Here is a 205,318-nt window from a genome sequence, read left to right on the forward strand (position 1 = left end):
GGAGGCGCTAAGCCTACCAGTTTGCTCTCCCCGTGTCCCCGTGTCTTCCTCAGGCTGTTGGAGCCCTCCACAGTCCACTATTGCCGTCGGACACCTGCAGGAAAGGTGCAACCTCTTGAGCGAAAAGGGACGTCAAGACAAGACGCAGGCGGGACATTTGGGAAGTGAGGTTCTGCCTGCGTTCCCGAACGCGAGTCTCGATTTGTTGACCATGTTGATGATAATTCGTCAACGAGATGGCTAGGCCGCATGGGCTCAGCTCCGATTGCCCATCGCTTCTCGCTTGCTTTCCTCCCCTTCCCGTGTGGAAAGGTATGCGATGACTGTCCCCTCTGATCCGTGTGTCCGCTTGCCACCCTTGGTGGTGCCTGAATGAATCACTTGAGATTGGCAGTCAACATGGAAGGTCGAGTGGATTAGGCCGAGTCGAACCCCGATTGTCGAATGTGGTTATGCTCATATTGTGTCACCAAACTGGAGCACGTTGCGTGTGTGGTAAATGCCGTGGAATGACACTTCACGATGATGTGTTGCGGTTGTGGCTGTTTGAACCTTGGATTGCTTGGGAGGGTCTGTAGTGTAGCGGCGAGAGACATCCGGAATCTGCTAGAACATGTACTTCTCCACGTTGAGTTCAGCAGAAGCTACCTCCACCTGTCCCAGCATTGTGTTTCTGGTGGGGGTCGTCTCCGTTTTTGGTCTCCAAAGAAAACAGCCCTGCCCCCAGTGTTGCTTCTCCTCAATGGCGCAACTATGAAGTTACCTCTGTTTCTGGACTCGGGAAAGAACAGAAAACGGACGACATTGGGTCCTCGTATGGAGATGGCACTTGCCCACTCGAGTGGAGGAGAAAATCGGCGAATCATCGACAATACCACAACTGCTCCTTCCTTGAGGTTCGAGAGTCTGAAGTACATCCTTTGATATCTCCTTCTTGCCTTTGTACCTCCCAAGAAGGTACTTACTTGGCTCTTGCTCTCCATTCCATCCTTGTTCCTTCCCTTTATCCTTCCAAACGGTGGGTCCCTTATCTGTGGAGACGCTTATCCATCTCGCCCAAGGAAACCACGGCACTCCCGACACTTCCGTTTGCGGTCTGCGGTATCTGGCGCAGTTCTGGCCCGAAATCCCCCGCCCACGCCCGTCTCAGACTGTCGCTGATTCCATTCCGTCTCTCCGCCGGTTTGGTGTCCACTGCCACCGACCATGTTCCCCACGACTTCGGCATCGCAAGCCGCCAGATAACAATGTTGCGACCCTCACTCTTGTTCTCTCCAGATATCACGTGAAGTAGACACACTTCTCCATCATTGTCCATTCGGCTGACTATACGGATAGAGCACATCCTTGGTTTCGTAGCGTTGCAGGGTGTGTTTGGCTGAGCAACCACACATCCGATGCTGTGTATCGAACACACAAGATGCCGACATCCCCTCCATAATACATGTGCTCCTCCAACAGGGTGTCAGCCCTCCTCTCTGTACTCGCGGCACTATGCACACTTGCCTGTCAACGTTACAGACTTTGGCTTCCCGGCGGGACTAGCCACAAGAGCACCCAACAGCTTCAAATGCGATGGTGATACACTCCACCAACCGAACAGCATGGGTCAGGCTGCACTAGTTTTACGCCCTCTTTGCAGAGAAGGCTCGAAGCACGATATTCCTGTTCTCAGCAACATGGAACAGCTAGCTAAGCCCTAGCAGTCTTACAGTGGCTGCGTACAGCGAACCATCTCAACACTATAGGTACGGCAGCGATCGTCCGGCGGCCGAGGCGCCCATATCACCAATCACGAGTCTGCAGTTCTCACTGCCAAAGAACTCCCTCAGATGAAGGCCGGTGTTGTCATCGTCGTCTCTGAGCCGCTGTGCGCTGCTTCAGTCCCTCGTGGCCTCCACTAACGCTGCACTCCCGGGCTCAAGCAGCGCTCCTTAATGCACGCAGCACCACAGGTACGCCAACTCCGACATACTGCGGCTGCCACTCTGCCACGGCGTTTTTAGCTGTCCTTTTTCGGGCAGGTTTAGCAGTTTGGGACGGTGAAAGCAACGCCTAGGAACAGGCACCTTTCAATCGTTGAAGTATATCGTCATCATCGCCTGCTCTGGCTTCTAAACCATGTGCCAACCACCCGGATATAAGTGCTGTTGGGGCCATTGAGTTCGGATTCATGTCACAGAATGTGCCGGCCCATGGCTTCTCCCGCCTGGTAGCCTCCAATTACATCGAGTCTCGATCATCACCGTCATTACCTTGACAGGCAGTCCCCGTGCTGATCAGCGCAGGGGATCCCCTCTCTGCCCAAGTAGCCTCAGCGACCGCGGGGACTACAGCTCGGACGTCCGTCTGAAGACTTGAATTGCATGCTGCGTTTGTTGGGCGTTGTTGTGCATTGCATCGCGCCGCACGGCATGTCTGTCATCAATCGTCTCAAGGGTCGACAGTGTAGCAAAAGAAACCTCGCAGGCATCTCACCGGATGGAATGACGTCGATGTATCGCTGATCGAACATGAACTCAACGGGCCAAGGAACATTGAGTCTATACCACTATGGACGTTTAGCTATGTAACGCACCGGATACTAAAGCACTCGCGTTACAGCTTACCAAACGTTATCCTACCATCGTGTGCTACTTCAACTGTGCGCTCAAGCAAACCAGCCAGCCAGCTGATTTACTCCATTTCGAGATAAGCCACCATTGCACAGCAAAACCGCAGGGCTTGTCTGTGTCCTCCAAGAGAGCGCGCCTTGATAACGCCCGGCATTAATTGCCAGACCTGAATGGATTGGGTGCCTCAATCCTGGCTCAACTCACGATGTTGCGCTAGTCACAACTTGAGAATGCCCGTGGTCATTGGGCGACACCCCGTTAATCCCACTATCACGTACGTAGGGTACATACATACGAAAAGCATCGTCTTTTGGGGACTCCATTGCGGCGGAGCCAGGCACATTCGTCAATTGGCTAGGGACTGACAAGACTCCACGAGAAACGGCATGCAGACACTTTTACGCTTGCTGACTGGACGAAGAATACAATCAGCAACCCAGAGGACTCAGTCCGACTGCGGATGTTCTCACTCTTCTGGCTTGGGTCTTGGCATGCGTCATTGCTGGGGCATTCTCTATGCGTTCACGCCCGCCAGTCCATGTCAAGCCCCGCGAACCCTTTTCCCACCAAGGCGATTTCATGCAATATGACTGGCTATTGGCGTTGCCCACCATTCTGCACCAGGTAATCCTAGGCATCAAGGGTCTTGTTAGCCTTCTACGAGTCGCGGGTACTTAGGATATAAACCCCTCAGGGTGTGCGATTAGGTCGGAGACCCTGGTCCTGGCTGGCGCCCGTTGCAGCTTGTACTTTGCACATTCACGATGCGCCAAGTTGAGGTTTGTCAGAAACTCAATGGACCCGTCATCCCTTCGACAATGGTCGGCTACGACAGATGGGGCTCTGGCGATTTAGTCAAGTTATCGCTCGCAATAGCACGTCATTTCACCTCGCTAGCAAACAAACCAGACGTTCAACTGTCGTGAGTCTTCTTCAGCTTCGGACTCGATTGCCGGACTTTTCTCCTTGGGCTTGAGTTGTAATTTATCCATGTTTTGTAATCGCTGCTTACCACATGCCACAAGTTACCACGAAAGACGTTCAAGTTTCAGCAAATCGATCGTCCAGCCTTGGAAGAGATATTCAGGACCAACTGCCTTTCTGGAACTCGAATCCCATCGCTACATCCGTACATCTCTCGGCTACAGCGTCTATCCCACAAGATAAACGGTGGTCATAGCAATGCTTGAGTCGTTGACGGCCCGCTAGTCAAAATCCCCAGATGATCCCAAAGATGGTGACGGATCAACGGATGGTTGTTGTGGATGTTCGGTTCCACGTGAGGACGACAAGAGATCAAGCGATCCACGAGATGGGACTGGTGTGGACTACGCGTTTGGCGCAGCCACCATGGACGGTTGCGGCGGTTGGGCACATGCACCTGGATCGACCCCTATCTCACGCATCGCATTGTCATTGAAGTCCATGACAAGACGACACTACCGCAGTATTCGTAAAGGTCCACGTGCTGGTTTATACCAGACTGCGACTGTTTTGTCTGCTTCACATCATCCCGAGGCTTGCCACCGTTCAGAAGCAGATCAGGCCTTCAAGACATTGCCGCGTACATCATCTCAACTTCAATCGTCCTCATGCAGGTAGGCACATGGAAGGGCACATGAGATTTCATGGAGATGGACTTTATCCGGCGACTTCATTTCCCAGGACGCAGGTCCATCACGTTGCCAAACGCAACCATCCATTGCAAGGTTGGCTTGGACGGCCCGATATCAACAACAAACGCTATTGTCTCTTCTCCGGGCAGCGGGATATTTTGCGGCACAAGCAACTCCAATCTGGAAATAGCTCACCACGCTCCCATCGTCGGCGGCCTCACTCCTCTTTCACCCGGCGGAAAATCCCACTGCACCTCAGCGCTTACCACCTAGACGGACGTGGACTGACTCGGTTGCTTTCTCACTCCTACCCCATGAAAAGCTACGGATTGTTTATCGGTACTTTAGGCAATGTATGTAGGTTCTCCATGGGGTCGACTATGCACATTGACCAAAGTAGACAGAAAAGGTCGCCCGGGCAGCACCGCATCACGTTCCCGAAGTGGGGCCGATTTTCTCCGATCCACACAAAGTTTCAACACCGGTGCTTTTCTGCCTCAAGGTCCTCCCTCACTTGGCCTTTTCAACTGCCACTCGCTGAATGTATTCAGCTGCTTTCCTTCATTTGCCCTCGGCCGACGAGGTGGGATTTGAGACATACCTAGGCTTTCTGATGCCACAAATATCGGCACACATCCTTGCTATCAAGATTGTGGCCATTGATGCACCAACACCATATGGAATTTGGCTTGTGAGAGTGAGACCTTTCAGTCTCTGGCTGCCTCCGGCTGCCCGGGTCCTTCGCTTTCAACAAATACTACTTTTTGCTGCACTGGGTGGCTGGTTAAGGGTGTGCTAGAAGTTTGGACTGCGGCTAGAGCGCCTTTTGCAAAAAGTAAATTCGAGCTGACATCAGCAACCTGTTGTTGCAAACCCGTAGACGGCCGATTGACGGCTAGCCATCGGCGACGGTCGGCTAGGCGGCAGAACAAGACACCCTTGGCGGGACGGCATCCGTGGACCATCACGGTGGGAGGCCAAGATGCGGAGAACGACCAGTCCGAAATTCATTCGGCACGGTCTACAACATCGGCTTACCACGGAATTCTTCCTACTCTATTCATTTGAAATTCACTCCTAGTTTAGTCACAGCAAACGCCTGCGGTCCATATGCTTGTGTCCCCATGTGTGAGGAATACGGTTGGCGGCGGTCTACTTACCAAAAACGCAGCTCGCTGTCGATCGATTCGTGTGTCGGGATAGGACTCTGCAGAAAAAGCTGAGAACTGAGCGGCTCAACTCGCCAGTGGCGAAATGCAGCAGACGCAGTGCCCTTTTCGCTGACCCAGCCAAGTCGCTAGTCAGAGCCATGCCCGCCATGCGTGCCCTGCACCGACACCGCATCTCCCTCCCGAGCCTCTTTGGGCGGGTGCAGATGCGAAGACACGTCTTGAAGTCAAGTGAGAGCACATCTCCACACCGGATTCGCCTCTGCGGGGAACGATCGGTACAGAAAGGTGCTCCCCAGACCAACCAGCGGAGCACGCCTTTTTTTGGTTTTGAGAAGGAGGGAGGGGTTGCTCTCCACAGAGATAGAGAAGCGCGTTCGTGGAGCAGAGAGATAAACGTGTGTCCGACGAAATCTTTGCGGATTCTACTGCTGTGTGGACACCCTTTTTCGTCGAAAATCTGCCGTGGAGCCTACACCGTCCGTTCTGGTTGCTGCTCCATCATCCATCCTTACCCCGTCTGCTCGCAGCTAGAATTATGGATCCTCGAGGTTTCGTATCGTGCTAGAAAAACCCCAGCGTCCACGACACACGCCGCTGTGGAGTATCTCTACGGATATATGAGCGGGCGAAGAAGCGGCTACCTTAGCCGCTACGAATCGTCTGGGTTGAACGTTGATCCAGCATCGACATGGACACCTCGCTGGTGGTCCATCCAAATCGTGAACACCCTCACGGAGGACCCACGAGAGGATGCGGTTCAGAGCGGAGAAGAGTCGTTCGAGGCCCGAAGATCGCGGTCTATTTCTCCATTGTGATTGATATCGCAGCCCATCGATGTGGAGGGGGTTATGTCCTTCTTTATTGAGGCAACTTCCCTGACGATCCCGTGGGAATTCCGGGCTCTCGTCAGATCATGGTGCTTTCGAAATTCCCAATCGCGATCGATCATCTTTCTAAGAGGAGCATCTTTATTACTGTTTGATTTCAGTCTGCCACACGTCCAAGGAATAGCCGAGGAAGGTCATCGTGGTGGCATTGCAGTCCAAGATTGAGCAATGGGATACGAGCTCGACGTGCTTGTCTTCAACATCCACACGACACTAGGTCATCAACATCATGATCATATCCCGGAGAAGAGTTTCAAACAGACTCCCCGTTGTCGTAGATGATTGCGTTTTCCTTTATAATCGCGCCTTCCTCTCCCCACATGGCGCCATTAGACGTCGTCAACCCAGAGAATGTGCTGCCGGCTGGATGCCCTCCTCCCATCTCAAGTATACAAGTGCCCGCAATCAAGCCATAAAGTATATGGAACCTATTACTATCTGGCATTATGGAACCGTTGTTTCTCTTGTATTCTTGGACTATGGTCTTTTTCCATAAGCACGCCTGCCGACACGGGTTGGAAAAGCTGTTGGTGTAGACTCGTGAACGAGATCATGGTGACTGGGTAAATCTTCCCGAGCGAAGCCCTTTTGAAGACCGTACTATCTCTCATTGCGGCTCGCTGGCCTCATATTCATTAGTGATGCAACACAAGATGGGGAGAGTTGAGAGCTTATAAAGAGCTGCTGTGCCAATCGTGGACAGCATTCTCAACAGTTCACCAAGGTAATGGCAACATTATGGTGAGGTGTGGTACTTCAGGGGTCACCTCCAGAATCTTCGTTCGAGAATGCACGACTGCTGCGTGTGAAATTCGACCTTCACGTCTACCAGAGACTTACGTAAGTTTATCCGTAGGCCTAATCTGTCGTCTCGAAGCTTGATATCGCAGTTTAGCACGCCGAAGCTCGCCTGAATATCGACACGTCAAGGGACAACAAACTGGTGCGTTCTTCATGAAGAGCGCATAACTCGAATCTGCTACCGAGATGTCATCATATCCAGACGCGTAAAGGGTTAAGTTTCAGGATCGGACAGTCATTGATCACTTCTGATTCCCTTGAAAAGTCAAGATGTAGATCTCTCGCTGAGCGCTGCAAGCTTGGGCTCTGCATGAGACAACTGCATACTGCCTGGGCGGCGACTCATAGTCAGAGTGACAGACTGGGTGTGAGATATGCTGTCGACATTGATGAGACACTCTGTCCTGACGCTTTGGTTCGAAAGACTATCAGAAAATAAATAAAGGGGTAATCCTCTTTACACACGTAGTAGTGCTTAGAATGGAAGAATCCGGAATAGACTGAGGGGTTCACTGCCGGTAGGTTTCCAGCTGAAGAGAGAAATACTCCCAATTTGTGTTTCTGCCCGGTACGAAGACTCAATTTAGGGCTTCAATCAGCAGATGGAGAATCAATGGAAGGGAAGCTGGTTTCAAAGACAAGTTGAAGTGACAACAGGTAATCTCGAGAGCAGTTTGGGACAAGAACGGAGCTTCTGTTGCAGACTACACCATGGATAGAATTCTATTCTTATAACACATGGAAGCATGATTGCAGCATGAAGAAACCGGCACAGAGCTTGATATATTTCTAGGGCTAAAGACTTCACTTCGAACTAATAAGGGGGTTCAACGTCTCAATGTGAAAAGCAATAGCAAGAGTCAGGCATGAGCATTGATACTCTAGTGCCCGTAATGTTCCCTTCCTACTAGTTCCAGACTTCACGTTTAAAACTCAGCAGAATCAGGTAAGCTCCAGAGCTCGACTCATGTCGTCACAACGTAGTTGCAGCGACTTCATTTCAGGTATGTGATACAATATGTATATCATCTTGTTGGCGTGTATTGAACCACAGTTATCTCACGGGCAGCTTAGGAAAGCGAATAAGCGAAGTCTGGCATAGAGCTCAGCGGACAAGAGACAAGCTTCTTCGATACTTCGGACAATGTGGTGATATACTAGCTGCCCATACTCCATGATGCTTCCAGTCACACCCCCCCCCCCCCCATTCAGTATTCCAGGTCAAAAGGTCTCAGTGCAGTAGAACTCTCCTAGATGTCTCGATCGCTACTAGATACTCAAGATTAGAGACACTCATCATACAACTAGGATCATCAAGGTCTCATATACCGGCTACTGAAAGTTGGATTCTCCCTAGATTAATCCCCAGAGTCAGCAAAGGCCAACATCCATTTCATAATAGCAGTTTTCAGGGAAGAGGATACAAGTATCTTGCCTAAATGCTCCTTGTTCCTTGAGAAAGAAAGCAAATCAAGATGACATCTTCACACGTTTGAGATGTTCGAGTCCATCGTGTATTTTATACACCGGCGAGTGCATTCGATATTGCGAGTAGTAAGCAGTATCACGCATTACAAAGTGAACTCGGGTGTAGACAAAAGATTTCTTTAATTTTGTATGCTGCTGGCTTCATCAGGTCGTGAACCGCTCTTCACACACCCCCTCTCTTTCCAATTTTTATAAAACTACTAAAGGACAGAGGAACATTATTCATTACAGGTTGGAGTACTTCTTGAATGCACCAATCAGACCACCAGTGGAGGCGTCGTGGCCCTCGCCATTGCCGGACTCGTCAAGCTCCTTGAGGATCTTCTTGGCCAGGACCTTGCCCAGCTCGACACCCCACTGGTCAAAGGCGTTGATGTCCCAGATGGCAGCCTCGGTGAAGGTGAGGTGCTCGTAGTAGACAATCAGAGCACCCAGCTCGGCGGGGCCGATGTGGCCACCGACCAAGATGCTGGTGGTGGGGCGGTTGCCGAGGAAGATCTTGTGGGGAACAAGCTCCTCGGGGGCACCCTCGGCGCGGACCTGGTCAGCGGTCTTGCCGACCATCAAAGCCTCGGCCTGAGCAAAGTAGTTGGATGCAAGCATCTTCTGGTGGACACCATCGCCAATGGGGTTGTGGCTCTTGGCAGCCAAGATGAAGTCGGCGGGGATCAGCTTGGTGCCCTGGTGGACGAGCTGGAAGAAAGAGTGCTGGGCGTTGGTGCAGGGCTCGCCAAAGAGAATGGGTCCTAGTCATAATTGTTAGTCTGAGAAGCACATTCGTTTCAAAGGTATGTCCTTACCGGTGGTGTACTTGGCGGGGGTTCCGTCAGAGGTGATGGTCTTGCCGTTGGACTCCATGGAAAGCTGCTGGAGGTAGGCGGGGAAGCGGTGCAGGTACTGGTCGAAGCTATTTGCGACTGATTAGAACCGAATAGTCTGTTCATACTCGACTCAGAAAACACTTACGGAGCGACCAGGTGGGTCTGAGCCTGGAAGAAGTCAGAGTACCAGACGCTCAGGAGACCTCCCAGAACAGGGATGTTCTCCTTGAGGGGAGTCTCGCGGAAGTGCTTGTCCATCTCGTGGGCGCCGGCAAGGAACTTGTGGAAGTTGTCGTAGCCAACGTAGATGGCGACGCTGAGGCCAATGGCACTCCAGACGGAGTAGCGACCACCAACCCAGCTCTCGAAGCCGAACATGTTCTTGGCGTCGATGCCGAACTTGGTGACCTCCTCCTCGTTGGTGGACAGAGCAACAAAGTGCTTGGCGATCTCACCCTTGCCGTCCGTCTTCTCGAGGAACCACGACTTGGCCGTGTTGGCGTTGGTGGTAGTCTCTGCGGTGGTGAAGGTCTTGGAGGCGATCAGGAAGAGGGTGGTCTCGGGGTCCGAGTTGGCGAGAGCCTCGGCCATGTGGGTGCCGTCAATGTTGGAGACAAAGTGAAGGGTTTGGTCCTTGGCACCGTAGTGCTTGAGGGCCTCAGTGACCATGACGGGGCCGCTGCGAGAGATGTTGGTTAGAAACTTGGGACTTCTCTCTCTCTCTGTGTGTGTGTGTGTGTATTCGTGGTTGGGAGGAAGGTTGGGATTGGGTCAAGCACTCACAGATCGGAACCTCCGATACCGACGTTGACAATGGTGGTGAGCTTCTTGCCGGTGTAGCCCTTCCACTCGCCGCTGCGGACCTGCTCGGAGAACTCCTTCATGTGCTCGAGGACCTCGCGGACACCGCCCTTGTTGCCCATGACGTCGACACCGTCGACCTTCATGTCCCAGTCGCCGACGTTGCGGAGGGCGGAGTGGTAGACGGCGCGCTTCTCGGTAAAGTTGATCTTCTCGCCGGCGAACATGGCGTCACGCTTCTTCTCGAGGTCGGCCTGCTCGGCGAGCTTGACGAGGAGGTGGAGGGTCTCATCGGTGAGGAAGTTCTTTGAAAAGTCAAAGAGGATGTCGGTGCCCGAGGCCGAGTTCTTGAAGGTACGGCTGAACTTGGCGAAGCGATCCGTGTCGGATGCGAAGGCTTCCTTGAGGACAAAGTTCTTGCCGACGTTGTCGCGGTGAGCCTGGAGCTCGGCCCACGCGGGAAGGCTGGATGCTTGAGGCATTTTGGGAGGTATGGAGTTTAGTCGACAGAAGCTAGAGATTGCAGGATGGTGATCTTTGGGGGAAGAGAAAGTCAGCTATGGGATCCTTTAGGTGTATTTGCAGGAGTGGTGATGGGGATGTACCTCTTGGGTATCGAATTGACCAAGAGAAGGTATACAGAGATCAGGCTAAAACAAGGAAAAGGGGGTATGTAAGAAGTCAGGTTAGGTCAAGGGTGTGTGTGTGTGTTGTCGTGGACTGACTATGACAATGGGAGGAGCAGGACGGGGAGAGTTGCGGCGGTTCTGCTGGGACCTGAGCAACCGTGGAAGTGAAAGTGGGATGGAATTGGATGGGTGCGGCGTTCACAGCTCGAGGGCAGCCAATGGGAGGACCCAGCTCGAGGTGGCATGTCTGGCGTGGAGGGGTAATTGCGTACAAAAACACTGCTGGAACGCGGGGCATGGCACGCTGTATTCGCACCGAGTGACAGGACCTGGGAAGCAAAAGCACTGACCTTTTGGGGGGGGGGGAATGACGCCAGGCGGATTACCTAAGCGTGCTAATGTACCTCAGATAGCAGAGATTCTGCAAGGTGAATAGAGCTACAATAACGCTCAGTAAGCGCAATGGCAGGGGATAAGGTAGATGGATGGGGGTATCAGTTCTTGGTTTGGGGAAGAGGAAAAAATGCAAGCCAGAGAGAGAGGAAGGAGGGAAAGGGACAGAGAGCAAAAGGATCAGCAACGTGGGAGGGCCGCGCTTTAGAAGAAAATGGAACACGAGACGACGATATCTCACACGTTCGTCCACCCTTCACTTACGGATATTATCGAGACCGTCGTCGGATATCTCTCACGAGCTGCGGTAACTTACCCTCGAGAGAAGTGGGCTGGGAACCGGGTCCCGTCGCTATTGTTGAGTGAATTGGTGAGGTCCTCGTCCAAGTTTCTCCGTCATCGTCCGCCGTCATTACCCCCCTGCCCCGCCGTTCCCCCCCGCCGGCGTCGCTGGGACAGCCTCGAAGCATAACGAAGCTTACCTAAACACACGATGCCTTGCTCCGTAGTGTACCTCGCACTTCCCTCGTCTCGACGGGTCTCCCAGCCATCCACTAACACCTATCGCCATCTTCCGTCCACAATCTCAGCCAACCGTACCAATTGACGCTCCTCTTTCTTATCTGCTATATCCGACAGCCGATTACCTTACTCATAGCGGGTGCAAGCTTACCTTGATGTACCTTACCCCCCATCTAAACCCCCACCAACCAAGCCCCGAGACCAAGTTCATTTTTTTCAACCCTTCAATTGGAGCTTTAGTGTACCTGCTCCCGGGATAATGAGATATTTTGTCATCGGGGTAATTCCGTCCGGGCGGATAGTAGAGGCTGTTTACAACTTCACGGAGCACATAAACTCGGCCTCCGACTCTCTGCGGCTACCAAATGTGTCAAATGTATTTACTCCCCGGGCAGGTCGGCAGAGGGTGACAGGCCGCAGAACATCGTGAATCTTGAGACGACAGCTCCTGAAGCGGTCACTCCGACATGGTGGGCCCTGCGCTGACTAACTCCCGCTACATCCCGTCCCGGTAGATCCGACGTCCGATCTCTTTTGTCAGACACCACCACCATGGACGTCCCGGCCCGATTCCGTCCTCGATCCCCAGACGGGGAGATTTGGTGACATGCCATCTTCAACTCACATACCTTAAGTACCTTAGCTTAGAGGCCTACGCATTGCGGATGCCACTACGGAACAAGAGTGCATCACCACCATGCCAAGCTGGACGATTCAAACAGAGATGCCCATGAATGATGATGCTGAGAGCGGATTCGTCTGTCTGTCTGCTCAATGATCTGTGCCTATCTACATTTCCTTTTCCCCAAAAGGCGTCATCATGCCCATTCCAGAACGCCGTACAAAGACGAAGATGCAAAGCTGTTTGTTGTTGCGTGCGCGTGCGCACTCAACGTGTCCCGACCATTCCCTGTCGAGTCGCTTTGCCGTAAGCTTAGCTTGAGCTAAAACCTGAATCACCAAGTCCACTCCACACAATGTCATGCTTTGCTTTCTTTCTACTCCTGCCCTGCTCTGCCCCTTTGCTGAGCCTGCGACCCCTCCAAGTCTATTCTTCAACCATGCTCAACTCCTCCACTGACTCGTCGTGCTCAAGCCGCCTATCGGTTGTCCTGGATGCTGCCCACAAAGGAAGGGTCCTTGACACTGCCTCCGGCATCACCCAGGCCCGCGATAGGTCGGTTATAGCTGAAGCCCTGGAATTGGTTCTGCATCGTCTGCGAGAGCATCGGGCCCTCCACGTACGAATCCTGAGGCGCTTCTGACGTGAACTCGGGGTCGAAGTTGGCCGTGTCGAGGGCGTCCACCTGAAAGAAATCATGTTGTTAGCGAAACACTGCCAAGGGAGCAAGCCGCACTTGTTTTTGACATTGCCACCATCATAGTACTACTTACCACATTGGGCTTGAACGCAGGTTCGTACTTGCGCTGCAGAAGCTTGCGCCAGTCAATGGCGTGGAAGAAGGGATGGGCCTTAATCTCGGCCGATCCATTGGCACCGAGACGCTCCTTAGGATCGCGATTGAGTAGCTTGGTCAAGAGATCCTTGGCCGCAGGGGGCACGACGTCATGACCGGGGAAGTGGAGAGGCTCCGAGAGGATCTTGCGATACATCTCGTTCGTGTTCTCATCGTAGAAGGGAGGCAGTCCCGTCAACATCTCGTACAGGAGAACACCGAGGGTCCACCAGTCCACCGTCTTGTTGTAGCCCTGGCCCATGAGCAGCTCAGGCGCCAGGTACTCGGGCGTACCACAGAATGTGTTGGTTCTGTCCTCGTCCTTCATGTCCAGCTTGCAGAGGCCGAAATCGCAGAGGGCAATATGTCCCTGGTAGTCGAGGAGAATGTTCTCGGGCTTGAGATCGCGGTAGATGACGTTAAAGCCGTGGAGGCACTCGAGGGCGCACAGGAGTTCGGCAGTGTAGAAGCGCGAGCGGTTGACGTCGAATCTTTGCTCTTTTTGGAGGTGGTGGAAAAGCTCGCCTCCGTTGACAAAGGCCAAGACGAAGTAGAGCTTCTCAGGGGACTGGAAGGTGAACTTGAGAGGAACGATGAAAGGGTTGTTAATCTGCGCCAATACCGAGCGCTCGGCAAGGGTATGAGCGACCTCGGATCTGGAGATAATGTGTGCTTTGCGGATCGTCTTGAGGGCGTAGATTCGGTTCGTGTCCTTCTTGCGCACCTGCATGACCTTGCCAAAGCTGCCCTTGCCCACCACCTTGAGCAGCTCAAAGTCCTCAATCTTGAGCTTGCCGGCGCGGTTCTCAACGTACTCGACACCGATCTTGACCTTTCCGGTTCCGTACTGCACATCCACCCACTCGACTCCGCTGTGGCCAAGGGCGCGCTCACGAGCGGCAAAGTCAGCCGCAGCCTTCTCGCGATCCTTCTTGCTCAGCTTGGGGTCCTCGACGAACTGGTGCTTCTCCTCGAAGCGGGGGTTGATGCGGGCAACACCGAGGAAGATGTCCTGGCTACGGCCGGATCCCGGAGTAGCGAGGGGGTTGCGCATATACAAGTGAATGACGAGTTCCGTCACGCGAGACACATCGAACTTGTACTGGGTGTTTCCTCCAGCCCAAAGGGGGTTCTCTGGTGTTCCCTCGACCGAGTTGACAAAGACCTGCATCTTGTCGAAATCCAGCAAGGCGTAGGGCATGTACTTGCCGGAAATGCGACCATGGTTGGTAGGAATCCCAGTGAAGCCACCGCCAGATGTCTGTGGTCGAGCCGCGCCATTGATGAAGGAGCCGACAGCTCCTCGTTGTGAAGAAGAGGGACGCACAGAGCCGGCGACGCTGAGGGCACCGCCTGTGGACAGCGAGCCTTGGTGTGACGAGGCAAATGCTGCTCTGTGTTGTTCGGGGAGGGAGAAACCGTGGCCCTCGTGGAGGGTGACGACGAGAATACCGGGCTTGGGAGGGTTGACGACTGGTACTTGCGCCATGGCCTCAGAGGCAGCTGTAGTAGTGAGTTAGCACGAAGACGAAAGGAGTAAATGGGTGTGGGGATGGGGATATTAGAGGTTCGTGGACGGGAAGACGTACCGATAGTGTTTTCGTTCGTGGGAGTGGCCGAGCCTGCAATGTTGGCCTGGGCCTTTTCGCTGCTGTCGGTAATGGTGGATGTGGAAGGGGATCGAGAGAAGGTGTTGGCCAAGGGACCCAAATGGGTCTCCTTGAGCTTCTTCGTCAACTTCCACGACATTTTGGCAGGAAGAAGGTACGAAGGAGGGGGGGATTTAGTGCCGAATGCGCTGATGGCGAATCGGACTAGTGGTGATGGAAACGGGTGGTGAGGAGTCGAAGTCGGGGTGGTTGATGATGCGTGCGATCGAAGGTGAGGAGGGTACCGTCGAGGGAATGCGAGGTGGTGAGGTGAGGTTTAGGTGAGCCTGCGAGGTGAGGCGAAGCGAGTCGAGGCGGGGCGAGGAATAAAGATTGTTGTTTGGTGTTTTTGGGGGTGCGGTAGATAATGCACAGGTAGGTACGGTACAAAGAGTACGGTACGGTACGAGCGCGGGTACGGGTAGGAGAGGACTCGAAGAGAGAGAGTTTGTGTGTGTGAGTGAGAGAGAGGAGAGGTCGCTCTGGGGTCGTGATTTGTTGGTGGAGGTTCAAGGTTGGCGTACAAAGACGCTCGTTGGATCGTTGTGCTAGAGGAACCCCGCAAATTCCGCCCCCTCTCTTACTGCGTAGGCCTTTGGCTTCTTTCTTGGGGGTGGACGGACGGTACGTGTGTGGTGAGACAATCTGGCGTCGCCGGGCTGGGAGGTTTGGTTGGTTAGCTGGTTGTTGGTCGCTGCTGCTGCTGCTGCTGCTGCGGCGGCGCTGCTTGGTACCTTGAGCTGGGGAGGTTGCTGACAAAACGGGGTGATGGGGTGGCACAGTGGTGCAAGATTCCAAGTTCCAGGAGAAATCCAGTGGCACTGTGGGTGGATAGCGGGGTGAGGAGTGTGTCTGCAGGAAGAAGAAGAAGAAAACCCGCAGGGCAGGGGCCAAAGAGGGAAGAGAATACTGCGAGATGCGAGATGTGGAGGAGAGAAGAAGACGAAAAAGAAGAGAAAAAGAAGGGATTTCGAATAACTTACCTCAGGGTACCTGTAGTTTAGATGCTATTCTCAGCTGGGGAGATGATACGGGCTGAGCTGGGAGCTGAGCAGTACTGGGTAGGTAGGTACGAAGTTGGATACGGACTCAAGGAGTACCTTATTACGGAGTACCTTACGGAGTAGACGTTGCTGAGAAAGGGAGGATGGAGCCCAGGGCAGAAAAGGAGAGGGAGGCACGCCGCACAGGCGAATAAGGTAGGAGGTACCTTCCCGTGCTTCCTTACGGGTAGGAGCTGAGAAAAAGTAGGAACGGAGTACAAACTGGGTAGCTACTGCCACAATTGCGTCTTGATTCACTCTGTGATTTTTGGGATGGGATTCAGGGGCTTCTCTTCAAAGAAAGACAGTTTGCTCTAACTTCTACCAAAAGTAAGCAAAGATTAAGGTAGGTAGCGCACTCAAAATACGGAGTCTCGTCCAGATTTACAAGCAGTAGCCAAGTTGGGACAGGATTCAGGAGGCACAGGAGGGATGGGAATAGGAGGTGCATCAGGAGTCAAGACTCAGCTGGAGGACTCAGGACTCAGGAGGCGGTGCACTTTGGGCCCTGGGAACTTGGAAGGCAAGAACCTAGGGGTCAACTAGGGGGCACAATGATGAAATCCCTCGAGTCCACGCCTGGGCAAGCCTGTTCTGACACTCACACGGTACGGGGAAAGCGATACAAGTGCCCGGCAAAAAGGCGAGACATTTCGACAAAGGCACAGGGAGTCAGGGACACGCTCTTCACACAGTAAAAACCCACATGGCAGAGAGGGGCGGTGGACACGGGACACGGGGTACGAGACATGTACAGTGTCCTCTCGCTCAAGGACTGTGATTACCAAAGATTCGAGATGCTGACCAAAAGTTGCACAGCAACAACCCGTCCCGTACCTTAGCTCGTTACCCCCCAATTTGATCACCAAATTGCCTCTCTTTTCCATCAGCCAACCACGTCTCTCAAAACCCCGGCTGCCTCTTGCTGAACCTGGGCAGCTGGGCAACCAGGCTGATGGTTTGACGTCCAACCTCAATCAATTGTCAACTAAGCGAAAGTCAATCCAACTTGACATTTCGCCTGCATGGAAATTGGGCATCGGGCATCTGTATCATGGACGGCTAATCTGCATCAGCATGTACGCCAGCCTTGGGCTGCCTCTAAGATCATTGTCAATGGCCCGGGTAAGGTACTCGACATACCTTACCTTAGCCATGACTGTCCCAATGTTCTCTACGAAGCTCTGGCCTTTATCACAGATACAGAGGTTGCACGTAGCTGGATGATGGACAATATCTGCCAGGACATGGCGAATGAACTAACCGTATGGCATTCCGTCTTTGTGTGTTGTGCATGTGGACATATTGTTCATGAAGATTATCCAACGTCCATACGAACTAATAACGTATCACACGGAGCTACCTGGTTCCCATGGACTTCATCTGTTCATCAGCGGATCCAGGGTTAAGCCGCTCGATAGTCCTTCAAATGCCCCTTGTGTACCTTATAATATGTCTGCGTAAAAGCACCTGCCATCTGCGTAGCCCCATCCCGCCAGAGCCCCAGACCAAGACTAACAATTGACAAGTTTGGAGAGTCCGTTGCAATAGGTGCACTAGAGGCGGGAGCCCTGCGTCGATCCGTTACAGCGCGACGCACGTGAGCCAGGGGATCCCATCCACGGTAGGGAGCTGCACTGTGTTTGCGGGCCATTGTCAAATCAAAGCTGACTTACAAGTTACACAGTAATTATCAGAACGGAATATTTCCTCAGGGGCAACTGGGCAGCTGAACTAAGGTACTCGAGGAAAGCTTTCTTTGCATTATCCGGGTGTTGAGAAGATCGTCTTTCGAAGCTCGCACTCAAAAATAGTTGACCATGATCGACTGCTCTTTGGCGTTGTGGACGTTTCGTCAGCCTGGCTCCTCCTCTTCTGCGCCGATCGACCCATGCTGCTGGAGAATTATGCCATATCAAGCTGGCGCATGATATGTCGAGTCGAGTCGCTCACAAGTACGGGGTTGACGGGGCACGATGCCGCCGGTGGGATGTGAAACTTACGAGTACTTTACGGATCACGTGCAAGTTCTATTGCACCCGACTCCTGAAACCGCGGAATGTGAAGATCACTAGATACCCACGTGACCTTGATCGAATTGCTTACATAATTCACACTTAGCCCCAAAATTGGCATGAACCCGCCAACAACCCTATGAGGCTCCATTCCTTCCAGAGTTGGGGTGGAAGCAGCGAAAACGGGGCCTAGCGGGTTGCCACTTTCGATGCTTCACCGAACATATCTGAGTTCGGTGAACTTCTTGCCTGTGATAGTTTGGAACCTCAAGTGAGCATATCACCACAACACAGCAAGTCGAGATCAAACGGCGATGCTTGCCGATCAACACATTGTCGCCAACTCGTATCGGGGTATTAGCATCCAATTAGCCAGCAAGGATTCAGCCCCTAGCCAGGCACGCCAGGCTGTCCTCTACGCCTCTGGCGCGAAGCACCGGCTACCTTGACATCGATCAGGCCATCATGCCATGTTGTCCCTAATCATTCCGCTGTCGTCGTATCAAAGGCCATTGGAGTCGGCTATGGCGAAGATCTGCAGATATTTCAACTCAGTGCCTACGACAAGTGTCATTCCACCCGATCTATGCAGTACATAGAAAAGCACAACACACAATGTCAACGGCAACATCAAAGGATAATTCTGTCCCCTCCGACGTCGCAGTGGCAGAAGCTTCGGCCTCAAAAAGTACCGCTGTCGAACATCCAAAGGCTGATGCAGATGCCGTTGCAAAGGCCGAAGACCGTATAGTCCCATCTGCAATCCAGCCACTCCAATTGAATGACGAACCCTCTGGTGCTGCTCCTCACACAGAACCGGAGTCGACACCTCCCGTATACATCATAGGATGGAGGCTCTACGCCATCATATCCGGGTACGCAACGCTGGTTCCGTTTCGTCAGCCGACATGGCTAATAAGGGACCTCCAGATTGTGCATGTCGCTCTTCTTGTCCACGCTTGAGACCACCATCGTCAGCACGTCACTTGTCTCCATTACCAACGCTTTACACGGGTTTGAGCAGCGGGACTGGATCGTCACCTCGTACCTGCTCACTTACACTGGTAATGCTGCACCTCAAGCTTCCTTCTTCTCCATTCATCTTTTTTTGCCGTTGTCTGACACCGACCAGGATTTCTCATCATATTCGCCAAGTTCAGTGACGTTCTGGGCAGAAAGTTCGTCGTCCTCCTGTCTTTGGCCATCTTCACGATATTTTCCATCGTGTGTGGTGTAATCACGTCCATGGTGCAGCTGTAAGAGAGCCCGAGCCTTTCGTGGTCTGGTGTCGAAACTGATTTGGGAGGGCAGTATCATCTTCCGTGCCTTCCAGGGAGTCGGAGCGTCTGGCATATATGCCATGGTCAACGTGATCAACCCTGAACTGGTTCCGTCCGACAAATGGGGCAATATTGTCGCCGGCACCTCGCTTGTTCTCGTCTTCAGCTCCGTGTTAGGCCCAGTCCTAGGAGGCGTGATCAACAACCACTCAAGTTGGCGATGGGTCTTCTTACTCAAGTGTGTTTTCCCTCCCTCTTCCCCTCAATTGGACATATTGTAGGACTTACACTTATCGTCCATGGTAGTGCGCCGACGGGCGCTTTTGCAACCGCGCTCCTCGCGTTCCTTTTGCCGTCCAATTTTCCGCACCAGGGCCGCGGGGTAAATCAGCCAAGCATGCGGGACAAATTCAGCGGAGCCGCAATCGCCAGGCTAGACTTTGTAGGAGCCGCCGTGCTCCTCGCAGCATCGATCCTTCTCGTCTTTGGCTTCGAGGAGGCCGGCTCAAGATATCCGTGGAACAGCCCCATCGTCATTTCGACGATTGTTTGCGGAGGCAGTCTCTTTTTGGCCTTCATTGCATGTGAGTACGTGGTTGGCAAGCCAAAGTATCCACAAGAGCCCGTATTCCCTCTGCGATTGTTGAAGGATCGACACTTTGTTGGCCTGTTTCTGTGAGTCTTCTCCAACTTTGCTGCAGCGCCGAGGCGTAGCTCACCAGTCGTGTCAGAACCGCCTTCTTCACCGGCCTGCCGTTCATGACCGCCTTAATCAACCTCCCGCAGCGCTTCCAGGCCGTCCACGGATTGACATCCTTCGCTGCGGGCGTCCACACGCTACCTCTCCTCCTCAGCTCCCCACTTGCCGCCGCAGTGTCTGGCCCGTTGACCACCAAGATGGACGTGCCGCCTTTCTATCTGTTGCTATTTGGGACGTGCATGCAGATTCTGGGCGTGGGTCTCGCTAGCTCCGTAACTCCCGATAGATTAAGAGACTTGCTGGGCATCGAAGCGATCATGGGCTTTGGCTTTGGTATGACACTGGTGACGGTTCTCATCTATGTCCCTTTCCTGGTTGACCGGCGGGGCCTTGGTAAGCATCACCTTGCAGCTGTCATGCATTTTCCTGACGAATAAACACAGCCGTTTCAATGGGAGCCGTAACACAGTTTCGGACATTGGGGGGCACCATTGGCTTGGCCGTGGGGTGAGTGTCTCTTCTCCATCAAACATGTCGTCTCACATTGTTGCAAGTTGCTGATTCGTCCACCTATGCAGGGCGACCATTCTCAACAACCACCTCGCATCCAGTCTCCCAAACCACCTCACCCCCTCAGAGATGCAATCCATTTCCGATTCGGTTCAGTTCATGGACAGCCTGCCAGCCCCCACACGGACTGCCGTTCGATCCGTGTTCAGCGAGGGTTACAACAAACAGCTCCGTACCATGCTCTACTTTAGCGTCGCCGTTCTCGTCTCCCTGACATTGATGTGGGATCGAAACCTTAAACGGGCCCGTGACATGAAGGGGTATTGAAATGACTCCGACGTTGGAACATCTCAATGCCTATACACCATTGGGATATGAACATCGGCCAAGCTTTGGGACGGACCTACCCTTGGGATTGGAAGGTTCAGACGCCGTGAACACCTCTTGGAGCTACACGCAAAACTTGGAGAAGCAATAGTCCAGCGGGGGAAGCTGATGCTTGATAGGAAGACCCAATTGGGGGCGGCGATGTACGCAGGAGAGGTCGACGGATGCCCGGGGAACCGATGTAACGTGGGCCGGATCATCGAAACGCGCAGTAGGAAGTACCACCAGAGTGCATGTAGACTGTAGTCTCAAGCACCGCCGGGAACATCTTCCGAGCGGCATTCTCCAAGTCTCCACAACGGATAACCTCGAGGGAGAACGACAACACCAACTTTGCTCTCCTGCATGCGCCTGGCATCCACCATCCACCGTCCTGCAGCAACGCATGGTTGGTGGCCCTTGAGAGGAAACGGCGACACGCTGCAGAGGCGACTTGCTGCCCTGCAACACTTTTTGGCCGCCCGCATTTATTTTGATTGCTTCAGACTGTCTGACATGCAAACAATGTCCCCTAGAACGTTGGAGAGGGGTGGAGAAACCGGCTGGGCAGAGCTGCAAAAGCCTCCAATCGTGAGTCTCGATCTAGCCAAGAGAAGGCACAGCAAGCTTAGACTTCAGGTCTGCGACGATAATTCGGGGATATTTCGGTGAGTGAGCTTGACGTCAAGATCTCCTGACTCGTTTTTGCTATTCCTGAAGCTGCCTTTCTCCTCATCTGGGAAGCCTGGGTGTAGGGACTTGGCCTGCATCTTGAGGTTTTGGAGGAATATGACCAACGGGCTAGACTTTCCCCCCATCTCACCCCCAGACTTTGAATTGCGGGGTGCAGAAACGCGGGGGGCGCGGCAGTCGACCCTTGGTCCGGATAATGACCAGTCCAAAGCCAGGACCACTTGAACCCGGGAATATCGGGTCCTGTTGTGTGTCCGATGCTACTATGCGGGGGACTAGGAGTGAGCTCCGGCCCCAAGCTATCCTTACCATGTTTGCTTGGAGCTCTCTCAAAGAGTGAGACAAAACTGGAAGCTCCCAAAATGGGATATACTGCACTGATTCGGGGTCCAAGGTTTGGAGTGCGGCTCGGCTTGTAAGGGAGACCAGGCATTGGGCTTCCTCAGACTCTCTTGGCAAGTCGGGCTTGCACTATTCCGCATATTCCGCCAATTGCCTGCTCCTGTGGCGGCCGCGTTGGGCGAGAGAGAGACTATCATCGGGCATGCGGATGTCTGGGTGCTCACTTTCATTGTGGAGGGAACATCGGCAGTGAGTTCTCCTCCACCATTGATCTACCCAACAACTGGTAACGGCGTATCAATGGCACCGCATGAAGCTGATGGTCCTGCGCCTTTGGTGTCGGTGAGTGCGGGGAAAGCTGGGAGGGCATGTTGATCGGAGAGCATAGCCATGCTGCCATGCATTGGCTTTGGGTGATACACTTTCACAGACGCGCGTCGGTGATAGGCCGCGAGCCAACAAACGACACCGGATGACACGGACTCTGCATGCTTTGGACCAAATCTCATCGCGAGGGCCACGGATATCCTGGAGGGATAGTCCATGGCTTCCCCTCATCCTCGCCCTCCCTGCCGGATCTTTGGTTTGAGATCCAAGAGGGTCTGGAGTAAAGTCGGGGTCGAGAACCATCCTACCAGGACGACGAGGGGTAGCAGCGAGCAAGAAGAAGCACAGATGACTTATGCATTGCTTCCTCCCATCTCTTCATATCTATTTAACGACCGCCCCGACGGGTCGGAATTCATCTAGAACATCCTTTAATCATTCGAACGCATTAGCAGTGTTGCAGTTGACCTGGCACGGTGTTCACGCCGCTTTGACAACTGCTGCTCGACCTCCTCTACTAAACCAAGTGCCTCAAAACTTCTTTTGATATCCCACTGGAAACATGAGCGGAGCTATTCCGGACGAGTTTGACATTATTGTCTGTGGTGGTGGTAGCTGTGGTTGCGTCGTTGCTGGACGGTTTGTCTCATCTGTTCAGGCTGACAGTCTGTCAGTGGTGTTCCCAGAGCAACACTAACATCCAATACAGGCTTGCCAACTTGGACCACAATCTCAAGGTGCTTCTCATTGAGAATGGCGAGAGCAATCTCAATAACCCATGGGTGTTCCGCCCGGGCATTTACCCACGGAACATGAAGCTGGACTCAAAGACGGCCACGTTCTACGAGTCAAGGCCGTCCAAGCATCTCTCCGGACGCTCGGCCATCGTGCCTTGCGCCAACATTCTCGGCGGAGGTTCTTCGATCAACTTCATGGTCAGTATGATACCATTGCCGAAGACAGAACGCCCACTGACTTATGAGACAGATGTACACCCGTGCATCGGCCTCCGACTACGATGACTTCCAGGCAAAGGGATGGTCTACCAAGGAGCTCCTGCCTTTGATGAAGAAGCACGAGACATATCAGCGAGCTTCCCACAACAGGTAAGCTGCTATAATGAGCAATTGAACGGCAATCGAAACCTTGACTGACATTGCCATGTGCTAGGGACACTCACGGATTCGACGGGCCTATTAAGGTTTCCTTCGGCAACTAGTAAGTTCAGCTCCCCGCAGAGTCGAACCGTAATGGAAGAATCCGAAACTAACCGTCGTTACACAGCACTTACCCCATCAAGGACGATTTCCTTCGTGCTGCTTCGTCCCAGGGTATCCCTGTCGTTGACGACCTCCAGGATCTGTCAACTGGTCACGGAGCTGAGCACTGGCTGAAATGGATCAACCGAGACGTGAGCTTATTCTTTGCCCTTAAAAATATTGAGGAATTGATGTTCTAATCACTGACAATGACAATCAGACTGGCCGCCGCAGCGACAGCGCACACGCTTACATCCACGCAACTCGGGCCAAGCACTCCAACCTGTACCTTGCTTGCAACACCAAGGTTGACAAGGTCATTATTGAGAACGGCCGGGCTGTTGGTGTTCACACCATGTGAGTGATACTGCCAATTACTATTACCTGCTCCAAATCTGATTATGAATGACAGCCCGAGCAAGCCACTCCGCCCCAACGAGCTCAAGGGACGCACGTTCAGAGCTCGCAAGCAGATTGTCATTTCTGGCGGCACTCTTTCTTCGCCTCTCATTCTCCAGCGCTCTGGTGTTGGTGACCCCGAGAAGCTTCGCCGCGCTGGCGTAGAGCCCATTGTCGACCTTCCAGGCGTTGGTCTCAACTTCCAGGACCACTATCTCACGTTTTCGACCTACCGCGCGAAGCCAGGCACCGAGAGCTTCGACGACTTTGTCCGCGGAGACCCCGAGACCCAGAAGCGTAAGCTATCACACCCTAAACGCTAGATACTTGCTAGACTAACATGACTCTTAGGCGTCTTTGATGAGTGGAACATCAAGGGCACCGGTCCCCTTGCCACCAATGGCATTGAAGCAGGCGTCAAGATTCGCCCTACTCCCGAGGAACTCGCCGAGTTTGAGAAATGGCCCACTCCACACTTCAAGGACGGCTGGAAGTCGTACTTTGAGAACAAGCCCGACAAGCCAGTCATGCACTACTCCGTTATTGCTGGCTGGTTCGGCGACCACATGGTCATGCCCCCCGGAAACTTCTTCACCATGTTCCATTTCCTCGAGTATCCCTTCTCTCGTGGATCCACCCACATCAAGTCGCCCAACCCCTACGACGCGCCCGATTTTGACGCCGGCTTCATGAACGACGAGCGAGACATGGTCCCCATGGTCTGGGGTTACATCAAGTCTCGCGAGACGGCCCGCCGTATGGACGCCTACGCCGGAGAGGTGGCTAACATGCACCCCTTTTTCTCGTATGACTCGGAGGCGCGCGCAAGGGACATGGACCTCGAGACCACCAACAAGTATGCCCTGCCCGGTAACCTGAGTGCGGGCATCCAGCACGGTAGCTGGACTCAGCCGCTTAATGAGGCGGAGAGCAAGGCCGACAAGATCAAGACCCTGTCGGCTCATCGTGTTGATGCTCGTGATGAGCTCAAGTACTCTGATGAGGATATCAAGGCTGTTGAGGAGTGGGTTAAGCGTCACGTCGAGACCACCTGGCACAGTCTCGGAGTAAGTCTTCAAGCCTTCCAAGATTCATGAATATCTACTTATCATTTAGACCTGCTCCATGGCTCCCAAAGAGGGCAACAGCATCGTTAAGCACGGTGTCTTGGATGAGCGCCTGAACGTCCACGGTGTCAAGGGCCTCAAGGTTGCTGATCTTTCCATCTGCCCCGACAACGTCGGTTGCAACACGTACGTCTTTGGATCCCCTACTTTTATTGGAGATTCACCAAAGCTAATGATCCCCTCTAGGTATTCCACCGCTCTTCTCATCGGCGAGAAGGCCGCCATGCTCGTCGCCGAGGACTTGGGATACTCTGGTGAGGCTCTCGAGATGAAGGTGCCCACATATCACGCGCCCGGCGAGTTTGTTCTTCAACATCGTCTTTAATTGGATGGTACTGCGTTTGTTTGCCCCTACCTCCACAAAATTGGATGTATGTACGAGACCACAATACCTTGCGACTCGTATTGCTTTGTGTTGTTTGTAGTTTGTCGATAGCCAATTTCAATACTGTCAAATATGCTTCGATGTGCGCAGTGATGTACCAAGAACCAAGGTTCTTTTTTTCGCTGCATGTGGTTGTTACAAGGTTTGATAGCGTGTCGTGTACTTCGGTCGGATGTCGGCAATGATTTGTATTATTTCGGGAGTTTTTGAGACAAATATATCTTAGCTCGCATGGCATCGGTGGAACGGCTGTCTGCACCTACTACTACAAAGGTAGATTTAATCTGTCATCTCATGTTTAGTGTAAGTCGATACACGCTGGCGAGGACCGGCACGGACGGCCGGATCAGTGGAAACTATTGCGTAGTTTGGATGATGAGCTACCAGTTACGTCATGACCGGGCCTGTTCTGATCTCATCTTCACGGTATTTACTGCATACGACTCAACTTTAAAGGAGTAGGAAACATGCAATATTGAAGACATCTGCCAAGGAATTACTTTGCACATTTAAGTTGATTTGCAAGAAGCTTGTTCCTATCTTCCAGTATCAAGCTCAACATCAGACGACACAATGTCAGACCCCAACTCTCCCCACATCAAATCCCGCGATACTCCATCTTGGGGCTTGTATCAGCGGGAGAACTTTTGGAAACTAAATGAAGGCGAAGTTCCCCAGTTCAACACTCGTGAGTCCCCGCGGCAGAGACGCAATGCTCAGCTTGGATCGGAACTGATTAGGACCAGACCCCGACAAACTTGAGGAGCTTGCCAAGCAGAAGTTGACTCAAAATGGATGGTATGAGCTCACCAAGCAAACTCAATTCTCATTTTCTAATACTGATACAGGTACTATGCATCTTCGAATGCGGGCCTTTCACATACACATCTCGCAAACCGGCAGGCTTTTTTTCGGCACAAAATCGTTCCTCGTCAATTAGTCGACACCAACGAGCGCTCCACCCGAACCACCATCTTCGGCCACGAGGTTTCTGCCCCCTTCGGAATTGCTCCGATTGGCATCAATAAGATTTACCACCCGCAAGGCGAGCTGCCCGTGGCCAAAGTGGCCGGAGAGCTGGGCATCCCTTACAGTCTCTCAACAGCCGGATCGTGCCCGATTGAGGACGTCGCTCGAGCCAATGATGCTGGGCGCGCTTCGGCCATCGAAACTCAGTCCGCAGACAAGTCCAAGATCCCAGAGGGTCCGCGCTTCTTCCAGCTTTACATGCCCCACGACGACGAGCTAACCCTCTCTTTGTTGACGAGGGCTCATGAGTCTGGCTTCACGGCCTGCATCCTCACGACAGATACATGGCAGCTGGGATGGCGGCACGACGACATTGCAACGTCAAATTATGCGTTCTACCGCGGCATCGGTGCTGATCTAGGCCTCACCGATCCCGTGTTCCAGAAACGCCTCGCGGCCCAGGGAATTGATCCTCAACAAGAACCGGAGAAGGCCGCCGCAATGTGGATCGATAACGTCTGGCACGGCCGCGCGTGGTCCTGGGATAAGGCAGTGTGGGCAAGGGAGCAGTGGCAGAAGATTAGCGGTGGGAAACCGTTCTTGATCAAGGGCATCCAGAGGGTGGATGACGCGGAAAAGGCGGCGGATCTAGGATTTGAGGGTATCGTGGTGAGTAACCACGCCGGAAGGCAAGTTGATGGGGCGGTTGCGAGCTTGGATGCGCTGGAAAACATTGCAGAGAGGGTTGGGGACAGGATTGTTGTCACGTTTGATAGTGGTGTCAGGGGTGCGGCGGACGTGGTGAAGGCGCTCGCGCTTGGTGCCAAGTTTGTCTTCATTGGGAGGTTATGGATTTGGGGCTTGAGCATAATGGGAGAGCAAGGAGTGAGGCATGTGCTGAGGGGACTATTGGCGGATTTAGATATCTTGATGAATGTGGCGGGGATCCAAAAGGTGGCGGATATTGGCAAGGATTTGCTAGAGTCTTTGCCTAAGTCTTATGGACTGATCTCGGAGAAGAGCAAATTGTAAACCATATATGGATATAGCTCAAAGGAACACGAGTAGTAAATGCGTGCGGTGTACGGGCTGGCTGGAGACTCAATCATGTTCAGTAAGACGAAGGCGCAGGCTAAGCCAAAATCATTCAGTGAAGTTTGTGTGCTAGAGAAGTTTATGTACATGGAAGGGAGAAGAAAGCCGTGATTCACAGATTTGGGTTCTCAAGGGCAGTAGCAAGTGTCATCGAAGCAGTCGTATGCGTTGCCGCACTGTAGAAAAGAGCATTAGTACAGAATCAATAATAGTTGCATTCTAAGACGAGAGCTGCCTTACCTGAGTGATGCACTTGTTGACCTTTGCAAGGCTACAAGACTCCCGAGGAACGGGGTTCGGGGCAGCAACGGCAGCCGAAACGGCGGCGAGAAGAACGAAGATGCTCAACTGCATGGTGAATGAAAGGGCAAGACGGGGTTGAAATTGGTGAGTTTGGTTGATGATGTGTGATTCAGATGATCGTCGATGATGACTCCCAAAGGCACGAGACAGACTTCAATGTCAGTTGCTGGCTCAAGGGCTCCTTCTTATATTTGAAACCTGCCTTTTAAATCGTCTCCAGAAATTAAAATCATAGCCCGAGCTCTACAAACCTATCCATCTTTCAGTCTCGTGCGCCTCTGAACCACGTACACGCTGTCATGGAGATACTCACCATGTGGAGCTGAAAGATTCGCATGCGTATGAGTGCGCTAATGATTGGCGGATAAAGAGGTGGTTTGCGCCAGCCGCTTCTGGGCAGAAGATCGTCCGGTAAAGTCTACGGAACTTTAAGGACTTGCCAGAAAAATTGTCGTATTCTCTAGTTTACCTGCATCCTCTTCTCTACTACAATCCCAGAAACGGAAAGGAAACGTTGGAATCCTCTTCCTTCAATTTACAGGCCCAAATTTCGATTTCACTCAACCGGCACGACATCTGATGAGGGACTAGGTGTTCTCAGCGATGTAACCACCACAGATCCCGTCAGCTTCACCTCCTCCTCACCATATCCTAAACGCTTCTGATCGCTCGATGTTTGGTTCCAGACTGGCGTTGTCGGCGTTCTTGAGAACACCATTGGCCTCGGGACTGACAGTGTAGGCTCACTTGAGCTATCTCCATCTACACTGCTTGTCCTACTTGTTTGCATGTATCCAATTGCGAGTAGGTATCGCAAGCTCTTCCTGAGAGACAACTTTACCGAGACCTGATGGTTCAGCTGGTCGTCAAGCGTCATTGTCCCTGGGGGCTGACCGAGTTTGCCGCCGGTGTCTTCAACAAAATGAAGAACCGGCCACAACCTGTGGCTTGGCCCTTTTGCGTTAACCTCTTCGTGCAAGCTCCTCAACCACCGTTTGGAGTCCGTCGGCTCCATTACGTGGCCCGTTTCCTGTTTGACGATATCCCAGTATTCTCCCATAGTGAGACCGTTCAAGACCTTCTTAACAACATGATAATTTCCATTGTTTTGAGGGTTAAAACAGCTGTCAAGAACTGTGTTGGCTACGAGATCAACGCCTGCAGCAGCGAGCCAGAGGTCGCGTTCGCTATCATTGAACATCCCAATGTCCAATGCACTGGCTGTCAGCCGCCAAAGGAAATCGTCCGTGTTGGAGATGCCGTCGGAGGAGCTGCCCATGATCAAGCCAGGTTTAACTATCGTGGCCAAACAGCCGAAGCCAGCATTGATCAGTCGTTCAGCGTATCGTGCGACCAAGATCTCGGCGACAAATTTGGTCTGACTGTAGGCCGGATACGACTTCAGCTCCGTAGCGATTTCTCCGACATCGTCGGGAGAAGTGGACAAGTGACCGCCTGATACGTAAGTTAGGCAAACTGGACGAGATGCTATTGCTTTTGTCAAAGCTGTCAGAATGTTGACCGTCGAAAGAATATTGGCTGGTGTCAGCGCCCGAAAGTCGGCCATCCAGTTGACAACTGCCCCATTGTGGACGACCGCATCAATCAAGTCACCACTGACGCTTGTGCCATCGAGTCGGGACCATAGCGCGTCTGAAAGACCGAGATGTGGGAGAGACAAATCGCCATGCCAGACTTCGATGCGATTGACATACTCTTCTTCCCACCAACCGCTGCCACGAGCAAGAGACAAGAGTCGCTCGGTAGCGTGGGCTGAGTCTTGACCTCTGACCAACACCACGGCCTTTTGAGTCTGCGGCCGTTGCAAGATCTGAGCCAGCAGTTGGTTCCCGAGAAATCCGGTGGCTCCTGTTAAGAGGATGATTTTGGGGGTTTGCATAGTCCTAATCTCTGCATGTGATCTTAGCAACGGCGAGGCTGCGAGTGATTGATCGTGAACTTCAATATCATGCATCAAGTCAATGATGTTGTCATCATGCGACCCTTGCTGATCTTCAAGGACCAATTGAGCAATGTCCCTGATGGTCGCCGCGCTATTCATGTACTTTTGAATCGGGATGCTGACATTGTAGGTTTTCCGAACGAATGTTGACAGTGAAATGACCTGGATAGAGTCCATCCCAGCGTAGTAGGGGTTGAAGTTATGGCCACGCAAAGTTTCTGCTCTCCGAGAATCCCCAACCGATAGAAGCTCGGCAAGCTTGTTGCTGATACTCAGAGCAATGTGCTCGCTAGCCACTAGCATGTCGGTGTCTTCCTCCACAATGCCGCGTTCTGAATTCTCTGCTATGCACAAAGTCGAAGCATATTCATTCAATGTGCGCCGATCAAGCTTCCCAGTCCTTGTGAAAGGAATGACCTCAACTGGGATCAAGTGCGAGGGAACCATGTAGGCAGGAAGCACGGAAGCCAGCTGCTGCGTCAAGCGACCAGAAATCCCCTCGATGATGTCTCTCTTCTCCGCAAAGCCGAACCCATGATTTTCCAGCTGAATGAAGGCAACGAGCGACTTGTTTGAAGACCCAGAGAGGACGAGGACGTCAACAGCTACAATGGAGCCTGGCGGTAACAGCTGTGTGAGTTGATGTTCCACCTCTCCAGGCTCAACTCTTTGTCCACGCAGTTTTAGTTGTGCGTCTTTCCGTCCAAAATACGATATTGAGCCATCTGAATTCAGCACTCCAAGATCCCCTGTCTTGTACATCCTTCTGGCAGCAATGCCAGTCTCGAACTGGGTGGTCCAAGCCGGATTCGTGATGAATGACTTGGCTGTCTTGTCTGGATCGCCGAGATATCCACGAGCAATACTCGGCCCTTCGATCAAAAGCTCACCGACAGTGCCGATTGGCGTCAGGATGTCATGATTGCCTGGATCGACGATCCAGGTGAGAGTGTTGGCTCCATGACCAATAGAATCCGTCTTGAACCTGCCACTACTGATATCAGCGGTGGTACAGACACTGCCTTCGCAAGGTCCGTAAGCATTGATGAGCTGCACAATCCCAGACCACGTCTCGATGCAATCCATGGTTATTGCCTCTCCACCCATGCAAATAGTCTTGATGCTGGGGAGATCTTTCGGCTCGAGAGTTCGTGCGAAGGACGGAGTGAAGAAGGCCCAATTCGCTTGAGACCTCGAGATAAACCCGGCAAGGTCGTTCATCCTCTCTTCATCAGACGGCACACATATGCAAGCTCCAAGAACGAATGAGTTGACAATCTCAATGATGCTGACGTCAAAGACATGAGCAGAGAATTGTAGGATCCTTGAGCTTTTGGACATGTGCATTCCGCTAGAATGAGCTTTGGCCGCTGAACACAAGGTCTTGTGTTCTTGAATGACACCCTTGGGCTGTCCGGTGCTGCCAGATGTAAAGATGACAGTTGCGGCATTGCATGGTTGAACCTCGTGATTGGAAAAGGTGGTAACTCCAAATTCCTCAACCTCGGCAAAGAAGTTCGAGTCAACAGCTACAGTGTGAACATCCAGTTTAGAGAATGCATATGCATTGCTACCAGAAGCAACAACCACGTTTGCCATCGTGTTATGGACAATGAACGCTTTGCGGTCTTGTGGATGCGCAGGGTCAAGAGGGACCATCGCGCCTCCAGCTTTGAGAATGGCAAGCATCGAAACGATGGTATACATCGACTTTTCGAAGCAATAGGGTACCATCTTTTCCGGCCCAACACCCAGTTCCATCAAGACTCGAGCAAGCTGAGATGCCATTGTGTCGAGTTGGGAGTAGGTCAGAGAGCCATCCCATGCGAAAACGGCTTGAGCGTCAGGTTGGGTGAGCACGTGTTCTTCGAAGACTGCGTGAACGCAAGTATCGACCGTTTGAGGCGTAAGACTGTTCCACTCCCCGATATCGAACAGATCCTGTGCAATGGGATTGCGGAAGAAATCATCCAGGACTTGGTATTCGGAAGATGCCAGGAAGTCAAGAGCGCTTTCGAAGTAATCGACAAGGCGTTCCATCTCGCCAACTTCAACAGACTGAGGATCGTAGTTCACATTCAGAAAGACCTCATTTTGTCCAAGGTTGCACTCAAACATGATAGCGTGAGATCTGAACTTGTCAAGGTCTTGAGGCCTATGATAGCCGATGAATGGACCGTTCGTCATTGCCATGTCGACCTCTGGCTGTACGATCATCATTGTTTGAAAGTCGCAGGCTGACCGGCATGATGAACTGATGCGAGCAATGTTCTGTATTCCCATTTGCTCGAAAGGAATCATGTTTACCGTGCTCATCTGTATGCTGTTAAGCAAGTCTCGGACCGTTGATGTGCCATTGCATCGTATCCTCAATGGAACAGTTGCGATGATTGGCCCGAGGATGGACTCGATATTGTCAAAAGGGGGCATTCCTCCCAGACGATGTAACACCAAAGACGACATCGTCAGAATTGCTAAAGCGGCTGATGACCAATGCCCAAGCTGCTCGCAGCATAGTAGTGGCAGTGGCATCCGTGCTTGATGTTGGCACAGGGACTTTTCGAAAAGAAAAAGCTGGCCCTTGATGATCCAGGGCACCATATACTGCAGATGATTTCTTTGGGAACGACGCGAACTCTCCTCCCTCGAAGACTGAGCTCCAATACCTCGATGCAGATTCCATATGCATGTCCTTGAAGTGCTTTATAAACGAGGCAAAGGAAACTTCAGTTGGCTTCAGAGCACCACGGAACGCATCCCGTACTGACTGAAGGGTAAGACCAACAGCCTGGCCATCAGTCACAGCGTGGTGCACTGTCCATACCATGTGAGAAGCGTCCCCCTTTGCGGTATAGACAATGCCGAACCGATTGAGCGGCACTCCAAAGGTTGAGGGTGCGTTCAAGTCCATCTCGAGATACTCTTCGAGATTGAAACTTTCGTTCCAAGTCAAATTCTCGTGGACTATGACTTGAAGCATACCCGAAGAAATAGTGTCAACCAATCGAACGCGGAGCATCCCATGAGCCTCGGCGACAGTCTCCCAAGCCATCTTCAACCTTGCAATGTCGATATTGACGGCGATGTCAAGAACGTATTGTACCAAGTAAGAGTTAGAACTTGAAGAAGATAGTGCCATGAGACCTTCCTGTAAAGGGGTACAAGGGAAACACATCTTCGATGTCTTCCGTGCTAATGGCACATTCGCAGGAAATCTCATCGAGTACTTCCTCAAAGCCTTCCTTGTTGATTAACTCGAACGGCCGTACCTCGACTGTAGTCTTCTTGAACTCAGTCGCAAGTAGACAAAGATCCTGCAAAGAGGGACTCTTGAAAATCTGAGCGACACTCAGTTGCAACCCTTTTCTGCGAGCAGCAGTTACTAGACTGATAGCCGCAAGCGAGTCTCCGCCAAGACGGAAGAAACTGCTAGTAGCCACGATCGCGGCAGGCTGAATTCCAAGTACCTCAGCCCAGAGGTCTCGCATGAGACAGAGCTGTGGCGTCTCTTCGACCTGCATGATAGCGTCGGTTTGGGCGAAGAGGTAGAATTGCTCGGCTGTCAAGGATGCGGCTTCACGTCGGAGTCTCTTGACATCCGCTTTCCCATTTGGGCTCAACGGGAAGTCCAAAAGAGGGATGTAGATTGATGGACGCATCCATGATGGAAGCTTTTGAGATATTTCCTCTTCGATCTTGGGGATCGCTTCTAGAAGAGGTAGGTGCCGCCGAGTCATGATATAGTTTGACGCAGTGTCTGGCCTTTGGTCAAATTCTCTCTGCAGGCAAACAAATGCGACGAGAATTTTAGACTGTGCCTTCGTGTCTTGAGCAGATCGATTAAGAACATCTACGACGATGTCCGGGGTGCGAAATGCAGCTCGGAGGTGGTACTCAACCTCTGAAGCCTCCAGACGTTGCCCTGATATTTTAAGTTGAGTGTCCTTGCGTCCTTCGAAATGAATCACACCATTCTCGTCGAAGCGGCAAAGATCTCCGGTCTTGTACAGTCTGGAGCGGCGACCGTGTTTCGCAAGCCAAGGCGGATCTCGAACGAAAGCTTGATTTGGACCTTCGTTGTCCGCAAAGTTCAAGTAGCCTCTTGCAAGTTGAGGGCTTTCTAGGAGCAGCTCACCGACTGCCCCAAGAGGTGACAAACGGTTAGGATCTTCAGGGTCGGTAATCCAACAGAGTGTACCAACCCCGCGTCCGATCGCTCCTGCCTTAGAGGAGAGTGACAATGGGTGCATGGTGGAAAATACAGTATTTTCGGTAGGGCCATACCCATTAATAAGGTTGCGACTGACTGCCCATGCCTCGATGATATCTTGGCCTAGGGGTTCGCCGCCGACGACGACAGTCGTTAAGCCCGGAACCTCAAAAGGCTCCAGCAGACGAAGCACTGAGGGCGTGAAGAACGCCCAGTTTACTCTCTTCTCCTGAATGACAGCTGTGATGTTGTCCAGTCGCTCGTCCGTGGATGGAATGACTACACATCCCCCGAAGACAAGTGTAGTCAAGATTTCCGCAATCGATGCATCGAAAGTGTGGCGAGCATATTGGAGAGTCCTAGTGTTGTGATTGAAACCAGTTGCTTGCCCGTGAGCCACGACACTTGCAGCGCAAGCAGAGTGGTCAATCATCACGCCTTTGGGCTCTCCTGTGCTTCCTGAGGTGAACATGACGTACGCAAGGTTCCATGGCAAGGCGGTCGAGGTGATTTGAGAGACGGATGAAGGGCTCATTTGGAACCAAGTGTTACCTAAGCCAAGTACATTCTGGGAAAAGCGCAGTAGGTGCTGCGTATAGATTTCGGAACACAAAACAACTTTGGCCTGGATCTTTTCCAAAATGGAAGAGGTTCGATTGTCGGGCTGAGAGGGGTCCAAGGGAACAAAAGCACCGCCGGCTTTGAGAACTGCTACAGTAGCTACAATGTTCCATATGCTCTTGTCAAAGAATAGCGCAACGGTGGATTCAGGGCCGACGCCACGCTGTCGAAGCTCTTGGGCAACTCTGGAAGAAGCCGCATGTAGCTCAGCGTAAGACAATTGACCGTCCCATGCATCTACAGCTGGGCTGAGGGGAGAATTCTGGATGTGCTTGTCGATCATCTTGTCCACACTGATATCGACATGGTCCGAGGAGCGCTCATTCCAGTCAAGGCACTGTTGGTAATCGCGGTCATTAATGAGCTCAATATCTGAAACTCTGGAGTAAGGGCTTGAGACAATGTTCTCCAGCACCTGCCGGAAGGTGGATAGGATGCATCTAGCTTGCCAGTCTGACAGACAGGACACGGTGTATTCGCATTTCAATAACATGCCTCGGGTGAAGTGGTCCCAATTGGCAGTAAAGAGCAATTCTACCTGAATAAGTTTAGTAGAAAAACATAAGTGGGTAATGTGCAGGCAGCAGCTCACATCTTGGCAGATTCCTTTCAGACTTGCCAATGACGGTTGATTCTCAAATGTCTGAAGGTCTTCCTCAAGGGCAGAGACTGACAACGCATGTCTGAAGATTCCCTCGTCCACTGGCTGACTGATTTGCGGGGTATCAAGTTCGATTTGGAGTAAAGGTAAAATTCTGTCATTACAACTGATGCTTTTACTCCAAGGTTGCCAGGTCTTTTCTTTGCCCTGGAAAGCCAAGCAGATACGCTCGCTGGGCGAGAAAGCCTGTAAACATATTGCGCATGCAAGTCGAATGATGGAAGAGGCTGAGCATTGTGCTTGTTCTTTGAGACTCTGAAACTTGTGGTGCTGGAAGAAAATCACCTCGACAGACCTCGAGGGTGTGTGGGAACCTAGATAGGTTGAAGCTGCCATTATTCAAGTCTTTTTCGTAGGCAAGAGATTTATCGGTGATAGAGAGAACGGAACTTGAACAGTACGCCGCTGCAATTTGAATCAACAAGTCGCAGAGGCTTTATGAATGCGAAGTATTGTGGTAGGTTGATTCGAGAGCTGTCCATCTATCTCTTAAGACTTCTGACTCCCCAATGGTTTTCGTTGACGCAACATAGATGAACATATCGACCGTCGCTCAGGGGCACAGAGGAGAAGCTCCTTCCGAGGTTCGACTGCGCCTCAAGAATGAAAATTTCTTCAACAGGCTGATTTCATCATCGGAGCATCTGAATTTGCCACGGTCCAGGGCAAGGGGCTGGTCACATACGCCCTACGCCGAGCGCCTTGGGGTGTTGAGAAGGTGGTTGCCTCGCGTCCATCCTATTACAGGACAAGCTTCGTCACATCCTTCAAGATTCCTCCCCAATATTCTCTACAAATCTTGGTAAGTAGGCAACAGTCTCACCGGATTTGATATAGTCACCGAGCTAATCTCATCAAATGAGGTAAGACTGTGGGCGATTCGTCAGCATCGTGAATTCGTGATAGTCGGAACAGCGCAGTTTGGAAGGTTCGGGCCCACGCCGTATGAAGTTTTCGTCACACAAAGAGGATACTGAAAACTTGGAGACCAATCGAGACCATCGGGCACAGATGACAGGAACTTTTTTCTGAATGTGTACAGCCTCTATCCTGTTTCAGGGGGACGGTCAGGATGCTGATCCATCCGCGCCAATCTAGCCATATTCCTCGGGCGAGATATGTGTTGACGACAGGCTAACGTACGAGCGAGGCTAATCACGGAAGAGGAAGTAAAAGTCAACCCTGTGAGACAGAATTCATCAGTTTTTGCAATTCTTTGGTATTATGCTTAGGTTGGGAAGCTGAACGAAGACATTAAATAGCTAAGCTCAACGGCCGGGACTGTTAGTCATCGAAACAAGTTGTCAAACTTGAAGTCGGCTGGGCTCACCTTGAATCTCAGATGAGACGGCAATGCAGCCTTACCATGTCGGTAGTGATCGATTGCAGCTGCAACACGCAGTTCAAGAGCGGGGTATATACTTCTTTGAATGTTAGTTTAGGCTAGGAAGCGGGATTCATTCTCTGATTTTGTGGACGTTCCCGCTCCTCTCTGACTGCTTATCAATTTTGGAACTAGCCGCGGAATCAGATGGGATCTGTCAACCGAAATGATTATATGGAGACAAGAATCATACCTTGCGAGGCTATGCCTTCTCTGGAAGGTGAGCGCTGGCTACACTTATGTGATTCGGAAGTCCGATCCTACCAATCAATTGAAAAAGCGAATCTTCCATCAAGTTGGTGGATGCACTCGGATGTGCTCGTTTCCATATGTTCTCAATGGACGCGGTTGAAGGATGAGACCACTGGTAAGCAGCTTCCTTTTCCGGTATCTTTCTGTCTAGGGTGAACGCCTTGTTCAGAGTATCTCTTCGTATCTAACTGGGCTGAACGAATATTACGCCGCAAGGATTGACGCTAAGAGTTGTGCAACCCATGTCAACCCAATGAGACACAGATGGAGTTCACAGACCCAAGGCTATCCTCGGGTCTTGGAAGTGCTACATTTCGCCCTCAGCTTCCGCAATGAGCGCTGACCCTGGACACCAAGCTTCCCGGATGTCTATCCGGCGACATACAATCCTTTGTCTGTCGGGCATGTCTGGATCCAGGATGCTCGGCCGGTGGGAGCGATGGAGCACCGTTGCTAATGGGTTGACCCCTCTGGTTCGTCCACGCTGCAGGTCTAGATCATTGAGGCCTTCTTGCTAATCCGAATGCTTTCTGCGGGTTGGCATTCCCGGAAGCCAGGATGCTGGGCGTTGCAGCCTTTTGTGTAGGATTTATGGGCATAAGCATTGAGCCCACTTCAGTCAGCTCTCAGGCCCTCAGTGGAAAGTTGCCACCTCGTCGTGATTCGTGAAATGGAAGTGAAAATGTTTTCTCTCTCGTTTAGCAATGTCTGACGGCTCGATACTCAGCTGTAGCTGGTCCCGACGCGATTCTCATGCAGACTTCGCCTCGTACTCTCAAGCTTTTTTCTATACATTTACTCAAGAAACCCAGAAAGATTCTCTAAAAGTTTTGAGTCACTCATATGTCTCACGATGGCACCGTTACAATCAGAGAAGACGGCAATGATTCAGACTGACGCGAAAGATTCCCTCCCATCGACCTCTAGCAGCTCGAACCGCGCGTCTATTACTGGAGAACGGGACATCGTCGTTGATGAAAAAACAAGCAATGTACTTTCGAGTGTCAAGAAACTTAGTTTAAAAACCGAGGAGGCAGCCAACACAGACGAAGCCGATGATGCAGGCGTCGACTATCCCAAAGGCCTCAGGCTAGTTTTGATCATTTTCGGGCTGGCCATGGCTGTCTTCCTGGTCTTCCTTGACATGACACTCATTGCCACCGCTATTCCGGCTATCACGAACCAGTTTAACTCCTTGCAACATGTTGGATGGTATGGCTCTGCCTACATGCTCAGCGTAAGACCCGAACTTCCATGAATCGCATCTTTCTCATTAACAAAAACTAAGCTTTGCTCATTCCAACTGGTCTACGGAAAATGCTTTGAGCTCTTTTCTCTCAAGTGGACCTTTATGGTGGCCATCGCATTTAGAGAAATCGGGTTGGCTGTCTGCGGAAGCGCCCCCAACTCGATTGCTTTCATTGTTGGACGAGCCATCACTGGGATTGGTTGCAGTGGCATCATCATCGGCGCCTGGGTGGTTCTCGCACACAGCGTACCCATTCGTCAACGTGCTGTCTACACGGGATTTCTTGGTGCATTCTCAGGTGTCGGTGGCATTATCGGGCCCCTCATTTCGGGAGCGTTGACTGACAGCCATCTCTCCTGGCGATGGGCGTTCTACGTCAGCATACCAATCGGAGTTGCGACGTTGGCATTGATCTTCTTCTGCTTTCGACCACCGCAGCAACCCGACCAAGGACAACCCCGGACTCTCAAGCAGAAGCTCATGGAGTTTGACATTCTCGGGCTCTCCATCTTCTTTGCTTGCATGATCTGCCTATTATTGGCCCTGCAATGGGGTGGGTCCCAATTCGCTTGGAATAGCGCTCCGATGACTGGCTTGTTGGTTGCCTTTGGTGTTCTGCTCATCAGTTTCATCGGTGTTGAAATCTGGAAAGGAGACAACGCCGCGTTGCCTCCTCGTCTTATGAAGATGCGGAATATCGCGTTCGCTTGTTTCTACGCTGCATGTATCGATGCAGCCTACTACACAGCCGATATATGGCTGCCAATTTGGTTCCAGGCTATCAAGGGAGAGTCTGCCAGAGAATCTGGGATCAAGCTCGTTCCCTATGTTGGCGGAGAAGTTATTGCCGCTCTAACCGCCGGGTACCTGGTCACTTACACAGGGTGGTACAACCCTTTCATGCTTGTAGCGACTATGTTGGGGTCTTTGGGTCTTGGCTTGATGACGACTTTCGAGCTCGACACCGGCCCGAGTAGATGGGTCACTTTCCCCGTCATCGCCGGCGTGGGAATTGGTCTGGGATCCCAGCAGCCAATGATGGGTGTCCAATCGACCCTCGCACTTTCTGATATACCGGCTGGTACAGCCGCTGTCACTTTGTTCCAGAACTTAGGACCAGCCATCTTAATGTCTGTCGCGAACACCGTCTTTGCTAATGGCTTAACGAAGCATCTGCATGGCACAGGAGGACTTGATGGACAAACGATTGCGGACATGGGGGCTACGAATCTCAAAGATATGATTCCGAAGGATCTACTCCCGGCTGTCATTGAAGCATACAACAGAGCACTCAAAGAGACTTTTACGGTGCCGATGGCTGTTGCAGTCATCTCTATCGTTGGGGTTGTAGGCATGAAGTGGGAAAAATTGCCCGGGTGAACCAACCGTCCGTCAACTTGCTCTAGCAACGTACACGAAATACTCGATCAATAAACGCATGAAATCTGTCTTTGCATGAGTGTAATGCTACTTACTTCAAGATGTATTGACGCAAATAATGTTGACCTCCGACAATTACGCAAGAAATCTAACAACCACCATGTGATCCTTTGAGCGGGTCGGATTCATACTTGACTAACGCAAAAGACATTCTCATAACGATCCTGTGAGTAGGTACGGTATGAGACCTGAGTCTCTTGACTACTTACCTTAAACATTCAAACTCTTGTGTAAATTTAAGCTTGATGTTAGGTTCGTCCAAAGTGCAGTGCTTCTTATTCTTTTCTTTTTTTTCTTCTTCATTCTCCCTGTTGCTAGACTACTAACATCAGTTCCGAAACCCGCCCTTTTTGTTCTAGACTCTTGACCAAACACTTGAAGCCTTTTGGCTGTTCAAGTTGTAGGCCTCCCTAAAGAAGAATCTGTTTCTAAATTCTCCGGAGGATGGTAGTCTACCTTTTTGTGGTTAGCTACAAACGGGGTGAAGCGATGCGAGATTGAGTCTTGCCTATGAAGGACCGCTCTACAGCATGGCGCTTGAATGGAGATTTTCGTACTCAAGCCTAATCTCAACCAATCTCAGGCACACCCCTGGCTGAAAATAGAGGCTGTCAGATCTAGAGGACCAAAAGGGACTTTGGTAGAGTGAGACGAAAGATATAACCAAAAAGAATGCTTTCTAGCGCCGAGTAGGATTACCAGTAAGACTTCCAACAGGATGTTGCCAACGTGAACCAACGCAAATCTGACAGGTGAGATTCCTCTTTGGGAAAGATGCAGCACTTCGGCAGGGTTGTTCCGCGCATTAACTGCCGTTGGTCCAATACGCATGTCTTTAAGCAAACATGTTTGCTACTCAGTCATCAGAACAGGAATGCCTCCCGTCAATATTGCCTCATCCGCAGTTGTTTCTGCCTGGATCACTGAGCCAATGGACGAAAGAAGATCAAGGTATAAACCTGCTTATCTTCTTCAGCGGCTCTTCCTCCCTCGTCTAAATGGGTCACATGTGCCCGCATGCTCAGAAGAATATCACCTTTCTCCACAGTGTGGACTATGGTCCTCAAGGGGTGACAGGGTCTAGGGTATACAAGAAATGTATTTAAGATGTGTTCGGTCCGGCAGATCGAGAGAGATTGAAGCCTGAAGATCTTGACCTCAAACTCATCGACTCTGTCAACATGGCTCCCCCTCTTCCGAGCTGACCAGATCGGCTCACTCATTCGGCCCGCCTTCCTGCTCGAGGAGAGGGGTCCTTTGGGCTTGTATGGCAGCAAGTTGTCCGAAGATCAGGCTGCTGTCACATCTGCTTCAATCAAGTACGCCGTTCAGAAGCAGCTGAAACTCGAAATCAGGCCCATCACCTCTGGCGAATATGAAAGAACCATCTTCTTCAGCGGCTTGTTTGAGAATATTGAGGGGATGACAGTTAGGAACGATCTCAGGATTCCCCAAGACTTCCGACCCAACCTACCTACCTTCATCGGACTTGCTAAGATGGGATACAATCACTTCTCCGCTGTGCCCGCCACGGGAAAGATCAAGTTCGTGGATTCGGCTTACCTTCCTGCTTGGGAGATGATTAAGAAGACAGTCCCTCAAGAACGCTGGAAGGACTGTAAGATGTCCATACCGTCCATCTCTTGGCAACACATGTACCTTGCAAACGGCACAGCGTTTGCCCCTGGGGTTTACACTTCTGACAAGGACTATTTTCTCGACCTCGCGGCAGCATTTCGTTCAGAAATCCGAGCTCTCTATGATGCGGGCCTCAGATCGATACAGGTAGACGATCCAAATTTAACTTTCTTCGTCACAAAGGGCTTCAGAGAGGGTCTTAGGGGTGATGGCATCGACCCTGAGGCCCTGTTGGACCTCTACATTTGGGCGCACAACCAGGTCTTGAGGGATTTACCAACTGACTTGCATATGGGCATTCATCTTTGTCGCGGCAACATGCCTGGTCAGCCGTCTTTCGCCAAAGGATCTTACGAAAAGATTGCCGCCAAGGTTTTCCCCAGGCTCAACTACCACACGTTTTACCTAGAGTTTGATGACCCTCGAGTGTCTGGACACTTTGATCCGTTGAGATTTGTTCCCAAAGGGAAGAATGTGGTTCTTGGCCTCGTTTCAACAAAGGTTGCAGACCTTGAGAACAAGGAGGCATTGATCAAGAGGGTTTATGAGGCTGCTGGAGTTATGGCAAAGGCGCAAAGACGGAACGTCTCGGAAGTTCTAGCAGACTCACTCGCTGTGAGTCCTCAGTGCGGCTTCGCTAGCTTCAGTGTCAACCAAGGTGCAACTACTGAGGACAGAATGTGGGAAAAACTTGTCCTTGTTAGAGATGTGGCGAGGTCTATCTGGAAAGATGCTGTTTGATGGGGCGCTTGCTCCGAGTCAGTTCTGGAATTATATCGAACGCAGCCAATTCCCGACTTTATCTAAGTAATGTTACTTGTAAACTTGTCGTGATGGCTTCAACCATCCATGGCCTCACCGCATGTCACGTGACCTCGGTTACATAATCACCCGAGGTCCACACTCGCTTACACTCTCTATTTCAGGGCGAACCTCGTGCCCATTTCCTACTTTCAATAGATAACCGTTCTCTACATTTAACGTCGATGCCCCTATTTGTGACTATACGACAAAACTCTAATCAAGTCTATTCCGTCATGGTTCCGACTACGATAGGCCTATGCATGCACCGTGAGAACTTCAAGGACGTTAAGAGCTCGACCCAGCAGAAGATATCACTAACACAACGTTAAGTAAGGTAACAGAACAGGAAAGAGAAATCATGGTGATAGCCTCGTCGACTGTGACTTGAGTGCTACTTTGTCTGAAGTCTCACTTTTCCTTGAAGCACAGAAGAATATCCCTGGCCCAGAACCTCGGGGTGTAGCGTAGTCCATAATGATTCTGGATCGGAGGCGGCGTTCCAAACAAGCGCCGAGGCCGAGATGACAGGTGGGCCGCGGAACTAAGTCCCGGACAACAGCTTGGTTGATCGTCGTACCATGCAATTCGCCCATCAATTGGGGCATTTGCAGTCTTTCGTCAGAACGATTGGTTCTTAGAATACTCTCAATCATTGAGAGAACCGACACCGAGCAAGATGAGACCAGCACGAAGAGAAACCTGGCCGGTCACAGCGCAGATCAGCGCCTCAAGAGGCCAAGCCAATGGACTAACGCAGTCCTCGATTTTCTCGTTAACGGTCAACTCTGGCAAAAATATCGATAGGCGTCATGGTGATGTACCAATCGTCGATGATACCATGAAGTCGTCTTAACAAACCAATCGAGGTGGTCTAAGAGCGGAGATGCGCCACATAACATTGAGGATAGACTGCTAGCCTGGGCCCTGGCCCTTGATATGAGTTTTACTTAAGGTTGATTGAGCGTTTTGAATGGAACAGGATGTTTTAATCATCATTAACGTCACAGGTGTGTCCAATGTGGAAGTATCCGAGTCTCCAGGAGAAGTTGAGCTTGAAATTGATCATATGCCATACTGAAAGAGCAGCAAGAACAAACATTATGTAATCACACTGAATTGGCAGGGATGCCCCACCAGCTGCGCGACAGGGATAAGGTGCCGACCTTCCATACGGATACTTGCCCCGCGCGCATCGAAGCTCCCCACCAAAACTCAAAGCTGTCGCGATTAACTTCAAGAAAGCTCCGACGTCACTCTGCCATTTCGCGCGTCTCACCGGAAGACGCCTTTCCATTTCCTCGAGGTTTCTTGGCTGACCACCGACCACGAACTATGGCGACGATTGGGAACTCTCCAGCGCATCAGTGCTGCCAAACTCTCCACCCTGCTGTTGGCAGACCAGGCTGCAAGCACTTCGTCTGTGGCCGTCGTAGATGTTCGCGACGATGGTTAGCTTCTTTCTTGACCTCATTCAAAGAAACGCTAGAGTGCACTGCTAAACTGTATCCTTCCCACAGACTACCTCGGCGGTCATATAAAAGGCTGCATGAACATGCCCTCCAGAAGTCTCGATGCTACAATGCCCACCCTCATGCGCCGCCTCGAAGGCAAGAAGACGGTCGTATTCCACTGCGCTCTATCGCAGCAACGCGGACCCAGTGCTGCCCTTCGATATCTCCGAGAGCGCGATCAGAATCTCACCTCTAAGACCACTACTGACTCGGCGGAGGACTCGGCATCTGCGGAGCCCCAGACAGTATACGTTCTCGATCGCGGATTCGTCGGTTGGCAGGAAAAGTACGGCGAAGACGAACGATTGACCGAGGGATATAGCAAGGAACTCTGGAAAGATGGCTACTGGATGTAAGCTTCTGAAACCTAGGCTTGATGCTTTCGAGTCACTGCGTTTCTAGGTAAAGGAACAGAATGCCTGATGGCCCAATGGGTATTTACTCGGCCTTGGTGCGACTCCGTATCCAATAGCCCGCAATGTCGTGTCAAGATTGCAAAGTGGATGTCTACTCTTTGGTACTAAAACTCCAGCTCTTCCAAACCAACAGGCAATATTGGCCGAATTGTTAGCCTCGTTTTTGTTGAGGCATTCGGATGGGCTGGTAGCTGTGCCTTAAATATCCGATTGTTCGTTGTCAAAACTCATGTTTCTCGCCTTTGAGACATGTTATTTGATGAAAGTATCCATTGGTACTGTCTTGCGATCTATACCGGGTCGGAATGACCCTCAAGACATGCTCTCTACTGCTAGATTAGTCTACAAGTCTACAGAGGGCAAGCCCTATTTCTCTGTGTCCTACTCTTGAGTTCATGTAGGGATCTCTCGACGTCATGGAACTCAGCCCAGCCACTATCAAACGAGGTCTCCAAGTGCTTCTGACTGCCTGGAAATGAGGCTATCAAGGTCGCCTAGTGAACATACTTTGAAGCTCAGGCGTCAGGCTTGTGCATGTCGATCAAGGTACCAGACACCAATACTCGAACACACTTGATGGAGAAACATCAAGCTAAACTTATACATTTCCAAATTCTAGTCAATTGGCGTTGTTCCTCTATATATATTTACTTGAAACTCTTTCACGGCATTGCCTCGAATCACTCTGCAAGCTTTGAGGCCATTTCTGCAGTGCTCGCACTCAAAGTTCATCAGACCAAGAAGACTTAAGTTCAGCTCTATTATAGCCACCGCTCAGGAAGAGGTAGTCGACATGTATACTTCTGGAGAAGTAGCTTGGGACTATCATCGGAAGCTTCGCAATACTGACTTCAGTCTTGTGGACTGCGTTTGCTGCTCATCAGGAATCTCGATCAGAAAACAACAAACTCTCATCTACTGAATTCGCCGCTGTCTGTTGCCTGAAATTCTTTGGATGTCTCATCCTAACACCGCCGATACTGGCCTACGGCATTGTGGTTCTTTGTCTGGCAATTGCCTCTATTATCCCCAGCATTCTCTTCAGAGCTTGCGTCGAACCCGTCTGCGGGCCTTTCGCTTGCAGCAAAACCGCAAACGTGCCCGACATCTTGGATATCGCCTTCTACCCTTGCTGTTATGTCATCCAGTACTGGAGGGTCTACAGTATGTGGCTCGTCGGAGACGATTGAGAGGACCCAACATCTGCAAAAGCTTCAATGACGAAGACTGAGGGCTCAGAGAAGGCAACTGAAAGCCAAACCGGCGAGCCAAGCTCCAGGTGATCGAGGTAAGTAGGACGATCTGCTTCGGTGGTGTCTTTGCACTACCTAGGCTAACGACACTCAGAAAACAAGTCGTTCCGAAAATTTTAAAATCCGTTATGGTGCACCTAGATCATTTCAAGAATCTACGTAAGGTACGGTGAGGTTCAATTTCGAAGAGGTTCTAAAGGGAGCTCTCACGGACATGTCACCTTCCAGTAAGGTACGAACATGAAGTAACCCTAAGGTACCTCAAGGTACATAGTATGAACACGAAGTAGATCAGTTTCAATAAGTTCAAGTTTTGATGTCCCTCTGGTCATTCCGAACCAATTGAGTAATACTGATTTCTTCAATGATAATGACGGCTTACCTTCTATTTTTGAGATGAACACCTGGGTAATGGGTATCGTCCCATCTGCATTGATCCTGAATATTTCAAGCTGGCATAATGCCAAGCAAGCAGTATGCCAGTTTCCCAGCCGTCCTAGAGTGACTTGTGTTTTCATCTCCTCACCATCCTTACTACCCCAAGGCGGAACCGGCTTCGCCCATGTCATCATATTCGCCTTGGCCACCTTTGAAAGTCAAGCCAAGCCATTGGCATTCTCAATGTCCGGGGATTCCAGCCAGTGTCTAATCTTCAAATTTGTCACAGGGTCAGTCATGCTTAATCATAGGATGCATTGATGGTGTCTGCGCGACATGTCCAGCCATAACTCTGCTCGTGAACCTAAGTCCCAACTCGCATCAGAGATGGATAGACTTAGTGGAAATACCACGCCAAGGTCCGTATTTTTGAGACAAAATTTCAGTACAGTGTACGCATCTCTCCGCTTCAGGCAGAGTATCTGGCTGATTTGCAAAACTGCCGACTTCAGCCAGATGTGAGGTGAATGAGTGTTTAACCCTCACAACTTGACTGTTTGGAAATTTGCATGCTCATGATCAACTCAGTGAGGCTGCTTCCCATGAAAGCATAATATAAAGCATTAAACAAATTCTACATTTAATGACTACCTTGACCCCGTAGAATAGCCGTGGTGAATGCTAAAATGAAAACGAACGCCGATTGCAGATCATCAAGCGGGTGTATTCCTCATGCTATAGATTTAATCTCCTTCAATTGGTGGGACTATCAAGAAGCACCAAGTGTCAGAAAGCCAAGTTATCGGATTGTTTTCAATTCGGACATCATTTCTGCACCAACGACGATGACTTTGGGATTCCAAGCCTTCGAAAAAGGAAACTCTGTCAATCATTCCAAGGATTTAGTGAGCCGTGAAGATTTTCCGCGGCTCAAAACTCCGTGTAGATAGATTAACCAAGCATGCATATCACATGTATGGGGTACTCTTGCCTGAGGTACGTAACATTGCTCGATGCGAGCCCCCTCATACAGTTCCTTCGCTGTGTGTCGAGGCTTCATGCTTTCTGGACTGAAATTCTCTATAAAATGTCTCCGCCGCAATCATCATGAGGACGAGAGCGCTACATCCTAATCCCGGTTTTCTACACTTACAAGCTTTTTTTTTTTCGTTTTCAAAATCATTTAGAGCGATGCTCAGCAACATCGGAGTCCTCGCCGTTGCTCTTCTTGGGGCCCTTCCCACGAGCTTAGCATGCCTAGGGTACGAGGGCGGTCTGCCTAAGGCCACTTCCAACAAACAAATATCTGCTCCCATCTACGTCAAATCTGGTGAGGTCTTTGACGGCGGTTGGGCCAAATATGATAGGAACCCCACCTCTTGCAGAGAGCAGGTGGAAGGAGGTATGATGAGGAAACTCCTCTTTTTAACCCATGTTACTCTCTGCCCTACCTACGCCGTTGTACCCATACTTGTGCTTACAATGTGTGACAACCTTAGGTGAGAAAGACACAGCTTTCGTTTTGCAGAAAGGTGCCACTTTGCGAAACGTCATCATTGGAAAGACGGCTGGGGAGGGCGTTTACTGCCTGGGAGGGGGATGCAACATCGAATTCGTCTGGTTCGAAGATGTTTGCGAGGACGCCGTCTCCATTGTAAGTCCTCGACCTGTACTTTTTGCACGCTATGAATCGCTAAGCCACCTGAATCCTTTAGAAGAACGACAAGGCCGGTGATGTTACCTGGATTGTTGGAGGAGGAGCCTACCACGCAGCCGACAAGATCATTCAGCATAATGGCTGCGGTCGTGTGAACGTGAGTTACCCAGTACCCACGCACATTCACCGTTGACTAATTTCCAAAAGATCATTAACTTCTATGCAAACGATTACGGCAAGGTCTATCGCTCGTGCGGAACAGTGAGTCATCCCTCTTCAAGCTTCATACGAGTTTAGCAGAGAGCTCACCACATGACAATAGTGCGAGAAGTGCGCCCGTGAGGTTTACATCGAGGGCGTGACTGCCCGCAATGGAGGCGAGGTGGCCGGAATCACCAAGGCCAATGGCGACAAGGCAACTCTGGTAAATGTCTGCACCGATGCTAAAACCCCTTGCCAGAACTACAGTGGTCCTGGCGTCAAGGACGGCCCTTGCTGAGTGAGAAATCAAGCCTGGTTCTGTGCATATTGTCTCACTATCAGCATTCCTAGTGGTGCTGGTAAGGTGGTGAACCTAGAAGCTCTCCGTCCATTTCCAAAACCCGCGAGTCCCAACTACAAACGAGATTGCGTACGAGACCACCTCATCCGCTCATTGGAATTCATATCGTCTTCCGGATCAAAGTCACAATTATCATTAGTGCAATATGCATTTCTGCCTGCTTTAGTACTGAATTGCCAGTCCATAGAATCGAGGAAGTGTCTCGAGCCATTGATAATTACCCCAATCAACTACCTTAAGAATCAAGACGACCAATTTTTTTAGGTTCGTGCATACTAATCCTTCTTGCCATGCTGCACTGGAAGTAGCACAGCCCCCGGCGATGTTCAATAGTGGCTGGGCAGGCAGTCCTGTCATGGTGCACCTCCCTAGCGATTCCATAAGTAGTTGTCTCGATGTGGTATTGACTATGTAATTAGCTTCTGGGTACAAGCCATTCTGAAGCCGTCGTGTAGAGATCGACGAGACCATGCCAATTCCCACCATGTGGCCACACTACCGTGTCTTTTACTCCCAACGTCACGGCCAATGATAGGAGCTGTGATGACGAGGTTTATCTGATATAGATCAATCCCGTGAACTCCGGTAGATTCAATATCAACAGAATGCGGGGAAAATCAACTTAGATACCGTGTGTGGATAAGCCTTGCTGCTCCGAGTGGTTGGCATTACCGGGTAATGCTTAGCCGCAAAAGCCACACCTTCAGACTCACCGAGCGGGTAATGCCCACCCGCGATACACGTCTCTAAGAGGCCAACTCCACGGTTAGTCAAAAGATAGAGCAACCCTGCTGAAATGTTACACTTCCGCGGAAGTGAGAGTGTTGGTTAGTCTGATTGATCGGCGACTGAGAGCTGAAGATAGGGATGTCTCGAAAGATGGCACTTGTTGGAGTTTTGGTGTTCTGAATGAGAAGCATCAGCTCGAGCGCTCCTCTATCTTTGATAGGCCTAATCAGCGCCGGATCCGCGAGGAGAAATGTTCACGACATATAAGAACCAGCGGCCTCAAAGTCTATGGGAGATGTTCCCTTCAACGTATCATCACTACCGAAAGTCAAACTCCAGGGGACAATATCTTACCTATCGATTACTGTGAGTAACTCTCCGTTCTAACTTTAAGAGTGATAACAAAGCTGACCAAGTCACAGTATCAATATACGCTTGAAATGGTCCAATTCAATCTGACCGAAGACCAAAAGGCTTTGCGCGCCAAAGGAGCCAAGGTTGCAAAAGAAGTCCTGACACACGCCTACGCAGATTATTCTAAGCACTCTGACCAACTTACACGATTCCGAGCCACTCGGCCTTACTACGGCAAGTTAGTAAAGGAGGGATTACTAAAGGCCTTTGTCCCCAAGGCTGCAGGCGGTGATGCAGATACCCTCTTGGAGACGGCCTTCCTTCTGGAAGAGCTTTATGCAGTCGAGTCTAGCATTGTGATTCACCTGGTTGGCAGTGCTTTAGGACTCTTGCCTCTGGTTCTTGGCGGTACAGCCGAGCAGCAGAAGAGGTTCTTGAAGCCATTTCTCTCCGGTGAAGGGGACCCCCTGGCGAGCCTGGCTCACTCAGAACCAGGCGGCACTGCGAACCACCTTGAGCCAGGAGGAAAGGGCCTTGGAGTAACTGCTAGGAAAGGAGGCGATTTTTACATTGTCAATGGCGAGAAGGTAAGAAATCTATTCAGTTCAGTTGAACTCTATAGCTTCATAATAAGTCTAATCTTGCAATAGCTATGGACCACAAACAGTGCCGGCTGGGACGGCAAAGGAGCCGAGCTTACGTGCCTTTGCGCACGGTATTCTGAGGACGGCGGCTCAGAGAAGTCCGGCGTCAACCCTGCGGATAATCTGATGGTATTTATGGTGACTCGAGAGGTTGTGGCTCAAAATACCCCGGAGGCCTTTGAGCTTCTCAGCGAACCTGAGCTTTTCGGGCACATCGCTGTCACTGGCCCTCACACCCGATACACCAACTTCAAAGTGCCAGCTGATCACGTTTTGTTTGCCCCCGGCAAGGCTGGACCATACATCGAGCAAGCTTTTGGCATTTCCGGAGCCCTGGTCGGCGCCATGGCCGTCGGTACCATGCGCGCCGCATTCGAAAAGGCACTCGGATTCGCAAAGAACGACCATCGCGGCGGATCGATGCCCATCATCCAAAGACAAAGTCCTGCAGACCTGCTCATCAGTGCAAAGATCAAGATTGATACCTCCCGAATGCTAGTATGGAAAGCACTCGACGGCTTGGACAACGGTCCTGGGGATGCAAAAGCTCGCTTTGAGTCTTGCCTGACAGCCAAAATCTACAGCAGTGATTCGGCAGTCACCTGCGTGTGGGACTGCATGCAAGTGGTTGGCATGTAAGTCAACTTTCTCTCTTGAATTCAGTACTTGAATGTATTCTTACGAAAGACCAGGACCTCGTACGCTGAGAGCGCTGGCTTCTCGCGCCTCCTAGCAGATGCGGCTGTTTTCCCCTTGTTTGATGGGGGCAACGTTGGCATCAGGCGACGCCAGTTCCAGAAACTAATGTGTGAGGAAGAGTACAAGCCGTGGGCAAATCTGTAGTCACCCTCATGCGAAAGAGACTTGCTCCTCATATCTAATCGTGTCTCCCTTCAAAGACTTCCCAGTCGATGTCACTCGAGTCATGAAGGCGGACGGAGCTTGAGCTAGAAGTCTTGTTTATAGCACACCTTGGTCGTCTGGGTTTGAACCATTTAACTGTAATTAAATCATTCAAAGATTAATTCGAAACTGCGGCGGTCTGTATGCTCGATTCCAGCGTGATTCGTATCTATGTCATTTAAGGTTCATCGGGAGGAATCTATACTAGCAAGCACCGCAGTGACGGCCCCGAATACGGCTACACTACCTTGTTGGCATGACGATATTGTTCTGGCTATCTCAAGTGCTTATTTGCATTCCACTCTCGCAGTCTCCACTCTGCTTTAGATAAATCAGTCCTTGGCCAACCTCGATCTTGTGTAACCATCACGATCACATTTGCAACCCAATCCGAATTCTTCGACAACTTCATCTCACCCTTGAACAAAGCCATGGATCCTCATCTACAAGTCTTAGTCAACCACTCGGTGACGATGGCCACCGTCTTCTCTGCAGTCGTACTGGCGGTTTCCTTCCTGACGGCGGCTATCGACATGCGTGAAGACAGCATAACACCACAACCTCAATGTCCGGCCAGACCGAGACCGCGACTTGTCTTCTGGCTTCTTCTCTCAATTATACAATCGATCATCATGCTCCTCTGGATGGCCGGCTGTGTCTTGATTGTGCCAGTCGCAGTCGTGCAGATGGCTATTTATAGCCCCATCGCGGCCATAGGCTTCGTTATCCAACAGACAAGCGGGCATCATTGTGCCGCAAGAGTAGCTTCCAACATTTGGGACGCTGCTACTTTTTATGGAGTTGCACCTGCAACCCTGAGAAAGCGGTCCCTCGATGCAACTGCCTGGCTTTCAAGTGGTTTCTGGTCAAGGCGGCAGTGCGAGGATCCCGAAGCACAAGAGCTGATGGACAAATCGCCCCGCAGGGACGAGAACATGGAATGATATTTGTCGAAGAGATCTTGAGGGCTCATCTTACAGCATGCCAGCACGGTTTCGAAACGGCGACCGTAGGATGTACCTGCGCAGGGTTGTTGGGACAAGAATTTGCATAGCATCGAGTGCGAAGGCTTGCTATCCAGAGAAGTGCAGCAAATCCGGCTGTTCTTTATGGGATGACACGTCATGTTTTTTTTTCGTCATTTGGTGAACGGTAGAAAGCCTTTCGCCTACATTTGGGCCCGAATACGCCCTTATTTGTTGCAGTGTAAGGTACCTTAGTTGAAGAAACCGGCTGGTTCTAGAGATATAATCCTTTTCCCATGATTGAACTGACTATATTAGATAATTATGTTGGAATATGAAGAAATCAGTTCAACTCCCGCTATGCAAATTCCATCATGTCCACGTCAAGTGACGCTCCCAAACACAAATCAATCACGGAACAATCTATCTGCTGCATACCCCCTTCTTATCGAAGCCCGCTATCGAAAGGCAGAGCATTCTCGCCATGCAATTGTCTGTAGTCATCCCAAGCCGCGCAAACCTCGCGAACATCATCAGGGATCTTGCTTTGCCGAACCGTCTTTGGCTTGACCAAGAAGTTGATATATAGACCAACGCTAGCATGCCACGCAGTATGGCAATGGAAACTCCAGATTCCTGGGTTTTTCGCTTCGAACTGCACAACAAGATTCCCGTTACGCCGGAGAAGTTCCGTGTCGGCGCGAGCCGGGTTCTTGGGATACTTCAGACTGCCGTTGTAGAACCCATCCGATTCGCTCAGGATCTGGAAGTCACCGCCATGAATATGCATTGGATGAACGGAGAAATGATTGTTGAGCACAACGCGAACATGGCGGACATCGTCAGGAATCGTGGCCAAGATGTGCTGGGGATCCTTAAGATACTCCGTGTGACCATCAACTGCCTCGATGTATAACGGGCGGCTCCAGTCGGCCTTGAATGTCACGTTGTTCATTAGCCATTGATGATTACCGCTTGCGTTTGATCTGAAGTCGATGTCGTAGAGAAGTGTGAGATCAGGCTTAGGGACACTCTTCTTGTAAATAGGCTTTTTCAAGTGAAGATCAGGCTACCAAGACAGGTTGAATTAGCATGCCGGCTTAATTGGACAAGAGATGAGACTAAGTAGCACTTACGTCACCGCATGTTGCGGAGAAGCTTGGAAGAGGTGCAACAGTCTTGGTGGCTGGAACAACCGAGCTGGGCGTCTCATCATAGTAGATAGTGCCCAGTGTCTCGTTGACTTTGGTGGCGGCACACTGAATTCTCGTGCGCATGTAGTAAGATCGCTTTGGGTCTCCATTACCCTTGACGAGAACTTCAGCTCTCATGCCGACGCCGAGGATGATGTACTCCACTTCGTAAGGCTCTACAGGCACGAAGTCCATTGTGGTTACAATGAGTTTGTGGCCGTCGATGGAAAAGATCTGCATAGCTTCAACGCTTGTGTTGATCAACCGGAGCTTATGAACTTTGCCGGACTTGAGTCTCAAAGATGCGCGTGGAGCATTGCTCTTGCAAGTCGTGTTCGCAGGAGCAAGTGAGCAGTCGAAGTCATTCATTCCGTTTATCAACTGATTGTTCGACTGGGGGGCGTAGACAGTGGTATCGTTACTGGTTGATATGGCGTCCGAGGCAATCTTCTCGTAAGGATAGTGATAATAGTCGGAGAGTGTGACGGGGCCCAAGTCGAGATCGTATTTGACGTGAGAAGGGCCGTAGATGACCATTGGACCCCACAGTCCTCCGCCATACTGCAACGCGTGATGGCCATGGTACCATGTCGAGCCATACGTGCTGGCTTTCCAGCGATAGGTAAAACTCCCACCGGGTACAATGGGGCATTGCGTGATGCCGCTGACTCCGTCCATGAGCCCAGTCCCTTGCTGGTGTATGCTTGTAACAGCGTTAGCACGAAGCCGCCAGCGGCTGTGTGGATGTGAGTTATTCTGTACTCACCCATGCCAATGCATCGCTGTGCCTTCCTCCGGAGCCGTGATGTTGTTGTGGACGGTGACCTCGACAATATCCCCCCAATTGGCCTCAACGAGAGGCCCAGGGAACTGGCCATTGACAGTGAGAAGTGTTTGTTCTGCAGGCAATGACGATGATCAGTCACTGGCCAGAAATAGGCGAGAAAAGCGATCTGCCTTGCTCGATCGAAATAGGGATCATCTGATGGTGAGGCTAAAGGTTGATGTAACGTACCAAATCCATCCGGTGCTAGGACAGCCCGTTGTATCGTCCATTCGTATTTTCGTACGACGCCAGTGTCAGGCACATTCTCAGGATCAGATTCGCATGTCCGGTTACCCCACGGCGGACTAGCTTTCTTCTCGCTCGATTTGGCTCCCAGATATCGGGGCAAGCAGGTTGGAGTTGGCAAAGTTGTGGAAATAGTCGCTGCAGTCCCAGACAAGGCATGCACTGTCTGCGAGATACCCGAAAGGAGGCCGCACAAGCTAGGAATATGTTAGCGCTGACGAAGAATAGGCTCGGGTGAAATTAAAATGAAATACCTCAGGACTGCTGATGGTGAAGGCTTCATCTTGCTGTCGAAACCAGAAAGCAAAGGCAGTGATGGAAGGGTCGAAGTGACAGTCGACCGGACCAGGGATTGCAACCCAGACGTCTGCGTACGACTTATAACTGATGCATCAGAACTAACAACGCTGCCATCCCACTGTGCAGTTCATCTATTTGCGAAAGCCTCGACAGAATTCGTCGAATTGCCTAGCCGGCCGGCGACATTCATGATCCCGGCGCATGGGGTTAGTTTGCCCCAAGACTTACGCCAAGGGCGAAGAGAAAATAGCAATCCGGGATCCCAGGGTCGTACGGTGCTTCCGAGGTGGCACGCTCGTGGCTTCCCGTCGGGTCGGGCTGAGCGTTGAACGACTGGGAAAGACGTCGAGCTGCGTGTGGCTTGAAGCTGAAATGCCAGCACTTGGGGAGTTGCCGCACGCGGCCAACGCCACAATACCTGACATGCATGGTTGCCATGCCGCTAAAGCACAGATTTGTCGGTATACTCGTATACCAACTGGTTTGCAAGTTTGTCTAATCTGATACTACTCATCGAATGGAGCCAGGGTCTGCTGCTGTGCTTGTTTGCTGCCGACCTGCAATTTGACTGACAATGTGTTAGTGCCGTTGAGTGATCCCCCTTGCTGTACAGAGTATGCTCAGATATTCTCGAGTACACCTGATTGCTTGACTTCTGGTCTCGGAAACTTATTAGCTCTGTGTCACTTTCGTCGAAGCGTGGCACCGCAGGGCCCTAGGGCTGTGGAACGAGCTAGGCTGACTAGATCAAGTTGAGTGAGTCGACCGACTCGGCGCGCAGCGGCTTCTGTCGAATGGGAATGGCCACTTTGACAAAGGATTTAAGGTAGGAGCTAAATGTTGGTTCGCTTGAAATGGCCCAGCCAAAGGTGTCAAGCCGCATGCATCCTACATCGATTTCAGCAAAGGGCTGTGAAGCATCATTCAGATGATTATCTACTTTCCTTTTCTCTTCAGCGAATGGGACGGTTTACCCAAAGACACCACAGCAGCTAGGCGATTTGCGCCAAGCTCGAAACGGCGTCAAAAACCCTCTGGCCCGAATTCTGGGTAAGCCACGATAGCTCCAGAGTGCGAGCTTCCCTGCCTGATATCCGGTGAGGCGGAAGCTCCCCAGATTGCCAAGAATGTGCCGCAATTTCCGGGCTTGGATAGAGGTCTTTGCTATGAGCCTGGAATAACATGAATGCGATGTGAGGGTAACTCGTCGAAAGATTCTGATGCCACGAATTCGACGCGGGAGTTCGCCATTAGATATGGTGGCAAGTAATATTTCATTCTTTGGCAATATTGTAGACTTTGAATTCTCGCCCGTGTCCGCACCTTCTGATAATCCAATTGAGAAACCAACGCCTTACGCCAACAGCCCTAAAACCAGAAAACGCCACCCAGTGCTTTTGCTACAGCAAACGCAGTTGCATCAGATAAGAACAAGGTATCCTTGAAGGAAAATAAAACAGCCAGGAAATGGTATACTTAAATCCGCCAGAAATTCTTCTGCCCAAACTGCTTGATCTTCGCGAGTGCAACCAGAAGACCACCCAGAAGCATGGAAGCGCCAGCAAATAGTTGCGCATAGAGGAAATCGCCGTGATTCAGCCCGACAAGACTTCCACCGATGGGAGGACCAGCAAGACAAGCAAAACTTACGATGGTGAAGACCATGCCGATGCGTACCCCGAGCTTTGACATGTCTGACGTGACCTCACCCATGGATGCCGTGAACAGCGTCTGTACTGCGTTGGCGGTGAAGGCGTACGCAATGACCCAGGCGTAGAGTCCAGCCATGGAGCTCACAGCGATCCAGGCAAAGACGTTGAGACTACTCAAGAGCAGTGATATGACGAGTGTTCTGAGAGGCTTGATGCTCTTGTCGGCGAGGTATGGGGGGACAAGTCGGCCTATGATGCCCACGGCTGACATGACGATGAGGACAGTCAAGGCTCCGCTGTCATCGAGGCCGAGCTTGTTGCGACTGAAAAGGGGTACCTGGCGAGAAAAGTGTTAGTTCATCATTTCTGATGGAAATGGCAAGAGATAGTCGGTGAAGATACGTACATAATAGTATGCAAAGTAGACGCCCAGCAAGGCGAAGAACATGCCAACGGTGAATAAGAGGTACGGCAGTTCCTTGAATGCTGACAGTTCAAGCAGGGGACCACCCTTGCGCGTCGCAGCTTTGGGTCGCGCAATGAGGTAAATGACGACGCTGTCAGCAAGAACCAAGAAACCCATGGTGCGAAGAGTCCACTGAATTCCCGTCCTTGGGATCATCTCACGAGCGATGATGGTGAAGATGACGGCACCGATGGGGGCACCGCAGGAACTGATCCCGAGCGCTAGACCCCGCCTCTTTGTGAAGTATTGAGAGACTAGCCAGACGAGCGCGGTAAAGTGCATGCCGTTGCCAATTCCCGTGGCGATGCCTTGTGATAGCAGAAAGTGCCAGTATTTGCTGGAGAATGAGGCTCCAAAGATTCCTCCGACTTGGAAGACGATGCCAGTGATCAAGGTGATTCTAAAGTGACCGGCGTCGATGAGTCTGCCGCTCAGGGTTCCTAGTAGGAAAAGGAGGAATATCTGCATCGAACCGATCCATGAAATGTCGGAGGTTGAACTGTCGGGCAAGATCTTGACGTATGATGCCTGGAAAACACCAAAGGCTGTGATGAAACCGAAGCCATCCAAGACCAGAAGAAATGCGACGAGGACTTGGAGCCAGCCTTGCAAGCCACCGTCTGGCCCGTCAATGATGGGAGGAACTAGTTCGGCTTTTTCTTCGTCTGCTTGTAGTGATCGTTGTTGACCTTCGGAAAGAGTCTGGCTTTGAGGTCGGACATGATGCTCGTCGTTATTCGACATGATGGCTTGCTTGTGGTTGTAAGTTGTAGTATGGGCGTGGTGGTCGGAAGGTGCCAGTTGATGGTGCTCATCGTATTGCACGGTTTGGACAACGGGCAGAGGTGGGAGATCTTTCTCCATCATGATGATACGAATAGTAAGCAACTTGAAGCTAGTTGGTCCAGTAAAGTCACCGAAGAATGGAAGCAATCGAGGTATGAATGCCAAACTTTCGATTGTGGATCAGCTACTATAGAAAACGAGGGGTTATCATGTCGACAAAAGGAAACCGAGATGCTCAAAACGCAAAGTGCTATACCGAGCCATTGGTTCTTTTACGGCAAATCGAAAATAGCTCTCCAAAGTATCCGGATACGGCAAGTAATTGAGTTCACCAGACCGACGCCTCGCTCACGACGCCGGCGACACCAGCTCAGCCTGGCTGACTAGGACACACAACAGAGATGACCGGAATGCGACGAGCGAACCAAAAAGTTCAAGACACATTTTGGTGATGGATCATTTTCCCAGCTTCACGAACCTAAAATGGGATGGGCTTAGCTCGAGCACTTAGGCGAGGACTAATCCAGACGTGTCAATCCATTGGCTGACCTGCTCTAGGACTAGTAGCCGACAGCCAAGTCAAGCCTCTTCAGCCAAACGACACGGTCAGGGTTAGGTTGTGTTACGTTCCCAAAGCCTCCGAACGTGGGAGGTGCCTCCACAGATTCATGGGGACCACGAAGTCCCCATCTGCTCTTGGCAATCATGGAAATCAGGGGACACACGCGCGAGCAGTGGGTGAAGCTAAGATTTCGTGCCCATCATGCCGGTATAGCCGGTGTTGACCTAGTCTCATCGCCGACACGAGGTAAGACAATGCCTTTGCCTCGAGCGTGGGACCATCAGGTGTGCTTACTTTGAGTCAAGTCAGGTAAAGGTAAGGTGGTAAGTAGTTAGACCATGGAAAAGGGCAACGCGTACCCTCGACCGCTCTGCAGGTGCATGCAGACACGGCCACTCCCAAGTAACGATGCATATCCATGGCCAGACTCCAGCCTTGGCTTGTGGTAGCTCAGCCTAGACGCCACAGTGCACTGCGATCCAAGCCTGGGCTTCGACAATGGGAAAGTTTCCGAGTAGCGTCCTGAATGCATGCGGCATACAACAAGATATCCAGATGGCATTCTCTAAGGAGGTTCCTATTCCAGGTTAAAGTGAATCCCAAGTATAAGAAGAATCTCCAAGACCGGCCATGATTGGTATCGATTGTCTACAACCCAGATCATCCTCCTCATATAATACAATCAAGCATCATTTCCTTCCTGCTCAGGTTCACTGCCCATCATCTCACGGCATCCGCCTTTCATATCTTTTCTCTAATTTCCTCTATAATCCCTTGGTCAACCATCAAAAATGGCCATCTCCGCAGCAGACCCCGTCCCCGTGTCCCCCACGGACGCCAAGAAGCCGGCATCTTCCACCGGAAAGCTCATGGCAAGACCTGTCCTCCAGCTCCGTGCTCCGACTTACAGGCGCCCGAGTCTTGGCTCGGAGCTCAGGAGCCCCCTTAGTTCCATCTCCCCCCTCAGCGTCTCAGACTTGAGAAGCCCCCTGAGCCCTCTGAGGCAGATGCGTGTCGAGTTCTCCGACCTTGAAATCGGTTCTCCCATCGACCCTGTTGACCTGCAGCCTCCTGAGCAGACTTTGAGGAGCCCTGTGAGCGCAACCAAGAGTCCCTTCAGTGCTTTCCATAGCCCCTTGAGGAACGCCAGCATCGATGCTGTTATCGATGATGTCGTTGAAGGAGGTGAGTTGTATCCACGATTGTTGCTTCGAGTGACATCCAACTAACACCCTGGACTTAGATGCACCTACCATCACAGAAACACTTCCCACTCCTCCTCTTGAGCAGTCTTCTGAGCAAGTCGCTCACAAGATCCTGGATGTTCTCCAAGCATTTGGAAGACACATCATCCCCGAGGGCCAGGAGAACCATGAGTGGCTTGGACGCAAGATGTTCCACGGTCGTGTTGAGGAGTACGTCAAGAAGGGAGAGTCAGTCAAGATGATCATCCCCGCCTTCCCATGGAAGAGCATCAATCGCACCGACAAGGTGACGGGTGTTCTCCCCTGATCTTGGAGAGGACCTAGCCCTTGCAAGACTCAACGACCTTTGCGTCGAGATTGGCAAGGTCTACAACCACGGTGCCGAGGTTCACATTGCTACCGACGGTTTGGTCTTCAATGGTTAGCTCCTTCCCTTCCTAGACAGCCATAGTTGCGTCTAATCACTGACCCCCCCCCCCCCCAATTAGATGTTGTCGGCATCTCAGACGACGAGACCTGGGAGTACGGCGCCACTCTGATGGACATGGCTGCCCAAAAGGGCTACGACGGCATCAAGCTCCTCCGCGTCATGGACTTCCTCGGCCTCACCAACGAGAACGAACCCCTCACCAAGGAGAAGTATATGGAACTCGTCGACGAGAGCCGCAAGACCCTCGAGGCCCAGTTCGGCGACCCGGACAAGGACGTCCGCGCCCTCATGGAGACGGACAACGACACGCTCATGACGTACCGCGGCTTCATCCGCTTCCTCGAGACGGACCTCCGCAACAGCCCCGTCGCGGCCCACGCCACCTCGGGCCACAAGTACCGCAAGGTTGTCAAGGAGGTCGCCATGAAGATGATGATGCGCGCCGAGTCCTTCACCAAGATCATCCTCGCCACCTGCCCCGACCACGTCCGCCTCTCCATCCACCCCCTCCAGCGGCGCCGTCAAGCTCTCCATGCCGCTGCTGGTCGAGAAGCACAACCCCGACGGCTTCCCCCGTACCCCCTGGCACAGCTCCATCGCCGTCTCCCTGGACGGCGGGTACCGTTCCCTGCACGCCAAGGATGTCCGCGACACGCACGACTTGGTCATGAGAGACGGCCGTCCTTGGTGCTTCCGTGAAAAGTCCGAGCTCTTTGATCTCGGCGAGGATGTCGAGATTGAACACCTTTACCCCACTGGTATCGAGGTGCGCCCACGCGAGGAGACGAATGGCGAGGTCAAGCTCAACGAGGCGGCCCGGGAGAAGTTGGTCAAACTTGCTCAGCTTCAGCCTGTAACCGTTGTCGGCTTTGAGAATGCGCCTGAGTTTGTCGTCGCGGGCCAAGAGTAGAAGTGATTCCCGGTCTTAGTCCAGCATCTAGAGGAGGGGTAACGGTTTGCATTGCTGGAGCATCATCAGAGGTAGTGTAGCATCAGGCGGTCATCCACGCCAGCATCATCATGGAAAAGAGGTGGCAGAGGAATATGATTATCCAGAGGAGGGGGTAGCTTGGTAGGCGCCGCTCGCTGCCGGGTCACACGGAGTCGGGCGTTTTGTAGTTGCTTTCTTATTTGACAGCGCCACCAAGGCATTCGAATAAGTAATACATTGAATAACCTCTTCAAGCTCGAGGCAAACTTACAATGGATGATTCCAAAAATCGGTTGCTGAGATAATGATGGGTTTCGATGGTCCAGTCCTCGGAGTAGTTCTGTCAAGAGTCGTCCGGTTCTTCAGTCCCTTCAACAATCAGCTCATTCGATATCTCGGGGTTTGCAAGGTCGATCTACTCGACTCATACTACGCGGAGCGCAGATATCAAGGGCCCAGATGATTCCGCACTGAGCAGCCAATCTTCTATTTGTTAACTTGGTATTCTACGCCTGGTCCTTAATCTCCCTTTTTATCTTTGTAATTGTTCCCGGTCCGCCGTATGTCAAGCCCGTGTACACCATAGCCACGCTGGCGCCTGCATTGAGGATCTTGAGCGCCTGCTCTCCGTTTGTGATGCCGCCCGTCGCGAAGATGACCTTTCTCGGGGTATCCTTGCCCTCGATCAGATCGTGAAGCTTGCCGGAGAGGGAGCCGTCAACATCAGGAATGGCAGCCGCCTCCTCGGCCGAGCCTGTCTGGAGGGTCTGGGCATCGAGCTTCTTGCGATATCTTCCGACCAGATCCAGGGTTCTGCTGTACATGGCGGGGCCCGAGTACCCACCCGTCTCCTGCAGCGCCTTCTGCTCCTTGACAGTAAGCTTGACGCCCTGGGGAACGATGCCTGTGCGACGGTTGGTGGTGTTGCCCACAATGACGCCGTCGACACCGCTGCTGCAGACGGCCTGAACAATACCCTCGATCTGGGCGTCCTCCTCCTCGTCAGGGGAGACCTTGACCATGACCTTGGGGGCAACCTTGCGGTCCACCTTGCGAGCCTCCTGAACCACGGCGCTCAACAGCCTTGTCAGAGGCTCGGTGGCCTGCAAGTCGCGAAGACCAGGGGTGTTGGGGCTGCTGACGTTGACCACTAGGATATCGGCATACCTAGCAAGACGTTGCACGCAGTAAACGTAGTCCTGAGCAACGGCATTGACATCCTTCTGGTCCGTCTCTTTGTTCTTGGCAATCTGCACTGCCAACAATCTGCCAGGGAGCAAACTGCCAGCAGGGACACCAGCCTCGCCGTCCAGAACCTCCTGCTCCGTCGCGCCAACCTTGCGGGCGAACTTGCGCACGCGCTCCCTCAGTGTGATAGCCATGCTGTCGGCACCCCGCGAGTTCAGACCGTATCGGTTGATCATGCCGTCGAGACTGGGAACGCGGAAGACACGCGGGCGGGGGTTGCCGTCCTGCGGGCGGGGCGTGCAGCCACCGACCTCAACGATGCCGGCACCGAGGGCGAAGAGGGCGTCAGGGATGTCGGCGTGCTTGTCGAGGCCGGCGCTGATGCCGATGGGGTTGGACAGCTTCATGCCGTAGACTTCAGTCGCCAAAGCAGGGTGTTCAGCGAGGGTTCTATCGCGTTCGCGGATGTGCAGACCGAGATCGTAGAGAGTCTTCATCATGCCAGTGCCGGCGTGGTGCGCGTCCTCGGCGTCGCTCCAAGCAAAGCGCATTAACATGGGCGACAATGCGTGGATGGAGGCCCTCGTATCGGTAACATAGAGGTAAGAGACGTAGAGGGACCCGGCGAGGGCAACGCTGTACAGGCCAGTCTTCAGACCCGAGCCGGCCTGGGATTCCGTCGAGGAGCCAGTACCGGTAGAAGCATGACGTCGTGGGATGTTGCTAGGGAGTCTTGAACGGACGGTGGTAGAATTTCTGGCGGATCGGAGGGCGGATTGCACGCGGCAGGATCGCATGCAGATGGACGCCATTGTAGAGGAGAGTTGCCGGTCCTGGCCAGCACTCAATGGCTCAGCGTTGGGGAGGATTCGAGGGTTGTGATCTGAACGAGGTCAAGGGCCCGAAGGCGGAATGGGCGCGAAGTTTGGGTTGCACAGTTGGCGTCGCTCTGGCACGGAGGGACAGTGTCAGTACAGTGTCGACAGACACGGTACAAAGTCTAAGGTATTTTTTTTTCTAAGAATAAAATCGTATCAGATCATGACGTTCTCCATGTCTCTATGGTCCGTCTCCGTCTAGCCCAACGCCTTTCCGATGCACTACAAAAGAAAATAATGTTGCCAAAGAATGTCTAGGATATCTATGCTTTCCGCCTCTCTCTCTTTTACGTCGTCAAAGTTCAAGCCTCCATCTTTACCGAACTCTCATGAGAAGCGATGGCCGGCACCGCATGCGATCTCTCTTGGATTTCCTCTGCCTCCTCGACGACTTCGGCCTGTCTGTTTAGGAAACTCAGATAGGTCTGCCACCCGACTGCAATAACGCCCGAGAAGACGCTGCGATATTCCATCGGGATGAAAGAGAAGCTGAAGGCCGTCACGGCAGGCCACAGCTTGTACGAGTTGACGATGCTCACGGGCACACATTGTCGGATACGGTCGATGATTTGGTCGAAGTTGTCGCCAGCCAGGAACGCCTGCATGCCGAAGAAGTACGAGTTGAATATGGGCGTGAAGCACACCTGATTCACCACGACCTTTGTAGCCAGCGAGAGGAGCCGCGAGGCGTAGTTGAAGTTCTGGGAGAGGAAGATGAACCTGTCACACAAAACAATGCGTCAGTCGGTATTCTTACAGACGAAAATCACACGAGAGCTGCGAGCACGAGCATAAGCACGAGAACGAGAACGACCGAACCTACCACTTATAACTGGGAATAGAGGAAATGGCGCCAATGATCAAGGAGCGCATCGTTCGCTCCGGATTGTAGTCGTTGCCGCTGATGTTCTGGGCCGAGAGGTCGGCGCAAAAATAGATGACCAAGGAGCTGATGAACTGCGTCGTCAGAGGCCTTTTGCGCTGGGCTCGGGCATAGCCCTCTCCGGCGCGGGTCAAGGGCCCGAGACGCTGCCATAACGGAATGGTCGTGATGGTGTTTGGCACGGGAATAGGATCTTCTGCTCTCTTCGGCTTGGGTGCTTCGGAGCTGGAGTTGGCGCGGCGCTGTTGGTGCTGTGCCAAGCGATTTCGCAGTCCTTGGGCTCCGGGTGTTTGGCGGCGCAAGAACACTCGGAACAGTGTTGTGGTCGTTGCCATGCTCGTTTCGGTCTGATTGTGAAGTACGGTAAGTGTTATTGAGAGATCATAGTCGGAGTTGTTGAGGGAGGGATTTGCAAAGCGCCTCTTCGTCCAAGGTAATTTACTCTTGGTACTCTGTCCTGCGCAAGGAAGGGTATGCCGAGAAGTTTGGCCGAGATGATGCCCCAAAGGCGTAGGGCGGCATGGACACACGCACACACGGTCACACACCCACCCAACACACCCAGTCAGTACGGATACTTAGTGGTCACCCACATCCACCCACCCTGGACTGCCCGCTGTGCCCACTGCCCGCCTGGACCCCTGGACAGCAAACCGGGAAAGTGCGGCAGTGGCATTGCCGACGCCGATGGCGGCCCTTCCGTCGGGGTCCGGGCCCTTTAGTAGTGGGGCCTTTTGATGTTTCTCTTCTTGTTTCTGTTTGGTCCGTTGTTGCGTGCTTTTCCCCTGTGCTTTGTACCCGGCACCTTACCCAAGATGGACTCAGGCACGTGCATCTGCCAGGGGTGACAGGTCTCCAGGTACCTTAGCTCAGCACCATCTCCAAACCACCCGCTGTCATCTGTGTGTCTCTTTCCGCCAGCTGGCGGCCGTCTTCAGGTGCCTCTGCCCAACATGTCACTTGAGAGCTGGCGGGGCACCTGTGCGTCCACCTGCGCACCGCACTTGACTTACACACCTCGAATCACCAAGCCATATGCTCCCACCTTGTGACATCTTGCCTTCTTCCACTTGAGAAAGAAGTTTCTATCAAATCATTCTGCTGCTCTTCATCCGTCACCAAATAACCCAACAAGGCATCCACCGAACTCATCATGACAGCACCCTAGACTGCGCCCAAGTTATACATACAAGGCTGCCGGGCTGTGGTACATCACTTGCCTCTCTCACCTTTGAATGCCCTGCCTGATTATCTGACTATTCCATACACCATACACACTAGCAAGACATCAGTACACCGAGATCGAAGGGGCAAAGAAGAAACCACAGACATCACCATCAACATGTGGCTTCTCAATACAACCACCTACGAACTGCGCATGTTCATCGTCGGCAGTACTGTGCCCTCCTACGCCATCCTCTCCCATACCTGGGGATCCGATGAGGTGACCTTCCAAGACATCCAGAACCTAAACCTGGCATCCAAGAAAGCCGGCTTCGCCAAAATCCAAGGATGTTGCACCCAAGCACTGCGTCACAACATTGGATGGGCTTGGATCGATTCCTGCTGCATAGACAAGACCTCCTCCGCAGAGCTGTCCGAAGCCATCAACTCCATGTACACTTACTACCTCCTCGCCCGCGTCTGCTTCGTCTACCTCGCCGACGTACCGCCCCTGTCCTCCTCCCCTCCCATGGGCCGGCTCCCATCACTCGCTTCCTCCAATTGGTTCACTCGCGGCTGGACACTCCAGGAACTCATCGCACCCCGGAGAACAATCTTCTACACCTCGGACTGGTCCCGCCTCGGAACCAAAGGCGTCCACACCGATGAGCGCCCCTTTATCCAGGCCCTCTCCTCCATCACAGGAATCTTTGAATCTGTGCTCGCCAAAACCCGCCACCCGCGCGACTACTCCGTCGCAGAACGCATGTCCTGGGCAGCAAATCGCCAGACCACCCGCGCAGAAGACCTAGCCTACTGCCTCATGGGCCTCTTCGGCGTCAACATCCCCGTGTTATACGGCGAAGGGCTCAAGCACGCTTTCCAGCGTCTTCAACACGAGATCATACGGACATCTCCCGACGAGACAATCTTCGCGTGGAGGGCGGATCCGCAGCAGCAGCTTGTGGACCCGTACACGGGCGAGCGCCGATCCAGAACCGTGACGTCGGGCTTGCTCGCCGACTCGCCCGCCGACTTTGCCCACTCGCACGACGTCCACCAGCGCGCACTGCTCCCTCCGTCCCCGTTTCGGGAGTTCACTATGACCAACATGGGTCTATCCATCGCTGCCAACCTCGTGCGCTTGTCGCCTGCTGCCGGTGGCGGGCCTCGTGGAAGTCCTGCACCGCCGTCCGTCTTTGTGGTGCCCATCGGTGCGAGCGGCCGATCAAACGACACCTCGCCACGCACCCGGGTTGGATTATATCTGGAGCCGGTGCTCGTGGCGGCGAGTCGTGCAGGACACAAGACTTCGTACTTTCGCCGTGTCATGTGCGATAAGTTTTGTTTTGCATCGATTGGCGAATTTCCGCAGGGCGAGCTTGCCAATATTTACATCCTCGAAGACGATCAGTTCGCCGAGATGCAATTCGCAGATCGACCTCCCACCCCAAGACCGGGCTCGGCGTCAGGCTCTGGCTCGGACGGGGGAGGAGGAGGAAATTGGTCGCCGTCGATTGGAGCCAGGTTATCGCTCTCTACCAGTCCGTCTCCGAGGCCCTCGCCTAGAGCTTCGCCACTCCCACGCATGGATTTGAGGTTAGACTCGTAGTTTGAATGGCAAGTGGGTGACATAATCGTTGCCGGCTCTATGTGCTCCAGCCCTTTTCCTACTATCCTCGCTCATATTCATTTTCTAGAGAATATTGTCTAATGAATATATAGTAGAGTACAGTAATAATAGATATGAAGGTAAGAATACTAATTGAAGGACTGGGAAGGCTAGGAATAAGAACTAGATAAGTGAGTATGACTAGGGTTTGTTAACCGGCATCCTATTTCATCTTCCACTCAAATGGCTGGAGGGAGGTACGAGTCGAATGAGAGTGGCAGATGGTGGGTATAGCATTGAGTTGCTTTTGTAGAGATACCCGGCTCTTTAAATACAGGAGGGCCAAAATGCTTCGAGAGAATGAAAAAGGACACTAGGTCACATTATACTGGTCAGAGCAAATACGTCCGTTTCAAGGTTTCTTATTCAACTGGTACACCTTGAGTGTACCACTACTCCAGCACATGAGTTACTTGGGTATCTCATCCAGGAAAACCCTCCTGTTGTTATGCCTTTACTACATACATGATTCTGGCCCCTTCAGCAAAATGGCAGCTCATCGCCGCGAATGCTCGCTCTTTTCCGAGTTTTCCCTGTCCTCCTCTGAATCCCCCTCTTTTCGTGCTGTTTTCCCCATTCCCAAATCTAGGTCCCCCCCGTTTCCTCGGGGAGGATCGCAGAGCATTCATCAAAGGAGTGCGCTGGCGTGCTGTCACTGCCGGTCTAAGGGGTTGTTGTTGGGTGCGCAACTGTGACCCTTCCACAGGGTCGCATTGAAAAAGAAAAAGCAAAAAAATCTCAAATCATCTCGCTTCCTCTTTCCCCTCCTCCCACATATTCCTTCGGAAAAGGATTGTGGGGGACGGGGGAAGGGGGAAAGGAGACGTGGTATCAAACGTTGTATCCCCAAGAACATGAAACGAAGAGACAAGTGCCACCGCGCAAAAAAAAAAAACGCGTACGTAGAGGACGCGTCGTCGTTTGTCGTCGGCGAGAAGAAGAAAGGTGCGGGTCGTTAAGGTCGTATCGTACATCAGATGAATCGAAGAGGAGCCTACAACTCTCTAGGCAAGCTCCGCGTCGGTTGGTATTGGGTGTTGTCGTGGGCGGGGAAGAGATGAGTCGCATATCTTTTTTTGGGAGCGGGAGCGAAGATGGAGATGAATGAAGTCGATGAAGCCAGCCAGCTTTGAGAGCATATCGTGATTTTTGTCGTTTTCCAAGTGTTTTTGTGGTTTTTGTCGTCAGTGGCAAGGAAATGGTGTGTAATGAGTGAATTTGGTCGGTGATAGACAGAGTTGTAAGGAAATTGGTAACGAGTGTCGGGTGTCGATATATGTCTCGACGTAGAGAGATCATAAGGAAATATTGAGTGATTGTACGTCTCATAGGCTTGGCTGGCGGTTCATCTTCCCTCTGTTCATCAGTTAAACATCTTCAGTAATCCCCCGGATTAATCTCATCAGAATACTGCGTCAGTGCTCCTCCTGTGGTCAACGCTCGAGCGGGGAGAGACCTCGAGCATCTTGGTGCTCCCGGCGCTCACATGCCTGGCGTTGCCCCTGCTGAGGCTCACGCTCGTGGCGCGTTGAAGCTGGGGCGTCTCGCCCTCTTCTGAGCCCTCGGGCGACGACGTGCTGTCCTCTCCATATGACTTCAGCATACCCTCGCGGCTCTTGACTCTCTGATGCTGCACGACGGTGGCGCGCTGCCTGTCGACCGACCCCCACTTCATATCCGCGTCTTCCATCACCTCGTCCTCGTCGCTGCTGGGGAATGCGTCGCCGGTCGACTTGCGCGGGGTGCGTTCTTCGTCGGCGAGCATTTCGCGGGACGGCGTGGCGAGGTTGGACAGGTACTCGTCGTCCGCGAGTTCTTCCTCCGTATCGTTGGGCGATGCGGAGTGGCTAATGTTCTGCGGCGGGAGACGTTGCATGCTGCCGCGCATGCCCGACGAGCGGCGGGCGCCAACGCGGCCGGAGAGCCACGATCCTTCCGAGTCGATGGACGCAAGGGAAACAGGCTCCGGGGAGGGTTGAATGCTGTGTCGTAGCGATGTGGGTGTTTGCCTCATCTTCTCCATCTTCTCATCGACGCGTCGCAAGTCTGATGTCGGTGTGTCGTGTCTCACGGCGGGCGTATCCTGCTGCGAAATCTCTCCCGACTTGGACTCTGAGACAACGGGCAGAGGCATTTCCACTTCCGGGGATCCTACGCGCGAGTCGGGCGGGCTGAGGGGTAGCTCGGGTAAATCCTCCCTGAAGCGCGACCTGGTCCGCTTCGGAACGCCGTTACTGACCTTGCGAGGAATGTAATTGACAGGTGGGGGGATCGGTGGCATCGGCACTTGTACCGGTGCCGCGGCCGCCTCTTCCTGCTGTTGGGGCACATGCGTCGCCGACTGCGAGTAAATCTGGGCGGCGGCTGAAGCCTGCATTGTCTCGCGCGATGTGTTCGAGAAGGAAGATGGTCCCGAATTTCTTCTGTTTCTCTTGCCCAGGCGGAAAAGCGCCGAGAAAGAGATGCGAGCGCGACTATCCTTGCGAGGGGTCTCGCCCTCGTCCTGTCTCGAGGAATATTGTGAGATTGCGTGCTGGTCAGACTCTGTGGCATTGGGCGATCTTGATCTTGAAATCCTCCGCAGAAAGCTCCTCTTCAATCTCATGCTGGCCTTGGGCGTAAGCTTCGTGCTCGTCTTGCGCTCGGGGACGGGCTGCGCGGGCAGCGTCGGCGAAGGCGGTGCCTCTGGCGGGATGCTAGTCGTCCGGTGAAAGTGTTGGATGGCCGCTGGTTCCGGCTCAATGTCCATCGTCTCGGCTTGCGGTTCCTGCTCCTGCTCCTGGCCCGGCTCCGAGTCCTTGGTCGTTGAAATCTTCCTCGAATGCCGTGATGAACTCCATGACCGTCTCCTGGAAGAAGTAACCACTGCAGACGCTGCGTCGATCCCCAATCCAAGTTCGCGGCCGAGAACACCACGTTCCAAGTTGACTGGCGGCGGTGACCCGCTGTGACGAGCTTCTGCCACAGCCTCGCGCTGCTTTTCTGATCTCCGTGCCAGTCTCCTCTCTATCCGTTCTTGGTCCCTTTGGCGTTTCCTTTCTCTCCTCCTGGTATCTCTCTCCATCAGTTCCCTCAGGTCAGCGGCGTCCAGATCATCCGCAAAGCTATCGACCCTCTTGTGTGCCCTCACTACTGACTCGGGCACCCTCTCTGAAACTTTCCTCTTTTGTTGTTGGGTGCGCGATGGCGCCGAACCATGTCCGGGACCCCATCGTGGATATACTGCGTATCGTAATGTTGGTCGGGGCGATAGTGCCTCGAGGGCAGAGACTCGGAATGAGTGCAGTTCCGTGTCGGATGACATGCTGGAGTGAATCGATATCGGTAGCGAAACGTCCGACTGCGGGTTTTCGAAGCTCCTACGGAAGCCGAGGCCGGTCTTGAGTCTTTTGCTCTGTTTCCTAATGGGCCGCCCTGACGTCCAAGGGTCGGCCGCCGGTCGTACCGGGGCGAAGTTTGCCATGGCCTTGATTTCCGCCTCACGATCCGTCTCTTCTCTCCTCCTCTTGCTGGTCTTGTGTCGAGAAGACCTCGACGGTTGGCCGTGGCGTGCATTATGTAGGGTTGGCGCCCGCTGCCACGCGGGATCCCCTTTTTCTTCTCCGTCATTTCGGTCGGCTGGGAAGAGCCCTGTCGACCGGCCAGGTCCTAGTGGAACCGAGCCTTTTTGCCCCGCGACACGGATGGAGTCATTGCGACCGGGGGAGAAGCTGTAGGTGCGTTCTCTTCTGGGCGCCGGTTGCTGCTTTTCGAGGCGCTGTTTCTTCGGCATGGCCGCCCTCGGCGCAGTGGCTTCGCCCGCCGTGAGACCTCGTGCTTGTAAGGATGATGTTGGTGGTGCCTCGACATCTGAGAGGTTTGCGCCACTTCTCGAGCGTTTGCGACCGCTCCTCCGGCGGAAGGGCCAAAGGGCCATTTTCCCATCAGCCGACGCGGGAAACGCGTCGTCGTGGCCAGCGGGCAGAGTTTGTGGTGTTGAGTTATCGAAGAATACTGGGGTGTTTGTCAAAGGACCAATGTCTGAATGGTTGCATGATCGTTGGCGTATTATTCAATATCGATGAATAGCATGTGTATCCGTCCGTAAGGCAAGGTAGTGTGTGTGTGTGATCAGTGAGTGTGAACGGGCGGCCTCGTTTAGATCTCAATGCTTCCTGCTGACCAGAATCGCCACCAGTTTCGCAATGGACGAGTAAAACGAGAGGTGTGCTGGGGTTGTCCCGAGCCAAAGGAAATGCGGAAGCTTGTCTGCTTAAAGAAGGATCCGGGATTGTGCAGCAAATATGGGATTGGGCCTTTGGAGGAGAGGGTATTGGCCGGGCTTGTTTAAAGCGAGTGGAGGGGGGGAGAGACAAGAGACTAAGAGTGTGGTGCCCGTAGGTACGGGAGTGACGGAGCAATATGGTTAGCAAAAGCAAGGTATCCGTATGCATACAGTACCTCTCCTTTTTAGTTCGAGGGTAAAAAAAGAGGGACAAATAGTCATATGCAACCAATGTATTCGTTAAGTGGCGATGGCTGGGCTGGATATGATGAAATGACGAATGGGGAAACCCTCACAGATCAAGCAGGCTTCTTGGTGAAGAGACCAGACACGAGACGGGGCACGCCCGAGCAAGACTGGGCTTGGCCAGTTTGGAGAGGGCAGCAGGGCAGCAGGGCAGCAGACCTTTTCCCTTTCCTTTCCACTCTTCCTTGGACTCTACTGCTGCTGCTGCTACTGGCCCTGCTCTCTTTTTCCTCTGCTTCTGCTGCTTCTGATGGGGACACCGGCAAGGACTGGGGAGAGCTTGTTGCTTGGCTGGGCTGGCTGGCTGGCTGACGCCGGTGCTGGTAGCTTTCTGCCGGCGCCGTTGCTGGAGCGGTACCTGACGGTACCTATCCGAACTAGGCCATCGAGTGGCAGGGCAAGGGAGCATGAGCCGGGACCTTTGGGGGGACCACCAGATCAGACCAGGAGGGATGGGACGGCCAGGGCAGGTTGGTTTGGGCTGGAAGAAAAAGTCAAGGCAAGGGTGAAGGGGTGGGAAGAGGGAGGGGGTGAAAGGGGTGTGGGTTCACCAGACTTTGGACAAAGTGTGGTGTGTGCACAAGGGTTGGAGGGTGCGTTGCGTTTTGTGTTTCTTCCTGCTTCCCCTAGCTTTTGAATGGACTAGCAACTGGTCAATTGGTTGATGAATACGTAGTATGGGTCCCAGGGACAACGTGCCATGCGTCTCTTCCGTTCTTGAGGTCGAGTTTAGTTCCATTGAGTTGTCGAGACTGATGGGACTGGATCTGTACAGAGATGGATCTAGCAGTCCGCAGGACCAATGACAGTCCGGTACGAAGATAGAGACTGGAAGAACCACAGGAGAACGTTGACGTGTGCTTCGCGTGGTTTTCCGGGAACCAATGCTATGTGTGTGAACGAGGGATAGATGGCCACCAGCCGCCAGCGAAGTCTCCTGCCGGCAGGGGGAATGTCAATGTCGTCGATGGGATCAGGGACTGCCAGGACTGGGCCTGATCTTCGCAAGCTTTTTCTGCTTCGGTATCAACGGAGTGGACCCCAACCAGCTTTCCAGCACACCACTTGCTGCTCGGCTCCAAGTGCTGCCCTGGTTTGCGGCTTGCCCTGGTCTTGTTCCGGTCCGGCCTGAGAAGATCAAGAAGGACTGAGAGTCTGAGAGGTGAGAGAAAGAGCGTGAAGAGGTCCAGCTAGGGCAGGATGCAAGATTCAAGAAAGGAGCCCTCAACGAATCCAATCAGTGATGCGATGCGGTGCGATGCGATGCGATGCAGTGCGAGTCTGCCGTGGCGCTGGTTCCTGGCCTGACTGACTGTGAGCGGGCCATGGGTCCGGCTTTGCATGTTTCTCACTTCTGGGATCTCTATGGACGACTCGCTGGTCTGACATCCAGCCCCTGGAGTTCCAATGTCTCACCGTCTGGGGGCCTTGCTGGTCCTCCCCAGGGCTTGTCTCCTACGCCGTTGTCTTATTCTGTGAATTTCGGTGGCTCGACCGCCCGAAGATGACTGGAATCGTGCTTGTTCGTAGTTTCGAGTGGCTGGCCATCTTTGGTTATCGATAGATCATAGCCGTAACGGTTCCAGCATGCCTCTCGATGCGGTAGTATAGTATATCCGTATGTGTTATAGTTTCTGCTCGTTCTACCTCCAACGGTGGGCTCATGGGGCCCGTCCCCCCTGGCTGCCGCTGTGCCCTGCGCGATGTAGGTACTCCGTCGTCCGTACCGCGAGAAGCCAGCCCTGTATGTGTAAGTTTAACAAGAGAAGGAAAAAAAAGGTAAAAAAGAAGGGATGTGGGAGGGGTTCAGTCAAGGTACCCGCCGCACCTCTTCGGTATCGCTTCGTATCCGCGCCGCTGACCCGTTCGAGTCCCGTATTCCGCGGCAACCCAGATCTTGCGGCGACATGTACCAATACGCTGTATGGATTGGTTTCTTTTACTTCTTCTGTAATGAGTCAAACAGCAAAAGCGTTTGTGGGCAGCGTCGTTCACAGGTACGTAGGGTTCAGGTTTGAGAACCACAGCCTGTTTGCTCTGCAGTGGACGCAATAGGGCTGCGATAATTTCGCAGGACTCTTACTCGGTTGAACTGTTTAACTTTGCGTGTCCATTCGTCCACTTTGTGCATACCCATCGCTCTTCCTAAGCCTTTGTGGCGTTATGAAAAGACGAGGGCTGAAAGGGGATTCGTCCAGGCCCTGGGTCATCCCCGCGGAAGGGATAGATAGATCCGGGAACTGAAAAATCGAGACTGACTGGATCTATCTCAGCCTCAATCAAGAATCGCCGTCAATGGACATGCCCTTGCGGCGTTCCCATAGTGCCGTACCTTGCTGTGCAACACATTGTAAGTCTCAAATAACCAAGAATATCCAAATCCGCCGGCTCAATAACAAGGGCAGCCCACCCGTGTACCAAGAGAGGATTAAATCTGGAGAAGCCCTTGTTTCCGGATTCTTATCCCTCAGTGGGATTCCGAGAGGGAAACAGAAGGGCCCAAACAGAGTTCATCGTCCCCTCTGGCCACGACTCTTGGCCGCACCGGCCACAGCATGGTAGCGCCCCGCAACCTGCTAAACCGTTGCGGTGCTCTTCATCAGATGATGTGGCCACCGGTGCCGGTGTGTACGCAGGAGTTGTTGCACGAACACTGTTCCTATGCGCCATCACGGCCACCATTCGCTCTCGGAGGGCGTTCTTCCAGGATTCGCGCCATCATCCTTCCCCAGATATTGCCGAACCAGCTGCGTTGATTTTGAGAATTGTTTTGGCATTAGCCTCTGCCTAGCATGTCCCATTGTGTGGCCGTCATCTTGCCCTTTGCTTCTGTCCACTAACCTATCACCTCAGCTCACAGACAGCTGCACAGGGCGAGGCGTGCGCGGGGCGTTGGCCTGAAGGTTGCTCCAGCCTCTAGGGCGAGTTGACGCTGACACTGACATACGTTTGGCGCCAATGACTACCGGCCGTCCCGCCGTCATTTCGCGGGCGGATGATCGACTGGAAAGGGCCTTAGAGCAACGAGAAAGCTAGTCTCCCTACTATGTAGCAGCCCGGCCGGCTGTCAATTCCTTCCCCTTGCGCACAAGCTTATTCTTCTATGTCCTCGAGGTTCCGGTAGACAAAGCGAACAAAGATGAGGAGCCATAACCAAAGTGGCCTTAGCCGTTGGGAACTTGAGGGGAACACCCAGACACATCACCTGACCACTCCAGCTCCCAGAATAGCGCCCGCCCCATCGCCTCCGTCAGCCGCGTTGCTACGGGGGCGGCTGCGGTGTCTCTTGGCCACCCGTGAGAGCTTCTATCCCAGGCGAGAGACTGAGGAGACTGGGCATTGCTGCTTGCCGTTCAGTTCGACGGTTGCGCAACGTTCTGCCCTGCCGGCCGGTCCTTGACTCTTATCCCACAGTATGCGTGGCCCGTAGGGATCGTACTTGTTGGAAAACCTGAACGTGCCTGTTTGCGAGGCACAAGGGTCAGTTGCCTTTGAGGCAAGGATCGTCCTTCTTCTCTAAAGTACCGTTACCTGCGGAGCGGGACGCCAATACTTTTGCGATGGGGTAGCCACGGCCATCGGGGGCCGTATCGAGCACAACGCCGCTTGAGGGCCGCTACATGAGTCTGGCCATCTTTTTAACGAGAGAAAGACTTGGCTCGATGGGAACCTGCAGGTACCTCAATTGGAAAACCCTCAGTTCTTGCTCGTATTCGTCCTCAACTGCCCTGAAGAAGCTGCTCGAAAGATGCTGCAATTCGTATTTGCTGCGGCTTGCCCATTGCCTCGGGGCCCGGCACTCGCCGTCCAGGACGTGGCCTGGAAGGAGTTGGAACCAACACTCGCAGCTTGTAAGGTCCCTTGCCACCCCCCGTTTAACGAGATTTTGAGCCGTAGCCATTTGCTTACTTACTTCACGGTGTTGTGGCCGTTTGCTGTTGTCAATGCATCGCATGGAACCGTAGCCTGCCACGCCTGCAAACATGTGAACTCCCGCAGTCCACTATGCTGTAGCATGTCGTTCGCGCTGCCGATTTCTGCGTGAGCATGACTAGTGTAGTTGCTCCTGGGAAGTGAGTTGATGCCCCGGAATATCAAAGAGAGTGCGTGTTCCTGTATAATGAGCACCTTGGCAGCCTCCGAGCGGCGGGTATCCCTAACCTGCGATGCTGCGATATGCCCTGTATGTCGAAGGTTCCGGTCATTATGTCATGGGAGCCGCTGCTGGCTCTTCATGGAGACATTCCATCCGGGATACGCCGTCGGCCCTGCTGACTCCAGGAGTCAGGACGTCGCAACGGCGCGCGGGCTGCAGATTGTGCGGCATGAGTCCAAGTGTCGCAACTTGCAACTGCTTCATCATCGCTACGTGTGGCCTCAAAGGCTTTACCTGCGTGCCTGCTTCAGGCCTGAGCCAGCGGCAGACCGGGGTTACGACTCTTAGCCGCCTTGGGGGCGATCCTTTCAAGATTGGCGTCCCATCTCAACGTCATTGCGCCGGGGTTCTGGTCTTTTCGACCATCCAGCCTACCGTAGCGGCGTAGGGTAAGTAGTCGCGGAGGAGTTCGTCATCCGTCAGCTTCCTCCCAGGCTTGATTTCCAATTTCCATGTATCCGTATGCTCCTTTGAGCTCGCCTCATCAGAGTTTTCTGGTGCGCACCATGCTGTGCTGATAGCCTGATACTCTCAAGCAGTGATTGAGTATCCTTCAGGCGGTTGCGCGAAAGATGGCCAAGCATAGGTTAATCCGGCCTCATTTCTTCTTAGTGGTCTGGCGTGCTGCAGGTGTCGGCCGCATCGTTTCTTTCGCACCTGTCAGACTCGACACGTAGTGCAAGCCCCCCCTGGATAATGTAAGTGCTGCAAGCACAGCAATGCAGAGCCTGCGGCGGCGTGGTCATTGGTGACAAGGCCTTGTACGAGCTTGCTGCTCATTCATGGGCCTTGTTAATCCGTCTTACGATTTAGACAGGAGCCATTGCTCGATTTCAGCTTCTCCAATGCTCTTATCAGTCGAGCAGGATAACATGTCGGTCATGCTAGCTTGACGTTGGGTACCTTCATTCGCAGATAGGATGGATCAGCTAGCGTACGCCGACGGACCCTTATCCTCGCCCTTGGATGCCTCGATGGGCTCGTGGAGGGCGGAGTATCCTTTCCATGTCGCCAGTCGAGGCTTCGAGGGCGGGGTTGGTGTGTAGACTAGCTCTCCCTCGTCGACCTTGACGAATGGATCGCCATTGTTCATTGAGAATGGTCGCTCGCTAGTATAATGACTGGTTGCAGTTCATGCAGGTGGTCTTGATTTTGAGCATTAGACACTGCTCACGGCTTGCAGATGCCTTATTGGAGAGGGTTTTGGTAGCATCTTTTCCATTCGGCACTGGAAATTTGAGTGCTCGCATAGCTGGCCAGTTAGGGCAGATTTGCACCAATAATGGTTGGTGAAAACCAAACCCTTTTCATCTGATGACATCCCCCCTGGCGTCTGGCCGTGACGCTAGACTGGGACCTCCCGAAAAGCAAATCCAGACTGTTTCACGCTCGGAGCCTCTGTCAATGGGAGTCTCTTGTTTCCAACCAATGACAGCCCACGGCGAGGGGCGTTTCAGAAACGATATCGATGGATAGACGGCAACAGGGCTCGTTGCGAAATGAGACGGCTACCTTTTGGTCCATAGAAGATTACGGATAGAATCCATTTGGCGAGGCGGAAATGAAGGCCAGAGTCCGTAGTTTGTCTGGTCGAAGTTGTCGGAGAGAAGAAACTCAGAGATACCTGGACGCCATGTGGGAGAACGGTGGGAACTGGCTGGGGTTCAGCGCAGATCTCGGCTGGCGCGAACTGCGAGGGTGTGTTCATCTGCTCATCTTTGGGCCTTTTGGTTAGGGATTGGCAGCTTCCTGGCCTGTCCTATTGGCCTCTCTGTCTCTGAGAACGCAGGCGAGGTCATCTGCTTTGAAGCGCAGGGGATGAGGACGGTTCTAGGCTTGCCTCTTTAACCACTTGGTCCATATCCAATATCCGGTTTGGTATTCTCTCCGAATCTCTCATCTTGTACGTAATGGCCCGGCGGTAATGCTTCGCAGCCGCTGTGTCAGCTATGGCAACAGGGATTCGCAGACACGGTTATTGTGTAAATCCTGACCTTCTTACTTCGAGTATGACTGTATGACCTGGCGTCTTGATTGAATTTGAGGCAGGAGAATGATAGTGGTGTGCGGCCAGGTCCCGGATTGATGAAGTCGCTTTGGAGTTGCCATTAGGCATAAAGGTACCAGTGTTTCTCGAGTAAGTACCGAGTAATGCGGCACGCGAAGCTTTGGGACAAGGTTTCCTAGAGTTCCGAGAAGTGAGAGGAGTTGAAATTGTTCTGCGACGTTGGCGAGTCGGCAGAGAAGTGTCAAAGTGTCCAAAATCTGGAAGGTTGCGTTGGGTTCCTGGATGCCACTGAGGAAGGCATGAACCCAAGGTCACGCTAGCGGAAGGCACCTGCCACACCCAATCTAAGGGGCACCGTAGGTACACAGGCATAAGAGAGCCCCCTCCCTTCGCACCTTCCTGCAAGCACTACCTACCTTAAGGTACCTAGATATCTACGTATCTAATCCTCCATGACATGCTCGTAAGGTAAGGTACATCAATACGCATCGGTACAACGAGTAAAAGAGTCCACATTACACGGCGTTTCTCTCGTCTTCGCCTATGTAACACTTGCACCTGATGCACCAATTTCGATGATGTGAGGTCGTACGGGGGATGAAGTCGGTGCCAGACATAAGCGCCCAGAGGGGCACAGGCCTCACCGGCAATAAGTCGGACGACAGAACGCACGTGGCTTTGATCATGTGACTTATTCCTCAAAGTGCCTTACTCGAGATACCTACCTTAAGGTACCTTAGGTATCCTCCACAGATCTTAATCGATAAGGAACGGGTTGTCGGAGCAACAAGCCCGATAAGCTGTTTACGGAAATCTTTTGATGCCAAACCGCGACAACACCACGCCCGATATCTACAGACACATCTAGTCGAGTTGACCTTCGTCCCGTCGCATCGCATTCAATTGCGACCAGTCATTATATTTCACAGCTCTAAGAAGCCCAAATCAACCGCCAATATGTCGTACAACCCGCGGATGAGCATCATCCCCGCGACACAGACACAGTCGCGCAATACCCGCAAGAAAGAAGATGAAGCCGACGCGTTCATGCGCCTGCCGGACAAGGAGATTGTCGGCTGCATAACAGACATCGGAATCCCCTTCAACGTTGCCGATCTCCAGAAACCGAACCCATTGCAGGTGCAGATGATATTCGAATGGTTTGCTGAATTGCTCCTGAATGCGACCCGCGAGACCGTCGAGCCCGCCATGCGTGCCGCTGCCGAGGACATTTGCGGCGAATACTCCGACATTGTGCCCCCCGACACCCGCAACTTGATGGGCTTCTATGTCTCTCTGCGAGGTCTTCTTGCAGAATGCGGCATCCAGGACTTCAGCTTCAACGACCTCTACAAGCCCACGCATGACCGTCTTGTCAAAATCTTCAGCTACCTCATCAACTTTGTGCGCTTCCGCGAATCCCAGACAAGCGTCATTGATGAGCACTTCAACAAGGCAGAAACGACAAAGTCCCGCATCGAGAGCCTGTATTCGGAGAATCAGGACATGGAGTCGCGTCTCGTCGACATGAAGCGCAACCGCAAGGCAATGGAGGCACAGGTGCGCGAGAAGACGACCCGAAACGAGGACCTCAAGCAGCGACTGCTAGAGCTGCGGCGCAACCAGGAGCGCGTGGCCGCTCGTCTTGAAGACGCAAAGGTCAAGAAGACTGAGCTCACGACAGCTTTGGAGGAGAAGACGGCACAAAAGCTATCTGCTAAACAAGACAGCGCGAAGCTTCGGCCTTACGTTATGCAGAGTCCTTCGGCGCTGCAGGCGACCCTGACAGAGCTGAGCAACGCGCTCAACAGCGAAAAGTCGCATATCGAGGCCCTCGATCGTCGCTCCCGCGCACTCCAGACATCAGCCGATTCGTTCTCGGTGGTCTCTACGGACGTAGCATCATGTATCAAGGTGCTGGACGAGATCGGCACTGAGCTGGCCAAGGAGGAGGACGAGAACCTAAAGAACGTCAAACAACGCGATGCACTATCGGAGCGCGGTAACAACGTGCGAGAAGTCGAACGAACAGAGGCATTGCTGCAGCGGCAATTGCTCAAGTGGAACGAGCGTACCGAGAAGCTCCGCGAGCAAAGTTCTGCCAAGGCCCAGGACGCCAAGGAGAAGATGGAGGAGCTTCGTGCTGTTCACCGTAAGCTCACCGAGGAGAGGACTGACAAGGGCAAGGATATCGAGAGGCGCCGTGTTCGCATCGAGCAAACTGAGAAAAAGGTACCCTTTCCCTGATCCGGTGTGGAACGAGTTTGCTAATAAGGAAACAGATGTTGGACCTTAAGGAGAACATTGAAAACGAGATTCACAGTGCTTACGATGAGTTCCTCAAGATGGACTCTCACATCAAGCTATACATTACCGAGATGGAGCAGGCTCTTTAGATCATCATTGTTTCGGGGTCGGTCATCTGTCACTTTGCTACGATGAAATGAGTTATAAGGATACCATGGGTTTGGCGTTTGAGGCGGAGTTTAATTCTGTAGATGGTGGAGAGGGGCGAAGACCTGGACATTACATGGTCATGTCCAACGTATGGATATAATGAAGCTTTCGATCTCTACCGGCCCATCGCGTTGCCTCGATTTTGGTTCTGTGCAAGCCAAGTACTAAAGATCCCAACGACCAGTCTGGAAACGAAACCACCGGCCCAATACTCGTCTCACCTCGACAGTTCTTCCCATCCAGACGCCCTCACTCCTTCTTGAACTGCCGCTCAACACCGGCGCATCATCCCGCAGCAGGGACATGAAATCCCCATGCCCTCCTGCGCCTCTAGGCTCAACGATGACGGGTTTGAACTTGGTGTCGACGCGGCGAGCTGCCTCGATGAGCACCGCGGCCGAGCTACTGAGGCCTTGCGCGCTCCACTCACTGCTATCGCGATGGAGGTCGAGAAACCCGTACACCAGGAGCAAAGGCGGGCGACTCTTTGAATCTGACGATGAAATATTTGGAGGAGGTGGTATCAAGGAGTCTGAAGTGCCAAAGGCGGACAGGAAGGCGCGTAGATGTGTTACGCTTGGAATGAAGAGGATGCGGATGTGACGGGCTATTGCGGTCTGGAAAAGTGTTGCCAAGAGGAGGGGTTGAGGAGGCAGGTCTTCGGGCTGATCATGGTTGTGTCGGGAGAGGCTTTTGCGGGTGTCGGATACGAGAGCTGCGATGAAGTCTTCTCGTTGGTAGCAGATGAGAAGTGTCGTTGGGTAAGGTTGAAAGGTGACGATATAATGGAGCAGCTCTGTGGGTGAGGCTGGCGAGAGCACTGTCGGGTTCATTGGCAAAGATCTTGGAAGAGATTTGTCTTCTCTTGCTTATTGATACTCTAAGAACCTCGAAAGTATTATGGGGGGTTTTTTTTTTTCGGTTTGGGAGATTTCTCTCATCAGACCAGTTCTTGAGGATGTAGGAGTAGGATGAAGGAAGAGTATAATTGAAGCCAATGAGTGAGCTAGGTAGGTCAAGGGACCCACTTCAGCCACCTTTCTGTGAGAGGCTCGATCTATGACTGCTGTTCCAAGCGGTCGTATTAGTAACAGCACCATATCACCATTTCTTTCATGATATGACTCGGTCTTTCATCCCTTTAATTGACACTTCATTTGTGTTAAGACCAGCGTCTCTTAATGCTGGCTTCTAATGAATGCTCTTGGTCATCTCACCACATGGGTCACAGACGGAAGCATCCCGGTAACCTAGGCCTTGTTTGGTTCCCATCTCAGGGACCATGGTAAACACCTTGACCTTGTCATTCATGAGCTGCCTACAACCTTCAGTTGACTCCAAACCACGTACTTCATTTCCATCTAAGTAACACTTATACTGCCAAGTTTCAAACTAGGCTTGAATATGCTTGACGAAAAGTTGGGTCTGATAACCGATGGCGCCCAATATCGCTGAGCAAGGTTGGTATGAATATACTATTTACCGTTTGTTCCGACTTCATAACTGCTACAATACAGAAGTAGGTTTAATAGAATACCTAAATATATGCGTTAGGAAATACTGATCAGGATACTTGGCAACCCTGACCAGTTCACTGATCTTTTTTTTTTCTGGGAGAGCTCCTTCGAACCCCCTTGGACCCTCTACCCGCGTCTACCGATGCCGCTGCTTGGATGTTGCAAGTTAGTCCCAAGGGAACGGGTACTAGAGATTGGTAATTAATCTTTCTAGGTACTAGCCAAAGTGTCACATTTCTCACTCTCCAAAGAAACATCTAAAAGTCGCCATAATGGACGTTCCAAAAAGGTGCTATTTGGCCAATTGAAAAATATGTTTGCTTCAAGCATCTATAGAATCGAACTTGAACGATTCATTATTCAATCATCAATTGAGAATCTCGTCTGACTTCTTAATCAAATCTTCAGATACTTATCATAAGGTGGACCAAGACGAGTCTTCAACATAAAGTGGCAATGAGTGAGCAGGGGATCGGTGTGGGGCAGTCTTCGTCCGCCGTTGTGGAGCTGTCGTGCCCCCGCCCTCGGCGGATACAGCAGCTAAAGGTACCTCAACCGCCCCGGCCTCTGCCCCTCGATGGCAACCTAGCTCAGTCAGCCTCTCGAGCAGCACCGACGAGACGTCATTTCCCTCCCTGCGACAACCACCCGACATCTCCAAGGCTCCAAAGACCGACACCAGCCCGACTTTTTCAGGCCCGACTGGACTGTCGCCCGCCATGGAGTCTATTGCGCGGATATCCAGTCTGCTCGAGAGCGGTGCGTTTCTCGCTCGTGTCGTCATGTATCATCGCTAACGTTTACCTCGTCCCAGCTCGAGAACTCACTCTCGATGCCGCCTCAGCCACGCGCAGCACCCGCAGCACCGGCCGCCCTCTCGACCGTACACAGATCAAGAAGCTACTGGACAGTCGAAATGAGCGCGAGGTGCTCGACGGCCTGCGCCGCGTCCTCTCGGTAGGCACCGCACTCTTCCTAGCCAGTCCTCCCGTCCTTTGCTAATCGACCCCTTCTGCATAGATGATGTACCGCGGCCAAAAGACGTTACCCTTCTTCTCCTCCGTTGTCAAAAACGTCGCCTCTCCGAACATCGAAATCAAGAAGCTCGTCTATATCTACCTCATTCACCATGCCGAACAAGAACCTGATCTGGCTCTGCTCTCCATCAACACCATCCAGAAATCCCTCTCCGATACGAACCCCCAAGTTCGCGCCCTTGCTCTCAAGACAATGTCTGGCATCCGAGTTCCAGTCATCAGCCAGATTGTATCTCTCGCAATCAAGAAGGGTGTAGCAGATATGAGTCCCTACGTGCGCCGAGCTGCCGCCCTCTCCATCCCCAAATGCTACCGCCTCGATCCCACACAGCTGCCGCAACTACTCGAATACCTCACTGCGCTCCTCGGCGACAAGCAGTACTTCGTCGCTGGTGCAGCAGTCTCGGCGTTCCTCGAGATATGCCCCGATCGAATCGATCTCATACATCCGCAGTACCGGACGTTGGTCAAGAAGGTCGTAGACATGGACGAGTGGAGTCAGCTGGCGACGCTGAGAATGATGACATATTACGCAAGGAAATGCTTCCCCAGGCGGACACGCAGCGTTAAGAGCCAGGAAAAGACGGCCAATTTAGGTGACTTTTACGGAGAAACTTCGCAGACTGGAGGCGAGGACCAAGAGGTTGCCGTCGTGGACCCAGATCTGGCCTTGCTCCTCAACGGCATCAAACCGCTATTACAGAGCCGCAATTCAGCCGTGGTCATTGCGGTTACGAGATGTTATGTCGATATTGGCACGCCGGAATACGTCAAGACAGCGATTGGCCCACTCGTTGCGCTCCTCAGGGGACCACAGGATATCCAGCAAGTAGCCCTCTACAACATTGTTTCAGTGTGCCTGACGAGGCCAAGCGATTTTGTCAAATACGCCAGCCACTTCCTTGTCAGAGCTACGGACCCTGCACAAGTATGGGAGCTGAAACTGGAGATTCTGACGCTCATCTTCCCCCACGCACCGCCACACATCAAGAGCCTCATTTTAAACGAACTAGAGCACTTTTCCGGCTCAACGAACAAGGCGCTAGTAAGAGAAGCAGTGCGCGCTATTGGACGGTGCGCCCAGACGGACTCGTCTGCGGCTCCGAGGTGTCTGCGTTTACTACTCGGGCAGATCACGAGTCTTGATGGAACTTTAGCAGCGGAGTCTCTGACGGTGATTCGGCACTTAATCCAGCAAGACCCCCAGGGTCATGTAGGCACAGTGGTTCGTTTGGCGAAGAATCTTGACTCAGCAACAGACCCTCAGGCAAGAGCAACCATCATATGGCTCGTGGGAGAGTTCTCAGGCCTCGAAGGCGAGGACAACATTGCGGCAGACGTGATGCGGATTCTTCTCAAGGATTTCGCGAGTGAGGCAGAGGTAGCCAAGGGACAGATCCTCCTTCTCGCGGCAAAAGTCTACCTACATCACGTGAACCGACAAAACGAGAACAAGGGCGAAGATGATGCGCCCGTACTGGTCCAGGACGACCACCCCGTGGCAAAACTATGGGACTATGCGCTATTGCTGGTTCGCTACGACACATCGTACGACCTTCGCGACCGAGCCCGGATGTACCGAGCCCTTCTCTCCGTACCCCAACTAGCCACCTTGATGTTGCTAGCACCAAAGCCCGCGCCTCAAGCCCCGAGCCCATCAGAGACGCGCAAGGGCTTTATGCTCGGCTCATCAACGCTTGTACTGGCCGGTGGAGGTGGCATTCACGGATTGCGTGGTTACGATGCTCTTCCGGAATGGGTAGCGGAGGGATCAGAACCCGACAGGCGATTACGAGAGACAGAAGCAACATCGAGCTACGGTGAGGATAAGAACGTGCCGGCAAGTCAAATGCTCGACAGCGCAGTCAGAGCGGCGCCAACAAGGACCAACGGTCTCGGTGCCGTTGTGGGTGCTGGTGCTGCAAGCGGTGTTGGTGTCAAGACGCTCGATGACTGGCTCGCCGAAGAAGAGAAAGAAGAGCAGCAGGCAGCTTTTCACATGGAAGAGGAAGAGGATGACGAGGACGATGAAGAAGAGGAGGAAGAAACAGACGATGAGGACGAAGAGGAAGAGGATGATGACGATGAAGAGGAAGACGACGAAGAGGAGGAGAGCAGCGACGACGATAGCGAATGACAAGTACGTCGTCGCGTGCGAATCGACCCGCAGCCAGAAACTGCTGTCGTCGACCGGTAGTATATAATTAAATAACATACCTTCTTGCACTTTGGTCCAAAGCTTCTGTCAGGTGACGATTATCGAGTGCGTGGTTGTTTTGACAGTGTGGGCTAATTCCACCACTGATCAGATTCGCAAGGGAAATAGAGGACTACCAACTTGGAGGTAACTCATCGCATAGCAATCAGCTGTTTGGGGCAAGACTCGGGACAGATTGGCGAAATAGCAACGGGTGGCTTTCTTCACTGGCATGACAGCATTCCTCCAATGCTTCGGCGAGATTGGTTGCCCCGACTGTCTGGGTACAGTACTACGCATGCTGAGTCGCAGTTGCACACACAGATACGTTAACATTAGTCTTGGTGGATGCCACGCGAGCGGCAGGCATATTATCCAAGCGAACCGAGAGACCCGAACTATCACCTCTCGGATCCTCCTAGGCCTCTAACACGCCCAGTGATTCTGGCGGGACTCGGGAAAAGGTCGAATGATCCTTGTCGATATCTCGGTTAGGTGTTCGGGTGGCCGCCTGTCAGCATCGCTTAGCCCGTGTTATTCGGATAGGAAACACCCCGATGGGTGGATTCGATGCGGACCCGAGCCAAGGCACTAGAACGATGCTAAGATTCGGGCGTTGGTCTCTGTAGTCTGTACCGTCTCCCGGAGTCTCCCCCGTCTGTTGCCCCAGATGTCTCTCCTCTTGACTCTGTTTGTTGTCTCTTGAACCTAGTTTACAGGACAAAGGGCTGTTGTCTGGGAATCAGCAAATCAGTCTTGCATCACCTCACCAATACCTACTTGTGAAGTTTGAGAGTTCTGATAAGATCTTGATGTCACATTCAAGATATGTACAGACAGATCCAACATGTAACAGAACATCCGAGGGCCCAACAGAGAGACAGCCATCATCCAATGACCACCCATCACACACACACAAAGTCCGTAAGCGTCAGGCGCAGTGGTTTCCATTTCGAGCGGGCCAGCGGGTCCTCGGGTAGACGACGAAGATCTTGGCTCTGTCCTTAGCGTCGCCGTTTGCTGCCAACCCTGGTCGCTCTTTTCGCAGAAGAAGCCATCTCGTTTCTCTCGTTTTGCTCGGTTTTCGTGTTACTAACCTATGGACTGACCAGTCATACGGCAGAGATGACCGAGGGGAGGGTTGTCATGGATTTCTGGACCCTGAGACGGATGGCTGTCTGCCTGTTACTAAAGAGGCAAAGGCTGCTGTCCATGTTGCAACTTAAGCTCATATGTTTTCCATACATATATGTAGATGACGGGCCTACTCCACGTTTCTTACTACCTTTTGTGTTCGGGATCTGCATCTCGGGTCAATTCAGGTCCTTCTTTTCTGAACACGCGTTTTCGACAGCACTGTTGACTTTCCAGGCTCGAGGCAACAATATCAGATATCAAGACGGTGGGAAGATACGAAGACTCGGAATACCATACCATCTAACCAGACTTGCGATCTCGGAAACCTTACAAAGTTTCGCGTACACCCCGAGCCTCAACGAAGCCAGCCTACTTTGCTTAGCAGTACATCCAAATCGATCGTCATCATGTCGGCCAACGACACCACGACACGGCGGCCTTTCCGCGAGTGCACAGAAGTCTCGCAGCTTTGCCCCGTCGAGATGACAGTCCTGTCCTACTATCCCAACTTTGGCGCCAACATCTTCTTCGCCGTAGCTTTTGGCTTGATCGTGCTCGTGTCAGCAACCATTGGAACATGGAAGCGCACCTGGACATTCATGGCTCTTGTGACGGGCGGTTGTGTCCTCGAGACAGTTGGTACGGACTTCCCTGCCTTGCGTTTCCTCATACGCGAACCCATCATCCCAACTTACAACTGGATGAACCATGCCTCCGTGCCCTCAAACCCCATGCCAACATCATGAAGAATCTCCCTTTCTCACAACTAACATGACTCCCAGGCTACGTCGGTCGTACCCTCCTCCACGAGAACCCCTGGAACAAGGACGCCTTCCAGATGCAAATCTGCACTATCATCCTCGGTCCGACCTTCATCTGCGCCGGAATCTATTTGACCTTAAAGCACGTCTCCACCAACCTCAACCCGTCCCTATCGCGCGTCCGTCCGCGTCTGTACCCGCTCATCTTCCTCCCCGCCGACCTCACCTGCCTCATCATCCAGGCCATCGGCGGCGGCCTGGCTGCCGCGGCGGGCCAGACGAATAAGAAGCTGCTAGACGGGGGAAACCAGGCCATTATCGCAGGCATCGTGCTACAAGTCGTTGTGTTGATGCTGTTCGGGATCACTGGTGCGGATTACTGGATCCGCGTGAGGAAGTGGGCTCATGGGGCCGATACTAGCGCCGGCGATGTCTCGTTGTACCATGCCAAAAGGTTCAGGTCCTTCATCTATGCTGTTACAGTGGCGTATGCTTGCGTTATGATTCGTTGTATCTACCGGTAAGTTAGGCTGGCGTACTACAAGAACAGAGCAAAGATAGGATGACTGACCATACTACAGTGTTGCTGAGATGGCCGGTGGATGGGGCAACCATATCATGCAGGACGAGGTTTCCTTCATGATTCTCGACGGCGGCCTAGTACTGATCTGCGTTACGATGCTTACGGCCTTCCATCCCGGTCTATTCTTCCCACAAATGGCGAACGCTCGTAAGGCATCCATCGGAGAGAAGTCGGAGGCGACGACGACATCATCACCCGAAAATACCAAGATCGAGTCTGGGCGCGAGTCCGCATGAAGAGTCGAAAGAAGGATTTTAGAAGAAGAACGAAGATGGTTATAGACGGATAAAGAAGGAATTATGGAAAGTCTCGACTCGACAGACGATGAGTTCAGCTGGGAATCGGCGCAAAGGCGCCAAATCTTCTCTCGAAGCCTCTTAGACTGTATATTTGCACTCTGTCAAAGGTATTGACAAAGCATTCAATGGATTTCAACTCTACCTTTCTATAAGCTTTGTTGAATGTTTTTCATGTCGACAGAACGAGTCTTACCAAGTTTATCTTTCAAGAGATCGAGTATAGATTTCATTGTTCATTGTCTGACGAACGATGCCTGTTCAGTACTTAGAAAGTCTTCTTCACATTGCAGGTCACACCTTGACAGGTAATTGGCTTCTACATATAAGCTAGTTATGTTTCCTCGGTTCCTCCACGCAAAAGTTTCAACATACTCATCATCTAGAACACTGTCTAACAGTCAGACGTATTGTATCAGATAGAGAAACGCACCTTGTAAGTAACCCTCCTCGCAGCTTTGCTCACAATGTGCATCGCAGACGTAGTTCACTACATGTGCGGCATCTGCAACACCCGTCTAGGAAAACCATGCCGCCGAGTCCTCGAACAGTGTTCTGCCACCACCCTGAACGGCGAGAATCCCCAATATTGCGGCGTTCTCTACGACACGGTCCCTGGACCGTCCGCTTCTGATCCGGCACTCAATCCTTCGGGCCTCGAGTATGAAGTCTTGAAGACGGTATTGGGATACACCCTTATCGAGCCACAACACCGCCGTCCAAAGCCGAAGGTCATTCGATGCGACTTATGCGTGGATCATCTTGGGGAGAAGGAGGCTGAAGCGAGGGAGAAGTGGTGGAGGGCAGAGACAAAGGCACTGTCAGGCACTAGGAAGAACAAACGGCTTATTCCAGGCCCTTCAACTGCGGGATGGTCTGACATCTACCGATGAATTATTTCATTGTTCCGGTAAGTCCATTTTTAGAGAACTCTAAACGTCTAACATCCCAGCTTGACAAATAATTGGTTTTCACTCCTTGCCTCCCAGGTACCGATACACGACGGAAAAGTCCCGGCCTTTACACTCCTCCTCAGCCTCAGCAGAGGCATACACCTCAGTCGCCTTGCCCGCCAGCTCCAACTTGGCACCAGCCTCCCGCGCAGCAACGACAGCCAACCCAAGATCCTTGCGCATCAGCCCGATCCCGAATCCGCCCTTATAATCCCGCCCCGCGGGGCTTCCCTCGACGACGCCCTTGACGGGGTTATTCACCTCGCTAGGCCAGCACTTGCCCGTACTGACGTTGATCACGCCCGCGAGAACCTTGGGATCCAATCCCCACTTCATACCCAAGTTCATCGCCTCGGCCGTGGCAATGTTGTTGATGGCCAGCAGGTAGTTATTCGCCAGCTTCGCCGAGAGTCCCGTCCCCTGCGGTCCGCAGTGCAGCACGCGCCGCCCCATACGCAGGAGCGTCGGCTCGACGGTGGGGAGGTGCGTGGCGTCGCAGCCGAGCATGAAGGTGAGCGTGCCGGCCGTGGCACCAACGACGCCGCCGGACATGGGAGCGTCGACGAAAGTGCCCCGGTTGCTGGTCGAGGCCGAGACGGAGGCGGCGACCTCGCGGGACGAGGAGGGGTCGATGGTGGAGCAGTCTATAAAGGTGCGCTTGCGGGAGGGCAGGTCTTTGAGGATGGAGGCGTAGACTGCTTTGACGTGGGATGGCTCGGGGAGAACGGTGATGACAGTATCCTGGTGAGTTTTATTAGTATTCATGCCTTTGGTATTGAAGTTGAAGCTTGATGGGAAAATGGCATGAGATTTCTCGAGATCAGAAGACTTAGGAAGTTGCTTTACTCAGTGGACGGATGTAGGCCGCCTCATAGTTGGCAAAACAGTTTTAAGAATGCATCATACGAGCAAAGATGGTTCATCTTAAAAGATGGAAAAACGGAGCACGGCAACTTACAGCTTCAATTGACGCATCTCGTGCAGTGTCGACAACATCAACCTTTGCGCCGCCAGTCTGAGACTGGTCTATCTCCTTTGCCAGGTTGGAGACGGCATCCTTATTGATGTCAAAGATGCGAATCTCATCTTTGGGACTCAGTTTGGACTGAAGGTTCTTGGCCATTTGGTAACCCTGATATGGAACAGTCAGCTTGTTGAGAGTTCCAATGCCATTGTGTTTGAAGGGCCATACCATTTGTCCTAAGCCGATGAAGCCATAGCTCTCCAACCGCCGCCGCGTCGTCGCAAAGCCGCGCTGTTGTTGGACGAGTCTCGGCAGAACTCGCAATGTCGAAGCTGCCCGCATCTTGGTGAAATGAATTCCAATTTCAGAAAAGGAAAACCAACAGGTACTTGAGTGAAAGTGAAAATAGAAACAAGAGTACGCTCAAAACGGAAAGTTGTAAGTATTCTCAATGCTCTTCTTCAAAGTTGGAGGAGAGATGGGCATTCCAGCCGATCGTAACCCCAGCTTTCCACTTCCACTTCACCCGCTTGCGCGCTGCGGGGGAGCAAGCCAACGGTTATCCGGGGGAGCCGGCCATTGCCGGTGTTAGCCACGCCCGCTCGTACCCCGAAATGATGCACGCGGGCGACCTTGGCCCCTCCCCCGTCATCCGAGACCTTTATCTCCCAACCCATGCATTGGCGCGTCTGCAGGAGCGGCCCTGGATGGATTGGAGAAGAAAAGAGTGGTTCCGCACCCCTTGCAGATGATGCTAAGAATACTGCATGGTATCAGGAGAGCGTAAGGATATAATACCGTCGCTGAAAGAGGTCAAATCTGAGCTCAGCTTGCTATTCATGATAGAAAGGTCAGTCAAAGAGATTTTTTTCTCCTCGAGACATCGTGAGAAATTTCTGATTTCTTATATGCCGTGGCATGTGGACCAAATGACATCAGTTTGACAAACATCATCTCCATCGCCGATGGAGACAGTTGAGACGACAATGGAGACTGAAGGGATAAGTGGTGGAGATTTCGGCGAGAAACTGACTCTTCGTCAAGGGCCTTCCATGAAATAATGGGACGTCTTACTGAGTAACAGACGGTTGAGCCATTGTATCCTCCCAGCAGCGCTTGGGACATGTTAAGGACAAGGACCCCGTATGGCCAACTTGCAGCATATCAGTCAGTCATCCACGGCCTATCATCATTTCATGTACTATGTAGACGAATACTACGTTGAAGATAGTTGTGGTGGAGTGAGTCGGACACAGGCCGAATGATACTGCCTGAGTCAACGAAGCATTCCGGTAGCTGGATTTACAAGTACATAACGTGTCATAGTCATGGCAGTTGGATATTGCACACATTCAATAGGTGTAACGACATAACATCCTTTGACTGTTTACGAGTGACATAATCGTCAACACGATAGCGCCTCGAAGAAGCATCTCTTGCAACGCATGCACCGTATCCCATTCGACGCCCAAAAGCAGAGAAATACCTAAACAATACATCAACTACAATTGCCTCAATCCTGAACCACGGCCTTACCATCCCGCGCATTCCCCCTTTCGCCGTAGAGACGATCTCAATGTACACTTATTTGATCCCACCCAATATTCCACAAGCAACGAGTGAGAAGAAAGCTGGCCCGAGTGCCCTCGGGCTCTATCTGGGTATGATGAGTAAGGCAATAAAACGATATAGAAAGGCTGCCGCCGAGTCCTCGCCCTGGAAAACGGGGTTGAGGAAGTCAGAATATCTGATATTCCACGACTGACTATCAACCTTTTCCACTGAAACCTAGAACCTCCGAAATGTTCCCGACACGTCAACTGACGTCTCAGAAAGAACCGACAAAGTACGAGAATGCGCTGCAAACTTGGTTAGCCGATTTCAGTTCCATGTGACAATGAGCAAATCAGAGATACATACCCGACGGCCAGTGACACGGCACTCAGACCAAACAAAGCACGGTTCCGTACGCGGAGCTTCTTGACCTGCACCTCGGTGGTCTTGGCCTTCTTCGACCGCGGCTCCTCGACGACCTCCTTCTCCTCATCCTCATCGTCTCCTTTTGAAATCTCCTGGGCTCCACGCTTGCTCTTGGCCTTGGGGCTGTCGACTCCTTCTGACTTGACGGCGGCCGCCTCGACCATTTGCTTCGCCTCCGCAATCATACGCGCAGTCTCCTCAGCAGATGGTGGCTCTGCGCTCAACAGAGGAAGCTCTAGTGACACGGCAGTGTGCTTGGTCTCGTTGCCGTCCTCATCCGTCTTGATATCTTGGTCGACAATGACCTTGGCCTTGGGCTCCTCTTCCCTGGCCTCGAATACAAGCACTGGTTCCGTCTCGACCGTCTTGACGATGGTCTTGATCTCCGCTTCGGCGTCCTTGTCTTCTTCAATAACGCCATTGACCTCCAGCTTAGTGGCAATTGTAGGCGTAGATTCTCTAGGCTCAACAGAGTCGGCCTTGGCCCTGCGCTTCCTGGGCGATCGAACAGGTCTAGGGAGTGTCGTGGCGGCGGCGGCCTTGGTAGGGCTTGCTGAGCGGCGAGATCGAGTGCTGCGAGGGAGGGAAGTCGGAGTGGGAGGAGCAAGCTGAGGGTGAGCCTTGAGGAGCTCGTACTTGGGGGGCGCCGTAATCTTCTTGGGAGGGCTATCGGGGGTGTTGGAAACGGCAATAGTGGCGGGATCCAGCAGCGCGCGGATCCAAGGCGCGACGCCGTATTCCTCAGCGAGAGTCAAGGCGTGGTCGGGGGGGATCCAGACGTTTCCAGCAGTCTCCTCGGGGCTGGTAGAAGCGAGAGACTTGATATACTTGCGTTCAGCCTCTTCCTCGGCGGCCTCGGCGTAGGGGAAAGTGGCCTTGAACATTCCTGTCGCAGACACAAAGCCATCATGGCTGCGTCGCATCAAGAAGTAGCTGTTAGGGCTGGACTTGAAGATGCCAGAGACGATGCCTTTGGGCAGGGGAGCGCGGAGGTGGGCATAGTCGAAGACACCGAGAGCAGCGCCTTCCCCGTCGGCCAGGTTGACCATCTTGGGCGTCAGCTGAGTCTGGCCGAGTCGACGACGGGCTACGAGGTCATCGTCTAGAGTCTGGTTAGCAAGCATAAAGCGCCAGGCGCAGTCAATTGTTCGTACAACGGGGCACATCCTCAGTCATGAGGGTGTTGCGCTTTGCGGGTAGGTGCCGCTCGTGAGCTGCAGCAGAAGGCATTTCGGAAGGGTGGGACGGAGCGCGCAAAGTTGGTGATTAAATTGGGTACGATCGGAGAAAGTTTGCGATGCGCGCTGGCGGCAATCGGGGAGTATTGTCTTCCAGGTCGCGTCGACTATGGGCTCGATCGGAGGAAGGACTAGATTGTCGCGTCAGTTTGAGTGCAGGTAGGAGCGCATGGACGGCGCGCAAAGAAAGAAGATGACGGTGAGGGTGTGTGTGTGTGTGTGTGTGGTAAATGTCGCTTACTGGGTGCTCGTTGGAGCTGACGGGAGCTGGCGATGGAGTTGGATCCTCGGAGCGCCGACGTGACGTGACGGGTCTGTCGCGTAAAAAAAGAGTGCAGGGGTGGGTTGGTGATGTGGTTGATGAAGAAATAAGATTATAATTGATTGTAGGCAATGGGAACAGCGATCCCGACTAGGACACAGGCACAAAGGGCAAAGCTGTCTCAAAGGATGGATCGAGGGGAAGAAAGAAGATGGAGGGAATGTGTGTGAGAGAGTGAGGTGTGGTAGTGGTGGTGTGAAGGGAAGAGGGAGGGACGAGTCGAGGAGAGGAGAGGAGAGGAAGGAAGAGAGGCGGCCGGGACGGAAAGAGCCTGAAGCTGGGTGATTTTTGCGCGCGCAAATTGGAGCAATAGGTACCTCACCACTCGAGTCTCCAACAGCGTGTCTCGTCCATCGGGGAGTACCAGCAGTGGCAGCAGCAGCAGCAGCAGCAGTGAGAGAAAGAGAGCTTCACCTCAAACTTTGGGGGTCCTCCTGCTCATTGGGTAAGATTGGAGGGAGGGGTGGAACTGCGGGTTCGGAAAGCGAAGCGTGACGGCGTGACCCTGACGCGGGAGAAGCCTGAGCTTCGAGAGCACGTAAAAGGCACTATTGGAGCGAGATATGCGACATAGGTCAATACTTACATTACAGCAGTAAATACAATTATTCAAGATGTATCTGTCTATCGCGATTGCCACTTGCCGCATTTGACGACCAGCACTCCCGGCGCTTTCCCCGGAAATGCAGTACGGATACATAGGAAGGTACCATAGATACTGCGTAAGGTCGGAAGAAAAGTCCCTGACTCCTGAGGAAGGAGGGAAGGAAGATTATCGATACGACGGTCCCTTCCTTCTTTGCCTTTACCCGTTGTGTGACCCATGTCGCGTCCTAAGCCAAGCTGAGAGAAAGTTGAGATTTTGACACTTTTCTGTCCCAGTGAGCACACGTTTCCTCAGAAGAGCTCTTCAGTCTTCCCCCCAGTCAGTCCCCAACAATTCTCGTCGCGAACGCGCAAAGCTTTGAACAACCTGGGCGCCGTTCGCAGTCTCCAGTCAAGCGGGGACAAACGAGCCACAGCCCACAGGCCATAGGCCATAGGCCACAGGCTTCTTCAAGCTCAAATGGGTCCAGTGTCTGTCTCTCTTCCCTTTTCACCATGGAGTATCCGTACTGCGCACTTCTCCAGCATGCCGCGCATGGATATCCCCCCTTTCAACTTTGCCGACACCCTTTCGTTGCACCGAGATTGAAAGCGGCGGCAACACCAGAGCCCGCAGCGCGGGGGGCCCGCACCCGGCTGCGATTGTGCCTGGCAACGGGCGAACTGCAGCTATCCCGCCTTCAGCCCATCATTCGACCACGTTTCCCCCATCCCGTGCATTGCAGTATCTACCTACAGTAAGGTATTAGCTGCAGCAGCTGCAGTCTAGTCGATAAGGCAAGAGTGCTCGCTCGAGTCTTGGGTTGGGTTGACACAACAGGAAGTCCATCCTTTCTGTCGCCAGGTGCCTAAGACAAATGAGGCCGATGGTCAGCCTCTAGAGTTCCTCATCTCGCCTAGGCTGAACAGCGAGAGAGACGGATCTAGGAACCAAGTATAATAGGATACTGCTGCCAGAGCAACAGCGTCAGGCTAGCTGATACACGACGCCCTTGTTGCTGAGGTTTTGGATGGCTTAACGGCCGGAAACCATTCAGAACTACACAACCGTGAGAACTGAGAACCTGGAAACGGGTGATGCTTCTTGATCTTCAAGATGACCTGAATGTTGATGGGATATCAGCTCAGTCTTGGTACCTGTTACATAAGATACCTTGTGGATGGTGCATAATTGTGCCTAACTCTCAACTCTCTGGTGCATAAAACCTCCTATGTCACAGTAATGCAAACAAGCCCGAGGGGTCCACTACAGAGAAGCTCTGGCCTCCGGCAACGATGCCGCTGCCAGCAAGCAAGCTCTTCAACACTGGCACACTACCTGCCTATTATCCATACACTACGGAGTACTTCACGGATGGCCCGCATGAAGCTTCTGCCACCTGTCAAGCATGGACTTACTACCTCTTACACAAGTGCTAAAGTAATCGAGCAAAAGCAAAGCGGGATCAAGTAAGCGGGCGCTCATTCTGTAGGTAGCAGTCTATCTAGTCTCGTGGGCAGTGGACTCAGGCTACTGAACTTTCGAAGTTCGTCGATTGAGCCCCTCGTCAGGAACCATTCCAGACCGCTCATCCAGCCGATGCACGCAAAATCGTGGTTGATATGGATGGATGCTCCCCTCTTATCCTCTCCATCCCGTATCGAGATTGGCTGCAAATAACACTTGGAGGGGCAGAAAGCTGCATAGCAACGTAGGTATCCGTATCTAGGTACGAAGTACCTGTGCAGCTACTTGGGCCTGCTAATGTACCTGGTATGGGCAATGTGGTACCTTACGGTAAGCTAAGGTCGCATGGCAGGGTCGTGATCGAGGGGCAGCAGCAAGCTTCCTTTCAGAGTGGTTGGATCTCTTAGGCTGGTCTTCGATCCTTCATCAAAGCTGTAGCAAAACATCATCAAAAGTCAGCATATTTACCTTTGTGCTCTTGAGTGATCCAAAGGGACAGGAGGGCTTTGGCGATTGTGCTTGGTTTCGTGTGTGAAGTTCCATCTTGTTCCAGATGTTGGCCAATCAATGCAGGTCCAGACCCATAAGTCTACCGGCCAATAGAATCTCCCGTTTCGTCCAGTCAAGGCCGGTCCTGAATCCATCAGAGCCCACTTTACAGCGCCCACAGTCCGCCGACTGGCCCTGACGCGGTGACGCTTCCCCCAAGGCCCCCTGCCTCGTCGATTTTTTGGCTGGGAAGAAGGCAGACCCAGCCAGACCTGAGCACAATGAGGGGCAACGGGAAGCGGTGACCTTTGCCGTGCGCTGCTGCTTTGCGGCTTGCCTCGTCTTGACTGGCCGGGGACAAGCCATGGCCTTACCTCAACTCCATTCGCCCTGACCTTACTACCATCCTACCTGATTCTCAACTTCTCTCCTCCAGAGTAAACATTGTCACAGCCTTCCAATCTACGGCCTCATCATATACGTGAGCTACTTTCCTCCCGTAGCCTCCGATACACCCGCCCCAAGCCACCTCAGCTTCCACAGCTCCAGCTCCAGCTCCAGCTCCCACATTTACCCCACCATCACCATCATCACCATGGCTTCCCACGAGCAAGAGGACACCATGCCCGAGGAGACTCAGGGCTACAAGCTCTCTCAGCCCAAGCAGAGTCTGGCTGAGTACCAGAAGATGGGTAAGTCTTTGACTGTGTATTGACTCTTGATCCCCATCTGGTTCCTTTCAGTTCTGGGTGCTGCTGTTTGGGGGCGGGACAGCTCCAGCTGGGTCCCTCCAGAAATGCCCCCTCACACCTTCCTTCACCTTGCCTTTGGACCGGTGTGTGCAAGATGTGAGCCTCTCTCATCTCTGCACTCACCGTGGTGACAGGAGATGGCATGCTCAACATTCATCTCATGGCACAATTCACCAAGAGCCGACAGGAGAGGAAGGCACCCTGCTGCTTGCACCTTCCGCATCCACGCCCACATCCACTCTGACACTCATACTCATACTCACACTTCACCTTCACCTTCACCTTCACTGCCTTTCAACCACTTTTGTCATTATCACCAGCACCAGCACCATCACTATCACCAACCTCAATTTTGACTTTGCCCTTGTCATCACTGCGATATCGATACCACAAGCATCTTACATGTGATATCCTCTCACTATCATGGAGGCGTTATATGAGGGTATGCGTCGCATGAGGCACAGGCGCAACCGCAATAACGCCCTCATCAACCGGAACTCCATTGAGCTTCCCCCTGCTCCCCTCTCGACTCCCTCGGGATCGCGTCCTCAGTCATTTAAGATGATGGAGGAGAGACATCTTCACCGAGCAAGAGCTCTATCACGCCCTGTTCCTCCTAACCCTCCCAACTCACCTCGCCTCCAAGAAAACATGCTCACTCAAGACCCCAACCTGATTCGGGACTTTTATATGTCTCCTCTTGTTGTCAGGGCAGCACATGGCCTAGCTGTTCTTGAACCCTTGGCTCTAGAACAATACGAGATGAGAGACGAACAGCCGACTAACAGCACAACAGACGAGAACGATGAGTCTCTCCAGCGCTACAAGGAGTCCCTCGGCCTTGGTGGCGGCAAGGACCTCTCTGACGCTTCTGACCCCCGTGTCTGCATCATCCTCTCCCTGACCATGGAGTCTCCCGGTCGTGACCCCGTCACCATCGACCTTGCTGCTCCCGGCTCTGAGGCGACCCTCAAGGACAAGCCCTTCAAGATCAAGGAGGGTGCCAAGTTCACCATGGTTGCCAAGTTCAAGGTCCAGCACGAGATTCTCAGCGGTCTGCAATACGTCCAGGTCGTCAAGCGCAAGGGTATCAAGGTCAGCAAGGACTCTGAGATGCTGGTAAGTCTTTCCCTCCCCCACTTTCATCTCAACATAGTGATACTGACTGTCATCTCTAGGGCAGCTACGCTCCCAACACCGACAAGCAGACTACCTACACCAAGCGCTGTAAGTCTCGCTCCTCAATCAGTGTCCTTTGATGCAGTAAAACTGACTCTTTGCATAGTCCAAGAGGAGGACGCTCCCTCCGGCATGCTCGCCAGAGGTCACTACAACGCCATCTCCAGCTTCGTCGACGACGATAAGAAGACTCACTTGACCTTTGAGTGGTCTTTCGACATTGCCAAGGACTGGTAGAGCAGACAAGGCCCTGATGGCTGAACTACACACACACACACACACACACACTCTCTCTCTCTCTCTCTCTCTCTCTCTCTCTCTCTCTCTCTCTCTCTCTCTCTGCCCTGCCACCATTCTCATAAGCCCGAAATGCTGTCTCGTCGCTCTCGTCTATAACTTAGTCTTCCGAATTCAATCTCTTTCCAGGAAGGAGAACCCGCGCATCGGCAGATTTGAACCCGATCACGGTTGGGAGGACATATGTGGTGGAATTCAAGGCAGGCATGCAGGACAACATCTCACTCGCTCACTCCCAACACGAAAAGAATACAAAAGGTCAAACTAGGTCACAGCCAACACGCAGGAAATATGAGTGATGGACCATGCTGATTCAAAGGCCCTTTTCTACTCTTGCTATACACAACACACACTCACACAAATTTTGCTCTCAACCTCATACACTGGTTATTGCACATGAAGTCACGATTACAAAACAAAAAAGTGGACGGTTTAGATGGCAGATACTTTTTTTTTTCTCGTTCTGCTGGGTCATCATCGTTGTTTGTGCCCAAGCTACCAAAAAAATACAGATCCCTTTGGATCCTCGTCAAATGTTCGTCTATGGGTCGTCCCGAGGCGTGAGGCGTAAGACGTGAATGACACCTTTTCAACGTACTCTAATCGTGGTGGTCTCTTCCACCTGGCCCTTCTGATAATGGCCTTTTATAAGGACAGTTTGGTGATGCACCTGAATCTGGGCTCAGACCACACGCCATTTTCTTACTCTTGTATAAATCATCCCCGTCTAAGATGGTCTAGGCATCGAACGCAGACTCCAGCCGCGTTACAGGAAGTAATCGGGAAGGGAGTTGCCATCTGCCTGCTTTTCTCCACCACCCAGCTGCATATCTTTATGCTGATCATTCTCTGGTGCTGCAGCAAAGACGTTGAAAAACCTCTCGCCAGTATCGCTGACCTCCAGAACACTAGCCATGTTTCCACATCGGTAGCAGTAATTGGGCGCACTCCATACTGTACTCAATCGATCGTCGTATAAAACTTGGAAGCCCTCCTGACACAGCTGGTGCGCTCTCAGAATGTGGTCCATGTTGTTCACAGCCAAGAACTTCTTAACCACTTGTGCGCCAAAAGTATAGCCCGCTCCACGTGGGCTGAGAGAGAACTCGTCGCGCTCGGGATCGGGGTCAGACCACACTAGGTCGGCCATGGGGCCTTCATGAGGAATCTCGCGGAAACGATCAATGATGACAATTTGGTCGATTGAGTGAATGGATGGGGAGAGGCCTGGAGCAATACATATTAGCAGACCGTCGAAACTGATAGCAGCGGCGTAGGCGCGCGCGTGCGTGGAGATTCGGGCTGCCTTACCGCCGTGGACACAGAAGATCTTGTCGTTGATGACCACGCTCAAGGTCAAAAAGTCAAACATGTCGGTAAAGTAGTGCCATACGTTGGCGTTTCCGTATTTTCTTGAACACTCGGTATAGAAGCCATAGGACTGAGTAACGCCGCGAGACTCGTGGTTGCCTCGAATCAAATGCACGCGATTGGGGTATCGAAGTTTCAAGCACACAAGCAAAGATATCGTTTCGACACTGAACATGCCGCGGTCGACGTAGTCGCCTGTTGGACAGCCGGTCAGTAAACTATTTGGATTCCCAACTTCCGATCCAAAACGTACCCAGAAACAAGTAGTTGGTGTCTGGACACCAGCCACCAATTTTGAAGATCTCTATCAGGTCGTAGAACTGGCCGTGGATATCGCCAACGACGGTGACGGGGGCGCGAACGTGGACGACGTTGCTCTCGCGCATCAGCAGCTCTTTCGTTTTGGCGCAAATGGCCTCGATGACGGATTCGGCGAGAAGTTCCCTCTTGTACAAGCGCGAGATGCACTCGTCAAGGTCGACGGAAGCTGTAGCAGCACAACATGATCAGAGAAGTTGCAGAACCTGGGGAACAAGAGCAAGTCTTACCTGGGAGCCCGGGCATCTTTGACGTAGTGGTATGCGACAGTAGCTGCGAGGCCGGTGGTATGTGGTTGATTTTGTGGTTGGTAAGGTGTAGCAGCACTACAGCGGAGGGTCGTCGCAAAGGTCGGAGGTTCAAGAAGCAGGTCGTCGTCGGAGACCACTTCTACTCAAGAGGCGGGCTATGTGTATTGGGGAGCTTCGTGGTTGTAGTAACATGATCGAGGAAGACGTGTCTTTACATGGGAGCAGAAAGCGCGCGGCGGCAGAATGAACAAAGCGGACGAGTTGAAGCGTAGGCTGGATCGACGAAAGATTTGGGGGGGTAATAGCGCACGCCTGTGTTTGGTGGGCTTTGAATCGTCGAATAGGTGGCTCAAGAGCACAAGAGAGGAAGACGACGAAGGGAAGCGACGTGTAGGTAGGTATGTAGGCCGTGGCGATGCCCTCGAAAAGAGAGCGTGGTGAGGTAAGGTACCTAAGCTAAGGCAAGGTACCTTAGTTATTCTTCAGTCGCCGTTGATTAATCTTTTTAGGATGGATGGGTGGCAGCTCTGGCGGCGGACAGCGAGGGGACGTCATGCTGCAATGGAAAGACGACGCCCATCTCAAATTGGAATCAGCTGGGGGAAGCTTGGGCCCGGCTGAGAAATCCCATCCAAACATCAGACACTTCACCTGCTCACGTACCAGTCATGACAATGTACGTACTAGGTACGCAGTATCTACCTTACTTGTAAGGTAGCAAGTTAAGGTACCTTACTCTGTTGAGTGCCCTAGAAGACAGGATGTGATTGGATCTGGTCACGTTTTACCGCCCCGCGCGCAAACCTGGCAGTTGGCGGTCACGGCAGGTTCGAGGCGCTTACGTACACATCAACACTCTACCTAGGGGGCTGTCGTTCGCTACAGAGTACAAGCCCTGGAAGCGCTGGAACTGCACCGCGGCGCAAGGTGATGGATGGGCAGGAGGGCCACTACTGGCCAAGGAAGCCTGGACTTGCCAGGTCAGCAGGGGGGGGGGGCCTCCTGCAACGACTGGGCTCATATAAAGTCACCTTCCCCCCCCTTCATCGGGTTTGACGAGGCGGGTGCGCCCTTTTCTTTTCCTCACCTCACAGTTGCGTCCATACAAATTACCTCCACTACCAATCTGATGGTACACTATTCGTGCCGTTTCTAACGGTCCGACGAGCTTCCCCGTTCATTGTCATTTCCTCCGCCAGTCGCAGCTTTTGGCCTGCGATTTCAGAGAGTCAGACAGAATCCTGGCTGCTATTGAGAGCCCCGACACTGGACTGTATTTCGATACTTTATTTCCTTGGTTGTTTTCAGACGCGTTCATCATTCACTCATTGTGAGATGCTGGGCCGCCGACCCCGTTCGCTCAGATCAATTCCTCACCATCTCCAGGGTTCGAACATCACCTGGTGTCTGGATTGTCATAAGGAAGCAGCCATATGTTCCCTTCACCTTGGTTTTCCCTCAATTTCTCAGGCACCAACATCTCTCTCGTCTGCCAGCTGGTCTTCTTAGATGCTTCGCCCGTCTATCTATCTACCTTGGTCTCCATTTGAAATTAGAATACCTAGCATGTCTTTCATTTTCTGTCTTGACCGTTTCATCTCGCTCCTGGTTGAACTCGGATGCTCTGCGTCTGCGCGATGGATTAGCATCTAGATGTTCCCAGTTGATATATTCGTATCTCTACCTCTGCAAACCTCGCTCGAGCAGCTCCAAACTGCCCTTGAGCATAGCATCATGGTCTGCCAATCTAGCCCAATGACAGCAGATGCAAACTTCCCAAGATCTGGCCCATGACAGCTTCTCGACTTGAAGACAAAACCAGTCCCAGATGTCCCAGGAGACTTGTCATGTAGTCACATATTGCCCCCTTAGATCCTAGTCCTCAGATGATCTGGATGCACAAAGACAGTGCGTGCTTCATAACTCATGCATGACATGCCAGCTGTGGTCTTTGAGACTGCAGTCTGCAGGTCGAAATACGCCCCCCCACAAGGCACGAGACATGTACGACATGCAGGAAACCAAGGTGTATTGTCTGTCAGCTAATTGCTGCCTCTTCCCAATGTCGTCGAGTCTGGCTGGACCACCTATGTCTTCTGCCTGTCCTGCCTACCTGACCTGAGGTGGCTGCCTTCCGAAAAAAGAAAACATGACATCCGGCCCGATAAACTTCCGGCCCCTTTCAGCCTTCCGCGCGGAAGGAGTTGCCGTGGGTGTTCAGCTGTGCCTCACTGGGCAGGTGCATTTGCCCCACTTTACGCCTGAGCCTAGGTGGGCGCGCAACCTTCGTCTTTTGGTCAACTTCGTCGCGCTTTCCCACAACCTCATCCCAGTTGCCCCCTCCTGGAATGAGACAAAGCCCACGATAGTCGCCTGGTTTAGGCCTCGCCATCAAGAATCCTCACTTTGGAGGCCGGCCTGCGGCTTTCATCGCCAACTCATCGCACCTCTCCCCTCATAGTACGGTCATCCACAGGCGATGCGCCACTCCAGACTGCCTAGGCGCATCCACTAAAGACCTTTGAAGGCTTCGCACTATCCGTCACCTTGATTAACAGACTGCCATCTTGAGTCTCGGTCAAATCAAGAGATTATCTTATAGTTGCCACTACCTACTCTGGTGTCGGCCAGTCTCAGGCCTCTCATTCACCTGCTGTAAGCACAGCGCGAACATCAAGGTTTGCGTCTCTGACTCTCCTTTCCCGTCTTTGGCAAGCACCCTCTGATATATCAAGTCTTCTCTTATTCAGCTCGTGTTGGCAACCTATTCCGACCTATCTTTGCTACTAGTATAAGCAGAGATACCTCCACCTTTCTCTGCTTTCTTTCCCTACTGGGCCGCTTCCGGCTCATAGTTGCTATCCAGTTTCTCGTTACCTTGGTCGCGCTACTCCTCCCAACACTCTCATTGATCCCCCCTTCTGGGCCTGGGCCAAAGCTGTACGCCAACCCGAGAGCCGAGGCACCCTATCATCAACCATGGCCGACCATGCGCCAGGGATGGGGCCGTCAATGAAAGAGCCAAGCTGCATCAATTGCGGCGGCGTAGGACATTGGGCCGTAGCTTGCCCGGAGCCTGTCAGAGCGAAGCCCGCGTAAGTTTCGTGATGCAGAGTCTTCTCAGACATGACGACAACTGTCTCTTTATTCAAGTTTGAATCTTGACTGACTCGACCAAAGTGGATTGTCCCGGAAAAATACCTCGAGTGCCCATGATCACCATGGCCGGGGTGGTGAACATCAACACGGCGCACGCCGGCCGGGGGCTGTTGTGACCAAGTACTCGGCCCCACCAAGCGGCAATCCGATCGTCACTCGCTACGCTCCGCCCCCGGGTCAACCCCATGCTCCTCCGTACCCCGGCCCCCTGCCTTCATATCCGTCATATCCTCCACCTCCGAATGGCTATCCTCCCCCGCCAACAGGGAACTACCCCGGCTATTCCCAATATCCCCCGCCGCCGCCGCCTCCCCGGGTGCCCACCCACCACCTCCCGCTCCTCCTGCACCGTACCATTATCCACCATCTGGCCAGTATGGCGGGCCTCCACCTCCTGGTTCTTCTGGTCTGCCTCCTCCTCCTTATCAGCCACCACAATTTGCTGGCAGTGCTCCTTATGCTGCTCCTCCTCCTCCTCCTCCTCCTCCTCCATCTTACTCTTCTGGCCCTGGATATCACCCCGGTCCTCCACCTCCAGGCGGCCAGTACCCGCCCTCATATAATTCAACACCTCCGGGAGGCTATCCTCAGCCGCACTATGGGTCTCAACCGCCCCCAACATCAAGTTCTTACCCTCCCTCATGGGGACCGCCCCCTCCAGGATATGGTCATCCACCTCCCTTGCCTGGCCCTCCCCGCTCTACACCCCCGGGGCTCCCGCCAATTCCTCCTCCGAGGAACCAACCGCCGCGGGACCGAAATGGGCGACAGCGCCAAGGGCATAATAATCGAGATCGTTCTCGCCGAAATAAACACGGCAATCAGTCGAAACGAGATCCTTCACAGCCAAGACCAAAGTCGGAAAATAAAGCCAGGCCAGGGCCAACACTGCCACAACTCGAAGCCGGATCAAAGGCTGTCGAGACGCCATCCGTCGCGAGCGATACACCTCAAAGCACAAACATCAACACTGCTTCGGAACAGGAAGCCGATGAAGAGTACGATTGGAACTGGGAGGAAGAGATGATCTTTAAAGAACTAGAGAAAACTCACCAACCAGACCCGATCGCCATGCCACTACCGGGACCTGAGGAATACCACGATAACATTGTGCTACCTCCGGCGTGGAACGCCACCTGGATTCAGTCTCGATTTGCAAAAGAGGGCAACCTCATGGAATTCTCGCGGCCGATACGAGAAACCGAGTTCTTCGTCACGTTGCAGTATGATCCAGCGTTCTGGAAGTGTCCCGAGGGCAGTGCTCCCAAACAACCCCCTGAGCCACGAGAGAGGCCCAGCACGTTCAAGTCTAGTCGCCTTCCAGGGTTTCCATCTCTCCCACCCAAACCGCCTACTCCAGAAAACCGTGAATACCGTCTGGTCAATAATCGAAAGCGGACTTTGGACGAGTCGCCATACAAGAACCCTCGAGCTAGGGGCGGCCCAGAAGGTGGCGAATGGGCGGATCATCGTTTAAAGAGGCACAAGGTTGAATCACTTCCCGGCTACAATGCCACCTCACCGCACAATCGGAGATCCAGGGAGGACTCGAGACCGATGGATCGCTATCGTCACCAAAGACCAGAACGCACTGATTCCGATCCAGGCCAGACGCTCCTCAGGTCCTTGGACGAGTCTCAAGATGCCGGCCCATCAAGGCGATTTGAAGACGCGGGTCTCCAAGACTCGGGATACTATAGCTCTCGGAACGTTCGCAGACAGACATCGACCAACAATTTCCAGGAAAGGGGGGCATCGCCACCTGTGCTTCCTCGCGGAACATCACGACTAGATAGCCGGCCGCATAGCCGACAGGCGTCTCGATCTCGGTCTCGATCTCGTCACTCCCGCCGCCGTGGATCTCACAGCAGCCGTGATGAATCACGTCCAGCTTCTAGGCAATCTGCGGCGTCCTTTGGTACTGACGCATCGGAGTTATCTGCACTAGAGGCCGAACTCCTCGGCATTGCTCCCAAGTCCAAGGGAGACCGAGATGGGAAACCGGATGGCTTGAAGATGCGCAAGCGCGTCACCAAGGTCGATTCGGCTTATAGGTAAGTTTCCCTCCATCAGCTATCAGTGTTGCCTTACTGACCCGGCATCGAAGTCGGCGATGGTGATTTCCTCCATAGCTTCCGTCCCTGGGGACGCACTTTCAGGGCTCAACAAAAGCACGACATATGGGCGTACGAGCAATGCTCTGGCCGTAAACACGCAGACAGTTTCTGCGCAATTGTTCGCGTCGTTACACTTTAAACGGCAGCAGCCTAGACATAGAAGCAACCGCAATAATACGTAAAAGTCTAGCGGCATAGCATCAAAATCCGGCGTTGGGATGGAATGAATTTGGCGGCCGAGGATTGGATCTTCGGTCTGGGAAAGGGCGTCATGTGGGTAGAATACTCGTTGAATCATTGACAACCATCTTGTTTCTTGTAATAGACGCCACACCGTCCATCCCCTATCTTTCTGTGTATGTATGGCCGAGGGGGGCATGCGAATGGCCAGACCAAAATCAAATTCTTGAGAGAATCGCAATGTTTCCTCCACCGCCATTGGTCGGAAGTGTTTAGTTTCCTGCCCGTCTGACACAAATCCGGTGTCAAGTTATTGCAAGACCGAGCAGAAGGGATATGGCCTGTGCATCAGAAGTCTATCCAGCTTCGGACGAGGGCAAAGTTTGCCTCATAGCGTTGCCTGTTTAGTATCCTCGGGTCATTTTGTCTGTTCGACTTTAAGCATCTGCCTTGTCAGGTGAAGGAAGTATTGGCGAAGAGATCCGATTGACAGATTCACAAACTATGAGGTTTATTTTGTTGACCATGTCACATAGGGTCACATCACAGCGAGAGTGTAGTAGAAGTTTTTCAAACTCCGATCGGCGTCAATTGCCTATGGAAAAATGACGACCTAATAAGAAAAATAGTATGTAGGAAATAAAGAACGGTCGTTTCCAAAAAGCTCTATACCCAAGTCTGGAATTCACCGAGCCTTAGAAGTCCCTGACTTCCTGCAGCGTCGATCAAATCCCCCAAACTCCCAGGTTTGACACACCGAAAAGATCCTCATCAAAGAATCGCTTGACAAGCCGCTTATGCGCGGTTGTTGAGCTCCATGCGCTTCTTGAGGCGGTAGGCAACGGCGCGCTTGCGGCCAGCGGCGGTCTGGGTGAAGGCAGCAGAGCCACCGAAGGGGCCGGCACCAGCACCGTTGCGGACACGGACGACGCAGACGTTGGAGGCCATGCCGACCTTGCCGTCGCAGGTCATACCAGCGGGCATCTGGACCTTGATGGGGAAGTCGGTGTTGGTGGCGAGGGACAGACCCTGGACGCCGAGGCCCGGGACGTCAGTGGTGACCTGAGCGCTCTGGAAAGCCTCCTCCTTGGTGCCGCCGGAGGTGCCGTCGACATCGGCGGTCATGGGACCGGCGCCATCCTGGTTGATCTGGCGGAAGGTCATGGAGATGGTGCCGTCGTCGGCGCAGGTGGGCATGCCCTGGGAGGCACCCATACCAGCAGTGGCGGCGACGCGGGCCTCGGGGGGACCGTTCTGCTTGTTGCCCTTGTTCTTGCCACCGCCGCCGAAGAGGCCGGCGAGACCCTGGCGAGCGTAGAGCTCGGCGCGCTTCATGTTGGGAATGTTGTCCTCGACACCGGTGCCGGATGCGGCTCCGTTGTTCTTGGGGGCGGCAGCACCACCCATGAAGTTGTTGACCATCACGGAGGCGTCAACGGGGCCGTTGCCCTGAGTGCGGCCAAGAGGGCCGACCTCACCAGAGGCGATCTCGCGGTCACGGATAATGGCAGTGTCGGCCTGGGAGCCGCAGCCGTTGGAAGAGCAGTCACGGGGAGTTCCATCAGCGACTGAAGGGGCGAGTGAGTTAGTCATTTGTGTGTTGTATAGGAAAGAGCAAGCCATGTTGCCCAGGAAAATGGTGAAGCTTACTGGTGAGACCGGGCATGGTGACGCCATTAGCACCCTCGACGGACATCAGCGTGCCGTGAGCAGAGACGGTAGCAGCCAGGGCGGCGACGAGGAGTGATTGGGAGCGCATTTTGAATGAGAGATTCGAGCTTGAGGAAACTGGAATGAATCGGAGTTTGTTTTTAGAGATTAAGAGATCCTATTCGTGAAGAGCCACCGGGGCTGATATAGGTAAGGAAAGTGGAAAAGGTGAAGAAGTGAAAGGCTTGCTTTGTTGATGCTGTGTGATGAGGGTAGGAAAGAAGGTTAGATTTGATGGTGTGGACGGGACTGTTATATAGAAGATCTCGACTGGACTTGCTTGGCATTCCATATCATGGTCAGGGGGGACGAATTTGACAAATTCCTTGGGTTGAGATGGGATGGATTTTGGGTGGGAGGTTCGGAATCAGATCGTTCCATGCTGGACCACCGTCGTAGCAAGCAAAGCAACGAAGCAGTGCGGTGCAGGCAAAAGACAAGGCAAGGCCAGGCGGGTGGGCAAGCAAGCAGACGATGAGGCTCCAGGGTCTGTTCTCAGCTGAACCTCACCTCGCCCTCACCTCACCTCCTTCTCCTCCCACACACGCGCGCGCACACACATACACAGAGGTACATTAGCGGCAGCAGAGACAGAGACTCGCCCTTGCCGGCCTACCTTGCATCCCCGATCAGACCTTGCACCCTGCAACCCTTCGTCAGTGTCAGTGTGTTCCCAATGGCTAGGACCTTGAAGCCGTCAGTCAAAGTCGACCTCAAGCATGGCTCGGTATCGCGTCGGCTCAAGTAGCATAGAGAAACAAGAGGAGGGGCGTGAGTAGACTGGTTGGGGGTGTGTAGACCTCGGATTCTGTCCTTTGATTGACTTCACAGCTGAACGCGAGGGAATTGGAATTGTGAAAACCCTCCACCGTGATTCAACCAGGTGGAGTTGGGACGACAAGACCACGGCGACGTCGGAGGCGGGTCACTGGACGGTAAGCGTCGACATGCGATACGAAGGAGGCTGGGGTTTAGAAGTTGAAGCATCACAAACGGATCGCCAAGAGGCAGCTCAGAGCAAATCGCATATACGTTGCTGGAGTCATCTTCCAGAAAGAGAGACGTGGAAGCGTCCCGAGAATCCACCCGCCCACATACAGATCCTGGGGGTGCTCCCAGGCTTGAATGGGTTGGGACAACTGCGCCTCGTTGGCCGTGGTAGGGTAGTTGCTGCGCGCCTATGTTTGGTGGTGTACGGCGTGTTTAGGAGACGGAATGATTTGAGTGATGTGCAGTTTGGATGTGCGGCGAGGGGCTCGCGATGTGGAGGATGCGCGAGGATGTGTCGATGTGCTGCCGGGTTGCTAGCTCCACGCTCGAGCGAGGCTCGAGGGGGAGAGACGTCGAGGGACGATGTGTGGGATGTGAAGTTAGGTTCTCGGGTGCATGAAGCTTGGCGAATCTTCGCTCGCGAATCTGTTTCAGTGGAGGTCTTGGCGACGAATGGCCGTGCTGTGCCTTGAAGTTGATTTGAGTGACGATGTGAGAGGAACACAGCAACTCAGGAACACGCGCGTGGCTTGTAGTCAGCAAGTCAGTTTTTAGGTGTAGGGGACGCACGAGAAGAGGCAATCAGAGTTCCGATTGGTTCAAGAGTCAGGAACATGATGCAGCCTTCTTACGGTAGCCAAGAAGTTTACGGTTTCGGTGATCGGACTGGGATGCTTGGGACCTAGGGAAGATCTGGAGTCGCCAGGCCAGAGGCGGAGGGGAGATCTTCTGTGGCCAACTACGGAGTACGGAGTACTGTGAAATAGAGTATCTACCGTGATGTTGACAGGGACTCTCGATGCGCAACCGTTGAGCTCCGTTCGCTAAGCCTTCGAGGACCCGTTTATTTCCCCTGGCTAAAAGTCTTGGTAGTAAGGATTTGTATCGCCTCAGCCCTGAAGCAGGCCTAAAGAGTCTCCGAGTCCAGGCTCGGAAACGCTGGTCCACGTTTGGGAGTCAGGAAGCGCGGCCGTTGCCCTGACCGTGTGTACGAACAGTAGTCCTTTTTCTTTGGTCACGGAGACGTACCGTGGGCTGATGGTGATGATTGTGGTTTTACGCTTGATCAGTTGGCGCCGGATGCATGTCAAAACCGGTAGCCCTCTCCACATCCGGGGTTAGAGAGAAACACGGTCTCGGGGTGCTCGAGTAAGCCTAAGATGAGATCTGCTGATGCCACAGCAGTCTAAATCGGCGATTTTGGAGTGTTCGTGTTCCTCCGGCGGGCGATCACCCGCGATGTGCGTCCGCGATATGCACCCGAGTTGTGCGAATGGAAGGTTTGCCTGTCGGCACCATGGTACGACTATCTGTTTCTATGGATCAAGGAGGGGTATATGGTGAGCAGAAAACCTTGTGGTGATGAGGCTGCTGCGTGGTGACGAACAACGAGCGAAGCATTGCATGAGAGATCGACTTAAGATCCCGCCGTTGTAGCCTGCACTAGAGCAAACGGTAGAACGTGGCATGCAGCAATGGAAGATTTCTAGCGGGCTTGGAGGGCTGTATGTCAACCAGCAGTGGTGTATCCGTACGGAGTAGACACGCTCTGTGCCTGTGGCTCCCCTTTCTGATGGGTGGTATGTTAGGTATGACAGACAGCTGCGAGTGGTTGTCAGTGCTCCCTCTTCCACATAACGAGTCTGACCTGAGGCGGCTGTGTGACCAAAGGAGAGCGAAAGAGCGTCCGAGTTACGTCGGGCCGTGCGAGGGATGCAGTTGTTTCTTCAATGTGGTGGCTAAGGTGCTAGTGTAACTATGTGAGTAAGAATGTAAGACAGGCGGCATTCGCAAAGACACGGAGAAGCAGGCCCGGCCTGAGAATCACGCGAGCGCTTGTATTCGGAGAATTACGGCGGGAAATAGAGGAGACTAGGAGGGGGGCAGCAGATCTCATCACCTCAGCCAGGCGTAGGCATGGCAGGGTTTGTAGGTGAATCAAGGATAGCAACGTACCGAGGACCCCTGCTTGAAGCTTGAAACGGGAACCAAATTTAGAGACAAAGCTTGGACTGTTTAAGCTCGTAGCTTCCGAGGCAGCGGACAGCCAACTAACGCCCTCTTGAATCTTGATTGGTAGGCTTATCCTGCACTTGTAAGTATGTACATGAAATCATTTACATACTTACATACTTAGGTAAGGTAGTAGAAGCATGTAGATGCAAGTGCTCGTGTATACGATGTACACGTTTCCTCCGCGTCATCATACAAATATGCTTAATTGTGCATGGCATTAGTCCCGTCCCTGCTTGGGCCTGTCCTACTTTACCTCACTAAGTTGGTTGACTGCTTTCTTTCTGGCCTTCGTTTTCGGCTTCCTTGCCGTGCCTGTGCTTGTTCCTGGTGGATTTCTTATTCCCCGACTATACTTCATCGTCCACGACTAATGCAGGCACGATGCTCAACCAATCTGTCATCCCGCAACTTTAACACAACCCGCCCTTGGCGCATCTCACCTTCAATCATTTCAGCCTATTGACTTTTTTTCACATATATACACGGGCTACATCATGCCCTATGCTACCTTGCCATGGAACAATTGCTTGAACTTCTTTTCAAATCAATACGGTGTGACTGCCCATTGCGGTATCTCGCTTTCGTCCCTTTAGCCCCTGGCTTCTCGGGATGGTTCGTTGCCATCCTCACTATGTCCTCACCTCTCTTTGCCAAGATGGTTCTAGATCCAGCGCCACCTCTCGTTCTACACAGCCATGACAAACATGGCTCAAATGTCAGACAGCCCGCCACTTGACCCTCGTCACCCGTAGAGGGGCTAGCCCTGCTCCCGGCGGCTGACATGACATGTGGCTCCCGTCCGCTATGACATGCCACCAGCAGACGCAACACGTCTCTCAGACCTCTTCTGTGACAAGCTTGGTACACCTGGGCAGACGCTGCCGGTCAAAAGCAAAATCAAACTTGGGATAGCTGCCTGGGCCACTCACCCTTCGCGACGTCCAGCGCGCTTCTCACGTTTGCGACGGCAAGGTCATACGCCTACGATTTCCAGCCCTGTCGCTCACCGAGCTAGCGAGAAACCCGCAACGTTTTTAGGCCGGCATCGATGTTTCCCCGACCGACTGAACATCGGTCCGCGGCGATCGATCTCATCATTCAGATTCTTCTTCACCTTGTCTCAGCGCGGATCACGATGCCCCCGTTTCCTGCCGTCTCTTCGAGCGGCTAACCAGTTCCCATCCCTACGTCCCTCTATTTCCTGAGTGGTAAGTAAATGGGTTGCTGCTGCTCTCCGATCAAAAAATCCTTGACGCGCCCTAGCTCCTCGATCATTCTAGAGTCACTTCTCAAGACTCAGGCTCTTGGGGCCTGGGCAGAACGAACTATCGAACCAAGGCCAGTCAGTGACTGATTCCGGGCACAGTTGCCAGGTTGGCCCGGGTTTGCCTTCAGGCAACTCTACAGGGACTGTGCAAAATCCGACGAAATGATTTCAATTCTTATGGTTCTGCCAAATAACCTACACGGAGGTCCCTGGTCAGTACCACCCGTCTCCCCTTTAACCCTATTCGCCCCAAACGTTGCTTTGTCTGACATTCATCCCTTTGTCTAGCGTCGCTCCCCTTCTTGGGCGAGTGTTGACGAATGCGAGCGTCGAGAAGACGAGATGGCCTAGCTGTTGACCAACTCCTTGCGATCTCATAAACGTATCATCCCTACACTCCAGCGTACCAATAAAAAATTTAACAACCATCAAATTGAAGTGATAATCTGCCCATCACCGTGTTCTCCGAAATACCACAAGGTGCTGATTTCAGCTTCCTGCACGCCCGTTCCAATCTGCATTACCGATATCCTTTCATCATTCGCTGACGGCGGTATCTTGACCAAACGGATGGCATCTGTGCACACCTTCGGCTTCAGACCGAACGTCAAATGCGTCGTATGCTCTCAGAGAAAGCGACACCGAGTTTGAGGGCCGTGGAGTAAAACTGAGCCGGGCTCATGATATCAACAGTGACCGGGCAAAGTGACTACTACGCCTGGTTATGCTTAATCACCTCATACGCAGAGACCCCGGAGCCGAATGGGTCTGAAAGAAATTGGTCAATTTGCGGTGCCATCTCAGGGAGCGGTTCAGATGACTTGATCAATGGAGAAAGCTCGTGCAACGTTCGTCCACAGCGGCCACTTCTCGGGTAAGCTCGCTTGCGGTATGAGTCTCTTGCTGTCTCGCGGCTTCTGAGACGACGACTGGTGGTGATAACCTGGTTGCCGCTTCTATTTCTGGCCTCGCAACCCAATTAAGCGTCAGGCTGTCTCTGATTGGAACTCTTTGATGGCCTCTTAGGCCCATCAGTCTCCTTGCTCAGACGTACTCGCTTTGCCCCCTATGTACTCCTCTCCATCTGGACTTCATTTCATCCTCAACTGTCGCTCGAACTAATGCTACGCTGATATGATGTTGCTTGAGGCCGTCTGTCATGAATTTCAAATTCCGCACTGCTAACTTGCCAAACTTCATCTTTTTGTCATCTAATTGCGATGCATGTCAGGGGCTCGCAGGGGACGTTTGGAGTCACAAATGTAGCTTTTGGCTCCCCTCCCACCCATCATTAGTCGAACGAATACGAGTACGTTATAAGAGAAAACGCCAGAGAGGAACCAAAGCCCGTGTTGAATACCGGCTGTCAGTGTGATTGTCCAATGTTTAGTACCGTCGCCTCGGATACCTTACAACCCTCTCAATCACGACGTCTCCATCCCACCACCCCTCCACACAGATATGAGCGTTTCCATGGTGGCAATCTTCGGAGGTGTCGGTCACGTTCTCGACACTAATTAGTTCTTCCTTCACAGCTTCTAGGCGAACATACACAAACTTTGAAAATCAAATTGGTGAAACGAACCCCTATAGTTTCAACTTTCCCCACTTGCGGAGGAGCGTACATAAATCCCCAGGCGGTTCTCCGGTTTCAACTTTCATCCCGTTCAACTTCGGGACGACTGTCCACTGAGCTAGAATACCGAAACCGGACCGGCTGAAGGAGCCGAGGCCGCAGTGCGCCCGTTGCCAAGACGGTCGCTGTGGCGTTAAATCTAATCTCATGAGAGTCTGGTCTGGTGAAGAAGGACATGGTACTTCATCTGTAAAATTCCGGTATGTGAGGTGTAGGTAGGTATGAGAGTTGGCCGTTTAAGGGAAATTTGACATCGCTGATAGACTCGAGCCGATTTTAAATCTCCCCAAACACCTGCTTCATGGCCGTTGATCGGTTTCTGTGACAGTATCGGTCTTTGAGACCAATGGTATTGGCGAATTATAGGTAGGCGTTGCTTTCCATCTCTCATTCTCGAACGGAATCTCATGACTTCTCGCCAATACCCTTGACCGTGGGCTGGAAAGCTTGCTTGGTGCATCAATGGTGTGCCAGGCGGCGCAGCTCTGAGCTGTTCACTTCCTACCGTCCTAGCTTGACAGACATCCAGGTCGCAAACTAAATATTGCAGCAAACTTCCAACCAGCTTTTCGTTGCGTTCACTGATAGGCTAGAATCATCTTGCATGTAGACATCGAATCAAACGACCATCAAATGAGACATGTCCTGATACATTATACTTATTAAGTGACTGGCAGCACGACATTGTTCTTGTGCTCAATTCTCCGATGAATGCTCAAATCAATGTCACCTTAAAGGCTGTATATTATCACCATTATCTTCTCTCTAGATGTAGTTACGATTGTAGTCAGCTTTTGTCTTGCTCATTTTCAGGACCAAGTAGCCAAGGTTGCTACTCTTTGGGGGAGAGCTTTCAACACATCATCGAAGGCATATGTGGAATTCTCGGCAAATATTTTTAGACTCGACCCTCAATATCATCCAGGGGCCCAAGGTATTATGTCTACTTAGGTAATAGTAAGATGCAGATTACTATGAGTTATTTGCACTTGATCTGAAATATTGTCCGACTCCCTTGGTATCCATATGATTTCGGTGGGTTTGAAGATGAAGCATGTGCCTAACGATCTTTGGCGTTCGAATTGAGGTACCTTCTCACGCAGTGTTATTTCTGGACGAACTTGAAGTCACCGCAACTTTCAAATGCATTTTGATGAATAACAACAAGGATTTATCATGCTGTCATGAGTTACGAAACAAAATGACATTGCGTGCTCGTATGGCCTCTCACGACTTGAGGCTTCAGACCCCAAGGTAGTTTCTCTTAATAACGTGACGGCGGATTGTGCGTCGTGCAAAAACAAATCAAGATTCATTAAAGTCCGAGCTAACAATCTATGTTTATTGGAGGAAACCAAGTAGGATTACGTTTCTTCGGAGTGACGTTGAATTAAAAGCTGTTTGTGTGACTACACTCGGGGGCGCAAGGATCAAAGTGTGCAACTCGTCTGAAGTCATCGAGCTGGATCAAAAATGTATCGATTTTATTCGGAATGAGCTCGGCTTGGATTACGTTTATAAAACCGGTTATGTCTAATGGAAATCGCGAGAGTAGAGGTTAGGTAATGGAAATCCGCGTTCTCGCTTGGCACGCCTCTTGGCCACTTCAACTTGGTGAACGATGCTACGATTCTCCAGATGGTTGAATAATGAGAGACATCTAAACTCCTGTGGAACCACGACTTGTTGAATTTAAAAGGTTCTATGAACCACACAAGAGATTCTGACTTAGATTCCCAGTTTCCTCGTGACGTCCAACTCCATCACGGGGCTTCGGCCACGATCCAACCGGCTGTTTCCGATCAAACGACATCTAAGATAATAACATCACCTTGAGAAGCGATTCGAACCTCTCACAAAGGGTTACCGTTACTCTCCTCCAGATCCAACCAGAATGTACGCGTATGTCCAACCAGCCAGTCCTTGGCTGTCAGAACCCATCAAGTCCTACATCCGAAAGCACGCGCCAAACACCAAGTTCATCGACAACTTCGATCATTTCCCCACAAACGCCAAGACAGTCTTTCAGTTTTGTGATGGTTGGGCCTTGAACCGGAACTTCTTAGCGTTGAACTCAGCGACCACGGGCCTGATCAACGCCTACCCGAACAGCGACGCTTTGGCTCGGAAAGATTATCTTGCCAGGGTTGTAGAATTATGGACGGCCAAAAGACCAGAAAGCATCCTCAAAAGTCATGTGCCCGCTACAGTCCGTCTATCTTTGGACTATGCCGAGTATGTCGAGGAGTCTTTGACTGCTGCGGACGACCTTTCGCTCTTATATTCACTCGAGGCAAACGAGAGCAAGCCCCCAGCGGAACGCGACTGGTGGATTATGAAGCCAGCGTTGGTCGACTGTGGTGCTGGCATCAGACTTTTTAGCACAATAGATGAACTTGCCAATCATCTAGAGCTTGCAGAGTACGAGGTCGAGGGAGAGGACGAGAGTATCATGTTCTACAATACTCAACGATCTATCCCAGATACGACTCCATATTCAGAAAAGAACGACCCGAACTTTTTGCCAACACTATCCACTCCTGGATTAGACTCTCTTGATGTGCTAGTTACCGCCACGGGCGCCTTGTCACTCAAGCCAAACTCGGATGCAGTCCAAAGAAGTCCAAAGCCTCAGTACTTTTCAAGGAAGGCGGTCGTATTCCATCAGCCCAGATGCGCGAGTTTGTCGCGCAGCAATACGTCGTTTCTATTCCGCCGATGGAGAATAGGAAGTGGCATGCCCGAGCCTATGTTCTCTCTGTGGGCCGTCTCAAAGTCTATGTCTTCAAGGAAATGCTTGCACTTCTTGCTGGAGAAGATTACGAACCGCCTTGGTTGTACCCGAGCCTCAAATGTTCTCTTACAAACACGGCCCTTCAAGACAAAGATGTTTTTGTTAATAGGGGAGTCGATGAGAGACTTTTGGGATGCTCCAGATGATTTGCTGCCTGGGGATTGGAAGGCTCACGTCTTTCAGCAGGTCTGCGCCGTTTCCGCAGAGCTGTTCCAAGCCGCTGCACACACAATGGCGGACAAGTTCACGACAGTGAACAAATGCTTCGAATTGTTCGCGGTGGACTTTCTCATAGACTCAGGCGGAACCGCGTGGCTGCTTGAAGTCAATGAAACCCCAGCATTCTACAATGTTGGCATTGCAGGACCTTTGGCACTGCGCTTGATGGAATCTGTGATTTGCGTGACAACGGAACATATGGGCATGGCTCAGCCTAAAGATCACGATCACACTGCTGCAAAAGAGAGGTTGATTCAAGTATTAGATGAGACTGAGAAGCTTGCCAAGAGCAACATCACGGAGATTCTGCCCGAAAGCTGATTGCAATTCGACTCATTAAAGGGAATAATAAAGAATCTCAAAATTTATGCTGAAATATTCCAAGACCCATTGTTTCTAAAACTTTCAGTATCGCTTCCGTCAAGTATGTTGTTCAACCTGGACACTGGCAATTGACCTTGGCAAAGGTTGCCATATCTGATGCTTGCATTGAATCAGCTACGTCGTCGGTAAGGGTAACCGGAATTAGTCGCAAGGCCGCGCTCATATGGAGAAATATTCTAGAAGAACTACCCCGCGTCGGTTTTGCCGCCCTTGATTCTGCACCCCATGCTTGTCTCAAGACGAGTAATCCACTTCGCGAAACTTAAGTCGTGACCTAAAACAGGAGATTCAAATTCTACATGCTAAACGATTGGCTTGAGGAGCGCCATGCTACACACCAAGATTACTTCTTTCGGTCTCTATTATGAGTCCCTTGGTATTAGAAGGAGGTCCCATAGTATAAGGATGATCTTAAGGTGCGCTGGGAGTGGACCTGTCTCGAGATTGTGGCAGGAGTCAAGTTCACCCCGATGTGCTAGGAGCCGCCTGTCAAGTTTGAGACAACCGCGAAACCCGAGCTGTCATCCCGTTTGTGACAAGACATGAGCTTCGCGCCCCAATTTACGGAATCCATATAAAGACTTCAGGTAGAACAGAAAGTGAATGTCAAGTTTCTAAAGTCAGTATCTCATTCCCGTTGTTCAGACTTTGCTCGAGTTCAATCAATCAATCTCCCGGCTGGCCCAATCCTTTTCCCCCATACTGCAACCATTTAATCTACTATTCTATTTCAATTCCGCTTAAAAGCATTTGAGTCATGAAGCTCTCCTCTATCTCAGTCACTCTGGTCGCCCTTTTCGGCCTTGCTGCGGCCTCGCCTCAGCGCGGCGGTAGCCGACAGCAACAAGCCGCGGATCGAAAGGCTCTTCAAGATCTCGCCGGGACAGACGTCGACCCTAATCTTGAGAATGGCACGAGACTTCTGTCAAATGGACAAGGTCAATGCGTTGCAGTCTCCGGGAAAGCGGTCTGTTCTGATGCCTCAGGGGCTACATTGTGAGTTGATCAAGGACGCGTTGCTTTCTATCGGTGCGGATACTAACAAGTATGGTAGTAGTGGTAAATGAGTACGCGTTTGCGTACCAGTTGGAAGAAAGTAGAGTAGGGAGACGTCCTTCTAGAAATACATTCAGCCTTCTTCACGATTTTATCTAAATCATGTGTTGTCGCCTCCTGCCATTGTCGAGGCTGATTAGCTGAAGTGGCTGAACATGCCCCTTGGTTCCGACTCTCCCATCATTCCCATTTGACACCAGGTAAAAGTTAGCTGTCTGGATGATGCAGAAAATAAACTGCATTGTATCCGAGAAGCTCTTTCCACTGCTCGAATTAACTCTATCGCAGTCGAAGTCTACTAGTAAGATTGGAGACTACCCAGGGAGGCGTGGAGACGGGAGTAGAAAAGCCATGCACTTGATGAAGAAACCCCATTGAGTGCAGCATCGATAAACTGGGTAGATTGATTTTTTTTGGCTGGTTATCTGTTGGTTATGAGTCTAAGCTCTAGCAAGTACTCGGAGAAAAGGCAGCAACGCCATATTGTCCGCACAGACACCCGCGCTCTAATCGATGATCGACAAACGAAATGGGTGTCTTTGATAAGTCTCGATGAGTCTGAGGGAATGTTTGCAAAGCCCAGCTTCTGAAAGCCAGGAGTAGAAAGTTTCCGTAAAACTAAAGAAATAGTCCGCTCACCTTGAAGCTGACGCAACCTACACCGAGCATGAATTGATGTGAGGCGAGTCGAGGTGGACCAAGGTGAGGACAGGTGAAGGCCAGGCGGAGCCCGGACATGCCACTTACAGCGCAGGCAGTCAACCGCTAACCGAGATTCTGGGGACCCCTGGCGCGCTAAGCGTTGCTGGGCTGGGCTGATCCCTCCACCGCCGTTTGCTCCCCACCATCAACACAACAAATGCGCTGCCTGCATTTGGAACCAATTCAATGCGACACGCGCCTGCGTAGACGACGTCCCCCCTATACTCCATCCGAAGGGAGACGCAAGACAAGAGTCAACTTTGATTCTTCGAGACCATTTCCTGAAAGCAAAATGTCGTCATGGCGACTCTGCCAGCCAATTCTCTGCTTGCACGGTCACGTCAACCGCGATCGGGCCCGTCGACCAAGACCCTGAGCGCACCCCTCAACGCTTCGATATCTACGAGTACCGCGCCCACCACCAATGCCTCCCTCTTTCTGACCAATCTTCGCCTGTTGGACTTTCCCTCGTTTCCAGACTGGCCAGACTTCGATGCGCAGACTTTTTCTGTGCAGAAAAAGCGCATCCACTGCGTAGAATGGACTCTCTACCAGCTCTTTGTGCTCTGGGACCCGGAAGAGGCGCGGAATGTATGTGCAAATAGTGTGTGTCCTCGACTGTGCTAATCTTTGGTGACTTACAGAAGCTTCAACCTTTCTTTCCGCCCCGAGACCATGTTCAATCCTTGAACCTACGAGCCGCCCTCCTGCGAAGCCTCGACCAGGCCAAGAAGAATGGAGTCCTCGGACGAGACGCCGTGGTTCGCAAGACCATGCTGGACGAATGCAAAGGGGAGAGATTGGAAGAAGTTCTTGCCGTCTTCTCGTCCGCTGTTTTGAAAAAGATGGTGGCCGAAGTGACAGAAGCCGAGCACGAGCATCCAGCTATCGCCCAGCAAGTTGCGTTGGAAAATCGGGGATACAGTGCCGAACGGACGGAGCTTGTGACTCTTGCGCTTGCTCATAGAGCCTGCATCACCAATGCTTTGCGGAAGAAAGATGAGGCCAGGAAAAGATATCGCGGTCTTGCTGAGGTGTTGAACCAGAAAGAGAAAGGCATTGCACGGAGGAAGGAGGAGATCAAAGCCGCTGAACAACTAACAAGTGCTCGAGCCCTGCCAGACAATCTCAAATCGGACACATGGAGGACGGTGCGCACGAACTGGGCTGGGAATGAGAAATGGATGGAGACTCTTCTCTACGGTGACTCCAACGCCCGGAAGGATGGTCTATTGTCGGCTCCCTTTGACAGAGTCTGGCGGCGCTTGGAGTCTGGCCGACTTACCGAATTGGAGACCCACGATACAGGCCTTTTGGAGCAATTGGACGACCGTGTCAGAACACAAAGAGAGAGACTTGTGAGATGGCAGGAATTTCGAGCCGACATGTTTGGCGAACGACGCAAAGCCAGTACGTCTAAGACGTCACAGCCGACGAGAGCAAGACGTGGCATCGACTTCGAGTTCGACTCACATGAGAGCTTGCATCTGGGAGGGACGAGCCCGAAAAAGCAGCTTGCAAAGAAGGGCACTTCATTGACAAGGAATTATTCCAATCTTTTGGATGACTGTCTGGCAGAATTGGCTGAAGTAGGCTCCTTGCCTGTGGTTAAGCTCACTGACACGTTGGGCCCACGGACTCGCCAACACGAGAAGCTAGATGGAATTCTGGCTACGAGGGAAAGCCTCGGAGACGAGACGATTTCAGAACTCAGCGAATTAGAGGACGATCTGCATGGAACAAACAACTTGCCGCGGCGTCCGTCGCTGCAGGAGCCCCATCCCAGACGGCTCGAACGTCCCGCCATCAACATTTCTTCTCGGACCAGCAGCTCTGACCTACCAGCCCCGTTACCTAGCCCGTTACTACTACCGCCAGAGTCGCAAGATGAATTGGCTATACCTCCGCCGACCCCCCCTCTACCGGACGAGGATGACATTACGGAGACGATCCCCAACCGTGTTATAACTCCGCCCCTAGAAGAACAAGGGGAGGCGGATGTTCCGTTTGAAAGGGAAGATAGCTCACCCGAGCCGCCCAAATCACCAACACAAGAGCTGGCAGACCAGATCTTAAAGGACATGGACGTTGCATCCCCGTCGCCTGTCAAGCGCTCCAAACCACGTCATACCTTGTCCCTCGCAGAGCGGACGCGGTTGTCGATGGCTCGGTCCTCGCGTAGCGTCAGATACGACCCAGACGACGAGGAAGACGACACGCTGACTCTGAGACCATCCTTCGCCAGTGCTAATCGCCGGACTGGGGAAGTTACGATTCGCGTGACTGATGAGGACGACCTGGTAGCTCGCACACGCAAGAGCATGGTTGGGTTTGAGGCCGCCCACCAAAAAGCACAACTGGACAGACAAAAATCGCTAAAGAAGTCACGGCCTCGAGCCCGAACCGAGAGCCAGATCCCCGTCGTTGAGGAGGAGACGATGGAACTGGACCCTGATGCATCGATACTTGCCGAGGAGCTGATGGCTGTTGAAGACATGGAGGCTGTATTCCGTAGCCGGCCAAGGATCAAGACAAGCCCGGCCCCCTCACCGTCCAGGAAACCACTGGAGAAGCCTCTGTAGACACCTATACAAACTCTGGACTCTCCAAATGCAGAGTTCAAGCCGCTAATAATACCCTACGTAACGCATTGGGACAACAAAATCTTTGTGATTTCTACATATTGTACATCGTGTAGACACCATGTGCTACATCTTCTCCAGGAATATCATCACATGCTAGTGGTCGCTCCTACCAACCTTGGTTCTTGAGCTCCATGACTCTCGCCACTGTTGCCTTGAACCCTTCCTTGAAACGAGCCCTCCATCTCTCGCTCTTCTGTCTCTTGCGCTTCTTTCCTGGGCGCTCATGGAACTTCTGCAGTTGAAACTGTCTCTTGATCTTGTTCTTCCTGCAGTTGAAGTCGAGAAGCTTCAGAGCCTTGGCCAAGTCCGTCTTGCTGGTAAGATGTACGGTTCGACCAGTCTGTGGACGTGTGCGCAGGTCGGGCTCTTGCTTGCTTGTGGGATAGTGCTTCTTGAGAAATTCATCCGATTCCATAGCGATGATTTTGGAAATATCAAATGTGTCCGAAGTGGCGTCATATGCGTAGGGGCTATCGGACTTCTCCTGAGAAGGGGCAGCCGCGTCTGCGGCCGGCGGCGGAGGCGGCGGTTGGGCGTAGTTCGTCGGGGATGGCTTGGAGAACAGGCCTTCAAGGTTTGATCGTGAACCGGAGCGAGGGGGGGCGGAGAGGATTGACGAGGTTGCAAAGGTACGTGGGTGAGTCCATAATGGCTGTCGGAATGCTTGTGATGCATGCAGAGAGGGATTGCGGATGGTGCAGGTGGTGAGCAGTCTCTTGCTCAGCAACCCGATTTCCGACGCCCTAAAGAACTTTGATTAGTCAAGAAATAACAGCAGTACGACGAGAGATACTCACATTGCGATTGAGTGTCGCCGAGGCCAGGCGAGCACAATGCAAAGGGAATCGATTTGGCGCAGCTTTAGCGATTGACCTCACAATATTTCCATCCAAAGTCCAGACCTGACGACTCGCGAATTCAATCGATTGGGAGCTTGTTCGGTGAAGGGTATCTCCGAGATGCCGAGGACCCACCACGATGGATCGACCAATCAGAGAGCTGTCGCGTTGCAAGGCCAATTCGCGTTGGCCTCGCGCCGAATTTTGGAGAGAACTGGATCAGGCCCAGAGAGACTTGACTACAGAGACAGACCAAGAGCTTCAGCGTTCGACTTTGGAGCTCTGCGTCCCACCCACCGCCACGCTCTCCGCCAGCCTCCGTCTCCCACGCAGGTCCTGTCACCCCTTACCTTCCTTCCATCTGAGCGGCGAGCTCTGAAGGGTAGCATCACCGACAGTCTGTTCATCACTGGCAGCATTTCATCTCCGCGACACGAGGCAGTCTCGCCAATTGTAGAATCCTTGATCAACGATCCCGCATCTGCTCTTCCATCAACAACCCCGCAGATTTTCCCACCATGTCCTACAATCCTTATGGAGGTGCGTCAAGCTTCGTACCCCCAAACGATCTGTTTCTCACTCATCTCTGTAGCAGGAAACCCGTATGGGCCACCTCCGTCTTATGGTGGCTTCCCGGGGTCCAATGGCGCCCCAGGCATGGCTCCTCCACCTGGTCTAGGTTCGGCATACATTGCTATGATACCAAGATGCTCTGCTAACCCGTCTTCAGGCCCTCCGCCAGGCATGTCTTCCGCTCCGGGAATGGCACCACCTCCCGGTGTCCAGCAGTCCAACAATGCCCAAGCTAACCGACAAAGCGGCCTGCCGCCTAACTTCCAAGCTCCCGCGAACCTCCCAAATATCAACTTCAGTGCACCCGTCATTCGTCTTGGTACCATAGGTGGCAAGGCAGGCGGCCCCGATGTCGGCAGGAAAGATAGCAATACTCCGAGCGGCGGAAGACAAGGATTGGGTATGGACCGCGGGTACGATCAGTCCCGCGCTGCCGCACGCGAGCACATGCAGTCCCTGGTCCCTCCGAACAACGAGGAGAAGCTGAGAACACTGTTCGTTCACAAAATCCCCGAAGGCGTTAGAGGCGATGAAGGCATCGAATCCATCCTCAATTCTGTGGGGAAACTTCGGAGATGGGACGTCGCTACTTCGGTACTTTCTGACGGCAAAGGAGCGAAGTTTGGCTTCGCGCAATTCGAGGATGCCGATTCCTTTGCAACCGCTTGCGATCTGCTCCAAGACATCGAAGTCCCCCTGAAGCGACAAACTCCATCCGAAAGTGCACCATCGGAAGACGACTCTTTCGACGGTGTAGAGATGGTTAAGCTTCAAGTCACCATTGACCCGAACTCTCTCAAGTACATCGAATCTTACAAGGAAGGCAGAGGTGATGATAGTAGTGCCGAATCCCGGACAAAGACTGCCAAGGATACTCTGAAGCAGGTCATCCGAGACCTCGTGTATCCCAAATCCGCAAGCACAGCCGACGGCGAAGGTGATGTGACGATGGGCAACTCCGGAGAAAACGTTGAAGTTGTCAATATCCCTCTGGCTCAAGATGATGAGCTTGCAGACATCCCTGCAGAGATGAGAGAAGTTGTCGCCGCAGAGATCGCGGCGTTCAGAGAACGCAGCAACAAGCGAGATCTGGAGCGTCTCAAACGCGAGGAAGAGATGGAGGAGATGGAACGAAACCGCAATGGACCCTCTCGGTCATCACGGCTGGATTCTCCGCCGCCTTCCAACTCCAACAATATTCCTGTTGGACCTCGTGGGATGCACAACGCGCCGTCGGGCCCCAGAGGACAGAACGGATCCCGCACGACATCCTTTGTGAACGGGGGTATTTCGAATGCCGAATTGTCTATTAATCGCGAAGACGAAGATACGGAAGCCGACGACGAGGAGATTTACCAGCGGGAACTCTCGAAGCAAAAGTCAGAGGAAGAAAAGATGTATCTTGAGGCGGAGCGGAAATGGGTGAACAGAGAACGTTCCCGTGCTGCAGCCTTGGAGAGAGAAAAGGAGCGTGAATTACAGGATGAGGAAACGCTGGAGAGACGCGTACAAGAGCAGCTTGAACGGGAAAAGGCCTGGGATGACGAAAGAGAAGCGTCGAGAAAGAACCACTTGTATTACCGCGACCATGCGGGCTGGGTGAAGAAGCGACAAATCGAAAGAGCCGATGAACAAGCCAGGGATGAGGCAGATCGGAGGGCCGAAGAGGACGAGCGTCGGAGAGAGGCTGCAGACATGGAGAGGGCGCGCGGTATGGCCGACTCCTTCCTTGATCAACAAGCCCATGAGATGGAGCAGCGACAACAAGCAGCCGCGTCCGCACCAGCGCCCTTCAAGCTATCGTTGGGCGCTGCTGCTCAGCGCGCACAAGCCCAACGTGTGGCTCCCCAACGACGGACTGTTGCTGAGGTGGAGGGTCTTCTTGACGACGAGGAACAAGACAGCACAACGAGGAGACAGCTTATCCCCATTCAGTTCGAGCCTACGACTGCGGCGGATAAGATGACCGAGGAGGAGATTAGCAAAGCCGTTCGTGCTCTTGCCCAGGAGATCCCGTCGGAGAAAGACGGCCTGTGGAACTGGACCGTGCAGTGGGACTTCTTGGACGATGCCATCATCCGCGACAAGCTTCGTCCATTTGTCGAGAAGAAGATTGTCGAGTATCTAGGCGTACAAGAAGAGATGCTTGTCGAGGTCGTGGAGGAGCATCTTCGGAAGCACGGGAAGCCTTCAGAGCTGGTGGAAGAGCTTGCAGCGGTGCGTATACCATGTCCAACTCTTCCCTTTGTAGGGTCGCTAACACTTACCGCAGGCATTGGATGATGAGGCAGAGGATATGGTCAAAAAGTTATGGCGCATGGTCATCTTCTTCACGGAGAGTGAGAAGCGTGGATATCCAGCATAGTCTAGGCAGCCCCTATTGTATTATATCGACATCCCGGCGGCAGCACCATTGGCTGCGCTCTTCGAGGAGGGCGGAAGAATCATTTCAGCAAAGTGCTGCTCCTTGGCCACATGTGCGGAAAGAAAAGTGAGCGAGGCCGTAAAGGCAACTACTCCCCCGAGTTCACAGACATCAGGGAACTCACTCTATTTACTAGAATATCCGAAGTGGTGAAACCCTCCATGGTCTCTAATCCAGAACATCTGCGTTGCCGAGTGAGATGATTAGGAAGAGAAGCCGTAGGCCATGATTGTACGTGTCATTCGTCATTAAACTATTGATCCTTCTTTAGGTCTTTCGTCAATGTCTTCTATGGAATCAACAGGCATTTCGGTCTTCCAGAGAGACCCGAACACACCTCCTAGAACCATCGTGATACCGGAGTACAACTACAAGTCAGTCAGTTGAAAGGGTTCAACAACCTAAGTCGAGGACTCTTTATTTCTTACCTCAAAGCTCAATGCATGAGGCGACGAGAGTAGGGGAATCGTCGAGGCTGATAGAAAACCCAAACTCTGAGCATAATTCTTGGCAATGGTGCTCGATACACGGACCGCCCAGGAGACGAGAAACCCTCCCATGGCTTGCAACAGAACGAAGTCCCAGACCAGTATCGTGTACCCACGGAAGAAACCTGTGGTGCTAAAGTCTGACTGCCACAAGAAGCCGCCGAGTGCACATAAACAGCCGTATGCCGCCAGCTGAGCGTTGCGAACCATGAAACTACGTTCTGAGGACTTAAGGACAGCTTCCATGTAGACACCAGCGAAAGCGCTACAGCAACCAGCCACTAGCATGGCGACGATTCCGAAGGCCCTATCTTTGCCTGTATCACCGCTGCCGACATCGCTCAATGACGACGGCAGAGAACCGACCTGCACCATGACTATTCCCGCTGCCATGATGACTAGGCACAGCCATTGATGAGGGTGCAGAGTCTGTTTCAGGAGGGCTTTGCTGAAGATAGGTGTCAGGATGAGCTTGACCTGCGAAAGCATCAAGTACGGCAGAATACTGAGATGGTAAGCTCCAAAACTCTGGCTGGTGGCCGAGAGCGTGTACAGAAAAGCCGGTATGGCAGCGTTGTCATGGACGCTCCGCACGTAATCTAAAAACCCGGAAGTAGTTGCCGAGCGGTCTTCAGTGTTGTAAGCCCAGACACAACCGCCGAGGGAGATGAGCAACTTCAAAGCCTCGGAAAGGACGACAGCACTGAGAGGCTCATACCGAGCAGAATTGTTCTGCAGGCGGCTCTGCACCTTGTGCTGCAACTAATCATTGAACCCTATCAGTCATATTCTGGTTGTCCAAGGTCGAACCACAAGCTAGGCGCAGTCAAAGGCTGTCAACTCACCAATATGCTGGCCGCGTTTTGACAAACGAGCTTCAAACTTTCTGTCAGATCCTGTCCTCGCCAACGGGAATCGGAGTATGGAAAGTTACCATCGCGAGAATGATGCCAGCCGTGATTCGAGCGTATCGGCGACGCGCAAAGTTGCTTGGCGCCATAGTATCCTCCGTTTCTTCGAATGCTCATTGATCTTGTACGTTTTCCATCGTGATTGTGGTCATTCTGCTGTTCTTCGTTTGGATACTGGCAGCAATTTTCCTACCGCGTTCACCGCGCCGGAATCACTATCCGAAAGTTGCGGTAGCTCAAGGACAAGGCGGGGACCGACCCTTTCGTGTTGTTGACTCGTTGATCAGTGAGCCATATCGACTCATTCTCCACTTCATAACTTTAAGCCAGGGGGACCCATCTCGCGCCAAAATGGCGATAGTCAAGCCACCCAAGAAAGGGAAATGGCAGTTAGGCAACATTTGGTACCGGGGAGTTGAGACCGACGTTGACAATCGTTACAATACTTCTAATGGATTCAACATCAACCCAATGAACTTCTTAGCCTTGAGAAAGCTACAGTATTGTTTAAATCGCACGTTTCTTCCGAACCACAATGGCCCAACACTGACAGCGACCGTCCTGACGGTTCGGCCTCGGCTCCGGGCACTCCGCGTTAATGGTAGATTTGCGCTAGCAACCACCCTTGTCGCGCCCCAAGAACCCCCAAGAGACTAAGACTGTCATCGATCCCTAAATAGGTGCGCGTCCCACCCGTCTGACATTTAGGCCCTTGGGATACGAGGTCTTTTGCGCCAGGAAGCCCTGCTTCAGCCATAGTTCTTTATGGTGAAGATTCACTTTTCCGAAGTCTGCGGGAAATCGTTCCTCATGCTGTTAGCCTCCTTTTATGAAGAGGAGGGGCATCGCTGCATCCTGCACTAGATTCAAATAAGGAGGGCGGCATCCTAGACCATGGAACGGTTCCTTCGGCTCATGTTAAGGTTTTCGTGACTTTCCCCCTGATTCTCCAAGTCCTTCTTTGTACACATCGTCTTAGTACGCACGATTCTTCATGGACGTACACAAACGGTAGCCGAATCCCTACCTACGCCTCAATCCTTTCGTGGTATCAGGTCGCCTCAGTGGGCTGTCAACTCAACCCATCTTACCTCTCCTTGTCGATCATGTTTGTATCAACGAAGCGCGCCGTTGCACTTACTTGCGGAATTTTTGTCTTCGTTCTTTTGACGGGCTATCAGTCGATAAAGTACAATTTCATACCAAACCCTCTACAAAATGTCCTGAAGAACGGCACATTCGATAGCCCTGGCTCGCTCGCAGAGCTGAAGCCGTTCTGGACTACCGAGCAGCCAGAACCTCGATTTGCCTATGTTCAGTATGCGACGGACATCAACTATCTGTGTAACGCAGTATGTCTACCCTACTATTTTAGGAGGCGGCGTGGTATACGGGAGATCATTTGCTAACGCGCAGACGATTAGGTGATCAACTTCAATCGTCTGCACCGCTTCGGCGCGAAACACGATCAGGTCCTGATTTTCCCCAAAACTTGGGTGGAAGGGGATTCGAAGGAGGCCAAAGCTATTAGGAGCATCCAAAAGGCTCTACCAGACCTCGTCATGCGGCCGTTTGGTCTACTAACGACACACAAAGGAGAGGCAACATGGTCCAAGAGCCTGACCAAGTTCCACGCCTTCGATCTTACAGATTACACACGAGTGTTAGCCTTCGATTCCGACTCGCAGATCTTGAACAACATGGATCACTATTTCCTGGCCCCAATGGCAGCCGTCGCCGTCCCCCGTGCGTATTGGCTGAACGAAAAGGACACGCCCGTCGTCAAACAAGTCCTTGGCTCCCACGTCATGCTCATCGAGCCTAATAAATCGCGGTATGACAAGATTGTGCGCGAGGCGCTAAAGTCCGGGGATTTCGACATGGAGGTTATGAACCACATGTTCAAGGACTCGGCCATGATCCTCCCGCATCGTCGATTGGCACTTTTGACCGGCGAATTCCGGGCCAAGGAGCATCAGAAATACCTTGCGCCCGACGAGGACGAGGAATGGAACGCCATGGCCGAGGTATCAAGAGCCTACCTGGTTCACTTCAGCGATTGGCCGTTGCCAAAGCCGTGGCTTTCACGTTCGGATGCGCAATGGAAAGCTGCCTTGCCGGACTGCCCCGATGACGAAGAGGACAAGCCTGATCGACCCCGGTGCGCCGATCGGGTTATGTGGGAAGGATTTTATGAAGATTACGAAAGCGACAAGAAGAGATACTGCAAATCTTGGTTATAGTTGCGGCACACATACCAGTGCAGAGTTATGATAATCCAAAACCTTACGTCTCGACCTAGGAGGAAGCGGACCATAGCGAGTCCGATGTCAGCACGTCGAGTTGTGAATGATCTCGTGTTTCGGCCAAGGACGACAACGACAACGACGACGAAAAGCCCCGGGAAGTTCCCTATGGCCACCTCAGAGCGCTCTTAGCCATGGTATATAACTCACTCCTGAAGCGTTGCCAGCGGCCGGGCGGCGTCATCCGGTCCTTCCGACTTATCCGACACACACGGCGCCGGAGCGGCTTGAGCATGCCGAGCTCCATGGTCACTTACTACCAAAGGCTCCACGGCGGGCGAAAGGGTGGTCACCTGGGCCGTGCTAGCCGGCTATTGCAGTCTTTTCGCCTGGTAGTCGGGGAATAAGGAAAACCAGCTGGCAAACGTCGCTGGTAGGCCCTTGTTTACCTAGTAGTTTGGCTGTCATTAGGATTTCTTTCAGGAAACCACGTCATAGCTCGTGATCTCCTATGATACCACGAGAGTCTTAGTCGGGGATGCGCCAAGTGAAACCTCGAGCAAGATTTCGTCTCCTGACCAACCTGAAAATAGTGGTCTTGGAAGGAAAATAGAAACGTTGAATAGATATAGAAGAATATGACTGACTGCCTACCAAATCCAAGCAAGCATCGTTCGCATAGTCCTGTGTTCATCGTCCGAGGCGTGCTGCAATGCCCTGATATGCGCTCGCCAGAACCTTATCTTGTTTTCAGCAATACTGATTGAAATTGGTACATGAGCTTTCTCGAGGATGTGCCTCTTTTCAGCTTTTTAGACATTGCGCTATACCGCCCGTTCAGGTTACTATCACCACACCCTATGCTACTGCTTTACATGATAGTACGTTAACGGTCAAAGATTTCGCATGGTCTGACAGTTCGACGTGTTGTTCGGCTTAACACTACTCTTTCGGCCGTGTTCCCCTATCGAGACCGGTTATTAACGAGTCCCAGTGTTAGAGACAGGGTTCGTATAATTAAGAGGGGAGTCTAATGAGCAGTCAGTTTCCTCTGGCAAAATGCATTATTATTTTCTAGACAATGTCCAAATATGGCGGGATCCGAGCCTGCGTTTGGAATTGCAAATCCAAGAACTTACCCGGAAAGGCTGGACGTAGCGAGGGAGCTCTATTAGCTATGAGGCCAACAGCAAGCTCTCGGGTGCTCCTACGGTTGACTATTAGTGTCGAGCGCTCCAAATTTGACGCGATGAAAAGTCGTATGACCGCAGCTGTCATGGAGTGGAGGCCAGAGAAAACAAGGCTCATGATGGATGCTTTTTTATGATTCTAAAGCTGGGATCGGCGAACTCAAAATTGGGATGTCGGCAATGACATCTTTTGGTACGTAACTAAGTTAGAAGGCGCTGGTTGTGAAGTGACTCCAACATTGTAATTTCTAAAGACGGTTGTGACGAATTAGCAAGTTCTAAGTAAAAACATGTACCACTTGGGAGAGGTCGTACGGCACAATTTATGTGATACGTGAGTTGAGAGTGGTGTTAAGCGCTAGTGATCCCTTTAACTCGGGTTTGCGAGAGTCTCAATGTAAGAGAATGAAGAGCAGCTTCAGTTTTCTCATTAACTTTAGCTCGCCACATGGGGGGTTGACTTGTCAGACTGTTAGACCAAAGCTAGGGAAACCCTCTTGACCGCCATAGCACAATGCTGGAAGGAAGTATATGCGTTTATAAGTTAGTATTGTATGGCTAATGATGTATCGATGAAGCGATAGATTATAAGCCCTGAGCTCTATTCAGTAAGACTTCAAGAAGCTAATCTACTCATAGATCTTTCACATCGATTCTGGCTCGGTCTTCCTCTGCTCCCGTCAGATCCCTCCCAACATAGACAAGGCTAAGAGTGGTCGGATATCTTGACCCAGCTGAGCCCACTCATTGAGCAACCGCCTAGTTGCAAGTAGGGTTGTAGGTGATAGCGGGGTCGTATGATACGCAGCGGTTGTTGCCGCAGATGGGAATGTAGTTGCAGCGAGTCATCGAGCCACAGCAGTCGTCATTGCATCTGGCATAGAGCTGTGTGCATCTTTCTACAATTCGATAGCTTGATTAGAGACAGATGTACAACACGAAGGATCTTATGGATTTACTCACTTTCAATGGCAAAGAGCGCACCGGCGTCAGCGTTGGGAGAGGATGGCACGGCAGCAGCCAGAGAGGCAAGGCCGAGAATAGCGATCTTCAGAGTTGCATGCATCTTGATGAGGAAGTGTCTTGATCGTAAAGAGTGTTGGGTATATCGGAGTGAAGGTGAGAAGTCTGTCAGCTATCGTCTGATGAGAGAAGTCATGATTGAAGGTCAAAGGCGTCAAGGCTAGTTTTTATAAAGACATTGCTGAAAGGATGTGAAATGTCGGAGTAGATACGATTATTCGTACTGTTCGTATTGCGCCTTACATCGTACAATGCTGGATGTTCTCCCTCTGGAACCTACAGAGTAAGGTTTTGCGGTCATCCGCCGGAGGATCCGCGGGATGGATTACTCCGTATTGATACTCAGGTTTTTGCGGAAATTGCAGATAATATCTCGGCTAGTCAGATGTATGTAGGAAAAGGTGTCGATTGTGGTCAATTGCGTCGGTCGCCCATACAATAAAGTTCTTCTACACCTGCAGTGTCCTCCAAGACATAGCTCGCCCAGCCGCGAATATGGTGCGTGCGGCAAGTACTATATGCAGAGTCATCCAACTATATTATGGGTTACTCAGGCTCGGAAGTGATCAAACAAACGGACACTCCGTACTATTTAGTATTTACTTTTCAAGTTTATTACAAATGGACCATCGATTTGAAGTTGTTTGCTATTTCAGGGCATGGTAATACGCGCAGACATGTCACCCATGCGCCTATATCCTTTCTCCTATAGTACGGATATTCAAAAGCCCATTCCTTATGCATTTTGATTGCAAAGCAACTGAGAGCAAGCGCCAGGAGAAGCTGGAGCCGAGACCCAATTGAAAGCTGAAAGAAGCATATTCCAATTGTCAAGACATGATAGGAACCTGGGAAGTGGCCCGGAGGCTTGGGCTAGGAATTTGCGCAACGTGCCTTTGAACCTCGCTCTCACCTATTTCAATTAAAAAACTGTTGATATCACCGTCGGTATGGATCTCATTGCCATTGAGCGACTCCCAGTTACATGGAGGTATGGGTCATCAGATAGAATATGCCACGATCCTGCTGGAATACAAGGTGAAACAGTTGCAGCCCAATCTTTGGATGACGATCCCACGTCCGTTTCAATCTCGAAATACCAAGTGTTTGAATCGTCCAAAGTAAGACAGCGGGATCGGGAGATGAAGAAAGCCCGGGGGCCGGCCAGATAAACTCAACTTGTAGTGAAGGACCCGAACTCCAAACAATCGGCTCGTCGCGACGCGATCTAAGCCGGCGTGCACACACACAGTGTCGGTACCGGAGCGGCGATCGGAAAGACCAGCAGAGTTTCAGAAATCTGGTCAGCTGTGTTGATGAGTCAGGGAAACATAGTTATCCGGCGAGATCCGGCTCCGACTCACAACAGCCCGAATCGCCACATGTCGCACGGGTCTGGTGGAGAGGAGAACAATCCTCGGACTGAGATCCAAGCTACGAATGTCACTTGATGAGCATCCCCGCATGCGGCTGCGTCTTGCTGCGTCTCACAGAAAAATAAATTGGTAAGTCCGTAGGCTCTGTCGTTGAATTTGAGTCAACCGAGTAGGTTTTGGTTTCCGGGAAGGCAGCAAACATAGCCCAGAATCCACCGATTACCGCCGTCCTGCCGGCCGTGTGGGGGCCCGAGAGGTGTCCGAAGTCGCATGGCGCCGATGGCGCAATATGTCGCCATACCTAAGCTCCAGCCTCTTATCGGCAATCTCTGTTTCCCTTTCAAAGGGTCTCTCCTCAGATGCCCATTGACTGACTGATCGAGAAAAGGGGAAACATTGGGTATGATGTCAGGCCTGATTGGCCGATACTGCGGCGTTGCCTTCCTCCCCAGTGAATGGGAAACTCGGAGTGCCACACCGGATGCATGGCATGGTTGTCCACTGCGGATCTGAAAAGGTTCATCCCAGCTGCATCAGAGTTTTGAAGAGCCGATGACACCTTCCTTTTCTTCCATCTGCTGGCTTGCGGCTCTGTGAATCTCTCCTCCACACAATCAAATCGATCGACATGGCGCGCGTAGAGACATTGCAAAGTGGTGAAGGAACGCAGAGGGTGGTGGACGAGAGGTCGCCGTTATTGTCGAATGCTCGACGAGGGTCGAGTTCGTCAGGTGAGAGCTCCTTGACTTCCTCGTCGTCTAGCGGAGACTTGGACGGCCAATTCCTTCCATGGCATCTCACACCGTCGTTAGAAGTCGTCGATTCGAGCGTTGATGTCGAACGGGTGGCACCCGTTGCTACCGCCAGCGATGATGCCAAGCTGCAAGCCCAAAAAACCTCAACTTGGGCAGTTATCAAGATCGTGTCTATCCTGCTGGTCGGAACTTTCACTGCGAACGCCGATGGCTCTTTGGTGATGGCGACGCACCCAACGATTGCCTCCGAATTCGATGATCTCGAAAACTCCAGTTGGCTCTTTGTATCTTTCGCGTTGGCAGGAGCGGCAACACAGACTTTGGTTCGTAATTTCTTCCCCGGTTCAAGTGAGTTCATTCACTAATACCGCGGAAAGTATGGCAAGCTCAGTGACATTTACGGGCGTCGTGCCCTTCTCATGGTGGCTTATACGTTGTTTTCCATTGGATGGTAGGGTTGATCAATGTTATCCACATGATTATCAACTGACTATTCACAGCGCAATGGTTGGCGTCGGCCGTACAATGTGGCAAGTCGTGCTTGGACGGGTCATTTCAGGATCAGGTGGCTCGGCATTGAACGTCCTCGGGCTGCTTTTGGTGACAGGTAGAACACGATAGAGGACCTTTTAGGGAAGGGCTAAGCTAACCTTGATAGATCTCGTCCCACTCCGTGACGTTGCTGCATGGCAAGCAGGTATCAATCTGGCCGCAACAGTAGGACGAAGTCTTGGTGGACCTGTGGGAGGGTGGTTAGCCGATACCATTGGGTGGCGATGGTCTTTCCTCGGCCAGGCACCCATTTTCCTACTTGCTGTCTTGCTGTGCTGGTTTTTCCTGCCAAGAGGCAAGCAAGTGGGAAAGGGAGACGAAGGTGCTGTAGCAAGCGGCAAGCCTATCGACGGCAAAAAGAGCTCTTTGGCGAGGATCGACTTTCTGGGCGCTGCATTGTTGGCACTCTTCATCTTGACCTTTCTCCTCCCGATTGAGATAGGAGGTACCAAGATACCGTGGAGCCACCCACTCATCTTCATCCTCTTTGGCGTAGCAGCCGTGTTTGGTGGGCTCTTTGCCGCCGTCGAGGAGTGGTGGGCCAAGGAGCCAATCTTTCCCTTGGAATTGTTGAAGCATCGCGACATTATCCTGACGTACGTAATTAGCGGTGGGCAAGTTGCAGCTCAACTCGGCCTCATGTTCTCCGTCCCGCTCTATTTCCAGGTGACACAGCGTGTGTCCAACACCGTTGCTGGAATACACCTCTTCCCGGCTGTCTTTGGAAATGCCATCGGCGGCGTCCTTGCTGGATATTTGATCAGAAAGTAGGTCAATCCTAAAGATGTACATTGTCTAAGGCGACTTGCTAACTTGCACAGGACTGGTCGTTACAAATCTCTATTGATTATTGCGACAATCGCGTCGATGTTCTCCTACTCGCTTTTGCTACTCCGGTGGCATGGAGATACCAATGCTTGGGAGTCGCTTTACATCGTGCCTGGTGGGTTTGGGGCTGGTCTGGTACAGTCGGCGGGATTCATCAGCATTCAAGCCGCAGCCAATCCCAAGCACAAGGCCGCAGTGACGTCGGGAATGTTTCTGACGTTCCAGATCGGCATGATCCTCGGCCTGTCATGTGTCAGTGCAGTCATGATGGAAACGATGAGATGGCGGCTAGATGCGTTGCTGGAAGGCATGGACCTCAGCGCAGTAGTGCGAAAGCAGGTAAGCAGAGGCCAGTCGTTGCTTTTCTCAAGCCGTCGCGGGCACTAACATGAATTGGGGTAGATTATCGCAAAAGCGACGTCGAGCGTTGACTACATTGATCATGCAGATAAAAAGATTTCAGCAGCCATTGTGCAGGCGTACGTTGAGGGTTTGGGCTTTAGCCACGGTTTCTCACTCATCTCATCAGCGCTGGCATTGATCGCGGCTGTTTTCGTAAGAGAGCATAAGCTGTAATGTAGAGAGCATTGGCGAACGCATTGGAGCAGGACTCTGTAAAAGTCAACACATACTCGAGCATCGATTGCTGGTGTAGAGCCATGAGTCCTCCTAGTCTGCGTAGAGAGTGAAGGTAGACTCTGAGCACGTTGTGTGTTTGTATAGAATTTGAGTAGAAGAGAGGAAGGGCTGGGTTCAATGACACTGGATGCTGTGAAGATGCGTCTCCAGGTGCACAGTCAGGTGGAAGGCTTCACACCATGTACCAATACTGTGTGTGTGTGTGTGTGTCCCTTGATAAGTGGGCCGTGCATAACGTGTTTTGTGGCCGGTGTATCTCGGTGAATTCAAATATCAAACAATAGCCGCTGCAGCACCGAGGAAGTCTTCTCACCGAATATACCCAACCACACCGTCTGTTATACACCTAGTGACCAAAGGAACCATCAATACTGCTGCCCAAGTAAGGGTTGGCATTCAGAGGAAGCACCGCAGTCTAGATCACCTCGGCCACTGAGACCTGACCCCTCGCTTCCGACCTAGCCGTCACCTCATCACCACTACCTTCGGGTGCTCTCATCACCACCGACATCAGCATACAAGAACTTTCGCCTCAAGAAAATCGAGACGATATAGTATTAATTACGCATAAAAATCAGCGACAATGCCGCCCAGGCGTGTGCGTCTCGATTTCTCCGCCGCTGAGCTACACGCCTTGGGGATAACACCCGACATGGACCCTCGCACGTTGGTAGAAGTGCTCCAGAGACTCCAAGCCAGTGTCCAAGAGGCTTCGGTACAGCCACGGCAAGAGCAAAAGAATCACTGCCATAATTGCCTTGACCGCTATCACAAAACGAGACATTGCCCGTTCCCCTGCGGCCACTGCGGTCAGGCATGGCACAACGTCGACGCCTGCACCAGCTCCAAGCGCAATCGTTGCCGCTGCAGCCCCTTTCCTCAACGACACCTCGCCAAGCAATGCCCCAAAATGTGTACGCCGGGCGAATGTCCCACCTTTCACATGGGCGATGCGATCACAGCCATGATGTGCAAAGCCCGCTGCTGCATGTGTGGTATTCCGGACCACGCCGGTCGCGATTGTCACCTCAAGAAGTGCCGCTGCGGAGGGCAGCACTTGACAGTCGACCACATGCCTATGGATCGACAGTGCGTCGTGGTGAGCTGCCCGCGATGGTTCTGCGCCAAGCATTGCCAGGCCTGCGAGGCCGAGCTGGAGAAGCTCAACGATGAGGTATGCCAGAGCTGCGGCTCCAAGCAGGAAGTTCGTCCATCTGTGCCGCGGTCGCACCAATGGGCCAGTCCTGATTTTGAATATGTGGATGCAGCGTTGGCATGGGGCAATAGCAAGTATGGCAAGGCTATATTTGGTAAAGACGTCGCATTCTGAAATTCGTTCAAGGAGGAGATTACGGTCACCTACGAAGCACAGCGTGGCTTTCGACAGACAGACTTAAGTTGTCACGATCAGCATTATAAGCACATATTACGACTTCGCTGCGCTTCTATAGTAGATCATTCACAACCAATCAGGCTTCAGATATTATCAAATAGACCCTTGGTATTACTAGACCCGAAGATCTCGAGCTGGAAACTACCTTTGCAGATCTAGACCCGAGGCAATGTTAGGGTCCTGTCAAGAATGCCGCATGTATGGTGGATGGTATCACGCGACGAAATCATCCTCTCAACTCCCCGCCAAAAGCAGACCTGCCCAGATGTGTGTAAAGAACCTAGCAAAACGCCCTCCATAAACATTAAAGTACTCTTTCAGTCGTCCTCCCAGCCGCAACCATCGTCATCCACTTCGACCTTGGTGCCAAGAGCCTCCCTGCCTTGGCGAATCATCTCCTTGAGCCTCTGGTTGAAATCATTAATCCGCGCATCGGTGTCATGTTCGTCCTTGATTCGTCTGGCTGCCAACTTCTTGGCTTCCACGTCGAGCCGAGGGCTCGCGCGGATAGAGTCCACCCCAAACTCCTTGAGTTTACCACGAGGTGACGCTGCTGAGGCACTGCTATTGGAGCGGCGATGCGAGCGTATAGGTGGGCTCATCAAGGATTGTGCTGGTGACGGAATGGCACTCTGACGCCGGGCCGAGACGGTCGTCTTTGCGAATGGGTTCGGACTCGAGCCGGCAGACTGCACGGGAAGTGGGATTCGGCTCGGCGAGGGCCCGGTCAAGGTCCTCGGCGGCTCCGGAGATCTCACACTGGCAAAGCTTGCTGATTCCTGATATGACAGTGGTGCGGTGTCCGGGGTATTGTATTCGTGGCTGGCCGTAGATTGGCGGCGGTTGTGGATCGGGATCGAGCTGAGACGAGGCTTGGGAACACTAATCCTCCGGCCTGTGACCAGAGAAGGGCGCATATTGCGGGATGCTGGCCGCATCGATGCCCGCGAAACTGGCCTATTGCCTGGTGCTGACTCGTCCACCACAACCCAGTTTCGCAGCTCGTCATGATTCCCAGCACTCGTCTGTCGGCGTTTTACGGCGGGTCGCGAAGGTGTGGCCTCAGCCTCGACCTCGACCTCAAGCTCTAGTTCGGGGTTCAGAGCTTGGTCTGGCTCCCGGGCATACGATGTAAAGAGGGGCTGAGGGTGTCCTCCGGGCGGCGTGATATCCCCGACGGGAGTATCCAAATTTTGGAGACTTTGCTGTTGTCTCCATTCATATTTTTCGTTGAACTTCTCGGATGATTCTGGTTGAGGCGTGGGCAACCCTGAGGTGGCAGCTGAAGAGGGACGAATGCTCTGGCCATCAATGGTGTAAGCCTTGCCACCCCCAGCAGAGAAGCCGATGAAGGCCCCCGCCTTGCAGAATTCCCAGACTTTGCCTACGACCCCACCAATAGTGTTGAACGCAAAGCGGCTCCAGCCGCCGGCGACTGGATGGCTAGGCTGAACCAGAACAGTCGGCTGGCCTGGAACGGGCGATTCCATCTCTTCGTGTGGTCGTTTTGATCCCAAGGCTCTTCGATAATCGCCGTCTGAGTACATGCTCTCATCCAAGTTACCGTTGTCGTAAGGCGTGTTGATGCCGCCACCAGGTGTCTCGAGCTGGCCAGCTAGGGTGTATCGGGCTCCTCGGATCGGTAAAGGGGTCTCGTGTCTTGGCAGTTCGCTCGAGCTGTCTAGATTCATGTTGCCATCGTTCCATTCATTCAGCGGAGTAGCCTCGCGGGAGGCATTGATGCGCCGTTTCCTTTTTGCCTGAGCTGACGGTGTATTTGCTTCGGCGTGGTAGCTGTTTGCTCTGGCGAAACAGTAGGAAGAACCGGCGGAGGGGGAAGCGGGTGGTCGGAAGACGCCAGGGTGAACTCCGGCGGGTTGTGCGTCAAAGTAGGTACCGGGCATTCGGTACTGGGATGTAAAGGCCATGGTGCAGGTCGGTGCAGGCGTCGGAGGCCAGGGCGACGGAACAAGGGATGTCGGAGGGCTCACGGGTGAGGCAGGGAAAGGAGTTACGGAAACCACGGCAAGGGGTCGGGCGGGAGCGGTGACTGTTGCAGTGTTTGTGTGGTGATTCACAATGTCGCAGAGCCTGAACGAAAGCTCATGATCGATCCGGAAGCTAAGTCCCAGGCCTGAGTCTCGGGTATCGGGTTGTGTGTAGAAGATGAGCCGTGGTGCGCTGGCTCGTAGGTTGTCCGTCGAGCGACAGGCCGTGCGATGGCTGGCAGCAGGCGAGCGCTGTCAGATGGGGGAACGAAGCGCTCGAGGATGAAGGGAAGAAGGATTCCCGTGTTGACAATGCGCGCGTGCTTACTCGGACTATGCGTTGATGTGTCGGCAGGCAGCTGTGGTCGGGTTGGAGAAGAGCGGCGCGGTCAAGTTATTTTTTTGGGGGGAGGCCCTGGGGCGAAATAGGTTGGGTGACCTGGAAAGTAGCAAGGAACAGCTATTGGCAACCAACAAGCTCGGTCCTGGCGTTGGGGAGAGCTTCGAGTGCCGGCAACAGCCGTTGATGATGAGTGTCTTGATTGGACGTCGCGCGTGTGACGGATGGTTGGTCTAGACCCTGAGAAAAAGGGACGGCGCTCAGGGTGACGTCGAGTTTGTCATGCGCTACTCTGGAAGAACGCAAGGGAAAGAAAGCAAGGTACTAAGGTAATATGTACCGATAGTCTGGAGATGTGCTGTATGGTAACGGTTCGTCTGTAGTTACCGGAATGAAAACCAACGTCGATCGATGCAGATGGTAAAAAGAAAAGAAAGCGCGATGAAGGAAAGACAGATCGATAGCACAATAATTGTACGTAGTATCCGTACCGGCCTGGATGTATGCGTATCCGCCGCCAGTCCCTGAATCAAAAGTCGACACTAAAACTCAGACGAGGCGAAGATGGATGGGAGGTTGGCGAGGAAGGATGTTGGACAAGGGGGTAATGGAGGTGCACCCTTTTTGTATTTATCTTTTTGGAGTGAGCCTGTGGCTGCATATCGTGTCATTTGGTTCCGTTCGCTTTGCCTTTCCGCACCACCCGGTGATGCACGTCTGTCAGTGTCAAGCTGATATTAAAATTAATATTTGTTCAGGGTCTCGCGATGGCTCCTTCAAGGTTCCCTGCACTGCACCTTTCCCCCAGAAAGTACCAGTAGGGGGAAAAAAAAGCCAGCCTCTTTTTATTTTATTTTTTTAAGCGAAAAGACTTATAGCTGTCTCAAAGAAGAAAGGCGCCATCGGTTGCTAGGGTGGCTGATCATCTAGAGGTCCAAGCGCGTGGCTCAGCAAGAATGTAAACAGAGGGGCAGCACAACGGGGCGGTGATCCAGTGCCGTCGGTATTGGGAAGCACTCACACCCAGGAACCTCACGCGTGACACGCATACTTCTCAGTTCATATTGATAAAATCATCATCGTTGGCTCAGCTTCTCTCTAAGCCCCAGGTATCATCTATCATATGCCACATGCAACACCATGTAATGCAAGCAACTTGTGCCAGGACCCGTAACTCGATTTTCCTTTCGCGACTCCAGAGCCTGACCTCAGCAACACAGTGGCGCCCAGGCTCAGGGTGACCAACACCACTGACGGGTTTCGCCGTCCCACGTACCTGTACCCAAGTACGGCACCACTGTGCATGGCGCTCATTAATCATCTATTCGGCTCGTGCATCATTTGCGCTCGTAGTAATCATCTTGCTGCTGTCGCCGGTCTTCCTGGACACCGCCTTCGATACCATCCTCACCGTGGACGTGCTGCTGGGTGCCCCAGAAATGCTCGCGCTCCTTGAGCAGAGCGTCCGCCCATTCCTTGGTCTCGGGCAACATGAACTTGGTCGCGACGTATGCGAATTCGCCCAAGTCAAGTTTGCCCTGCCCTCGCTTCTCATACTCCATCATCTGGAGAAGCAGCTCCATTTTGTCCAGATCGTGTACGTAGTGGCTGTTGAGAGTCTGGGAATCCTCGTACTCTTGCCAGATCTCACGAATCTCGGCACCTGGGATACCGCCGTAGACACTGCCGAGAAGGTTCTTGGTAATATAGTCCATCGTCTCCGCCTCACGTCTGTTCTTCTCGGGCTTCGCCACGCCATCGACGGGTGTGATGTCTCCAACCAGAGACTCGGCCATGTCGTGTATCAGACACATCTTCATGCATCGCGCGAGATCGAGACGGGGCGCAAGGGCGGGCGGGGCGAGCATCGATAAAAGGGACATGCGGTACATGTGGTCGGCGATGGATTCTCCTCTGTCAAGGCCCATGCATTAGCGAATATTGACATCTATATACCTTGCGATAAGTTGCGACGCGAGGTACCAACCTTGCGATGCCGAAGCGGCGCCAACCTTCCCGCTTGGTTGTCTTGAGGCGCTCAATCAGATGGAAGTAAGGGAGCGGTGAGCCGGCGTCCGCAGGTCCTGCGGTGCCCGGGGATATTTCAAGAGCCTTTTCGACGGTCCATGTCCCTTGGACTTTGGGGGTTTCGACGTGACCCAAGTCTGCGTAAAGGGTCAGTAAAGGATGGCAAGAGAACAGCCGCGTAGGCCAAGTAAACCTACTCTTGATGTCCACCTCGCCATTGGCGCCGGAAGCACTGTTGGTGCCGTGGAGAGCTGCGGAAGACATGATCGTAAAGGCGCTTGGAGATGTGTATGGAGCGTTGTAGTATGTCTGTTCTCGTTTCGGGGACGACGACTGCGACGGAATAGCTTTCTCGTGGAGCGGGGCAAAGCACGCAGAGTGGAGGGAGAGAGTTGGTGGACGACGGGAAGCAAGGCAATTATCGCGGGGTCCGTTGCTGGCGCTAAAGTGACGGATTGAGCCCAATGCAAGATCACTGGCGCTGGCGTGAAAGATCAAGAAGCGAAAAGAGACCGAAGGAACAGGCCTGACTAATATCAGAAAATGGAATGCGAAATTGGGAAAGCGCGACGGAGGCAAACGAAGGGGGAAAAAAACCAAACGGCTAAAGCAGAAAGGGGTCTCTCCGTTCCTGCCTGAGTTTGCTTGTCTTTCCTCCTCCAAGGAAGGGGCATCCCAGCTTTGATGTCACCACCGTCACAGGCAGCTACGACTGCAAGCAGCCGGCCGCCGCCTGCCTTATCGGCTCTTTCGCACTCACAACAGACGGCAGGCGGCTCCGACCGAAATGGAAAGGAGCCAACCCGTCCACCTGCCCTTCCATGGAGCCCGGCCCCGCCCACATTCTGCAACCATTCAGCGGCCCGCCATTTGGAATCCTTCCTTGACTGGGTTCCCATCTCAGGATTCCGGAAAAAACAGACGTAGACGAGTCGCGATGTCTTGAACATGCGCAGAACCGCTGCTTCGGCATCATACCTTATCTTGGTCCAAGGCTAGTCATGCAATTTGTGTGGGCAACCGGCATTGTTGTGCAAGCTTTACTTGTTTATCTGTTTCTCCCAAGCTACTCAAACTACGAATACACCTACAGATCATAGTCCGGAATATCAATCGTACTATTTGCTTCCAATGCATCCTTGATTGCTTGGCAAACAATCAGCGCAGCAAGACCTGCCTGCGGCGAGCAGCTGGGTGACTCTTTGCCTTGAATTACACGACAGAAATGCGCAAGCTGCAGCTCAAACGGAATCCCATCTTCTACCGCCAGCTTCTCTCTCGCCATCTCCGAATGCCACGACTTGTTCGTGCCCTTGTATGACCAAATCGACAAGTCAGGTACGCTGAGTGATCCCTCGGAGCCAAATATCTGGTAAAAGTTCTGTCCCGTCTTGGGGATAAGAGGATTCTCGCCCGTTCCCGCCTCAAAGTTGTAGGGTGATGGCACGTTGTCTGAGATCAGGAATGTCCCGACAACGCCTGATTTGAATCGAATCGTGAGCGCCGCACCTTCTTCGGCTTCATGACCTCTCTGCGAAGTCGTCTTTTCCGCATGGACTCTTGTAATCGGCCCTAAGAGATGATGAAGCAGATCGATTTCGTGGATTGCATTGATCAAGACAACCCCTCCATCTTTCCCCTGCCTCCATTCGGTGGGAGCCTCGAAGTAATCGCCCGGCTTGTAGGTGGTCCAAAGTCCGTTGATGGCTATAATCTTGCCTAGAGTTCCCGAATCGAGTATCTTTTTGGTACTGATGATGTAGGGATTGAATCGTCGATGATGGCCCACGAGTGTTTTGACCTTAGTGGTTTGGAGATGACTCAGTAACTCGGTGCCGCTCGGGATATCAGAGCTGATGGGCTTTTCGACGAGTACATGGACCCCTCCTGAGGAAAGCTGTTTCGAAACGGCGACGTGTGTGTGGTTTGGGGTGCAAACGATTGCAGCTTGAGGCACATGTTCCGATTGCAAAAGGTCGCCGACTGATGTGTGGTGTGCTACATTCAACTCAGCTGCCAGTTGAGCTCCAGCCGGTGCGGGATCGACCACTGCAATAAGCTCTGCATCGGGGCTCTGGACAACTGTCCTAGCATGTCTCGGACCAATCAGACCGGTGCCGATAATGGCAAAGGAGATTTTGCCTTGGTGGCTCGTCATGTTTGGACAATTGGTGATTGGTAAAGACTTCGAATGTCTTACTCGCAGGTATGAAATGTGCACGATGCGAAGTTAAGTGGGCAAGGACGGAAACTTGGGTAGTGCTTCGAGTCAGGATTCTCTCAATGACCGGACGCAGGAACCTTGCTCCACCCTAATTGTACGCTGGAACGGAGCAGACCTCAGTTTCTATATATCAGAGTCCGCGACATTGAATACCCGGCTTGATGCAAGAGCGGAACTGCGTTTACCCTGCGTCGGAAACAAGTCCAGCTGAATCTCCAACTCCTGGCGTACGGCAAAGATATCATGCTAACCCTGTGCGCTGAGAATAATTTCAGGCGTGCGAACAGGTGCTGGTACGATAATCGGCTGAGCCCCACCCCCCGCATAGCCAAGCGTTGGATGGCTGAACCCCGCATTCCCCGGTTCATCGCGGGGGAGGACTCATGACAAGGCCGAAATCGGTCGTGATGAAGATCTGATTACCTGCGTCAACTCACCGACTCAATGGTCTACTTGAGTTTATCGATGGAAGGTCGGCAGCTTCAATAATTTTGGACACCAATGCCGCATCCCCTTTCGGCCCCTCACATCCACCCAGTGCTGTTTCAGCAAGTTGAAACAAATGGCTGAATCCCATGTTCGAAGGCAAGAATAGAGATGATGGGTGTTGCGGCTCTTCCCAGCTCGATATGTCAAGAATGAAAAGTTCTAGTCGAAGGATGACAATCTCACAAGATTTCAATGTTACGAATAGGTAACTTGAAACCAAAGCGACTACCGAGAAGAGTCTGGCAAGGGCAGAAGGGAACCATATTCAAATCACAGGCCTTGGAAATCTTACAAAGTATCAAGACAAGCACCACAACGAGGTAAGCAGGACTTGAAAAATGACATTTGAACCAACTGTGGGTGGAGAAGTTACACGTACTGAAGATGCGGGGTCAATGGGAAGCGGTCCAACGGGGAGAGATCACCCGGCCTGCATGTTGTCATGAGATCAACACTAATATTTCTATCAGTGCCTGTCATGACCGAATTCTTTGTGACTTAATTGACATGGTAGTATTGTCAATGATTCACTTCCTTGGGCCTTGTACGCATCGCGCGTTCCAGGATGCGCCCATATTTTCTCTCTCCCCTTAAGTCCTCTGATCTCCTCGAACGGTTCGGCTCGATAACATCCGAAGTTATTAGGCAAGGTTCAGATTTGTTGGCTTCTAGGTTCCAGCTCGGGAACGACATACAGAGGAACAAAGTTTAGGCCGATGCCTTCGAATGACATTGCCAAGCTTGCTAGGCGTACTCTGCCATTGAGAGTAAATTAGAGTGTACAATTGGAGTCGCTATCGCTCAAAGTAGTTCAATACTACCCCGCCCCTCCATTAACCTCGTCGTGAAGGGACCGAACCAGAAAAGTTGTGTACTCCTGGGTGAGGGATGACGCACCCAACAAACAGCACCAACGAATGTGAGGGGAAATTGTGGATCTCTGGGAGGCTCGGGCCTTGTTTACAACACAATGGACGAGGGGTTCACTTTTCCGATGGGATGAAGGATTGCCGTAGACCTGTTGCTCGGGCTTTTGAGATGCACTCGTCGCATGTCGCATTTGAAAGAGGGGCGAGCAGAACACCGAGGAAGAGCGGTATAAGAGGATGGCTAGAGTCTCCCGAAAACATGCCCATCTTCTCATTCGATTGTTGGCCGAAGATTCCACCAGCTCAAAGCCCCGAACCCTCTTCCCGATATGCGGCGCCTCACTGCTCTACTTGTAGCATCGCTGCTATCACTTGCCGTCATTGCCGACTCAGACAAGGGAGGTGACCAATCCCCAAAGTTCTACAACTCAGCGCGCCATGCAGCCGCGGACCCTTACGTCTTTTACGACTCTGAAAAGGGCCAGTACTATGCGTATTCCACCGAGGGGGCTGATGAAGGATACCACTTTGCAGTTTACATTAGTCCGGACCTTTCGACATGGAGCAAACATCCAGGAGGCGTCTTAAAAGCTTGTTACGATGATCAGATGAAACAGATTGACGGTGGTCAAGCTTGCTGGGCCCGAGATTGGTACTGGGCCCCTGAAACCTACTACAATGAGAAAACTGGATGGTACTTTTTCATCTTTGCTGGTCGTTTGCGGGAAGATCTGGCCAAAGACCATTTTCGATACTCCAAGTTCGAGGAGCCCTCCAAGCTAGGAATCGCCGTCTCCCGCTCGCCTACAGGCCCTTTCCACGAGATTCGATCAGAGCCAATCGGCTATTACCCCTATGATCCGGATTATCACGACATCAACCTGGTCATGGATGATCAGCAAATGCTGCCGCCAAAAAGTCTGGCCCAGGGTGAAACTGCGCCAAAGGGCACATACATACCCACCATAGATCCCAACATTTTCTTCGATAATGACGGCCGGATTTACTTGTACACCTCACGAAATGCCTACCGTAATTGGAATTGGGACAGTAACCTGGGCAAATATATCGAAGAATCCAACATAATTGTGGTTGAGCTGGATCGGAAATGGTGGGATGACCCTTTTGCACGAACCATGCCGGAGATTGCGTCTTCTCAAATCGATCTACACGCGAACAATGCCACCGAATTGCCGTCGAACATCACCTCCTACAACGGCACTGGCGAGATTGGAGATCCTCCCCGCAAAGACGGTTGGAAGACGGTCATCTCCTACGGCGCTGATCCGCAAGATTGGGAGAACTACCACGTGAATGATTTTGTCAAGTTCAATGGCACGGAGAAGAACCGCCGCTGGTCGGAAGGTAGCACGGTTATCACACGAAACGGCAGTGGCGACCAGTCGGTCTACATGCTGACGTATAGTGCCAACAACTACGAAGCTTCCAACTACGGTGTTGGTTTTGCAACGGCAGAATCACCGCTAGGCCCATTCAAGAAATCGTCTAAGAACCCTGTTCTTTCCCAAAAGCCCGACGGAGAATTCCCTATCTACTCCACCGGCCATGGAAGTATCGTGGCGTCACCTCCTCCAGACACCAGGATCAAGTTTGGCGCGCAAGAGGTCACCAGGAAAAGTTTGGATGGTACAGAGCTGTTCTATGTGCATCATGCACGTAATGACACAACGAGGGACCGCTCCATCTTCACCACACGCATGAGCCTCAATGATTCGGCAATATTTATTGGCTCTGATGATGCCATCAGCATGAGCCTAACACCGCTTGACCAAGCACTCCCCAAAAACACATCCCCGATCAAGTTCCAAGTCAGTTGCTCCAGAGATCGAGACGGCGGTGCTCGGTTTGACGTTCGCGTCATCTCAAAAGCCGGAGCCCCGTTTGATCTTATGGAGGGAACAAACAGAGTAGTTTCTCTTCCCGGTGCCATTGAGGCAATCTCCATTGAGTCCTCAAGACGGCGAGATGGTGGATACGTTCTAAATTTCAATAACACGTCAGTGACGGAGCTGGCATATCAACGACTGAGTGTGGACGGCAAGTGGGCGACAGTCGAAAGCAAGGAGATCAGATGCAAAACAACGCAGCGACGGTTTTTGAAGCAGTCATGAAAAGCAACATCATGTATGGATTGAAAGAAGACAAACGCAAACCAGCATTCATTGAGTAGTAGGCCTAAGGTCCCCTTTTCTTCGTGCTAGTATTTGATCGTCAAAATTTCGAAGCAGCTTACAGCCGTTCCTAAAGGACGAAGGCAGTCAGAGAGATTACTGGCATCATTCTCTAAAGCCAATGATAATTAGGTTGATTTTGCTCTTCATCCTCAAAGCGTGTCAAACCTACCTCAATTATTAACACATCTAACTACCTGATACTATGAGTGACGTCTCTAGGTGCGGGATCGAAACCCATACTCCCGGATCTGTACTGCAGGAGGCACTTTTGGCCGAAAAACTTTGTCACGAAATCGTATAAATAGCTAAAGTATGTGATTTAAGATAAAGACTCTCAGTCATCTGATGCAGTGTCATATCGGGAAGTAAAGGCGGAAGCAGTGTCTGGTGTCTCGTCATAAGTAAAGTGAGGGCTTTTGATTTAGAAAAATCGCGTGAAGTTTCTTTTGACGAATAAACTGAGATTCTAAGACAGATTTGTTCCTATTTACCAGTCCTTGGGCACAGCATTAATGTACAGGCTGACAGGACCCTGGCTGGCGCAGACCGTAGAGGCCAAAGGACCCGCGTGGCAGTACGTGGGAACATCTCTGTAGCCAGAGGCGCCGCTTCTGAACTTCCAATCAGTGGATGGCATTGTGGAGGATGAAATGGACCAGAAGAACTTACGCAACACCCCAGCGGTGATAAATGCGAACACCCCAGGTGTCATAGACCCCCTTTATAAGGGCAAAGCTGTATTTGCTACTGCCGCAAGCATATTTTTCTCCAAGAAGAACTTCCCCAGTAAGCCCGCAATAGATATCATCGGCGTCATGAGCGGTGATGTGAAGGCCGACGCTGTCTACTGCCCCATCGGACTGGTGTTGGGTAGAGAAGTCGAGGATCAAGACATCCTCCACTGGGGGAAAATCAGCCTGGGGAGCCAGGGCAGCCACAGCTGCTGATCCAAGAGCGATGATTGTAAGAGCTGCGAAACGCATTGTGCCCTACCTCCGTATTAGTAGCTTTCACGAAAAATAATGTCGCTTAATATAGTATTTCACCTACAGAGCTTCGGATAAATCTTTGGAAATTACAGAAGTAGTGAATGCCGATGATGGGAGGTTTGGGATGAGCTGAATGACGGGGAAATCGAGTTGTTAAATATTTCTCCAAAAACTTCCTCAGCCTAGTCAAGGACCATTGTGCTCTTAAAAGGGAAACATCACAAGGATAGAGACCCTCAACTGCAGTAACCGGGCCTGCGATCAAAGACACGCAATTGTGGGCCACGTTTTACGAGATGACACATTCAGAGCCGTCTCAAGCCACAAGCGCGCATCAGAAGACCGATGATAGTGAATCTGCACACCAAGGGAGAACGCAAAGAGCGGACTTCCATAGTGATGTGCCGCCTCGTATTAGGGCTTCCGCTACTTCTTACAAACCTGTTAATAGTATGAGAACTCCGGAACAAATAAAATATTCAGGATCTAATGTGAGACGAGCCAGACAGGAGACGCGTGAAAGCTTTGCATACCTGAGCGACTCTGACAACCCGTAGCTGCAATTTTAGATTTCCAAACCTAAGGGACTAGACTCCAAGACTCTCAAGCTATTCCGGTACCTTATGCAACAACAACATATGTTGCTAGACATGACAAAAGAAAGTAGTCGGTATCAAGTTTTCTGCTTACATGTTTCCAACAATGGATTATTAAAGATTGGGTAACGAAGCATTGCGAATACGAACCCTATCCCCCGTTCTGGGTTTAGTTTGGTTACATCACTTGGGTCACGATTTGTTGTTGCTTACTCAGGACCACATCAACGAAATGCAGCTTCAATAAATCTGGCAAGGCAGAGCTACCTCACGTGCAAAATGGGCATATACACGCTACGTAACATCATTCACGATGGCTGGCATTGCTTGAAATCGAGAATCTTGGAGGTAAGACGAATTAATCATCTTGCCCGACTTCTTGGCTTACAACAATCACGGAATGACGTAACCGGGCGATTTCACCTAGGTCACGCCACACTTAGCTCCTCAGGTTCCCTATTGATCATGCAGATACACCAATCATTTCAGCCCAATGCATCCATAGTGTTCTTATCTCTAGGGCCGCTTCAGTTCATACGATAGCTCCTAATTAGGGAATACTTACAGATCTATGGCCCTGGCTAGAATGGAAAGCTAGTCTTTCAGTCTCCATTCTCGAGCAAACATTTTCCGACAGGGGTTCTGCTCGATGGGCCTACTTAAACAAGCAGGTAGCTCAGATTCGAAGCCTGGGACTTTCAGAGAACTGGACCATATTTGGAGGGCGTTAATTCTAACATATCTCAAACTAGATCTAGCTCTGTGTCCCTCAGCGCAATATTATTTCCTTAGTCACTCCCTCATTTCTCCTTCGGAAATGACCTCGCCAAGGACGCTGGTTCAAGTGTGTGTGGGTAGGGTTGGATTGTCTCTTAATGTCACAAGCAACCGCTATCATTATATAGACCTAATAAGATTGCCATTCTAAATTGGGAGCAATACAAATCGATCACAACTTTTGATGGCATATGGAGATGCCTTTGCTGATTATGACAGCAACGCACCGTAGGTGTTGCCGTTGTGAAATTGCGGGCAATTAGGCTGTAGCTTATGGGAAATGTTGGAGCACAATTGATTTGAAAATGGCCCTCACCATAGGGAAGGGATCATATGTCGCACATGGCAATCAGCATTGAAGTTGGAGGAAGATGAATTCTATGTCGGGCACACTTGCCGCTTTTTACGCCTTATCGGACTGGCCGGCCTGCGGGGCCCGGGTTCTCCTGCCCAACTAGCTGCGTCTGCAACCTCTAGCCCACTTTACTGGGGTGTCCCAAAAGGGGTTGAAAGTGAACCGCCAAAACGTTGTTTTCGGCATTCAAGGCATTCTAACATCGGCTTCTCTTGCATTTATTGAGTCACGCGCGAATCCAATAGGCAAACTCTAGCTGCAACCTAACAAGATCGTAGAGCTATTCCGTAGGACGTTTGCTAATCTTTCGCCTGAAGTATGGATGAATTTAGACACGGACCTGAAACTTTGCCACGGCCACTTGTGTTGGCAGTTGACTCGGCTTCACTTAACGAAATAAAAAATATGGTTATTAAGACCTAGATACCACCTCAATCCTGTGTATAGCGAAACGGTATTTAATAGCTCGACGTTCCCCTTTGAGCTTGTTTCCTTTGACCTCATCCAAATCGTTCAGATCAGATCAACTTTCAAGCCAGCCTGAGTTTCTCAAAACAAACGGGTATCCCAAGATAAGCTTATACTATCAAGTATGGACGATAAAGGTGCTACACTCGACATGTCCCTGTTCTTTGGGACAGAGGAGCAAAAGAGACAATTTTGCAACGAGCTACTTCGATTGCTCAAATCGCGAGGTGGTGTCAAGATTCAAAATCACAGTATACCAGCAGAAGACATCCACCAACTATTCGATATGGTAAGTTCGAAGTGATATGGAGCCAATGACATGAAGGCTGACCGTGGCAATAGAGCCGAAAATTCTTTGCTTTGCCTCTGGAGGAAAAGATGAAAGCCAAGCACCCGCCTCAAGCCAATCCGAACAGAGGATACAGCTTTGTTGGCCAAGAAAATGTTGCAAATATCAGTGGTTACGAGAAGGGACTAGGGCCAGGCAAAACTCGCGATATAAAGGTACCCCATGCTCTGAGAGAGGAAACGCCGTATTCTCAATTGACTAACAAAAGGTATCAAGGAAACTTTGGACATGGGCAGTTCGCACGACGATCTTGTAGACAATCTCTGGGTACCTGAAGAGAGCATTCCTGGATTCCGGAAGTTCATGGAATCTTTCTACGAGAAAGCTTACAGAACCGAAATGCATCTTCTCTCCGCTCTTGCGATTGCTCTCGGTGTTTCGGAAGACTACCTCAGGGCACTTCATAATCGTGCGGAGAACGAGTTTCGTCTTCTTCATTACCCGGCGATTCCGGCCATGGAGCTTGCGGACGGTACAGCGACGCGCATTGCTGAGCACACCGATTTTGGAACGATCACCATGCTTTTTCAAGATTCCGTGGGAGGTCTTCAAGTGGAGGACCAAAACGAGCCTGGAGTATTTCGAAGCGTGGAATCCTTGGCACCTACCGACATCATCCTCAATATTGGCGACTCTCTTCAACGCCTGACCAACGATACATTCCGTGCTGCTTGCCATCGTGTCACGTACCCCCCCGCAATCAAAGCTGGCGACAATGTTGAGATTCCCGAGCGGTACTCCATTGCATATTTCGTCAAGCCGAATCGCCATGCCTCTCTGCTTCCCATGAAGGAGTTTGTTACCGAAGCTACTCCATGCCACTATGACGATGTTACTTCATGGGAGTGGAACAACCGGAGAATTGCAAAGCTATTTGGTTAGCTGCATGAATTCCCAGCGAGGTTTGTTTGGACCACCCTCGGCTCTGCTTGGAAAACAGAGCAAAGCTGCCAAGGATTCAAGGATGCGGGGCCCTCTCGGGAGTGTGGAACTGGTTTGACTTAGCCAATCCAGCAATAGCTTCCGGGGTCACTTTCCAGTTTAGCCTAGACCCCACGAAAGAATCACAAACCGTCTGACCTATACCCTATCATTCCATGTACTGTATCGTCAAGACTGCTTAAAATCTCCAACACAAAGTAGCTGAACATTAGTCCCGAATTTTGCACTAAATGAGAAGATGATCACAATGGTCCACGATTGTCTCTCATATTTCATTCATCAATCTTCTCATCTTGTTGAGCAGTGCAGTTACAAATGGGGCAGCAACTAATGAAAAGCGTCGCACTTGACGCCAGTCGCTCCCGCGGAAGCTTGCTAATATTACGCACAATACGGACCTAACTAGCCTGTGGAATCAAAGTATATAATGGATAACCAAACACCCCAGGATTAATGCTGTCCGTTTGTCCCTCATCAATGCCGGAGGATATCACCAAAATAACATTCCCCTATTCCTGTTCCATATCTCTGCTTTTGTGCTTTCTGACAAAAAGCCCCTCCCCGTACATCATTTGGAGCTCGACGGCATTGCCCGGTCCGCATGGCGTTAACTGCATCATGCACACGTCGAGATCCAGGAGCGCACATTCTTTTGAAGGATGCAAGACATGCAGGAAACGTCACCTGAAATGCGACCAGACCACACCAAGGTGTAAACGATGTTGCATCTCAGGCTTGAAGTGCGATTTCAGAGCGGTCCTTCGCTGGGTTCTAGTAAAAGGTCCAGACGATTTAAGTACGGTGGCTCCTCCTGCAAACGAAGCTACACAGTATTCTCGGCGTCATCTATACTCTGGTGAGTCTGAGGGTCGTTACGACTTCGACAATAGATGTTGTGAGATATTGTGAAGCTGACTTGGAAGGAGAGTAGAAGATTTGAGAAAGGTGATGAGCACTTCTCTCGTTGTGAGCTTGTCCTCTACTGTCAACGAAGCTCTTTCCAAGATCGAGAACGAAGCCAAATTAGTGGAATCCAGGGAGGAAATGGAAATCGCCATTGGCCCTTTCAATGTCTTTCACGGACTATATCCAGTTCCAGACGGAGAGCCTGAAGTCAACCTAAGTGCGAAGACAAGTATCCAAGTGGTGGAGGAAGGAGCTGTCGACAAATGCGACAACCTGTCTCTTTCGGAAGGCACCGTCTCGCCATCGAACCTGGGCGATTCTATGCGAGCCACTAGATACGTAACGGCCGATATCGCCGGAAGCTGCGGTCCCGCTGTGAATGAAATCACCGTGCCTGACGCGCTTGACGACCTTCTCTCGAGCTCCCTAGATGTCCTTCAATGGGGGGACTTGTTCACCTGGGATGCCGAAGTGAACCATTCTCCCCACCTGGGCTACTCCATTGACGAAATCCCATGTTCCAATCAAGAACTACACACTACCCTAGACGATTGGACCATCCGTGAAACGATCAATCAGCAGACGACGGAAACTCGAGGGACCGACAATGTACGGCCTATTGTCGCCTCAGAGCTAAACGAAGATCTAGTTGCGGACGCTCCGCTTCTTTTGAAGCACTTCTATGATGAAGTCATAAATCAAATGGGCTCGCTACCGATCAACGAGAAGTCTGCATGGAGGATTTTGAATTTTCCTTCTGCCATCGTCACACTCAGTCAGCTTACTATTCTTGAACTACCCAGTCATGATATTCGACATGCCAACTTGTCAAACCTTTACGCCATCATCGCGGTATCCGCATTTCATCTTTCACTCAATTCAGAGAGCTTCCCACAAGTTACGAAACCCGAACGGTACTGGAAATCTCTATCTGAGAGGACATATGATTGCGCCAAGTTCCACCTAAAGCTTAGCTTGGAGGAGGAGTCTGCCACCCCAAAGAAGGCCAAGTACAAAGAACAGCTGATGGCCGCTGCAGCTATTCTTGCAACTGCTGTAAGTATTCTCTCTGTATTTCGAGCTTCTGCTAACTCCGATTAGCTATTGTCTGGCAACGAACAAGATACATGTCGATATTTAGTAGAAATGGAAAGGCTGATCCGTGCTCGCGGGTTGCGAAAGCCAAAGTTATCACGCCGAGCACGACTGTTGCACAATATTTATGCCTGGATGAGGATAGTCTCGGAAAGCACTAGAACTTTCCACGATGAAACACCAGTACTCGATCCAATTAGCATCAATGATGGCTGGGTCACCACTCAAAACCACGTTCCTGCTCACGATCTGTCTCAAGCTGGAACAGCATCGCTCAGGCCAGTTTTCTCAAGCGCGGAGTCACTGAGAAAGGTCTACCCAGAAATCACTTTGGATAACTTCCTTCACTTAGAACCATCCCAGCTTCATTCCGATCCCACTTCCGGCAATACCATCAACGATGATATGACGCATACCAACAAAGACATACATCTAGCAACTTCGATACAGGATCAGGAAGACATGTATATGCAGATATACGGCGTGCCGGAAACCTGGCTGAGACTTGTGTCCCAGATCACACGGCTAGCTAACGTCATGGACCATCTTGCGCCAAATGAAAGCCAAGTTGACGCCATTAAAATGGCAGCACTGCAACCAAAAGCATCTTATCTAGAAGAAGCTGTTTGTGCCTTTAAAGCAAGGTACCACGGTCAGTACGAACAGGATTTGAATACCAAGAAGCCTCACGTACATATGGTGCGGGCACTTAGCCCGGCTTTGATGATATTCTTCTATCGCAGGATCCGAAACATCAATCCTATGCTGCTACAAGAAAGTGTCGAAGAGGTGATGGAGGCGTTGCAAGGATTTGATGATGCTTTGAATCATAATGAGTTGCTAGGGCCAGGCACAGCTTGGCCAGCTTTCATTGCAGGTGCGGAAGCGACGAAACCGGAGAAGAGGGCGCAGTTCAGTTCTTGGCTATACAGAGCCCATGCTAAGTCAGGATGGAAAGGCTACTGTGTATCGAGAGAAGTTTTGTGTGAGGTTTGGAGGCACCAGGATGCGGATGCAAACACGTCACGGGGCCTAACGTGGGTAGATGTTTGCAGGGCGAACCGACGCTGGCCGCTATTATGTTGAGCCGATGTCATAGATCGGCGATTGTGGATGTAGTAAAAGAAGCAACATGGATATAGTAACGTTGGCCGGGGCCGAGCCAACGTAAAGCCAACCAACCCTTGAGAGATGTGCGAGCAATCGAATGGTGTTACATCAAATTGGGATATATATTCAACAGTCCACCAGGGATCCATCTCATCAAGATACATAAGTGACAGAGAGCATCCTCGTGAAATGTCATCTAAATTCGCTTCTCGTGCAGTTCACTGACGTTCTTATTGAGGTCGTCATCGTCAAGCTTTTTGGCGCTGGTATCGCCTCCGGTCAATTCGAATACTTTACGACGAGATGCGTTAGCAGGTGCATGGGAGGAGTTTGAAGTGCAAGTCAACAAGAAACATGCGAAAAGTTTGACTTACAATCAACGGGAGTGGTCGCGAATTGGCGAGCCGGAGTCCTCTTCTGGAACAAGTAGTCGAGCTCTGCAAAAGTGCGATTCTTAGTCTCAGGGAGGAAGAAGAAGATCAATACCGCCCAAAGGCAGCAAAGTCCGAAGTAGAACAAGCCAGTCTTCGCACCCCAGTTCCAAGAGTCACTACTGGAGTTGAGCATGCGAGGGTTGAGCTGCTGTACGACAATTTGGCCAACGACGTAGATAGCGCGTCCGAGAACAATGGTCTGAGCTCGCACACGACTGGAGGACATCTCGCCCACAATGGTGTATGTTGTCGGGCCCAGCGACAGTTTGAAAGTCAGGTTAACAATGATCATGACCACAGCCACAGCCAGAGCAACATTGGTCTTCCCTGGGATGAAGCCTAGGATGCCAATGACGAGCATGAGGAGACCGATGATTGAGGAACCCCAAAAGAAGAAGACGCGACGCCCGACTCTGCCCATCAAGGAAATGGCAATGGCAGTGCCCACAATGTTGCCTGACTGGATACCCATGCTGAAGTCAAAGGCTCGAACCTCTGGCATACCGGCTGATTGGAGGAAGATGGTAGCATAGGCGCAGATAGCCTGACCATTGAGAATTTGAATAAGCCAGGCCATGGCCACGATGCCTGTGCGGCGCAAGTTGGTTCCATGGAAACAGTCGCGGTAACTGGCGCCAGCTGACTCAATCTTTTCCATTTCATTGGTGTGTCTCATGAGAGCCAACGTTTGAGCCATGGTCTGCTCAGTATAGAAATTCTTGCGTGCAAGACGGCGTAGGGACTTCTCGGCTTCTTCGATGCGACCACGGCGAACGAGGTACCATGGGCTTTCCGGGGCGAAAAAGCCAACAGTGAATAGAGGCACCACCCAAACCCATTGGAGGGCGTAAGGGATCTTCCATGCCAAGTCTCCTTGAAGTCCCAGTGAACCACGGAGAACACCGGCGGCAAGGAAGGAGCCACAGCCCCAACACATGGAAACCCAGGCGGTGAGATATCCTCGCATAGCAGCAGGGCAAATCTCGGCAGCGTAGGCAGTGGTGAGGGTCTGAAAGATACCCCAGGGAATGCCGCAGAGAATGTTGGCGGCGAAAAGCATTTGAACGTTGACTGCGAAGAACAATGAAAAGATTGTCCCTCCCATGAGTGCCATAGCACCCATGTAGACTCGCCGGGATCCATAGCGAGACTGAAGCCAGCCGTTCAAAAGCAGTCCGATGATGCTTCCCAAATTGTTGCCGTTGCCGATGGCGGCCTGCCATGATGTCGGAATGTGTTGCTTGCCGTTGGCGTCTGGCCAACCGAACCTCCTCAAATATGCCTTCTGTCCAAAAAAGTTGTTGACGAGACCAACATCCATGCCCTCCATGATCAAGGCCATACTCAGGAGCATGCTGTAGATGGCAGCTGGCAGATATCGTGATACAAGCTCCTTGCGAGGCAGCCTGGTCTCTTCTTCGCTAGCGGCTGCGGCAGCCTGGATCAGAGCAATATCGGGAGTGTATGCGCCGTATTCTGCATGATCGACGGAGCGGGACCTGGCCTTGGCCAAGGTTTCGGGCAGTCCCTTTTCGTTGTCGGCCATCCTGACACTCTATTTCTCTAGTATGCTAAGGAATTCTGTGAAGATGGCAGCGAGAGGTGATGTTGGTAGAGATGACAGGAGACTTGCTGGGAAACAGAAAGGAGGAACATGGAGAAGATAAGCACTTGCGTATTTGCAGGTACGAATACCATTGTCCGGACCGGTTCCCTGGTTGCCAAGATGCCAAGGAGTGTCCTCCAACCACCTGCCCCCAATGCTGGGGTTATTCGCGCAAGTTCAACCCCGAGTCTGGATTGCGTGAACTCAATTTCCCCACATGGTCCCCATGGGGTTGACAACCGTCTCTTTGGGGAATGCGTAAACGAAGCGGGGGAAAAGCACAATATCCTGGGGTATCTTTTGACCGAGCGCGTGGAGACACGGTTGGAGGAGGAGCTCCTTTGAGCCGGTTGATCAGGTGCCTCATTGATGCAGAAGAATTTGCCAGGATCTCAACCTCTCGTTCCAGTCTGTTTTCGATCTGGCGTGGTGCAGTTTGCTCGTGTCTGGACGAACCACTGCATGCTCAATGCACTGCGACCCACAGCTGATGCTCATATATAATGGCGCCCACGTCTCGGCTGCACGCAGCAGTTTAACTAAAGAATATGAGTGTAGACTATGGAGTTCACGAAAGGCGTGAGAAGCATCGTACTGTCCCGAGCGACCACTCTGTCTAGTTGTCGGAAACAACATGCCACTATCCGTACACGAGCTCGGCTCGGACTCGTAAGGGTACAGTCCCCAAGTCATTTGACATCGGTTCGTCTTGCAATTCAGCGAATCCAAGTCTGTTTTCTCTCTGTCGGGCCTGCCCAGCGCAGTGCCCAGGTAGTCTTGGCTCCTTGGCTCCCTTGGCTCCCAAGCCGCTTGCGCCGCAGCTGCAATTTCACATCGGACTCACACACTTGATATGGATTAGCCCACGTCTGTCGCTGCGTGATAGCCCGGTATCATTGCAGAACCCCCGAAGGAGTTGTACTTTTGGCAAAGCAACGACATATGCTACATGCGGCGTCCTCAATCAAGCCCGTGATGAGTCGGTCAGATGCGAAGTGGAATTAAAGTCGAAGTCTGCGAAACAAAAGGCGGGCAACGATCGACTGGACTCTTAATGCTGGGCGACTCTATTGGCCTCATGCGCCCTACAACTGGGGACTTTTGCTGGGGTAACGCGGGGTGGTGAGGTGCCACTTCCGAAGTTCTGGTTCGTTCCCCGCTTTTTCTGGCGGTGACTGCAACCTGTTGTCCGCGCGATGGCACATTGTCTGAGCAGGCCGTGACACTTGTCATTTCGTTAGGTACCTTAATCGGACACTGCCGATTCTGCAATATCTGTGTTCTCTACATGCGTGACAGCACCGGAGCAGCTGTGCCACTTAATCCTGCTCTCACGAATGTCCTCACTGTTTAGTCGGATGTGGACACGAAACCGAGGCACCTACGCAAGTTGGAGGGGAGGAGGAATCCCTCGAGTTCCATCTGTCGTCAGGTCAAGGCACACCTCGGTCGACTTAGGCCGAAGGCCAAGACAAAACATAGTTTGCCCAGCCTTGGTAAACGCCACCAAATATTCATTCCACCACTCAGGTAGGATTCCCTCGGGGCTAAGGTATGTGGCACGCTCACTCAAGTCTCGAAGGAAGAGCGTTTAGGGTTTTGGGGATGTATACAATGAGCGAAAGACTATATGTAGTCACTGCTTTAATCCTGGGAAGTATGATGACTTTGGTAAGCCTAAAACTCTCTACTCCAAAAACCTCTGCGCCATCTCACGTCCCGCACTGCAAGTCGAAAGGGCCTACGGCGCTCGATTTCCAAACGCCTCTTGTAATGCCTAAGCGCCTCGATGGCGTACCGTACCAGTAGTTGGATGTTGATAGTCGTACCACGACCTGCCAGCTGCTCAATGTCAGTGGCGAGGATCCGGGTACCTTAGTCTATATTGTCAAGAAGGCTGTGCTGGAAGAAAGCTGGAGGGGCTTCATCCAGGTCATCACAGACTGAGACAGTGGGTAACACAAGAAGACGGACGCTGGATTCCGCCCCCGCAATATTCTTACCAGACTTCATACTGGCGGCTCAACAACGTGGTCAATTGCTACGTGTACAACGGAAGGAGGAGGGTCAGGCGATGCCAATGGATTCTTTCGGAGTAAGCGAGTAGACAGGGTCTCTGAGTGATCATGTGTAATTGGCCTACGGGTGCTTCCACTGCCTACCATATTGCACCTGTCTACTGACCATTCAGATGTCAACTAAATGCATGCCACCTATTTGGCATTCATTTAGTCAACTCCGTTGCATGTCTGTTTGAAATCGGTCTTGACATGAATATGACGTCCAAATTCGCTGTCATCTCCGCTATGTACACTCCCACAACCTCCGCCACGAATTGCCCGACTCTGTAAGGCAATCTCGTCATCCAATCTTAATCTAGGTTTCGTACTTCGAGCTCCACCTCTCGAACCCAGTGGGTAAGCTGAACCTTTACCATCCGAAGTACTGGAGTTCATGTTTCTTCCTCGCAAAGCCCTGAGCAATGGTTTGAAACTAGGAAGGCAAGCAGAAAAGATGCCCACAGAAGGTTCAACAGAAGACCATATGGCTACAGGACCCATCATCCATGTTACATCGGTTGCCGTTGAAAAGACCCTGAGGTAGTGAAAGCGGACAGCGCTTGCAATGCAGACGCTGGCGAGTGAGTTAGTGCAGGATAGCAGAGGCCTCTTTGCTGATAACTTACAAGCCTCCTAAGCCGAGAATGCCACAGACTGCAATCTTTGTGTCCATTTTCATTTGGAGTCTAAGGATCTCGGGTACCGGAATGACCAGAAGTATCACATCTGTAATGAAATTGATAATGGCTAAGATGAAGAAGAAGCGACCGACGTCTATACACGTGCCGATAGTGCCCCTGAATTGAGTCCAGTAGTGTGAAAGAGGGCTACAGCAGAACCCCATCGTGATCATGAAGTAGACGGGGTATGAACCGACGAGAAAGGCACCTGTCCAAATCGAAAAGCGGAAAGACAGCCTATTTCCCATGAAAACACGCCAGTAGAATAGGAGGATCGAGATCTTGGTGGTGAGCACCGCCATGCAGAAGACAAAGCTATAGATGTATAGCAACTAAAATCATTAGTACGGAGTCGAGATGGAGTTAGTCTTCAAAACTTACCTTTGAAGTCTGAACCAGATCATCAACGCTAAGGGCCCAAACGTGGCGACCAGCCCCAGCTTGGCCGACTGTAGTTTGTCAATATCCTTCAAAGCTCAGTAACCTCGGTGTAATGTCTCTCTAAAGACCCCCTGAACCTGATGGCTATAACCATCCCGGCCGTCGCGGCCACGAGTACTAAGGCTCGACAATGGCTCAATCATCGAGGCTGAGACCAGGACCATACTTACCACGGGCGATCAGACGGCCGGCAACAGAAATGGTGGCAATTGGGATAAGAATGATTACAATAGCAATGTTTCTGGTGGCCTGATTCCAGGTAAGGTCGATACTCAGGCGGTGACCCGAAAGCAGTTCTGATGAGGACATCTAAAGCCATGGTAAACGATCGATGTGTGTGTGAAGAACCAGATGTATGCTCCCGAGGCCTAGGGTTCAAGAATACTTTATCACTAAAGTGGCAGACGAATAGAACACAGACAAGCGACTGCAAACAGATTTCACGGAAATCGAGGCGTTGGAAGTCAGCCATTGAAACAAGCCAAAGCCCTGGTAAAATGCCTATGGGTATGCTTATAGATTACAGCAACCATGGGCCGCGGACAGACTGACATCTGAGCCATTCCTGTCATTCCCTCCCCTTGGATATCGATGATCACAGGCTCCAGGAGATAAGATCAGTTGGTCCCCAGTTTTCCGCTTCGGAGTAAATCCCGCGAAAGGAAAGTGAGGCGTTGCAATTTTGCCATCCAGCTCGACCAACATAAATCAGGGGAGAACCCTCATGGGCTGAACTCTACATGCAACGGAGACCTTTACTTAAGAGGCACATGCGGATCCGAACCAATGGGACTTTCGTGGTCACTCCAAGCAAGTTTGTTGAACTAACATCACGCTGTCGATAAAGGCTGTCGGCTACACGCAACTGCAGGCATTACTTGAGTCGCATACGTGGGTACAAACCAACGAGAGTTTGGTTAGAGTCCCAACTAACAATGCGTAGTGATAATAGATCATGTCTGTCTGCTCAATCCCCCGGAAGTCATATCAGAACTACCTGGGTGGAACTATGCAGAGGTTATTTAGCTTAGCAGTGGAATTACAAAAGTCGTCTGTCGCCCAGACAAACGTTTATGATAGCTTAGGGCCATTTTACTGATTATTGCTTTCATATTGTGGTTTCACAAGAGATATTATATGCACGGGCCTAGAAAATTGCCTGTGTCCAACGAAAATACGAACGAACGTCATCGAAGCCATGGGATCTGTGCCAAATACGCATATCCTCCCGGGGATTCCGCAACTCACTCCTCTCGAGCAGATCGGCCCTAGAGGTGAGTGAGCTATCTCTTTCCCTTTAAACTGTCGAAAAACTATGACCCTGAAGCTATCGCCAAGATTTTTCGTCAGAATCTTTTGGCTACCAAGAAGGGATTTCCAATGTTGGCTTGCGAGGCTTTGCCTGACCCTGAAGCCAGACAAGCCAACGCTATCAAACTCCAAAATATTACCGACAACGAGATCGAGCCCGTCATCATCAATGATCTACGTCATTCAGAAATCTTCAAACCTTCCTTTGAAGAACTTGAGGCCAAGCACTTCCCGGTTTCCAGCTTCCCAGCTGGAACCTTTACCCGCTGCGCTATTTGGCCTGCCCCTGGACAACGCATACCTATCACCACCGTACAAGCTAACTTTATTCGCGGAGGTTTGATTCTCAATTGGAACCTGTTTCACCTTGTGGGTGATGGGCAAGCATTCTACAACTCGATTCGGGTGTGGGCCGAGGAAACTCGCCGGGCTCAAGGTCTCGAGATCTCGGAACCCGATTTGCTATGATGACCACATCTACACGGACCGTCAAACTGCGCATTACATCCCTCAGGCACTTCCAAAAGACATGGCTGGACGTCTCGAAGACCATCCCGAGTACACCATCATCACCGAACCTGCGACTCAGCTGGCCAAGATAGCGACAACGGATGGTCATATCGGACAAATCTTCTATCTATCCCCTGAATCGTTGAAGAGATTGAGGAAGGACGCTCAGCCTCAAACAGATGGCGGGCTCTACGTATCGACCAACGACGCCCTCTCGGCTTTGATCTGGAGAAGCATAATGGCAGCACAATTTAACGCGGCCCAGCTGGACGGCAGCGAGAAATCTATCTTCAACAATGCCATCGACGGCCGAAGACCAAGCCAACCATCGATCCACCCGGAAGCCATGGACAGTTTTCTCGACTTCATCCAGGTAGAGCTCTCCATCAAGGAGATTCTCAAGAGAGACAACCTCGCAGCCTTGTCTTTGCTGATCCGCAGAGCCATCATTGTAATGGATACGAAATTCACAGGTTCTTTCATCAATGATGTCATTCAGATTGTGAACAACTAGAATGATCTTGGCGCATTGATCCCAACATCGTTCTTGGATGTGCCTGGCCAAAACTGCGCACAGACGTCTCGGGAAAAGTTCAAGATGTACGATGTAGACTGGGGCTAGGCGCTGGGAGGCAAAACTGCGGTATTCGCTCACCTAGCTGCGGTATTTGAATGGCATACAGACTATGTACCCTCAACACCCTGATGGAGGGCGTGAGACGTTGGCTGGTATCTACGAAAGTTTCTTAGAGAAGCTTTGCAATGACCAGATTTGGAGTAGATATGCGAAGCGTCGAAATAGTCTACCGAGACAGTGGGAGTATCCACTGATGCTGTGTGCTAATACTGTGTAAACGATATCGAGAAACGCCCGAGCGATCAGCAAAGGCAGAATTAAAAAAGAATAAAAAAAAAAAAAAAGCGAAGCGTCGATAGAGTGACAGATTGATGTTGATGGACTAGAATTCAAGAAATGGCTGTTGCCGAATCCATATCTATACTGATCGAGCACTATTAAGAAGATTTATCTTGGCAGACGAATAAGACTTTTCTAAAATGTAGCTGGACTCGCAGTTTGAAGTTTGTAAGGAAAAGACTTAAATGAGAGACTATCAACGGAATCGAGCCGACTCCAGATCTCTATAAGACCTTGTTACGAGAGGAGAAACACCACGGATCTTTGTAAGCTTAGAGACATAGTAGTATCAGAATTCCAATAAAATTCATGGCACAAACGCGAAGATAGGAATGATGGATATTGAAATGATGTAGACGTAAAGTATAAAACTATGTACCAATAAAATGGTAAGTCTGGCCCTGCCTATTTTGGTACTAACGTCAAATGGGGATGAATTAATAGCATAACTATTCCCAAAATACCCCAATGAAGTTGTTATAGCAATACCCTCTTAGAACTTCAACTGTCACTGCAACAAATGGAAAGTTAGATAAAATTCAATCCAATTGTTCATGGGAGCTATGGACGACATATCGTTCAGCCTACGGAATTCATCCCAAGACGCAAGTTTAAGGCCCAGATTGACGAGCTAGCATGACAATATTCTTTATTATCGACACCAAAACCGCTCCTAAGATTGTTATTGATGAGGGGATCAGGCCGTGATTCGGCATACGCCTAGCAAAGGCAAGATGAATTTGATTCAATTCGTCGTGGAGGTTTGAGAGGTTATGTAGCGTCACCTCGGCCTTGTTTGTCAATGCCGTCGCGCGCGGAAGTGTTAGAGCTCGCTAAGGAACCGGACGTCTGAAACACTTGACTAAGTAGGCATGTTATCGAGTGGGTTGAACCAGTAGACACTGCTGTTGTGTTGTCATACGCCTCAGTGGATATATGTTCATTATTCAATTGTCGTATGTTGAGGCGGCTAAGAAGCTCGCATCTCTGGCCGTCCTCTTAGTCAGCGAGGGAGGTAGGATAGACGAATTTAATGTTCTGTTAGAAAGCAAAGTTGTACCCTTACCAGTGTCTCCTTCTACTTAGATATAATTAGCCCATTACCCACTAAGTATTGCGCTATTAACCGACTATCCTGGATGACAAATACGGCACATGCCAAAGATTTCTCTTTGAGATAACAGTATTAGGTCAAAGACTACCTCTAATGGGCAGAAGGCTCTGCTTCCATTTTTAGTAGACCTCTTGGATGGAACTCAATATACTTGAACATCAGAAGAACAAGTCTTCCTAGATTGATCGTGCAACAGTTACATCGGGATCTTGGACGCCCTATCTGGATATACATTACTCATAAAAGGCAAATAAAAGTGTATGTATTTAGGTGTGATGAAAGCGACCTATTTGGATGCGAATACAATCAATGCGGGCTGGGCATTTTTAGGGCACTTGACGGAACAGGCGGAAGTGGGAGAACTAACGATTGTAGTTTGCAACTTGGTGGGTGCAGGTCTATTCTTGTTTGATGCAATCCAACTAGAGGTGCGAATAGTCTAAAACAATGTTGTACAATACGACCCGTGACTTTTACCAAGTCCACTCCCCTCTTCTCGGACCCTCAAGAGGGTCTAGAGGTCGAGCGAGATATGTTTTTCAATCTGCTATCGTGAGGTATTGGAATATTGAATGGCCTCGACTATGAAGTGCATACAACGCAATCGCATTTAAGTTGTTCCCACTAACAAAGATGTGATATGCGCTTGTACGCTGGCTTTAAGATATGGATGCATCGGAATGCTGATCACTTCGCGACAAGCGCTCTCGGCTGTAGGGCAGTGACCATTCGCGACCGGGAAGTTCCGATAGGCGGCCTGCTGATGGACAGGGATGGGGTAGTAAATGACGGATTCAACGCCGTTTTGGTGCAGTCGCGTTTGAATTTGCGACCGCTTCACGTCAGTCGTTCGAATCGTGTAAGCTGCCCAAGCCGAGACGGTCCCATCGAGTGGCAGGGCGGCTGGCCAACAGAGAGTTGCATTCGACCCATCTTTATCTTTGACTCCATTTTGGAGCAAGCTGGTATAACGAGACGCTACCACTTGTCTCGAAGCTATCTCGTCAGCTAGGATGTCGAGCTTGCAAAGGAGAATCGCAGCCTGTATCGTGTCAAGTCGGCTATTAACTCCTATGTGGACATTCTCATATTTCTCCTTCTCATCTCGCCCATGAAGGCGCAAAGATCGAAGCATAGAAGCAGTCTCTGGGTTGTTGGTGAATGCCGCCCCACCATCTCCGTAGCAGCCCAGTGGCTTGGAAGGGAAGAAACTCGTTGTGGTAATATCTGCCAGTGTGCCAACTTTCGCCTCGTTAACACTTGCCCCAAAGCTCTGAGCAGCGTCAGCAATGATCCAGAGACTCTCTTCTTCCAACTCAGCTATGGCAGAACGGATACCGTTGTAATTTGCGGGTGTCCCGAACAAATCCACAGCAATGACACCAACAGGCCTTAGACCGGCCTTTCGTGCAGCGACAACACCTGCGCCAATTTGAGCTGGATTAATGGTTAAGGTCTGTGATTCCACATCCACGATGATTGGAATAGCGCCTAGCAAAACCACTGGCTCCACAGAAGCTATGAAGGTCAGTGCTGGCACGAGAACTGCATCTCCAGGACCAACTCCGAGGGCTAACATTGCCAATGTCAAGGCGTCGGTGCCGCTTGCACAGGTGACTGCGTGTGTAGCTCCTGTCACAGCACATAGTTTTTCTTCGAGTTCGTACACCTCGGGTCCCATAATGAATTTCATGTGATTGAAGACCCGGGACAGCCTCTGTTCAAGGGGCTGTTGGATCCGGCGCCTCTGAGACTGGAGATCGATGATCGAGATCTTGACACACTTGTCCTGCAAATTGGGAGCTGAAATTTCATTGGCGACCTCTGTCTTCGGATCTGAATGTAGTCCGGAAGTCAATATGCTCGGTTGTCGAATGGAGTTTCGCATTCGTAGTTCGGTTTCAACGGCTTCGAGTACGCCAACAACGGCCATGCCCTCGGCCAAATCCGTCCTTGGAACTTTGCCGGTACGAACGCAATCAAGAAAGTGTTGGCATTCATTGGCGAGTGGCTCGACCTTCTCCAGAGCTATAACCTCCATTCGGCTGTCTGGTGCCTCCGGATGACCGCTCGTCCAGTCTATCTTGTTCTTGAACACACAAAGCTTCGATTCCCATGGCTCTGTATCGTCAAAAACAGCTGTTGCTTCCTCTCCAATCACAATCATCTTGCGTTCCTTATGAGGGTTCAACCATGACACGTGGACTCCAGCGCTCACCCCATTTGAGAGTTTGAAATGGGCGTTGACCGTGTCCAAGATAGTGGTGCCTGGGCGTAGCAGACTTTCCCCGTAAGTCTGAACAACTACAGCATTGACGTTGTCGAAGAGACCTAGAATCATGGATATATCATGAGGAGCCAGGCTCCAAAAAACGTTCTCATCATGACGAACTCTCCCGAAGGCAAGCCGACGTGATTGAATTTGCAAAACCTTTCCTAGGACTCCCAACCTCACAAAGTCCCTGAGCTTTTCAAAGGCTGGATGGTAGCGAAAGGTGTGACCGACCATGACTATCCTATGTGCCTGATGAGCCACTGCCTGTACCCGCTTGCTCTCTAAAACAGTCAGAGCTAAAGGCTTTTCGATAAAGACGTGCTTTCCGGCAGTCAAAGCTTCAATAGCCATGTCTGCATGGCAAGCTGCCGGCGTTGCAATCACAATTGCGGTGATAGACGGATCAGCTAAGATACTGGCCCAGTCGCGAGTTGGTATGAGGTGGTTATGGGTGGTTCGCAGAAGTTTCGCAGCATCATTGGCTCTGGATTGAACGATGTCAGAGACAGCGCTCAGTGTCCCAGAGTCGGCGAAGACTCGGATGAGATTCGAGCCCCATTGACCACAGCCGATCACAGCTACGCTGGAGCAATCTGACCTAGCTGGTGGCATATTGAGGGTAAAGAGGTTCTCGCTTTTGATGTTGTGGCTACTTCTTGCTAGATCATAACACGAAACTGGATGAATGAGCGGGACAATGTGTCGAGAAGGTGTTTTAAGTTTCTTCCTCTAAATGACGAATTGGAGGATAGGCGCAATCAGCTGAATCTGAAAATCTAAGTATTTGAGTTCAGGTATGGGTCGTATTTGCCTGTTAACAACAGAAGTACAGTCGAGAAGTCCAGCTGGCAGTATCACTGTGCCGACCGATCAAATTCACCGATTTTGCGATCTATCAGTAGGTGAGCACGGTACGTTACAATTAAGAGCGGCACACTGCCTCCGCTTTCTCCGTGTCCTTGTTTCCGTCAAGTACTGTCGGTTGAAAGTGGTCTGATCAGCGCAGGGCATATTGCCAAAGTTGGAAAATTGCCAATCTCTTCCTCAGCTTGCATCACGTATACAAGTAACCTCAACAACTTCGCGACTTTGATTGGTGCGTTTACGCCCGTTGGCCTGCTCGCATGCATTACAACACCCTTGTCACTCCTCAACACTTCGCGCTTCAATGTGGTGTGGCCACTGTAACAAGACACGGAGCTCAACAGCATTGAGTAAATGCTGCAATAGTGTGATTATTCGATATGTAAAAAGAAAAAATTCTGTTCTTTTTTCCTTTAAATTTTTTTTTTGTTGCCCATCAACTCAAAGGGCGGAGGCGCGGACGAAATGAGACATGGAATGCCTTGCCAAGGTGTGTGCTATGAAAAGATAAATCTGCATCGAAGCTCGTGCGTTTCTTTAGGCATAAGCTAAAGCTCGGTAGCTGACATGCATGGGAGAAAGGTGATTGAAATCTACCAGGATCTCAGATGCCTCCAATATCTGAATCTGAATGACTTTGCAATCGCTCCTACAGAAGACGCATTCAAAATTTTAGCGAGTCTTACTGTTTTCTGACAATGAGTGCGAAGTGCTTGAATCAGAACAGAATGCTTTTACGTGGTCACTCCAAGATGACTCAGTTCCAAGCTCGAATCGATACAGTTCATTGAATTTTGATGTGCACTGTGGCGAGAAACAAATATGACACAGACCAGCTGCAACTGGAGAGTTCAAAGATACACTCCTCAAGACACGAATCTTAGAGACAGATGGATACTCCCCCTTCGCGAACGGGAGTCGTGGTTTAGAAATTAGGCAGAGCTGCAGAGTGCGCGGAGGATAAATCAATATTCATGTTCGCTTTCTGTGATTGGAAAGTTCCATCCCTGTCGATTAGGGAATCAAAGGATAACTGCAGACAACTCACGATCGCATCATTTACATGCCATGATATATCCTACGGTTTATTTGTATCGACATCAAAAGTGGCTTACCAGAACTTCACAAAGAGCAGGCAGCGGAGAGCTATGAGAGATATGCCGCGTAGGATAACTGTAGGAAATGGAACAAAGTTGTAAGACTACTTGGAGGATTGACCCTTACACTAACCGGAGGCTTACTTATTCGCATATATATAACCACTGCCAGCTGAGGGGTCTTTGGTTTTATCATACTTCGGCAAGCCATCAACTGGCGTGTCGATGTACTTCTCGATGAGATAAAGCATGTTATTGAAAGCACTGTAGTCCGTAACTATTAGACAACCATCGAATTGCATCAAAATCGGATGGGGGCATTATCATTGTACTCACGTGTTTCTGGCTTTCTCGTTTGGCGTTCCAGCAGATGCATTGAGATCGAATTTCATGCTGTAAAGCCTATTCCGGTCATCGAAACCTTCTTGTGGCTCCGATGGTGGAAATATGCGCTTGTATTCGTCAAGGTAGCGTTGACCTAGGTTCTGCGCACCATATCGCCTCCACATCCCGAGATCTAGTTCGTTATGCCCGTAAAAACAGCCAACATCGAGGAAGACGATCTCGCCAGTTTCTTCATCTGTGCCAATGTTGCCTCCCCAAAGATCTCCATGGATGAGACGGGGTTTGATAGGATTCGGTCCAAGTTGTAGTGGGTCCAAGAGACCAGGGACGACAAATTCCAAGAGGTGCTCCGCTGCTTTAGATAACTCGGGCCAGATTCCATTTGCCGCGGCATCTGTCTCTACTGACTTGCGCAGAACCCGAGTGAAATACATCCTCCAACTGGTTTCCCAGCCTTCCGGATGTGGTGCGATTCCGTCGAAAGTAGCAACCTCGAAGCCGAATTTGCTGTTTGGGGCGACCTGGCTATGTAGCTGCACTGCACGCTGCGCTAGTCTTCTGGGATTGGGAAGACTCATGTCTAAGTCGTGAAACTCTTCGATAAAGAAAAAGGTATCTGGCGGGCTAAAGGTGTACTTGCCCCAGGCTACGGCCCTAGGTACCATGCCGGGAACAAGAGCATTGATGAGACTGATGGCATAGTGTTCACCGCGACATAATTGTCGGCCATTTTCGGCGACTGCTAACTGTCGCGAGTCCAGAGTTAATGATGAACTTTCGGTTGAAGTGACGAGTATACAGATATCCTGGAACATAAAGCACGATACCTTAAGGAAATATTGCTTCACGTCTCCGTCGGGAAGTTCAACAGTCATGCGCCCCGTTTGGGTCCATACCGAATCCCCGTAAGACTCAGCCGTCATGATCTTCGATCCAATTGGCAAAACTAAGTTGATGTGTCAAGGAGTCAGACCAACAATTATCGATTTGAGGTGTAGTCGGTGCTCAACATCCTTACCTCCATAGACAGCCACGTCAAGGGGGAAATCCCCTTCGATCTCCGCCAAAACCCCCTCTTTTCTCTGCGTAATATGGAGAGGCATTGTATCGACGCTGGGGCAAGTTGTGTAGTCGTCTGAAATATGCTGGCTGCTTCACTTGTGTTCCGATTTCATATATCTAGGAAGATAGATCTGCTTCCACAACTCGCTTAGCATTTATGAAAGAAAGAGAATGAGAAAAGGGAAGGAGTGCAGATGATCGGAGGAAGTCAAGATAAGGGGGGAATAGAAGAGAAAGTAACTCTATGGGGCGTCCTTGGCAACTCGGGTTTCCGAAGGATACTTTCTTAGTGAGTCGTTTACTCAATATCTACCCGCGCCTAGAAGGCTGCCTTTGATCAGCGCTGCGATAAAGGTAATTCGCCAACATGTATCTAAACGTCGACGTGATGAAAAGTGAGGCGGTATTGTATTCCACAACATGACGCCACGGACCAAGTCTCATGTGATTGGTTAAGGTTAATGCAGGGGCTGTCAAAAAACCGAATTAGCCAGTCAACTAGGTAGCTAGCGTCTCGCGGGAGATACTTTTGAAGGACTCAGACTCTCCGGTAAAATATCAACGCCCAAGAAGAAAGGTCGTATCTAATACGGTAGGAGCTCTCAAGCCTCGTCGATAAAGTGACATGGTGCATGGATCAGTTCTTGCTCGCATGCAGTCAGAAGCTGCAGGGCACTGAAATCGACAGGATTTGACCAATGATTGATCCAGTGTCCTAAAGTAGTCATTAAATCCGTGCTCACCGCATGAGACCTCGATGCTACGCCGCAAGATTCTCAAGAGGTGCTTAGCTGTATGCGGTTGTATCCCTGTGGCACAAACGTGCTAGCCGCCCGGGTTTGATGTTCCGGTGTACCCACTCTTGGCCTTGCCCCAATTTCCTTGTACATCCTGGCATACCTAGTTGTGTTGTCCTGATGATACAGTGGCACGGTGGATCCAATAATACTCCTGTCCACTGCCAAGCACGTTCGACCACCCTCCACATTCTTGGCGTGCCTACTTGGGTAGTGTGAGCAGGCGAGGGAGAGAAAAGGCCATCACATTCACACCAAAAGTGCATCAGACGTTGCAATCGGGAGGCGTCGAGGTTCTGCATCGAAGCACTTGTAGGCTGTTAGCGATTGCCATAAGATAAGGTGCCTTGCTGCTAGTCCGGCTGGTTTCTATGTCAGGTCGCTTGGTCTTATGCTTAGGAACAAAATTGGTGTGCATGTGGCCCTTTGCCCTGAAGCAGATGATCAGTTTGGGGCATATCAAACCGCCAACTCGTTCTTCCACCAGCCCTGCAGAAGCTTTCAAATCCCCGGATCGGTCAGCCCGTAGGTAGTGAACTCTGGCGGACTCGGCGTTAAACCATCCCTCTGCATCTTACCCAAAACATATACCATCTGAGCAGTTCGGTCTAAAATCATGGTATTGATCTTCTGAAATAATGCCCTCTAGTGGTATTCTCGACATTTCCGTACACGTTCTAATGTTTTGATAGCCTCCCTCACTCGGCATACGCAAAGCCCTAGGTCTGAGAAAACTCGGCGTCGAAGAGGGGCCCAAGACTAGTTCAGCACCCAGTAGTACTTGGAGCTCCTTCCGGTCCCGAAAGTCGATACAAAGTAAGGGAAGAATTCCCGCAGAGTCGGGGGAAGACTCAAGTCCAGACCATATTATACCTGCTCCTATCACGAGTCAGAGCCAGATCTCAGCATCACCAAGTCGAAGTATGACGCAAGCGACAAGCCCAAGTGCAACGAAGAATCCTTGGGGCCTTACTGTGTTACATGCTCCGGTCGGTAACTGCAGGGCAGACGTTGTGTTCATTCATGGTCTTGGCGGAGCGAGCCAGACAACATGGTCCAAGGGTAGAGACCTTGACCTTTTCTGGCCAAAAACCTTCCTCTCGGCAGAAAAAGACATTAGTTCAGCCCGCATCATGTCATTCGGATATAACGCTGGGTTGTTTAATGGCCGAACTTCTGTATCAATCATTGACTTCGCGAATGACCTGCTATTCCACTTGAAGAACTCAACAGGCGATGACGGTGATGCTTTACGTATAGGTGATGTGAGACTCGCCTCTGGAAACCGTAATCTAACGAATGCTGACATGGTCAAGGTTCCTCTGGTGTTTGTGGCACACTCGATGGGTGGTCTTGTAGTAAAGGAGGTAGGCCGCATACTTTCATATCGACGTTTCTTACGATGCAATTGACTCGAGCATCACTGACAAGATCCCCGTCATCTAGGCTTATCTCCAAGGTCAGGGCGACCCGGAATATGAGAAAATCATCCAAGCTGTTCGTGCCATCATGTTCATGGCTACGCCTCACAGGGGCTCGGATTATGCCGGGACGCTAGAAAAGATATTGCAGGTCTCCATGTCTTCGAAACATTATGTCCAAGACCTGGGGAGGAATTCGATTGCGTTACAAAGAATCAACGACCAGTTTCGTCACATCGCACCAAAGCTTGATATCGTTTCATTCTTCGAGACGCGCCCAACTCCTATTATCTTTAGCAACACAAGCGTGGTATGTTCAATCCCGTGACAGCCATTTAATTTGTTAAGGTGCTAATATACCTCGAAGATGGTTGTCGAGAAAGACTCGGCCGTTCTCGGCTATCCCGGAGAGAGATCGAAAGCTCTGGACGCCAATCACAACACTGTGTGTAAGTATGACAGTCCACAGGACCATTCTTATCAAACTGTTCGGGACTACCTGAAGACGCAACTGGAAAGATTATTCCGGAATCGAGGATCTCGTATGTCAACAGATTCAGCGTCGATGACAGACATTATTCAGCTGGAGGAATTCTTCGCCATCTCAGAGGCGGCAGATATGGACTACGCATTTTTTGGCGACCGCTGGACCCCAGGAACCTGCGGATGGATTCTTGAGAGAGAGGCTTTCCGAGAATGGAGAGATGACCCGGACCCGACTTCCCGCCTCCTATGGCTTCATGGGGTTGCAGGGACTGGGAAGTCTGTGATGGCCTCCTTCCTCGTCAACCATCTGATCAGTGAAGCTGGAAAACAATGTCAATACGTCTTTCTGCGGTTCGGAGATCTCAACAAAAAGTCCGTGAGCAAGTTGCTGCGATCACTTGCATTGCAGAGCGCCCAAGCCTTGCCTGAATTCCGTCAAGCTCTTCGTAAAATATCAACCAAAGCGAATCTTTCGGGGAGTCATCCACGTACAATCTGGGAGCGCGTATTCAAAGCAGTTCTGTTCAAGCTACGGTTTTCGGAACCCTTGTACTGGGTAGTGGATGGTTTGGAGGAATGCGAGGCACCGAGAGCTACGATACGACTTCTGTCCGAAGCTCTATATGCGCCTGTCCCTATAAGGATCATCCTTACAAGTCGCCCGGCTTCGGGAATCGAGTCAGAGCTGAAGCGACTCCCCTCCAGAGCGAAATATCGAAACTTAGCCATACAAGGGCATGATCGAGATCATACCACGTTCATTGAGCAACAATTGGAGCATCCAGACCCCAGCGGCGAACTGGCCAGGAGACTGGTGAAAGCAGCGCAGGGTAATTTTCTCTGGATGAAGCTTACGGTTGACCGTATCAATAAGTCATACACAGATGCTGCAATCGAAGAAGCTTTGCGCGAACTCCACCCTGGCATGGAAGAACTGTACAATCGTATGGCAGAATCCGTCGAAGAGCGGTCGCTTTCTTCTACTATAGATAAAGCGCTTAGCACGGACATCCTTTCGTGGGTCACTTGTTCGATGAGACTCCTAAGCATCTCAGAGCTATCCGAGGCTTTGGGTACAGGAACAGACCAGACCCTCACTTTGAACTTACACAAGGCCATCGCTGAGTTGGGGGGTGGCTTTGTCATTATCGATAACGATGAGAGGGTGTCGCTCATACATCAGACAGCCAGGGAGTATCTACTAAGGCACAGAGACAAGTTCTTCGTTGAAAAGGCGGCTGCAAACCAGCGGCTATTGCTTCGATGCCTAGTTTGCCTCAACACGCCCGGACTTCGGAAAAGGATTACTGAAGATCGGGCGCCCATTTTGCTAGAGTACGCTGCAAGCTACTGGAACGCACATTTTGTGAATAGCAATACGACTTCCAACGTGGTTATATCCGCTCTAGGAGACTTCCTTAGAAGCTCGAGTGTGTTAACATGGATCCATGCCGTTGCGAAGAAGAGGCAACTTGAAGTGTTGCTGCAATCATCAAGCCAGCTGTCAAACTTTGTGGACGAGTGGCGCACGGAACAAGCAATTATTCAATCATCTGCTCTGGAAGCAATAAACGCAGATAAAGTGATATTGACGGAGGATATCAGGCTCATGGAGGATTGGGCCATTGAATTGGTCAAGCTGGTTGGAAAGTTTGGCAGCCAGCTCTTACACACGCCGGACAGCATCTACAAGATGATACCCCCCTTCTGCCCCACACGATCCGTTCTTCATAGACAATTTGTCCGCAAGAATAGCTTCGACTTGTTTGTTAGTGGATTCGGTGATGATTGGGACGATTCTCTCGCCCGCCTCTCGTTCGGCGCTGACTTCGAAGGCTCTGCGCTAATTGCGGAGGGTGATTGGATTGGCGTTTCTGCATCCGAGATCTCGAGCAACACCAGCACGGTCTTCCTTTTCTCTGCTGCAACATTTCAACAACTCCGGCGCATTTCTCTCGAAGAAAAATTAAGAAAGACAAAATTCAACTCACTCGGTACTCTGATGGTAACGATTGGTCTCTCGACAACAAAGGTTTGGGATCTGCAGACCGGAAAATGCATCAACATTGCTTCCAACCCACGTGGACGCCCAAGGCCCCAAACGGTCACTTTCACACAGGAAGACGAAGTTCTACTTGTGGGTACCGACGACAGACGTGTCTGGTCGATGTCATTGCTTGGCCGTGAGACTACCTTCGAAGAAGTCACTAGAGTGACGGAGACGGCAGCCACTGGCGGTGCCGCAAGTTCGCCCGGATCGATGGCGTTCAGTCCTGATGGTCGACTACTGGCTCTTGGGTACCGTCAGCGACCTCTCTCTGTTTGGGATATTGAATCCAATGAGTTACTTCGCTGTTGCACAGATCTGAACAGGGCCACGGCCATGGTGTGGCATCCATATGACGGGACGATATTCGGTCTCACGACGCAAACAGGTTCGAGGATATTCAAATGGTCAGCAGCCGACGATAGAGAGCTCTTGTCTTTTTATGTTGAAGCTATCACCATCAGTATAAGTGCCGATGGCCGTATTTTGGCACTGGGGGATCAGTACGGGACAGTCAGTCTGCTCAGTACGACAGACTTGAGCGTACTGCATAAACTCGTTTCACAAGACCCTGTCTTCGGACTGGCGTTCAGTGCAGATGGCAGCCGTCTATACGACATCCGATCGGGGTATGGGAATGTCTGGGAGCCAAATATTCTTCTCAAACTATCCCGTCCCTCGCTTCAGATAAGTGATGGCGAAAGTGAAGCCGAGACGGCCTCGTCAATAAAAATGGAACTTCAAAGAGGGACCCCTACCGAGGCTCCGTCGATTAAAATCGACCCCATTACAGCTTTGAGTTCCCAAACATCTAGAGGACTCTACTGTACCGGTACGCGACAAGGCGTGGTCACTCTACATAACACCATGCATGGAGAAGTCAGGAGGCTGACTGATTCGAGAAACTACTTCAGCATTGAGCACATTTCTTGGAGTCACGATCAGAGGTTTTTATGCTACGCCGATGTAAGCCGGACGATATTTGTCGAGCATATCGTTCAAGACGAAGTCTCAGAGTCAGTCACTGCCGGAAGAGTTATGGAGCTTCCAATGAGCATTCTGAAAGATAACGTGGAGAACATGTTGTTCCACCCCAACTCAGATCTTCTGTTGGTCTGTAGCCGAACTCTAGTTGCAGTCGTATCCATCAAGGAGCAGAGGGTAATCGCCAGTCGCCGGGTCCTCTCTGGGCAATCTGTTGGAAGGTGGATCTTAGATCCTGGTTATGAGGGCAGGCTTTTGGCTTTCACCTCTTCGTCGGTGGAGGGTTTCTCATGGGTATCTCTTGAGAAACTGTACTCGATACCCTTGGATATATCAAGCCACCACTATGTTGAGGTGCATAGCCGAGCCCGACAGCCAGCTGCGCCTGGGACCCACACACATGATGTCAACAACACCCATGATATTGCCAACGACAAGATGGAGATTGACGAAGTCATCTTATCATCATCCCGCCGCCATGCTCTTATCCGACTATCTACTGAAGATCACCGTAACTTTGTCAGGTGGTTAGATATTAGCCACCTATATCAGCTCGAGGCCGGTGGAGACATTTCTCCCATCCCCCTTCCCATGGATGTGGCGCTGCCGAGGGACCTAATCAATCAACTCGACCGGCCACTTCGCTTCCTCGGCGGGTTGAATAGCACTGAATTCACAGATACGTTGCTGTTTTTGGATTGTAATTCATGGGTTTGCACCTTTCAGGTACAAGCATCCAGATTGAACGCCTCATTTCTCTCAGCCGCCGCAGAAAGTAGGGCGCAGAAGCGTCCAGAGGATTATAGGATAGCTGTAAGATTTGCTCAGGAGATGAGCCTTGAAAATCATCTTCACTCACAGCATCAACAGGCTAGCAGTCAGACTATCGAAAGCACAGTTGAGGGAGCCAGTATGCGACATTACTGTCTCCCAGGAGACTGGGTAAGTCCTGATTCTATTGGTCTTATACGGACCTCGTACGATGGAACTTTACTATGTCCTCGAAATGGAGACGTAGCCGTTATACGATTTCCAGGTTTTATTTAGCTTTGATATAGAAATAGTAAAATAATAGAACTCGGGGTTTCTAAGCTTGAATATATTTAGGAATTATAAAGAAATATTTATTATGAATATAAATAAAGTATATAAGTCGCAACACTTCATTATAAGTCTTTAATTATTATAATAATTCATTAAGTATTAGTATATTTAGTTTATAGTTATTTTTGTTAAAGTAATTTACTTATTATTATAGCTAGCTAATCGTAACATATATATTAAGAAATATTGAAGTTATAGAACTAAATAAATAATATTTATAATTATAAATAGCTTTTTTAAAGCTATATTTATAAATTACAAAACAAATAAAGCTTTAACAATTAATTAGAATTTTATTAAAGAAAGTTTTTAATTGAAATTATTTAAAGCAAGTATAAAAATTAATATTAAGTTAATTATAAAAAAGAATTATAGAGATTTATATATTCAGCTTAGCTTGAATTTATATTATATATAAATCTCGTTTTTTAAATATATTATTTATAATATTTCTATTTATAATTACTTAATTGTTTACTAAATAATTATTTATTTTATTTATTTATAAATACTCGTTTTTTTATTTTATTATATAATAATTATTATTATAATTTTAATTCTATTTTTACTAAGTACTTAGGCAAGTTTTAATAAAGGTAATAAAGAGGTATATAGAATTAATATAGTAGTATATATTTTATAATAGTATATTAATATATATATTTATTATCATAATTAGCTTGAAATTTAATTATTAATATACTTAGATTCTACCGCTCTATTTTAATATATATTGTTTTTATTTCAAACTTTTTTTTACTGTTTTAATTATTATATATTATAAGATTTTACATTTATTTATATATTATTTATTTCACTTATCTAATTGCGCGCGCTTGTATAATACTAATAGATTTTTTTAAATAAGTAAGTCCTTAGTTAACACAATATATTAATTTTTTTATATTATATAATTACTTATATCCCTTTAGGGTCCGGCCCGCTTTATTAAGGGCTAACTTCGCCTTTATAAGTAAGCTAGTCTTATTAGAGTTAATATTAAGTTTCTATTACGTAATAAACTTTATAACTAACTATAACTAGCCGTAGTTATTAATATTAGCTAAACTTAAGATATTAATAATACTATTATAATATATTAATCGCTTTTTAAATAGTTAAAAACTACTCCTTATTTTTTTATTCTTTTTAATAACTTTAAATTATTTCTTAATCTTTTTAAATTTCTTATTTATCTACTATAATACTAAAATATTAATAATACTCTTAAGTTTATTAAGTATTTTAAGGCTACGTTATATAAGTATAATATTTCCCTTAGTTATCCTATAATATAGTTACGTAAAATATATAACCTTAATATACTTAAATAGTTTAACTATATCCCTCTTTATAAAGAGGGATAATTATTAAAATATACGTTTAATGTACTTACTTTTTTATTTTTTATATTACTCTTTTATATTATTTTTCAATTATAACTTTATTTTATATGATGCGTTTTATTTATATAATTACTTGAATAAGCTATAGTTTTACTCTTTTTATTTAAAAAGCCCTTTATTAAAGAGACTATATTAAGTAATAATATAACTATTTTATAATTTAAATTTTTATTTATTTATAAGCTTGCGCTATAAGCGTATAAAATTATAAAAAATATCCCTATGTAATACGATTTTTTAAATATTAAGCTGAATAATATTCGGACTAAGCTACGTTAAAGTTTACTAATAACTAATATTATATTTTTTATAAATACTTAGATATTATACTATATTACTTATTAATAAATAAGTCTTATATACGTAACTTCGAAATCTTATATTAAGCTAATTAGGATACTAAATACGTTCTATATTATAATAACGAACAACTTAAAATTTTAAAAAAACTACCCGTATTACTAAAATAAAAATTATATAATATTATATTACGAAGTTTATAATATAATAAAAAATAATTAGTTAAATACGGAATATATTTGTTTTTATAAAATGCTTGTATGATATATTATTAAAATTATTATTAATAGTATTAGTTAGGAATTATAACTTAATTATATTATTATTTAATATATTAATAATACTCCTAAGGCTACTAGGGCTATTATATAAGCCCTCGGCTATACTAAACGCCGTATTAATAATTTTATATATTGGTTTTTTTCTGGCTTTATAGATATAAAAGATCGACGTTAATGGGATTAGGCTTTTAAGAGAAATTATATAAAACGGTATACTTTTTAACTATATAGTACGCGTAATGTGCCCTAAGTACGCGCTTAACTTAATATAGTGATTTTGATACGAAAACCGCTATGTAATTCGGGATGGGTAAGCTACCTTATGCGGCGGCGCTGGCCGGTAAGGTCGACTATAGAGGTTGGCCGCAAAGGTCGAAGGCGGCCTTCCTTAACTGCAGAGGTTATTTTTATATTATATAATTACTAATTACGTATTATAAAAAAACGGTAACTACGGGTAAGTTTAAAGTATTTTTTATTAAATTACGTACTAAAAATAAATAAGATATATAAGTACTCTAGACTTATATTACTAAGCTATTTAGCTATTTTAATTATCATATTTAGTATTAATATATATTATTTTTTATTAATTAAAGCCTATTAGGATTTATATTCTTAAACTATTAAACGGAGCCCTAATAATAAAATATATCTTTTAAAATACTAACGTATTAATATATTTTTTATTCTTTTTTTAATTAATAACTATTTTAGTATTAACTAATTTTATAGCGTTAGCGATCCTTAATTATATAATAACTTAACTAATAACTTATTACTTAAGTTATTATCAAAATATATTTATTATCTTATTATTAGCCCTATTACCTTAGAATTAAACTAAGACTTTATTTTAAATACTATTTCTTTAATAAAACTAACTTTTTTTAAATATATTATATTATTTTAATTTTTCTTTATTTATAATACTCCTTATTTTAATACTAAATACTTTAAACTTATATTTTACTCTATATACTATTTTTTTGAAAAGAATATAAAGTATTTAATATATATGTATTTGTTATATTTTATTAAAATAGAGTTCATTATTTTTGAATTATAATTACTTAAACCCTTTATAACCTATTTTAAAATATTTTAAAAAATACTCTTAAGCTTATTGAATAAGTTATTAATATAAATAAAATATTAATAAGTATATTTTCTTTTTAATAATATAAGCTAAATTATTATAAATAAAAAATATAAAGTTTTTAAAAAAACTTATTACTTTTATACTTATTTTTATAAAAAGACTTTCTTAGAAATTTATTAATCTTTAAATTATAGCTTTTTATTCTATTTAATTTAAAAAAATCTTACTCTTTTTTTTATTATTATTCTTAACTTATTAATTTTAGGTAGCTTAGAGCTTATTATAAAAGCCCTTTTTAATTAATTTAATATATTTATAACACTTAAAGGATTTGATATTATAAAATAATATAAAGTTTTTTTTTAAATAAGTTAGCTTATATAATACTCGTTCTATTATATATAATCTAATAAACTTAGTTTCTTAAATAATATAAAAATTTAATAATAAAAGTCTTAGAAATATAATTATTAATAATAAGTAATTATAAAAAATATAAAAAAATAAATAAGTAGCTTTTATATTATATTATAACTTAATATATATAACTAAAACTAGGGCCTACCCTATAAGCTTATAGTATTATAATATACTATATATATAAAAAAAATACTAATATAAAAGTTACTTTAATAAAATAAAAGAACTATAAGTAAGTTACGTAATAAAAAAAAATAAACAGTTTATAAATAAGATTAATAATATAATAATAGTTTATTCTTATAAAACTAATATTATAATATTAGTCTTAATTATAAAAGAATTATTAAAATAAATATAAGCTTATATATAATATAAACTTAAACTAAGTTTAAAAAATAAACTCTTATAACTTTTTTAATAATTAACTTAGTATTAAATTTTATAATTATTTTTTAATTATTTATATTAAAAACTATTTTTAATAAAACTATAAGTAATTATTAAAGTTTTATTCATTGTATAGTTTAGAAATATAGTTTTAAAAAAGCTATTTATAATTATAATATTATTTACTTAGTATTTATAGCCTTAATTCGTATTAATATATATATTATAACCTTTGACTGGGCGAAAGTTATTAATTACGGCCCAAAACACCTTAGATCAAATGTATTATACTTTATTTAACGAGGATTTCCACGAAGGAATAGTACTGTAGGCCAATGCTGCTCCATCGTTTCCTACTTTTAACGTCCAATTTATGCATTTATCAGTGATACAAGAGTGTCAGAAATGAGGCAGGGTATTTTTGGAAGTACTGGGATGGTAGGATAAATTGTACCGAGGTTTATGACTGAGTAGCATTGGAAGGTAAGGCGAGAAGTGTGAATAGTCAGATCCTAGAATCGTCCTCCCGACTTTTTGATCATGTCCACTTGGCGGTTCACTTGATCCAAGTCATTTTCATCCTCCAACTCCTTCTTGATGGCTTCGCCTACCTGGTTACATAGGTGGGATAGTAAAGCGCCGATGAATAGACGTAGGAGAAAACAGCATGATGCTTACGGGAAGAAACTTTTTGAAGAGGAAGGGGCTGATATGAGGCTGGACTCTGTCTTCATCCATCGCAATCTCGGGAAGCTTGGTAACCATGTTGATCCCCTGAACGATGCGAACTAGAATCATGGACATATAGACCATGCAACATGCATGTTCGAGACCTTGGAAAGTCGGAAAAAAGTCTCTGATGAGTACGAGAGGCTTCCAAATGTATGGGCGATCCCCGGCCTGTTGTTTCTGCTCCTTGACCTCTTAGACAGATGTATCATTATTGGAAGTGGGCTCAGCATCTGAATGATCGTTACTGGTGTCAGAAGTCGGGGTGACTATGGCACCTATTGCATCCGCGGGGGCAGCGGACTTGGCCGCTGCTTCAATCTTTCTTTTGTTCTCGACTGCAGAGATCAGCCGGCTCCGTCCTACAGGAACATCGTAAGCCAAGACTTGCATGTCTCAAGCGATGGTCTTGAAGTCGAGGTACGCTTCTTGGAGAATAGTAGAGTAGACACTAGCCATCTCGAAAGAGGGCATCTTGAGTCCCCCAAAATGAGCGTCATAACTGCGTAGAGCTGTGGACTTGGTGAAGATGGCATGGGTACGCATATGAGTCTTGACAACAAGGTGAAGGATTTGGAAAGCGGCTTTGCGCATGGTCTCGAATTTCTAGTCCTCGCCAGCTAGACATGTTGTCATTCATTATGCCTTAGTTACGATGTCCGGGCCAGAACTTACGATGCTTGAGATTTTGGCCACCGCCTCTGTAACTGACGGAGATAGTAGTCTTGTTCTCGTTCAGGAAAGTCATGTCGTCCTTGAAATCGATCGCCAGAGCAGCTCCGGTTTTGGCATCTTTCTCTCCTTCTGCTTCTGTAGCATCCTTCGTCCTTGTGAAGTTGTCTCCCGCCCTATTAATAGGCCTAGACTCGCGGAAAGATGACTTGATTGTTTGATGCGACCGGCACATGTAGGGTACCGAGAGTCTTGTGTCGTTGATATTGATTTACGCCTGTCTCAAGTCTACCCGATATGATATTTTTGTCAGGCCTGGAAGTGAGCTATGCAAGCCAAGAAACAGAGTTAGGTGAGTGTTTGGTCACCATCTTCTTGATGCACTTTTGATATCACGGGTTGCATTCGCCCGAGAAAGATTAAGAGTTTTTCACTCGCTATGAATAAATAAAAGAATCATAATACTTGTTATTTTGGCTAATCTTTTACTTGTTTTCGATAGGTCAAGGAATTATAATACTGATACCCTGTCACGACTATAGAACTAAGAATCCAAGAGGCCGCTGCCACCTAGTCGGGTCGCTGATGTACTGTCACCCTCAACCCCTTGGAATCCTCCGGCATCACTGGAACCACAGTATCGCTCGTGATAACGAGATCAGCAGCGGTCGTCTCAAAGAGCTTCAGGGTTCCGACGTCATCTTTCCCTTGAACTTCCTCCGTCCCGTAAACCCTGAAAAGTGCCGCCAGCGTGAGGTAGAGCTCCGCATATGCCAGATTGATACCCAGACAAGCTCTACCACCCTTACCGAAGGACACTAGATAGCGGTCCAGCAGGGGGTCGTTGACCCAGCGCTCAGGCTTGAAGGTGTGAGAGTCGGGGAAGACGCGCTCGTCGTGGTGCACCAGGTTGCTGGTCATACTGAGGGGAGTACCGGGGGGGATACGCCATTCGCGATCGCCGGCGCGGTATACGAGCGTCTCGTCCGGACAGATGCGGTGCAGCCGGTGCGAGATGGCATGGCTGAGACGGACACCCTCCTGCACCACGCCCGTAAGGAAGGGAAGACGCTCGAGTACCAGCAAGCTGAGGGGCTGCGATGGATCGAGGATCGCGGCCTCGAGCTCGGCTTTGAGCCGCGAGAGTATATCGGGCGTGGCAAGGACGAAGTACGTCGAGACGCCGAGCGCCCAGGCTGTGGTGATCGTACCCGCCGCGACGACGACTTCGCCCTCCTGCCAGAGCCGGTCCGTGGACTTGTCGTAGTCGGAGAGCTTGCTGTTCAGAATCTCGTGGAAGATGGTGCGGCGCGTCTTGTCGTACGCGTGCATTTGGTGTGCTTGTGTAATGTCGGCCACCTGTTTCTTCACACTGGTCTGGAGCTGGGAGTAGGCGCCCATGGCCGGGCTCAGCTTGAGCAGCAGGGAGTCGGGCAGCTTGCGCAGCATGTCCATCAGCGAGGGAAAGTGCTTTAGGACATGGCCGGCTTTGCCGCCTTGAAGCATGGCATCTCTGAATGATGGATCAAAGTCCGCAGCCTGGAGTCGGTTCTCGCTTTTTCCAAAAGCATAGTCCTCGACGATATCTGAAGATCTGGTCTTAGTGGGCAAATACATTCTCGACATTTAGTTGAGGCTTCTGACCGTTGGTGAGTGCAGCGTAGGCATCATCAAGCTTAAGAGGAGCTCCGGACTGGGCAAACTCGCGGAAGCGTCCGAGGAGGATTCCCATATTCCGGTCCACCAGTGGTTGCAGGGCGCGGACGCTTTGCTTGGAGAAATACGGCGACAGCGCCGCCCGACGGATGCGGTGCTCATCATGGCCAAGAGTGCCGATCAAGCTCTCATCGACGCCGAAAGACCGTGTGATCCAGTCCCATTTGTCACGCTTGCGTCCGCTGCCAGCGTAGATGGTGTTGTAGAAGTCCGGATCCGCGATGTGAATCTCGTCTGGGTTGATACGGACTATAGGGCCTGGTCGGATATTAGTTCAGTTTGACTCCCTCGCTTTTCATGTTGGAAAACTTGAACACTGACCATATTGCTTGTGCAATCTACCGATTTTGAAGGTGTACTCGGGCTCGGCAACTACATCGTACCAGAATTCATACCAGTATGTCCATGCTGCTAGCTTTGGGCCTGGAAACTGAGAGATTGGGCTGAGGAAAAGGCGATAAACAGTAAGGTAGAGAAAGTAGATGATAGGGAACACGATGAGAGCCGCTGCCGCCAGCACCAGCAATGGCCTGGTCGTCTCGACAGGAACGACGAATATAGACATGTTGGCTCAATCTTCGTTCTTCAGAAGAGACAAAGAGTAGCTGGGGAGCCCTATGGAACGGATATGGTATCTAGCCACGGTGACATGCTGCAAGGTTTTGTCGCTCAACAACAAGTCGTCTCGAAATGATGGCGAGCTCGTCTTGAGCCGTTCACGTGTTGAACTTGAATGCTGGGATCAAAATCCCACAGCAAGTCGAAGCATGCAGCCTAGTATTGTCTCACATGAGCCAGGGCCAAGGTTGCGTAGAAATCTGACCAGTCAAAAAATGGGAGTTTAACCTTGTACACAGGCGTTGATAATGGAGAGACTGCTCGTCAGCACCGATTACAGGACCTCGGATTCGTCGGTAACTGACCCTAACCGCCCGATAAGGGGCCGGGGCTTGCTGCCAGAGCTGCAACTGAGCCCTGAGTAAGCCCTAACGCAAAGCTATCAAAGGTAAAGCAAGGTGTATGGAGTTTATGGAGATGTTGCTTACACGGCACTGAGGTGTTTGCGAAGTAAAATGGAGCCTTGCGTTGGTTGTGTGGGGGGCGGGGGAGCATCTGCAGGTGGATTCGGTGGGCTGGGCCGATCCGTCTGCTCCACAATCCCAAACGGAAGGATTCGGTTTTGTGGATCCCGCCGACGGGGTGGGCCTGCGTTGTCGGCGTTGCATTGTCGCATGCCCCGATCAGGCAGGCGTGCCAATAGTGCGGGCGGCCCGCGCTATTGGTGCCGTCTTGCCCAGAATTCTTCCGCCGAGGGTCGTAGTGCCTTTTCAACGTCGTCTCATGTAACCTACAGGCAGCAGCTAATCTGCGTCAGGTAATGACATCGTACGTTTGGCTTTGGCCTGCATCTCTCGGCATGTCAGATGCCCCGTATCCAAGCTGAGAATCGATAAAACTAGTTGCCGAGATACCGAGTAGGAAGCGCACCGGCTGGCCAGGGAGACTGGGCTGAATTCTTTCCTTAGAACGTGAAGGATAATTGTCCAAAGTCAGATAGCCACAATTATGTTCTCAGATACCATCAAACATTACACCTGTACCGTACTGTCAACTTAGGCAGCTTGTCACATTGTTCACGCCCGTCGCAATGCCTCTGGAACGTGCCGATTTCGTTGGTGCCATATGGCTCACTACTCCTATTCTGGTCTTGTTAGGCTCCAAAACTCCGAGACACTTGCGCTGGATCCTTTTGCTTCCTTTCGTGGGGGTTTGTCTGCTTGTGGCTTTTGCTTTTCCCTTTGGCCCGAATATTGCAAAGAATTACACCTTTGGAACAGGTTTGGCACCAAACAAAACGTTACATCAAGTTGTCATTCTAACAGCATCGTCTCGTAGTCTTTTACGTCGCGTTGATCAACTTCAATCTTCTTGTGCTCGAAGACCCTTACTTGGAGCACAAGTGGACACAACCCACAAGCGATGGGAAGAAACCCCAACAGCCTTTCCACACTCTCGGTGCATGGGACCGGATTAGATGGTGTTTTGACAATGCCTTTTCCACCAGAGGTATTGGATGGAACTGGCGGACTGCACCTCTACCTCCAGCTCCTGCTCCAGGCACCTCCAAGATCGCCTTCCTTAGGCTATCGATGCAAAGAATACTGCAGCAATACGTGAGCCATGATGTTGCCGCCGGTCTTCTTCTATGGCTGAGTCATGATGGGAAAATGGGTGTCCTTGAGTTAAACTTCGTCCCCCGTTGCATCGCTACAGCCTGCTGGTGGGCCTCGTCAATTGCCGTTATGGATATCGGTTATCACGTCGCTTGCATGATTGGAGTGTCGTCCGGGCTTTTTTGGACGCGCATCGAAGACGTCCACCCGGTAAACGGACCTTGGGTTCAGTGCTACACCCTGAGCAGATTCTGGAATCGCACGTGGCACCAGAACTTTCGCAGGGGGCTGCAGATTCCTAGCAGAGCCGTGGCCAGGAGAGTCGTCAGAGCACCTAGAGGATCTATGCTCAGTCGGCAAACCCAATCGTACTTTGCATTCGCCTTGTCTGGACTGTACCACTGGGCGGCAGCAAAAATGGCAGCTCCATCCGAGTCTTTCACAAGAACCCTCATCTTTTTCCTATTAATGCCCAACATTCTGCTCTTGGAAGATTTGGCCATTCGTTTTGCTCAGAAGAAACTCGGATGGCGTGGATCCTGGTGGCGTGTTATTGGACTTGTGTGGACTTTCCTTGCTTTGACCATACTCGGTACAGGATTTGTGGACGATTTAGTTGCACCTGGACTTGTGACCGCTTTTCCGGCGCTGCCAATTTCACCCACTTATTATATGCTGAACACCATGGTCGAAAAGAAGGGTTGAATCTGGTTGACCGCATTCATAACTGGGCAATCTAGTGTATTATTGTAGATATGAGGGTTTTTGTAATATTCATAGACTATATGCAATGATTCTAGCCCCCGAAAATCATCATTTGATCTTGTGGCCACCAGGCACTAGGTCCGTGAACAATCCGTCGCTGTCGTAGGTGTGTCTGACCTTTTTCAAGAACTCAACGTTTTCAGCTCCATAGCTTGCGACAGGATCCTGGTCTTCCGCAGCATAGTTCATGTACTTGAAAGGATGATACAAGCCCTTTTCCTTCGCCGTGGCTACGGATTTCTTCAGAACGCTCTTGATGCCGGCAATCACGACAGCATCATCTGTCTCACGAGACCATTCCCAGCCAAAAGAACAGACTGGAAGTCACATGCATCAGCCTACAAGTAACATCTCCATTATGGTAAAAGAGATCAAACTTACCGATGAGCGGTCCAGACTTTTCATCGAGACCCATCACATTTCCTCCGCGCTTGGATTGTGCCCCGATAATGTTCTTCGTCAGGGGTTGGATGCCCAGCATTGGCGCAAAGCGTTCGTCTTCACGTAAGCCATTCTCCAGAGCCCTTTCAACTTCTTCCACAAAGTAGCCAGCCATCAGCTGAAGCAGATCCACATCCATCCTAAAGGTGGCTGTCGTGAACCGGCTCCGCATGCCCGCGGGCTCTGAAAGATTCAGCTCTTCAGCAAGGTCCGATAGTGACGTGACCCTTGCCGTCTTGACAACCTTGGGAGCCCCATACGTCTCGGCATCGTCTCTGAACTTGGAAAAGATAGTAGGTTCCTCTCTTCCGAGGGTGTCATACTGCCCCACGGCCCAGGCGAAGTTACCCTGCATGAACCCAAGGCCCGCAAACAATGAGACATGCTTATCTGACGGGGCGTCGTGTCCGAAATCTACGAAGGCTGACGTGATGGCCGATGTCACGGATGGTAGCAACGGCCAGACGTGCAGGCCTCCCCACATGGGGCCTTGATCATACAAATCCAGATCGAAACGGGTCACGACCCCAAAGTTGTTGCCACCACCGCGAAGCGCTCGGTAGAGATCCGGGTGGGTGGAGTACGAGACGTCGAAGATGCTGCCATTGGCAAGGACAAGCTGGTATCACGTCAGCCTCTCGTGTGGCAAACGTGGAGTCTCGCATTTCGGTTGCGGTCTCGACTTACCTCGTAGTTGCGAACGTTGTCGCACGCCAACCCATGTAATCCAGACAAGTGGCTAAGCCCACCGCCCAGAAGCAATCCTCCAACACCAACCCCTGTAAGTCGACCCCCAACAACAGTCTTGTTCATCTTATCAAGCTCCTTGAAGACCGCCCCCCACTTTGCGCCCGCTCCTATCCGAGCTACGCCGGCACTCGCGTCCACTTTGACATCGCCTAAGCCGGCCATGTTGACCGTGATCCCACCGTGACTGTTACTGAATCCGGGAATGTCCGAGTGGCCGCCCCCGCGGACGGCGAAGGGGCACCCCGTGGAGCGCGACGTCTGCACCACGAGTGCGACATCCTGGGCCCCACGGGCGTGGACGAGGCAGGCCGGCCGGACGGCCTGTTGCTGCTGCGACCAGTACAGAGACTCGACGTCCACTCCCGCTCCAGTGATAGGCTGCTGCTTGAACTCTGCAATGTAGTCGCCAGCCGACTCGACGGATAGCTGCCTAGATAGCGAGACGCACTATCGGTGTCAGGGGGGTGTCACTGAATTTCTTGACGATGGAGCTGTACGTACCGCACTCTGGCACGAATCGTAGTCTGCTATGAGGCCTTTACTCGCCACAAGGGGAGCAAGGAGGACGCAGGTCCAAGTCAAGGTCGATGATAGGCGCATCATCGTCTGGTCTGACGCGGCAAAACCAGGGATTCTGAATACCGGAGAATGACGATAGTTGAGCCAATGATATTAGCTGGAATGTGGGCGTAATATCGGAATCTGGCTGCCTGCTTCTTCCAAGAAGAATCTGCTTCTAATTACTTGCCCATTATTCTAGCCCACGATTCTCAGGCTTAAGTAGGTAAGAATAAGTCATGGTCGAAAGCCGCCCCGTCTAGATCCTAGCAGATGCATTTCGAAGACTGGACATGACGCTCTCTCCTCTAGACACCGGACTTGATTGCTCACCTGCATGTAAGCTTCACGCCCTTTGCCACATGTGTTCGTCCCATGAGTCCCAGTTGCATTCTTTTGGAAAGACCGGTCTCGCCCTATCAAGCGAGAGTGCCCATTGAGGTTGAGCGGGAGTCGGGCCCGCCCCGGGTGTAACCCTGCAGGGGTGGGAGAATATCACCGCTTTACACGCGATGCAGATGGGTGTCATTTAGGATCTAACGTGCAGTAGTCCTTTCTCCAACGGCCCGATCCCTGAAGGATTCTGAACTTAGCGCATCCTTCGCCGCACAAATGGGTACAATGACGGTGGTATATTCACGAGACCCGTTTGCGGGCTTATCCTGCGAGCTAAGCATGATGGCGTTCACAGGCCACGTCGAAACAATACTGTCTGGAACGAAAGATAGGATGCTGTTCCTTAGTAGGATAACGAAAGACATATGCGGTAAGCGCTAAATCAATGTTGTATTGACATCCCACACTAAGAAGATGACCAGAGAGGGGTCGTTACACAGCATGTGTCACAAATCCGCGATCCATCCAACTCGTCTATCCCAACGTGGCAATTCCCTTTGTGCTTAGCTTTGCAAGGCACAGGCGGAGCATGGGGTTGGTGTCTCCCGTCAAACGCTCCAGTCGGTCGATTTCCGACTCCAGCTCCCGCTCCATGTCCCGCAAGCAGTCGAGCGTCTTCTCAAACGCTCCACATTTGCGTAAGCAGCTCACCAGATGCGCCTTGCTCTCCTTGGAAAGCGGAGAAGCGGTAGTCGTGGCCACCGTCGGTCGCTGCCTGAACACGCCAAGAATGTGCCCACGATATTCCGGGTGGTTGGCGAGGCAGTAGACGATGGGGTACGAAAACTTGCCCTCGTCCAGGTCCTCGCAGAGACCCTTTTGGGCCACGTAGTCTCCGAAGTTCATGTAGTCGTCCCGAATCTGAAAGAAGCGCCCGAAGAGCAGAGTCAACCGCTCGAAGTCGAGGCCTGGTGTCTCCGTAGCTGTGCTCTCGGCCTGCATGACCCGTAGCAGCATCCTGAACATGCCGCCGGTCTTATGGTCAATCATGTTGACGTACTCGGCCTCGGTAGGGCATGCCAGGTTGAACTTCCAGTACAGGTCCCAGCTTTGCCCGAGGTAGAGGCCTTCAAGCTCTTCAAGCACTGCTGTCAGTGCAGCTGGACTGAGATTCTGAGCTACTTCCTGTACTGCTCTGACGAACATGAAGTTTGCGCTGTTGATAGACTGGGCTTGGCCGAAGATGACGTGGGCTGATGGGAACCCCCGCCTGAGTGGAGAGTTGTCTTCCAGGTCGTCCAAAATGAGTGATGCATTGTGCAACAGGTTTACAACTGACGTGATTGTCTTGATCGCTGCTGAAGGCACGTGTAGCCAGGTGTTGAGGGCATCAATCAGGGTGCCGCGAACACCTTTGGAAGGCATCCCTGAAATGTAGGCTGCCGGCGCATCCATGGCCAGATTGGACGGTTTGTAATGGGGGTAATGGGAGACCATTTGAATATCGTGTTTTTGACACAAAACATCTGTGTCCATGCTTCTCTTTTTCTGATCAAATGGCTCTTGTTCTGGACTTGCCATTCCGTACTGTGAGAGTTTTCTTTTGACTCCGTTGCCATTGACCACGGTTTTGGCACCGTTTCCGTTAGAGAGAATCTTGATATCGTTGCTTTGAAAATTGGTAGCAGTTTCATTGGTGCTGGGCACAGTCTTGAACCCGTGTCCGTTGTGAATGTGATCAAGACCATGGCCGTTTTGGCCATTTGAAACTGTTTCGTCCTTCCATGCGTTTTGTCTCGGACAGGCAGAGCACCAATAGTGGTTTCCTGAGACCGCTAGGCCAGCACAATCAATCCATCTTCTCAACTTCGATGATATGTTGGGTTGAGCTTTGTAGAGATCATCGCGGCGTTGACAGAAATCACTTTCTGACTTGATGATCCTGGATTTGACCGCCTCCTTCGCATCCTCAACTGAAAGTCCCATTGTTCGGGCGAATAGCTCCACGGCGCTCACAATCCTCTTGGACTGACCAGACTGGAGTTCTCTCAGCTCGCGCTCCCAGCTGAAGTAGTCATTCGCCAATAAAAGACCTTCCGTGGCCGCGTCAATGATGGGCTGCACGAGCTCGTGCTCCGCTTCTGAGAGAGATATTCCCAAGCTGAATTGTAGCATTGGCCAGAAAACTCTAGGAGCTGATTAGGTTTGAGTTCGGAGATGCGGAGAGGGTTTGCTTACAGCATGCCGCCGTTATCACTGCGGTATTGGAGATATTCTTCTAATGTCTGTGCCTCCTTGTCGCTGTTCTTCTCGCTGATAGCAAGCCAGACATCACGAAAGGCAGCGAGCATATTCAACCCAAGCTCATGATCAAGGTTGATACACTCAAGCATGCACTGTGAAACGAGCTTCTTGGTCTTCATTGCCCTTGAGTCAGGATCCAGACTGGTCTTGTCCTCTGGGTCCAAGGCAGCATGGAGTTCATCGTGCTCGGCTTGGGCTTCCTCGATGCTGAGGCCCTCACCAGTATCTCAAAGTTTGTCAGGATTCATACTACGGACAGGAATCTGGGAGGTAAAACTTACCGTCATGAATCAAGCCCAAATCCGAAAGATATGCCAAAACTCCCAGACGCTCGGGAATGGCTTCAGGGTAAATGAGAGAAGACCAGTTGCCAACAGGCGAAAAAGAGAAGTAAGTCTTCTTCTCTCGGCCATCTCCCATTTCCCTGGCCCAGTCCGCGACGAACCGCCGGCTGGCTGCATCAGCGAGGTCGTCCCGTGGATGAACTCGGATCGGAAGGGTTGTAAAGCAACCCGTCTCACGAGCTTCCTCCGCCGGTACGAGTCTCGATCGATACAGTAACGGATCCATAATTGGTAAAATCAGGATAAAATGCTTTGGGAAAGTTCAGTTACCCGTCTCCAAAGATGGAATGACTATATGTGGGTAGCAGAGTCAACCACCTTGTTGTTCTTCCTTCGAGTTTAGATACTTGCATTTTCCTGTTACCTTACTCGACTTCGTAAATAATTGTCTGCCGAATCAACAGCTGCTCCCGAATAGGCTGAGATAAGCCCACGTTCTGGGCCTTACATGTGGGCGGTTCAGGTCTCGGTAGGCTTGGCCGATAACGAGACACCATCACCATCGCAATGCAGGGTAGTTGACTTCGTAGTGGAGGTAGGGGTCTGGGACTTCAATGCTACGTAAACTTACTCAGTACATACATGCAGACTTCTGGCGCTTACGTGATAAGGGCTGGCAGGGGTGTGTCCCATATATTCGAAGCGTGAAGACGCGTGCCAATAGAGATCCGCGACTCTGTGTAGTGGACCCTGATTTCGTCATTTTCTGGAAGGTGAGCAGAAACATGGGAAAGTTTGCACCTATCTAGTTCCGTATGTTTAAACACCGCTCGTAAGCGCTAGTTTAGGGCTTGGGCAAAGGATTCAAGGCCTGCAAAGGGAGGGGGTGGTAGAAAAAAAGGAATCTGGAGGCCCGCCTTGCTTCGGTAGCCTCTGATATTGCTCCGCCGTGAATCGGTGTCCCAGAATTTTATTCCCAGTCCCCCTGTTAGCTTTCAATATGTCACTATCTAGCATTTCAAGAGCCGAGGTTCCGGGAGAGGCTCGCAAAGATCAACCGTACGCACGGGTTTTGAGATCGATCTCAAGAACTGACGTTCCATCCCAGCCCAACTCCATCTGGTCTTGCTTCCGCACTGACGACAATCACGGACCTACACCATGGCCTTCACTTCACCATTGTCGACCTGGAATTCTGGACTGCAATTGAGCCTTGCATTGGTTATCGTATGTCACACTCTGTGGAAGCGATCAAAATGGCCACTGTTCTGACACTTCTTTCTCTTCCAGTTGGCGCTGGTCCTCGTGTCAGTCATTATTCATGGCTGCTTCTTGCATCCTCTCCGCCACATTCCTGGCCCATTTCTGGCCAAATTCTCTCCGGTTGGTCTCTTCTCTCAATGTGTGCGCGAGTGACGATTAAACATGAATTATGAGAACAGCTATGGATTATGAGGGCTCTGCACCGCATGCGGTTCAACTCGGAACTGCAAGCTCTACATCAACAATACGGTAAGAGCCTCAGCATCAACGACCAAAGCTGTTTGACTGACATGATTCGTCTATTTCAGGACATGTCGTGCGAGTCGGACCCAACGAAGTCTCATTTGCTTCACTTGAAGCGGAAACAGCAATTTACGCGAAACAAGAGGACGGTCGCTTTTCCAAGGATGGGACCTTCTTGACGCTTTTCTCGGACCTCGTATTGAACGCTCCGACCCTCATCACCATACCTGACCCTGTACTTCACAGGAAATTGCACAAGGTGATCCAGCAAGCCTTCACCTCTCAAGCGCTTGCAAGGCAGGAACCCATCCAGAAGCTGCATATTGATATGGCCATGTCCGAATTTGAAGAACTCGCCAAGAGCGGCGGTACCGTGGACATCGCTGACACATTGGAGACGATGTTCTGGGAGATCATTGGTGATCTTGCTTTCGGTGAACCTCTCATGTCTGGAAAGCGCCGTAAGTTGAAAGCGGTACCGTGGATATGCCGGCAGAAATAATGCTAAAAAAGCGTCCCAGCCACATACGAGTCATTGAAGCAGCTTGGCAAATCAACGATGCCTATGGTCGAAGCCTTGAGCTTTTTTCTTGCCCTTCCTGGGATTGCTTCAGTACTTGGAATTGCTAGAAGCCTCATCACATCATTGCCGTTTCCGTCGCAACTCTCCAAGCTTGTGCCATCTTCGAAGTTGCGTGAGTGAGTATTTCTGCAAACCTCTTGATCATTCCAGTAATCTGATATGAGTTTTGAACAGCTGCGCCGAAAGGCAAGACGGAAGAGAAGACTTCCTGACCGCTATCATGGGCAGCGAGAAGCAAGACCTGACGCTCGACGCGGATGCATTCTTCAGTAATGCCATGGGCCTGACGTATGTACAACCGAATTTCCTCAATACGACTTTTGCTTAGAAATACCGTAGCCTGGCCGGATACCAGACAACAGCTACGACACTGGCCGCCACTTTCTACCACATCTTGCGCTATCCTGAGGCGTATAACAGAGTTTGCTTCGAGATCCGCTCGACCTTTGCCAGTGACGAAGAAATCACAGGAGCGCGCCTCGGTAGGCTGCCATTCCTGAACGCCTGTATCCGGGAGACCCTGAGGTTGCTTCCACCCGCAAACGGCAAAACGGCGCAGCGTACTGCTCCCTCATGCACCATAGATGGGGTGCACATCCCTGCCGGTACCACAGTATCCGCTGATCTTTACACGATCCAAAGGTCACCGGAGTACTTCGCAGATCCCGCCACCTTCCGCCCTGAGAGATGGCTCGATAGTGTGGAAGATACTGAGTTCAAGGGGGACAACAGGACCGCGTATCGTCCTTTCCTTATTGGAAGCAGGGCATGTATCGGCAGGGAGATGGCGCAGCAGAGCATCCGACTCATTGTTGGAAAATTGCTTTGGACATATGATTTTCAGCAGCTGGATCAGGACGGGTTTGTTTGGGAGCGCGACGCTGGCAGTAGTCTCATTTACACGGATTACAAGGTCATGGTACATGTGATGAAAGCTAGCGGCAGATCATAACGCTGTCAAGCACTATCACGCTGATTCGATGTCAATCACTACTTCGGCGCTCTCCCAAATCTCGAGAAAACGTGCTTCAATAGTTTAGAGAAACCTCACGTTGACCTTTTAGCAACCGTAATACTTGCCGGTGTCATGGCTCAAGAGTTTACGCTGTTTCGCAACTATACTCGGAACCTGTGATGTCAACCTGTGGTATCACAGGGTCGTTGGACACATCGTAACAACGAAAAGACAGTAGTCTACCTCAAGGAGGCAAAAATGCCTCAAGTTGACTGTGGTTCAGCCTGAGGGTGTGCAATATTTTCAACAGATGGCGTTTTTCGTATTGAGTAGGTAGGCTATTCTAGCTCCCGGCGTGCCGGCGAAAGTAGCTGCGAACGTCCCGTGCGGCCCCGGCCGCGACGCTGGCGCCCGAGAAGATCTTTGCAGTAGCGCGAAGTCTCATTGGCTTTAGATATACTAGCCACATGCGTAAGGCGCTTAATATGAATTGGTTTAAGAGCTGCTATCGCCATGCTACACATTTCAGGCAGCCATTGATAATGCCATGGTAATGAAGCAGTGAATAGTGTAAGATTAGTCAGCGTCACGTTGCACCGATGAGACCCTACCTACTCTACATTAGCAAGGTGTTCTCTTTGGGAAATTCTACTATCTAAGTTTCGTTACACTCCTGTGGCTGTGAATACTTAGCTTTGGAGTTGGATACGTTAGTTACTGTGCCGCTTCTCCGCATAGCGGCTGAGACTTATGCAGTTATCCTGATGTCGGCTATAGCTGTGGGCCCATGGCCCGTTCCTAAAATGAGACGTACGAGAGTGAGTTGTGGACGTTCCTATTCTGGGGGACCCTGTCCAGGTTTCGATGCAGTTAGCAGTCTAAACGAAGATAAGGACAATATACTATTATATATTATAATATTATAGCGCGTAATAACAATTATCGGCAGCGACAAGGCGTTACCTAATTCAAGTACGTATAATCTACTTTAAATTAATCCCCTTATAGTTTTCCCCTCGTAAGTCGCACTAATCGGGGTTAGGTGAATTTTGAATGGTGGTCTCATAGCAATAATACTCGTACCTTGCCCACGACGGCAAGACGTGGTCAGGCAAATCACGGGTAGGTGCATACCGGAGTTTGCTTTGGTCTCATTGCAAGGTACGATATAATTCACTACCGTTTAAACCGACTAACCGGGTCAGTAAGTTTGCAGACCCTTAGAAACTGTTCCCGTATCCAGACGACCTGGTTCCCACGCAGCCCACGACAGATGAGCTCTCCGCCCTCCCTTGACAGCACTCTAATCAGGCTGTTCAAGTGAAGCAGTGCGTGCGAAGGGCCCTGAACCAGTATATGCCTCTTGTAATCTGGGAGACTCATCGCCTGATCTCCTTGGAGATACTGCGAACGCACGGCTTCGTCCAAGTCTTGGTCGTGGTAGTTGGGGATTCTGATCGCTGGGTCCGTTAAGTCGTGCAAGCCTCCATGATTCTGGCGGTTGCCCAGGTAGAACGGCACGGATCGGCAGATGGAGTCCACCAACTCCCTGCCGCGATTGGGATCTGTGAAACTGTATTCCTTGGTAGCAATCGAGATAGTTTGCTGCAGCGCCTCGGGGGGGCGCTTTCGCAAGCAGATAGAGCCCCATCCGCAAGACCATGAGCCGGCAAACGCGCCATACATTCCAGATCGTGGCAATCTGGACCGTCGGGTATATATCGCAGAACCCAAAGTAAGCAAAGGTGTCTTCTTCGAGCTTTGCATAAGGCTGCCATGAGGCCGGCACCAACTGAACCCAATCCAACAGTTGTGCATCAACTGATGAAGCGTCCTGCCACCAAGTCGCGAGGGCCAGACCATCCAGATTATTCTTGGCCAGGCCGCACATGAAGGTGGATAGTCTCTTCTGCAAATCTGCAATCGAGAGCCCGATCAGGTCCAAGACTGCACTCGGGCTAGCTAGCAAAGAATCGTCCCACCCGGCATCGAACCAAACATCCAGGTCCGAGGTGTCGTCCGGTTGCATTTCCATGTATGTCGACACATCACAGTGCCGCAGGTAGCTCCTCAAGTATGCACGGCAATCCGAGTCCGGGACGCTCCCGGTGCCATGTTCGAGCAATGCACGAGCCCCGTCCTGGTGAACACGCATGGTATTCTGGTGCGTCGATCGAGCAGCGAGACTCTCATAGAAATGCATCAAGATGCTGCCGAGGACAGTACTGTCCTTTGACCGCTCGAGGGGATCACTGAGAGCTGCTTGCAGGCGACTCAACGCCCTGGTAAACGGAGGATGAGGCGTTCGATAGCTGTTTGTTGGGTTCTTTAACAAACTCCAGAGCTTCGTTGACACGGCGGTCAAGATAGTCGAGAGGACAGAATCCGGGTGCTCCTTGGCTACGACAGGGAAAAGAGGCTCTAGGAAGCCCTGGGTCGAGTGAAAACTACGTCCCAAGCCTGCGATCGAGGTGAGGAAGAAGCAGACAGCGAATGATTCGTCGCTGGGGGTAATCGTTGCTGGCATGACAGCCTGCCTTGTCCATTCTGGCGTTGTTAACATGCGAGGGCTCCTGGGCCGTGATGTCGACGAAAGGAGCCTTGGACCAGTGCCCCGGTCCACGAACCGAATCCTGCGTGTCTTTTTCTCTGGTTCGTAACCTCCACACACCCGTCGTAGCCGGAGACATTCACGGCAGCTGGGCCTGTCCTCGTCGCATTTGACGCGTCGTTTGCGACATGTCGAGCAGCCCTTTGAGGGGCCATGGTTGACCATGTCTGCTGCGCAATGATCACGAGGACCGATGTTGCTTCTGGCTGAGAGTTGCCACGCGGCCGATTCTGTTTGCGATTCGTCGCATCCAGGAACTGAGTTATAAATACCGTCGTGCGAAAATTAGATAGCCTAAGCAAACGAATCATAGATTATTGAGTTGAGGAAGAGGGGAGCATTGGACAGTTGCTTCAATGGAGCGACGGGAGTTCCGAAAGCCGTAGGGTGGCTGAATCCGGAGAGGGGCAGAGTATTACAAGGCGACCAATCGCAAAGAAATTGCCTTGTTTGTCTTAGTCGTCCATCACCGCATCCCACCAATCGTAAACAGGCGCGATACGGCTAGTACATGATATAAGTGAAGCTGGGTTGTGGGTTGCTCTCGCTGGAACAAATTGTGAGAACAAGAAAATGAAGATAAAAGGCAGTGCATCCGATGCCGAGAACATTGCAACGTGATCAATACCGTCATTAGCAACTCTACCCAATCTTCTCTAGCATCCACTTACTTTTGAGTGCCTTTTAACATGAAGTCGATTTCACTGTTCAGCACTGTTCTCCTCGGGGCGACCGTAGCCTCAAATTCTATTCTCTCCCGCGACTCTGGGCTACTATCTTCGTCGCAGAAGCTGGATGATCCCGTCATCCTCTTGAGCGAGGATGAAAGCTTCCATTTCGAGCTACTCTTCACCCTAGGAAACACCATATTCGGGGCTGGCGACGTCAACGACGTCTTGGCAGCAGCGAAAGACATCAAGGCCGGGAACGTCACCAGTTGGCTTGACACCTTCCATACGTTGGCCGAATATACCAAGAAACAAGCCGAGGATGCAGACAATGCGTACGATTTATTGAATGTCCGGGAAGCCTGGTTCGCCGCATCGAACTACTACCGTCAGGCCGACTTCTACAACCATGCGAACTGGACGGACCCTCGTATCAATAGCTTCTGGCTCGAGCAACGCGCTGCGTTCGACAAGGCGCTTGCTATACTGCCGGTTCCTGGCGAACGTATCCAGATCCCGACCGACAACTTCACCATTGAAGCAATCTGGTACACAGCCGCAGCCGACGGGGCCACACGGCCGACCTTGGTTATCGGCAACGGATACGATGCCAGCCAGGAAGATTCTTACCACTCGTTCGTCGTACCAGCCTTGGCCCGTGGCTGGAATGTTATGACCTATGAAGGGCCAGGGCAGCCCACGGTTCGCCGCAACGATGACATTGGTTTCATCCCTGATTGGGAGAAGGTTCTTTCGCCAGTGATCGACGAGTTGATGAATCGCAAACGCTGCTTCATCGATGAAGACCGGCTGGTCCTTGTTGGCGTTTCAATGGGTGGGTATCTAGCTGCTCGTGCCGCTGCGTTTGAACCTCGGATCAAGGCTCTTATTCTCAATGGCGGCGTGTGGGATGTCTACGAGGGATACACGGGTCAGCTGACCCCAGACCTGAAGGAACTTCTCGCTGCGGGCAGGCAAGAGGAATTTGACGAGGCTACTTTGCCACTCTTGGATAGCCCACAGGTGCCTACAGGGATGCGTTGGGGTCTAGGACACGGACTATGGTGCTTCAAACAGCATTCCCCGTACCTATGGCTCGAATCGCTCAAGCAGTACACTCTCAAGGATATTATTGAGAAGATCAACGTACCCGTCCTTGTCGTCGATTCGGAGTTTGAAGGGTTCTTCGTTGGCCAGCCCGAGGTTGTAAAGGACGCTCTCGGCGATAAGGCAACTTACAAGTTTTTCAATAGAACAGCTGGATATCACGTCCAAGTTGGAGCTGGGCAGGAGTGGAACAGGTATCAGTTTTCCTGGCTGAACAAGACACTAGGATGAGCACGATTAATAAGGTTATTAGCACGGTTACTAGAAGCGACATATAACCGGGCTGTTAGAAGGGATAATGAAGCGGAGATGGCCAAGGGAATTTTAACGAGTATTAAACTAAAGAAGCCTTCTATTAATATCTTCTATTTAAAAGCATTAAGCTAAGGGTAATAACTATGAATTTATAAAAATAGCTTATTAAGTAGGCAAAATCCGTTTAGGTTTAAGAAATTTTTTAAAAAAAGCTAACTTTTATTTTAATAAAAAACCTAATATAGTAAACACGACGAACTATAATAGAGTTAATAAAAAATACTAAATAAAATAAATATAAGGTATAAAAATAGGGGGGTAGAGTTAATAGAGATTATATAAGGTAAAGTTAATAAATATTATTTAAAAATAAACTAACTAAAAAATAGGATATATTGATTTATTTTAATTCGCTTATAACGCTTATAACTTTATAATTATTTAACTTTTATATTATTATTATAAAGTAGTAATTAAGATCTTAATAATTTTATAATAGGGTACGGGTTAAATTAATTACGGGCTAGATAGTACCTACTACTATACTTAAAAAAAGGAATAATTCTAATATTTAATATAACGCTATAATAAAAATAATTACTTATTAAAAATAATTACTTATTTAATAATATTTTAATTTAATTATAATTAATATAGTTTACTACTTTTTAAGATTTTTATTACTTATTATACCCTTATTATAATAACTACTTAATATAATAAATAAATTACTTTTTTTTAGCTATTATTCTATAGCTAAAAGATTTATTATTATAAAACGTAACTTACTTAATTATGGTAGTTACGTATTATATTACGGCTAGCTAGTTATAATAAGTATATTAATAAAAGTTAAGGCTATAATAACTAAATAAATAATATTATAATTATAAATAACTTCCCTTAGCATATACGATTCTTAGGATTTTAATTAGTTCTAGTTAAAATATAGCTTTTTATTAATTATATATCCGGCCTATATAAACCTTTTTTATTATAAAAAAAAGTATAATACTAAAAAACTAGTCGTCCTATATAAAAAACTAATTAATGCCCTTTATAAATTTTATTTAAATAACTTTTTATTTTTTTAAAATTAGCTAATTATAATTCGATTACTTTTTTTATTATAAAAATAGATATTTATAACTTTATTATTATTATTATATATAAAGTTTTATAAATTCGCTATCTTTTTTATTTAATAAAAGTCTTATTAATATATTTTTATAAAGTATATTTAGTTATTTTATATCTGAAAGTTATATACTTTTTTTAAATTTACTTAACGAGTTATTAATAAGTATTTTTATTTTTTTTAAATTTTTTAATTTCGTTTTGCGTATATTTATATATTACGGCTAGCTAGTCGTAATAAGTATATTAATAGAAGTTAAGGCTATAATAACTAAATAAATAGTATCATAATCGTAAATAGTTTCCCTAAAGCTATATTTATAAGTTATAAAGTAAGTAAGGCTTTAGTAATTAATCATAATCTTATTAAAAAGAGTTCTTAGTAAAAATAACTAAAAATAATTATAAAATCTAATACTAAGTTAATTACTAAAGAAGCTATAAGAAGTTTATTTTTAAGCTTAGCTTAAGTTTATATTATATATAAGTTTTATTTATAAATATATCCTTTATAATATTATTATTTATAATTACTTAACTATTTATTAAATAGTCGTCCGTCTTATTTATATATAATTATTTATCCTACTTTTTTATAGGCATCCGTTCTTTATTTTATCGTACGATTTTAGTTATATAACTTATTTATAGTTCTTTTATTCTAAAAAGAGTTATCTTAGGTTTGTTTTTTTTATATATATAGTATAATAGCCGCTATAAGTTTTATAGGGCGGCCCCTAGTCTTATTATATTTATTAAGTCATAATATTAGCTTCTCTTCTTAAAGGTCTAGTTTTCTAAGCCTATAAATAAGTTATCTATTCTTAAGTTAGGGAATTATTAAGTTTATTTTATTAAAAAATGTACTAATACGATATTAAATTAAATTAAAAAAATTAAAATCTTAAGTAGCCGTATTTTATTATAAGCTATTACGTATTATTTATTTTTTTTAATAAAGGTATAGAAATAATACTTTATTTAAATTATTATTCGCATAGTATTTAGTATTTAGTCCTTTTTAATTTTAATATTTACGGGATATACTATTACTTAGGTATATTATATAATACTTTTATTAATACTATTTATACCTATAAGTAATCGTAATCCTTATTTAATAATCTAGGCTAATTTAGTATAATTAATTATTTAGTAATAGAATTTAATTAGTTAGATTATAAAGAGTAGGTAGAGGAGTTATGCTTTTAAAAAAGGGCTATAGAGTTATAAAAAAAGGCTAAGGCTTATTAAAGGGCTTAGGCTAAGTTAAATAAATTATTATTTAAATTAGAGCGTCTTTATACTTAGAAATAAATAGTATTTAAAAAAGAATTATATTATATTAAAAGAATTTTTTAAAGATACTAAAAAATATTTTATTAGCGGCCCGCGAGTATAAGTTAATAATACCTTCAGGGGTTATTAATTAGGACGCTATAATAGCTAGGAGTTCTAGTTTTAATTTTAATTTTAGTACTCCTTAAGAAGTTATTAAAAATTTTAGAGGTTTATAATAAGTTTTTATATATTTTTTTTATATCCGTAATTTTTTTATTTAATTAAGAATTCTCGTGTTTTATTCTTAACCCTATAATTAATAATTTTTTTTAACTTCGTATTTTAATTTATTAGGTTTTATAATAATATAATTTTTTTGTATATAAACTTTTAGGTATTAGTTCGAGAAGTGAAATATAAAAAAACTAGATAATATTTTATTATATTTAAGAGTTTTAGCTTATAGTTAATATTTAAGACTTTTTTAAATAATTTTAAAAAGTCTAAGTTTTTTATAATTTAGTTTATTATTTAGTTATTTTATTTTAATATTATAACAAAGGAGATAGGTACTATCCCCCTTTTTTTAAAATTAGTTTTTTAATTTTTAATTTATTTACGTTTTTTTTATACATTAGTGTACGAATTCGAGATCTAAAAAATATTTTTTTTAAATTTTTTTAAGTTTTATTACGTTTACTACTACCTTAATAGCTTATAGCCCTTATTTTATTTTTTTTATATACTATTAGTTAGTATTCATAATTTAGGTAGAACAGGGGATTCTTTTATACTTTTACTAACTATATTGTTATATGCGAATTAGGCTATTAGTAATAATATTACTTAGTTATTCTAATCGTAGTTTATATAATAACAGAGGTATGTCTTAAGAATTTAGTTAATTTTTTTTATTTAATTATTAGTTTGCGGATAGAAGGTAGTTAATAATTTATAATTTATATTAAGTTACGAGATTAGGGATTTCTAAAACTTTAAAATAAATAAAGTACTTCTATTAAAAAATAATTTCTTTTAGCGTACTATAGGTAATAATAATATTTTTTAAAAAACGTATATACTAATTCTTTTGCGTTACTAGTTTTTTTTATAAAGTATAAAATAAGCAAATTTAGTAAGTTAATTAATTATAACTAGGATACTATCATATTATATATTTATAAGTAGTTTTTTAAACTTTAGTAATTTAATAATAAAGTCCTATAAAATCGATTACTATATTTCTATAAGTAGTTATAATAGTTATAATTTATTATATAGTTTATATAAGCTATTTTTATTTTTTTTATAAATTGCGTAGTCTTTAATTACGTTAATAATTTTAGTACGTATAGCGGATTTATTATAATATTAACGAATCCGTTTTTTATATTTTAATAACTCCTTAATAACTATATGCGGGTATATTATAAATTTTTTAAAATAAGCTTAGAAGTTATTCTTTTTATCGGGCTAGTATTAATCTTTTTAGTTATTATAAAAAGTTTTATAATTAGTATAAAGCTACCGTCCCTTTTTTTTTAAAAATAACTTACGTTTTTTTAAAAACTATAACTTCGTAATTAGGTTTTTTATTAAGAGCGTTTACTCTACTATTTTTTTAAACCTTTTTAATAAATAATTTAGAAGTTATATTTAAATAAGAACTCGCTCTATTTAACTTATTATTTATTTAAATTCTTATTTATCATAAAGTTTACTAAGTTCTTATAGTCTATATAAACCGTAACTTTATACTTAGTTCTAAATAGTTATAGTTTTTTATTTTTAAAATATTTTAATAATAGCTATTAATTCTTTATTATAGATTTATTAATTTAATTTTACTCTATAAAATACCTTAGAGTAGAAGTAATATAAATAAAGTTTTTTTATTTATCTTATTATTTTAGAACTACTCTTATAGCAAAGTCCGAGGTATTGGTTTCGATTTCGAAAAAGTTTTTTTAGGGTCTAGGATTATAATAATTAGTTCAGAAATAACTAGGTCCTTAACCTTAGTAAATACTTTTTTCGTATTTAGAGTCCCTAAATAAATAAGTTATTTTTTTATATTAAGTTATTAAGAGGTTTAATAATATTAATATAGTTTTTTAAAGAATTATTAATAGAAGTTAACAAATCCTAAAAAATCCTTATACGTCCTTAACGTTTTTGTAATATAAGCTAGTCCTTAATTACTTTTACTTTTAATACTTATATATAGATTTATCCTAGTATTATAATATATTTAAAAAAGTTTACTTTTTAAATATAGAACTCGTATTTAAAGGGTTCGGTATATAGTTTAGTATTTTAAAATTTTTTAAAATACTATATAAATATACTTTTTATATATTTTAAAGTTAGGAGAGAAAATAAGAATATCGTTAATATAAATAATAATAAAAATATTAACGTACTCCCAGAGTATATAATTAACTATTATTTAAAAGGTTATTAGAGTATTAGTAAGTCCGAAGGGTATAACAAGATATTTAAAAAGTCTTCTATAAGTTCGAAATACTATTTTCTATTTATCTCTTTTTTTTAATTCGAATTTAGTTAAATACTTTTTTTAAGATCTATTATAGTAAACTAATTAGCTTTATAAAATAGATCTTTAAGTTTAATAATAAGTAATAAAAGATAGTAATTCTTTTTTATAATTTTGTTAAGTTTCTTATAGTTAATAATAAGTCTTAGTTTTTTTCTTTCTTTTTTTTAATATAAAAAAATAGGGGTAATTTAATAGGGGATTTCGAGGGTTAAATATATCCTTTTTCGAGTTTTTTATTAATATATTCGTTAAGATAGTTTTATTCTTTTTTAGTTTATAAGGTATATAGGGAAGAACTTAGGTTATGTTCCTTCTTTAAGTTCGATCTTTATATCCTAATTACTATATTTTAGTAATTTTATTTTTTTTAAGTTCTATAAATAGTCTTATATATTTTTTAATACTCCTTAAGTATAGTTTAGAGTCGTTCTAATCTTTAATCGTTTATATTAAGTACGAACTTTTTAAAGCCTTTTATTATCTTAGCAAAAGCTATATATATTATATAAGAGTTATAAGAAATTCGTTTAAACCTTTTTTTTTAGTCATTTAGTAACTAAATTTACTTATTAAACCTAGCTAGTAATTTAATTTATTTATAGGTTATGTTTTCATAACTACGAGATTTTTAAAATAACGTTAATATTTCTAATTTCTGTAATATTATATTATAATTGATCTTTATAATTATTAATATATATTAAGAGGTATACGGTCTCTCGATTAATATATTTATTATCGTAATTAACTCTTTTTTCTTTCTACTATTTATAATTAGTATAAGTTATCTTTTTTATATCTATAGTAAGTTAAATTTATTTATTATCTTTAGTAATATAAAACTTCTTTATACGCCGCTATTAATTATAGTACGTAGTTATTATTTATATATAACGAGTTTAATTAGTAAGTATGCGTTATGTCATTATTTAGTTATATATAGGAATTTGTTTTTAATATTCGCTTTTTGTCATTCTTTTATAATTAGCTTTTTTAGTTTTTTAATATTTTATTTTTTAATTATTCTTTTTGTTTTATTTATTTTTGTTATTCTTTCTAGGCTCGTGTTTTAGGGATATAGTAGATCTAATATTAGTCGTGCCTATAATCAGTCTATATTATATTATTATTATTCTAATATTATATAGGGAAGTCTAGGCTTAGTCTAAATATTACTTTATAAATCTTATTAAAATATATAATTATTTAGTTTAGTAACTAATCGTTAATATAAATATTTTTAATAAGTCGGTTATTACGTTTTTGTAAGTAAAAGTAGTTATCTTTTTTTTAAATAAGAGGTACTAAAAGTATTTATTATCTAAGCATTCTATTTAAAACAATTCTTTATAGAATATATCCTTAATATTAAGTAAAGAGCTATTTCTTTTTACTTAGGGTATTATAAGAATTTTTTTTAGGTTTTATTATTCCGTAAAATTATAATATTTATTTATTATTGAATAAATTAATATTTTTATATTAGTTTTTATTAAAATCCTCTTTAGAGCTAGTATTATTAATATTAGGATAAGATCTATAACTAATTTTTTATTTAAGTACGTCGTTAAGTAACGTTACGAGGTTTATTTAAGTTATATAGTAATTCTTTACTAAAAAATAAGTTCGCTAAAGCCTACGTAAGGTTCTTTATTAAGTTAGAAATTAATTTTTTTTTAACTTTTTTTAAAATTAAGGTCTAATCTTTTAATTATTTTAATTTTATTTTTTACATAATAAGTTTTTAAGCTATTTTTTTAATTTTACGAATAAATTTTTTTGTTACCGTCCTTTTATCTTATTATATAAATAGACTTAGTTAGGACTTTTTTTTTAAGTCGGGTTTTCTAAGCCTAAGGGGTCGTTTTTATTTACTATTTTACTATATTATATAGACGAGATTATTTATAATTTCTTTTTATATTAGGTCCTCTTTTTTTTAAACTTAAGAAGTTATTCTCTCGTACTTACTTAGAGTTTTTATATAATTCTTTTCTTAAAGAAATAAAGGGTATCCTTTATAATAGGGTCCGTCTTAGCCTTCTCTTTTATATTTTTATAAATTTAAAAAAGTATAGTAATATATTTAAAATTATTATTTTTTAAAGGTATTTAGTTAATATACTAGAATAACTTTTTCTTTAGTTACTATAATTAGTATTTTTAATAAGTAATAGAGTAGTACTATATTCTAATTGTTCGTTATCTTTAGGTTTTTTTAGATATTATCTAGTTTATTCTTTATTATTTTAATAAGCAGAAATAGTTATTATTATAGTAGGCTGTCTATAAAAAGTTATCCGTAAGGGACTTTTTTACTCGCAATATTAATTTATTTTTTTAGAATAGGTTAGTATTAGATATACTTAGGTTATTAATAGTTTCTAGCTATATATCCTAGCTTATTATAGTTATAGTATTTAAAGTTTTTCTTTAGGCAGTTATTTTTTTTTAGTAACGCTAAGGTTTATAAAATTATTATATTATTTATAAGCGGTATTCTAGCGGTTATTATTTTAATTATTTTGGGGTTTTTAATTTGTTTAGAAGCTATATTAGGGTTACTATTAGTACTTACGTCCTATATTAGGTCGTTTTTTTTTATGTTTATAAAGTTAGTTATTAATTTTAATAGTAAGTTCGCTGTATTAAAAGAAGTCGTTTAGTTTATTAAGCTTAATTAGTTCGTCCTTAACTTCGTTTTTTAGTCCTTAATAAAATATAAATATTTTAATATTATTAATAAGATCTAGTTAAGTATTAAAATATTTAAATTTAGTGAGTATTTTTTTTACTAATTTAGTTTATTATAGTTATGCGAGGTTATACTTAGTTTATCGTTTTTTATTAGGATTTTAAAATAAGGACTTAAGAGCTTTTTTAAATTTATTAAAGCTATAATAAATATCGCGTACTTTAGTAAAATATTTATTAAAAGTCTTTTTATTAAAGTATTTTTTTTAAATAGGTTTAAACTATTTAAGGGCTCGTTCCTTAAAAAAACTAGCGGTATATATAACTTTTTTAATTTTATTAATAAAATCTTTATAATAGAAGTTTTAATAGTTCTTAACTTAGATTAGAAATCTTTTAAAAGTACTTAGGGTACTATTATAAATAATAAGTATACTAAGTTTAAGCTTTTATTATCCTTTTTAGAGAGGGTACTAATAATATTAGTAATAGCTTAGAAAGTATTAACTTCTTTTTAAAAAGCTTAGATATTATTACTTACTTTTTATTCTTTAAATTAAATAACTTTATTTTCTAGAGCTTAGATATATTAAGGTTTATTTCCGAATTATTAAAATATAATTTTAAGGTTCTAGAGCTTATTTATAATTTTATTATATATAATTTATATTTTAATAATATTTACGTCTTTTTTTTAACTCTTTTTTAGAGTTATTTATAGGTTTTTTTTAAGAATAACCTCGTTATTAGAGTTAATATTTATTAGGGCTATTTTTATTTTTTTTTAGTTAAGTTTTAAATAAGTTACTTAGAAAAAGTAAAAGAGCCCAGAGTAAAGTAATTTAGTTAAGGCGCGAGAAAATATTATTTATACTATTTAGTTAGTTTTTTATAAAGTAAACTTATTAAATAAGAATAATTAAAGTATTATAACTAGCTAGTTATAGTAAGTATATTAATAAAAGTTAAGGTTACGATAATTAAATAAATAGTGTTATAGTCATAAATAGCTTTTCTAAAACTATATTTATAAGTCGTAAAATAAATAAGGCTTTAGTAATTAATCGTAGTTTTATTAAAAAGAGTTTTTTAGTAAAAATAGCTAAAGGTAATCGTAAGATTTAATACTAAGTTAATTATTAAAGAAGCTATAAAAAGTTTATTTTTAAGCCCGGCTTAAGTTTATATTATATATAAGTTTTATTTATAAATATATTTTTTATAATATTACTATTTATGATTACCTAACCGTTTACTAAACGGTTATTCGTTTTATTTATATATAATTATCTATCTTATTTTTTTATAGGCATCTATTTTTTTATTTTATTATGCGATCTTGGTTATATAACTTATCTATAGTTCTTCTATCCTAAGAGGAGTTATCCTAAGTTCGTTCCTTTTATATATATAGTATAGTAGCCGCTATAGGTCTTATAGAGCGGCCCCTAGCCTTATTATATTTATTAGGTCGTAATAT

General features: G+C 49.6%; 42 protein-coding genes across 42 annotated transcripts; 22 read left to right on the forward strand and 20 right to left on the reverse strand.

Annotated features, from left to right (window-relative positions):
• Positions 1–8,804: 8,804 nt before the first annotated feature.
• PGI1 (glucose-6-phosphate isomerase) lies at positions 8,805–10,683 on the reverse strand (the record flags this gene model as incomplete). The annotated part of the gene is made up of 4 exons (XM_053191569.1): positions 8,805–9,325; positions 9,380–9,486; positions 9,546–10,079; positions 10,184–10,683. The coding sequence occupies 4 exons, from the start codon at positions 10,681–10,683 to the stop codon at positions 8,805–8,807; spliced, it is 1,662 nt and encodes a 553-aa protein (XP_053051131.1).
• A 2,162-nt stretch (positions 10,684–12,845) lies between these two features.
• YPK2 (Serine/threonine-protein kinase) lies at positions 12,846–14,951 on the reverse strand (the record flags this gene model as incomplete). Its single annotated transcript, XM_053191570.1, has 3 exons — positions 12,846–13,052; positions 13,141–14,705; positions 14,792–14,951. 3 exons carry the CDS (start codon positions 14,949–14,951, stop codon positions 12,846–12,848), a joined length of 1,932 nt encoding a protein of 643 aa, XP_053051132.1.
• Positions 14,952–19,586: 4,635 nt separating this feature from the next.
• N0V96_007427 (uncharacterized protein) lies at positions 19,587–20,726 on the forward strand (the record flags this gene model as incomplete). Its single annotated transcript, XM_065758014.1, has 4 exons — positions 19,587–19,864; positions 19,912–20,282; positions 20,333–20,396; positions 20,468–20,726. 4 exons carry the CDS (start codon positions 19,587–19,589, stop codon positions 20,724–20,726), a joined length of 972 nt encoding a protein of 323 aa, XP_065613537.1.
• Positions 20,727–22,689: 1,963 nt separating this feature from the next.
• Positions 22,690–25,237, forward strand: AOX1 (Alternative oxidase, mitochondrial precursor; the record flags this gene model as incomplete). The annotated part of the gene is made up of 10 exons (XM_053191572.2): positions 22,690–22,766; positions 22,837–23,062; positions 23,115–23,233; positions 23,298–23,345; positions 23,412–23,538; positions 23,607–23,743; positions 23,799–24,082; positions 24,137–24,852; positions 24,902–25,038; positions 25,099–25,237. The coding sequence occupies 10 exons, from the start codon at positions 22,690–22,692 to the stop codon at positions 25,235–25,237; spliced, it is 2,010 nt and encodes a 669-aa protein (XP_053051134.2).
• A 633-nt stretch (positions 25,238–25,870) lies between these two features.
• Positions 25,871–27,298, forward strand: N0V96_007429 (uncharacterized protein; the record flags this gene model as incomplete). The annotated part of the gene is made up of 3 exons (XM_065758015.1): positions 25,871–25,985; positions 26,044–26,095; positions 26,146–27,298. 3 exons carry the CDS (start codon positions 25,871–25,873, stop codon positions 27,296–27,298), a joined length of 1,320 nt encoding a protein of 439 aa, XP_065613538.1.
• Positions 27,299–28,220: 922 nt separating this feature from the next.
• On the reverse strand, positions 28,221–34,951 carry N0V96_007430 (uncharacterized protein; the record flags this gene model as incomplete). The annotated part of the gene is made up of 3 exons (XM_065758016.1): positions 28,221–31,995; positions 32,294–32,775; positions 32,801–34,951. The coding sequence occupies 3 exons, from the start codon at positions 34,949–34,951 to the stop codon at positions 28,221–28,223; spliced, it is 6,408 nt and encodes a 2,135-aa protein (XP_065613539.1).
• Positions 34,952–37,872: 2,921 nt separating this feature from the next.
• N0V96_007431 (uncharacterized protein) lies at positions 37,873–41,893 on the forward strand (the record flags this gene model as incomplete). The annotated part of the gene is made up of 5 exons (XM_065758017.1): positions 37,873–37,992; positions 38,044–39,312; positions 40,594–41,062; positions 41,234–41,740; positions 41,787–41,893. 5 exons carry the CDS (start codon positions 37,873–37,875, stop codon positions 41,891–41,893), a joined length of 2,472 nt encoding a protein of 823 aa, XP_065613540.1.
• Positions 41,894–43,465: 1,572 nt separating this feature from the next.
• On the forward strand, positions 43,466–43,799 carry ibp1 (Cdc25 phosphatase Ibp1; the record flags this gene model as incomplete). The annotated part of the gene is given in 2 exon segments (XM_053191577.2): positions 43,466–43,749; positions 43,769–43,799. The coding sequence occupies 2 exon segments, from the start codon at positions 43,466–43,468 to the stop codon at positions 43,797–43,799; spliced, it is 315 nt and encodes a 104-aa protein (XP_053051139.2).
• Positions 43,800–47,238: 3,439 nt separating this feature from the next.
• Positions 47,239–47,600, forward strand: N0V96_007433 (uncharacterized protein; the record flags this gene model as incomplete). The annotated part of the gene is made up of 2 exons (XM_065758018.1): positions 47,239–47,247; positions 47,424–47,600. The coding sequence occupies 2 exons, from the start codon at positions 47,239–47,241 to the stop codon at positions 47,598–47,600; spliced, it is 186 nt and encodes a 61-aa protein (XP_065613541.1).
• Positions 47,601–48,832: 1,232 nt separating this feature from the next.
• N0V96_007434 (uncharacterized protein) lies at positions 48,833–50,233 on the forward strand (the record flags this gene model as incomplete). Its single annotated transcript, XM_053191579.2, has 3 exons — positions 48,833–49,333; positions 49,397–50,025; positions 50,083–50,233. The coding sequence occupies 3 exons, from the start codon at positions 48,833–48,835 to the stop codon at positions 50,231–50,233; spliced, it is 1,281 nt and encodes a 426-aa protein (XP_053051141.2).
• Positions 50,234–51,703: 1,470 nt separating this feature from the next.
• N0V96_007435 (uncharacterized protein) lies at positions 51,704–52,646 on the reverse strand (the record flags this gene model as incomplete). The annotated part of the gene is made up of 2 exons (XM_053191580.1): positions 51,704–52,327; positions 52,395–52,646. 2 exons carry the CDS (start codon positions 52,644–52,646, stop codon positions 51,704–51,706), a joined length of 876 nt encoding a protein of 291 aa, XP_053051142.1.
• Positions 52,647–55,299: 2,653 nt separating this feature from the next.
• N0V96_007436 (uncharacterized protein) lies at positions 55,300–56,805 on the reverse strand (the record flags this gene model as incomplete). Its single annotated transcript, XM_053191581.2, has 2 exons — positions 55,300–55,812; positions 55,882–56,805. 2 exons carry the CDS (start codon positions 56,803–56,805, stop codon positions 55,300–55,302), a joined length of 1,437 nt encoding a protein of 478 aa, XP_053051143.2.
• A 1,275-nt stretch (positions 56,806–58,080) lies between these two features.
• N0V96_007437 (uncharacterized protein) lies at positions 58,081–59,834 on the forward strand (the record flags this gene model as incomplete). Its single annotated transcript, XM_065758019.1, has 5 exons — positions 58,081–58,474; positions 58,533–58,780; positions 58,860–58,914; positions 58,983–59,410; positions 59,451–59,834. 5 exons carry the CDS (start codon positions 58,081–58,083, stop codon positions 59,832–59,834), a joined length of 1,509 nt encoding a protein of 502 aa, XP_065613542.1.
• Positions 59,835–60,361: 527 nt separating this feature from the next.
• URA9_1 (Dihydroorotate dehydrogenase (quinone), mitochondrial) lies at positions 60,362–61,855 on the reverse strand (the record flags this gene model as incomplete). The annotated part of the gene is made up of 1 exon (XM_065758020.1): positions 60,362–61,855. The coding sequence occupies one exon, from the start codon at positions 61,853–61,855 to the stop codon at positions 60,362–60,364; it is 1,494 nt and encodes a 497-aa protein (XP_065613543.1).
• Positions 61,856–62,223: 368 nt separating this feature from the next.
• On the reverse strand, positions 62,224–63,139 carry URA9_2 (Dihydroorotate dehydrogenase (quinone), mitochondrial; the record flags this gene model as incomplete). The annotated part of the gene is made up of 2 exons (XM_053191584.2): positions 62,224–62,641; positions 62,745–63,139. 2 exons carry the CDS (start codon positions 63,137–63,139, stop codon positions 62,224–62,226), a joined length of 813 nt encoding a protein of 270 aa, XP_053051146.2.
• Positions 63,140–64,182: 1,043 nt separating this feature from the next.
• Positions 64,183–65,580, forward strand: N0V96_007440 (uncharacterized protein; the record flags this gene model as incomplete). Its single annotated transcript, XM_065758021.1, has 2 exons — positions 64,183–64,191; positions 64,270–65,580. The coding sequence occupies 2 exons, from the start codon at positions 64,183–64,185 to the stop codon at positions 65,578–65,580; spliced, it is 1,320 nt and encodes a 439-aa protein (XP_065613544.1).
• A 1,462-nt stretch (positions 65,581–67,042) lies between these two features.
• On the reverse strand, positions 67,043–69,556 carry N0V96_007441 (uncharacterized protein; the record flags this gene model as incomplete). The annotated part of the gene is made up of 1 exon (XM_053191586.2): positions 67,043–69,556. The coding sequence occupies one exon, from the start codon at positions 69,554–69,556 to the stop codon at positions 67,043–67,045; it is 2,514 nt and encodes an 837-aa protein (XP_053051148.2).
• A 7,715-nt stretch (positions 69,557–77,271) lies between these two features.
• NUF2 (kinetochore-associated Ndc80 complex subunit nuf2) lies at positions 77,272–78,710 on the forward strand (the record flags this gene model as incomplete). The annotated part of the gene is made up of 2 exons (XM_053191587.1): positions 77,272–78,546; positions 78,597–78,710. The coding sequence occupies 2 exons, from the start codon at positions 77,272–77,274 to the stop codon at positions 78,708–78,710; spliced, it is 1,389 nt and encodes a 462-aa protein (XP_053051149.1).
• Positions 78,711–81,007: 2,297 nt separating this feature from the next.
• Positions 81,008–83,462, forward strand: APL6 (AP-3 complex subunit beta; the record flags this gene model as incomplete). The annotated part of the gene is made up of 3 exons (XM_053191588.2): positions 81,008–81,047; positions 81,103–81,245; positions 81,309–83,462. The coding sequence occupies 3 exons, from the start codon at positions 81,008–81,010 to the stop codon at positions 83,460–83,462; spliced, it is 2,337 nt and encodes a 778-aa protein (XP_053051150.2).
• A 1,604-nt stretch (positions 83,463–85,066) lies between these two features.
• Positions 85,067–86,239, forward strand: N0V96_007444 (uncharacterized protein; the record flags this gene model as incomplete). The annotated part of the gene is made up of 3 exons (XM_053191589.2): positions 85,067–85,298; positions 85,442–85,940; positions 86,002–86,239. 3 exons carry the CDS (start codon positions 85,067–85,069, stop codon positions 86,237–86,239), a joined length of 969 nt encoding a protein of 322 aa, XP_053051151.1.
• A 1,031-nt stretch (positions 86,240–87,270) lies between these two features.
• On the reverse strand, positions 87,271–88,558 carry N0V96_007445 (uncharacterized protein; the record flags this gene model as incomplete). Its single annotated transcript, XM_065758022.1, has 3 exons — positions 87,271–87,993; positions 88,211–88,384; positions 88,445–88,558. The coding sequence occupies 3 exons, from the start codon at positions 88,556–88,558 to the stop codon at positions 87,271–87,273; spliced, it is 1,011 nt and encodes a 336-aa protein (XP_065613545.1).
• A 1,486-nt stretch (positions 88,559–90,044) lies between these two features.
• On the reverse strand, positions 90,045–91,426 carry N0V96_007446 (uncharacterized protein; the record flags this gene model as incomplete). Its single annotated transcript, XM_053191591.1, has 3 exons — positions 90,045–90,075; positions 90,137–91,298; positions 91,351–91,426. The coding sequence occupies 3 exons, from the start codon at positions 91,424–91,426 to the stop codon at positions 90,045–90,047; spliced, it is 1,269 nt and encodes a 422-aa protein (XP_053051153.1).
• Positions 91,427–94,893: 3,467 nt separating this feature from the next.
• RDI1 (rho GDP dissociation inhibitor) lies at positions 94,894–96,466 on the forward strand (the record flags this gene model as incomplete). The annotated part of the gene is made up of 4 exons (XM_053191593.2): positions 94,894–94,990; positions 95,802–96,169; positions 96,229–96,277; positions 96,336–96,466. 4 exons carry the CDS (start codon positions 94,894–94,896, stop codon positions 96,464–96,466), a joined length of 645 nt encoding a protein of 214 aa, XP_053051155.2.
• Positions 96,467–97,292: 826 nt separating this feature from the next.
• PPG1 (putative serine/threonine protein phosphatase) lies at positions 97,293–98,461 on the reverse strand (the record flags this gene model as incomplete). Its single annotated transcript, XM_053191594.1, has 3 exons — positions 97,293–98,092; positions 98,151–98,384; positions 98,446–98,461. 3 exons carry the CDS (start codon positions 98,459–98,461, stop codon positions 97,293–97,295), a joined length of 1,050 nt encoding a protein of 349 aa, XP_053051156.1.
• A 6,256-nt stretch (positions 98,462–104,717) lies between these two features.
• On the reverse strand, positions 104,718–105,681 carry N0V96_007449 (uncharacterized protein; the record flags this gene model as incomplete). The annotated part of the gene is made up of 2 exons (XM_053191596.1): positions 104,718–105,490; positions 105,573–105,681. 2 exons carry the CDS (start codon positions 105,679–105,681, stop codon positions 104,718–104,720), a joined length of 882 nt encoding a protein of 293 aa, XP_053051158.1.
• A 7,754-nt stretch (positions 105,682–113,435) lies between these two features.
• Positions 113,436–114,875, forward strand: N0V96_007450 (uncharacterized protein; the record flags this gene model as incomplete). The annotated part of the gene is made up of 2 exons (XM_065758023.1): positions 113,436–113,988; positions 114,445–114,875. 2 exons carry the CDS (start codon positions 113,436–113,438, stop codon positions 114,873–114,875), a joined length of 984 nt encoding a protein of 327 aa, XP_065613546.1.
• Positions 114,876–115,846: 971 nt separating this feature from the next.
• Positions 115,847–119,278, forward strand: N0V96_007451 (uncharacterized protein; the record flags this gene model as incomplete). Its single annotated transcript, XM_053191598.2, has 4 exons — positions 115,847–115,934; positions 115,996–116,039; positions 117,213–117,287; positions 117,341–119,278. 4 exons carry the CDS (start codon positions 115,847–115,849, stop codon positions 119,276–119,278), a joined length of 2,145 nt encoding a protein of 714 aa, XP_053051160.2.
• Positions 119,279–119,372: 94 nt separating this feature from the next.
• Positions 119,373–119,756, reverse strand: N0V96_007452 (uncharacterized protein; the record flags this gene model as incomplete). Its single annotated transcript, XM_065758024.1, has 2 exons — positions 119,373–119,404; positions 119,456–119,756. The coding sequence occupies 2 exons, from the start codon at positions 119,754–119,756 to the stop codon at positions 119,373–119,375; spliced, it is 333 nt and encodes a 110-aa protein (XP_065613547.1).
• A 942-nt stretch (positions 119,757–120,698) lies between these two features.
• Positions 120,699–123,118, forward strand: N0V96_007453 (uncharacterized protein; the record flags this gene model as incomplete). Its single annotated transcript, XM_053191600.1, has 3 exons — positions 120,699–120,720; positions 120,911–122,970; positions 123,026–123,118. The coding sequence occupies 3 exons, from the start codon at positions 120,699–120,701 to the stop codon at positions 123,116–123,118; spliced, it is 2,175 nt and encodes a 724-aa protein (XP_053051162.1).
• Positions 123,119–125,683: 2,565 nt separating this feature from the next.
• On the forward strand, positions 125,684–126,820 carry GNT1 (N-acetylglucosaminyltransferase; the record flags this gene model as incomplete). Its single annotated transcript, XM_053191601.2, has 2 exons — positions 125,684–125,929; positions 126,002–126,820. The coding sequence occupies 2 exons, from the start codon at positions 125,684–125,686 to the stop codon at positions 126,818–126,820; spliced, it is 1,065 nt and encodes a 354-aa protein (XP_053051163.1).
• Positions 126,821–134,896: 8,076 nt separating this feature from the next.
• N0V96_007455 (uncharacterized protein) lies at positions 134,897–136,507 on the reverse strand (the record flags this gene model as incomplete). Its single annotated transcript, XM_053191604.2, has 1 exon — positions 134,897–136,507. One exon carries the CDS (start codon positions 136,505–136,507, stop codon positions 134,897–134,899), a length of 1,611 nt encoding a protein of 536 aa, XP_053051166.2.
• Positions 136,508–138,244: 1,737 nt separating this feature from the next.
• On the reverse strand, positions 138,245–139,199 carry N0V96_007456 (uncharacterized protein; the record flags this gene model as incomplete). Its single annotated transcript, XM_053191605.2, has 3 exons — positions 138,245–138,821; positions 138,895–139,072; positions 139,133–139,199. The coding sequence occupies 3 exons, from the start codon at positions 139,197–139,199 to the stop codon at positions 138,245–138,247; spliced, it is 822 nt and encodes a 273-aa protein (XP_053051167.1).
• A 3,647-nt stretch (positions 139,200–142,846) lies between these two features.
• On the forward strand, positions 142,847–144,649 carry N0V96_007457 (uncharacterized protein; the record flags this gene model as incomplete). Its single annotated transcript, XM_053191606.2, has 1 exon — positions 142,847–144,649. One exon carries the CDS (start codon positions 142,847–142,849, stop codon positions 144,647–144,649), a length of 1,803 nt encoding a protein of 600 aa, XP_053051168.2.
• Positions 144,650–148,183: 3,534 nt separating this feature from the next.
• On the forward strand, positions 148,184–149,128 carry N0V96_007458 (uncharacterized protein; the record flags this gene model as incomplete). The annotated part of the gene is made up of 2 exons (XM_065758025.1): positions 148,184–148,190; positions 148,455–149,128. The coding sequence occupies 2 exons, from the start codon at positions 148,184–148,186 to the stop codon at positions 149,126–149,128; spliced, it is 681 nt and encodes a 226-aa protein (XP_065613548.1).
• A 3,367-nt stretch (positions 149,129–152,495) lies between these two features.
• On the reverse strand, positions 152,496–154,279 carry N0V96_007459 (uncharacterized protein; the record flags this gene model as incomplete). The annotated part of the gene is made up of 2 exons (XM_053191608.1): positions 152,496–152,590; positions 152,674–154,279. The coding sequence occupies 2 exons, from the start codon at positions 154,277–154,279 to the stop codon at positions 152,496–152,498; spliced, it is 1,701 nt and encodes a 566-aa protein (XP_053051170.1).
• Positions 154,280–158,900: 4,621 nt separating this feature from the next.
• On the forward strand, positions 158,901–159,855 carry N0V96_007460 (uncharacterized protein; the record flags this gene model as incomplete). The annotated part of the gene is made up of 2 exons (XM_065758026.1): positions 158,901–159,065; positions 159,346–159,855. 2 exons carry the CDS (start codon positions 158,901–158,903, stop codon positions 159,853–159,855), a joined length of 675 nt encoding a protein of 224 aa, XP_065613549.1.
• Positions 159,856–179,723: 19,868 nt separating this feature from the next.
• On the reverse strand, positions 179,724–181,434 carry N0V96_007461 (uncharacterized protein; the record flags this gene model as incomplete). Its single annotated transcript, XM_053191610.1, has 3 exons — positions 179,724–180,739; positions 180,798–181,127; positions 181,191–181,434. 3 exons carry the CDS (start codon positions 181,432–181,434, stop codon positions 179,724–179,726), a joined length of 1,590 nt encoding a protein of 529 aa, XP_053051172.1.
• A 2,422-nt stretch (positions 181,435–183,856) lies between these two features.
• On the reverse strand, positions 183,857–185,751 carry N0V96_007462 (uncharacterized protein; the record flags this gene model as incomplete). The annotated part of the gene is made up of 5 exons (XM_065758027.1): positions 183,857–184,125; positions 184,190–184,868; positions 184,937–185,429; positions 185,501–185,506; positions 185,744–185,751. 5 exons carry the CDS (start codon positions 185,749–185,751, stop codon positions 183,857–183,859), a joined length of 1,455 nt encoding a protein of 484 aa, XP_065613550.1.
• A 676-nt stretch (positions 185,752–186,427) lies between these two features.
• Positions 186,428–187,390, reverse strand: N0V96_007463 (uncharacterized protein; the record flags this gene model as incomplete). The annotated part of the gene is made up of 1 exon (XM_065758028.1): positions 186,428–187,390. The coding sequence occupies one exon, from the start codon at positions 187,388–187,390 to the stop codon at positions 186,428–186,430; it is 963 nt and encodes a 320-aa protein (XP_065613551.1).
• A 352-nt stretch (positions 187,391–187,742) lies between these two features.
• N0V96_007464 (uncharacterized protein) lies at positions 187,743–188,767 on the reverse strand (the record flags this gene model as incomplete). The annotated part of the gene is made up of 4 exons (XM_065758029.1): positions 187,743–187,759; positions 187,819–188,081; positions 188,132–188,423; positions 188,479–188,767. The coding sequence occupies 4 exons, from the start codon at positions 188,765–188,767 to the stop codon at positions 187,743–187,745; spliced, it is 861 nt and encodes a 286-aa protein (XP_065613552.1).
• Positions 188,768–189,950: 1,183 nt separating this feature from the next.
• N0V96_007465 (uncharacterized protein) lies at positions 189,951–191,522 on the forward strand (the record flags this gene model as incomplete). The annotated part of the gene is made up of 4 exons (XM_053191614.2): positions 189,951–189,993; positions 190,053–190,448; positions 190,762–190,858; positions 190,910–191,522. The coding sequence occupies 4 exons, from the start codon at positions 189,951–189,953 to the stop codon at positions 191,520–191,522; spliced, it is 1,149 nt and encodes a 382-aa protein (XP_053051176.2).
• A 3,303-nt stretch (positions 191,523–194,825) lies between these two features.
• Positions 194,826–196,142, forward strand: N0V96_007466 (uncharacterized protein; the record flags this gene model as incomplete). The annotated part of the gene is made up of 1 exon (XM_053191616.1): positions 194,826–196,142. One exon carries the CDS (start codon positions 194,826–194,828, stop codon positions 196,140–196,142), a length of 1,317 nt encoding a protein of 438 aa, XP_053051178.1.
• Between the last annotated feature and the right edge of the window lie 9,176 nt (positions 196,143–205,318).

This window comes from Colletotrichum fioriniae (genome assembly GCF_027942845.1).
Source record: "Colletotrichum fioriniae strain IMI 355084 chromosome Unknown scaffold_8, whole genome shotgun sequence".
NCBI classification, from domain to species: Eukaryota; Fungi; Ascomycota; class Sordariomycetes; order Glomerellales; family Glomerellaceae; genus Colletotrichum; species Colletotrichum fioriniae.